The sequence below is a fragment of the Xiphophorus hellerii genome, chromosome 8 (genome assembly GCF_003331165.1).
Source record: "Xiphophorus hellerii strain 12219 chromosome 8, Xiphophorus_hellerii-4.1, whole genome shotgun sequence".
NCBI lineage: Eukaryota > Metazoa > Chordata > Actinopteri > Cyprinodontiformes > Poeciliidae > Xiphophorus > Xiphophorus hellerii.
In genome coordinates, this window is record NC_045679.1 from 21,088,016 (window position 1) to 21,360,343 (window position 272,328).

Below are 272,328 nucleotides of genomic sequence, written 5' to 3' on the forward strand. Positions count from 1 at the left end.
GGAAGTCCCCTGTGAAGGCAGGCCACTTCAAATGGGAAGTGCTATGTTTTTTTTATTCCAGGAAATATTTCATCACTCTGTCTGTATGAGCCAATGGCTGTTTGGTGTTCTGAAAGGAAAACGAACAAACGTGTCCGCTCTAGAAGATGTAGCATATTCTGTCTGCCATGTCGTATATTTTCTGTGCAACTCTACCACAGAGTGATAACTCGATTTGAAGTCATTTTACTGCGTTTCTCATTAGGGTCATGTGAATCAGCTCATATTTTTATTACTCCGCACATGCTGTAAAACATTCTCCCATGAGGTCATGTATAAATTCAGGCTGGGTAAACTGGCAAGAGATGAGTTCAGACCTAAATCCAGTTGAAACCTGTTTTTCACATAGATAAGACCCACTCCCTTGTTTTTCTTCCTCTATCTGACGTTAAATAAGAATAATAATAGTATTCTGTTTTAATCAGTTATGCTAAATGCAGTATATGCAGTATATACTGAATATATTTATTTATTTATTTATTTATTTATTTATTTCTTTTTTTCAGAATTTAGAAGATGGCATATTTAATTCACTGGCGACTTCAAAAACTTTAACTTTATTGTCTCTATTCTAATTGGGAGGTATCCTCCAACTGGAAGATCAATTTGTTCTCAATATTCAGTTTTCTGCCTGATCTGTCTTGAGATGATGAGATGAGATGATGCTGCCACCTCCTTACTTCACATTTGAAGTTTCTTCTTTTATTCCCCTCCAAATGTAGCAATGGTCATTATGTAACCAAGAACTTTAATTTTAGTTTCACCAGGCTACAACACACACCACCAAAAATGAGTGGCTGTTTCTTCTCTGAGTGGAAATGTCTTTGTTCTGGGACGTTTATCTGGGATTCGGAACCTATCTCAAATTATAATGGCTGGACATTCCTGTACTGTTCATATAACTGTTTGAACAGATGACCATGAAGATTTCAGGCATCTAGGAATTGTATCCAATTATCAACGTATGCTCACACCCAACATTTGAAGCGCACGGAGGGCCAACCTACCTTTAGCTCTCCCGTGTTGTTACACAAGGAAGCAAAGTGTTTAAGGCCCTTAAAATGCAAAGTCAGGTGTGCCTCAATTTACCTCAAGTGTTGTGAATTCACCAATAACGAGCTTAGAACGACATCATCATTATCTGGGCTGTCCTAAAGTTTTATGCTGAATGCATAGAAAATTGTAAATTTAAAGACTGATTAGGTGAAAACATATCACTTCCCCCCGCTGGTTAAATAAACTCAAACTAAAGCTTTCTGCAGTCAGATATTATGCATCTGCAACAATGATGCACCTGAATTTTTTGCCTTTGTGTTTTGGCAAAAACAGAAACAGAATGTTTTTTTAATTTTTATATTCTATTTATCCTAATATTTATAGTACAAATACCACCATCAAAGTTGAAACAGAGTCATGGGAAAGTGCCGTTAAGAAAGAATCTGCTGTTGTCAACACGAAGCACTGCCAGTATTTATCTGAAACGGCAAAAAGGTTTGCAGAACAGAACGATCTGTTGCCTACTTTTATTTACCTGTTCTGAAGCAGCCAAACAAAGATGTAGTCCGTGCAAATCAATGATGCTAACCCATTAGCCTTGTTTTTAAACTTTATTAAACTATTTTAATTCTTGCTGTCTGACTTATTTCTTCCCTCACTCACCTGTGATGATGGCATCAGATTTGTTGGGATGTGAAATACATTTAAGCGACACATCATGGATCATTTGTTTCTCATGCAGAAAACAACACAGATTAAATCGGGGAACGGGGTGGCTAAGCTTCTGACAACGAAATGCTCTTCATGGTGATGACACATATCCCTTTCCTGTCAGATGTTAGTTAGGGTGTGAAAGATGAAGGTCTTTCCAGGGAACCATCGTTTTTGCCAGATGGACAGAAACCTCACCTGTCCGTCAGGAAAGGAGGTCAGAAAGTTGTAGAAAAGTGGCTCACGCCTTTCCCCCTCGGCCCGAAACGCACGCGGACGAATAGCTTTGTTTTCCAATATGGTGATGCGGATGCTATTTATTACAAATTTAACCCTAGAAAATCAGTTGAGGGTTGCAGAAAAGGTTGGGGCAGGAATTCCTTTAGCACGGACAGAGACCCTAAACACACATTGGGAGGTGCAGCAGAAAGCATACGGCCTAGTCAAAGTCCAGACCTAAATCCAATGTGTGACAAAATTTGCAAAAGCTAAACGATGCAAATTCTTCTTCAAAGCACTGTTTATAACTGCAGTAGATTTATCTACTAGAGCTGTCCCATTTAAAGATAAAATACTCAAGCATCTTGTTTAATATGTGACAGTTTACTTCTAAAAGGATACAATTGTTCTATTTTATTTTAAATGAATAATATCAGTAGAAAAATTCTGAAAAAATACTCCCTTACAACTCCACATAAGTAAATCTAAATTCTCTCATGTTTCTCCTGTGGCTTATTATTGTTTAATTCTTAGTAACATTAGACAGCTGTGTGCAGTAAAATGCAAATATCCTCAATAATCGGATTTTCGCGCAGCATGAAATGGTACAAAGAAGGAATTAGTGGAGGTCAAAGGTGAGTGGAAAGAGAAATAGGTTTCTGTGCTCTGTTCTATGTTTTTCTGAATCCGTAACTCGGCAACCGCTTGCAAACAAGGTCTGTACATTTACAAAAGTAATAATACATCAGCTGCTAAGCATAAATGTGTGAGTCAGCGGTGTACTGCAAAACAAATCATAATTATTTAACATGGACAGGGCAGGAAATGTCCACTGGTCTAAACATAGGGCTAATGTCCAGCATAGATGGTTAATTTGCATTAACTTCTGCAAGCACGTTGAGATAAAACTGTGCCTGGCACTTATTGTCCAACTCATTAACACAATTATCGAAGAAGCAGGAATAAAAAAAAATCGGTATAATTAACATAAAGTTTAATGATGGAAAATTCAATTAGTTTCTTTTTCTAAATGCACTCAACCTCTGAAATTGATCTGTTTTACATGCACATCCTTATTTTTAATTTCCGATAATTGCCTTTGAAACCACCTACAACTTGGTTTGATACTTTTTTATGATTCTATCCTGCTGTTTCTTTGTTTATGTTTTTTTTTTAAATGTTAAGGAAAGCAAGCAAATGTAACTTTATCAGCGGTTTTGGTCATAGAAGGTATGCTAAAACCCAACAACATCAGGGGTGCATTTTCAAGGTCCCCTGCAGAATAACCGCCCCGAGAATATTTATCTAGTGTAACAATCAAGGTTGCATTCTTAATTTCCCTACTATTTGTCCAGTATAAAAATAAACATATCACCGCTTTTCATGTTAATTCAAAACAGACATTTTTTATTTTTTTGGCTGAGATTGACGTTGAAACGATGACCCCTACACCTCTAGGATAGGAAAGAAGTTTGCAGCTCTAATTCAGTGCAAATTGAGTTTAATGCTCTGCAATTATCTCAGCTTTGGCTTTTAGGAGCAACTCTGCCAAGAACATTTTCAGCCACAAACACCTAATACCAAACAAATAAAGAGCAGACGTTTGGTGTGTCTCTATAAATGACCTCTTTTAATTTGTTGGCTAAGGTCTGTGGGAAAACCCAGGTGCCTGGGGAAAACCTGGAATACTCTGAAGCTCAGCTAATCATTTTCCCAGCAAAGGGTGCCAATCAGATGTCTGATTGGTGGCTTGTTTAGACAAAGTTTACTTTTTTACTACCCGCAGGTAGAAGTTTGGTGTGTTTTGAAACCTGCGGTACGCCTCCAGGGATGAAGGATTAATAAGAAAACATTCTTAGTGTTTAAAGAGGTAAATGAATCTACATGTTTTTACAGTTTGAGTTCTTAACTTCACCTTTTGAAATTAATCTCAGTTGTGGGAAATGAGAAAACAGACATGTGCAGATATAAACGCCCTTAAACATTTATTTGAGTTTTAAGTTAGTACCTATAAATTAATCATTAATAGCATGTGCTCATGAAGGTTGGATTCATGATGTGCAAGTGAGTAATAAGGATCCAAATCAGTTATATTGAGAGTTAAAACTTGCTTTTTTCTTTTGAACAAAGAGATCCTAAAATGAAATAATTCCAAATTATGATTTTTACTTTCATAAAACTTTCTGAAAACATTTTTTAAATGCTATTTGTTTTCTACTTCTTGGGGGATTTGTTTGTTTGTTTTGGGACAGCTATGTACTTTGTGCATTTTAGAATTTATTATTTCTTGCCAGATACTGTAGAAGAAAAATTCAGTTTTACGTACCCTGAATAGAGGATAAAGAATAATGTAGATGGAATTGGTATTTTAAAAGGGACGTCGATGTTTGGATTTAGAACTTAAGTAGCTCAAAAAGTCGAAGCCTCTTTTAAAATAACGTTATGTTAAAATAACATAACATACACACTTTTGTCCGTCCTGCTAACGATGTGCAAAAAGTCTCAGATTCAGCTCAGCTTGCAGAAGTTTATTTTCAGTCTGAAATCATTCAATCTCCAATTTACATATCTCTAAAAAAAAAAAAAAGTCGCTGTGGGGGGAAATGAAAGATGAATGTCTTCCCAAGGAACTGCAGTTTAGGCCAGATGGACAGGAACCTCACATGTCTGTGAGGAAATGGGTCACATATTGGCACACACCCTTCCTTTTCTTTACTCAATTCTGACATAAGCAGAACTGAGAAATGTCTTACTTAATAAAATGTCTAGAAACATTTTAATAAGTAAGAAATAACTAGATCTATTAAAAAAGATCTAAATGCCAAAAAGTTGTTTTAGAAATATGATACCATTAACCATATCACACAACTCCTAATTTGTTAAGATTGCTAAAAGCTACAGTCACTTAAGTCGGAACCAGTGTGTTCAGGTCAGACGGGCGACATAAACATTCAGTGTTAAGCATAGTGGAGGACCTGTGATGCTCTGGGCCTGTTTCTCCTCTAAAACCCATCGAATCGTGTCAATCAATTGCTCACAAAGCAAATACAGCCGCATTCAGCATCGACACCGATAACAGTCCCGACAACAGAAACCTTCAGTCTCATTTCTGATTCATGTCCAGTTGAGATCCTGAGCAGCTGTGGTTCAGACACGTCTAAGCAATTTGTGAAATATACTTAAATAAAATAATATTATTGGGGCGTGCTGTGGTGGCGCAGGGGGTTAGCACGCCCCACGTTTGGAGGCCTTGGTCCTCGTCGCGGGTTCGACTCCCGGTCCCGACGACCTTTACTGCATGTCTTCCCCCCTCTCCTCACCCTCCTTCCTGTCTGCCTACTGTACAAAAAATACGAGCTACTAGCGCCGCAAAAACTCTTCGGAGAAAAAAAAAATAATAATATTATTGATGCACATAATTTTTCAAAGTAAAGTTCATAGAAGATATTCTTGCTTCCAAACATTTCCAGATGACTGTAACTTTGTAGAGTTTCTATAGCAAGCATTCATTTCTATTATCAATCAATGACTTTTTGATTCAAAATGAAAAAGCCCCATAAAGAAAGTAGCAACACTTTAATTAAACTAGAATTCTAACTTAGCCTTTCTGGTCTTCTTTCCCACCAGTAGACATTGGAGCTTTATGACACGACTTTTGAAACTCACTGCTTAAATTTGTTATCGGTTTGTATGTGTGGCCATGTGAGAATTGATGATTAGTGTCCATTTGCAATATTACCTACCAAATAGAGTAAATTCTGAATAACTGAAATTATTTCAGACCTTGCTGTGATCTGTTTTGACCTTTTTTGCAGGTACAAAAAGGTTTTCGATAAGTAAACATGACTTGCTCAGAAAACAGCAAGAAATTAGGACAGATTTTGCTCACCACCAATACAAACCAGGGACAACTCAGCAAGACACTGTCACAGCGGCGCCATCTTCTCCAATTTTTTTTACATTCATTATTAGATTTCACCTGATTTCTCCACAGGACCCACAATAAAGATTGAGAAATGCATACGGATGCAAACTTGTCCATTGGGTTGGGCAGGTGCAAATAGTTTGCAGCTGTTTTTGCATCACGTCACAGCTGCCCTCTCTTTAATGAAGCAGGTGCAGAAGTGAACAGAGAGATCCAGAATAAAAAAAAACATCTTTCCTAACAGATAGCTCCAGGTCCTGATAAGATCGAGGCACTCCTCTTACATTAACAACAACAAATGACCGTATCAGAGAGGAATCGTGTTCCGGATGGTGTTTCTAAATCAGAGATATGAATCTTTATAATGCATCGCTGCAGACTGTAAAAGACAGTGAAATGATTCATCCCTTAAACTCCTTAAGGAAAGACAAATAAGGACTGACTTCAGTTAAATATACAGTAGTTTATATAAATATATTGTTCTGATTTCTAATATGATCTCAGAATAAAAATAAAATGTAACACTTTCTTGATCATGATTACAGTGTAGCATGTAATTTAAACATAAACATTGCTTGATTAAAAAAAATAAACAAATTCACAAAGATTTCAGGCAAACCACTCCCAAGTTGCATAGTTTCCCCATCCAATTTTAACTGGAAAGAAATCTAACAAGTTACATTTTCCATGTTTTCCCGAGCTTCAAATTTATCACTAGCTTTCTTTTTTTATTTTTCCGCACAATCCATATCATTTGCTTTGGCAGGGGGGCATTTCATAATACCTAATTCAATTGTCAGCAGAGAGCGCGTTTGCACAATTGTAAATCTGCTCCTCATTTAAGTGTATTTAGTGTACATACAATCAACCAACTGAAAAACAACAAAGCGGACTATGAATATATTCTCAGTGGTTAAGGTTATAGTTAGATTATTACACCTGTCACCACCTGAATCAGCCTCTGCACTAATGTTGCCGTTTGTCATGGCTACATGATCATAACAGCGAGAATGATTTCTAAATCTGAGCTGGAAACCCCAGGTTAAAGTGAATATATTAAGAATAGCAACAAGCTAAAATAGATAACAGTAATTGGTACAGACGCTGCTTTGTTAAGTCTTAAACTGTCGTGGTTGTATTAGACAATTATTTACAATTATGGGGATGAAATGGAGGAACAAGGCTGTGCATCACCAAGGCAGAAAAACCTTTGCTGAAACTGCTGTAATATTTTGCTTTTCACACCATAAGTTACAGTGTTAACATGTCAAGGGAGTCAAAACAGGTTTCCAGGCTAACAACCCTTGTCTTCATATACTAATATTGGGTTTAGACCAAAAAAAAAAGACATGCAAGACAATCCTTTATTTGTTCTTTTAGATAAACCATCAATTGTATGAACCCTGCCATTCACTTGGCAATTTATTTTTAATTATTAGGTTAATGCCTGGGGGAAATAAAGCTGAAATTCCTGCAGATTTATAAGACTGTCACCACAGTGTCGGTTACCGGCATTTATCTTAAGAAAGGATCTTCATTTGAGCTCTATTTTAAGGACTTTTGCTTCTGAAGTTGCCTGAAGGAGTTCATGTGAACTTACAAATGACAGCAGGGTTTGAGTAGAGTAAACAGCTCGGTCAGACGAGGTCAGGTGTTCACATAGCAGGTACCCGCTGAGGCCTGTTGGTTTGTGATTAAAGCAAGGTGAGGTTTAACTTCTTCTGGCTGGGTTTGTGTACAGAATAAAAGGCACTGTGGAGGTTTTGGCTCCCTTTTTGGCAATTATATAATCCAACCCTGTCTATAAAAGCTGCACAACGTAAAGTTCTCAATGTTTTCTCAGCAAGCGGCCTAAGGGAAATAGTTTGCCACTGTTCAGACCTGCTTGTTGTGTTAAAACCGCACCTGACTGTTGGGCTGACGAGCATAATTATAGCTAGAAGTGTCTAAGGAGCATTGGTTGAGAGGGAACGTGGGGAGATCTGAAAGGCGCAATGATGGAAGAGTGAACACAGACAGGAGGAAGCCAGAAACGGCTCGTTTCAAAGATTTCTGTTGCACCCAGGAAATTGTGACAAACCGGCGAGGCGTCCAAGAAATCTACAAGGGTGGGAGAGTGGTGCCACAGTGTCACAGGCTAGACTCTTATCTTTTGAACACATTCAAGCTCCTCCATACGGCAGCAGGCAGAGATAAAAAGCTGCTGTTTCCGTTCTGAGCGAGGATTGTCAAGATAGTTATGAACAAGTTAAACCTTCCCTCTTTAGAGGAAATGGTTTCAGTCAGTGAGTCATGATTCAGGAGTTCTCAAATGCTCAAGGGCATGAGGCAGAGTAAACGTTACCCTGTATCCTAACAATTTAGCGTTGTACTTTTGGTGTCTCCTGTGTATCGCAAGAGTTAATTTTAGCTTTATGTAGGCCACATATATCAGGAGTCAGAAAGAAAGATTAAATCAGAAAAAAGTGCATCACTCAGAATAAGCTTGTAGCCAATGAGGAAAACAACCCGATCAGAAAATTTGCTCCTTGCTCACAGACGCTAACTGTGTGATAAACGATTTCATTTTTGCATTTTAGGACTCTTGTCTTTGCTCTCATTCACTCTGTCTCATCAGCACACAGTGACAAACACAAATAGTAAGGAAAAGTACACGTTCGGATACCAACAATATGTTCTTTGTTATCTAAATCCACTCAAAGCACCAATTCAGAGGACCTACTTTGAGTTAGCAAATGATTGGCCAGAGTGTGGCCGTTGCAAAGCATCGGCAGACTGCGCTGTAACTCATACTGTCATCGTTCTGGTCTACTCTGCATCCCCAGAACCAGAACCAAATATCAAGAGGCAGCATTCAGCTTCTATGCACCACAAATCTGGAACAAACTTCCAGAAAAACTACAAAGATGCCGAAACGCTGAGTTCTTTTAAATCAAGGCTAAAACCCCATTGGTCAACATTTGCTCGATTTTCATGATGGCATTTGACAAAATGTAATGTTTATTGCTTGTTTCATAATTGATTACTGTATGTTGTATTTATGACGTAAAGCACTTCGAACTGCCCTATCAATGAAATGTGTTATACAAATAAACTTGACGTGGCTTGGCTGTTAAACTGTCCTGTATGTATGATATTAAAACATCGGTTATGAACAAAAACTAAAAGAGGAACTGTGCAAAAAATATCATCACATCTACATGGGATGACTGTGTTTTAATAAGCAGCTTCGTTTTGGAGTTGTAAAGCTGAGCATTCGATTCCAGCTTCACCTCGTCACATGAGCAAGAATCCTCAACCCAAGTTGTCTATCAAACTGTGTTTTTTGAGTGTAATTATGTGGAATTCACACGTGATTTGAGTGGTCAGTGTGACTAGAAACGTGCCACATAAATTTAGTCCATTTACCATCTGATTTTATATTCTGTAGAATTACCTTTTTGCTCCCAATCCTTTGGAGTAAATTAGTAAATTGTTGTCATTGATCCTTTATTTGTCTCTACTAGCGTTTCACATTGTCAGTTTTCAAGTTTTGCCACATATTCTCAAATGTATTTAGTTTAAGACTTTAGGGGGGGAAAGTGCAAATGGGACTTGTTATGACATTCTCTTAATTTTGACTTTCCTCTTGCCTCTCTCCTGTAAAGGTTAGATTTGTGGAGTGCATCACTCACTTCTCCACTCAACAGTTTCTCCCACCTCAGCTGTAGATCCCTGCACTGTGGGTAGTTAAGGCGAACAATTGTGTCTCACTAGGGTTCCAGTCCCATATTATTTCCATTTGCAGATAATAGATTAACCAGAGGTCTCAAACTCCAGTCCTCGGGGGCCGCTGTCCTGCAGTTTTTAGATGTGCCACAGGTACAAAAATGGTGGAATCAAATGGCTTAATGACCTCCTCCTTGTGTAGATCAGTTCTCCAGAGCCTTAATGACCTAATTATTCTTTTCAGGTGTGGTGCAGCAGAGGCACATCTAAAAGTTGCAGGACAGCGGCCCTCGAGGACTGGAGTTTGAGACCCCTGGATTAAACAGTGCTCCCTGTGATGCTTAGCTAAACACCGATATAAGTTTCTTCAGTACCTTGTCCTCCCTGACCTGCCCCCACTGTTACTAGACCTGGACCTCTATATTTATATGTGTGACCAACTGACAATTAGGTGAGTGTGGAGCATAATTGGTTGCCCAGGGGTATTAAAGTAACTGGGACTAAATACAAAACACATTTCTGAAAGAAAAAAAAAAAACAGGCATAATTAAATTTTTCCACATAACTATTCCTTCGTGTTGGCCTTCCACAAATCCAAATACATTCTCACTGGGTTGTTCAACTGAGAGGATTAAAAACTCCTTTGTCCCACGGGCCATTAGGCTTTATAATGCTGCTATCTGTGGGAGGGGAAAAGGAGGGAGACGGGGTAACTAGTATTTTAACATATTTAAGCACTTTTACTAGACCTCTTTTTAGTGGTAATGTATTTATTTATTATATTCTTGTACCTTTTATGGATGTACGATTTTAATGCTGTGTGGATGTGAATTAATGTGTGAGCAACAGATAACCTCAATTTCCCTATGGGATGAATAAAGTTTAACCTAACCTAACATTTGTGATTGTAAACGGACGAACGGCAAACAAATTTCATCCGGTCCAGAAAGTTTTACAAAACACTTTGAATTATGTCCCCATGCAACTCTTCACTAGTCAGATTCGGACAAGGTAGTAAATTAATAAATCTCATCATTGCAGCAAGAGCATGAGAAAAATCCAGCAAATTATGATTTATGATAATCCTGACGTTAGACTAATGACCTATTTTTTTTTTGTGAGCGCTGCGTAGCGCTTTGTGTTGACAGAAACAACCACCTTTTTGCGGTGTCTGCGTTTGCGTCACAACCCAGTGTAATTAGGGTTTCATTAAACGGCGCAAGTAGAACGTGGAGAAGATAACAGTGGAGAGTCAATGCGGCTCCCTGGGTTCATTTGTTCAGAAATTACAATCCCTCAGAAGAACCTTGGATGAGCCTGTTTCTGGACTGAATCTCTGGGAGTAGCTGGGTCTCATCCCTCTGCAGAATGTGCAGCCTTGAATTCTTGCCTTCAGACATCTCAGTGTTTACAGACTTGCTTCTCATCACGTCCAAACTCTCTGGTCTCTGCGCTGATGCAATTTCTAAAATATTTATCGGGGTTAAACGCAGAAGACGTCCCCTTCTCAAGAGTTCCCCCTCTAACCCAACATGTTTCAGAGGTTTTGTTTTTTTTGTTTCTTCTTAAACTCCTTTCTAATAACAAGGGAGGGTTGCGTGGGAAGTGTGATTAGTTTAACTTTCTCCAGAGCAAACGCATAAACTGAAGAAAAGAGTCATTTATCGGACATGCTTTTGTTGTAGAGTTGTACAACTTGTTCTTCACAAAAACGTATAAAATTTGATTGAAAAGTTGCAGGTACTGACTTGCAAGCACCGGCAAATCACGACTTGCCGTTCAGTGATCTCGTTCCCTTATTTAGAACAATGATCATCTTTAGGTTTTTATAGACACTCTGAGTCTGCTGGCACCGTGGACCCGGTTTGGGCATAACATGCATAGTCATAAACCGCAACAGTAAAGTAAACAACAAAGCGCAGATCGGTACTTGCAAGAGAGAATCAGGAAGCAGTCTTATATTATAAACATTATAAATAGAACAAGAAAGTTACTAGCATAAATTCTGTCTTAGGGTTAAGGTGCAGCTGAAGTTCAGCAAGTTTTTGTTTTTTTTTCTTCATTTTTTTATATATATATATATATAAAAATAGTGTTTTGATTGAGTCCCTGTAGACTCTTTCAGAACCAAGGAATCTGAGGCTTGGTCACATCAGTTGAACTACACATGACCTAGCTGCCTCAAAGTGGACCTGAGTTAAAACGGGAGCGTGATCAACGACGGGGAGTCGTGGAAGACTCGGCGCTAATGCTTCCCCGGGGAGCGCAGAAATGTTCCTGGTTTTCCCAGGCAGGACCACGACTCATTCTCTGTGTTCATTTATCCTCACATGTAGAGTTGAGGCACCAGTGTTAGTTTATTAGACTTTAACCCTCCTGTCATGTTGTGGGTGGAATTGACCAGTTTTAAAGTTTAAAAACTTTTTTAAAGTAGTTAGAAGAATATTTTCTGCATGAAACATTTTCTGTTTGTCTTAATAGGTGCACTTTACATATACATTGAAAATGGTTCATTTGCAACCCCCCTCTGCATCTACATAGTACATAGATACTGTTTGGGTCAACTTGACCCGGCGGCAGTCAAGTTGAAGGGTAAAAATTATTTTAAAAAATGTCCAATTCTATTTGTTTCCTTGCAACTATGAGACATATTTCACCCACGCACCCTCTCCCCCCCCCACACACACACACCCTCACACGCTTGCGTGCGTGTGAGGGTGTGTGTGTGTGGGGCTTGGTCACATCAGTTGAACTACACATGACCTTTCGCACTACTCTCTTCACTTCACTAGAAAACTGTGAGGAAGCAGTTCATACAACTTCTGACGGGAATCTTTTCTGTTCCCGTGAACAAACTCCACCCACACTGAGTGGACACTCAGCAGAAGTGGAGGAAAACATAAATACTCTCTGCATGACTCATTTGTCTGGATTTTAATCAGCGGGTCAATTTGACCCAGAACAGTATAAGTGTCTCAAGTTCAATTATAAAGATCACCCATTGAAAAAAAAGAAAATCAAAATGTAATAACATTTTTTTTTTTTACAAAAGATCAATTTCAAAGATATTCTTTTGTGTGTAGGATTTTCAGTGGACATAAAAAAATGTAAATGACATTTTTTATGTCCAAATGAGTAAATTAGTAAATTGTTGTCATTGATCCTTTATTTGTGAGAAATAAAAAAAAACATAATTGCACAAATATTGATTGAAATTGTTAGTATTGGAGTTAATAATCACATACAAAAATGTTTTGGAGGATTTTTTTGGTTTCTGACTCCACGAGTCAAATTGACCCAGGAACATTATTGCTGTACCTCAGAAACAAACATAACAGGAGGGTTAGCTCTGCTAAATGGGCTCCTTGTTCTGAACATGACCTTGGATCCCACAATACAAAGGGGACATGTCAGTAAATTATTATTTTTGTCAGGATCTGTGTTTTTCTGTGTTTATTTAGAGTTTTCTGTGTCCTTAGTCTCTTCGTTGTCCTGTCCTCCCCTTGATTGTTCCCAGGTGTGTCTCGTTTCTGTGATTACCCTCCCGTGTATTTAACTCCACCTGTGTTCCTTGTTCCTCGTCGGGTCCTCGTCAATTTTTCGTCAATGTTAGCTTCAGTGTCGTCAGTGTTTCCGTGTGCCTGCTGTCCGTTGTTTTGACCGGTTCTCATCATTAAATCCTCATATTCATCATTCCTGGGTCCGCTGCATTCTGCCTCACCACTCTCACCACCCGCACTTCATGACAATTTTGTATTCCTTCATTTGAAAAAAATGTAATAGAATTTAAAATTAAGCTCTTTGTGAAGAAATCACCTCTGGTTCTGCCCATCTCTGAGCATCCAGAAGCCCCCAGCACATGCCACCTGTTTATCAAAGACACACACACACTTACAGGCAATTTAGACTGGCCAATTAACCTAACATGTAAGTTTTTGTGTGGTGGAAGGAAGCTCAAGAGAAGAGATCCAGCCAGGATTCAAATCTCCTTGACTGCGAGGTGATGACAATAACAACAAACTGAATGCTTCTCCCCACTTATCACCAGACAGCAGGACTGCAGAGGAGCCAGACGGCACCCGTCAGCGTCAAATCATCCAAACCATTTTAATGTCAACTAGAGCAAGGTCTTTCCAATGAATTTATTTCCAGTTTTAGACCAAATTATTTGCTGGGCAAATTGAACAACAAGACATCAGGGATATGTAAAACAAATACTATTCTCCAAGGACACTGCTACAATTTGCAGATTTTTTAAAAATTTTTATGCACTTCTTCCAGTCTTTAGCTGTGCAGCCCTGCAAGCACCAAGTAGATTATACAGTGCCTTGCAAAAACTATTCACACCTATTTTACTTTCAGATTTGGTCATGATGCAACCACACTCTTTCATGTTTTCTTTTCACTGGAATTTTATGTGATAAGCACAATGTGGTGTATAACGGCAAAGTCAAAGGGGAAAGTACACAATTTATTTTATTTTTTGGCCTAGATGCAAAGCATTATGTAAAAAAAGGAGCTCTGCAAAGCGACTGTGAACACAGCGTTCCAGTGGTACTACATGATGCTGACAGCATTATGTGGTGCAGGTGCTTTTCTTCACAGAGAAAGGGGAGCTGGTCAGAGTGGATGGGGAGAAGAATGGAGCTGGATAAAGGATAATTCTGAGAGAGAGCCTGGTGGAAACAAAGAAACACTTGAGCGTGAGGAAGAAGTTCAATTTACAGATGCACAATTACCCTAAAACTAAAGGTAGAGAATAAAGAGGATTCATGTGTTACAGCACAAAAAGCCTGCCACACTTGTCTGATTTGTATTCCCAAACTTTAGAAATCACGTTTTCTTCCTGCTCTCAGTTATGCGCAATATTTACTTTGGTGCATGTCTAAAGTCTCACCAAAATATCCTGATTTTTCCCACTGTGGGACAATAAAGTATATTCCTATTTCACTCTAAATACATGGAGTTTTATGGTCGTGATGTGTCAAAACACGACAACAAAAGTTGAAGGGTGTGATGAATTTTGTAAGGCACTGAACAGGATGGAAAATTAATTAAACTTAATTAATTTTGACATGAATTAAACGTAGCTGCTTTCTAACAGTCGTCTCACTTGTGCGGCTCCAGTTTCACCCACGCAATGAGCAAAAGGCAAACAATCGGGATGCATTAGCAGCATCACACTGAGTATCCGTCTAGTTCCAGGAAAATGACCAGAAAGGTGAGTCATGTGCCATTTTCCCTCTCCTGGGTTCATGTTTGAAGATTTTTGTTATTTCCCTCTCTCATTCGAAAGTCAATTTGTCTTCTCCGCGACAGGACAGGAAAACAGATTAAGCAGATTCACACACGTCTACATGGAAATCTAACTGACCTATGATGCATCGCTCTCCTTTGCCCTGCTCAAAAGTCACTCGGCTTTCACGCGGCTAATTGGTTCCTTTTATCTGCCTTCTGACCTCACAGGTGCTGCTTTGGGTAAACAATGTAATTTTGTGTTGCATCAACCTGCCTCAAGAGTCGGAACACACAACCCTAATGACCGGATTCCTCCTCCTTCCTGCCTCCAGGCCGGATGAAGATGTTCTCTCTGTGTGTTTTTTTTTATTTTTTAGATTACCACCAAGACTGGTGACCCTAAAACTATGAACAGTTTTAATATTAGGGGGGAAAAAAAGTTTTTACGGGAAAATGCATACGAGAAAATAATTTGATGCTGTCCTGTTATTGATTTTTCCCAAATGTCCATCTTTTAAGACATTATTAGCATAGTCCAATATCCACGGCACATTGCAAAAGATTTTTATTCCTTTACCTGTATGTGATCGATCAACGCAAGCGAGTATACAACAGAAAGTTGATGGAAAATTAATAATTTTGAGATATTTTTTTATCAGTCTTGAACTGAATGTTCTTTAGCTCTAAACCAGCCAGACTCAGCAGTGGAAAAAAAACAAACTGTGAATAGGAAAATTTCAGGTCTTGAAACAGACTGCAACTTAATTTTGTCCTCTACTTTGACTGGGCCACTCAAACACATGACTGTGCTTTGATCTAAACCAACCAACTGCAGCTGTGACTTTGTGTTTAGGGTCACCATTCCTCTCCTAGTCCGCTTTTAATCTTTTGACACTTGCATGAAATTCACTCTGTTTACCTCCATCAGTATCCTGCAGCTCACAGTGGCGACCGTCATGTTTCGTGCGCCGTGTCTATGTTTAGAGTGATGATGGGTGTTAGCTTCAAATACTGCAACATGTGGTAAGTTTGCACGTCAGGTTAGCCTTATGTGTGGTGGGAAACCGTGATATTCGGCACATACTAAGCTGGATGTGTTTCATGCTAATGACAACAACAATGAGAATAGGGTTCTAGAAGAAGCTGGGTGAGACTAGCACAGCATATGTCACAATGTTTCGGTGGTCGGAAACAGGAAATAACAGCAGCCGCCTGAGTTACATTTCGACTTACCATGTACCTGCTTACCAGATTCTTCCTGCATATAAAGTTGCTTTTTTAATAAATGCATTGAAAATTATTTTCTATAGAGTAATTGAAGCAAACTTATGCTAACTGTGTCAGCAAAGCAATTTTTTTTATATCAGTACTTCAGTACTAAAGTTTCTGACCAATCACAGCAAACTGAATAAAAAAAAAGAAGAAAAAAAAACAATTAACCACAAAGATGGAACACGTTTATTTAAACCCCCTCTCCTTCTTTGTTGACGCGTAAAGAACAACATGTACAGTACAGTAGTCTACTACTAGTTGTGATCGGCAAGAGTCAGACAGCTCGCCTCTGGCACATGGCCAGAAAGATAACCTGAGGAGCAGGTTCCCCAGTTGTTCCAGTAACAGCTGCTGTGCTGCCTGACACAGAGAGCAGACCCGACTGGTGCCTGTGGCAGAGTGGCTGTGTCTGTACAGAACATGCTGAAACTTTGGTAGCAGTGATAAAGGCTGCGGCACATTTGCTGGTTTTTGCACTGCACAAATGCGCCACCTCGCTCCGCGTGTGCAGTGATTGTTAGCCGCTGAGTTTTAAAGTTCCAGTTCTCCTGCATGGCTTCCTTCACACAGCATGTGTAAGGGAGAGCAAATTTGATACCTGCACAGTGTATGCATGTATCATACACTGCCTCCTGACTGCAAAGCAATCAAGCATGACGTGTATTTGCATGTCTACATACTCTGATAAATAAAATCCGGTGGAATCAAATGGCTTTATGCGTCACGACAGAGTATTGGTGTCATACTAATAATAAATAATAAAAAAATAAAATTATGAGAACGAAGTCATAGTATTACGAGAATAAAGTCGAAATAACCCTACGACTTTATTGTCGTATTATTGACTTTCTATACAGGAACTGCAGAAATGAACTACTCCGGTAGGAGAACCTTTTGACAGGAAAACTAATTCATAAATATAGTCTTCATGGAAGAATTGCACAAAGAAAACCACAAGAATGTACATTTAGATATTGCCACAACCCATGTACGTAAGAGGAGCCGGTGTGTAAAAGAAAGTCTTCTGTTGAGAGAAATTTAACTTTTTGGCCTCCATGCAAAAAGCTGTATGTGTGGCAAAAGAAAAGACAATAGGTGATAAGTGGTTGTAAAAGCGTTATAGTGTGGGTAAGTTTTTAATCTGCATTGAATGGGAAGTTGGTCAGATTTGATGGGAATATGGATGGAGCTATAAACAGGGCAATAAAGAAATAAAACCTGGTAGAGGTTTTATTGCAAACGATTTGAGAGAGGCAGAGAGATTCACCATCCAGTAGCACAGCAACCTTAAATATACAGACATGGTGGGGCTGGATTGGACTTATGCAAATTCAGTTCAGTCAAGGTCCAATTGAGAATTTTTTTTTTTTTTTTTTTGCATGACTTTAAATTAGATGTTCACTGAGCTTACGCCACTTTGCAATTAAAAGGACGATAAAAACTTTATTCCTAAATCTGGCAGAAGACTTGTAGCTGTAAAATGCGGTGGAAAGGTCCTTCTAGATTCTCCATTTATTACTTTCCTTCTACTGCAGAATAATACTGTACACTCCCCATGATACCTTAAAGTTTATGGCCGTAATAGTTACAAAAGAAGTGAAAAGGTCAAAGGGGAATGAATATTTCTAAAGGTCCCTACTATTTTCTCGCATAGATTTGGCCAATATGTGACGTTGGATGTCGTCTGGTTTCAGCTGCTGCGTCCCCACACTTTACCCAGCGAACAGTCTGACCTGATCAGGCTGAGTTACCCCTTTAAAAAAGGCCAAATGAGGGGACATTAGATTCTGTTTGAAATGTCCCATCTATCCTGGAGGAAACATGTTGGGTAAAACTGCTCTCTAACGACACGATTCAGCATCACTTCTGCTTTCTATGATGCCAGTACAAACAAACAAAAGAGAGAGAGCCATAGAGAGAAGTGAAGGACAAAAACTCTCATCATTCATACAGGGAAGCCTTTTGGTGAAAGGATTTCATTTGCTTACGATATTCCTAACTTCCCCTGCCAGTCAATCAATCAATCAATCAAATTTTATTTGTATAAAATGTTATACAAATAAATGCCAGTGCTATGCCAGTGTAAACATCTAACTTGGTTATGTTTTTATGAGCAATGGCTTAGGGATGTGTAAAGCTGGCAGTACTTGTATTCAAAAAAAAAAAAAAAATTAAAAAGAAGTTGCATTAACATCAACATCAAGTCTCACAAGCCACTTCATTTAGTACACCCGTTAAAACAAAAAGCACATCGGCCGATCACTTGGCAACAACTCAAAGCACGTACGCTTCTAATTGCGTTAAAGACGTCTTGATGAAAAACAAAGCATCAGAATGTGGTTGAAACAGGATATGTATGACATCACGTTAGACACCTCAGCCTAATACAATAGCCATTGTCATTTTTGCCAGACGGGCTGGCCTGCAAATTTCAGAAATTGCTGATCAACTGACTTTCATGGACAGCGATGACTCTGGCTTCAGTGAGCAGCTCCAGTCTGGACCCAATCTGCCTTATTGATTTCAGGGGTTAGGGCAGATTGTGTGGTGACAGAGAGGCGTATGTAGCTCAAATAACCACTTTTCAGAATACCATCTCTGAATGCAGATCCTCACATAGTTAGCCCTGAAGGAGACGTGCTGCAGCAGCAGAAGACCACATCATGGGCCACTCCTGACAACTAGAAGCAGAAAACTGAGGAGAAAATTAAAGCAAGCTCATTGAAACCGGACAATAAAGTGGAAAAAGTGGCCCAGTGAGTTTTGATTTAATCTTGATGGTAGGATCATACAACATGAAAAGTCAAGCAATCATGTTTTGGACTGTAGGAGGAAGCTTTAGTACCCAGAGAGAAGCCATAGATTTGAACATAGGACCTCCTTGCTGCAAGGCAACAGCAATACCAACTGCACTAATATATTTAATGTTATGTTTATTTAAGGTCAACAATATTTTTTATTTATTCTGGTAACAGAAGATATACTGTTGAGAAACCCAAGTCATCTTCGGTTTTATAAATGGAAGAGCTTTCACTCCTTCCTTGTGTGCCACAAAACTTCACCCAGAGGTCAGAGGAAGTGACACCTCTGTGTCTGCATGTATTTTACCAAAGTACAAGATACGCGTCACAGCTTTGTTGTTGTGTACATACAATAACATCCTATCCCGGAGCATCACATTTACAGTACGTTAGTGCAGCAGAATCATTCTTGGTCTTTCAATACGGCTTGAATCAGCCGTTATCCTCCTGACTTCCTGTCAATTTCTCAGACAAGTACATAGGTATTGGCTGCTGTTTCTGAGGAAAACAGAACGGAGTGCAGCATGAAACAGTCATTGATGCTATGTCATGTTTTTGCAAGTTATGCATGTGTGCTCCGTCAAATAAAATAAGTGTATTTAAAGATCGTTGCTTGTGATAAACTCTCACAAAGCTGTTTGTGATAACTATCATCAAAATGTCTTGCAGCAACTTTGTGATCTTGAGGTGACTCAACTGGAAACTGCACAGGATGCAAGCAGCGGGTGAGAAGAGTTCTTACCAGGAGGTTAAAGGTTCTTGTGACGCATTTTAAGTCCACTTGTTTTTGATTATAATACTTGGAAAAAAAAAATCAACAGAAATTATAGAATATTTTTCACATTTTCTTTAACGATGTTTGCAACGTTAACGGCCATGCTGCCAATTTCCATCACCGGATGATCACGCAATATTGAAACGCAGTGGAGAGTTCAGTTTTGGTCAGCTGGTCATACTCCACTGATGGAAAATGTTAAGACTGAAGATCTTCCGCTTTTGATTGGTGGTTCATTTTAGTCTGTTATTGACCAAAGGTCAGCAGCTTGTCTCATTGGAAGAACAGAAATCTATCAGAATCTAACAGCACATTTTTAATCGGCATCCACAGAAACTCTAATACATTGAGATTACCTTGATTAGAAGGTAATCTCACCACTTTGTCAGAAGTGCTGACAAAACTGTCTAATGTTGATGTGACGGGTGGAAAGTTCCAGATCAAACTGGGGTCATTCTCATATCATCAGGTTCGTGACACATATATGACCTCACGACTCTCAAGCGGAGCAATGACCCGGCTATGGTGCGAATGCCTGGAATTTCCCACCAGACAGCTAAAACTGAGGAAGCCTGACCGACGTGAGGTGAAACGTCTTCAGGAACCAAAAACGAAAACACACGCCAGGTGAATCACCTCCGAACTACTCTGAGTGGATCAGCAACAAAGGGGATTCCTGAAGAACTCAAACTAAATCCTTGCAGAGGTGAAAAATGTCAACACTAAAGATTTAACAATAAAGAAGGGTTGTGTAGAAATGAAAACATTTTTTATAAATCACACTGTGGAAGTTCAATATGTAGCAGCTGCTGCTCTCCAAAAATTCATCATGTATGACATATTTGCTAAAACGTGGCAGTGACACACAGGAGTGTTTTTAAATAAGTATGGCTGACGCTTCAATACGTTTTTTTAGTTTGAAAAAAGTATGGAGTGTTGTGGTATCATCATGGTTTGGGACTGGTTTGTTGTGTCCTGATCAATTTATATTCTAATTCTATTTCTATTTTAATAAAATAATAATCATCAACCCATCAGCCTGGCATTCTAAATGCTGCCATCTTATGCTGCTCTGCTCCCCAGAGCTTAAACTCATCCATAGTCGCAAAGTGGATAATCTGATCAGAGAGAGAGATCACATTGCAGTTATTTATGAAGAAAGAGTTGGTCCAGAATCTGAGAGCAAACTCCGCATTCTTTAGGCAAGCACAAATATGTAGCAACAGACTCCTTCAACGTATCATTAGCCGGGGGGAAACGATTTTCTGTAAACGGCTACACCAGGGACTAGGTTTGTTTTTCGTTATAGTTATGACAAAACTCTTAATGAACGATAAAGCACCAATTCATGTGTAGAGGAGAAGATGTTACAATGAAATGGTGAACTTTTGAAAATGCATAGTGGTGCAGTTTTTGTTTTTTCTATACAAAGTATGAATGTTCTCTGCATGCATGAGTGGCTTCTCTCTAGGTACTCCAACTTCCTCAAAAACATGCATGGTAGACCATTTGACCGTTGAGGGGTGGGGGTGTGTGTGTGTGTGTGCGTGTTTACAATTGTTGGCCCGAAGGGCATGTATTGAAAAATATCACATGACAAACTACAAAGGTATTTTTTCTGCACAAGTATTTGTTACAAGCCTTGTTACAAGACGCAGATACTTGTGCCTCGTAACACAGGGGACAGATTGGATTTTTGAAAGACTGAAAAAAAAATCTACATTGTTGTCCTCTGACTTCAACTTCACAATTTACAAGGCAAAAATACCTTCATAGTAGACTACCACAAATTACAACATTTGTTTTACATTTGTCTTACTTTGACACAAATACCGATACATTTTGTGTTTTGTATTTTGTTACAAGGCATAAATACTTTTGCACAACATAGATGTGTCTTATAAAACATCATTTGTGATTTGCATCAACAGTTTTGCATAGTTGCATTGACTGAATTGTGTCTCTCCGTTAGATTTAGGTCTGGACTTTGGCTAGGCCACATGAATAAGTTTTAATCTGCACCATTCTATTGCCATTTTGGCTGTACGTTCAGGGTTACTGTCCAACTGGTCGGGGAATATGCCATGTCACCATGGCGATGGTGTGTACTTTTATTTGTTCTCCACATATAGAATTTTGCATCTAGTATCAAACAAAGTGTGTTTTTGTCTACAATTAAGACTTTCACCCATCACCATTAAAAAGTAGCAATCTACTTTTAACAAAAGAAACTTTATAACCAAGGCATTTACTATTAAGTTGCTTTTGGATTATTTACTTGAGAGTAAAAATAAATAAATGAATACAGACACCAACTGTGATTTTATAAAAGTAAGCTTGTTCTCCTGGGAACCTGACTGCACACACACTTCTCCAATCAATGAGTGATACTGAATCTTATGAGCTGCCTTTTCTGCTGATTTGACACATTTTGGAGGAGAGGGGGGTCTATTTACTAAGAAAGATGTTACAAATGCTCAAGCTTCATGCTTGGGAAATCTCTCCAGTGCAAGTAGGTTATGTGATGCAAGAATAGCAGGCCCACTGACGAAATAGAAAACCTGTCATCTCTTTTATGATCTTTTCCTTGTAACCAACACTGAGTGCCAAAACGACCTGTGCAACAAACGTCAGCTGACTTAAAAGAAACTACTTCAGAAGAGCAATTTTGTGGGACTTTGAGACAAGAAGATTAGGCTTGTTGTTGTAATGGGATATATAATTAGAAACAAAACAATCTAGCAATCTATTTAGGAAGCCTGAAGCAGCACCAATCTGAAGGCAAAAGTCTAAGTGGTGTGTGTTCAGGAAGTGGGAGGTCTACAGAGATGTCAGCCGCTCTTTACCTGACCTTTGACCTGTGCAGATGCTGAGTGGAGGGAAGGTCAGTCCTGATGATGCTCTCTGGAGGCCTTATTGCTCGTTGCAGTCGAAACCTGTCCTGTTTTGTGGATGAAACCACACAGTGATGGACGTGCGCAGAATAAAGGCATGGTAGGAGATGACCAGAAGATGCTGAGGAAGGTTGGAACACAGTCTCTGCTCGCCCTGCAGGGACAGAACAAACAGTTCTCGTTAGTTTGCAGAAATGTTTGAGTCAATCCAGTCCAATCTTATGGACTAATTTACAATGAAGATAATACATTTCAGTTCAACCTCTTATAATAAATATAGTCTCGTGAAATTTAGTTTATGATAATAAAATTTTTTAAATCCAATTTCTGGTGCAATGAGCCGTTGACTTTCCATCAGTCCTTCATCCTAGGCAAGCATGTGATGACAGTGGAAGTGAGCATCCAGTTGTTAATAGAACCCTGTTCAGTTGACCTCATAAAAAAACAAAAGAAAACACCCCTTTGTTTTACGCTTTGCTTTGTTCACACTGTTGCCAACTCCTCAGTCAGCAAAGTCACTTTTTGCTCTCCCAAAAGTCGCTACATGACCAAATGAGATGGCTGCTAATGAGACGGGCCATGACATCTTTGCCAGCAGTAAATTGTCTTAAACACTCCAATTGTTCTGACTTTAATTGTTCAATATTTGGAAGCGTGGCCAACACGGACTGAATGGCTTCGTTCACTTCCTCCGCAGCCATTGCCAAACTACAACCATAGGCAAACTGAAATTATAAAACAATGCATGAAATCAACAACATTGCTAATAACTCCTTCAGTTTGCTGACTGGCACGGACGAAAATGTTCCTGAGAAATCGAGCTCAATGGGAGAAAATCTAGACAAAGCACTGAAGAGAGATGAGAATCGAGCAGAATTGTGTGGGAAGGCAAAAGACAAGCTGCCATCTTCCACGATTCACTGGGACATGCACTGGAAAAACGAATTTTGTAGGATGTTGTTTGTATGCAATTAAAATTAGTTATCTTTTAAAATAGCATATTAGTTTTTAAATCTAATTTTCAATATTTGTCATATTGTAACAGAGTTAAATATTTTATTTTGGTAACATTTCCTACCTAGCATTTTTGATGCCAGATAGGAAATCACATCATGGTCATAAGTGACCATGATGTGCCTCACTTGTTTATATGGGGAACAGTATAAAGCAATGATACAGTAAAGATCAGTAATTGTTGTGAGGCTTGTGGTTAAGGCCTATTTTGCATTTGTGGAAGAATTCAAGCTTGTATGCAACGCTAATGCTGTTGTTGCCAGTGAGTGGCACATTTTAGTTCTGGTTGTCATGTTGTCTTAGTAGAACAGTTTTTTGTTGGGTTTTTTTCTCATTACAATTTAAATGATATGAATCAATCACGATCCTATTCTTTAACACAAAAGACATTTTTCCATATTGTTTTATATAGGCTATATATATATATTCAGCGAGTACTGAACTCTTAACTGGACTGCACTCAAAAACTGGTCTCCACTTCATACCTTGCACATGTACATAGCTAAATAACTTCTATTTTACAGTCATTCCTGCACTTTATATTTTATATTTAGATTTATATTCCGGAGTAACCTCATAACATTGGAACCTCAAAACATTGTTCTGAGCCGTATGCAACGAAATTTCGTTCTGTATACACCCCGTGCATGCAAAATGATAATAAAGTCAGTCTAAGTCTAAGTCTAAGTCTAAGAGTGTTCTTTTCATGCCTGACAGCCTAAATACATTTACCCACAGCCACTGGCTGATGCTCTTTCTGTGCAAAACGACTGAACGACTGAACAGGTGCACCTAATAAAGTGACCAGTGAGTACTATACCAACATAATTCTGTATTAAAAAATTTCACATCCGCATGAGATATTTTGCACTTCCAACTAAATTTTATTTGGAAAGTTTAATCATTTGTGTCTAAAGTTTAAGTCAAAATAAAATAGAATGGTTTGAACGGCTATTTAATTTAGATAGTTTTTTTAAAAAAAATCAAATTGTAACTTGTTTCTATTCTTTTTTTTGAGTAAGTACAATTTCACAATTATTTGCAATTTTCTCTATTAATTTTTCCATAGCCCTTACACTGACATAATTTCGACAGGGAAATAAGATGTAATATGCACTATGAAATGGATGCTACTTTTAGTTCTAACAGTTTATGTCGACAGTGAAGGAGAGGTCAACCGTAAGATAAATTGCCTGTTATTTCCAACAAAGCGCGGTCTTGTTGTAATGTTTCAACCTCGGAAACTGTGCAGGAAAGGGGGAACACTTTATAGCTCCTTCCCACCTCTGATTTTGTTTGTTTAATTAAAAACGATATGCATGCTGTTCTGCTTTAAGCCACTATACTGTCCTGGCCGCTTGGCCGATGTCAACTGAAAAGTGATGATGGTCGTAAATGCAGCATACAGAGGATCTGAAACTGCGAGCTGGAACTCAGACTGCGCCTCCTCGCCCTGTGCGCCCTGGACGCACACACCGACAACAGCCCAGACCCATATAGGAGGAGCTGCTGTTCAAACTCAAACTTCCCTGTCAAGTTTGTGGGTGTGATGAGGACGTGAAGGTGCAAGTCTCCAGACATTAGACCAAAGTCGATACGCCTCTCTGTCTCTTTTTTTCTCTCTCTCCCTCTCTCTCTCATAATTTCTTGTTCTTCTGTGGTAAAAAAAAAAAAAATGGAGGTATGATGCCGTGCGTAAAAGTGAAAGGTCGGTGGACACAATGGATTCGTTATTCGGCAATGAAGAAGGCGCGTTGATGGAAAGTGTCTGTGCTTTGGAACCGAGAGGAGAATGTCTGCTGTGAACGAGTCGCTCGCAGGAATGGACGCCACGGCGGAACAGACGCCTTCGCGTTCGCTCACCATCCCGGCAATCATGTTTGTAATCGGGGTGATTGGAAATGTCATCGCCATCGTAGTCCTGCGCCTGTCGCGGAAGGAGCAGAAGGAAACGACCTTCTATACTCTGGTGTGCGGGCTGGCGGTGACAGACCTCCTGGGCACCCTGCTGGCCAGCCCTGTCACCCTCTTCATCTACGTGAACAACAACTCGCTGGAGGGAAAGCTGTGCCAGTACTCGGGCTTCATCCTGCTCTACTTCTTCTTAGTGCAACTTAGCATCGTGTTCACCATGTCCGTGGAACGGTTCCTCGCAATAAATCATGCCTACTTTTACAACGAGTTCGTCAACCAGAGACTAGCCGCGCTGACGCTCCTTGCCGTGTATGTGTCGTGCCTCGTGTTCTGCGCGCTGCCCGTCGCCGGGATCGGGGAGGTGAAGGTCCAGGAGCCGAAGTCGTGGTGCTTCATCGACTGGCAGAGCAACAAGACCACGGTGAGAACTTTCAACCTGATCTACGCGGGAGTGAACTCGGTGATTGTGCTGGCCACCGTCTTCTGCAACGTAATGGTGTGCGGGGCGCTGATCCTGATGCACAGGCGCTTCATCCGCCGCACCTCGCTGGGCACGGACCCGCGGCGCATCGCGGAGCTGCGACGCCGGCGGAACTTCAGGCGCTTAGCCGGAGTGGAGATCCAGATGGTGATTGTGCTCATCGGAACCTCCGCTGTGGTCCTCATCTGCTCGATACCTTTAGTTGTAAGTATGAGGGGGGGTTGATCATAACTCAAACTGCGCTGCTTTGGGTCTGTGTGTGCGCGCGCCATAGTGTCACAGGTTCTACGATTTAAGAAAGCATCGAAATTAAACAAAATACAGTTTTATTGGCATTAAAAGTAACCAGGAACTGAAATGTATATGGCAACCGCGGACTCCCAGAACTTTGTGTTCTTATTTGAGATCTTTGTGGGCAAATGAGGCATGTCTCTGAAGCACGTGTGGTTACGCGCGCGCTCTTTCAGTTCAGTTGGTAGCTTTGATACGGTTTCCGTTGGTTTTCTGGCCGCATGTCTATTCAAATGGGGGCGTAAGTCAAACGAGTCGACAGCTCTCTGAAGCACAGGACCCCCTCTAAAGCTGGCATTTTGCTGCAACGTGTGGCGGCTGTTGATGTGAGCATCTGACCAAACGCCCAGGGCTGCACTGCAGAGGGGGCAGAAGGAATAGGCTATTTAAAAAAAAAAGGTACTTGTCATTATTACTGCCTCTTTGCATCTTCACGCAGTGTCAGGGAATAGGATTGTGCAAATGGGAAAATATATTGCTGCATAACCCTGCACCTAAAGAAGCTGAAAACACACACACAAAAATCTCTGCAGAAAAAGTTATCTAAAAAAACAAAATTATTTTTTAGCATGTATTTATTTATTTACTTATTTATGTCTGCCTTCATTTTTAAGCATTTTAGCCTCTTCAGTCCTAATCAAAATTTTAAATTTGACATGCATTTTGCATTATTTACTTTAAAAAAATACTTTTTTGTAATTACAGCATCCTCTATTTTTTTAAGAAACACACTAAAAATGATGAAGTGCAGAATGAGTTATTTGTGTGGATTGTTTATTTAGAGCTACTGTTTCCAATAATAGATTCAACTTCTTTGCAGCAATGCAAGGCAATAAAACAAAGGGGCTCTCTTTAGGCCTCCTGCATTAGCTCTGATGCAACTGCATGATTAAATGTGTAACTTAAGAGTAAAAAAGTGTCCAACAATGTGATGGCTAAACTAAATTATATCTAAATTATATGGTTTAATGGTGCTGAGGGTTTAAAAAAAGTTTAAACATCTCTATCCAATTAGCAATAACACGAACTAAAACTATTGACTATTCAAAATTTAAAAGTGGCTAAAAGGACATAAATGAGCCAAGGCCGTCTCTAAAGGGTTAGACATGTAAAATCTGAGGTGAAATTTCCTATGTTGCAAAGAAATTCTGAAAGTGATTTACTATTCTCATTACAGACACATTTTGTGATTAATGAAACCTTTACTCTGTGGAGAAAAAAGGATTGCATATCAAATTTACTTCTCAATCCGCCTGCCTTTATATCCACCTCTTTAGATCTCGTATTGAGATCAAAGTTTTGACGTAGGGCCATAAAACCTGTCATCCAACACATTCAATATTTGCAACAGTCCTTTTTGTTTGGGTAAATGGAGCAACAGAACTGCCTCGTCCCACATCTTTCACACTAGAACCAGAAGGTGTAATGGGACCGTTAATTAGGTTAATAACCTTACGAGGCCAGAACAGAGTTTAAATCTGTTCATAGGTGAACGTTTAAAAATAGTTTCACAAAACAACGGGGTGGGGGAAGGAGACGGTTATGTTAAAAACTGAGAGGTTTCTGCCTCTGGCTTTAAGAAATGAGTGTTGGTTAGACTCATGAGCCAAAGGCTCATTTTTGATGACAGTGAGAACGGCTTTTGTTGGCCCATTTCCATTTAGACCTCAGTAAGAAGTCATTAAGAATTTGCTCATTCCATGGCATTAATGTGCATTTCTTTACAATAAAAGGATTTACACTCCTGAGAACTTTTCACATTGTGTCAACAAACTTTTCAGTCTTTTATTCAGAATTTATGTGAGGTAGGACGGGTGTGGTGTGGCACGTGTTGGTGCAGTTTGGTGTGTTTATACCACTAGCTGAACTCTGACTGGGCAGGCAGGTTTAAGCCAAAAAGCCTAACTTTACGTCACACTAATGCAACATGTGCTTGTCACAAGCATTCACGTTTTTATGTCCCCAAGTCAATGGACGTGGACCTAACAGAACTTGTCACCTGAAGGGGGCCCAACAACGGTGCTGTTTAGTGGAAATCAGACAAGGAATTTTGAATACAGCCAGATCTATTTAAGTCAAAGTCCAGGCCAGATTCAGTTGAGGTGCAAAGGCAATACTTAAACGTTGATGTTTGCAGATGCTCTCCATCATATTAACTGAATTTGAACTGTTTTGCGAAAAAGAAAGAGCATGAATTTGTCTCTATATCTGTAACACTCGACTTACCCCGAAGGACTTGCAGCTGGAAGTGAAGGGAAAGGTACAGCAGTGGTCTTAAGCTGAAGTCACCTTTTAGATGTGTCCTACAGGCTTGAATTAAATGGTAAAACTGGCTCACTAGCATGCAGTCAAGCTCTACAGAGCTCTGCTAATGAGCCAGTATTGGAGCCAGGTCTGCTGAATCAGAGAGACATCTAAAGGTTGAAGGACTCCGGCCCTTGAGGTCTGGAGTTTGAGACCACCTCTACACAGTGCATTGAGTCACTGCTGTCATAAGCAAATCCCGAGTACACTTTTCAGATTTAGTTTGCAAAACCCAAAACAAATAAACAAAAAAACATGTTCTTTGTTTTTAATTCCACACTTTCCAGCATACAAAATCTAATCTAAAAAGTTCAAAGATGTGTTGGGGAATATGATACCCCTCTGTAGTTTGGAATGCTGCCTTTTAAAACTAATTTATTTCTGTTTTCTATCATCAGTTGAGGATCTTCGAAAACCAGTTGTTCTCAAACCCATCATCGCAGACTTCTGGGTTGAACAAGGATCTCATAGCCATCCGCATGGCCTCCGTGAACCCCATCCTAGACCCTTGGTTCTACATTCTCCTGAAAAAGACAGTGGTTCTCAAAGTCCTGGAGAAGATCAAGTGTCTGTTCTGCAAAATGGGTGGGCGGGGACGGCAGGGAGGAGGACGCTTTCGTTGTGCAGATGGTGCCCTTTCCTCCTCCATCATCTCGAGGGACTCCCCTTCAATGATATCCCGTGAGCCGGGAGAAAGAGTCAGTACCCTACGGACCGTCCTGTACCCGAATGAAGGGAACACGCTGGGGCTGGCCTCATTTAAGGCCGCGTCCGAGGACGGCTACTGTCCAGTGGCTGCACAGACATCACAGTGTGCACAGGAGGAGCCGCAGCCTCAGAGGGAGCTAGAGGACAACGAGGCATGTACGGCTGACCTTCCAGTCTGTCCTAAGGACACGGCTCTGCACGTGACCCTCACAGACAATACTGCAAACACGCAGGAAAAATGCATATAACCATCGTCATGACCTCGGTGTATTATCAATGTATTACTCCTCAGTAGTGATTCCCCGCAGTTTATTCAAATCACCGCAGTTGTAACGTACAAATCCACGGACATCATAGAGGAGCTCTTCTGTTGCACTTTGAAGACTTTTGAACCACTGCTTGGCCATCATGAATGACAGGCAATGACTGTATAGCATCAATGTTAAAATGTGAACAGCGTGTTAAATTATTTAAAGTATTAAAATGTATGCTAATGTCTTCTCTGTGAGAAGGTTTCGATACTTCGGTGCCATTTTGCATTTCCAAAAGATGAATATGCTTATAGTGTGTTTGGATTTTTTTTTCTTTCCCTTTTACGTCTTGACACTTGCAAACAGGTTGTATTATTTCAAAGTGCATCTCTGACATTGCTAGACATATAGTATTTTTCTGCATTTCATACCAAAAGGCAGCTATACTGTGGTTTTTCCATGGTAAATACACTAGAAGATGACTTAAAAGAAACCTTAATGTGACTATTATTTTATAACATAATTCATTTGCTTATTGTAGCGCAGTACTTTGAAAGAGTCCTATCTTATTTCGGTTTAACGTAAAGTGCAGGGCGTCCTATCTAATTTGACTGTGTGGTGATGTTAAGAAAGGGGATTAAAACACATCAAGTGTCCTGACAGGTAACATTGTTTTTGAACACTATTCTCTTTGTGCTGCTAAAAACATTATTTCGATAAAGGTCTACATGCACCTGTTTTTCATTGAACAAACGCCATAATGTGCTGAACTCCTCAAATGAAAATAAAAAAAATTGATTACTAAGAATGCTGCTTTAATTGCATTATTCATAAAAAAACAGGATCAACAAGAAGATCTATTCCTTTTTTCCCCTTTGCTGAAGATAAAGAATAATCCAGAACAAATGTATTTACATTGATCCCATCCGTCTCACATTAGTGGCAGCCTCATCTTATCCAGTCAACTGAACAATCTCTGATATCTTCGCAGAATATCTGTAGAGGTTAACTTTCACAGGTTTTTCCTACTCAGATTGCTTAGAAATGCAATTGGCTTTGCTGGTTATCAGTTTATAGGGTGTTGGATACAAATGTTCAACAGACTCCTCAATAACAATAACAGTTGAAACCAGATGTTCACAGACACTGCAAAAAAAAACCACAACCATTTTTCTCACTGTTCCATTGGGATTTACCAAATTAGCATCTGGTTTCTAAATACCAAAAAATATATAGATTCTTTAATATTTTTATTACTTTCCTCAAAGTCAGAAGTTTATGAATTTATATGGCTCATGAAGCTTAATATGGCTTTACAAAATGTATAAACCTTCATGACGATGCTGGTTAAAGCTACTAAGAGTGTTATTATTCACAGTGAAACAAGTTCTGTCCCAAAAAGAAAGAAAGAAGCCATTACTCATGAAAAATACAATTTGCAAATGGATTCAGCCACTAAAGCCTTCATTTCTGGAGACATGTCCCATGGTAGATTTAACTATTTGGCAATAAAAACCTTTGATACAGTTAAGAACAAACACATTGACGCTTACATGGAAAGACTATATATACAATGATCGTAAACATTCAGCCAAATTTGTACCAAGTGGACATAAGACCAAATCAATGCTTTGAATGATTGTTGAATTATTTGGCCTAAATCCAGATTGGTGTGGAGATAAGCTATGTTCGTCAAAATATTTAAAGAGTTGATTAAAAATAATTGTTTCAAATATTTTTGCTATGTTATTAATAATTGAGGTAGGTCTGTTAGGGTCCGCCCTTTATAAATGATGGTTACTCTAGCATATTTCCATAATAATGGGGTTTGACCAGTTTCTAAAGATAAATTAAACAGACAATGGAAATGATAAAAAACATAAGACGATCTCACCGCACTGCAACGACCTGCTGAACCTCAGTTGGTGTGATTTATTTCAGGCATGAGAAAAACGACAGAAATAGACACAAATACATAAATAAACAAACAAAAGTAAAGCAATGCAACACTCAAAATAGTCCAGCAACAACAAAAACAGAATAATATGTTCAAAAGGGACTAGGAAGAAGCATATACTTCTCCTTTTTCCTACTCCTACTCCCTTATCATTTTTCCTTGCCCCTGAAAAAAAAAGTAAAGACACCCAAAGCCCCCTCAGAATGTGTATTGTATACAGTATATGCATATTTTCTTAAACGTATCGCAAATAAGGGAACAAATGATCTGTGAAAACACCTGGTGATGGTCAAAGCCCCTCATTCCTGTACTCTGTGAAAACTACTGTCTCCATATATAGAAATATGAAACTTTGTTAAATGTTGCACAGATATGGACACGCTTTAGGTTGTATTTCCTCCCTCAATTTATATTCCCCTTCTGTACTGAAAAACAATTTCTGAATATTTGAAGGAAGGAGCTTGTTTATGGCTTGGTATATAAATTATGCTTTGTGAGAATGAACCAGGACAGGAAAATGTAATGTTTTTGATTTTGGAAAAAAATCTAAAACTTTGTATGATCTTTGTAGCTGGTGTTGTTAATGATCTGTTTAATTATCTGTCCTGTCTCCTTTTTTGTAGTATTGATCCAGTGATTGAGTTGCACATTTGTAAGCATTGCCTGAAAAACCTCTGCACAGCAAATTAAATACTGCGAAACAGTAGAGGATGTGGAGTGATTTGTGCTCCATGGATGTAGCTCACCTTACTGAGAACTGAGATGCTGCTTGATAGTTTATTTGCTTAAACTGAGGTTTACTGCAACAAACCTATTTTCACGAACTCTTTCCATTTCCACCCTTTAAATATCCATTTTGTACCTAACACCAGGACTTCAGTTGGACTTAAATGTAATAATAATCTCTTTCTACCAAACCACCTCCTACCTCTATAACCAGCACATTTCTGAAGTGATTGTCAGCAGTAGCTCATGTGAAGTTCTGAAGGCAAAAGAACAGCCACATCTGTTCTGAATCTGGTTCCACTCAGAGTATGAATGACTGGGTAATGAATTACCAATTGAGGAAAAGTGTTCACTTAACGCCTCTGCAATTAATGATGGTCTACTAACAATTTTATTTATCTTAATATGAAGTTAAAGTACACAGAATACCTGTGCAAGAAAATCTACACTCTCCCCTTTAAGAAATGGTCTTCATTAGTGTTTTCCTTTGTCAGCAGGATCGTTTTTAAAATGTGCAACACATGTTATCCCCTTCACTTCTTCCCATAACAGCAGTAATGACCAAAGCACTTAAAACAGACAGCTATTCAGATGGAACCAACAGAGAATTCTACGACCCGGCTCACCTGTGGATAGATTGCTTCTTCAAGCCCCCCACACTCACCACCACCACCACCGTCCGCCCACGAAAGATTTCCAGGTCCAACATGGCGTCCGTCCAGAGCCTTCAGGGAGCAGTTTAAATGTCCCCGCTCCTTATTGGAAGCTGCGACCTCAGACTGAGAGATCTGTTCAGGCCGTAAAGTCTCTCCACAGACAGGAAGCTGTGATTGACAAATAGCCAAAGGAAGATTTTAGCAGATGAAAAATAATCCCTCTTGGAAACTTGCATTGTTTTCTCACCTCATCAGACCCGGTTAGTCATACACTTAAAAAAAGCTGGTTTAGACATTTAGAGCTCTAAAAACAGCTGACATTTAGAGAATGAGTTAAAAAAAGAAAGCATTGTGGATGGGACTTTTAGCACTGCAGATGGGTACTTAAACAGAATAAATTGCTAGGGCTGGATCTTCTGCTGGCCTCTCAGTACTTTGTGTCCATATTTAAATAATCCTGCTTCACTGTTTTCTATCTTTTACGTAATCTTGGACACCCTGACATGAGTTCAAACGGCAATACTTGGACCATAAACTGCATTCTGCGGTGGATCGGATAATGAGAGATGGGTTTAAATAGGGTTTCCAGTGATCCTAAAACTTTTATCAGGGAGTTTTATGGGTTTTCCATACACATATTTAACCTCAGTTCATACCTAACACTGAAAACTGAAAAACACTTCCCAGAAAAAGATTTATTATTTCTCATAAGCATATGTTGTACAGGATCCACAGTCATTTTCAGTTCAAAGCAGATGATTAGAGGTGTGCATGGCTGCTGACTCAATTCATACTCTAGTGCGCCATCCTAATAATGACAGTGAAGAAGCTGCCCTGTTAAAAAAAAAAAAAGCTAATAAACAACCACGAGTTCTCTGAGAGCTCAGGTTTCTTCTGTCCATATAGACTTCCCTGGTACAATCAGTCATGTACTCACAAAAACCCTCATCTTTAACATCTTTGTTTATGTTAAGTCGGGTACCTTGATTATTCACAAAATGTTTTGTGCTGCTTTTAACGGCTTTGTTCGTTTACTTTTCTCCTGTGGGGTTCTGTGAGGGCATTTTGCCTTTTAAAACCTCTTCTTTTAGATTTTATCTTCTGCATTTTCACACCCACAACATGTTACATGTTCTCTTTTCTAAATCTGGTTCACCGTGTTTGACTCATCATCAGCTCCTTGCCTTCGCAGCAGGGATTGCTTTCTGTTTTGCCTATCTGGGCTTTGAATGCTTTGTAGATCCGCCTTTCTGCCCCTTTATTTTGCTCTATGTGTTCTCTAAATTATTACTCTCAGGGCTCCTACAAGGCAGGCTTTATGGTAGAGAGAATGGGAGACTGATGGGGAACAAGGAAGACACAAAGAACAGGCGGAATGGCAAAGAAAGGAGAAAGGTAAGAAAGCAAGACACAGCAAGTTTGTTTATATAACGCCGTTCATACACAAGGCAATTGAAATTGAATTACAAGACATCACAGGAAAGAGAAAATTAAGCATAGATGCACTGTATGAAAGAAAGGGATGTTATAAGACAGAAGATAAAGGCGCGACAAGGAATAATATGTACAAGAAGGATGGACACAAGGAAGGAAGCAAGAAGAAGAAGAAAACACCATCTAGACAATGGAGCAGGGGAACAAAGTCTGGAAAGACAAATATTTTTCCATGCTCAACCCAAACTGGAAGACACTTCAATACCAGACTTTCCCAGACCACGTAGGAAGTCTGTGCTGTCTTCCACCACAGACTGTCTGCATCCTGAACGCTTCACTAACAGTAGCGCAAATAATTTTAGCGATGTCTCGAGACATCCGCTCACACATTTCTACAAGGAAATTCTTACCACTCCTCTCACACATGAGCACACATCTACACACGGAGACATATGCAGACCACGAAGATAGATGACACGTCCTTATTACATGCAGGTTGGCGCCACTTATCTCTCTACAAGATCCTAGAATAACAGCTGCACCTACAACATAATTAGGAGTAATTTTACGGCAAAGATATTTTTGGTAATTTGTTTTTTCTTTCACATTATAATTTATTCTTTTTATCATTGGGAATTTGCTACTGCGATTTTGTGTTTTCCCTATACTGTAGTAGTATACAAGAATGTTATCCAGATTAAATGTTTTATATGTACAACAGCCAGGGATCTGGTCTCAGCGTAAAAGAAACTCCCACTTCTGCCTTTTTGTTGTGCTTTCCTAGTAATTCTGTCAATCTGAGCAAAAATAAGGGTTCAGGTCAGCCACAGCAAAGAAGAATGGAAAGAAGGGAGCCGTTATAGACTGAACCTAGTTTAGAAACGGCAAATCTGTGGAAGAATGCGTCTGGGTAAGATCACACAATATCTGACCTACATGAAAAGACTATAAGTGGAAGAACATTTTATATTACAATAAACTCACCATTGATACTGTGATACACAGTAGTGGGAGTATCATGCTGTGGGGAGGTTTCTCTACATTCGGGAAGCTAGTCCGAATTGATGGGAGATAGCTGGAGCTAAATTAAAGGCTAGTTCTGTGGTTCTAACTACCTAAATCTGCGTGTGGTGACACATAAAGACAATTACAAAGACAGACTTTTATTACCTGAAGAACATTTGCAGGATTAAAGGACTAATGTCCCGGCAAAATGTAGAGAAACTCACCAATATGTTTGTCTTTAGGTGTATTGACTCCTGCAACATCATCTTCACAGGTCTGCCTAAAAATAAATCAATCCTCCAGCTGCCGCTGATCCAGAACGCTGCTGCTCGAGTTCTCACTGAAACTAGGAAGATAGAGCACATCACCCCAGTACTAAAATCCTTACACTGCCTCCCTGTAGCTCAGAGAATAGACATTAGAGAACCACACAGCATTTATGCTCCACCAATCTGGAATGAACTTCTAGAAAACTGCAAAACTCGGAGTCCCTTTAAATCAGGGCTACAACGCCCCCTGTTTAGTTACCTTTGATTCATAACTACTTTGATTCATTACTACTTTATTTGCTTGATGATTTTGATGATGGCATTTGACAAAATGTAATGTTTTTTGTTGACTTGTAATTGATTTTTACATGATCTTATTACGTTGCAGCCACTTTGAAATGCCTTGTGGCTGAAAGTGCTATACAAATAACCTCGACAGCCGGACATTGACCCTAATCTTTCATCCAGAATCATTGCAAGATCCATAACAGCAGATTCAGACAGACAGTGGACCCCAGCCGTTCACGGAGGTCGGGGGTCACAGCCGTCTGCGAATGGCTCAATTGTCTGAATACTTGAGACCTCCTTCAGCAAATGCTGAAACACCACTTTCTAACAGCATAAAAACAAAGCAAGGTTCTATATCGCAAAACATCACATCTACAAACCCTGTAAAGTATCATTTGAAATCTAACGTATGTTTTTCACTCTGAAAAGGGGAGACAAAACGCTTCAAAACAGTCAAAAGGCTGATCCGTTTTGCGTGAAATGCCAAACTGCTCATCAGCTGACTTAGTTTAATGACACGTCCTCGGGTATCAACCGTCCAGAAAGCCTCTCGTCTCATTTGCGTGAAAAAGTCTGAAAAAGCTGAGTCACTCCTAAACTCCCCCAAAGACAAGTGGAAAATAAAATGAGTCCTATCTAAAGAGCACTGAAAACGATCTGAATTATTTATGCTCATTATCAGATGGATGGATTTATCAAGAGTGGAATCGCCGCAAAGAGGAGCAGGAGAGGAGTTTATTACCGTTAATCAACAGGGATATCACACTCTCTTCATCCATCACATTTACGCCTTTAAATGTTCGACTGGCTGACTCAGACGCCAACATCTGTGCTCGGCAAAAACAACAAGGAGAAGAAAGCAAACCTGCTATATGTCATGTGGCGTCATCTTTCAGTTGACCTCAGCCCTGTGGGACGCATGTTGGATTAGTCTGACTGAACCATGTAAGTCAACAAACACACATGCTGTAGGAATGTCTTCCAACTGAGTTATGATTAAGACCGTGTCAGTAAATATTGAGCTGTTTGTTGACCTTTTTCTCTTTCTGAGCCCCAGTTTCTGACATGACCTAAACACAGGCTGTGGAGCAAAACTTTGAAGGTTGTTATTCATCCTTGTTTTGGGGAGGTGTGTTCTGTATTATTTGTCAAAAAAATGTGAATTCGTTTTCCAATCTTAATTCATCATATTTAATTAGGTTTACACATCACTGCATTTTCTTAGCTTGATAAGGGAATGCATTTTCCAAATCCAGATTTGATGAAAGTACTTGGATGTTTTACCTTTTATTGTTTTTGCGAATCAATCAAGACCAACAAAATTTGTTGAAGTTTTTTTTTTTTTTTTGACAAAAAAAAAAGTTGTTGCAGAACCTTTTCAAGTTCTGCAACAACTTCTCTATTAGTTTGAGGCCTGGGTTTTGATTAGGCCACTCCAGAACATCCATCTTATAGTCTTCTGTGTAGCTTTAGCTGGATGCTTTTGGTCGCCTTCTTGTTGGAAAATAAATGTTCTCCAAAGCCGTAGCTCTCTCGATGCTCAGTACCCCCCGCCCCCCCACTTACGACTAATAGCACCAAGTGGCTGGGCCTCTGTTGAATTAGGTCATTCACTTTAAAGGAAGTGACTATGTATTCAATCACATATTTATGTTACATATTTTTATCTGTTATTTGGTAGAAATCTGTTTTTTTCAATTGTTATTATGATTGATAGAGAAAAGCAATGAAAGGGTAAATTCAATTTTATAGAAACTGTACAAAACTGTGAAAGAAAAACTACAAAAACTCTCAAGAGGTTAAAATATTAAAGGATTGATTTAATGTTAAAACTAAATTTGTTCACTTTATGACACTTGCAATAGAAAGGAACAGCCTAGCATGTACTCACAATGACAATCATTTCCAGTTTAGAAGTACGCATCACAAAACTGACCGTTTCATACAAAAAATGATTCCGGTTTGCATTCATATTAGAAAAACAAAAAACTTTTGCTGTGCGTGAAGATAGATAAAACACGTCTAAGTAACGAAACACACTACAATAATAACCAATTTCAAAATAAAACAAACTGGTTGTCTCTTATTAATGCAGTGCCTTGCAAAGGTAATTATACCCACTGAACCTTTACACATTTTGTCACATTAAAACCGGCAACCTCAATGTATTTTTCTGGAATTTTATGTGATATGGAAGGAAAACAATACAAGGTTTCAATTAAAAATGTGAACCTCAGTGCAACCACTTGCCTTTAGCCCTTCTCTAGTAAATACAGTCTAGCTGTACTAGGAAAAACACTAGTGATCATCACGATGACCAAGGAACATAACAGACTACTATAAGTGAAGTTAGTTTATTAAAAAATATCTCAAGGTTTGAACGTTTTACTGTTTATCTAGCATAATATGGGCTGCTTATATGAATTGACAGGCTGGGCAATTTGAGCTATAATCAGAGAAGCAGAAGAGACCTTTGGTAACTGTGGAGGAGAAGCAGAGATTCACAAGTAAGGTGGGGTAATCTGTCAAAGGAATACCTGCTTCTCTACCAGGGGTCTCCAACCCTGAAAAAAAAAAGAGATCATAAGTTCAAATCTGGTAGACATACAGCCTAAAAGATTGGCACGCAGGTGAGCTGAATGCAAAAGCATGCCACACATTTCAAATTTTTTTATCGTGGAAACGTTGAAAAACAAATATAAATTTCCTCCCACTGATGCTTTGTTCTGGTCCGTCACATCAAATACATTAAAAGGTCTGTTGTTGCAATGTGACAAATTGTGAAACACTTTAAAACTTTACCAAGGCACCGTATACTTGAGCATCTGGTTCCATTCTGCATAAATGGGAGCAGTGGCCTCTAGCTGAACATTGAACCGACTCTCACTGACTGAAACGTGACTCCCCAGGCTGATCTTTCCACGTTCGTTTCCAGCCCCATGAGTCACAACAGATATAAAAACTTAACGTTCACATTTACCTATAATTGATGGTAAAGAGGTGGGATAGTTAAATACAAAGAGTTGCAACAACTAGGTCTTCTGTGATCTTTGTGTCAAATATTAAGTTTACGCTTTGCACGGGATAATCAGTTCAATGTGAGAGCAGTTCAGAGTCCTCTTGCTTTAACAAACTGCTCGCTTGCCGGCGTGTCCGTATCCTGCGATCCCTCTTCCCCGCTCACTACGTTTCGTACATTCCCCTCAGCGTCTATCACCACTGTGGTCCTCCTCAGCTCCTCGTACTGCGTCTGCCTGTCAGCGACAGCCACACAGGCTGCTAGCACTTCATCGGACTCAAAGTCGTAGTCCTGCTCCAGCTCGGGGGCATTGAGGATCTGCTTTTTGGTCTCCTCCTCCTGTCTGATCTTCTCCTTGGTGGCCAGCTGCTGCTTCTGTAAGGTCCAAGCCCATTTCAGATCCTCCTGCCACAGGCTGCGCTCAGAGGGACACAGGTGGATGGCAATCTGGAAGGACCTCACAGCCTGCAGAGAGAGCGCCAGTAGGAGGAAAGTTTTGAGGAAGCAGTGGAAAATGTGAAGTGCGAGGGGCAATCATTCAGGAAATGAGCTGGAAGTCTTTGAGATGAATGTTCACACAAGAGAAACATGCAGCATATCTGGGGTTATGATCCTAACCTTCTTACCCTTGACAGCTGTAGTTTGTTATGAAGATAGATCAACATCTCTCTGCTGAGTCGTGACTAGAAGATTGCGTTGAAACCTGCGGTCCCATTCAACAAAATCGCAAGAGTCTCTAGTCGTTCATGCAACCAGGCGCCTGACTTGACAAATGACCATTTGATCCCCATGAATTGGTGAAATCGATTTCATCCGACACGCCAATAAAGTTGACTGATGATCTTACAAATCAACTCTGACAAATATCAGAGACTTGTCGAGCATCTCCTAAAGCGGTTGGAAAATAAGGTGAAACTCAGCAGAGTTTAGCTCCTTAAATCAGCTGCTGAGGCTCTGACTGAGCTTCGAGGAGCCTGAAGAAAAGTTTTGGGATACATTTTTGGGCTTAAAATGAAGATTAAAAGAAAAGATATGTTAGCATTTTCAATCATTTTACAGAAGACAGATGATGAAAATCAGCCATCTGACATATTTACATGAAACTGTTCATTAATAAGTACAGTATTTTCTTTTCAGATAGGCTTTCCTTTTCTTAAAAGAACAGTAAAGACAATCTGTCATTCACATATTAAACTGCCGTTGGCATCAAATGTTGCAGATTTTTCAGAAGCCTCAAGGAGAATCTAGGACCTTACATTTCCTCTTTGATTTCTAAAACACTGCCAACATCTTTGAATCCAATTTGTCTCATGACAGACAGAGGCTAAAGGCTCAAAATAAATAAAACACAACAGCTCTGTTGTACTCTACTAAGGTTTCCTGCTATCTTTCAAAAGTCTTGCTCTTTCTCTCTCTTTCACAGACAACATGCACAGCATTCATGTCTGGATAAAGCAAATACAGTTGTCTTTCAAATACTTTCTTACATGTGTTTAATTTTTAAATATCTCATTATGATTGAAAACATTTGAGCTTGAGTCTTCTCAAGCGATTAGATATTATGCTTTCAATGGCTGGCGATATATTGGATTTTTGAGGTACCGTATGTCACCCCAGGATGTTATTTAGCAAATTATCCTGAGATGAAACACTAAATATATGCAAGATGACATCGGGGCTGCTAATCATCTTATTAGAGATCCCTATTTAAAACACAAAGCTTTAATTAAATAAGTTAGCTGTGGTCAAGTAGAAGCGGCTCCTCACAGTCACTCCCATCCTCCACAAAGCATCGTCAAAGCAAAGGTTCGAATCAAGTCCAACATCGGGGAACGCACCGATTTACTCGGCTTCACAGCTTTTTATTTTACCAACGTAAAACTCCGGAGCACGGTTAAAAGAAACTCAAATAGATGTGACTGGACCTGAAATGAACAAAGAAATAAAAGCTGCAGTATTTGCAGGAGTAAATTCTTCAGGTGTATGAACTTGGATGTTATAACTCACACTGATGTGCAAAAATGATTTTTCTCACTGCCATACCAACTGTTGTTGTTAGGGAGGAACGTTTCTAGCAGGTTAACACATCGAGGAGTACCACAGAGGAAAGGATTAGATTGTTTTATTTTTTACAAGCAATAATAGACTTGAGTTGCAATTAAAAAAACTTTTGAAAAAAATAAAACAGAACAAAAAAAACAGGTCATTTAATCCTCAATGCCCATCCAAAGGAAAATCCAGAGAAGATAAATGTATTTGTAACAGAGACCATAAATCCCAGCATATTGTTGACATGTTGTTTTATTTTTTGCATAGTCTCTTTACCCTGAATTGAGTTTACTAGAAATTAAAAAAAAAAAGCAAGAACAGAACAGTCAATTAAAGTAAAAGAAAAACAAAAGATTGTCTGAATTGCCAAACAGGCACAGCCTGAACATGTTGGTACACCCAATGTTCTAAAACACGACGGAACAAGTTGTACTAAAAATAGATATTTGTTCTGTCATACCAAAAGGGCTTCATTTTGTGAGGAGGTGTGTCTATATTTAGTTTTGTTTGAGCTTAAGTAACTTTTGACACTTCCCTTTGTTGTTTTCGGGGCTGTCGGACAGGTCTCCCGCTCTAAGGCATGCATGAGCGAAAATAACCTGAAGGGGTTTTTTTGTCTTAAACCAAGGCTGCTGGGAAGGCGGCAATAAAGTCACTGTGATCCACAGGTTTCACATATACAAGCCCCGGCGTGTTCCGAGACAATTTAGTCAATCGTCTGGGCCGCAGGCACCTGGGTGCGCTTCATATGAAGAGCATCAGATAAGAGGGTGGAAGCATACAAAAAAATAAACAAACGGGGAAACAGAGTTATTTTTATTTATTTTTTCCATTTTTTTTCTTCCGAAGAGTTTTTGCGGCGCTAGTGGCTCGTATTTTTTCGACAGTAGGCAGACAGGAAGGAGGGTGAGGAGAGGGGGGAAGACATGCGGCAAAGGTCGTCGGGACCGGGAGTCGAACCCGCGACGTCCGCGTCGAGGACTAAGGCCTCCAAACGTGGGGCGTGCTAACCCCCTGCGCCACCACAGCACGCCCCGAAACAGAGTTATTTAATGTGTTACAGCGTACCTTCCAACACCGTTTTTGTTCTCAAAGTTCCATTTTCTTTTTCCAATATAAGCACATGTTTCATATATTGGCAAAACATCCACAAATATGGAGTCAGCAAATATTGAGATGGATGGTTTAATGGATAGATGGACAAAATAATGGACGGATACCGCAGGGAGTAAAGTCTTGAAATACATATTTTCCTTCTTCATGCTTTGTGAAACCTGGGAAATAAATTCCAGACTTTTCCGAAGTGCTTCAAACCATAGAGGAAACCTGCAGCTTTTCAGAAACCCGACGTTGATGAGTTCAAGATAACAAAATAAAAGATTAATTGCGGACCAAATGAACATTTCAACCCAGATCATGAACTGGTTGGGTATAATTCAGATCCATACTGGTGTGTTACAACAGGGAAAAAGCCTAAAGCTATGAAATGTAAATGCTATTGTTTACTGCGGCAAAGAAATTTTCCCCAAGGCTGTGACTTATAAAACAACTTGAATGCCTGAATGAAGTCGTATTCCTTTAAAATTTCCAAGATCCTTATCACAAAACATTATTTCTCGGAAGCCAGGAAGCTAGTTAATAAAAAACTAGATCAAGTTTGAACAAATAAAAGGTTGTTAACTAATCTTTCTCAATTTAAAACACAGCTACTACTGTAAATCTTTTTTTACAGCATTTCTAGATATTCACTTGGAAGAAGCGATTAAAAAAGGTGCTTAATTTAACTGATCAGTTGTTACTATCTTAAACCAAACCTTTCACCCTCTGAAGAAACCATCATTACTCACCAGGTCCACCTCTCCCAGGTTGAGCTGTGCCCGGCCCAGAGTCTGCCAGCCCTCCCACCACAGCGGCCTGAACTTCACGGCCATCTCTGCTGCCTTCACAGCAGGAAACACTTCATGCAGGATGGTCAGCACCTGCAGAGGAAACACACATGGAAAAAAAAAAGAAGAAAAGACTGCATCTATATTTCTGCGTATGCAACGTCATCGAGAAAATACCGATCCACACATTCGACAAGACACCAAAACCAAGCAAGGAACAGATAGGAACCCAATTCACTGATGAATAGGAAATATAACAGTAAATCAATAATATTCATTTTCTTCTGAGTGGACTTTTTTTTGGGGGGATAATTTAATTAATTACTAGACTATTCACACAAAAAAACAGAGATTAAATAGCAAACGTGAACTCTGATGGCGTCTGGTTGCAGGAAATTTTACTTAGAGGTGTCAATTAAATACTGAAACATTTTTACGTCTTTACCTCTGAAAGGATCATTAATTGTTTATATTGCAAATAGTATGGAAATCACAAGACAAGCAAAAATGATTAGGCATGAGATGGCATTTGAAATTGTTTTTCAGATCTTATTTTAGCATGGCAAGCTTTTACTAAGGCTGGTGGTGAGGTTTTCCACAGGCTGCCAATATTTCCAAATCTAGCATGTTTTGTTACAGCCAGAAGTTGAAAGCTCTAATGGAGAAAACAAAGTAACTCTTTAGTAAAAGAAAAGTAATAAAAATCAGCCTCTTTGCTGAGAAGTACTGCTTTCCCTCGCTCTCACAGCCTGAGATGCGCAGAGATGTCTGTCGTAGAAAATTGTTTTCTTTTCACTGTGCTTTTCCTCTGAGGGAAATCTGAACGCTTAACTGATACTGAAAATAGCTGACTCAGCAACATCATCTACACAAAAGACTGTTGTTGTAAGCTTGACTTAGTGGCTCTAAGTCTAGACTGCAGAGATTTACAATCAATTGACCAGAAAACATTAAAGCATCATATGCATCCCTTCAACTGCTACGTTTGATAAAGTCAAACAGTACGTTTCTGGGAATGTTTGATGTTAATCAATCAATCAATCAAGTTTATTTGTATAGCACATTTCAGCATGATGGCAATTCAAAGTGCTTTACATCATAAAGACGTAAAAATCAACAATCGAAACATTACATTTTTCCGAGAGCCGTCATTACACATCAAAATGTTGGTTACCGCGGTCCAAAAGCAATTCTGAACAGATGGGTTTTTAGTATTGATTTAAAGGCACTAAGTGCTTCGGCTGTTTTGTAGATTTCTGGAAGTTTATTCCAGATTTGTGGTGCATGGAAGCTGAATGCTGCTTCTCCTCGTTTCGTTCTGGTTCTGGGGATGCAGAGCAGAACCAGAACCAGAAGACCTGAGGGGTCTGGAAGGTTGATACAACCTTAGTGTGTTGTGGTGCTAAACTGTTCAGTGATTTATAAACTAGAAACAGTATTGTAAAGTTTATTCTCTGAGCTTCAGGGAGCCAGTGTAGAGACTTTAGTACTGATGTGATGTGCTCTAACTTCCTGGTTTTAGTCAGAACGACAGCAGCAGCATTCTGGATCAGCTGCAGCTGTTTGATTGATTTTTTAGGCAGACCTCTGAAGACACTGTTGCAGTAATCAATGTGACTAATGCGACATTAGTCCTCTAATCCTGAAAATGTTCTTCAGGTGATAGAAGGCCAACTTTGTGACTGTCTTTATGTGGCTCTGAAGGTTCAGGTCAGTGTTCATCACTACACCCAGATTTCGGGCCTGATCGCTGATTTCCAGCTGTAATAACAGAAGCATTGACTCAAGATCGTACCTCTTTAGGTCTGAAGATAATAACTTCAATTTTGCTTCTGTTCAGCTGGACAAAGTTATGGCACGTCCACACATTTATCTACTCTATGCATCTGTTTAGAGCTTGGATGTTAACATCTAATAAAATAATTTCTGTTTTTTTTTTTCTTTCCTGAGAAGTTTATTCATAAGTATTTTAAACGCATGCTCCATTTTACAAATCTGCGATAAAATATAACATGAATCAATACGTGATTGAAAATGTTAGGTTTCACAGTCAGGTGAATTTTCTCCACCTGCCAGAATAGGAAGGGATATAATCAGTCTCATTATAAAGTTTCAATAAAAGGTAAAACATTTGCAAAATTTCTTTGCAAAAATGTTTTGTCATTTTAATATAAAGCAATTGACTCCATATCTAGAGCCTATAAGGTTTACAATTAACCACATGAACATAAGGAGCAGTGTGCAGAGCAGCAGCACCGTCATGGGCTTTAAATTTCTTCCTGGAATTTCTCCCCTGACCCGAGCTCACACGTATCATTGTTGAAGTGAACTCGTACCCCTCCTCAATCTCTTAAACGCTACTCTGGTGTGAGCTTACCAGCTAGATTTCTGTCTGCGATATATTAACCATACAGTTCTTGATTGAGGGGGGGGAGCACCCGCTTTCATACCAGAGGTTTTACATATCCTGACAGCACTGATCCATCTGATACTTCGTAGGTTCTGAAGCAATTCACTCTCGAGTGTACAGGGCCATGACACGGATTTTTACACAGCTGTTATTTATGAGACAACGATGAAACCAAACTGCAAAAGTTGTTTGAAAAACTAACTGCAACCTATAATTTAGCAGCTTGTAAAATAAACTTTAGCAGCAATGAGCTGAAATTTTGTGAGGCCTTATCGGTGTCTATCACCCCGGAGGGTTTGCGTCCCCCCCGCTTCTTTGCAACACCACCTCAGTTCACCGAGTTCATGCAGACTTCTTAACATCCCACTACAGCATCTCAATCATACTTGACAGGGCCACTGCACCACTAGAACGTTTTCTTTAAAAGGAGGAAGCTCGCTCAACCAAGAAGTCAACTCAGTGACTACAAGCTGCCCTACAAACGAGGCCGGTTACATTTCACCAAAACTATATCATCTCCAATGCCAAATTACTTCATGCTACTAAGTAGCAGCGGGTTCCACTGTATGATGGAAACACATAAGACGAGGAGGTGAAAGCTGTACAGATGATGCCAGCTTTAGACGTGCAGGAAGCCGGATGTGTTGGGCACAATAATGATTGAATTAAACGGACACAAAGCATTGAAAGGAAGAAGAAGGGGGTCAGCATCATCGAACACGTCATCTGAGCAATGGTGAGGATCTGAGGTATGTCGGCTTATTGTCGTTTTATGGATGTAGAAGCATTAAGTAGAATAACTAACCGGCGCTGCTCACAATACACGCAGAAGCGCTGAAACAGTCAAGGCAACCCGAGGTCAGTGTGTGTGTAAACTCGTCATGGCTTGAGAAGAAAAGAAAAAAAAAACAACAACACAAAAACTGGGTAGAGTTTCTCCAGGCCTGGTCCACTAATGATTTCCTTCTCAAATTTCCTGTAATGGATAATATTATATTAGGCATGGAATACTCAACGTGATGAGAATGACTACAGTTACAAGGAGAAGGTTTATTGTGTTAGCCTGTATTGTATTAGTTATAGTAAATGGATAAATAACGGGAAGAGGTCCATTTTGCCCAACTGCATCCTCCAACTTCAAGACTGTTCGGCTGAGTTCAGAAATGATTTTCTTTTTTTCCTGAGGATGAACAAGAGATTAAAACCAGACATAAATCATAGACGCTAAAGTACAAACACAAACAGACAGAAAACAGATGGAGTAGTAGAAGAAGAAGAAGAAGCAAAAACACAGAAACTGAGTTCATTACAGATTCAGTATAGATTAGACTGGGAGAGTGGCGTCAGAATCAAGTTCAATCTCCACCTAATGACAAAAAATGGCCAAAAGCGTTTTCACTACTGGCTTGGTGACGATTAAAAGTGATAATTCACAAATGATGAGAGAAAATGTGACTCTTGCTGGAGCTTGCAAGAATAGTCAGACCACTTGACTCTTTACATGTTGAATTATGACGAAAATATTCAACATTTTATCTTTGGATTTTACGTGAAAGACTAACATGTAGTGATAATTGTGAAGTGGAAGAAACTGACCTCTGGCTAAGATGGACGGCCATGCATGGAAGGCAGTTTGTCAGACCGCATTTTATTTATGGGTATCATATTAAGTTGAATGCCACCGTTTTCAGATCTCTACTTGTAAAATAAAAAAGAAAAAAAGAAAGAGAGATAGCAACCTTTTAGTGCCACAAAAGCAACACTATCCTTCAAAAACAAGGAATAGAAATACCAATTTTAAAATGGTATTTGCTTAAAGGCTAAATAAAAATATTTGTATTTTCATTTCTAGGTTTTAGGAGAGAAAAAGAAGAAGAATTAACTTATTTTCCTGAATTCCATATTTTCCTGGTAAGTAAGAAAAAACACCACCCAGTTTGTGACCTAATGATAAAATAGAGAGAACAAACCACAATGTATTCCTGCATTATTATTGTCATTCTGTTGTGGAAATTTTTATGAAGAAACTGCATTGAAAAGTGAATTGCTAACACTGCTTTTCTAAAGACATTTTATATGACAAAATAAAGCAAAAAAAAAAAAACACCTTGTAATTCTGGTCTACTTTCAAAACACTATTCCACATTGCCTTGGCTAAAGATGATGGTGGCAGCATTATGCTGTGGGGACGCTTTTCCTCAGCAGAAATAAAGAAGCTGGTCACAGTTAATAAGGAAACAGGTGCGGCTAAAAACATTCTTCCTGGAAGAAAAAAGGCTTGAAAGTGCACAAGACTTTACACGGGGTTGACGGTTCTCCTTCCAGCAGGAAGCCCTAAACCTAAACATGCAGCCAGAGATGCAGTGGGATGGCTTAGATTGAAGCATATTCAAGAGTTTGATGTGCAGAGACCTGCAGCTTTAACCACAGATAAAGTTGGTTCAAAGCAGTATTGACTCAGGGCAGCTGGATACAAATGCAAACCACATTTTTCAGGCTTTCACTTGAAAGAAAAAAAGAAAAAATAAATAATAATAAAAATTTTGGTTTCACTTCCCAATTATACTCTTCATTGTCTAGCTCTGACATATACACTAATATAAATACATAAAAGCTTATCAATGGGACGTGACAAAACCCTCATGTGTGCAGCAGCAGGGACATCACTGAGAAACCAATAAGTTGGTAAATATATACCTGAGACTTCATTTCGTACAGCGGAGAGTCGTCTGGAGTCAGCTGAATAGCCTCATCCCACTTCTTTATGGCCTCCCAGTGCCTAAAAAAACAACACACACACTCATCTCTATGATTCCTTACAACCATGACTGTCCTACACTAATAAGACGCTTTAAACAGAATCAGCATGGCTTTGTTTTACTGTCTCAGCTCAAAGATTTTATATGCGTTATGTAACTAAAACACAGTTTGCTTTGTGGATATAATGAGAAGATTTGCCCTGATCACTTCTGCACACAGACATTTGTGAAACACATCTGAGTCATGCTTCAGTTTAATTTGATCCTCTCCCCACAGCAAATCTTTTTGTTATTTTCTGAGTCCAATTTATGCCTTGGTTTCAGTTAAGTACGGATTTCCAAGCGCTCATTGCTTAAATGAACCATAAGTAGATTTTTATTTTTATTTTAAAAATGCCAAAAGTTTCCCAGAACAATCTGCGTTGTGCAACACCTGTCCATCGGCCGGGCAGAATGGCAGAGGTATACAAAGGCTGCAAAGGCTTAAACAAACAGGCAGGTTTCTGCAGTTTAAAACAGGCTGAAAAATCAGAGTCTGCGAGGTAACAGGGCTGACGAGCGCTTGAGAAAAAACACTAAAACATACACAGGATTGGACATCGACAAGTCCGAGTCCACCACTGGTTTCAGCTGTTTTGCATACATTTGTTTTCACAGCACAGGTTTACTTTTTGACAGCACCGAATCGACATGTTCAATCTGTGAAAAGCGTCACTTCGAGGTCAATATTGACTCGAAACAAGTTTCCCAAAAGGAGGAACAAAGACTGAGGTGGAGTCATTAGTTTGACCTTCTCATTGTCACGTCAGCAGCTTTCACCGCTTAAAGCGAGACGGATGACCCGAGAAATCCGAAAGCAATTAAGACCACACGATGAGGCAATTAACATCGATCAGGTGAAACAATATATTCATAAATCATTCGAGTGGTTTTATAGGGAAGAGAGCTGACTGAGGAACTAGAAACTGAGGGAGCGCAGAAACCTTCGTTCCATGAAGGAAAGGAGGAAATTAAGCAACGTAGCACATGAGGCAAGAAACAAAAAAAACCCGAATCTTATATCTTTGTTTATCAGTCAAAAGTAGATTAGAGAAAGAAGGTTGCAAAGAAAGCACTAATTCTCATTTCGTTTAAGATGTAAACAAAAGTTTGAAAACAAAAAAAAAAAAATTAAAAAGTCAGGAGCTTTGAAGCTCATCTAAATACAGAAAACCGTTGAGAAATAGGAAGTTGTGACAATTCAACACACAACAATCCAAAAAAAAAAAAAAAAAAGAGAGAAGTGCTCCCCTCACATGAAGAGTCGTACAAGGGTTACTAGTGTGAAGGTTTTGGAGGAGTTAAAAAAGTTTCTTTCAAAACCCGAATGTCGCCAAATTTGGCTTTTGTAGAAGCAAAACCAGTCAAACATTTGGACACAACTTCCCCTTGAACTGAATGAGGGAGGCAACATCACGCCTTTTAAGATAAGGCGTTTTTAAACCTGTAGTTGGCAAGCTATGAGTTGCCAAGGAGTGAAAAAAAAGTTTATTAATGAATTAGAATTCATTACATGTTTTTATAGAAATAAATAATTGCTTCAAAATGCATAAAATAGCTGTTACAGACAAGGTGACTGCTCCGTATTTGAGTTGCTGTGTAGATTAACCAATCACACCTCACATCTCATCCTTATTTTATAACACCTGTCAAATGTAAAAAATGTTTATTTGACAAACCGTTTTTTGATGAGTGGTGGCCTTCATTGCCCCAGCCAATAACCTTGCTGACAAGCTGCTTTTTGCTAAGTAAAAGCAATGGTGTACAACTTTTTAAAAACATCTTTATAATACTGCGCCACAATGAAAGCATTGTATTTTTTACTGATTATGATGAAGTCAGAAAACAAGTAAACAGAAAGGCAAATATGACTCAGAAAACCTGAGGATGATGTCAGAAATACCGAATAAAAATACCACAGGATGATTTTGGCAAACTGTGTAAATCATTTGCATAATAATACGTGTCTGAGGAAGTCCAATGATGATTAAAGACAAACTGTCGTAAAGCATTAATAGCAGGATATTAGGCTGTAAATATGTTTCTTTTTCACAACAGGGTACAGCAGCTGACACTCTGGGTGTAAATTATGGTGCACTCAACAAATAAAGAGTAACGGCCGGAATAAGAAGCCCACATCAAATCTAGTTAAATATTAACTATTCACCGGTAGTAAAAGTACATTAAAATATCTACAGGAAGATTCCCAGAGGCTCAGATCAGAATCAAGGCCCAAGGAGCTCCCTGATTACATCAGAAACATTCAAACCTCCGTAATAAGAAACTCCCGTCAGAGGTCAATGTTGCTGGAGACGAAAATGCCCCGTCACCAACATCCCCCGAACAGGCACAACCTCAAATCTCTAAGCACCCATTAGGCAGCACCAATGTGGCATCATTTCCCAGCAAAAACCACTTTCTCTGGGAAAACATGATTACAGGCAGCAGCTAAAGGCCACAACATCACATCCTCTAACAGGGTTTGTATAAAGCAACTGCTCTTTTGACTGAAAAAGGCCAATGGGTGTAATATGATAGAGGCACAATAAAGATCAAGAGGCCTCTGAACTTGGCCCTGCAAAGTAATGCAAAGATACCAAGTGAATAACTATTACCATAAATTAAAATTTTTATATTTTGTTTAAATCCCATCAGTTTTCCAGGGAAAGCAAAATAATAGCATTTTCCCACTCCATTATTGTTGCAACACAAATATTATTATGCCATCAGGTGATAGAACAAAGTTTCACAGAAAGGTTTTTAAATCTCCCCCAGGCTTGATCAGCAGGTTAGCTGTGTACAATACTGCCCTCTCTTGGACAAATGGCAACAGCACACCTTTCTCCTCTAATAAAGGCCGTTCTGCCCAATTTAATTTATTTAATTAATTAATTAATTAATTAATTATTTAATTTGCCTTTTTTGTTTGGGGCGGTAAGCAAAAAGTATCCAACTAAAAAAAGGTTTCTTGATTCATTTTACTTTCATAGAGGACTGTTGCGGTTGTATTTTAGGACATCCTCACACAATCAATCAGAAATGTGCATGCATAACCTTTTTAAAAAAACACACTTATAGGATTACAATATTTCACCATCTGATTTGCATCAATAATCTATCTGTGTGGTGATCTGAAAGCAGTCAGTAAGGTGCCACAATGACAGGGTGCTCTCACCTGCCCTCCTCAGCCAACAGGGTCCCCTCCTCTGTCAGCCTCTTGCTCTTTGCAGCACAGTCCTCCAGCAGAACCTCCTTCTTCCGCTTGATGGCGTGCAGCCAGTCCACCTCTTCATCCTGACCCGCCTCACCATCACCTTCAGCTCGCTCGTCCTCGATCTCAAACTGCTGGACCACAGACTTTGACACCTTCTCGCCAATCTTCCTCTTCCAGCCAAATGAGGCCATCCTGAAAGACAAGACTTTTATTGTGAAATGCTAATAAAGAAGCTAATATGTTTATGTTACAATGAACAAAGTGGCTGATATGCACAGCATATTTCAAGTGGTAAATACTGGTTTATTTAACTACAATGTGAAACATGTCGTGAGGACTAATGTTATCAAAAAGCTGTTAGCTAGCGTTAGCATTGATAGCCTAGCTGATATGTTATAGTTCCGACACAAAGGGCATTAGCTTAGCAAAACAACACTTTATTCTGACTGAGCATTAATGAAAGTAGAGCCATTTAGAGTGATGTTCAAACAACTATAGGAGCTATGCACACACATACATTTACAGCTGCCCCGCATATAAAAGCTAATACGCAAAACCTAACTGTCAGCCATTGTTTTTAACCTTTAATGGTGCGTTCAATGTACATTGAAGAACCAGAATTTAGACATTTCGCTATCATTTTACAAGATCAAAAAATATATAATTATTTCTCATGTTTCTTTTTGCAAATAACTCTCAGAAAATGACTTCCCCTTCTCTATTTTGAGTATAAAGGTACATTAACGTGAAGCAACCTTAAATAGATGCGTCAGAAGCATGAATTTAAAGTGGTATTTCGTTTTCCCCGTAAATGCAGCATCACCCGGAAGATGTTTACAGCTTATTTCAAAATAAAAGCAACCTGTAAATTTAAAGGCAACAATCAGTACTTCTGAAAATGCTTCAAATTTAGATATTTTTACAATATCTTACGTATACATCTTTAATTTACAATTCATTGATTTAATATATTGTTCCTTTTATATTTTTTAGAGAAACTTTAAACTTTTTCCCACTGTAACATTTCTGAAAGATAATTTTAGAATAATTTATTCATATAAAAGTCTGAATACTACCTATAAAATTTAACGGAAAAGATCAAACCTTCTCTAGTCGCCATTATTTAAAGGATTAGTTCACAAAGAAACATTTATTCAAAATAGCTACATAAAATGAAAAACAAAAACACGTCCAAACAACAGTATGCAATTTATTAGCAGTTTATTAGCCAGTTGTGTATACAAATGATTCAACACTTTCCATTTAGATTTACACTGCTCAATCTGGTAGGGACTCCCTTCACACCAAAGAAAAATAGAGCAATATATTGAAGAGGTTCAACCAGACTGTACAAAACAGTCTTCTAGGACACTTTCCATAATCTCTCAAAGAGTTAATGTTTTTTGCACACATTCATCTTTCCTACAAAGCCCATCATGTAAGGCATGACAAGTTTTGATAATCTAGACTTTCAAGAAACCCTTTAAAAATAAGTACTATTTTAAACCATGTCCACAACACTATAAACTGTCTTTACCCTCTTTTTTTCAACCTGTGGTTTAAAAACTGAGACATCAAAGTCAAATATGAACTGAATATTTTTGGGTGGAAACCTTTCATACACTACGAGAGAACGTGATCACAATTATTGACACACTTTGCAATTTTAATCATGATCTGAACTTATTTCAGCGTTGTTTAAAGCTTAACACCAGTAATCTCAAGCCTCAGAAAGGGTGACTTTAAAAAAAACAAACAAAATCAAACTCGAGGTCAGACTTTTATTCGTTTTGTAAGAAAGTATTAAGTTTTTCAAAACCAGTTTAAATGTGTAAGACTAACAATATAAGCCGTGGACATCAATCTTTAAAAACTGCAAAAGGTGCCAATATTTCTGACCAGCACTGGAATCAAATTTCAAGCATAAAAACGGATGAACAGTACTAATAAGGATAAGGCAGCCAAACAATTACCACTCAAAACTTTTAAGACAGAACAGGAAATGGAATGAGATGTGTTCTATTTAAAGATATACCTGTGACTGTAAGTCTGCAAGTTTAATGTCCGGACAAACTTTATCAAATATACTGTAAATCTGTCACACGTTTACCATCTTACCAAAAATGTTTTGTCCTCAACAATTTACAGTACCAAATAAATTCAAGTTAAGTCTGGAATAAAATGTCAAATTTCAAAGGAATGTGAGAGCAATTAAAAACTAAAAATCTGAAGGAAAAAAAAACCAAACAATTTTATATGTATTCACCGATGAACTTTCCACATATCGGCTATAACTGCTACAATTTGTTGAAAATTAGGCCTTGATGTCTGTATACATGACTGATTGGCATTTATGAAATGAATGTAGGCCAAAGGCATTTCACTCAGTAATCATACTCATATCTTATACTTTATCCCAAACAAAGAAAAACATAAAAACTCAAAATCAATTTGTCCATCTAACACATGAACACTTAAAATGATATATTTCTAGATTTGTGTGTCATAACAAAACACCTCTTAAATTGGAAAAGCAAGCTAGTTATCTAGAAAGACAATCAAGTATCAGAACAATTGTGATTGAGGGCAACAAAACTGACAAAGACCTAAAAAGAGTAAAAAAAAAAAGAGAGAAAGGAATATACATTTATATATGTCTAATATCCAGCAATAGAATTTAATGCAAGAAAAAAAAAAATCAAATTCTGTTACAACCAAAACCTCCTCCACTTAATGCATTGATAAATATGTTCACGCCTTTATATATAAAAATGCAGGGGGACAAACAAGTTCAAAAAATTGTTTTTACAAAGAGGACAAGATCATGAACATTTAAGTATTTGACAAAAACAAGAAAACCCTACATAAATCTGATGAAGCATCCTGTTTTTTGTGCCTGACACATTGCAGACATCAAGGGTCACTGCACGTTTTGGGGTCCAACTGAATGTGATCGGCATGGAAAATAGTGCAGTGCCCCGATACATCTGCAACGCCTCTCTGATCCCTACCAAGAAAAAAAATAATAAAACTACAAGCAGCAGAAAATTAAAGAAAGTTGTGCAAAAGTGCTTCCTGCCTCCTATGACTGCCACTCAATTCTTAACCCCCCCCCAACCCGTGGCTTCCTCCTCTGCAGGCCAAAAAAAACAAGATTTTGTTCTCTGTACTGAAACGTGCGCCTTACAGGCTATAAGTACAGACCGTTCAGTGTAATCACTTCCGCATATAGTTGTATTTGGGATGTGGGCATCTGTTGTTAGGACTGATTTGGAAATTCAAAGACCCCCCCCCCACCACCTTCTTACCCTCCCCTCTGAAATGTTCTGTCCTAGTTAAGTAGCACGTGATTCCTCTTTCTTCAACTCCTACAGACCCAGTCAGCTCGGTATACCTCCCCCTACAGCTCAGGGAACGCCAACCTGCATCAGTGCCATGGAACAATCACTTCATCCTCAGCCTGGATAAAGTGAGCCATGAATCGGTTGCATGCTTATTGCTATAAAGACACTCAGAGAGAAAAAAGGCTAGCGATGATTGTTTTGCAAGCTATCGTGCAAGTAGTTTAATAAGATTTGCGCACATCTCAAAGAACTCGATGGTGTGGCTTCCCGGTCGGGGGGCGGGCGTGCTGTCCGCACCACCCGACGAGTCGACGGACGAGGTCAGAGAGGAACCTAGGGAGCCTTCGGCGGTCTTGGTGGGCTGCGCAGTGCTGGAGGTGGCCGAAACGTCTGCTCCCTCTGCGTCGCTCTTTACTGTGGCGCGGTGGTTGCCCACGGACCCAGAGCGGAGAGGGGTAGCAGTTCCAGATTTAGTCTCCAGCATATCATCTGAACGGCACAAGAAAGACTATGTTTAACAAGGAAAAACCAATAAAACCTACAAACACACACACACAAAAAACATTTAAACTATTCTTCTGAGAGATTAACAGCACTGACTTGCAAGGGTACAACAATGTCAGTAACTGGGAAATACTGATTAGAATTTATTACAGACATTCTTTCATAAAAAGTATAATGTGAGGTTTGTAAAATCTTCTTTTGTGAAAACAAAGAAATGGGGGGAATCTTTGGTTGAATCCCATAAGACACTCCCTGCCACTAGCAACCCCCTTCCTCCATCCCTTGGCATTTCATTCAGGAAGTGGTTCACATACATTACTGAGAAATGAAGCATTCCTCCAAACAGCATGATCAGTTCTCACCCATCTCTATTACATAAATATATATAATCTAACATGCCCATATGTGTTGTGTAACAGTCCTGCAGCAAATATTTTTTGTTTTGCTGGGACAAAAACATGACTTTAATTAAACCCAGCTGACAAAGTACATGGATTTTTATCAATGTTATACCAATACACCAACACAAACATATAGTATGTCTTATATTGTCTTAAAATAACAGACTTTAATGGGAATACTAATCTTGAAATATGCTTGGAGTACACTGATGTGTGGTCTGACGGCAAACATACCGAAGTATTTAAATCTTTATAAACTTAGTATTATCATGTTTCACTGGGTTTTCATTAGGTTTTAGGATATTTTCTGTGTCTATATCTTAATAGAAATTAGTTTCTTTTTTGCTTATTAAGAAAAAAAATGGCATTCAGGCTTAGTTTTCCAGAAAAACATTGTTAAAATTTTGTTCTAGTGGATCTTGTGAGCTGGATTTATAGGTGTCACTAATAACCAGCATTTGCATTCAGTTTAGACCCTACATCTTTTGCAATAACCAACAATTAACATTTTTAAGCTGCAAGAGCAAGATTCGTCAGTCTTGTACAAGAGGCCAGCTTTTATTATCCCCTAGTGGTTTTCTAGCATCCTTTGATGGCAATCAAAGGGAATAAATCTCACAAGAGGTTTCCTTGTAAAAATCCAAACAATACCGACCACATATAACTTTATAAAATTTACCCTTTGCTTTCGAAACATTAAGCTTTCACAACATATTTGTTTTGGCACGATCTACAATTGAACATTGCTAACAAATCAGGTCAGCTAGGGTCAAATTTTAGACTCGTCCCCTTTAAACAGCACGACTGTGTCACATCAAACTGCCCACAAAAAACACTCCTAACATTTCGTTTGAAGTTATTGCCAAGTCCGTACAGACAACCAAAAGCCCTCATTTTCAGTCAATCATTAATGAAGTCTATACTAGAGCAGGACACTGCAGGACACGAGTCAGATAAACAACCCAAATATATACGGATCAGGTTTCGCCAAGATATCTAGGTCAACATAAATATGCCATTTATGTGCTATGTTTTTATCAACAAAAAGCAGAGTAAATTAGCTCAATAGAAAACAAACAATTAAAGTACAGAAAAACACAGGGATGAGTACTTTTAAAGGAAGGACAACCTCGTACCAGATCTTAAGAAAACCATTTTCTGCAAAGGTTAATGAGTAAGGAAATGCTTTAACATGGGTGTTGAGTCAAAAATACAAAGTTTCTTTCAGTTCTCTTAGTTGAGGTAAACTTTTTTGCAAAAATTTTCAAAATTGCAAATAATTTTTTTCTAATGACTGAATTAAACATCAGTCATTAGTTGCATTAATTACGGTAAACAAAAAGTGAATGGTGCACTTTACATGGTAAAAGAGTTCAGTTTTACAAACATGCATGTGTTCACTATCATTCAGCTACAGATAAAAACACCCCGACTGCTATGAATAGGACTGTAGTGATACACTAATCTCATAATATGATATATATCATGATATCCAGCAAACAATACGGTTCGATACGATTATGATTTTCTGAAGGACAGAATGATTTGGTAACATTTTGTAGCTGTTCCATAGACTTGAATTAATTGAACTGATGGTGAAATACTGGTCTAATAAATGTTGTTTTTGTTATATATTTGTTATACATTTGCTTTGTTTAAATGTTAATTGTGTGGTTTTGTATATTTGGTTATGCAGAAAAGAAACCTTTTTTTGTCTTATTCACTTAGATTATGTAATGTACTTTATCTATTTCATTTCATTATTTAATTAATTGTAACTGGTTGTTTCATTACATGTTATTTTTAATTTTAATGTACTGTACATGTGCAACTGGGTAAAAAAATGTCATGTGTGATAGCTGTCATTTATTTCATGTGGATTTGACATAAAACTCAAAGTAAGATTTAATGTTTTGATGCTGGCGGATTAAAAATCGATACCCTTTCTGAGGAAAAAAAACATTGATAAATATTGTAGAATTTATAAAATTACACAGCCCTAGTTATGAACCAATATTAGCTTGATATTCGCAAATATTCCTGGCTAACAAATGAAACGCACCCATTTGCTGTAGAGCACATCTGTGTTCCCCTGTCTGACTGGTGATCAGTGGCCAACTGATACCTCTAATGAAACTAGACTGTTTGTCAGACTCAAGTCTTTAGAGTGTAAATTTACACCAAATTTCAAAGCTCTTTTTAAGCCACGTTGCTGCGACTTGAGCCAACATATCTGACCTAATACCGTCCTAATATGCAGAACTGAGTGGAAGAACTTACCATCTATGCTACGAAAGTCAAGGAGGTAGGTTCTGCTGTCCACCTGGTAGAGTTGAAGGCTCATCTTGGTTTGCATTCCTGTGATAGGATTCTTCCTCCTCACACGCAGATAATATGGATTAACAACCTAGAAAGAACAAGAAATTAAATTCTGTAAACACACATTAAGGCAAATTAATCGGTTTTAAAAACTGCTAACATTGGATGTTTTTCCCCTAACCTTCCACTCATAATCCAGCTGTTTCATTGCACGGCACACTTCGGTCATAATGTCGTTGGGTCTGCTCTGACTGCGGATCCCCAGGTGCCACTTGGCTCTTCGTACGCCCTGGTGCTTGGACTTCTGGGGGTTCAGTTCGTCCAGTGTGTGGCGAGACCTCGGAGGAGGCTCCGCCACGAAGATGGGTAAACGCTCGGGGTGGGGCTTGATGATTCCAGCCACGTCGTCCAGAAAATTGTCTGGCGGGCTTGAGGCCAGGTAGAAATCCTTGGCCTCGCTCATGATGCGCCGATTGTCGATGATTAGGTGGTATGCCACTGCTAACGGGTCCTGGTGGTTGCGACTGTAAATGCAGGAGAGAACCTCCTCCTCTGTGCACTCGAACTTCTCACACACTTCTTTCAAGGCCTCGTCATCAATCATGTTGTTGCTGTAGGAAGGGTCCTCAGGAAACAAGTACTTTGGCAGATCTTGCTTGAACCAATCGTCCTCACTACAGTGGTGAAATAAACAGATCAAGGGGTGAAACGCGCTAAAGAAGTCGTCTTTATAATCCAAAACAGAATAAAGACAATAATGACATTGTATTTTTGGCTTACCGGATCTCTTTAATAGTTGCCCTTTTCATTGGATCCACTTGCAGCATGTGTTTAAGGAGGCTTACTACTGAGGGGTTCAGATACTGTGGCGTGAAAAAGATCCCATCGCAAATCTTTTTAAAGAGCGTTGGCACGTGGTCGTCATCGAAGGGGAGTGTCCCACACAATAACGCATACAGAATGACACCACTACTCCATATATCCACCTCGGGACCGGCGTATAACCTGAGGACAGGTGTAAAAAATATATATGTAAGACTCTATGCAAAGTTTGACTTTCAGGGCTAATTTTCCACTTGAGAACTGGTTCATTACCTTCCTGAGATGACCTCTGGAGCAGCATAGTTTGGAGAACCACAACTTGTTCTCAGGAACTCTCCGTCTGACATCATGTTTGAAAGACCTGCACAGAATTTTGAATTGTTAATGCATTAAAATGTTTGGTGTCATGTTAGAATCACAAACTTCAATTGGAGATAGATCAATGCATTATTTTTTACAAATAAAAAAAAAAAGAAAAGTACAACAAGTCCCCCTCTCTACATTTCTTCCAGCAGGCTCAGGGGAGCTGACCAGAGTTTGTGGGAAAATAAAGTTAGGAGTTATAATGTGAAACATTTCAAAGGAATTTCAAAGGCACATCTGCAGTTAATTTTGCAATAATCAATATTTACTCAAGGATTTACAAGCTATTCCTCATATAGCTCAGAATAATAATTAAAAAAACCAGTATCCTTCAATTTTCACCTTTTTGTGTCACTTGTTCTTCTTCATGGCGTTATGAACATAAAAGACAGTAATGCTATGGCTCTGTTTGCCAAACAAACAGCAGTAGTAAAGTTCCCAGAGTTTATTTGACCTCATCATTACAACTCATGCTTAGGCTCCCTATAAGGAGAGAAAATCTCCTATTGTTGGCAGCAAGAGTAAATCTGAGTCATAGATAAAACAAATGCAATAACAAAGTAAAGCCGGCGTAAGTTGAAGGTCGAGCTTCAACACTATCTAACTATCCATCTAGCCTTGGGAGTATTTTCCAGTGACAAAGAGGAATTCACCTTCCTCTAATACATATTCAGAACTTTTTCAAGTCTAACTTCACATTTACCCTCACTGTGCACTGATGTTATCTTTTCTAGGATCAGGCAACATATTAGCCAATTTTCTGGTAAACAAGCCAGTGCTGCTAGTAACTGGAAAGCCTGCCTGTGCCTTCTATTTCAGCATTCATGACTGTTCCTATACTAACACATATCAAACAATGCCTGCTCTTAAAAACATCACACCACAAAATGCTTGCAGAGTAACCTGAAACCTCACTGGCTATCCTTTTACAATAACGACAATGGCGCCTCTTATCCAGCCTGCCAGGTGAAGTGTAGAGTACATACCGAAATCTGCGATCTTTGCATTCATGTGCGCGTCGAGCAGCACGTTCTCAGGTTTGAGGTCTCTGTGCACCACCATGTGCCTGTGGCAGTAATCTACCGCTGATATGATCTGCTGGAACAGTCGCCGACTCTCCTTCTCTTCCAACTAATAGATCAGAAATTACCCGTTAGCGTTCACACAGACCAATCAAAGTAAAATACGACCCATTGATCTACAACTCTCAGATCATCTTCTGTACTGTCATGTCTTACCTTTCCATTTTTGCAGATGTAATCGAAGAGCTCTCCACCTGAGACATACTCCATGACCATGAAGATATCTGTAGGGGTGCTAATAACTTGATACCTGCAACAACAGTAACGAAAAGATTAAAATCACATGAGTTATTAACAGCTGAGGAGCAGAACTGACTCAAAACAGCTCAGATGGCAGGAACCTAATTTCATATCGTGCCAAAGAAGAATCAGCCAGACATGAATATTTGACTTGACACGTCAAAATATGATTACAACTGAGTTTGAGCAATGAAATGTTTGAGAAATTTTAAAAGGAAAGCATTTAAATCTAATCTATTATGTTTAATATGTTTTAAGCGCAACTTCTGTACTTTAAACTTTTTTTGTTTAAAGTAAAAAAAAACCTTATAAGCCTTATAAGATCAAGCTTTATAAGGTTGTACACGATTAAGTGAGAACCAGCACCTGGTTTGTGACCGGTTTGCAAACACACCCACACACACAGTTTTGTTGTAATGATCTATGACCCCATCTAAACTATGGTACTGTCACCTTTAGTTCCCAGTGCTCATTTCTAAGTAAAAGCTGTGCTGAATTCCCAGAATATGCTCTGAACTTAGACATATGCTGTATCGTATAAACATCAGTTAAAACCAAAAGGCTTTAATAGCAAGAGCAACAAAATTTTTAACGACTTTAATGTGGAACTTACACTGCAAGCAAAAACAAACAAAAATGTTAAAAAAAAAAAAATCAGCATAAACAAATGTCCTTTCTACACCAACTGATATGACATATGATACCAATTATTGAAGCATGTGTCATTTGATATTCCCTCCTAACACGGGTTTCTGCAGTTGTCTGGATACATACAGATACAAACCTATCTAAACTTATTCTTAGCTCTAAAGCAGTTTGCTGAATGCCGAAATAATGTTTGTATTCTTCTTCTCTGTTTTGATATGACTCATTGATAATTTGCCATGCAACACATTTCAGTTCAGTTCCAGTTAATTATGTGGAATTATTTACAGAAGGTATTTTCCCTGCTTCACAAAAGTGGTACTTTGTTCTAAATGCTGCAAAAATGAACGAGACTTAAACGTGTCTTGGAAAGCAGGGGATATCTGATCATCTTGGATGGCTAAGAACAAGAAAATAGGCAGTGATTTTTAACAAGTGGCCTTGGAAATTGCATATCTAGCTAGAGTTGTGGGTAGCAAATAAAAAATCATAAATAGTTGACAACAGAACAACAGAAATCAAGCGCTTTGCTTGGTCAACACTCCTGATCTGATTTGAAAACGTTTTGATTAGAATCATGAGCCTAAGCCTTGTACTTTGTCTATATGTTTTTGTAATCCTAACTTTTTCAAAATCTGTGATCTGAATTTTGTTCTGTTTCTTAGTGGCTGAATGCTGGTGGAGTTTCTACATTTAAACACTAAGAGTCTCTTTAAATAGAAGGTAACTGGGAACAAGGGAAGAAATGTATTTGCCTCCCATTTATATTCCGTATACATAAAACATGATTTGAAAGAAATTTTACTTTGCAGTTTAATAACTTGAACATTAGATGTATAATGATGACTTGTGTGTTACTCATCAAAACCCCCTTATCAAATCACACAACTTTTCTCCACATCCCTCTGAAAACAATGCGTCAGCTTTACCCTCCTGACTCTGTTCATGAACCTGCTAGTCTTAACTTCACAGGAAGGCAATTCAAAACATCTCCTGTCTTATGTGGGCAGTGAATACAACCATTGAAATAAAAAAAATAAATAGAAATTTAAAGAGTGAGGGGAAAATTAATAAAAAAAGAAACATTCAATTGTTCCTCTGGAAGCCCATTTCCACCTTGAAAGAAAAAACAAAAGCCCAACAGGAAGTTTGCATGTCATCATTATGAAAATGAAAGTCATAATTTTGTGTTTTAAAGTCATAGTTACAATTTTTCTTCTGGTAATTATAAATTCAAAACATGTAATATTGAGATTTACTCTTGCAATTATGTCTTCAAAACTCGTGATTAGGATATCTTCTTGTGTTTTTATTTTTTCCCTTTATGGCGGAAATGGGCTTCCATACATATGTCATAGTACTATTGTGTTGCACTGCTGCATTTGCTCTAAGACTAAACAGGCCACACCACAGAGTTTGTTCCATTTGCTTCCGCCCTCTGGAAAAGATGACATCTCTCTCTCTCGCTCTAAGATCCCACACACAAAGTTTACATTCTTGTGCATGCATGACATGGAGCTGATATTCAAGACATTTGCCGCACCTTGTGCTCTATTTACTAACCCTCTAACTGTACCCTACAGACAATTACCCATCGGGCAGGAAGTACTGCAGTAATTTCCTTCATTGTACTTAGATCAGTGCTCCTTTCAGTAACAGAGTATCCCTGCTGTATGTAGCAGTATGTTGCTGAATAAAATAGATTTTGGATAGTCTATTCCAAAAGGTTCATAAGGCTCACTCCCTTATGAAACCGCAGGACATTTTGCAACACGAGTGTGTCACTCAGCTCCGACAGTAACTGTAATATGACTCATTGAAAATATCTGTCATCTTTCCACATTAGCAGGTACAAATGTTATCAGGAACTTCACAAGTCATTTCAAGCACGGCAAGGCAAGCAACGTGGTTACTGCCTCAAAAGCTGCTCTTTGGCGAGTAATTATTTCAGGACAAAGAGGTCACACGGCCCAGTAAGGCTGGGGTCGTTGATAATGCACTTTTTGCTCATTAAAATGCACAACAAGAAGGGGGAGGGGAAAGCACAACGCAGACAGAGCGGGCTGATGGAAAGGGACACGGGGTCAGATGATATCACCCTGACGGATGCATCCTGGAACACACCATTTCTAAAGTCTGGAAATAGTTCAGTGGGTGGCATTAATGTGGCGGCGGGGGGGATTACATGGCGGTGAGCGAGTGTGTAATCTAGGACTTACAGTTTAATTATGTGAGGGTGCCTGAAAAGCTTGAGGTTCTGGATCTCCCGGCGGATTTTTCCCACCACGTCCAAGCTGCGGATCTTCTGTCTGTTCAAGATTTTCACAGCCACTTGGTGCTTGGTCAGCTCATGTTGGCCCACTGAACAACGAACAAATAACAGAGGGAGAAGAATTGAAATCAGAAAGCAAAAGCACAAAAATATCTGTTCATAGACTGAATAGTCAAAAAATGTTTGCAAGAACGGCAATAATTGGCATATCTTTCATAACATAAGAAGAAAATAATTTCTGAACATTTAATAGTTACAATAGTTGTGTTTAAATTTGTGCAACTTGTTTTATTTAAATGCAGCAGACAGAGATCAATAATTGTTTATTTGGACTCATCCTTGCAGTCCACATGAGGAATCAAAGTTCAAAGTTTACAGCCCAACTTCTAGCTTCTGTGCTGCTCCTCAAAGTCGTTTTTTTTTCTTGACCTCAACTCTTTATGGCTGAGGTTTGTTGTGATATTTTGCTTGAATCAGATTTACTGCTACAAACACACGCACACATTTTATTGCACTGTGATCTGCAACACATTACAAATGTCAAAGTAGAAAGTATAAACTTAGATACGCAAATATCTCAATGGAGAATTTCATGCAAAAATGTTCTTGCTTAGTCAGTTGCTGCTAGAGGATTATTCCAATAGGACAGCAAACAAAAAAATTACATTACAATAACTGATCAAATAGTGGAACAACAGAGCAGTTTGCTATGTTAGTCGATGCTCAAAGTTTCACTTTATTAGATGTGATGGCAAAATATTTAGAGATACAAAGAGGAAATGCCAGGTCAACTTTGCCAGTCGTGATAAGACACTGAGGAGTTGGAAACTTAAAAATCCCTTTTTTCTCAATCAGTGAATACCACAGCACTTTAATTTCTACTGAAGTGAACTGATCAAGAGCTGATTTCAGAAGTTGTAAGAAAAGGCTGAAAGTATTGCAGCAAAGTTGCTTGGTTTTTGGTCCTTTTGAGCTTTTGCTCTCAGCCCGTCATAAAACATGACATGACGGATCTGGAAATGTTGGCAGACTATTTATAACTCTTTTTGTAACATTGTATAAACAAAGCAGCCGTCCTGAAACCATTTTACAGCAACTACCACCTAAGTAAACAGGCCATTTCACACAAACCTTGATCACAAAATCCAATAGGCCTGCCACATATTTGGAATCAAACAGACGCAGTAATAAAATATTTATTTGTACTCCGGACAGCAATTCTATAACACTCTGTGCAACTCTGTAAGTGAACATCCTTCTTTACTGCTTAAATCTGGATACCCTTCGCTCAGGGCAGCAGCTCCAATGCACTAACACCGTGTTTTCCTTTCATCAGCTACAGGAATTGGGGTACCAGGGAGATGAGTCACTGAAAATTAACTGACTATAAACAGACCGGCTGTTTGTTGGAAAAGGGTGATAGGTCCAGGTTTATAATGTGTGTCGGAGGGGGGGAGCACAAATTACAGCTAACAAATCCCACCTCTGTCCAAACTGAGTAGGTAACCTCTGTTAATGACCTTAGCTACTACTTGGGTAGTCCTCTGAAAACACTGGGGCGAACATTTAACTGGTTTTGACCCACTCCCTCTCCAAACACACCTGGAAGAGTTAACATTTCCTCACCCGTAAAGGTCACAAGAGTAATTTTAATGTTTGGAAACAGAAAGAGGGGGACGAATCAATAGCAGTCAGGAAGATTTACTTCAGTCCCAACAGCGACTTGTGGATCACTGGGTTAGCTAACAGCGCTATTAACGCTAACTAATACTTTTGTGTCAGAAATAATTGAGAAGTCTTGCTAGCTCTGTTGAATCATTCAGCTGCTTTACCCTAATATGTGGCGTTTCTCACACAGTAGGTAAAGCTAGACCATGACAACATATGAGCTACATTTCCGATTTGGCGACAGTTTAGCTCGCTAGCAGGCTAAGTTAGCGGATAAGCTAAAAGCCTCCATCTTTCAGTCGCCAGGACGCACAGACGGCAACACATACGAGACATACCTTTAACCTTCCCAAAAGTCCCGACTCCGAGCGTATCACCGAGAATGTAATGTCCGATTTTAACTCTTCCCTCGTGTTTCTGTTTCTCCGTCGCCATCTTCCCGCAGTGGCCTTTCTGCGGGGTTAGCTTGCTGCAGCCAGACACGGACCGAACTCTGTGTGCGTCTCTCGAGCGGCTCCGAATCCGCTCCGCGACGCACGGAGGAAAGAGATCCACCCCGGCGCGCGCATGATTCGTCAAAGCCCGTAGGCGTGGCACGGTGTTGCCTTCACTGCATGCAGAAAACTCCGAAATTTCAGTTACACATTCGAACCTGAAAAATCCCTTTATCAAGTCTCGGATAAATAAATAAATAAATAAATAAATAAATAAATAAATAAATAAATAAATAAATAAATAAATAAATAAATAAATAAATAAATAAATCACAGTTGTGATTCTTATCTTGAAACTTTTTGGTCAAGTTTTCAAGATAGAAAACTTGACCAAAAAGTGTGCCTACTTCTGACACACGTTTTGTGACCAAATAGCCCGGTTTTTGGCTCATCTGATAATAAAACGCTTCTGCCAGTGATGGTATGTATAACTTCTTAACATCGCTATAGTATACAGCTTTAAAAGACAAGGAACAAAGAAATATAAACAACTATTAAAATATTTATAAGTTAAACTTTGTCTAAAACTAGTTTTAAAAGAGTAGAAAGTAAAACTTCATACATCAATGCTCATAAAAACTCCATGAAAATGACCAAGGTCATGCAACACAGCATCAGAAATTTAACTTGCAAAATCAAGATAGGTTAAACCAGTTGTCTCCCAAATACACACCTGAAGCATTCAAATAAGAAACATGTATCCTGTATCTGACCTGTACTTATCTAAGCAAGTTATCCATTTCTGTTTTTCAACTCACACTGTCTGTCTGTTGATCTGAAAACAAATTTAGCTCAGACATACAGTACAGACCAAAAGTTTGGGCGCACCTTCTAATTCAATGGGCTTTCTTTATTTTCATGACTATTTATAAGGCAAGAAATCCCACTTATTAACCTGACAGGGCACCTATGAAGTGAAAACCATTTCAGGTGACTACCTCTTGAAGCTCATCAAGAAAATGCAGAGTGTGTGCAAAGCAGTAATCACAGCAAAAGGTTGCTACTTTGAAGAAACTAGAATATAAGGGGTATTTTCAGTTGTTTTACACTTTTTTGTTTAGTGCATATTTCCACATGTGTTATTCATAGTTTTGATGCCTTCAGTGTGAATCTACAATGTCAATAGTCATGAAAATAAAGGAAACTCATTGGATTAAAAGGTGTGTCCAAACTTTTGGTCTGTACTGTACATCAAATGGACATATTTAGGAAGCAAACATTTTGTTTGTCCCAAAACAAAAAAAAAAATCCTTGTGTACATTGGTAGTATGCAGGCGCTTAGTCAGCTCTTATAATAATGGAGCAGGCAAACTCTGCTGGCACATAAATGTTGATCTACAATTCATTCTGTGCAAACTCTATTCCTGTGTCACAAAAGACAGACAAACATTTGAGAAATGAACCACATGCAGCCATTAAATTAGTAATCATATTTTATTAGTTGGTTGTGTTTTCTCTAATCTAATTTTGAACCCAAAACATTACATGTCAATATTGCTTACTGAGACAACTGCCATTAATTAAAATAAGGAGATGTAGACAAACATTTATAAAGAATCGAGAGCCGAAAGAAAGCTAAGACCAGCGTAAGCCAGGACATTTTTCCAACATTCCAGAAACGCTCCTCAAATAGAAATCTAGAAGCAGGCTTATTCTCTTCAAAAGTTTATGACAAAACCCAGTTTTGCTCACACAGCAGTTTTGCTCCTGGAATTATGTCCCCGCCAGTGCAGAGCTTGTTGAACGGCAGTAGCATGAGTGCACCTGCACATATACTTTGGATGTCGGCCTTGTGACTCGAAGAGCAGCAAATAGACATTCTGTTGAAAGTTATTTTCTCTTTTGAAGCCTCCTTCAAACTGTTTTGAACGTCGAGAAAAATTTTTTTTTTTTTTCAAGAAAAGTGAGCTATGGCTTCGGAGAAACACCCTGATCTGATTTCCAGGATGAGGATTGTCCCCAGGCAAAAGTGCCACTTAAGTAGCTCAGCCATTATTAGGCTGAGATTTTGAATGTTTTGCCAGGAAATTTTCCACATCACAACCGCTTTAAAAAACTGTGGTCACTTTAAATACAAGGCGAGAAATCTGCAGCTTACGGTCATGCCACTCTAAACACGCCCGATCTCGTATGAACTCGGAAGCAAAGCAGAGCAAACTTGGATGGAAGATCACCTGGGAGGGAATACCAGGTGCTGTAAGCATTTTTTCCAGCAGAGGGCGCTGACGCATTATTTTCCCTTTCACCAAATTAGGATTTTGACCTTTTAATCACCATCAATGGGCACAGCTACTACTTTCAAATGGATTGCCTTGAATTTCTTCATTGGCCTTTTTTTGTGTGTGGCCACTCACAACATTTTGGGGTAGGTTAGTCACAATTTTTAACCAGCCTCATCTCTGCCTGCTCCTGTACTTATACCCTACAAGTGTTCTCCATATACACTTGGGAACACTTGTATTTGTTGAATACACCCCAAGAAAAAATGTTCTACCCAGCATATATGCAAGAACCAGCTACAAGAACAGAGTGATGTAATTTTGTTCTTGTGGTCCTGGAAGAGAAAACAACATTTGATACACAATTATCCACATGTATCCCCTTATAGACCTGAAGGTACTGGGGAAGAAGCACAATGATAATTTTGTCAATTCTGATCACATTAAAGTTTTTATGCAATTTACTCTAAGTTCAATATCTTTATATTGAAAGTACATATCCTCTCACTATAATAGAAATAAGTCAAAGTATCAAATCAATTCAATCATATAGTCAAATTTGATTACCTTTCAAACAGATTTTGAAAGGTAATCAAAGGAAGCAAATTTAGTCCATAACGTCAACCAATTAAAAGCTGCCTAAGAGAAATCTAGGTAATTGCATCAAATCTTTGTACATTAAAAGAGAGGCCTCAGTGTGTTTTTTACAGGGTAAAAAAATTAAGTTACAGACAGGAATAGCTCAGCTAGGCTGAACTTTTGCTGTGTAGAGCTAAACAAAGAAATGCAAGGCTAGGGTTAACTCTAACCCATCCAATATGCCCGCAAGAGATCAAAGCTGTAATCACATCTGTTTAGGTTGTGAATTTTTTGAGCCTCCTCAACTTTCTATCATTAATTATAACTATCAACTATAACTTAGAGTTATGTAAGGGCCTAGAACTGAAGCTTATTTCAGTACCAACATTGCAATTTAAAATCCTTTCACACCACTGTCCATTTTTCTGACGTTACTGTGTGAGTTTCTGGACATATTTTGATTTTTAGAGATGAAAGCCATTTTGTTTTTTCATTAAAATGTGGTATATCAATCCTATAAACAGTTAGATGTGCCACCATTAAGAGATCCCATTATTCCAATTCAGACCCAGCTCATCTCATTTCACGTTTTCTATGACCTCTGATTGCACCTGGTTTCTTTCTGTAAGCAATTTGCAATAAATTATGCTTATTGTACACATTGTTACCAATAATGCTTGTCCTCAATGCTTTCTTTATGGTTTCATTGCCAGAATGTATCATATGCAACACATTTATTTAAAGGTGGCCTTCTTTGAACCAACTATGATCACTGCTAAAGTCGAACAGAAAAAAACAAAATTATATAAGAGGGCACAGGTACTCTTTTCATTGTATGTGGGATGTGAGAAGTGCAGCAGTGATTTGCTACTAGATTGACTAAACGTCGCTGAAGAAGTCCTGTGATAAAGGAAGTAGCTTGGTTCTTTAGAGCTACGGAGGCAGCCAGCCAAGCTTTAAATTGAAATTGAAGGTGAACCGGGAGCCAATGCAGGCAGACGGCACTGGAATTATGAGCTCTTTTCTGTACTGCTCAGCATCCTCGCAGTCACATTTTAAACCACCTGCAGGTGAGTTACTGGAGAATGAGCGAGGCCTTAAATGCGTAATAATTTAAAACGTAATAAACCAGAATGCAACGAAAGCGTGATTTATGAGAGAAATCATCAACTTCTGGAGGTCATGACCTGACAACAAACCACCAAACAGCTGAGCATTAGGGGGGTTCAGGGCCTTGTAAATGTATTCATACCTCTTTTCACATGTCTTGCAGGGACGGTGTTATCAGAATGCTGTTCTGTGTTCGCTTTAATGTAGACCACAAAAATTGAATCATGGCCCCATCTGACCAAAACACTTTCATCCACATCTTACTGTCCCTCAAAACTTCAAACTTCTAATAGCTCTTAGTTCAAAATGTATTCCTTTGTGGCACACTTGGATAAGGGGCAGACATGTCACTTATTCCTCTGTCTCCATGATGCTATTTATTCACTAATCTACACTAAGAAATCTCTGAGACTCTCACAGAACATACTGGGATTAAATTACACTGGCGTTAACTAAATGATTCCTAAATGCAACTAGTTGGACTGGACATGTTTAGGATTATCAGAGTAAAAGGACTCAAAATCCAGGTGCACACCACATTTCAGATATTGTTTATAAAAAGAAATACTGGCAGATTCAGTTGTAAAGTAATCAATTGATTTAGAAAATTTTTTGGACTGGCCCATTAAGAGTCTCAAGATAAAGATTAGGGTAACAGCAAGAAGCTCTGCCAAATTCAAAGATAATAAGCGGTCAAAATATCAATAGAAACATGAACAAAGATAGATAGGAATCATAAATGCCAGGACACATTTTTGCATTAATTATGCAGAAGAATAAACACAACTTTCAATATGCCATTTTAAAAATAAAAAGAAACAAGTTCATTAAAAACACAACTGCTTCATTATCTTTGGACCATTATTCACCTCCTTTATCAGGCATGATTTTCAGTGTACATCTGCTAGGGCTATCAGTAATCTAGAGTTAATAGTAACAGTCCAGCACCAGTTTGTGTTGGTCAGTGATGCAAAATTCCAATAACAATGCATTGATAGAGGTGTTAAAGTTTAAGGTGTGAATAATTTTGCAAAGCACAGTTTTTCTGTTATCACGCATTATCCACACAACATCGATGCTTTTGCTTGGAGTGTCCAGCAGATGGCAATGTCCATGCATGGCTTTTAAAAACAGGCAAAGGTGTCATGGGCCTTCCTTGAGCATAATGTTTGTACACATAAATAATTTTAAGATATCAATCTAGTTTTAATTCTTAACAAGGGCTGATATTATGCATGGATGGTGATATTTTGGAAATAGCTCATGATTAATCAAGCTCATGATAAAAAAATGAAATAAATCTTGTTTAAAAAGTTGAAAACAAAGAGCAAGATACTAAGATTACGGAAAAAAAGAAGAGCTTAAAAGTAGAAATTAGCTAATAATGGTCAAAGCATGTAAAATAGTAATTCTATAAAACTTATTGGATAAATTTGAGTCCAAAATTCACCTTAAGGTAATTGCTATTTACAGGATTGCTTTTTTTCCCTACCCTTTCTCACAGTGTCTTAGTATTTTCTCGTCCACAGTGACTCTATAAGCCTCTGACAGTTTATTACACGCTATAGTGGTTATCATTTTAATTACAGAGGTGCTTAATATAATCCTAGTAGGCCCGCCTGTTAGCAGGCTTGTTAGAGTCCTGCTTATTATCCTCCATGCTGTTCCACACCCCAGCAACTGTTCTCCCAAATGAGAGGCAGCATAAACGGCCCTTACATACCATCCAGAATATAAAGAAGACTGAAACCAATTTAAAGGACTATTTGCAGCTGGTGACGTTCACGCGAAGACATTTATTGCTTAATCACTCACACACAATGCAGAAAAATTGCGTAAAATAAAACTAAATTTAAAGCATACCATTGAATCAGGTTAGAGGGAACCAGTATTAAGACATTTTGCTGTAAAATAAATAAAATATGCAATGTGCAGCTTGACATTTTGCTGAAATCGCTTTAGTTTTACACTTACTGTTACAAAAATGCATAAAAGTAAACACCGTTATCACGAAATAAATATAGGTAGTTATCAAAGTTTACAAATGTGAAAATTAAAGGGGTACTGCACACCTGTTTGTGTTATATTTGCTAAATAGTGGGGCTGTGGTCAGTTTCAGAAGTCAGAATCTGGAGTACAAAATAGATAGTTTGTTAGAAACAATGAAACCACCAAACCCACTGGGCAATTTTAGCAACGTCCATATTGTGTCTGCAACCCATTAGCATGTGAAAGTTGTTCATTTTATTGTAAATTTCCAAAGAAAGTGCCCTTTGAAGAAAGCGAGTCATTAATATTACCTTCCCTAATCACACAGAAGGATTTATTGTCAATTAATACTTGAAAACAAATAAAATGCATTTTAGAAGTCAAAATTTGGACTTGGAAAGTGCTATCCAACCACAAGATGAGATTCAAAATGGCTGTTACCATTATGAAAGTTGCAAGAATCAACATGTGGTCCACATGGTTGCACTGCAAAACATGTTATCGGCTTGTATTACTAACTGTGAGGAGCCTAGCCACTGGGGTCAGCAATTAGCGAATCCCACTGGCTTTTCCACTTTAACTACAACATCCTGACCTGTGTGACAAATTGCAGGTAGCAGAATAAGGCAAAAACAACCGATATGTTGTGGAAAATCTGCACAAACCCATCTACAATCATAAAAACTTCAAGAACACTGAGCTAAACAATGTTTGTGTGGAGAAAAATCTGACAAAAAACCCCCAACATAAATGAGTTTGAAAATAGGAGTTAACTCCAGCTAGCTAAAACGGCTAAAAACATACATCTACTACTCACAGCCCGCTCCACACGTCCCCACGTTGGAAAAAAAAAAAGCAATGCAAGAACTTAACAAGCCAGTGTATGAAGAAATTTTAATTCCTTTGGTGTCTGCAAACAATGCACATCTTAACATTAAAATAATGTGACACTCCTAAAAGACTGAAAACAAATCATGTGTAAACCCTGTTATGAGTGAAAGTACCAATTTCACAATAGTTTTGCGGGATATTGATAAGATAATGGGCGGATACATACAGAGGCACAAATTACAGAAAATGTTTTACAAAAAGTAACAAATTGAAAGGGTGATAAAATAGAAGGGAGACAGACAAATCAAATACATACCACACACTTATAGTGAAATAGAAAACAAGGGTTAGTAAGCAAAGGACAAAAATTAACACTGTAAATGCCATTCGCTCATAAATACAAAGCAATCACTTATTAATGCTATCATACCTAATAAACATAAATTCACAATTTCCTGGAATTACAAAGCTAAAAGTGTTTCTACATGAAAGCATGTGTGCTCTTCCTCCTTTCTGGAACGGCTAAAGCCTTACAGTATCTGCAGGTTGAGGCACTTGGAAAGAACATGATTGTACTTTATGTAGGAATTTTTTTTTTTGTGTGCATTTGTTCTGCTTTGTGTGCCCGTATGTGAAACGGTGTCCAAAAAGAGCAGCGGCTTAAACCTCATCTGAAACTGGATCTAAACAGGCTGGTCTTCAAGCCATGCGCCGAAACTCAAACTCTTCCAGTTAAGAGTAATCTCTTTCTGCTCATCTCGCCAACAACTGTGAGGGAATTTTCAAAAGGAAGGTCGTAGCACCTTGGGTCTGATGATCAGGGCCAGTGCTGAGGACGGTGGGGAAAATGCATTGTAAAAACTGCTTATTGTTTGATTTTCCAGAAGTGACCTAATCTTGCATTGTTAAATATGATTTTCTCAAATTAAGTAAAAATAATAATAATAATAAAGATGGAGATGCAACTTTTATAGAATTATGAGTGTTCCCTTAAAAATACAACCATAAAACACTTAGTAAAAAAAAATGCAACTTATCAGTTGGATTACATATACAACTATCACTGCTACATTTGATTTAAAGGGAAAACAAAACATGAATATTCACAGTCAAACATCTTTTAAGTGAGTTTTAGGCTCAGTCTTCCAAATGACAGAAACCTTGCACACACTACTTGTTCACAAAACATCATCCTTGATCCCTGGTTGCACAATAATACAATTATTCCATGATGTTCCACACAGCCACAAAAAAGTCCCTCTGCTCTGCAGTCTGACATCAAAGTTTAAGGCAGGCTAGTGATGTCCCGTTTAGGAGGGGGTCCGTCTGGCTTGCAGGGGCTGCTGCTGGCTTTATCTTCAAAAAGCAAAACTCTGATGGGGACAAAGGAAGAAACAAAAAGGGATGAAACAGAAAGTAGAAAATACAAAAAGTTTTTCATAGAATCTCTGAGATACATTGGAGATTATGGGACTTGTGTCAAAGGTTTTCAAGTCCTCCATTTACAGACATTTTTGTACTTTTCAAAGTCTGGAAAACAAATATATTTCCATATTTTTCCAGACTGTATCTTAACATTGAGAGGGACAATGACAATAAAATAAATAAATAAAACAAATCTGCTGAAATAACCATATTTTGTTCTTTTACATCATGTGCTCCATAATTGAAGATTACATTTTCCAAACAATTCTTAAAAGTCAAACAACTTGGAACCAAAAATGATGCATGGCCACTGCTCAACAAATAAAATACAACAAATCAAACTTTCTAATTTTCTTGCTGCCAAAAAATTAAATGAATTGATTAAAAAAAAACTTTTCAAATACAAAATCAATGTAAATAAATGCAATTTTAAAATGGATTTATAGAAATCTACCGTTACGGCTCATATGATGACAAGTGAAAGTAATAAAGGGAAACCTGGAATAACAAAGAGGATAGCAGCTTCCAATCTACTCAGAACAGAAAAGGATCTGACATGAGCTATTTAGAGTGAATGCTTGCCTTTAATTTCCTCTTCTGGAAAACTCGGCAAAGCCCCACTAATCCCAGAAGGATCAATGATCCAAACGAGTAAAGCGACACTACTTTCACTTGTCTGTTTTCTTTCTCCTCTCAACACTTACTGATAGCATCTCTGCTCTCCAGGACAGCAGTATGCCAAAACAGATGCACAGATGCGTTAATGGTGTACAAACAACCCCAAACTGAAAAAAACAACAAGACAAAAACAAATCCAACATAATCACTTGCTGTTGTCAAACTATAGTAACTCGGTGTCCTTTGCCCTAATGCTAACTAAGCACTATTGTGGAGTCTGCCCGCAATTGTTTTCCTCTGACGGGAACTAAATAATTTGCTGTTCTGCCAAATGCTTTGAAGAAAAAAAAACAATTCTGCTATAAATTTGTACCCCGAGCTTCGCCCTCATACTTCCTCCCTTAAAAGATTAAAATAACATGACAAAAGAAAGGCTTTGTAAACAATCGCTCTTATCAGCAACTCCAGTGGACTGCAGGCTGTTTAAAGAGCACACATTAAAAATGAGCGCACACGAAAAGTGGTATTTTTCTGGTAAATTGACCCTGTCAAAGCTCAGATTTGACCCTGGTATTAATTTAAGTCAGGCTGCTATTTTTAAAGCAAAATGGATTTACTAGTTTACCATTTTGCCATCTTACAAACAGCATAAATAAACAGGATTTCTGGAAAGCAGAGCTTATCTTGCTAGAATACAAACGAGTGGAAAATAGAAGCAGGAAGAAATTAGACTTTTATAAATAGCATGCTGTGGGATTCGGCGGGATTATGGGATACGCTCCAAAAAAAAAAGAAAGAAAGAAAAACCAAACAGTTGAAGGCAAAGTAGAAAAAGTTTTGCATTCTGATAGATGTTTTTGGGATTATGAGATTAGTCTGGGTTCTGGGGTCCAGTCAGCTTACTGACATGCAGCAGCCATTCTGGCTCTGGTTTGGCATGGCTGACCCAGCACACAGCTGCTTTACAAGGCTTAAACCAGCTATATTAACCCATTTAAAAACAGAGCAAAAAAGGATCCAATGAGTTTCTGATTTTTTTTTTCCCCTCAGCTTTTAAGCGACTGTCAGCAGTTAATCAGCCTAGACTCAGTTACATAAGCCTCTAATCGCAGCTAAAGCAAAGGGTGTTGACTGTGGATAGGCTTTCCAAATGGGTTTTGTTGCTATGGTGACTGATAGCAAGTAGGTAGTGACATCACTGCTCATCATGACTGATCCCACTGCCCCCTGCAGATGGATGAAGCAGGTAAATGTCAACACTGACCATGCTCTCAGACATAACGCACACTGATCATCAGTAGGTTAATCACAGCTTGCAGAGAAGCACAAGTAGTTCTTTTCACAACTAATTCACACGTTCACTTACAGTTTGAGCACAGCGGATCGCTTGCCCAGCATCATCTTGACAAAGTCCCTGTAGTTGATGGTGTTGCTGCTGCCGCCGCCGGTCACTTCGACGATCATCTTTTTCAGCTCCAAGTGGGTCTTGGGCACTCCCAGCTTCTCCATCATCCGCTTCAGCCCCATCAAATCTGAGAAGATGAAGGGAAATAATTACATTAGCAGAAGTTCTTTTGCCATCAGTGGATGTTATGTTAATAAAATGTCAAACAAACTGGCTCAAACTGATTAAACCAGTGTTTTATACAACTGAAGGAAAAGGAAAAAAATTGTGCTTTTTTTTTGGGTAGTGCTGGACAATAAATTGTCCCAATAATTATTGCCATAAATAATATTATTGTGCCATTTTCAAGTACCTTATTGATATTGGCAAAATAATACAAGTTCACTCTCTCAAATACCAACAAACTTTAGTAAAGTACACTTAACACTGGACGTGGAAGATACTTTAAATATCCAAACCAAAACAACAACCAAAAACAATAGCATGTAAAAACACACCCAAAGCCATAAGAACAATGGATTATGTCTCTGTAAGCAAAATTGACCTTGAAAAAAAATTAACCATCAAGATGGAAATGATCAAGCTCATTTTAATTTAACATGCGTTTATAGATTAATCGCTTGTTACGACAGGGTTTCTTGGCAAGATAGAAAACATTTAGAAAGCAGCTTTACTGTTACATATAAGCGTACAACTTGTACATAAGTGTCACAAAGCTTTTCAGAAATGAGAAACCTCAAACCTACAATCAAGGAATAGATGTTTATTGCACTAAAAAGTATCAGGTCATTTACTGAAACAGATTCATAAATTAGGCACAAATAAAAAGTTAAGTAAAGCTTGACCATTGACATTAAGTAGTACTAATGAGAGTAATTAGTCTAATCCTACACCAAGAATGAAAGAGTATTTAGACTAAACTTTCTGATGAAAAGTAAGTTGAGATTAGATATTTAAAAAATAAAAAGCCAATAGTGTAAAACTACACAGAAAGCATCACAATTCTTCAGGTCATTCTAGAAGAAGCAGCTGGCTACTGAGACATGCCATCCCAGATCAGCTGCCTGGCAGCTGTGAACGACAGTCAACTCTCCGAAATCTGGGTTTACCACAGCAGTAGATGTGAACAGGAAAAACAAAACTCAAGTTAGAACTACAATATCAGCATCTGCAGACAAGCTGGAAGCGTTCAACACCTGTTCACCTCACATCTGCTATGGGCCGAGTGAAGGAGTCTCACTTTACATCGAGGTCACAACCGTGACACATGAGCCTCTCTGAGGCCAGACAACACACACACAAACATGTAGTATTAATTACTGTTCCTTTCTGTCAACACTGCACTTTGTTATGCAAGGGCGGCAGGTGTTTTATAGCTGGTTATTACTCACCAATCTCTCCTTCATCATTCAGGTCAAACTCAGCATATTTATCTGCAAAACAAACACACACAGGATTATTACTTACAGTGGGAGTTCAATCTCACCTCACACTCCACATCCTGTAGTACAAACAACAATAACTGAGCTGGCATTTGACTTCTCAGCAAAATTCTTGACACACACTGTCCACGGGTCACACTCTTAAGACTGACAGTGAACATCTCAAAGTGAGAGCCATGAGCAGATGACAATAACAGGAGTTTGGGGAGCTTAAATACTGCGTGTTAGGTTGGGATCTGGAAAAGACAAAAAAAAAAAAAGTTTAAAAAGTGCTTAATCTTCAAAAGCAAACGGGATGGGGAATAAGTGTGGGCAAAAATCGATAATTATCCTAACGTTTGTATTTTTGGAGTTTGGAAGAATGCCGGAGTACCATGGGGGAGAGCATGCAAGCTCTATACAGAAACACCCTGATTGGTATTCAAACCAGCTTCTTCTTGCAACAGAACTAGCAATTTAATTATCCACAGAAAGTAACACAGCTTTTTTTTAAAACTAATGCTAAATTCCAATAGCTTTGTTGTTTACAAATTAAATGAATGTAAAAATTGTCCAATGGGAAAACATCTTCACTGTTATGATGATTTCTATTATTATTAACCAACATATTTTTCTTTCATCACACCACCATTGCTTGTGAGCTTTTGTGTCTCAGCCAATGAAAATATTCATCCACTGTAGAAATGGAGTGCAAAGAAAGTCCGTTCAACAGGCCAAATACATTATTGTTTAAGAATTTGAACGTACAGCACTAAATATTGTATTCAAAGAGTCCTTTGTGATTCTGATGCCGCACAAACTGATATTGTGATGACGATTCTGTTTCAGTATATTGTGCAGTTCTACTTAGAAGTTGTTGTTCATAGTTTCTTTAGTTAATAGGTATTTGGAGTTAAATAGTGTATTTTTAACTACGCTTGCATTGCTTTAAAACATCACATTTAACACTCCAGCAAGGAGGCATTTCTGCGTTTCTTCCCTCCTTCCACTTCCCTAAAAGACCCCTTTGGTCAGATTACTCTTGCTATTTCTGTCCCACAATAGACGCTCTGTGTGTGTTGGAAGAGAGAGAGGGGGGTGCTGTGTTAACTGTGTGAATCGTTGGGGAAGAGGGACAGGACAATGCCAACCCTGTTCATAAACCCTCAGGAGGGGGCCTCCACGCACACACACATGACTTTTTGAGAGGACCACTTGTTGTAGTGCAGCCTGTTGATCATCTGCAGCCTCAGAAAGGGGCTCAACTCAACACAACTCAAGCCTTCAGTTGTTGCTCCTTTCTGGATTCCTAAAGCAACTGTTGGAACAAAATGACTAATGTGATGCAATGACTTCAGTTTTTGCTTATTTGAACATTTTGAGTCACTGAGGTGTACTTTGATTAGTGAGTTTACTCCCGTCCACGTTTTCAACCAACTGTTGTCTGAAGAAGCTTTCCATTTTATAGAGGCTTGGTGATAAAATAGCTGAACCGGACGATAACACAGGAGATTATTTGTGCCATTTTGGCCTGTTGACAAAGAATGTTTCCCATGCCTTCATAAGACTGAAGGACAATGGCCGAGGAACCAGATGGAGCTGCAATAATGGCATCTTTTCATCTAAAACATATTTTGAATTCCAATCATTATCTTTATTTTTTGGGATATTTGAGACTGGTAAATAGACAATTATACGTGCCCTCAATGTAACTAAATGCATATTTCTTATGAATTGTGATTACCAAGTAAACAGAAGTTTTCTCAAAAATCTACACATAAATCTTAAGTGAACAGATTAGGAAAGTTCATTAGTAGAGGTTTAAGACATTAAGTCCAAATTTGGGATGTACTTAGGTTATAGGATCACGGTACAAGTACAAACCTTAGACATATTTTTCTTCCTATAAAAATAATAAGCTGAAAAATTTATTTGATTTGGAGTACAGCTTTTTCCTAATGACCAGTCAAGCATGTGTCTTTCACCCAATGACCACCGGAGATAGGCACCAGTTCCTCCTTTACGACTTTTACCAGATAACTAAGTATAGATAATGGATGGATCTTCCTATTTCAGTTAACTTGGGATCAAGTTAATTTAACTTAATAACCTCAACCAAATTAAAAACACACAGTAACTAGAAAACACCAGCACCTTGTTCTTGCCAGGTCTCTCTTGGAAGTGAAATTTTAAAGGCAAGGAGACATTTACCCATGTGTATAAATAAGAGATATAAAATAAAGGACATTGTTGCCTTGCAGTAATAGGAATCTGGGTTTGAATCTCAGCCTTTGTTAAATAAAGTTAGGATGCTTTCCCCATACAACATATAAACATGGGTTTCTTGCAGGTACTCCAGGATCACCTCCATGGTCCCAAAAAAAGCTTGTTAGGTTAACCAACTTGTGTAAATTGCCATCTGAGTGTGTGTGCACGATATTTATTTGTGCTGCCCTGGTGACCCATGTAAAGCCCAATGACTGCTGGAAATGGGTACCAGACTTAAAAATAAGCAGGTGGGTGTTTAAGCTTCTGTGCATCATTAGTGTTAGTAATTTTTGCATTGCTTTGAGAGCATTGCAAAAATTACCAATCACACAGCTCGCGCCTGTTGCCTTGCGTCTGCGCGTTGCCTCCTGCGCTGCTGCTGCTTTATCTCTGAAGTTATCTCAGCGCGGATCCCGCTCGCCTCCTTTCACTCAAACTGGACACAGGCTGACTTATATGGATATTTACATCAACCCCCAGTGAGAAATTATGTTATGGAGAACATCAAGGTAAGAGTTTAAAACAAACCACGTTAGCTCTGGTTGCGCAGCTCTATGTGAACCACAGGAATAACTTGTAGTCACGCTTTAAGAGGTGCGCGTTGAGCCAGCGGTGAGAATGATTTATATTTGTGGACAAAACATTATGTGGCCTTTACATCTCAACACGCGGCCCAGCGTGTGGCTCTGTCTTCCCTGTAAAGTTTATGTATGGTCCCAGTTGGCTGGTGCGTTAGTAGTTAACGAACCAGGCTAACCTCATCATCAGCAGGTGAGGAGCTTTTGCGCTCTCCTCGTAGTTATGCTTCACGCTAGTTTTATATTATTTTATCATTATTTTTAGTTAAATTTTTCTGGTTACACCATGCATCAAACCATATCATATGCTTTGTCTACTTAGTCAGACAGAATTAATGCGCGCGGCTGTGCGGAGATCAGAAAAACTCGAGCAACAAACTTGAGCAGCCAAAGCAGTTTCTGTGTCCCCTTATCAAAAACTCAACAGACAGAAATTGAAGAGCTACTAAAGCCACATTAGCAGCATTAAATTAAATCTCCCATTTGTTGCGCATCTCTCAGCGCAGTGCAGCGGATTTGACTCATCATGCAGGGCCGGTCCTTACGCAGAATTTGAGGCCTCGAGCAGAATTTGACCTCGGGGCCCCTCTCTCATCCTGCCAAAAACATCAGCACCTCTAACAGGAGGGGTAGTAGTTTAATTGGCCAACCTAAAAAGCAATAAGTTATAAATGCAGTTTACTCATTTGTATTTGTGAACAAACAGAGCTCAAACTCAAAGATTAATCTCACAGCATCAGATTGTAGCTATGGTAACAAAACAATCTAACTATTAAGATTGTTCTTTGAACTTTTACAAAGTAAACTTGCCAGCTCCTTAACATCTTAAATTTAAATGTTAAATAATTTAAAATCTTTTAATTTATGTATGCTGAAACCATTAAATCAAATTTAGCAGCATTGATAATGTCAATAAACAAATGTTACATTTATGCATCTGTGGTCTGTGTTAAAATATTAGCAGCCCTGGGGGGCCTGATGGAGCCTCTGACTTAATTTGGATTAAACAGAAGTGCAAATAATTGATTTTCATTTTAATTGTATTTTTTGATTAGTTGTTTTTAACACTAGTTGTGGGTTTAAATAGCATTTCACTGGCGATGTTTTTCCGTAACATATAATTATCCAGTAATATTTTTACTTTTCCTGTCGACTTAACATCTTTTAATACAAAAACATGGTGGACAGCCGGTGGGCTGCCTTGGTTCCCCGACCACTGGGCTTAGCAAGTTTTCTGGGGGAAATCCTGCATACACACACATTATGATTTAATGCCAAAAGGGCTCTTTTGTTTTAAAAAGAAGTTTGTCACGTCAAAAACCTGGTAAAATATTTTACGACAAAAAAAACCCAACTAAATTAACAATTATGCATGCAAATGATCAGGAGAAACTCAGTGCAGATTTAATGTATAGAAGGAGGCTTCAAAGTGGTAAAGATGTGAACTGATGGAAATGTACTGGTTGCCAATAGCTGTCCGGGGGTTGACCTTTGGGTCACTGGGACAGTATGGAAAAGAGGAGGAAGGGGAAAAAAATAAAAAGAGCAACCTCCCAGGACCTGGGTGCTGTTTATATGTCACTGCTCCATTTCCTCCAGCAGGCCTACACTCTAAGTAGGACACTGCGGCATGTTCCCCATTTCCAGAACTTATTAAGCTAAATAGCTAGATGTCACTCTCTCATGAAAATTATAACCAGAATTTACATTGAGCAAAGAAAAACAACAACAAAAAAAACAACACCAGATGCATACATGTGTAGTGGAGGAGTGGGATGGTGCTTGCGAATCATGCAACTTTGTTTCTGTAATTAGCTAGCAGCAATGTTTTCTCTGTTCCCAGAAGCTCAGAGTTTGCCCAGCAAGGTTCTGAACATTGAAACAACAAGCGGAGGAACGCCCCGGCACATTCCTCTCAGCCCACTGAGAACTTGGCCCAGCAAATCTTTTTGGAAATCACAGCAGTCCGTCTTTCCCACAGAGAACAGCAAAAATGCTCACGACCAAAGGGGCCGACGCAGACCGTGCAGCGACTAAACAACTGCTGAAGGCACGACAGCAACTAGAAGAAAAGCACACTTCCTCAAAGGGACAATCAGACTAGTAGATACTGGAACAGCTGACGTAAAGAGTGGATTTACTCACTTTTTAAGCTTTCCAGCTTCTCTGCCAGGCCTTCTTCATCCCTGTATTTCTGGTCTTCCAGGTATTCCTGAGAAAGATGAAGAGGTGATAAAACTGAAGGAAAATGGGGGGAGGACACATAAAAACAGTTTTTACATATTAAGAAGAAACTGAAAACCATTAATACTGTTATGACACCTTTCCTTAAGTTACCAGGTACTCACAAATGGCATTGATCTAATTGTATCTTATCTCACAGTGCTTTTCATCCTGCCTTGTCACCACTTCATTACTGGGGCACCTCATGAGGGAGTGGGAGTGCCTGAAGGGAGCCATTCTAATAAAATGATAATGGTGCAATATGCTGTGTGGGAGTCATCCACCACCGCGAACACAGAGCAGGGAAGACAGAGCGAGTCTGTTTTTCTGTGTTGACCTCTGCGCGACTTTGAAGCTTGCAATCAAAGAGGATAACCATCGCAACTGGATGGTTATCAGTGCAGACTGACTCAGCTGACTGCAGCCCTCCCACAGGAAAGTCTTCTCACAGGCAGGAGCATGCAAACACATCCCGACAAGTGCAGTTCCTGTACATCACACCGTGAAATCTATTTTCCGCCAACATTGCCTCGCATGAGTCAAAACAAAAATATTGTACTTCTGTCTCAAGATCCTTATTGAAAGCTCTCGCTAGATTTCCCCTTGTCAAGATTTTCTACAAATTCTGCACTTCTAGAGTTTCCCTACAGCTTTTGCAACATTCTGGGCAATAGAATACATGCCTTCTATTTCACAGGTTTTCTTTTTAGCATCAGAAGCAACTTTTATCAGAATCCATTAGAATCTCCAATTTGAACTGCATTATTCTAAATGCCCACAAACCCATTCAATGCATTAGAATATTACTGGTTGTGAAGTGCATTTAGTTTAGTAACTATCGACAAGTGAAACACATTAAATGGATTAATTAGATTGGCTGATTTTTATTTCTCTTAATCACAGTGATTTTTTTTGCCAACAGCGGATGAAAACACAATTAAAATTAGAATATTCCACCAGAAAAAGAAATTCTTCAAAACGGAAATGTGGGCTTAATAAAAAGTGTGATTAATGTTTACTTAAAGGCTATTTTCAAAGGTATTTTTAATCTAACAAACGAGACTTGTCAGGACATATATTCTGATTCATTGAATATTTTAACTTCATATTGTACAGGTTTGTTTAAAGTGTGTGTTTTTGCTGTCAGTATCTCTTGTAAGTTGAGAATGTTTTACTGGAGCACACATTGTGTGTAACAATTTGAGAGTACCTGTGTGTACTTTAACTTTAGTATAAATACAGCAGTTCATAAACACGTGGATCATGAAGACTGTTATACAACCCAGATGGATCAGGGAGAAGTTTATAACAAAGCGAGATTATAAAACAACAATAAAAAAAGTTCATTATCTAGAGAAGCAGTCAAGAGTACAATGGTAATTGGAGGAGCAGCAGAGATGCGTAGCTCAGGTGAGAGAATATGTCAAAAATGACCAAGTTATGCTTTCACAAATGCTGGGTTTTATGGAAGAGCCAGTCATGAAAGAACGATATTTGTGCAGTTTTGCACAGACCAAGTAGGGGACAAGAAAGTCATGTGGCAGAATGAGCTCTGGTCAGATGGGACACAAATGCACCAGAATTTTTCCACTCTTTTTGCCAAACAACAGAAAACCCAAGTGCACATAATCTTGAACACACCGTCACTGTGGTGAAACATGATGGAGGCAGCGTCATTGTGTGGGGAAGCTTTTCTTCAGATATGATGGACAAGCTGGTCAGAGCTGACAGGAAGATGGATGGAGCTAAAAACAAGGCGACACTGGAAAGAAACCAGTTTGGCGATGGCAGATTTCAGACTAGGTTGGAGGCCTGCCTTCCTGCAGAACAGGCAGTCTAAAACATACAGGAAAACTTGCCATCGGGTGGCTGAGATGAAAGCATCTTATTGTGTCTGAATAAACCTAGACAGATCAAAATCAAGTTGATAATCTGTATTGATGTTGACAGACACTCTTTATGAAATCTGCAGGAGATTGAGGCATTTTTCCAAGGAAGAACAGAAAACATTTCAGAGTTAGGTGTGCAAATCTTGTAGAGGCATATCTAAGAAAGTGTTGCAGCTGTAAATATAGCAAAAGCTTTGATTTAGAGGATTTGAGGACATGTGGCATACTTTTAGCTTGAACATAAATTAAAAAAGCATGCATCCTTTTCTTCTTTGTGTTGGTCTACTACATAAGAGCTTACTAAAACATAGATTTTTTTTCTGGTTGAAACAAAAAGTATGAATACTTTTGGAAGGCATTGTGAATATCCTAATGCATTTGTCCTTCTGTACTGTAAAATGAGACAGATACCGAGCAAAAGTTAATGATTCGCACACAGTTTTGAGTTATTCTCAGATCCCAAAAGGAAGAACCATTGGGCACGCTGGGGTCATCTCACCTCCCATTTCTCCAATTACCAAACAAAGAACGCGTTATCTTCAGATAACGGGAACAAGGAGTGCCATGCAGTAAAATGTAACAAGCTGCAGCGACTGTTTTCCATGCGGCTGCTGCAGCTGTGAGCAGATAACAGGCGACAGGCCAGGGTGTATAATGGAGGGAAGCACATATTATGGGGAAATCTGGTTAATCTGAGGGGCCACTGCAGATATCTGACGAGAACAGGCCTGGGCACGAAACAAAGAGCCCATTCGGACACCTGTTCTACCATGATGGGAAGGAGGGAGAAGGCAGAGCAGCTACAACAGATCGATGTGATCGGGTCAGAGGGAAACAGTTCCCAAAGGCATTCATGTGCGAAGGTATGCGGCCATTCAACAAGTGCCAAGACACTACAAGGTGGCAATAAATCAATAAAAATGAATTACTGTCATTGCAGCGGCCAGCTACACTCAAATATGAACTATGTTTCAGGAATTCACCAATCGTAGGGGCGGTGAGGAGGCTCCTCTGCAGCGAATCCTCGGCAAGCCGCCGGGGCTGCTGCACGTTCAAAAACAAGGCCAATGCCAAGTCAAGTGTACACGACCTCATTAACTCAAATGCTGTTAGAGAGGCTCGCAGAAAGACTACACTCCTACCTTATTTATTTCCTCCAGTTTCTGCCTCTGCTGCTCCTTCAACAGACCGAAAGCTTTCCCACCTGCAAACAAAAGGAAGGTTGAGGTTATTCCAACGATAAGTGCAATAATGCCGCCTCTAGCTGGTCTTGAATTGGAGCCAGCCGGCCTGCGACACTCTATTGTAAAGACTCAACGCTTTAGCTAATGGCAGACAAGCAAAATATATGTAAAAAATAATTCCGAGTCGCTTTTCTTCTTTACCTTGCATGTTTTTATTTGAAGGCATCCTGGAATTTATTGCTGAGGTTCAGAGACAGAGAAAATACTAAAATATCCGGGCCAGCAGGCTGCCGCAACTGTACGCTGGGGTATTATTCCTATTTAAAGATTGGGCTCAATGGGCCACTCTGCACCGGCGTCAAGCGTGACGCAATCATAAACGAGGCATCCGGCCGGGCTTTTCAAAATAAAGTAGTATACCTAATAATTCTAATTACACTTAAACATTCATTCTTATCATTTATTAATAAACATGAACTTTGCAGGTTATATTGTAGTCATAATTACGGATAGAATAATAACTTATGCAGGTTTTTTTAATTTTAGAAAACAACATTATAGAAATAGCATAACAGTTTGTAATTAAATTATTGGTTAATAATCCTCCCCTCCCCTCATAATATAGCAACCTTTTCTTCCTACTCTTTGAACATACCACCCACTTCTTGTTTAGATGTGATTGCCTTTATGGAATACCAGTATAAAATAAGCAGCACCATTCTCAAAGTAAGTCAGGGACTAGGTGAACTAAGGGAAAAAAAAACACAACTCCCCTTTCAGATAAACATATAACAAAGTACACTTGGTCACCACTCTCTAAACATATACACAAAAAGGAAATGTAAACATCAACTCACATTCTACAAGATATAATCACCTAAACTTAAATTTATAGAGGCAAGAAAAATGATTATGACATAGAATAATGCATACATTTGAAACATAAACTATAAAACCCTACTATTATCAGATATTGATTAATAGTAGTTCTAAGAGCTCTATATAGGCCTTTAGTCAGACTCAAACTGTATCTGTTTTCATTAAAGAAACTCAAAGTGTTTCTTCTATCTTTGTGAGCCACCCACAACACTTTGTTAAACAAAAGACCAGAAATGGTTTATATAAGTCCATTACTCACCTTGTAATGTCCGCACACATTCTCTCCTGTCAAAATAAGTTGATGTCGACCTTTATTTTGAAGGTAAAAACATCTAATTTCCGGTTTTATTGTACAGAAACCTGTCCTCAGGCTAGAACTGATGCTGAAGTAGTAAATCAGGGCATCTTACGCTTATCACGCTGACGCTCGCCATCATGTGGAGCATGATAAAACTGCATAAATTAAGGGCGTCACCCATTCATGACAGAGATAAATGAAAATGCTTCACAAGGAAGGCAGACTTTAAGAATAAAATTAAGTGAACAAGACAAGTATCAACCTGCTTTCTTTATATTTAAATAAAATAAAAATAAAAACTCTAGATCAAACTGCTACGTTATACGTTTAACCGTTTAGCACGTTGATATATTTCGTAAATAGTAACAGTATCTGTTGCATTGGAGATTTAATATACTTTTATAATTTTACAACTAAAATTATAACTTAGTTTATAATTTGTTTTACATTGAGTTTTGCATCCATTTTATTCCTGGATGTAAAATTTATATTCACGGACTCATAATATGCCATACAATGATGACATACTGTGATCTTAATTCAGATCAATTGAAAAAAAAAAAAAAAAAAAAAAACTTCAGCAAAATAATGTATCATCTCTCCCAAACTCTTGCTTTTGAAATAACAACTGTATCTTGATGTCATGGAAATGTATTGCCTTCACAAATTTGCCCATGTTAGATGACTCGCTACATGTTCTTCTGGGGAAAAAACAAGAGTAAAAAAAAAAAATTAACTTGAGACACACATACTGTTCTGGGTCAAATTGACCCGCTGATTAAAATCAAGATAAATGAGTCATGCAGAAAGTAATTATGTTTTTCTCCACTTCTGCTGAGTGTCCACTCAGTGTGGGTGGAGTTTGTCCACGGGACCAGAAAAGATTCCCGTCAAAAGTTGTGTGAACACCTGCTTTCTCGCAGTTTCCTAGTGAAGGAAAGAAAATAGTGAGAAAGTGGGCTTGCGTGTGTCGGTGTGCGCGTGCGTGGGCGTGTGTGTGTGTGTGTGTGGGTGTGTGTGGTGAAATATGGTTCATAGCTGCAAGGAAACATATAGAATTGGGCATTTTTAAAAATCTTCTTTTGCACTTCAACTTGACTGCCGGGTCAAATTGATCCGAACAGTATCTATGTAAAAAGTAGACGCGGGGGGAGGAGGGGGGGGCGGGGGTTCAAATGTGTAAAATTAATAAATTTTCAATTTAAATGTAGAGTGCACCTATGAAGACAAATAGAGAAAGTTTCATGCAAAAAAAAAAATACTTTCAACTATTTAAAAGAAAAATTAAACTTTAAAACATAACAGGAGGGTTAAATATACCTGAAAATGAAAAAAGTTGTAGATACTGAAAATAATAATAATTAAGAAAAAATACCAAAATACAGGTCTTACAGATTTATGGAAAAAACGAAACTCTTTACAGCTACGCCTCTTTAAAAAAGGTATTGCTGTGTTACACAATGCACAACTGAAAAAGGAAGTAAATCAGAGTGAAGTATATTAATCTAATTTCTTCTTGTTGAAAATTTAAAGGAGTAATGAGTCATACAGTAATATGTCATCAGCACTCAATCACTGTGCTCATTAACTGGAACACCTCGCAGGGGAACAAATGAGACTGAAGGGAGCTACTGCAATTAAACCGCTACTGATGCAATGGAAAACCATTTTTCTGAGTCAGAACCAGTAATTCTTTGCAATAATAAATTATTATTCAGCCCTAACCCCTTACATTACAGGTAAAATGACATCCACCCTCGCCAGAAATAAAGAAAAGAAATAAAGTATCTATTCTAACTGTATGTGTGATAAAGACGTGCATGGCAGGGCCTGAATCACCATGAGAAAAACAACATGGCAAGGGTATATGATTAAGTATATTCATGTGTACTTGCATGAATTCTGATTGCTGCAGTCTAGATTGTGCCAAGACACATTTCCCCCATGATGAAAAGGCCCAAGCTATTTAAAATTTCCAATTTACTGTATTTCAGAACACTTCCATAAATTCAACTGGAATTAGAAAATGTCCATTATTTTGTAACGCTTTAAGTAGCTAAAAACGTCCAAAAACTCAGTACAGCGCCCCACAATATAGTCTTTGTCCTTAACTTTTGCACATTTCCGCATGTTACAGAGTCAGAAAACACTCAGGAATCCGACCTTTCAGCCACATTATTAAACCACTCACCAAGATTTTGAGAGACCGGTTTCATAATCAGGCTATATTAACCTTTTTATCCAACAGATAATGCTCCTGAGCTTTTCAGCTTGCTAGTGTTTATGACATCAAAATGTTATGATCAAAAAACTGCTTGTTTGAATGGCTGGGAATACATGACAAACGAATTCTTAATGCAGCTGTTTTTATTCTGCCACTTCAGAGAGAGAGAGTTTTAAATAAAGGGATAAACTCACTGTTGCCAATTTAACTTTGGCGGTGGGTAAGAAGCAGCACAGAGGCAGCCCCATCCCTGCTTTGTTTCCTACTTGTATTTCCCAGCAAATAAAATTCACTTGCATGTGGACTGAATTTGCTATGCTATCAGGTGATTTTGTTAAATCTAAGAAAGGAGGAGTTTTAGTAGACCTGTTGGAGAAGTTATGAAAATTTCTGGGGACTTGTAGCTTGAATTATTTTTATTTTACTGTGAGGCCTACAGCATTGTTCCTAGGACTGATTGTTCCTCCAGGTTAGTGCTGTGGGACAGTGGATTCGGTTCTGTTTTAGTGAAACTCTGCATCAGCCTCGGGATTTACAGTACCCATCAGAAAGCTTAGAAACATCTCTCTTTTCTTTGGACTTTGCTTCTAAGTAAACTATATCACCAAATGTTTGTGCTTGGTTGCCTTGACAAATACGAGCTCTAGTGGCACCCCATTCTTAATCCACAGGATTTAATAGGATGTTGGTCCTGGCCAGTCAAGTTCTTCTATACCATCCTTGCTCATTTACATATTCAAGGACCTTGCTTCATGCACGGATGCGCAGTGATGTTAGAGAAGAAAGCAGTCATCCCCAAACTATCCCACAAATTTGGGTGCATGGAACAGAACCCCTAATAAAACAGTCTAACATCACAATTCCTTCTGCAGCCAACTTCACATGTTACTTAGTGAATAGAATAGAATAGAATAGAATAGAATAGAAGTACTTTATTCATCCCAGCAGGGAAATTACTTCGCAGTTACAGCATAGAGACAAGACAAGACAAGAGACAAGACACAATAACAACGTCCGGGTGTTGAGTCTGGAGTTTGGCTGTGGCAGAGCTGATGACGTCACAGGCCACCGCTGCATCAGCTGATGGGGGAATGTAAACAGCGATCAAAATGGCGGACGTAAACTCCCTCGGTAAATAACACGGCCGCATTCCCACAGCCAGAAGTTCAATGTCCGGGCTACAAATCTGTTCCTTCACGTTAACATGACCGGGATTACACCACCTCTCACTCACATAAAGTGCAATCCCGCCGCCCCTCTTCTTCCGACTCTTGGAAAAGTCAGGCAAGTAGAGAGTACACATCTCTACTATTTTAGAATCCACTGGAGGCAAGCTTCATGCTACTGCAGCCAACACTTTGCATTGCCCTTGTTGATGTTTAGCTTGGATGCTTCTGCTCAGTCATAAAAATCCATTTCAGGAAGCTCTGCATTGTCTATTCTTGAGTTAATTTGAAGTCAATGTGATTTCAGGATGTCTGCATCTACTGACAAATGCAGACAGATGGTGACCTTTATGCGTGTGAGACTCAGCGTCTGCTTTTGTTTCCAATCTCTTACACTTTCTTATAATGCTACTAAGAGTTAACTTTTTACTTTTTGGTAATGAGGATAATTCCAGACTGGACCTGTTGGAACGGTGGCATCCTAACACATAATCAGTGAACTTCTGGGAGTGATTATCTGTAGAAACAGACTGCATATGTAGGAGCTGGATGTTATTAACCTCATCATTCCCATGGGAATGATTGGAATATAAGCATTTTATTTGGAGTGTAGAGTTGTTGTTTTTTTGTTTTTTTTTAAATAAGTCATTATCAGTGACGTTCACTTGAAAGTCTCTCTTTTGACTGTCCAATATTCTACTACTTTAAACAAAATGGTCCATATCTTTTTCTTTGTTTTATTCTGTAAGCCACTTAAATGCAAGTCTGAATATTTTAGTCATAAACTGGTTCAAAAACTTAGTCAATGATGTTTTTTTAAACACATCTGATAACTTCAGAAAAGGCTCAATGTTTAAATTGGGCTCTCAACTGTGAGTGGCCAACGCTGGTAAAAAAAAAAAAAAAAAAAAAGTGAAGCTGTAGCTGCAGAACAAGGGGAGGTAAATCTAAATTAATTCCACACTTTTCAGATTTCTATGAGTAAAAAGTTGCTCCAAATATGTCCTATCACAGACAGTCTCAATAAAATACACTTAAGTGTTGCAGATGTTTTTTTTTTTGTTTTTTTTTAGAGGAATGACTTTCTGATATGTCAAAAAGTCATGTTTTGCACACTCTCTCCACAATATGCTGCCTTAGTCTGGAACAAAGGCTGGACTGAACACACAAAAAATGACAGCTGACATTTTCTGAAAGGCATTCAGAAAGGCTGGAGAACTATCGACCACAATTAAATGGTTGTCGTTGTTCTGGATCACAAGGACTGTTGAATCCTTGGAGGTGAAGTATAAAGAAATTAGTCATCTCTCCATTTATCTGCCTATTCTGTCTTTTTTCTCTATGTGCTTCGCTGATTTCAAGTGATGGGATTGGTTCTTTATTCCAGCAATCACTGAGGAGGAATTAAGGGGAAAACGCCTGGAACTTGATATTTGAAATCAGGGATAACAAATCAATGCTCTTCGAAGCTTCGCTCAAGTTCATGTTCCGTCTTTCATTAGTTTTTAATGCCGCACAGTCAAAACTGATCAATAAAGCAATCAATTTTGACTGCAAATGTTAGATGCTGCGGTGTAAAAATAACACACAACACAGAATTTATAGTATGACAAATGAGGATGTCAAATATATAGGTAAACTAAATACAATCTTATTAAAAAAACATGCAACATCACTATCAGCATTAAATATGCCAGCGTTTTTTGTTTTTTTTAATGCAGCTGCTTTCAAACATGTATTTTCAAACAAACCTTACGCCTGTTAAAATAAAATACAGATCAGGAATGTTTTTGAAGTGCAGATATGGGCCATTTTGCCATATAAGCCTTTTGCAATAAGCTTGATTTGTGCCACTACTTTGCAGTTCCAGAGCATTCTTGATATTTTTACACTCAGACATTTAGAAGTAGCACAGTTCCACCAGATTCATTTGGAGAAAGTGGTTTTTCTTATAGTAATTCAAGACACAATTTTATCCCAACCTCACCGCAATCACTACGGTTTCCGCAAATTTGATTTTCCAAAATGACTAGGCACACATATTTAAAACACTGCAGAATCATAACGTATTGCCATGTATTTTTGGTCTAGTTTCTAGTGCAAATACCTTAATGCACGTGAACTACGTCTTCCAGTGGCAGATCATTTCACTTATAACAAGAGATTTCTGGAAAAATGTCTTGAATTAATCTGCCAGTGGAACTAGTACTCTCTCATCAATGTTAGGGAATTACTTACTTAAAACGAGCTCTTATATCTTACTGAAAAGTTACTTGTGAGTTAGTTTTCTTATTTCAAGTGTACCAAGACATTTGCACCAGAAATACATAAGATTTTTTTTACAGTATGTGTTTTTCTTTTGCAATTATATCTGCATGTATTTCAGGCTATGTTGCTCTCAGTTTTGCATATACAGAGAAAAGTTTCGTCTGTTCTTTTATGGTCAGTCACATTGGATGGAGAAAATATGTGATCAACTTTCAAGTTTTGCCATAGATTCTATGCTGGACTTTGACTATTCCATCCTAAACACATTGATTAAAATAGTGATGTATTGATCTAAATGCTTCCTGTTTTAGGATTTTCAAAGTCTCTATCAGGTAGCACATGTCCATGTTAAAGAAATAGATCCACAGAGCATGATAAATTTCATTATGGGGATATTATGTTCAAGGTGATGCAGGAGGTTTCTTTTTTTTTTCTTTTTCCAACTGTACCCCCGACCTGACCCGACTGTCAGTTAGCTGAGCAGGATATCATGTTGGGGTTTAAGAGTAAAGACAGACGAATATAAACGCATGCCGTTTCATTTAGAATTTTATAAATCTTTTTGAAAAGAAATGCTTTGTTTCGAATTATGTACAATTACAAAAATAGACACCGGCATTTGTGGCTGTAACAAAACTAAATGTGAAATAGTTTCGGGAAAATATCTTTGCGAGGCACCGTGTGCTCGCTATTAGTGTGACTGCAACTGAAGGAAAAAGTGGCACAAAAGACAAAGTGCACCGTTAGTGCTTTATGAAGGCCTACTAGGGAGTCACTTTGTGCAGTTTATCACGCTACTTTGTGTTTTACTCGAGGACACGCTGTCTACATTCAGCGCTTATTTGCATAAAAATGTTTGCTGGTGTTTAACAGTAACAGAGACTAAACAGCGCTACATTAATCTGGGAGACGACTCTGGAAACTCGCATCTGCTGTTTATAAATTCATTAATTCCATGTTAGATCGCAGAGCTGCCTGGGTTTAAATAAATGATGACCCTTGCAAGGCCACGGGCTGGTGCTAAATCGGATAGACTGCAAACACTTTCACATTGTAATAAGATGCTTCGCCAAATGTTATGAAGCTTTTTCATATCTTTTGTATGTGCACAACTCTTTGATGTTGTTTTAACATAATTCTGGACTGAACATACATGTTTTGTGCAAGGAAAAAAACAACAAAAAAAACTGTCTTGTGAATTAATTAGCTAATTAGCTTATTCTTCTGTATGATAATGGGTCCAGTGTTGCAAACTGTTACCATTTGTTTATTTGCTAATGACAGAAATTTGGTTGTTAGAGGTGGGCAAAGATTATTTGGATGTGGTTGCCTTGGCTGGAAAAACATCCCAAAACGTCACATCAAAAGCAAAACTTGGTGATTTTTTTGTTTGTTTGTTTTATTTGAAGCACGTATTTTGTCATGTCTGTTTGCAAAAAGAGGTCTTACTGCTGAATAGAGCTTTGAGTGATTTCAGACATTTCAGTGAAAATGTACAAAAGCCTTCTGGTCTACTTGGAGCCAAGTAGACATGGACTCTACCGGTGAAGAATGAGACGCCATCAATTTATAAAAACAAAATATTAAGGTTTTATCCCAGTTGAAACATGAAAAACAAAGGACACGGCTCACAGTTTGACAAATACGCTAGAGGGAAGTCCATTTTGCAATACACAGCACACATTCCTGATTTATGCTTCAGCTTTTTCCATCCAAACCAAAATTTTGACTTGAAGTCAGTCAAAGATTTCTGAAAGGATTTGAAATTGCCATATTAATAAGATCATAAAAGCTACGTAGATAAGAAAATCCCCTATTTCCAGGGTTCAAAACCTGATCTGAAATCCTACTTTTACCTTTGTCATCATGCTTTTGTAGGATTTCAACAGCAAATTTTCTGAAATAAAACATCCTTAGTGAGAAAGCTGCTTGCTGTTTTTTTTTTTTTCCATGAAATCAGCAGTCCACCCGATGCATCTGCTGGGTCAAAGAGTCAGAGGCTCCAGAAGGTCAGAGCCGTAGAAAATAAGAGAACTCTCACTGTGTATTCAGTGAACAGGCAGTTTAACCAGAACAGACACATTGAACCTGACAAGCATTTATTCATTTATTCATTTATTTCTTTTGGTGAACACTTAAAAGAAAGTTGTTCTTTTTTTCTTTTATTCTTTCTGTTTTAGAAGAAACAGAAAGAGAAAATTCTGCCCTGTTGTCTGCCGGTTCATGTCATTTAAGAGCGAGATGTGGGGTGGGTGAAAGAGGTGTAGATGGGGAGGTGGAATATATCAGCAGAAATTACCTTTTGGACCTCAGTAAAAAATTCTACATAAAAAGGAGGTTTTAAAGGAACTGGGTCAAGAGTTAAGGGTTAATTGTTTCCTTGGAGGGTGCTTATGAATGACTGGAAGCACTTGAGCTGCTACAATTTAACACTTGGGACATAACAGCAGCAAGTTACTGACAGAATTATAGTGTCATTATTTTATTTTTTATTAACCTTTATTTATTTAAGTAGTAGGCTTGTGGAAAACGGAACTGTTAAACCAGCATAATAAATTAAAGCATCCCAGCAAGCCTGTGGCAAGAGATTCGTAGATGGATGGAATTGGGGGGTGGGGGGGAAAGAAAAAGAAATTTGTGTTACCACAAGAGGGCAGCATTGATTTACTGCTGTTCTACCTAGACCATTTCTACTGGCTGCACTTGAAATTAAAGAGATGGTAATCAAAAATCCATCCAAATCATTTTAGTCTTTGGAGCACAAACATGACTTTGTTTCATCCTCTTATCTATCACAGGAGAAAATCAAGCAGATTAGCCCGAATGGACGCTTAAGGATCAAAACAAAGCAAGGTTCAAATGTTCAGGGAGATTCAAAGGTCCAAACAGAAGTCAGAGATACACGTTTGTCACGATGATTGCAATGTGCGGCTACATGTGCATGCGAGACTCGTGTATTCGTCTGTCTGGTGTATGTTTTGCTCAAAGACCCGTTTTCATGCTGAGAGGAATGTCAGAAAACACAAGGTTCTTTCTAAACTGCAAATGATTATCCACATCCGTTTTATCATAATGTGACTGGACTGAATGGAAGCAGGGAGAAAATAAGAATAGCCTTTTTCCCAGCAATGTCTGAAACAGTGCGTTAAAAAAAGAAAAAAAAAAAAGATGAGTTCCAACTCTATTTCAAGAGTGTCTTTGATAATCTTAAATTGATGATTCACAACTTTCCTGGAGCTATAGGCTATAAAACAAAGGGAGAGAGCCATTCGCAAATCTATTTCGGAGACTACAAGTTCTAATTGTCAACAAGTAGCAATTGCTTCAACAGAAACATTTTTATCATTTGTTGATGCAAACAATTTGACGTTACACTTGGTTTCTATTGAGCGGAATAGCTCAGCAGTAAATGGTGCAATATGGGATGTTGTTGTTGCCAATACTCATGACCTGACTCATGCAAGTGATTTATAGCATCGATCACGAGTCATTGAAATCTGCCCCTCCCTGCCTCAAAAATTCTCAAATCCGTGTCCATTTTGTTCCACCCATCGAGCCAACGCAACAGTTGATAGACCAGACTCTAATAACCCCATTATGTCAGCTGTTAAATAATAATTGTTTATTCTGCATCAACACCATCATTTATGTCTCCCTTCCTGCCTCAGAGAACAAATTTTTCTGCCGCTGTGTGACAGGATTTCCCACATGGGAAATGTCTATGTGGGTGTTCTCTGCGCCTGGCCATGATAGAAACATAAAATGTTTGACAAATGCAAGGCTGCTGTTGCCACATCGCGTTACATTTACACGTTTGCTACACACATTTATGAATGCTCTGACAAATGAGGACCATTAGGTAGGAGCAGCAGATGGGAGCTGAGGGTTGAAGAGTAAAATTTGTCATCCTCTCAAAGAACCTCATCCTTTTTGATTGTGCTTTGGCCACTTCCCCAAGCTGCAACTCGCCGTGACTCACCACAGCGCCGTGCTGCGTGTGTTCGCGTCAGGATCCAGTCCAATTAGATGGCGTCAACCCTAAGATCTTTTACCAATACATGTGAATAAACAACCATGTTTGTTAAGCTGCCTCCCGGTCTGATGTTGAAGCAGGTGCGTGAACCCAGGTGACCCTGAGAGCAACATGAGCTCCCCGTAAGGGACACCGGAGAGAAAATGGAATCAGGCGAGGAGTGAGTAAAGTGAAGCGTGCCCAGAATGATCAAAGGGGGGTTCATGTTGGGAGTCGGCAAAGAAATTGGGGCTCAGAAATGAAATGAATGACTCCCGCAGCTTTTGAGAGGACACGGACGCTAAAACTGCAACACATTTTTTCCTGAATAACTTTGTATGAGATTAAGTATTCATCTCATTTGTGAGCTGGATTATCCACTCTTTTCTAATGTAATCATTATAACATCCAACCAGGAGCAAGATGAAGATGGCATCATCTATATTGAGTGGCAGCTTAACCTAACCTTGGCCATTTGCTTTATTTAAGTTCCTCAAAACCACAACCAAAAAATAAAACATAGGCAATGTTTTATAATGAAACTTTCTTTTTTTATATATATATATATATATATGTTTTTCTTAAAGTCCTAGAATGCAATGTCAATATGTTTATTGGAGAATATATTAACTAACACATTACCTGACATCTACAGAGCAATCGCTATGTTGACATTTTTGGGAAAAGGTAATTTGTTATCAATTAGTTATGTATTTCTTTCAAAATTGTTTATAGGATACACGCCAATCTGGTTATAGAATATAACCAGATTGGTTTCTGTATTGATAATTCAATTCTTCACCAACTTTGACAATAATTATATCACATAATTCTAACACTTGGCTGGCTTCATATATTTGTGGTAGAACTTATTTCAATTACTATTAGATGTATTTTTTTTGTAAATGAATAAAATCAATACTTGCAGAATTCCACAAGGATCAGTTCAATCATAAAGTTTATAATTTACCAGAAAATCCAGCAGGTTCTCAATTTGTGACCTCAAATTCACCTGAACTTGTTTTATGCAGAAGGACAAGGATCCAAAAGCTCGGCAGCAACTCCATCACTGAATGGCTAAAAAAAAAAAAAAAAACCTCTGAATGTTTTGGACTGGCCTTGATCAAGTCTAGACTTGAATCAGAATTGCTGTGGCATAACCGTACAAAAAGCCTTCAACATGGCTAAGTTAAACAATTCCCCAAAGTAGAATAAGATCAAATATTCTCAAGTGTTGCATACAAATTTGAACTGAAGGTCTAACAAGCTGGTTGTTGCTTTGCTTTAAAACTTATTTTTTATTTTTATGGTGCCATTTTCTTTGCATTTTCTTTGCATTTTTCTTCTCTCTGTCAGTAGAACTTTTCATCTTATATTTCTCTCCAAGCAGGCGCTTCTCAAATGTCAGGCAGACCAAGAATCTGACTCCTGAATGCAGCTGAAGTGGAGCACAATCAACATTTGTACCATCGATATCAGAGGAGCTGTCATGGTCATAGCCTTTTAAAATATCTCAAGAATGCTGAACTCTTCTATGGAGTCCCTGCAAACTTTCACAAAGACAAGTTGAATCTCAGAAACTAGCAAGAGAAAAACCTCACTGGAGTAGAGAGAACAGGTTATTAAAAACAGAAACCCTGCTGACTAACTTTAACAGAGGGGCTAATAAGAATGGAGAACACTGCAAATGTATCTGTAGTGGCATATAAAAAAATGCATTTTTACAGTGTGGTAGGTTTTTTTTAGTGTTTTTGGGGAGATATTTTGAAATGTTGGTTAAAATGCCATTGTGTCTCAATTGTCTCATCAAATGAGGAAAAAAAACCTTGAAGGATTTACTCTTGAATACAAATGTCCACACTTGTAGTTTACAATACAAGATAAAACAAACATTTGGCCTAATTTTAAGCAGATGGTATAGCAAATTAAAAGACACACAGACTCATGTCTTAAGTATTGAAAACATTTTTAATCTTTTTTTTTCAAAACAGAAAACTAAAAATATATGTTTTTATGTATAAGACCTACATATGAAAGACACATAGGCTCATGTATTAAGTATCATAAAAAAAGACTTTTTTCTTTGTTCAAAAACAGATTTTTTTTTTTCAAACCAGAAAACTAAGACAGCGTTTGTTTGTTTTTTTGTTATCATAGAGGTAAAACAGATTTTCTTTAACAGGCTCTCGTTAAGGTAGGTTTTGTGGTTAAACTTTTATTTCACCAGGCAAAGTATTAAGAACAATTTCTTATTTACACTGTATTAAAAGATTAATTTACATGAACGGTTTTAAAACTTTACAAGGTTAAACAATTATTGTTGCGCTGTAAAATAGGCTTGGTATTTTTAACCTGAGTTTTCTCAGACGGCCCTAATAGTGTGTAGTGTTGTCCATTTCTTGCTACCCGGAGATAATAATTTATTAAATAAATGCTAAAAGCACTTTAAAGGAATATTTGCTCATATTGCAAATTGACACTCATAAGTGGATGCCTACCCAGCCTTCCAAGCACAGAGCAGTGCAAAGCTGCATTGTATGCGGCCAATACCAAGCATCAGATGACGGTAAGCAACAATTGCACCCGTCTGTACGGGAAGTTGGTCTTTCAAAGCACTCGTGTCTGTGGAGAATCACACGCTGGGCGAAAGTGCCGACAGATACTTTCTTTTTTCCCCTGAATGAATAATCTCCTCTCCCTCAAGCCTCTAGTTACTCCTCAGTAGTGAAATCTGTTTTGGAAAGGCTTTCTGAGTGGGTAGCGTAAGCATTCAGGTGTCAGCGCTATACACTTTCGCTGTGTGAAGTTTGAGAGCATGTAGGGATTAGTGGGAAGAGGTGTTTGAAGTGGGTATTACCCTTTTTATTCACCTCGTAGGTATCTTTTCTTTCATTGCCTAGTGCACCAGGGCAGCTGGAGAGAGTGGCGTGTCGGAACGCAGCAGTGTGGGAGAGAAAAGAGCCGAGGCAGAGCCTTTCATTCTGGCGCCTTATTGAAAACGAATGATAACTCACTTTTCATTATGTAGATGCATTTGCTTTGTATGCAGTAAACAAAGGGGTTTAGGATGTGACAAGAAAGCAAGGTAGTGCGGATTCTTATGGATTCAAGAAGAAACCGAGGAATCTATGGGGATAAAAACCAGAGGGATATTAGAGACTTTGTACCAAAACTCCATGTGTTTCTTATCAGTTGAATCTTATTACTGTCATATTAAATGTGATTTTTACTGCTGAGTTAAGAACAGCCCAGTTTGGTTTGATTGGCTAACTTCAGCTGTATTACTTCAAACATTGTTTTTATGAATGGTTTTCTTCTACATTTAAAAAAAACAACAAAAAATAAACACATTCAATTCATTAAAATTCTGCAATTTCATAATTGTCCATAAGTAAAATCATAAAAAAAAAAAATAATCTGTTTTACCATTTCTTAATTCAAGTAGAAGAAGTTCTGTAAAGACTGGTCAGGTTGTTGTATAGCTCCTGATGTCTCTGTAGAAAAAAATTAGACTTGTTCTGGTCGCATATTTAAAACAAACCAGGTTGTAATTTCAGACCAACTATTTGGTTGAAATTTCCCAATTTCTTGGGTCGAAGAAATAACCCAACAGTGTTCGGTGGACATGTAGGTTGCGTCACTTTAGACGTCCTTTAACGAGCGCTAAACTCCATACCAGAACCTTATTTTACCTGTGAAGAGAAACACTCATTAAATCTACACCTGCCTCAAAATTGTGTCACTTGGGAATGTATGTCACAAATTCAATGCGCAGCACTGATTTTTCTGTGCACAATGTAAAGCACTTTGTTTACATTTTCTTCTTTTTAAGATATGGACTAATATTGTCTAAAATAAAGGTGCATAATGAAACTGCTGCGATTTTTTGGAAACACTGCATTCGAAAACACCTGACAGAAAATCCCCTTGTAGTCCCCCGTGAAAGTGTCAGGAAACCTTGAGGTGATACTGTGAGACTTTGATGTCAGCACAAACTGGAAATGTCTTCTGACTTCAAAGGCTGACTTCAGTAAAAAATAAAAAATAAAATAAAATTACTGACATCCATGTAGTCTGCAATAAAAAAAAACAAAAAAAAATTGTGGGTTTACCTACAAAATGCAAGTAACAGTTGAGAAGTGAGAATGTGTGTTTTATTTACACTCTGATATATTTACATGTTTACATTGTGAGAGAGAAAATTCCATTTGATAGAATTGCACACTACAAACTACTATGCATAATCATGCAATGTAAACATACAGAAAACTCAACATTTGCTTGCAGCTCTGATAGAGATTTTCAATGTAAATAATCTAGAAATAAATGTCCAATATAACCCTAAATATGACATGAAGTTGTCCCCCCACCTCCTTCAAATCAAACAAAATTGGTGTCAAACATTTGTGCAGCAAATATTTTTGCTCGTGCCACTACCATTTCAAAAAAGCAATAATAAATACTTCCAGAGGTCATAGGTCAAGCAGCCCAGCCCACATTTGCAAAATCCAACAAATTTGATTTCAAATTGACTACATAGAACAAGACAGCCCCATCAGACGAATAAACCGTCACAAAAGAGTAACCAGTGACAAGAAAAAAAATGCAGTTTTTTGTTGGGCAAACTTCTGCCTGGTTTTCAATTGCTTCTTTCACAAAGCAGCATCATGAAAACAGCAGAGAAAAGCTTCTCAATAGGCTGCGGCTGCTTCTGGCTTTATGCTTCACCAGTTCGCTGACAATATTCAAGAGCTTTCAAACATCAAGCCGGCCTTGCAAAGCCAAAGACGACGTAGAAATAAAGTCATCAGGGTTTATATTGAACAATATGCCGACATTATACAAGCAACAGAAAACATGATTTTATTTCATTGACTATTTCCCATTGAAGTCTTTTCAACCTTCTGAATTAGCATTTTTTTTTCCTTGATCTAATTTCTCCGTCATTCAGTTCTCACAATGGGTCACACGTTGACAGAGTTTGCTTTATTTAGTGAAGCTTATAAGGAGTCTGCAAGTCACTGAATTCATGTGGTCCTGTTTATTCTAAATATAAAATGAATGGAAAAAATATGGCTACTGAAAATGAAATTCCTTGTGTTGTAGCTAACATTTTCCATTCAGCGGAATTACATTTTTAATTTGGGGTGAATTTTACATCAGTGAAAATTGGCCGTTAGAATTGCTCTGCCTGTGCAAACGGAGATTTTGATTCTATCTTGAATTAGGTTAATCTTGCTACTCTCCAGCAACCAACAAAGAGAATAAACAAGAAGCTATCGGTAGATGCACAGTATAGCCAAAATGAACTAGTTTGCCCTTCCAAAGAAAACAGAGTCCCTCTCTGCTACTTGGTCAGGTCAGTGGGGTTTCATATTTTTAAGTTTCTTTAACTTTCTTTCAACTGAATTTGCAGTCCATTGCCGTTTATGAGTTGACTTAATCTTTGACAGTGTGCAAGTTACTAAACTGTATTGCGGTGTGAGGACTGGATGCACGCTTACATACTTGTCTTCAGGGTGGCTTTCTGAGCCTAATGTTTAATTATTTACGAGGCTGAAATAACAAAATTCTTCCAGCGCCGAAACGGTTCTAGGTACAACTGAGAAGTTTTGTGTGTTACTGTGCAAACACTGTTTCTAACTCTTGGAAACTCCGAAAAATTTATTTCACTCCGACACAGAATTTCTGGCGACGATAGATAGTGAGTTTGAAAGGACAGTAGCTATTTTTCACTCATCTCTTTTATGGGGCAGTCAGCAGTAAAACAATGAATAAGCACTTCTCAGTATGTCTGATAACCCTCTGAGCACCGGGGACTCTTTTGTGCCACACTGATGTTTGACTTCTTTTGATTCATTACCATACTCTCATGGTGCGGCACCACAAGCATGTGATGAGATTTGACTCCCTTTTTGTAAAGATAATCAACTCAGAACAGTTATTTATTCATTTATTTTTTTCCATTTCTCTCTGCTCATCTCCTGCGGAGCGCCACTTCATTTCAAGAAAAATATATTTTATATTCACACCCATGGGACCTATTTTCCAAAAGTGTCATATTTCTTATCTTTGTTTTGCTAACAATGCTCAGCTGCAGAGTCACTCAGGATATTTGTGTCTGAGGAGCGCTGTTCTACAATGTAGCAAGAATTAGTACAAAAATTGAACTTCTTGCTATTTAGGTCTACACAAACAATTTGAAACAGCTGCCCCACATATGGAGGAATTGTCTTTGACTGCTGTTTTAATAATAATAATAATAAAAAGTTCTATGCATTTCTTACAAGATCTGTTAAAGACGCTAGATTTATGGGACAATTCAACAGGGTATATACTGTATGTATAATGATATTTTTAGCCATTCTACTTCAGTAAATCATTTTATTAGATTTGAAAAAACACTGGAGTCAAAACTTTTATATATTTATGTACGACACTTTTCTGTACCTTGTATTTCTTAATATGATTATTAACTTTTGTTTAACAAACTTGATGCATGCAGGAGAAAAAGAAATGCTTTTGAAAAGTATTAGATTCTTCTTATACATTTTATTCAGCAAGTTAAACCCTGCACACTTAAAGCAACTCTTTGTAAATTGAGATATTTTGTCTGGATTACTTTATTAATTCCTCTTTCATTAGTGTTTCTTTTGTATGGAACTATCCTGAAGAACCTGACCAAATGTAAAACAGTTCCAACTCCTTCCACATTACCGGACTCGCGCTGAGATGCAGCTGTTTTTAATGTCGTAGTTTTTTTTTTCTCTCCCCACTCGGTAACAAGACCACTTTCATTTTATAAGCTGTTATTTTGGAAAACAGGTTCTTACTTTAATATGAATGCACACGGGTACTTATGCCTCCCATTTGTTGGGTACCTTTTTAACCTAAAACACATCTGAAGTAATAAGCATATCCAAAACACGAGCCTTTCTGTGATGAATGTCACAGCCTACAGCAAGAAAGGGGTGGTTTGAATTTATTTTAGCTCAGAAAGCATTCTTAGCGGAAACTAAAAAAAGAGCTATTCCACCTCTGAGTATTTTTAAACCTCAAATCGCTTTCATGAAAGTGTCTCTCTTCGAAGAACAATTACATTTGGATGACAGCTTTTAAGAAAGATGCAGTGGGGGGAGTTCTTGCTTCTAGTGACATCCTAACATCCCTTACATTTGGTGAAAAACCCTCCAGAGCTATGGAGGAAGGTGTTTAAAAATAAATAGAAAAAGATGCGAGAAGAGGGAAGCAAGTGATAAACGATACGAGACGCGCAGCTGGGATAAATCTTTCATGAGGTAGCCTTGTAGGGTCAGATCTGACTTTTGATTACAACCCCTTCTGAAATGTTGCGTCGCTTAGTTTCATTTTCTTCAATCAAAGCCGAAATACTACTACTATTATTTATACCGCAAAACTGAATAGAAACTTGAAGCTGGAATAAGGGTTTTTGAATCAGTAACTGGAGTTTTTGCACCGTTGCACTTTGAGGTGAGGAAAAGCAGCAGTGGCTGCCGGTAAACAGTCTACTACAGAGAAGGTCTTCAACACACCAAAAAAATACATACGTGTCAGATGTGTCATTTTTCAATCAGTACCGAGACAAAATAATGTTTTTAAGCAGTCAGCGATTTGTTTGCTCCATTAAATCGTTGTGGATACAGTGCAGCTGTGGCTCTCAAACTGCAGTGGGGGCTCAGACTCCATCCATAATTAAAAACATCACAACGTTGTGAATTTTCAATCAGTGCTACATGTTTATTTATGATGCTGGGTACAGCAACGAAAATGCAAAAACGCACAGTTTTGTAAAACGCTGTAACATTTTTTTTAATGAATAATCACCCTGATTTTTTTTCCTTTTAAGTATTCATGAAATAAAACGTCCCGTCTTTTCACAATGTACTAATTTCAATCAACCCAAATGAGAGGACCAATTGCTTTTCTCTAATCTACACAGAAAATACATTCTTCTGTATTAGACTCCAGATCTTTTTTGCTTTAAAATACCGCCTGGTTCAGAATGTGCTTAGATACTAATAACTGCCAATTGTTCTTCAAACCACTAATAGTTGTACTTTGTATATCGGACAGGAAGGAACATGGAACTTTCTGTTGGAGACTCAGTGAAACATAGCAAGAAGTTGACACTGAAACAGTCTTAATAGCAACAATAAAGTTTGGCTGTCAAAACGTATGAAACAAAGATGAAAAAAGAAAATACAGAAAAATCATGGTATATACTTACAGCTCAAATTTAACAAAAAAGTTTCACCAAATTGGATTTAAAGAATTAATTCAATCAAGAAGAAAAAAATATATATATTTTAGATTTTCTTGTCATGTGTGCCCACAAGTGCTTAGACAGAAATACTTTCATACAGACCCATTTTTCTGTTTGTTTTTTTTTTGCCAATCAACTTGTTTTCTTCTTCTTTCTTTCTTCTTAATAGTTCCAACTATTAAATTCACATTTTACACATTTTTATATTTCCATTTGGGTTTCTGCTGCTTCTAAAAGCAAAACAAGCTCTTTAAAAAACAAACACCCAGCCCGTTTTTGACATAAAGTTCATGTTTTTGGGCCTCTAGAAAACAAGATGTTTCAAAAACCTCCAGAATGTAACGTCACAAATCAGCAGGCACTGCCCCGGTTACCTAGCAACCTCAGCAGAGTTCTGCCGGTTACCTAGCAACATAAGCTGAGTTCCAGTATGTTTGGTCAACTGGTTTTACAGCTGTATGCACTGTACAATGGCTGCTGGAAAAGACAAGTGGTTTGTTGTTGACTTACCATCCAGAAACCACTTGCTGCATTCTTGTTGTAATTGCACTAATGCTTTTCAAAGGTGTATGGTTGTCCATCGGCTGGCAGCCATTTTCACATACAAGTGTAAACATTGAGTTGGGGGGTGTGGCCAGCAGCACCTTATTTGGATTTAAAGTGACAGAAACCCTAAAGTAGCTAAACAATCCTAAGTTGGTTATTTGTATCACTAATATACATGTTTTGTTTGTTTAGCTGAGATTTCACATTTTCTGCCGCTTTTTCACCGTCACGTTTTTGTAATCTGTACACGATGTAAAAAGGTTTCGGTGCACACAGAACCAGAGGAACTCTTCTTGTGGCGTTAAGTGGCCAACTACCAAGTGCCTCGTTTACCACAAAGTTGTTAAAGTTTCAGCTTCGCTTCGGTTCAGATGGATTTAAACCGAGAGCGCAGAATGACCGTGACTGGGAAGAAAAAATATACATGAACATCCTGATTTAAATACAGAAATATACTTTTTTTCTTGTACAATTCTTCTGGTGGGTGTATTGAAATTAGTACAATTAATTCAGAGTAAGTAATGTAGTGCATGATAAGGGTAGTGTTGTACTGAAGGGTTTGTGGTAAGTATTTGCCTTTATTCTCTCACATATACAGTATATTGCCAGTCAGCCACAGAAATCAGTCTCTCAATTGAGAAAAAGCGCCATTTTTAAAAAAAGAAAATATTTCAGAACCACCTGCCTCCTCCATCATGTTATATTTATCGTCTCTGCCATAAAAACTCAGATTTTCTGGTCTTACCTCCTCATTTTGATTTCTAAAGGACTTCATCATACTCCTTTTCAGACTTAGTCACTGAATAAGTGGTGTATTTACATGTATTTGAGTATGTAAATTTGATAGTAAGGTATTGTATTTACACTTGGAAACATGAAAGTCTTCATTATTATTATGGTTTTTTTGGTAAAATGTCTGTCTGAAATAAATGATCATTATCATCAAGGACATCGAGCCAGTTTAAAATAAAATGATTTAGTGGCTTTGATATTTAGAAAAGGCATGTCAAAGACTTTCTCCCCCCAAAATTAGTTGAAGAAAATTTCAAATTATTCATTTACCAAACCCTGATCCACTCTCCTAACAACATTTGGCTTTTCTTATTACAAACAGACATTTCGTCCGCAGTGGGAATAATGTTTCTGACTAAACGTACTTCACCTGTTTGGCTCATTAAATTACAGGAACAATCAGTGGTGCGACCTCACATGTCCAAAAACTGTTATGGAACTGAATATTATTTAATTCTCTATAAACTCAAAAGCTGTTCTTGAATTTCACTCATCATTTGGCTATTGTCATAATAACTTAAAATATTATTTCAGATTGTACTGAAATCTGGTTTCTGCAAACATCACTGCTCCAGGTGCACAAACTGAATCCAAACTGAAAAAAAATATATATATTTTTTTCTTTCCTTCATCCTTCACGCGTGCTTTAGGCAGACATTATGAATCTGGATTCCCCCAGGAGACTCATTTCTGCACAGTCTGCATTGTTTACAACAAGCTATGTTGTGTACTTGTTTTTGATACGCTGACTGACACGCGTTTTTTAAAATGTTCATTCTCCGTGGAACACACACTCTCGCTCGCTCTTATCAGCACAGCTCTTGTGGCTTCTGTTAGAGCTCAACCATTTGCATCAGGATTTAAAGCTTCTTCTGTTTCACTGTGAAATGCGGGAAACATATAAGCAATGTTGCACATGGTGGGATTGTAAATGAGGTTGCAATTATTTCATCATGCAGTCCACCCCACCCGGGACCAAGAAAAAAAAAGAATAAAAAAAAAAACAAAACAAGCCTTTCTTCAAAGAAGTAGCTTGAATGCTTCCACTTGTTGCGATGTGAGAACGGATCTGTTGACAGTCTCGTCACGCCACAATCTGACTCCATTAAAAAAAAGACTACTGATTGGGTAACTTGTGGAAGAAAGAGTGATTATATTTGTATCATTCTGAAGATGATCGTGTTTATGTCTTTCACAGGTTCAGGCTTCTCGCGTACAGAAACATCTGGCACAGATTTAGCGCCGCAGATGATAATTAAATGTTTGGAACGGCACAGCGTGAGTTCCATGGGATGCGATTCTGGTGTTTTAGAAAATATATCGTTTTTTTTTTTTTATGCACTGTCATGTGGAAGATAAGGTGTAGCAGGAGTCAGAATAATCTTCTTCTTGCGCTAAAACACTAATCTTCATATGTTAATGCTAATATGATGGCACAGACATGACAGCAATCCTTTTTTTCCAGGATTAGATACCAGTAAGAACCTTTTTTCTTTTTTAAATCTGTGTGCCTTACTTAAGGCTCACATTCAGAGCTGCTCTGTGATTGCTACACACTAACGCAAATAAAAGGGATGCAGAGGGCAGCTCTTGAATTCTGTTTTGTCAGACGGTCCATGAGGCATCGCAGGGTAGAAGATTTAAAAGTAATGATGCTGCAGATGGTAGTGGCGCAACATGCAAAGTGTCCCTGAAGTGGGATGAGAGGCAAACTAGGGGGCGTGTCAGAAAGTATCTTTGATGCTCAGGATTTAAACTCGGGCCTGGATGTGCAACGTCAAGCCTCAGCATTTAGAGATCTTTGGAGTGACGCCACTTTCTCTACGTCAACTGAAAACCACTTCTGGCTTTAATTTTCTTTGAGTTTTTTTGGGGGGTGAGGGGAGCAAAAAGTTTTAAACATGCATTGTTTATCTCTCTAGCAATCTTTCCTTATCCCAGGATTTCCCAAACTACAGCAGTCGCCCTTTCACGCATAAAGTGTTCACTCTAGACAGCTAATCAAAAGCTTTTTTCTTGTCTTTGTGAGAGGGTGTAGTATAGAGCATAGCTATGTTTCAGACTAAGAAATTGTAATGTCAGACAAAGACAGCCTGAGTAAATACAGAATTCAGACCAAATAATGATTTTGCTTAGTAAGAGAGGAAAAAAGTATCCAAACCTCTCTGCCCTAAACCTAATAACTGGGTGGGCTACACTTTGCTATCAGATCAGTGTGAACGATATATTTACTGTTTGTTACTGAAATTTCTGGCCTGATTGTTATTGAAATTCTCAGTTCAAGAGGAGGGGTCTGCAGCAGTGGAAAATTTATGAAATTATAAAATGGGTCTATTATGTGGCCGTATTATGTAACACAATTTTTATGTAGGTTTCACTCGGTGTGGTATTTGTCACGTCCATCCTTATTTTTCAGTTTAGTTACAGGCTATTTACCTGAATTGCAAGTTTAAAAAAAAAAAAACGAATGAAAAGGAAACTATTTTATATTTTATACCTAAAGATAATTGAAAACACTTCACCCTGAAAAGATCCTGAGTTTATTATAATTCATGCATGGAAGAGTTAAAATTGTGCCAGAGGCAGCACTCTAACTCGGATCAAAATTTCCAAAGGAGATCCATTTTAGCCATTTAGGTTTGCTCGCTTTAAAACATAAATGCATCCCCCCCCAGATGAATGAATATACAGCTTTCATTGTATAGACATAAGCCAAAAAATGTACAAGACAGGGTTTGCTACCAACAGCTGTAGCCATATACTGAACTCCAAAGCTGACACAAGCTGCGGATAAGGCTTTAACCTTCTTCTGCCTGAGGAGGAACATTTGAAGATGCATTACATGTGAAGAAGCTTTGGGAAACTCAGTAACTGAGGAAAAAGAAAAAAAAAAAAAGTGGGATCAGAGTGAAGCGAAACGTCTTCTGATGCTCCCGTCGTTCTTCTTGAATCTTCGTGGAACAATAACAAACTCTGAAACCTCTGATTCTCTGTGACAAACATGCCAGCTTTTTGCTCTGCCATTAAAGACTCCAATAAATGCACGTTGGCGCAAATAGTACAAAATAATGTAAGTTCATGCAAATTAACCTTTTTTTTTTATTTAAAGAAGGGGATGTCAGCCCGATGGGTCAGCAAATGGGAGTAAATAATAAAAAAATTTACTAAACAATTCTGTTATTGTATGAAAATTGCAACAAATATTGAGCTTTATTGACTGAAAATGTGAGCAGGTCTAAATTTGAAAACAATCCTGTAATGTTAGGACAGTCAGATCCTAACATTACAGGAAACTGTCTCACTGTTTCCCTGTCGCTGCACAACATGTTATAAATAATTGACTTTTCAGTAAATAGTGGGGGAAAAAAAGAATGGCTTTACAGCAATCAAGGCTTTCTTACAATTGCTGGTCAGGTTGGAGTATGCTTTCACAGGTGTTTCTGGTGATTTAGTTTTAGTGGTTGGCTCCAAAATCTTAGAAACCATCATCCTGCTCCTTTCCAAGATTCTCTCTCAAATTCGAGTCAGGTCTCTTTTGGGGCCAGTCCCAAAATAGCAGTGCTACTTCCAGTGTTAGTCAAATTAAAAGATAATTTCAAACCCAAATCTGGAATGCGTATGTATAATCTGGGATTTAACTGAATAACTACAAACCTTCCAGTAGAATGAATGAAATACTAGTGCGTATATAACATGCACAGACACAGTGGATAAATGTGTCTAAATATTTAACACAATAGTTATTTGTTCAACTGTGCCGAGTTCAAAATGGCATGACCTTTACTTTGACGTTCCACTTCAAAGGCAAACTATTAGAAGGCTCATATGTTCACATGCACCTCTTATGAAACAGAAACTTCACATCAGATGACCGGCAATCCTGCTTCTAGTCTCATTAGTTCTGGTGGAAATAACATGCTCTTTCATGTCTTCTCTTTTTAGTCTTCTCCACAATTATTGTGAAACTTTGTAAAGCCAGTGGCTCAGATTCTAGATTACAGAGGTGTACACACTTATTAGCTTCCCTCTTGAAGATGCCTTTGAGTTAGGTTTTATGTGCTCATATTTGAGAAATCACATCAAGAAAATAGCTACTGATGTAAACTTCTCCACATCTGCAGTCAGAACAATAATTGAAAAGTTCAAAAACAACTGGAACTGGGACAAAAGGGGATTACAGTTTATACTGCCAACATAAAAAAAACAAAACATGAAGGGCAAGAAAATGGTGGGAAATGAAATCTTACTGTTTGGAAACAGCAGCGATTTTTTTATTTGATTTTAAAATGGTGATACAGGAATAAAAGAGTCACTTATCTGAAGGGGTTTTACACAACTTAACCGGAACTGCCAAAATAATGTGAAGGCTGCTGGATGTATTATTACAGAGCTTCGACCTTCAGACAGCTCTGATTCTTGTGATGTGAACCCCCAACCATGACCGAGTTGTTCCCGTCCACTGCAGAGCACATTTATTAAAAGGATCCGGGAGCAGCAACCGGGAGTTAGCATCGTCTCATTGTCCGTCTGCAGCAGAATCGGGGAGCCTTTACAGTCCAACAAGCACAACACTTTATAGGTTAGATTCTACAGTTTGTTTTTCATCTGATGATGTAATTAAGCTAATATACAAACAAACAAAAAACTCTGCATAAAATTTTTTTCAGACAAAATTTATTACGTTTTTTGATATGTGGGATATGCTATTTTACACATTCCTTCAGCTAAAATCATCCCGTTTCATGATGCCACACAGTGTACTCTTTGGTCCATTAACAATAGATACATTGAGCTGAAGAAGCATTTCAAGTATGTTTTATAGTGGATTTTTTTCTATTGGCAGGCCTAAAATACTGAAAATATACTTCTGATTATTTAAAAACTTCATACATATCCTATTGAGATCATATCACATCAACCCTTCATAAATAAAGTACAATGTGAGTCTTGGAGACCATCAATTTATGAACAGGCACAGGCTTGTTACCAGTATCAAGGCAGACTAAGCTTTAAATGGTCAAAAACAGACATTCTGCAGTTCACATCGCTTTTACAGGAGATGGCAAAAAAGTTTGGGACTGAACAGAAATTTACTCTTGTGATAAACAGGGTCAGTCATAAGGGGGGAAACTGAAGGGGTGTTCATCACTCTTACGAAGGAAATATAGTTTCAAACTTACATTTTGCAAGCTAGGATTACGAGTCTGAGCTGATAACGTTTGAAAGGGGATATTCTTCCCAACAAGCTTTTGAAGACTTCTATTCTGTCATTTTATTTGCATCAGTGTATCAACATCAAAATACAAATTACTAACTCTTTTAGATAATTTATTTCATGAAATGTAACTTTTACACAGTGCCATTAGGAGAGATTTTGACAAAATTATATGACTGTATTATCCAGATGAAGAATTGTAAGCATATGCCTGTATCTGGAGTCTAAAGTTTAACCCTTTAATATGAGCCCCAGATGTAGAGATGTGTGTTGCCAATGTGACATCCAGACGGATCTATGTTCAACATTCTTATTTTGAAATAAGCAAGGAAGTAGTTTACAGACTACCCAGTTTTATTGGGAGTTTAAACAACACTTCTAAATATGGCATAAGCACTTTGGTTTGTTGGTACCAACAGAAAACAATCAAACAGTGACAGACAAAATAAGAGCAATTCAGAAGCATGGTGAGAATGCCACCACTGGCAAGAAGTTAGCTGCTAACAATGCTAATGTTGTCATACCCTGTGTAGCTCCCAATGGGTGCTAAACAAAAGGCCCATTTCTCAGTTTTTAATGAAGACGGGTACCAATGACCTACATTTACTCTGTGTTAGTTACTTAAGGTATCTTTTCAAGAAAAAATATGATTCTTACAGTTGGTTTTATTAGTTAAAACGCAAAATTGAGCTCTTTCAAGGATTTCCCTTTGCATTTAGACCAATAAGTCTAAATCTTTCATATATGAATGAGTCAAATATGGATTTAATTATGCTCAGAGTTTATGCGCATCTATTACTTGTGAACGCAATTTTGGCCATTGTCTCGTCTTGTCAGCAGGACATATCATCAGGGATTATTATTAGATCATGGTGTGCAATTATTTGTTTTTTTTACATTTTTCTATAAGTATCGTGATACTGGCCCATGCCTTTTCATTAGCCATTTCACTTAAGGAAAGTTTTGAAGAGATGCTCGAACAGCTTGGTCACAGGAAGCCGTCCATACTCACCATCCGTGACCCCCCAGGACACAACGCAACTCGACAACTTGGTAGTGACTCAGTAAAAGAGGAAAACAAAAACAGGCAGGTAGGCGCCATGAGAATCCCAAAAAGCCAGGCTGCGTGTTGATGAAGCCTGACCTGAATACCGCCGAGGCCAAGATGACTAATTGTTAATTAAGGCGCGGTGATGAAAGGAGAGCTGAAGTGTAAATGAATGTGTCAGTCTGAAGGAGCCCTCAGACACACCTTTTTACCCCCGCAAAGGAAAGTCAGCAGTATTCTAGAACTTGTGGGTGTTCTCGGTGGCCGGCTGGTTAATGTTGTTCGCAGGGAAATTGAAATTCTGATAATGTTGGTGGAAAAAAAAGAAGAAAGAAGAGATTGGAAAATTGAAGGGAGAGAGTGAGAAAGAAAAACATCAAGATGAAGGAGGGGGATAAGGTATGAATCACTGGAGACAGAGGAGAGGCATTTGGCTAAACTGTGTATGTCTTCGCTCGATGATGGGAAAATGAATTGTAGCTTAGGGCAAAAAAAGAAAAAAAAGGAAAATCTGAGAAGATGTCGGTGAGTTTTGAAGCTGGAAAAAAAAAAACCTCCAGCTCCTTTTATTAAACCATTGTCCCAGACTTTTTCTGATGTTTGGTTGCTTTTTTTGATGCTTCAATCCTAATCATCTCCCATTTCTAGGCTTTACCTTCTCCCAAGGCCTGGGGGCAGGACTGAGGCAGGTTGGAGGCAATGTCCCCGAGACTCTCTCTCTCCTCCCTTATCTCCTGGATGTCCTGCTCGATGAGGGACAGGCGGCTCTGCTGTTCTTTAGCAGCAGAGTGCAGCTTCTGGATCTTGGAGCCCAGCGCCGGGCTCTCCACACTCCCACGCAGCATGCTCAGACGGCGCTCTGTTTCGTTTAGGATTCGATGGAAGCGCTCCAGAGGCACGCTCCCGTCTGATGAAAAACACACAGGAAATTGGTAAACGTAGAAATCAGAGAAGGATTTTTCTTTTTTCTTTGTTCACTGATGGACTCCCTGCATTAAAGATTCAAACAGTGTGCGAGTCTGCATGATGACCTAATTACAGTGATTTTGGTCATTATCCTCCCAGGCATGTTAACATGCTGACGATAAAGTGCCAAATCCTGGGCTTTCTAGCTAATTCTACAACTTGGCACATGCATTGCTGTGGAAAAAGAATAGGCAATTTACAGATTTCTTCTGTGTTAGCCTGTTTAATACAACTGTACGTTTCAGATTATAAATCAAATCTTTAAGATCAAGATTAAATACAAAAAAACTTATCAGAATCAGAACCAGCTTTTTTGACCAATATAAAATACACAAACAAGGAATACGGTGCACTCACAGCATATAAAGTAACAAAATAATAACAAAATAAGGTACAGAAATATTATGTTGTTGATGCTTTTTTTAAAAATCAATTAATAAAGTAACAAATCTATCAAAACCAAACTGGAAGTGTGCATAAAAGCACCCCACTCACCTTCTCAAATCATAAGTTCACTCAGGTTAACCCCATATCTTTGGGTTAATTTCACTTTTCTTGTGAAAGGCTTGATTACAGTCAGAACTGCAGAATCAAGAATTACCTAAATAGAACCTGTCTGGCAACATGAAGTAGGCTGAAGGACCCCAAAACAGCATCAGCTCAACCCCCATCAAAGACAATTCAAAAACACACAAGAGGCAAAGTCAGTGGCACCGTTCAGTCTGGAAACGGAGATATTTCGAAAGAGAAATGCCTTTTCTGCAAGAAGAGAGCAATGTTTCCACTTTCCAAGGACTGAAAGAACTCAATAATGCCTTTCTCTTCTTGCATCTCTAGTTTGGAGGTTCCTGCAGGTTGTTCTTGACAATATTCATTGCTGAATCCTTAAATATAAAGTAGCTGTGCTGCGGTGGGATAGACATCTTGTTATTTTTAAGTATGTAATGTCCTTGCCAGCAAGATCGTAGCTGTTTTTCTCACAGCCTCGAGTAAAAGAACCAACTTCTCAGCTTTTGTTCAGTATGCATTGGCTTTTAGGCTTCGGGACTCCAGCGAATCTCGGCAAGAGCCTGTTATCCACAAATGGATAAAATATGGAACAGTGGTGAGGCTTCCCATGCTCGGCCAGAAACTAAGATTACACCAAAAGTTCATCAACAACTTTTGGTGTTGATGCACTTTAGGTTTTTTCTTTTTTTGTCATAAAAATCCCAGACATTTAAAGGACTGAAGGCCTCAGTTAAGGCCAGTATTTGTGAGCGAAAATAAAGATACTTGGTACACAACATCGAACATCGGAGACTTTTTTAACATTTTCTCTTAAACTTAAAAATCATTGTATTAGTGCCTAAGGCACTGGGGTGAATATGTAGAACCTTTTGGAAAATCTCCTTTTTCATCTAGTGTAAAACTAATACAGTGTTTTAGAAAAAGATAATCATATATAAGTTTGCTCTAGTGACACTGTTTATGTCACAGACTTACCTATTTTGCTGATTAGTTCACTTAGCGTAACAGAATATGCCTCTAACTGGAGTTTAGCTGCTTCCATGTCATTCTTTATGCTGGAAAGTGACACTTCAGGCTAGACAGAAGAACACAAAATGATTACACTTTTTAAAAAATCTTAAACAGAGGAGGAGATCAATATGCATAGATCTAGGTAGGTACTAAACTGTAACTTGGAGGAAGACATTTTCCTGCCAAAATGCTCACCCATTTAGAGTTAATGGGCAAAAAATACAAAAAGGTCCAGACAGCAAATGACATTTCCAAGCAGCTTTAAAACCCAGTTTAATTATATCTCATATGACGTCTCTTCCTCAATGCTTTCTAAAGTTCAACTTGAGTTTTAGTCAATGTTTGTCTTGTCTAGTTTCTTAAAAGTGATGTAACAATATATCAAGATGACAAGGCGAGACAATATGTGACACTGCTTTCCAATAAACCATATTTTATGCATTTGGCTTTGTTGGTTTGTTTTTATCTTGTATAAAGAGCTTTGTTGTTAAAATACCAAAAACTAAAAAAATTGCATTCATGGTTTTAAAAATCTAAAGAACAAAAAGATTTACAAATTCTTCTTTCCAAAACAATGCAGTATCGGTAAGAATTGAAATATTGTGTCTGTGAGCAGCAATCTTCAATTCTTGTTACAGGTTCTCAACTGGCCCAGACTTTGACTGGGCCATTATAACAGATGAATGAAGAAATGAAGATATTTTATTTGTTGGCCTCTCTTTGGCCACTTGACCCAGAAATGGACAGATATGGAAAGACATTTACTGTATTTTTAAGTATGTTTACTTAAACTTACCTCTGTTGGGATCATGGATTTTGCTTTCTCTGTTAGTAATTCTCGTTCTGATAACTTATTTAAAGCAGAGTCTATTTGTGAGTTAAGCTGAGAAGCTGCAGTCCTGGTATGCTTGGCTTGGGTCAGAATGGCTTTGGATCCCTGCAAACAAGATACAAAACATGTCTAAGGACATTTAATTTCCAGAGTTTTAAGCCTAATGTTTCTACACCACTGCTGGTTAAACTGCACTTAGGTGGAGTTTTCATATTGTAATTTGATTTCATAATTTAAAATGATGAAATCTGTAGTCCCAGGCAGGATGAGGGAAACTTTGAAAACAAAATAAATGTCAATACCACCCAACTAAACACGGCAACCCTCCACTTCAAACAAATTACAACAAACTGGTCCAAATTTAGAAGTTAAATGTGTTCAAGTGTTTAAATCAGCTAAATTATTTCAGTCTAAAATAATCATCTGTAAAACAAACAAAACAAGCACATACCTTAGCCACATCGTGTGCCATTTGCTCTGCCTCCTTTGTGATGTTCCTTGTGAGGCTGGCGTTTTCCCTCGCAGGATCAAGCATCTTCTCAATTTGCTTGACCTTCTTCCTGACCTCTGAAAGGACCTTTTCTTCCTGGGGTCTTTGCTTCTTTAACGCCGTCTTGGTCTGAGCCTGCCGGCGGGGCCACTCTTTCACCATGTCTGGAGATGTGAGAATCGACACGGGAAGATAAGTTGTTCTTAACTCAACGCGGTGTAGATTCAAGGAGGTCATCGTCTCCCGGTTGAGGACTGATAGTTTCTGCGCACTCTGTTTTTCTTCAAGATCTTATCCAGGTTGTCTGATCAGAGAACTATCCTCTAATGTTCACTTCATTCATGCTTAATATTTCAGCCAAAAAACTGACTTAGTAAAAATTAGAAAAAAGCTTTCCACCTCATTATACTTTCCAAGTGATATGCAAATACACTCAGCCACTTGATATACACTTGATATTTGACTTTTTAATTTAAGATGTATAATTCTTGAACATTTCATGAAGAAACAGTCTTACTTTCTACTTCTCTATGGATGGTGATGACATCTGACTCCACTTCTTTGCCCATCACCACTGATGTCAAAGCAGAAGCTTTTGCCTCCTGAACATTCCCTTGCAGCTGCACAAAGTGAGCAAAAAAAAATTATTACATTGTGAAACAAAACCTAAACATGATACAAAATCTCCCCACCAGTCATGTTGATAAAACCTATTCAAATTAAGCTCTAGTTTGCACGACAGCTGAGGTTTTCGTCTTTGCTCAAACACTAATTGTAAAAATTGTTCAAAGCAAAGTTTATAAATTAGCAAAACCTTTTTCTCCTTACATAACAGGAATTGCAGTGAGATGTGTCATAAGCTGAATTAGCAGTAAAAAACAAAGAGAAAACATGCTAATGTTAGCCTATAATAGTCATGCGCATATTATAGCACTCCTACACACCTGCAGTATTATGAAGTTTGCAGATGACATGTGGTCAGACTAAAAGGAGGAGTGACATGAAGTACAAGGACAAAGTGGAGCTGCTTTCTGATTGGTGCAGAGTCAAGGACCAGCAAAAAGAGGTGGATATCGAGTTTAAGTAGCAAAAAATAGACATCCCACAGAGCTCCGCTGTTGGGAATGGAAAGTGAAAGACAACCTAACCTAGAGGACAAGTACCAAGCAGCTGTGGAAGAAGGTGAAGCCCACACAAGTCTTCTCAAACTTACTCAAGAGTGTGCACTGGCTTACTTTCTGGGTGAATGATTCAGAAGCTGAACAGTCCCAGATAAAACAATGTGAGTTTATTTCAGACTAGTTTAAAGTGTCTTAAATTATATATATATAGAAAATATATTTGCTATACTTCAGAGATCACTTCCCTCCATAAATTAAAAATATCTGCCTTTAGCAAGAGAAACAGACACTGCTGTGTGCTTAGAGTCACAGGCAAGCGAGCTAGCTAAGTCCAATTTTTCACCCTTACAAGCAAAATATCGGAATCCAACTTATTTTATGAGGTTAGTCAATAACTTTCACATTCAAAAGAAAAAAACAACAACAACACATACTTACCATTTTTATTGCGTCTACTTCTTCAAGGTTTTTCAAGACTGTCTGTTTTACCGACTCCATCTCCTTGCTGATGTTACTGATGAGATTTTCTTTGGTCTGAATTTCTTGGTCCAGCTCTTCTGTCTGTTTTAAAATGTCCTCACTCAACTACACAAAAAGAAAATAATGTAGATAAGTGTAAGCTTATTTTAAGATAAAATAACCAACCCGCTTTTCTCAAGAGGTCACATTAGTCCATACAAATGTTGTTGCATTTGAAATCTAGAAAATCTGAAACTGAGCATTTCAGTTTGCAGTATTTTGTTTGATTGGAGATGCTGAAGAGGTTTGCCACCTCCCTCTGTAATAATGTGCACCCTTTGAGCAGCAGCCTCTGCCAAAAATCTCCTCTTCTTTGCCAACTTGGTGTTCTTTGCATGCCAAATGTTAAATCAAGTGGAAAACTTAAATTACTGCCTGGTGGTCGCCTGCCTCCTCCAACCAGTCAAGTGTCAGTTTACACCCATCTCTCCTACTGCAGCTGAACTATAATGAGTTTCAACCTTTGTAAAACTGATCATTGTATAAATCAACATGCTAATAAAATTCTCAGCAAAATCATCAGAAACATATTTGCTATATTTCCTTTTTGTATCTAGTTTAATTCGATTTATTTTTATTGTTTATTATTACAACTGCTATTTTTTTTTTTGCCACCATCAGCCTCTGAGCTTAGGTTCTTTACTAGCCAAAAAAATTACACATAATTACAATTTTCTGTATGAGCTAATAACAATAATTCACCCACTTTTACAAAAAGATGCCACCTTTCACACAATGTTCTTTATGAATTTTCCCATTAATATTTTGACTTCTGGAAGAATTTTGCTTGTCTTTCAGACATTTACATACAAAGTCCAACTACAAGGTGAATGCATCAGCAAGTACCATGCTTCTGAGTTTTATATAAATTTTCACTAATGCACAATACTGCCACCACCATTTTGGGGTAACGGCGCCCAGGTGTCCAGCTCTAGTCCTCAATGACCAGTGTCCTGCATGTTGGCCCGTGTTCTAAATGTTTTAGATGGATTTCTGCTCCGACACAGCTGAGTCAAATCGTCCAACTACTCCCTCTCTGCTGAAAACTTTGAAGAAAAAAAAGAGGAAAGCTCTTCCATTTCAATAGTATGTCAGTGCAGTTAGCCTGACTTGTGTGTCTTCTATATATTCCACCCATGTGGCCATATAATCACACACACACACACACATCAGTCAACAAACAAACACTACAAATTCTAGGGTGTCTTGACTGACCTGTGCAGTGGAGTTGTCCGGATGTGTTTGGTTGAACTCTGTTTGGTTCATGTCAGATGCTGCTCTGGCATCCATCAGAGTCAGCTGATGTAAGGATGATGTGATGTTACCCACGGCAAGCTTGAAAGAGGCATCTTCTTCCACCAGGGTCAGATGTTCAGCTACAGTAACATTTAGCAGCACAGTGAGGTTTTCCTTCTGCTGCTGCATTCGGGTTATTCTGGCATGAAAGCAGGAGGAAAGGACAGCAGATTAGTCACAAATAAGGTAGTGAAGCTAAAATCAGCTAGATTCAGGATGTGCTGCATTCATTTGATGTGAGAAAATACTAAGTGTGGGGGTGAAAGATTGTCGGTGCCTCGTATTCAGTGGGAGAATTCAGGAGCTTTCATTGGAATATTTTGACACGGAAACCCTGTGCCTTTATTGATATTGATGATGAGGAAACTCTGCTCGTGATTCATGTTTAAAGAGGAGTAAGGTGAGATTGACGCTGCGGAAAGAAAGCACGGTGAATAATGAAAGGTGTTGGACGCAGTGCATGGGATGTTGAAATTGTCACTTTTTATCATCTTCAAAGCTGTAATTATACATGATCTGTTTTGCCTCAAAAGAGCAGGTACGCAAATAGAGCAGGGCGGCTAAGCACTCGTTGCCCCAGAAATGAATTAAAATGTTAATCTCGTAGCATTCTGAATAGGTTGGGGCTTTTTACATGGCTGCATAGTTTTATACACTTATCTGAGCAAAACCAATGCAGTTCAGTTTCATTAAACCATAAAAACTATGGAAAACTTAATGACATTCACTTATAACAAAAAGCTGCATGACAACATCTGAAGCTTTATGCAAAGAAAATCAACTTGCAGTGGATAATGCAGCACAAGTTAAATAAAATACAACAGAGCTACGCTGTAAAGTAATTTGTTGATAAAATCATTAGCTAGAAAGTTTGCAGCATCCTTTGTCACCTACTCAGACCTGATGAGGAAAAGCTACTGGTGGACTGATTTGCATCCTAAGCTTTTAAAGGGAACTCAGACTCTGTAATTACACTGAAACACCATGAACTTATTATTTGAATGCTTTGAATTTAGTGAGGAAAAAAACAGATACAGTGTGTAAAGCCTGTAAACAAAGATAGTAAGGTCAAACATCATTTAGAAAGCCTTTAAATGGACTACATTACATCCAGTAATTACATGCATGCTAACCCTAGTGGCACATGTCTTTAATTTAAATCACAAAGCTTTAGCAAGAGGAACTGCAGCAGTCTCTGTTTAATCAAAGAGATTTTTTTTTTTACTCCAAAATACATACACACATTTCAACCATAGGAAAATGTTTTTTTTCATTGGACACGTACAGAGTGATTTTCTGCAAAAATGTCAAAATATGATCGGATTAAAATCAAGCTTTTGATATTCATGTTTACCATTTAATGAGGTTTAGACCAGGCTAGTTTCTCATGATTTCTTTATAAAAAAAAATATTCCATACCAGCCAAACAGAACATCTTATCTCCTGATTTTATCCTATAATAATATTATTTCTTTACATGCAACTTTGATTGCACTTAAATAATTTGAGCCAGCATGTGTGAGAAATGCACTGCGTGACTCTTTATTGTGGAACTTGAAAACACAGAAGAAAAACGTTCTTGTTCCTTTGTTTTGCAAATTCATTGTTGCTTTCCGACCTGCCCAAAAATCTAGACTTTCATCATATCTTAACCTAGCTCCACAACTTTTATTCTTCTATTTACATCCAAGATGCTTTTCATAAAACCGCAGGTGTTTCTTAAGGGGAAAAGAACAAAACCACAATACCTCCAGCTTTCTGATAGCTTTTGTTCCTACTCTTACGGGCTGCACCAAAGGAAACTTCAGTTTAAAATGTGTAGAACGTAGTTGATGAAAACAAAATGTATTGTTTTGTAATTTAGGACTAATGCCATTATAACACGTTGACATTTCCAAATATTCTCATCTAACATTTGTCTACATTTAGATATAAAAGCGCCAATAACAGAATTAATAGCACATTTAGCGATTTCTATAAACAATGTAAATTTAACATTTCCTTTTTTATTAGCAATCCACCGTTCGTAATTACTGCCTACTGTGGTTTTATATTACATACAAGCTCATTTCTTCTAGTTACACTTCAAAATTGGGGAAAGAACATGTCATTCAAAAGTTATCAATATCTTGATAAGTCAGGGAATGATGAGAAAAACTTGCCCATATCTACAACCATCAGGACTGTAGCAAACAACTCGGGAAGAGCACCAACAATGAAGAGGGTGTGATGGGAAGTTAAAAAACGTAGCTCCCTCTGAGAAAATTACAACAATTCTTTAGTGTGAGATTATGTGACTGAGATCATTCATTTTCAGGCAACACAACCAACAACGACAATCTGAAACAAATAAAGTAATTCTACTCAAAACTGGTTTCTCCAAAAACAAACAAAGTGCATTTAAACCATTGCATTCATGTTTTATTGGAAAGTGAAAATAAAACAATGCAAAAGTTGTGTTTTTTTGCTCATCTCCAGTTAACTTAGTGATTCCTGTTCAGTGATTTCAGTGATTCTGAAAAGCACAGCTAGAGACCCAAATGCCTTGAAGCAAAAAGTAGTGAAAGAAGTAGGTATGTCCCCTTACTCAATATCCTAACCTCAGTGAGTAGTAAGTATATTTGGTAACTACTATGAGTATGTTTACAGTTAGCAGAGGCAAAATTAAAACTTTTAAAAGAAATATAAATTATATAAATCTTTCTCCACAGTAAATCAATATGAAAACGTTCCAATATGCAAAGTGCTAGATTTGTTCACAGCAAATGAATAAGAACACAGTTTTTCATTGGTTTAAAATTTTTTAATACAATCATGATTCACAATTCAGGCTCGGTGAGGCAGAGACCTGAAGGTATATTTTTAGAAACAGATTGAACACTTTAGTTCTTTTCTGGTTCAATAGTTTCCAAACAATAAAACGCCTCTGCTAAAGTATCAACACATGGGGAAATATGTGTGGGAAAAGCAATTTAATGGTGCCCATCTGTGCTAAAACTGCTCACTTTGCATCCTATAAAGTGCCTCTCTCACACACACACTCACACATACGTGGTGATGTGCAGCACTGCTCCAGTGATGAACAGAACTCTCCCGAATCAAGCTGACTCCCGTTAGGAGGGGGGTAATCAATTTTGAGCTCCTCGCTTCTTTGCTCTCATCATGGCCACCGGAGGGCTTTTTGCATCATTCTGTCTGGTGTTCGGGATAATCCTCAGAGCAATCACATGCTAGGAGATGCAGTGAGCGTGCTGCAAATCCAAGAAAGCAATAGGCTTACAGCGCAGAGAAGCTGTCCCCCCTGTGACTAAATGTCTTACTCCTAAACTCCAGCGTGCTTTAAAAAAATAAATAAATAAAAAATTGCAGTGAAAGAGAGGGCTTTGGGTGATAATGCAAGGATAGGTACACTTTGTTGGAAATACAGTGCAAAAGCCGAAAAATCCAGGGAGCTGAGCGGCTTGTTGGGTTAATAAGTATGAGTTATGTGTTATGTGACCACTTAAGCATTCTCTCTGCTTGTGGGGGTGTGTGTGTGTGTGAGTTAATTTGATTGGTTTTGCTCACTGCTCTTTCAGATTCCTGGTGTACTCCTCTGTGGAGTTGTCCTGCAGTAGATCCATCAGGAAGCTGAAAGCCTGCTTTGACTCACGCACCGCCCTGCTGGCTACGGCCTCAATGTGGTCCGCCGTTTCTCTGTGACTGCAGAGGGAAAAAAAACAAAGAATAAAAATAAAAGAAAGAAAGATAGGTGAACAAAGTGAAAAGAGGAGGGGAAAAAAAGCATGCAGCATAGAATAATAGACCATAACGACTGCCTGAGGTGAGGTGAAATAGATTTGAGCATTGATGCTTTCCCCCCCCACACACCGGATCTCCTGGCCAGGTTTCTGGAACAAGCATATAATAGAGCTGCGAGCGCCGAGTGGTCGAGAGCATCGACTCGCTGCGGCGTGACCGCATTGTGAGTGACAAGCACGAAAAAGCAGCCGAGCAGAGATCCACAGATTACTGGAACAGACTCCGCTTTTAATTGACCACTGAAAGCCCATTGAACAGACTTACCTTTTCATTAGGACCTGGGAGTCATTGACCATTATGCTCCATTTGTTGGGCGCTGACATGGCTTCAAAAGAAATGACCTGTGAAAATGATAGGCAAGGAAAGCAACACAGTGAGTGGGAGGTCTGGCTTTAAACTACGTTCACAGTTTTACTGTAATTTTATACAGAAAGTCTTGACACCATATTATGTCATACAGTAGACACACATAAATATGTGTCTACATTCTGTTTAACATAAATAGCAATTATGCCAATCAAATGAGAGCGGCCCATTAGATTTGATCTAATGGGCAAATCATCTAGAATTTGATCATCTAGAAGATATGAAGATGGAGTGCTGAAGTCTAAAACAGTTCAGAAAATGGAGGAGAAGAAGATTTAAGTGGTTTTGAATTTGGTATTGTTGCTACTGCAAGATGAGCTGGTTTGCATGATTCAGAAACGGCTGACTTCCTGTAAGGTAAGGTAATTTCATTTATATAACACATTTTCAGCAACAAGGTAATTCAGAGTGCTTTACATGAATTAGACAAAAAATACAACAAAACAACAATTCAAAGGAAAGGGCAAAAGAAGAAAAATGATGAAAAAGGAAGAAAAAAGAATAAGTATTCTGTGACTTATATACTAGTAGGGGTTTCTCTGGATTCTTGTTCTGATAATGTTGATCTAAAGCAATGAGTAGTTTCTCTAGATAAGTTAAGAGTTTCTCTGGATTCTAAGTTTGTTCTAATTCCTGAATATATTAACTAGATGGTCCTGTTATAAGTATTCCATAATTTATAAGCCAGAAGAAGTTTATCTGGATAATAATAAACCAAGTATTGGTCTAAAGTAATAAAAGTGTTGGTTCTCCATGCTTGATTCTATAAAGTAGATGGTCCTAAATGTTGATCTAAGGCAATGAGTAGCTTCTCTAGATGAGTTTCTCTGGATTCTAGGTTTCTTCTAATTCCTCAAGTATATAAACTAAATGTTCCTGTTCTGGAAGTACTGTAGCTTCCATACAATTGTATTTCGGATTAACTGAGAATGGAGTAAAAAAAGAGTTCAGATCTAGTAAGATGTCAGAGGAGAATCTGTAAACTGGTTTGACATGACTGGCAAGTGTACCTCAAATAACATCTCATTACATCCTTCGTGTGTGGCTTCTCGGAAGCCCAACACATTGAACCTCGAAGAAGATGAGCTACAGCAGAAAGACAATAACAGGGGCCACTCCTGTCAGCTTAGAACAGGAGGCTCACCAAAATTGGACAATAATAGGCTGGAAAATGTTGCCTGGTCTAATGAGTGTTTGTTTTAGCCCTGACATTCAAATGGGTGGGCCAGAATTCGATGTAAATAATGTAAAACGATATTTTCTTGTCTCACTTTGGGCTCATCATTAATAAGCATTTTTTAAAGTCTATCCAAGTATTGTGGCTGTATGATCACACATTTTGAGGTCTACTTCCAGCAGGATATCATCATCTCAAACTAACTTCTTGAGCTTGACAGTGAGTTGCCTGCACTGCAGTGGGATTCACAGTGACCAGATCGCAAAGCAGAGCGCCATTTGGATACGGTAGAATGAGAGCGTTACATCATGGATGTGCAACCAGGAACAGAGAGATGCTGTCATTTCAATATAGAATCAGATGAGTGTTACAAAACGCTGCTGAATTTGTGCCACAGAGAACTAAGGCAGCTCTGAAGGGAATAGGACGCAAGCCGGTGCAAGTAGGGTGTACCTAATTAAAAGGACGGTAAGTACATGTTATTAAAAATGATGTACGTATCCACTGAAGTGTTGTCCTAATAAAAATTATGTCCACACGGCTGAACGCAGAGTCCTTTACCGAGTGACATCCAATTTGGAGAAATGCACACAAACTGAGCGAACTGCAATTAACGCTGCTCAATTCTTTGCTCCTTTTGGAAGACTGCCTGTCGATTGATTATTAACCAAACAGCTGCTGCAAGTGATGAGAGCTACAGAGGTCCAGTTTGTCTGTGCAAGCACAAAGACGATCAGAAAGGAGGAAATTACACTTTAGCTAGAAAAAGCTCACTGATCACTCTGAAGTCTAAATAAGAGGACAGGCGGATCCATAAAAGCTTCCTGCATCCCCAGGCTTACAATGAAAGGCCACCAAATGTGTAAGGAACAAGTTGTTAATTTAGGAATCCATTAAAGACCGGTTAAATCTTTGCTTTTGGAGAAAGTACTTTGCCATTTAGATGTGTGGGACAGAGGTCTATTGTTTGTTAACCTGAAGCGTTCCATAATCATAAGAGGATCGAGATTTTGTCACATGTAATCTCAGCGTGTTTGCATAGCTCCAGTCTGATGTGAAATTGCACTTATCAGTATGACTTGGAATATTTTGAGGCTTTTAATGATTTATTTCAACTCTCCTGCTTTGATGGTGGACTGATAATATAATATATAATTAATTAATGGAAAAAAAAAACTATAATTGGGTGAAAAAAAACATTATTATGGATTTTCTCTGGCTAAAATCTGGTATATAGGATAAAATATATAGATACACCCACAATAATATTTGGATAAATGTCACTCAGGAAGATGAAGAGAAGTACTTTTTGGAGGCATTAACAAGGTCTGGTTAATAGCCATTATCAACAGAAATGGTCAGATTTAAATTGGCTGGTTTTCCACCAAGCACCACAAATTTTAAATAGGGGTTACCAAAGAAAACGGCGAATGTTAGCCTGCTTATCGACCAAAAAAATTGTGTTTGTTTGAGGTTGTCTTTTTGTTGGAACACAAACTGCTTTCACCATCTAGCCTTCGGCTTAAGGTAAAGTTAGAAAACTTTTAGGTAGCTCTTCTTTCATTACTCCATGAATTGGGATGCATACAACAGCAGTGTAGGGAGCGACTCCGCGGGATTGTTCAGTCACCGCCAGGCTTAACAGGTGGGGCACTGTTCTTGGGAATGAATGTCTAAACTTGACTCCAAAAACAAACTCTCCTCTTGGTCATTATAGCTGAATTAACAACTGTCTAGTCAGACTATAAAACCTTTGTTTCATAAGCCATTTGGTTTGTCTATGTAGGCAAATTATAATCTGGCATGATGGTGTCAATTTTGGAGAAGGTGCTTCTTTTATTGGTGAGCCATTTCAAGCCATTTTGAGATTCAGTCTTTCTGACAGTGAAACATAGACATGGTTTGACAATTATCCCAAACACACATAAATGGCTTGAATTAAGCTTCCTGAATGGTTTTCCAAAGCTATAACAATAAACTTATTGATTTGTGGACTTTGCTTATACAAGTGGAACAGTGCAACCATACCAACTAACGTAGTTGAACTCTGCCAATTTTGCCATGTGCTTGAAGTGCAACTTAATGGGAGACATTCATCAGAATATCAGTAAAGGAGTGTGCATATAATTATGTAAGATTAATACTATAGTATGCACCCAACTTGTTTTCAAAATATATTACAACTTTATGTTATTTGATCATTTCCTTTAAAAAAACATATAAAAAGAGCAAAAATAATATGATATTTAGACTATTTTTGATCAGAAATATCTGCTGTATCATTTTTGTTATTTTGTTTTAGTTATTACCACTATTTATATGTGAATGTATAAAGCTAGAGATGAGACTCATATAAGGGATTTGATCAGATATAGCTAAAAAGAAAAAAAAAAATCATATCTAGCAAAATGATAGATGCTCATTTTGCAAAACACTCATTTTGTCCCTCTTGGTCATGTATGATCTTTAATGTTATATTCCAGTTTAACTTTGGGACTCTCTCTAAAGTGTACATCATGTCTTTAAACAATTCTCCTTGGTCAGGCTGTAGTTAATCTGTTGCATCCATCCTACATCCTAAACCCCTGCCGAGTATTTACACACCTTGTTCCACTGAGGACTTTGTTTTCTGCAGCTCTCCGTTTCCTGTTTGTATCCTCATATATACACTCTTCACTTACTGCCATAAATCTCAAAGAAAGAATCTTTCTCTAAGAGGACTCTTATCCAGCCACCCGCTGTGAATTGCTGGCATGTCTTGGATTTCGGACCCATTTTCGCCCTTGTGAGAAGTGGTTTAGAAACTATTACTCGTCCTTTGAGACCTCTGCCAGACAGGCTTTTGTTGACGGGACTTTTTTTTTGCCGTTTGTATTCCAGCATTTTTTGGTTTTTTTTATCTTTTAAAAATTGATGAAGTTGCTTTTCTCTCAATGAACAAAGCTTGATGTATTGATTTTCTGATGCCACACTCAATTTCGGTCTGCCTGATCGTGCTTTGGATACAACTGATTCAGTTGTATCCAAAGTGTTTTGGAGTGCAATGCAGCCTTTAGAAACTGTCAATACACCTGTAATAGGACAGAGGAGCCCCTGCTTTGTTTGGAATAACGATAGAACTTCAGACATTTTCACTTAAATCTGGCACCATGTACATATGTATTTTTTTAAATATAGAAACCAAGGCATCCTTTTAGTTTTTGCTAAAAAAAAAAGAAAACCTTACATGAGTTAGGTAATCCAATCTTTGGTCTTTGCCAGAGCTAAAAGGTAGCCTCTCTTTTTTTCTTTCTTATATGTTTTCTTATAGGTCATCTAATTTGTTCTTTAGCAGCTGCTTTGGCAACACATTAAAAGTAATTATCTAATATCTACTAATGATCTGTTTCAAGGAAATGTTCCAAGAAGACGTAAAATTTAATGTCAATGAGGTATACGGATAAATTTAATTAACTGAGAATGAGTATTTTTCAGGTTATTGCCATAGTTTATTAAAAAAAATAACTTCCATAACCAACATCACAAGCATCTAGAAGATGGGTTTGCAAAAGGGTTAACACAACATGGATGTAGGTTAGCACAAGATGTGAGCAGGAAGTGGGGGTACGACCCAACAAACGGGTGAAATGACCCAGATGATTTCCATTAATCCCAGTGTTAATAGTGTAGAGATCATGAGTGGGGCAGCAAGTTAACAGTTATGTCTATATACTCCACCCATGGTGGCGCAGTTGTTTCCTCAGCATTACAAATTGCTGATACTGGGCATGTGTGTCACCCACCACATTGTCCAGATCCAGCGTTGCCTGCTTCAGCTGATCCCTGGATGCCCTGATCATCAACAGGATTTTGGTGAAGGTTCGACACGCTCCTGTACTTTCCTCATCCTTCCTCCCATCCTTCCCCTCCTCCTCGTCTTCCTCCTCCGTCAAGCTGATGCTGCAGTTCAAAGCAAATGTAATGCCGTGGAGCTGAGCTGAAAGTGCGCCCGCTGAAGCTTCCAGCAAGGAAAATTGTTTTATGAAGGCCTCCCGTGCCTCTGGAAGAACAAAGCAAATAAAAACCGCATTAAGCCTTTCATGGATTATTTCACAGAGAATGTTATTCTTCCCCTACTCTTTGTAGCTCGCAACTATCTTGCTCTCTAAACTCTCATTTACCGGGGTAATTCGTGCAAGGACTCTCATCCTTCCCACCTATCTGCTAGAGAGAAAGAAAAAAAAAAGCATGTGGGAGTCTGTCCAAATTTCGACACTTCTGTCACACTCGCTTTGTAGTTTATGAGGATAATCTGACTGGCTGTTAAAGCAAGTAATTAGGGGGTGAGTCCAATCAGTACAATATGTGTCGGTTGTTGCTTCATTCTATCTTTGTCTTATGAATTGAAACTAAATAAGTGTGTGTCCCAGCATGGGTTGTTTGTGTGCTCACACATAGAGCCTGTGGCTCCCACATGCTCATTATATCATTATCAGGCCACCCAGTGTCTTAAAGAGCATGGCTGGAATGTGTGCGCGAGTGGTGTGGGTGTTAGGATTTGTTCAACAACTGTTATCAGCATTGCAACTATAATCACTATAAACTAGGGATTAGAGATGCACTTTCTGTCATATCAATAGGGATTAAGTTAGTCACATGGTGCCTTGTTTTATATTGTTATGATTTGTCTCCATTTGGCCTGTGCAGCTGAGCCTGTAAGCCTTGTTCCCCTCGAAAGATAATGAGGATATATCAGCATTGTGTTAAAGTAATTGGGAGAGGTCGGGTATTGTTGCCTGCTTCCTGATTTAATCGCTTTGTTGTGCCTCGCGTGCAACGCCGGCACGCCGGGGTAAGAGATGCGCGGCAGAAAGCCGGGGGTGGCGTTACGTTAAACGTCTCGGCCACGCTCCCCGACCGCTCATATGGTTATCATCTCCCAGGCAGGACGCGCCGCAACAGACACAAAGGGGAACAGGCTAGAGTCGTGTTTCACAAGGCGAACGCTGTCATGTGTCTCGAGAAGTGACGGACAAAAGAGGGTGAGGAAGGGGAGGGGGGGCATCAAAAGGAGCGAGGAATTATCTCTTGCTTTCTTGCTGTTGTACCTTGGAAGGCCAGAAAATCCTCCAGTGCGTTGGGAAAAGTATCTTCCCTCTGGTGCTCCCCTTCATAAAGCCCCGTCGTGGCGTACTTCAGTGGGTGGTGGCGCTTCCCAAATCTACCTCGGCAATCAAAGTGAGCCAGGAGCTTGTCCAAATCCTGAAGACGAGTCTGAAGCTTTTCGGCCTGTAACAACATCATGATTTTAAAAGAATCAGAGGGAGAGCAGGCTTTTTTGTTTATATAAAAAAAAAAGCCGAGAAAAATAAAATAATGTGGCTCTAAAATATCTGTATTCATTTATTCAGATGCAAAGATTGAGATGTGACTTCAATTCTTAGTACACCAACACATGAAAATGTAGTATTTCAACAAAAGCAATGAATAAATGAATATCAACAACGCGATAAGGGATGGAAAAGCGTCTTCCTATCTGGATCCTCTCGCTGTTCTGTGTGCCATAGGCAGAGGAGGAAAGCATTGCGAGAGATAAGTAGATTAGACTTTGAGAGAATAAAAATCAGGTCTGAAAGTGAAATGAAAGGGACGTGATTGGTCCTGGCAGTTAAACAGTCATAGATGTATTAAATGTTGGTGTGATCACACATCTTTTTAAGGGGGAAGATGTGCCATAAGTTGTCCACAAGACCAATATGATTATCAGCTGCGCTTTCTGCTACTTAGTAACCAAAGTGTCTGCCAGGTGACAAAAAAAAAGTCTTCAGATTTTACTCTTGGCTCTACATAACTCTTATTTTCTGGGTTTGATCATCTTTTCAATAAATACAAAATAAATCGTTGAAAGAAAGCTCAGAAATAATCCCGGTTGATGTTTGTGAAAAGTCATGCAGGAGTCACGGCAAATGCATAGAAAACGGTGCTCTGCTCAGATGAGACCAAAACTGAACTATTTGACCCACAGCAAGACGCAACGTGTTGCTGAAAACTGACAGTCCATCTAATAGATTTACACCATCACTATGGTGAAACATGGTGGTGGTTTACTGAACCTGGGGCAGTGAGAGTTAGGGTTGGTGAGTAGATTGATAAAGCTGAAATGTAGGGCAAACTTGGATGAAACCCTTTCAGAGGTTGACATTAGCTTGACATCGATCTTGAACATACAGCACATGATCTAACAGCACATGTTAGATCAAAGCATATTGATTTAACATTACTTAACATTGCTCCTCACAAAATTTACAATTTAAAGATTCTAATCACTAAAAGCTTTACAGTAGTTTGTGATGATCTAATATGAAACTCTTAAAATATGATGATTGTTGGTTTTTGACAAGAAATTAAAAAGTTCTCAGGGTATGAAGGATTTTGCAAAGCCATGACGTTACTCCATTTCTCCGTTTTATGTTTTATCAGAGGGGGGAAAAAAAAATGTCAGCACCAAGATAGGGAGGCAAAGAGGGTGACCGGTGGGAGGGGGATGGGATGTTAGAGGACAGTAAGAGTAATTGCAAGAGTTCAGAGAAGACAAGGGTTGGGATGTTCACTGAATTGCTAACACTGTGGAAATCACTGAATGCATTCGCACATGAACAGTGCTGGTCCAGAGAGGACGTCCAGCCACTTCTGCAAGGGGAAAAGAATAAGTGCAGGACATAAAGGCAGAACATGTCAAGAGGTATTGGATTCTCCTCAGAAGGGAAATCCAGGGACGCACAGAGTCTTGGCGCACCGAGCGTGGGATGCAACAGATCCAAAGGGACAGAAAGAAGCGCAGAAGATCATTAGGGCAAATGTCTCTTTCTATTTCAATGCACATCCACTGTATAACTGCAATCTCCAAAATACAAAGGAGCCATACGGCTGTCAGGAAGGTCTGCAAAGGCGGCGTGCTCCGGGGGAATGTGATATTTCAAGGGAAGAATTGCACCTCGTGAAAGCAAGAAGGCAAGAAACACCATGTAGGTGTGACACCTATTTATATACATTAGTGCAGCAACCAAGTGTTTAAGACAAAATCGAAAACCCAAAATGAGACATTAGGAAAAATGGAGATAGATGAAGCAAACAAAAATGCATGGCAGGGGGAGAGCTATTTACACAAATCAGGTAATTTACAGTAGAATTTGGTAATGCCAGGCCTATTTTTAATCCCAAAGTGGGGAAAATTCACTTGTTACAGCAGGACAGCAGCTAAATATGCCCCAAAGAATATAAAAATATCTGAAAAGATAATATAAACAACTATAGATTAACAAAATGCATTGTTAAAATACAATCAAAATTAAATATAAACTTAAAAATTTGGAAGAATTTTAAATACAGACTAAATAAATACTGAATATGTTCTGTTGCATGGAGATTGCACAATTTTACAGAGCTCACATGAAGGTAGCGTAAATAGCATGTTATTTGCTGCATGTGAAAAAGTGAAAAGTCACTGAAAACACTTGCACTCAAGGGCAATCTTCCATCCATCCATCCATCTTCTTCCGCTTATCCGAGGTCGGGTCGCGGGGGTAGCAGCTTCAGAAGGGAGGCCCAGACTTCCCTCTCCCCAGCCACTTCTTCTAGCTCCTCCGGGGGAATCCCGAGGCGTTCCCAGGCCAGCCGAGAGACATAGTCCCTCCAGCGTGTCCTGGGTCTTCCCCGGGGCCTCCTCCCGGTGGGACGTGCCCGGAACACCTCACCAGGGAGGCGTCTAGGAGGCATCCTGACCAGATGCCCGAGCCACCTCAACTGGCTCCTCTCGATGTGAAGGAGCAGCGGCTCTACTCTGAGTCCCTCCCGGATGACTGAGCTTCTCACCCTATCTCTAAGGGAGAGCCCAGCCACCCTACGGAGAAAACCCATTTCGGCCGCTTGTATCCGCGATCTCGTTCTTTCGGTCATGACCCAAAGCTCATGACCATAGATGAGGGTGGGAACGTAGATCGACCGGTAAATCGAGAGCTTCGCTTTTTGGCTCAGCTCTCTCTTCACCACGACGGACCGGTACAGCGCCCGCTTGACAGCAGACGCTGCGCCAATCCGCCTGTCGATCTCCCGCTCCCTTCTTCCCCCATTCGTGAACAAGATCCCGAGATACTTAAACTCCTCCACTTGGGGCAGGACACCCCCCCTGACCCGGAGAAGGCACTCTACCCTTTTCCGGCTCAAGACCATGGCCTCGGATTTGGAGGCACTGATCCTCATCCCGGCCGCGTCACACTCGGCTGCGAACCGCTCCAGCGAGAGCTGCAGATCACGATCTGATGAAGCCAAAAGGACCACATCGTCTGCAAAAAGCAGAGATGAGATCCTAAGGCCACCAAATCGGATCCCCTCAACACCTTGGCTGCGCCTAGAAATTCTGTCCATGAAAGTGATGAACAGAATCGGTGACAAAGGGCAGCCCTGGCGGAGTCCAACTCTCACCGGAAACGAGCCCGACTTACTGCCGGCAATGCGGACCAGACTCTGACACCGGTCATACAGGGACCTGACAGCCCGTATCAAAGGGCCCGGTACCCCATACTCCCGGAGAACCCCCCACAGGGCTCCCCGAGGGACACGGTCGAACGCCTTCTCCAGGTCCACAAAACACATGTAGACTGGTTGGGCGAACTCCCATGCACCCTCCAGGACCCTGCCGAGGGTGTAGAGCTGGTCCAGCGTTCCACGACCAGGACGAAAACCACACTGCTCTTCCTGAATCCGAGGTTCGACTATCCGACGGACCCTCCTCTCCAGGACCCCTGAATAGACCTTGCCAGGGAGGCTTAAGAGTGTGACCCCTCTATAATTGGAGCACACCCTCCGGTCCCCCTTTTTGAACAGGGGGACCACCACCCCAGTCTGCCAATCCAGGGGAACTGCCCCCGATGTCCATGCGACATTGCAGAGTCGCGTCAACCAACACAACCCTACAACATCCAGAGCCTTAAGAAACTCCGGGCGGATCTCATCCACCCCCGGGGCCCTGCCACCGAGGAGCTTTTTAACCACCTCGGCGACCTCGTCCCCAGAGATTGGAGAGCCCAACCCAGAGTCCCCAGGCTCCGCTTCCTCAGTGGAAGGCATGTTGGTGGGATTGAGGAGGTCTTCGAAGTACTCTGCCCACCGGCCCACAACGTCCCGAGTAGAGGTCAGCAGCACACCATCCCCACTATAAACAGTGTTGGTGCTGCACCGCTTCCCCCCCCTGAGACGCCGGATGGTGGACCAGAATCGCCTCGAAGCCGTACGGAAGTCTTTCTCCATGGCCTCTCCAAACTCCTCCCACGCCCGGGTTTTTGCCTCAGCAACCGCCCGAGCCGCATGCCGCTTCGCCCGCCGGTACCCATCAGCTGCTTCCGGAGTCCCACAGGCCAAAAAGGCCCGATAGGACTCCTTCTTCAGCCTGACGGCATCCCTCACCGAAGGTGTCCACCAGCGGGTTCGAGGGTTGCCGCCGCGACAGGCACCGACAACCTTGCGGCCACAGCTCCGATCGGCCGCCTCGACAATGGAGGCACGGAACACGGTCCACTCAGACTCCATGTCCTCCACCTCCCCCGGGACGTGTTCGAAGTTTTGCCGGAGATGGGAGTTAAAGCTCCGTCTCACAGGGGATTCCGCCAGACGTTCCCAGCAGACCCTCACAACACGTTTGGGCCTGCCAGGTCTGACCGGCTTTCGCCCCCACCACCGGAGCCAACTCACCACCAGGTAGTGGTCAGTGGACAGCTCCGCACCTCTCTTCACCCGAGTGTCCAAGACATACGGCCGCAGATCCGATGAAACGATGACAAAGTCGATCATCGAACTGCGGCCTAGGGTGTCCTGGTGCCAAGTGCACATATGGACACCCTTATGCTTGAACATGGTGTTCGTTATGGACAATCCATGGCGAGCACAGAAGTCCAGCAACAGAACACCGCTCGAGTTCAGGTCGGGCGGGCCGTTCCTCCCAACCACGCCCCCCAAGGGCAATCTTGCTGAACTAATTATCCTAACAGTCATGTTTTGGCCTGTAGGAAGAAGTCAGAGTACATGGAGAGAACCCACATATAAACTCTGGTAGAACATGCAAACGCCATGCAGACAGAACCCAGGCCTGGATCCAAACCTTTGAATTAAAACCGCATTTGAAATTCACAAAATTCCTTCACCAGGGTGCCCGTATCAGCACAGAAATGATCTTTAACTACAGATACTCACATGTTTTTTGACGAGGCCGTAGCAAACTGGACACTCCTCACACTGGTGAGTGGCTCGGTCATAGAAATAATTAATCTCACATTTGTCGCACTTGTGACCCACGAAGCCCCGGCGGCACTGGCAAGTGCCGTTGCCGTGACACTGCATGGAAGCGGAGCCCATCGGGTCACAGTTACAGGCTGGATGAAGCGGGTTTAGACGAGAAGGGGAGTTAGGAAGCGAGGGTAAACAATTTACGAGTTAGAGAAAGCTTTCAAGTGTGATCTGTACTGAACGATCAGACAAGGGCATAGGGGGCAGCTGCAATGCCTGATGTAAGGCAGTGTACCTCTGCAGCCGTGTGAGGAGAATCCAAAAAAGCCCACACGGCAGGAGCCACACAGGGTCCCCTCCACCCCTGCGCGACACACGCACTCCCCCGTGATCGGATGGCAGGCCATCGACACCGAGCCGACTGGGTTACATTTACACCTGGTGAAGGCAGGACAATGTCTTAATGGCAGGTTCAATGCATAATCTCTCATACAGGCCTTCTTTCAGATGCGGTGGGAATCCATTTACCTTTCGCATCCAATGCCAGGCTGAAGGTTGAAGAAGCCGACTTCACAGTGGCTGCAATCTCGCCCGGTCACATGAGCGAGGCAACGGCAATTTCCTGTCATGGGGTGGCATTCGTCAACAGGCCCGGAGGTTCCCGCAGCGTTGCAGCGACATGCTGGAGAAGAACAAATAAAGCATTTTAATAGTTAACGTAAAGATAATGTTATATTGTTGACAGCTTAAATTTGCATGCATCTCCTTTTCATATGGAATATGTTATTAGTTTTATCTCATTTGAGTGCTGGAGGGAGAATTAGACAAAATGACAGACAGGAGCATGGAAATTCAAGCATCCCTCTGCAACATTGTTCTGCCGGATAAATTCAACTGGGGATTACAGGTAGGAGAAAAATAGGAAAAGGAATATGAAAGTGGAAGAATGAACACCTCCGCTGTGGTACTTTGGGTCGTTTCCTGCCTTTGTAACTTTATTTAAAGTTCAGTCGCTGATTTTCTTTTTTACCTTTTAACAATTCAAGGACTTTTTTTTAAAAGTGATTCGACTCTGAGCCATTTGCTCATCTCATTTGAAACTTTAGCCTTTTAGTAACCTGAAAAAAAGAAAAAAAAGAAAGAATGTGCACCTGTACACCAGAAGTGAACGCTTCAAATAGATATTCCTGCATTCCTGTCGAGAGAAATATCTGAATCCCAGCACCACTGATTATACAAGAAGTAAAACTTTATAAACCTTCTACTGCAGTCTGATGGGAACTTCTTTTTCTTGAGGAGTTGCAGTGTAAAAACAGCTAACAGACATGTACAAAAGTCTTAATTTATGACAAAATTCTTCTCACAGTGTTCTTTAAAACATTTAGAAACTGAGTTTGTAAGGACTCTGATATCTTTCACAGTTCTACATCAGCTATTCTCACAGTTGTAACTTTGTACGTCCCTGTGGACAGTTGTAAGTTCATTTAACATAAATCTGCAACATGGAAGGATTTTAGATATTTTTGCAAGAGCAGCACGAAACGTATAGTGCAGTCAGAAGTCTGTATGCACTCCTTATAATTTGGGGGCTTTTACTGCATTTAACCTGTTCTTTTTCCAAGGTAAAATGATTATATATACCTTTGGTGAGTTGTAAAAACCACAAATGTGGATTTTTCTTTGAACCACTCAAGGTCAAAATTATACACACATAACACAAAAATATCTGTATAAATGTATTTTGCCAAGTTGCAGGGAAGCTACTTGTTCTTCATAGCCACAAACAAGGTCCTGATATAATTGTGACTGAATATTTGACCAATTGTGCAATAAAAATCATGTAGCTTGTTTAAACTGGTGGGTTTTAAGGCACTGAGTCAACCTTCAGACAGGTATGCACTGAGATGAAAATTTGGGGCAATATCCACTATTGATATTGCTGTTATGGCTGATATTTTATATATGTTTAACTATCCTTTCAACGTTTTGAAAAAACAACTGCCCTGCTGACTTTACCACTGGTTCTCTGCTTCAGTTCCCCACAATCCTGTGCTACATCACTGTCACTGTCACGTGATCAAACAAACACCTCATGACCAAGCTCCTTCCCCAGACAAAAAATTGCAGAAAGATGGAAAAAAGTATTAGTTGGTAATATTGGCCCAGTTTAATTTACCAAACTGACACTGTTTTATTAAAAACGACTAATATTGACCAATTTGGATGTTAGTGCCGATACATATCACGCATTCCTACAAAATATGCTATTGCAAAACAACTCAGGAACTACTAAAGCTTAAGCCCAAGACCCTGGGAACATCAGTGTGATTGTCCATGGTGAAGCAAATTTAACATCACGACATACTGAGTCGGTGTTAACTAAAAAAGAACTCCCTGCTCCAAACTGCTTCAAGCATGACTGAAATTTTGACATTTTTCCACATGGAAAAGTAAATTTTTTTCTGGAGAAATCAGGACAAGGATTGAGGTGTTTGCCTATAAAGTTCAAAAAATATGTTTGTGGGTGTAGAGATGAGGCTTTCAAAGCCAAGAACACTGTACTGTCTGCATCTGGCTGAGGGTCTGTTTCAATGGCAGCTTGGGTACTGAACAAAATGATGAAGACAGACGACTATCTCTAAATTTGATGAATGTTGATTGTAGTTGGATGTTCCATCAAGATAATGATCTCAACCAAGCAAGGTTTGGAATAACTAATGCCGGATTTCTGGAATGACATAGCTTCAGCAATTTTCTAAGGGATTGTTTTTCATAAATTACTGGAGGGGCATGTATATTTTTGAGAGTGTACATATGATTTTGATCCTGTGTGCAAAGGAGTACACCTGCTATTTTCACATCTATTCTATCACACATTTGTTTTCTAAATTATCTTAAAATTAAAAGTCAATTCTAAGAAGGGATTCAAAAGACAAATTAATAATTTTATTTATAATAAATGTGTGTAAACTTGTAATTGGCACTCTTCTGTTAAAAAACAACTCTATACATATTAAATAATTAAAAGACATTATTTTCTAATGCCTTCTTAGTGACTCACGTCTGCACTTCTGTCTGGCCGCTTGGTTCCGGGCATCGCCATAAAAGCCCTGCTTGCAGCGCTGGCACTGGTCGCCTTCTGTGTGCCCGAGGCACTTCAGGCATTGCCCGGTAAAGTGGTCACAGACTCCCACGGCGTTGAAATCCACATTTCCGTTGCAGGTGCACCTTGCGCAGGGGCGAGACGTCCCCGACGTTCCCAGGGGGTCGCCGTAGTAGCCATCTTCACAAATCTGACAGCGCACGCCTGCATGCGCACAATGAAAGGCAAAGGAGGTGAGAGGGACTTTGATGGCAGTACCGGAGGTCATTTTCGTGTAACATTAGACTATGTTCTAATTAAATTAAATCCGCTGATTAAATGTGCCTGAATCACAGGTGGCCCTTCGCAGTGACAGGAAAAGCAAATGAGCCGACTTAAAATGACAGTCTTCTTGGTAACAAGCTGATTTATGGAGACGTGGTTTGAATCTTGTCATAAAGCTCCTCATTTACTTTGTTGACTCTCCGTGCACATCATCTTAAATTGCAGGAATCTCCCGTCACCTGTCTGTCCTGCAGGGCAGTTGGTGCAGACCACCTGTCCGGTCTCTGCAATCTGTGCGCAGCTGCTGAGGCCTGGGCAAGGGCAGGCCTGACAATCACCACGAGTGCCAATCAAAGCGTTGCCATAGTAACCATCCAGGCAGCGCTCACAGGTCGTCCCGCCGGTGAAATCCAAGCACTCGCACACCCCTGTAACACAAAGAGGAGTTACACATTTGTATCACACAGGAACACCTGCTCATAAATTACCAGACAATGTTTTTCTCTCCATCCCAGCAGAGGGCGCTGTGTCTCTGGCCAAAAAGCAAATAGTACAGTCCATATTCTGCTTTAGAAAAAATAAATAAATAAATAAATAAAACATTCCCTACAGCACACCATGGAGAGCAGAAGACAACTAAATTCACCCCGACTATAATTGCTTTGGGAAATATGTGAGCCAAATGCAGTCGGAAAGACCTTCAAGAAGCAAAGCAATTCCCCCACCACGAGGGGGGAGATTACCAATTCTATGATGTCCAAAGAACAAACTGTTGTTCTGAAATTCAGTAGAAAAAAAAAGAAGAAAAATAAAAAAAATCAGCTTTCAGCTATAAACGACTTTAAATATACAACATGTGTTGATTTACACTCGCATACACATCAAAGCCCCAGATGCATTCTATTCAATTTGCACAGTGATTTTTTTCTGTCCACCTGCTACATTTGAAATCTATTTAGCTACACTGGCCACTGAATGACACAACGCGACGCAGACCTGCCAGAATATCCACAGCAGCGATTTGATGCGAGTGTAAAAAATGCGCAGAATGGTCGGGCTGTACAAACTTCTGTGGCTGTTCAGTGACCCACAGTGGCCCAGCATCCTAGCCCACAATAAGGCCCACAAACGCGCTTAAAGCCAACTGTGGGTAATGACCTAGTTGAGTTGAAGCAGTGAAAATTTGTTATGACAAAGAGGAACTTTGAAGAAACATGAAGAAAGAGACTACTTTTCACATCAGAGTTGATGAGTTTTCCTGCAAGCTGTGAAACTTATTTCTGAGGTTACCATTTATATTTTCATAATGTCATAGTATTAATATAATGCTTTACAAGGTATTTACAGCCCTTGAACTTTTTAACCATATGTTACATGACAATCAGAGACAGATTGTAATGTGGGCAAGGCGGCTCATCGCCCAGGACAGCACAGTCTTGAACTTTTGTCAAGACTGTTCTGAATCACTAGGAAAAAAAAACAAACAAAAAAGAACATTTCATTTCACCTGACAAATATCCATTTCCATATTTTGCATATTAATTGAATAGTACACAGGAATTCCTGTGATGCAAAGTGTAAGCATTGAGCAAAAAGCATACTTCATGCTACATCTGGCTGATAAACCTGGAAATTTAGTTTAACAAAAATCACATGTATAACATTTCTACAAATGGGCGATTTATTGCAGCAGACTGCATGATGCCTGCATGTGTCTGCATGTTGCTGCTGTAGATTGCTAGATTCAAGTGACTACAAAAGTGTAATGCTTTGTAAGATTTTCTTTTGTATTTTACCTAATTTACTGTGACTTTGTGTATTAGAATGACACATTCATTAGCCATACCTACAGTAAACACAATTGAAAATCTGTGACAAAATTATTAATCTTCCACTCAATGTGATTGACGTTAAACTATTTTGCACAGAAAAATTTAAAGAAATTTCAGTCTTTGGTTGTGTAAGGCTGGTAATCTCCCAAAGGACTTAGTGGTATCAGAGCGGATTAATCCCAAATGCATCTGTCCAGATTTTTGTTTGTAAAAATGTTTGGAAACTTGTATCGATTTTCTTCCGTTTACAATAACGTCTGTGTGAACTGCTTTGCGTTGGTCGGTCACAAACATTTGCTTGGAAGGGACAGTGAGCTGCAGTAGCGAAAGTATCATTTCATTCTGTTTGCATACACAAAATGTTTGAAAGCAGAAGACATAAAAATAGCTGGAATGAGCTCTAAAATTTAATAACCTGTCAAATGACTTTGCTACACATTGATAGCGGTAATTGAGTTTTTATTCTCTAAAGAACATGTCAATAAGATTGCGATGCATTGCAAATAATCTGCAGCTGTGTGACTTAACTGGGGTCTCATTAAAGTTTCTCATCATTCCCCCGTAGCCCACTGTGTGCATAGGTGAGAAGCTCTTTGCTGTGGATTTTCAAGTCAGCTCACGTCACCGTTGAACCTCTCTTCTCTTGTTTGAGGTCACTGCTGTCGCTACATGGAACTAAATTAAAAGTCAAACGTTTAAAACAGAATAATGCCTGAAAAGCTAAAATGATCCCACATCTATGACGGGGGGGAGGCAACAATTATCCATTCACCTCTTCAAGTGCCCGGCTTCTGGCTAGAAATAAGTCTTTTGATGAGGTGAGCTGCATAATAAATAACATTCAAGCGTAAAATGCCAGAACTTCAAAGCCAGTATTTAGCAATAACGATTGTTCCCAGCACAAAGAAGTGAGTCTTTCTTGAATTTCATAAGGCATACAATGACAGTGGTGGCGTGCACTGTCAATCCCCAATGAGCCATAGTAAATTTAATGGCAGCAGAAATGTGCTGACTTTACTGTGTGTGAAGATGACTGAGTGTGATATGAGGCAGCAGAGCCACCGAGGGCCTCCTCGATGCTATTATCATTCCACGGGCTCCTCGGAAAAGCTAACGCCATGCATCACAAAATGTCGCTGAATTGCTGGATACCTCCTCGCGCTGCATTTCCTATCGCCATGCAAATCACCTTCCTTTCATAATGTCTCCGAAGAACAATTTTATTAATGAATCAATGAGCATTCATTTAGTGCTAATGAATTGGGATTTCTCTGAATCTCCCTTTGGAGTACAACACAATATGAATCCTCACAATCCCGGTATTCTCCTCGCACCCCTCTCCCCTCTTGTGCTCTTCCCGTTTGAGCCGCACATGAGCGCGCTCTGCTCCTCTGCCTGAACTCTGCTTGTCCGTTCTGTGATGGGAAACCAATATTTCTGCGTAGGAAACAAGCGGGCTGGAGTTTTGCTCAGGAGCCATCTTCACATACAGATCACACTTCCAGACAGCTTCCTTTTCTTCCCGCATAGCCTCTTTCTTGCCTGCACACCTTCCCCCTATTGTACTATGGCTACATAAATCCACACCTATTTTGTTAATCAAGTGTCTTGCAGGAGGATACACTAGGATGCATGACTGAGTGATGGCTTCAGACAAGAGAAAAAGCTATACTAGAGCATATACAGGGTCAGTCATATATAAAAGCAAAACTGAAAGCTTACATACGCTCTATAGCAAGAGACGTAACTTTTTTTATCGTCATTGTCTGACTTTAAATCAGCCTAAACTCTTCTTGTTTTATGTCAGGTAGAATTAATAAAAAGATAAAAATAAAAATAAAAACTCAGTAAGATGCTACTGGAACCTGGTAAGATAGTGCCAGTATTTTCCACAGTGAAATGACTCCTTTACAGCTGGAGACATGAGCTGAGGTCTGATGAAACTAAAGCTCAAGTGTCAAACCATAATGACCATTGTTTTCTAAGCTAGCAATGGGTAAATGCTCAATAATAAATGCCCTCTACTTGCACAGCACTTTATCAAGTCCAGAGGACTTCAAAGCGAGTTACACTACAGTCAGTCATTCCCACTAACGGTGGTATACTACACTGTAACCACAGCTGCCCTGGGGGTGGGTGGGGGCTGGGGGGTGGGTCTGACAGAATCGAGGTTAGTGTGCCTCAGGCCCTCTGATCACCACCGGCAGGCAAAGTCGGTTGAGAACTTCGCCTAAGGACACAACAAAGAAGGGTGTTCGACTTGCAACAGGACAAACTCCTAGTAAACTTGAGTAAACACCATTTGTGAAGTACGGAAGTGGTAAGATCACATTATGGGGTTGTTTTGCTGCAGGATAGATCACATCATGGGGAAAACTGTCAGGAAATATTGAAGCAACATCTTACGACGGCAACCAGGAAGTTAAAGCTTATGACTAAGTGGGACTTTCAAATGGACAATGAACCTTAGCAAACAGGCCATTGAGTTGCTATGTGGCTTACGGTCAACAAAGTCAATTTTTTTGGAGGTTCTATCACAAAACTCAGATCAATAAAAAAAATTGGGGCAGAGCTGATAAGGTTTGTACAAACAAGATGGCCTGCAGACCAGTTTAATCATTTCTGTCAGGAGGAATGGGTCAAATTTACAGCAAACTACTGTGAGAAATGTACAGTATGTGTATACTTCTGGTTTCAGCCGTGAGTACAATACATTTTCAATCTTTTGGACTTTTAGAGTGCATTTTTAAACGATATTAGCTTCACAATACCACCTCCCTTACAATAGTATGTGGTTACCGTTTTTTGATTTCTAGCAGTAGGATTTTCTTCTCGTCTTTCAAAGTGGAGCTTTGGACAATTTGTTGTTTAACAGTTTTATTTGACATTTCAGAAGAAATTGTTTCTGGGGCAGAGAGTATACATCCTGGGGCTGCTGTGTACCCTGTGAAAATGATTTCGGCTACGCCTCCAGAGATACAAACAGGCACTGGCAAAGACACACAGACTCAGCATATCTCTCACCTCCCTGGATTGGTTCATGCTAGACGATCATTCAGTTTTTCTCTCACTCAAAGAGCCATAAGTGACCTCTCAAAAGATAGCAGTTATCAGTGTTTGCGATGGCTTGTAGTGGCTTTAACACCAGACAGAGGAAGTAGAGTGAGGGGAGCGGAAGGAGAAATGTGCTTTTGTTCGAGAGGATCACAGCTCTCCTCTTTTGGTTTTTAAAATCGTCAGATGTATTTTCTGAACAAATCAGCGCACGTCACTCTGCACCATCTTGGGAGGTTGTTCAGGGAAAAATGGGCATCATGTGGGGCTTTTGATAAACACGTCAAATGGGTTCAAAGCAACGAGTGACGACGCGAGTCATGAGAATGTTTACGCATTTTTTTTTTTCATTTTGCCCCAATGACACAAATGCTTAAAAGAAATCAAAAGAAGAAAAAAAAGAGTTGTAAATATGATTACCTTTTCCCTCCATTTCCTTTGCAGTATTATGTAAGAAAATGGCAGCACGGACTATAAAGCTGTAAACTATAAGATATTCCAGCTGTATCCCTCCATAAACAATAAAAAAGCTGCAGGCCAATAAAATCTATTTACCGATGCATGGGAAGAGGCTGTTTTAATGAAGGAAAGGAGGAAATAAATCAGAAAAAGAGATGCAGAAAAAGGAAATTTTGCATGCCTTCCTGGAGGCTCAAGGGTAAAAGGCTGGGTTTAATCTGCTGCAGAACTGTTTCACGGCACTGCTGCCGTCTACTTTAACACAAATATTCTCCGACTGCATATGTGGCTTCTCATTGAGTTCTAAATGGACTACTGCAGAGAACAGGGGGGAAGGCTTCTAAGAAAAATAACCTAACCAAAAAAAACAAACAAACAAAAAAAAAACCACATAGGGCAGTATGTTTTGCCCAAGCCGATACATAATGTGTGAAATACAGATGACAGGGGAAATCTGTTTTGTCATAGTGTGACTGTGGAAAATAAATGCATCAATTCTTGTTTTGTGTATAGAGGCTGTCGGCCAAATTATTATAGTCAAGGCCCCCGGGTATCAGGGAGGGGAGTGCTGGCAGCTGTGGCTGTAGCTCATGTTGTCTCACTAAATCTCTGGGTCAGCTCCTTCTTAAAGGAGAGCGTTGTAAATGATGCATTTTGGTCTAATTAAATGGTAACTCCCTCATGAAGCTGTTCAAACAAGCCGCAGATATGCAGACTGTATTTAATAATTCTGATGCATTCTTCAACTTAACTACAAGCATGCGAGTCTAAAACATTTAACATGTCACTTAGCTACAGAATGCAACTTTATTCTTTATGATCTTTCTGGGTTTAGCAACAAACTTCTCCAAAATGACACCGGAATCTTCAGAACATCACACGTTTGTTTTCTCTGATGCCACATTTTCAGTTTCATTTCCACTAGTATTAAACTCCAAGGCATGAAGAGAAATTATCATCCCTCACATAATAATTAATTAATTGTGGAGAATCAACTTAATCAGTGTCACTTCAAGGCTAAACTCTCTAAATGGAGGATCTGTTAAGAGGTTATAAGTTGTTAGTATCTTACTTGCCACAGATGAATCTTTCCATGCAATCAGAGCTAGGCCAAAAATAAAGTAGATCTTTGCTCTGTTAAAGCAACTTGAATATCAAAATCATCATAGCTTTTCACACAAATGTGATACATTTTAACTTCTGTTATATTTGCGTTTGTGGATTATTTACACTGACGCTCACATTAGATTGGGGTGCATAGCGAAACCCGATCCATTTAGAAACCAAAGAGCTTCTTATCCATACCAGGATTAAAAAAATATGTTTTGTATGAACTGCTTTGACCCTTTTGCTATGGAAGTTGCTGTTACTTTTTATAAATCCACTTTGGTCTAAACTTTGTTCTTAATAGCTGTTAGCTGGAAAGCTAATCTCCATTGGTTTCTAGTGGATAAGTATGGGATGCATCAGCGGTAAAAACTAAGTTCTTTCTTGCCACTTATAATGACCAAAGAAACTTAGATAACTATCACAATAACATCTAATTTCCCTTCGGGGTTAATTCTTATAGAGATGTATTGCACTAAAATAAATCCAATGTTCTGATGCCATTCTTACACATCCGTATCCGGAAAATTTGGATTCAGACGTTCAGATATTTGCGTTGACTATGGTACCTAAATATCTGCTCTGATCCTTCTAAAACAAGTAAAAAAGGTATTCTTGTTGTTTCTTCTATTGCATAACAGCACGTGGTTGTTTTTGTCTCTGACATTTGCGCAAGGCCACATTTTTGAATAATGTTGAGTTGTTTTGCATAGCTAAATGTCACACCCACTGCAATATGTCAGCAGAAGTCAGAACACCAAAGTCCTCCTTAGTTTATCCTGGCTTTGCAAAGGAAAATGGATCACTGGAGGCTCCTATTGCAAAATATATTCAAGTCTAGGTTGTAAAGGCCATCACACAACATGACTTACACAGTGACGCTTGTAAACGATGGCCAACGTGTTCATCAGAATACATATTTGAATGTTAAGTTGAAATATGAAACATTCAGAGTCAGAGCTTTCCAACAAAAGGAACTATTTGGAATAAAACGGAGCAAACGAGTACAAGCAATTCTCAAAATGCTGCTGAAATGCCATCTCAAGTCCTCAAAGCTCATTAGTCTAAAAAGTCTTGGGGACAAACTTGAGTCAGAAGAGTTCATGCACAGTGAAGCTGGCTCTGGCACCAGTTTATTCAGCCTTTAATCTCTCTGGTGGGCCGTGTTTGTTCAAGGCTTAGCCCTTAAGATGCCAAGGCTGCATCAGTGTGGGATATGAGGAGCGACAGTGCGGGTAAAATGAAGCGAGAAAGAGCAGAAAAAACAGACAGATGTAGTCAGTCTGCATTGAATCTCCCCATGTAATTTCTATTGCTGATCCCATTGGCCACGCTTTACTTATCTCCTCTCAACCAGCGCACTTATTTCGCACAAAAATAAACAGCCAGATAAACAATGCACACACTCTGTCTGCCTGTCGTGGCTCGCAGTTACACTGTCAAAGATTGCTGGTCTGAAAAGGTTCTGACCTTTCTCTTGACGTAATTAGTTTAGACAAGGAAAACTTTACACAACGAGCCCAAGAAGTCATCAAAATGAAGGATAATTTGGACGTCTTCAAACTTGAAAAGCGATACTCAGCCCACCGCACAAAGCCGTTTATGCTTTCTGACTTTAGAAGACGCAAAGTCAAGCTCCCTGCGAATGGAAACTGTGTTCTGAAAATAGTTCCTTAAATGTAATCTTAAATTTAATGCAGCAGGATCACGGAGAACAAAAACGGTGTCATGCACCATAGACACTCAACCAAAGAACCATGTTATTGGCTTAAACAGAGAAGCTGTAATACAGCATCCAGGCACTCAATATCCAGCAGTGTGCTGGGAACATCACGTGTTTCATTTGTTTAAGTGATTAATGAGCACTCGCATGCAGGATACGCTGCAGAGAAAATTGAGTGTCTCTGTTCTATCTATACAATCATCTCTCCCCCTCTCCCAAATCCACTCTTGGATTTGTGAATTATGGCCTATGCCCAATTTTATGGATGGGTTATATGCAATTACTACGGTGTACATGCTGTGCAGAGGCATGTCTGGCCCATCCTAAAATCAGCACTGTACATGTGCATTTGAACGTGCACCGCTCTTTTGAATCTAAAGGACATATGTTTGACTTCATCCACCCCACAGCGCCGGAGCTCGGCCGAGATCGCAATCTGCTTGTTCCACAACAAATATTAACATTTCCAATCTGTTGTGTTACATTACAGCAAATAGAACCGACACAACCCAGAGAGTGTTAATAAATCATGATTATGAAACACCATTGGCGGCGGTTTTCCCCGGCAGCCGGTGAATAAACTCCATCCCAGCTTTTGTCTGTGGGCCCGCCCTGCAGGATGATACGAGCCGTTAGGTAATTATACAGCAATTAGGATTCTGATAGAAGAAACAGCAGGTTGGTCCTCCCGCCTGGTGACAAATGATGAACAGGGGTATCTAATCAACTTTCCTTGATAGCTCTCCCCTTGACCCGAACTTATAGATTCGCGGAGAGCTTGTGCAGTTTGTTTACTTCCTGCTTAATTTCTTATAAGAAAGCCAGTGGGCTGTCAGAACATGACATGCAACTCTAATCATCTATTTGAAAAAAAAAAGGCTAATTTTAACCGGCATCCTTTCCTCTGACAGGCAGCTTATGCCATTCAACACAAGATACCAAAGGACATAAGGCATGTTTGATGCCTGACTCAGAGGACACCATGTTCCATATTCAACTCTCATTCGTTATTCACACAGCACTGAGGGCAGGCAAAAATTTACAAACATCCCAAAAAACAATATGTGTATGTACACATATTCCTTAGACTCTGTGATGAAGAATATGTTTTTCTCCAGTTCAAAACAGCAAGAAGAAGAAGAATTTTTATTTATATAGCACTTTTTTAGCTAGAAGGCAGTTCAATGACACATTGGCTCCCCCTTTGCTGTCAATCGAACACAGTAATGTAAATTGTGAAGTAAAGTAAATTATGTGGGCACCACTAGAATTCTGAAAGTCTGTCGTAGAATCTGGCAACATGTTTGCAGCAAATATTTTATGTTTTACATGGATCAGACCTATTTGTCCAGCGATTTTCAAAAAATGGCTAATGGGATTGAGATCGGGTGAGTTTGGGGGCCAAGTCAACTCCTTAAACTAGTTCAACTCCTTAAGCTATTCCTTAATCACTGTTGCTTATTTGCAGGGAACATTATTCAGTTCAGTTCTACTCAGACTTACTTTATGAATCTTGAAGTGGAATTGAATGTTGTTGAAACTCAATCAGTCAGACTTTCTTTAGAGTCACTGTAGATTATAATCGGTGCTGCAGAAGGATTCTCCTGTAGTGTTCTGTATTAAAGCCTTTGACTCTATTGTGGTAAAATTGCCTACTGTAACAGCTGAGGAAAGAAAAAAAAAAAACTCTCTACAACAGGCGTATATATTGTTGCTGTCTGCGCTTTCAGGGGTCAGCATGCACACAAGTAGTCTACAGCTCTGCACCCGTATGTGCTGAGGAATGCAAAGAACTACGTGTTTTGACACCTGTCTATCAGAACAAGAATTAATGTCTTTCGTAAGTTCAACTACAATAGCTTGTCTTTTACACGGGTCAGCCTTTGTTACCCACATGCATCCACAAACCTTGACTGCCTCCAGCTCTCCCCATTTACCTCCTTGTCCCATTTTTTAAAGATATCAACCCCAGATCAGGAATACCCCAGAGGAGCTGCGGGTATCTGGCCAGATAACACTTCATACTCCTTTCTTATAACCCACTTTCCTGTCTGATAACTGTTACATAAAGGCCACTAGAGCAGACAATACCTAAAAGAAAAAAAAAATCCATAAATTTTAAAAGCAAGGCCACTTGAACCGTGAGAACACAGAGTGTTTATCGCTGCCCAATAAATTCCACTCACCAAGAGGGGCCATGATAAAGAGATAAATTCTCTTTTTCACTTCACCTGTCAGTGGTCATAATGTTATACTTGATTGTTGTGCATTTCAAAAGAAATCTCAAGCAATATTTGGACTTTTTCCTATTATCTTCACAGGTGTAGTCAGATGCTTACTCGAGTATTTAAGTCTGTATTTATAATTTGTTATAACTTGTTAAAAAACAAAGCAGTATGTTGTATTATCAGCCAATGAAGGAAAAAAAGAAAGGTTCATACAAATCATCAAGAGCCAAAATGACATTCATACAGATTACAGGTTAATATAAACATGATTTTTATTTATTTATTCCAAACATGATAGAAATATAAAATCACACACATGAACAAGGAGCGCAAAAGACACATATTTTTGTACAACAATGTTAACATGCTTAAAAAGGAGAAGGAAGAAGTAACAAACTTATGAACTCCTGCCCCATAAACTCATATTTTCAGATGGACCCTCATTATTAAATCAAATAAAAAATGATTGAAAATAAACTGTCTCGTCCAATAATCTAATGATAAATGGTATGTTTTCTTTAAGATATTTTACAAAATAATAGCATGTAAATATTTAGATTACCATTTGTTTCATTCATTTTCACTTTGTGACCTCAGCTTTTTTTTAGTCTCTTCTAAATTTTTAGACAATTTATTCTTCACATTTGATTTTGCAAACAAATATGCTGTTGATTTTGTTAAAATTACCCTAATCTTCAAAACATCTAAATTATCGTTCATTCACTCTGCTACCAGAAGAAAAAAATGAACCATTCAGATTTTCCACATTGTCAAATATAGTGTGCATGTGAATCTTTAAAATAGGGACACTGGTGAGTTCGGAAATTACTTAAGAGGTGAAAAATTACACAGTCCATTCTTACCAAATGTGTCTGACAAAGCTTTCAGTGCCTGAACCAAATCAGCATGGCTGTAATATCACATTTATGTTCTACATGGATCAGACCATGTACAACATTATATTATATTGAAATATATCATATTTCAACTATATTGAAACGTATGAAAACACACCATCTACACACATCTACCTTTCATTTGTGAATCCCAGTTCTGTTCAGTACAGAAGTTCAAGATATAGGTACAGATGGCTAAAAGAAAGATCAGAAGTCGCTACCAAGAATGCCAGAAACTTTGACAATAAAAAATAAAAAAAATCTGTCCTGACCAGCAAGTGACAGGTTATGCTCACCAATATGATAAAAGCTACACAAATTCTATGAAAATGTCCACTGTATGTGTTGTTCACTACATACAAAAGTTTTTGTTGTGTTTACACAAGATGCAACTCTTCAGCCCTCATTTAAATGCATGTTGAATGAAATAGCCAGTCTCCAATACTCCTTCAGCTCTCTCAAGCTTTTCCTTTGGGCTTTGGCTGCTTTGTCATTAGTTTGTATGAACAGTTTTAGGGAAGGCTTTCATTTTCATCTTGCTTGTGCAGCCCAACAATCCTGCCATGTTCAAACAGGACTTTTTGAATTTGCCATCAGTCATAATAAGCATCTGAATACCTGACTGAAATAACATGAAAGTCGGAACGATGTTTATGTTTTGAAATTATAGGTACATGTTCTTTTGAGCTTTTAGCAGTACATCTAATATGTTTTGATTCCTGAGTTTTCTTTTTGCAATTGGCAACTGTACTAAAGCTAATTATAATCCATATTTCCTTTCTCTGTATTATGATTTTGATAAGAATGTTTTCCATTTGGGGTCTTCAACCCTAATCCTGGATATCTACTGTCCTGCAGGATTAGATGCATACCTGCTCCAACAGAGCTGAATCCCATTATTGAATGACCTCTTCAGCACGCCACCACATTTGGCAAAGACCTGCTAACAAGCTATTCATTTGATTCAGGTGTATTGGATCAGGGTTACATCTGAAACCTGCAGGACAGTAGATATCCAGGACTAGGGCTGAAGACCCCAAATGGAAAACATTCTTATCAAAAACATAATACAGAGAAATGTCCACTCCTGGACATTAGATTGAGGTCTATGGTAAACCTCTGATATACACTGTAGTTCTGTGTTGCTTTCAGCTCATTTTTAAACCTGGTAAGTTCTGTTACAAGAATGATAAAACCTTTCATTTTAGTCTAATTAAACACACAGAATACGGAAAGAACAATAACATGTACTCAGATTTTATGTGTAAACTGCGCCTGGACTGTCCCATGAAACAGCTCTGACAACTGCATCTAGAGACAGTTCAGACAAAAACTGACAGTGAAAAAACTGTAATACAAAGGAAATATGCTTTTCAAAGACGGGAAGACATAAAGGCTTTGGAAGCTTGTGAGAGCGCTGCACAGAAGGAAGCCAAGGACGCACAAAACAAAGTCAAGGTGACTGGGGAGAACAGATGCAGTCAAAAGGATGTAGAATACAGCAAGACACACATAGGGAGTCTGATGAACAAGAAGATGCACAGAAAATAAGAGTGTCTATGTGTGAAAGACAGAGAGAGAAAGAGCGGGGGACATCAAGATTGAGAAGAGACAAAAGATACACAAGAAATCTGCAAGCAATTTAGACGTCATTAGCCAAGAGGCGGCTAACAAGTCTAATTAGGGAAGAGTCAGGCAGCCAGTGATACCAGACTCGCTTCCAGACCTCGGTCATATTAAACCTGCACACAGAGCCACACACAAGACACAGTCCCTCTGCCAAAGCCGTGCAACATCTCTTAACTGGGTCAGATCACTGAGACTTTAAGCAGGAGGGCAAAAGGGGGGAAGATGGCTATAAGGAGAAGTGGAAGATTGAGAGAAGATAAAAGCTGGAGGGTGGGACCTCGGAAAGGGTGGTTGTCTGCTCAAGTGAGATGGAGAGAGCTGTTTGGGGCTGTGAAAGTGATAAAGCGAGGGAACGGAAAGATGTGCAGATGTATAAATAACCACACGGAGGTTGGCTTGTTTACAAAGCCAACAGCTGTTGTTTTACTTCTGTCATTTACGAGACGTTGCATTTAGAGGTGAAAAAGAGAGATACCACTGCTGCTGATATTATCGCCTATAAACATGCCAGGTACATTAAATCCAGATTCCCAGTGCTTCTGTTGTCCTCGTGGAGATTAGTATGTGTGAAATCAGATTATTGCTGTACTGGTGTAGCTTTTCAACTCCCACTTTGAGTGATAGCTTGCACAAGCTCCTGGGGGATGACTGAGTTACATTTCTTTAAAGCGATGATGCCCGACTGTCAGACAGAGAAATGCATTAGTAAAACAGTTTGCTTTCCTTCTTCCCACTCACTCTAAGCAGTAGAGAAATAAAATCTTGCATTAGTGTGATGATCCAACATCTCATGTTACGGTTTACTTAAAAAAGATTCATCTTGTACCTAACTCAGATCAGCATTTTAATCAGACAAAAAAAAAGCACCACTCTCCTCCTCTTTTTCATGAAGCCACAAAGCCATATTGAGCACCGACTTTTGAACGTCTGGGCTTTGGATTCAGCCTGTAAAAGAGCTTGTTTTTGTCCAGGCTCCAGTAAGTTGCAAAGCAATCTAAAGTTAAAGAGAAAAGTTGATGCTACGGCTCCCATGGAATATAACGGTTTCTGAAAACACACAGAAGTGCTGGTTCTGATTTACTTTTCCTCTCAAAAGACCACTTCAGGGGTGGTATAGAGAATTGAAGTGGCAAATCACAAACAAAAAGGCAGAAGCTAATGCTGTGAAAGCTCATATATTCTGACTTTTACGTCCTCACGGGACCCCGGCTCCAAAATATGCTGAATTGTGTATCTTAAATAATCCATCTTGTGTGTGATGTTGGAAAGCATACCACTGGTGCGGGTGACACAATGAAAATGCAACACCATGTTCTTCATATTTTCATTTTATTACACTGAGGGACAGACCTCTGATGTTAAGAGTCTATATTGATTAAGTTATCAGTTTTAATGTTATTTAGAGCTGAAGTTGTCCAGCACTTACTCAGACATAAACATTTAAAAGGTTAGCTCCAGCTTGATGGAGGGAAAAATCTGTCACAGTACCACCATTAACATTTTTTTTTTTGTTTGAAAAGTGACTTGTTTTCAATATATATGACATTACACAAATGACTCTCCACCACATAGTGGACAGACAGCACCTTCTCACATAGACTGCTCCAGCTCCGCTGCCATAGGGACAGATACAGGAAATCTTTCCTGCCACATGCCATCTCACTGTACAATAAAAGCTAAATCATTGTTCTGCACTAATCAGTCCAATTTTGCACAACTGCACTGTGGCACACTTGCTGTACATACAGTACAGACCAAAAGTTTGGACACACAGTTGTGTCCAAACTTTTGGTCTGTACTGCATATTTAAATATACATATCTGCATTTTTTTAATCTTTGCAAGGACTGCTCTAAGTTGCTTTTTATATTAACAGCATTTCATATTTTTACAATTCATAGCATTTTATATTTTATATTTTATTTTATCTACAACTACTACTCAGTGGTAGTTGTTATTGTGTCTTGTCTCTATGCTGTAACTGCGAAGTAATTTCCCTGCTGGGATGAATAAAGCACTTCTATTCTATTCTATTCTATTCGATTACTCTGTAGAACTTCGTTTTACTGCAATTTCCAGTTACAAGTCTTTTGTGATATGTCTCACCCAGATTTGCACATCTGGCTCTGTTAGACTGGATTTAGAGCAGGGGTGTCAAACTCCAGTCCTCCAGGGCCACTGTCCTGCAGTTTTTAGATGTGCCACAGGTACAAAACACTGGAATGAAATGGCTTAATTACCTCCTCCTTGTGTAGATAAGTTCTCCAGAGCCTTGCTAATGACCTAATTATTTTATTCAGGTGTGGTGCAGCCGAGGCACATCTAAAAGTTGCAGGGCAGAGGCCACCCAGACCTGGAGTTTGACACCTGCGATTTAAAGCATCTGTAAACATCAGATTTCTGACAGCATTTCGATCTGAACTCTGATGATGTGCTCTGGGTTTATGTGCAGTGTTAGTCGTCCCCCCCAAAATCAATCAAACACCTACATCAGTAGTAGAACACAAGGTTTTCCAAGAAAACATTGGTGGGTGGGATCAGTGCAAACCAGAGAATTTGTAATACACCATTACAAATTCCCCAAAAAACAAAGTCCATAAAGTCCTCGCAAATGAAGATTTGGTCCTCAAATATGCTGTTTTTAATGTGGGTTTTGCTGCATTGAAAACAGACATTATTCGCACATTATGGTTAAAATCCTTCTGCTTTCTACATAATGCAGACACTGCAAAAAGTAAGTAAATAAAAAAAGAAACAGTCTGCCACAGATCCTGTAGCTGTTGCCTAAAAGCTCTATCCGTTGACACCTCTAACTAACTGAGAGGAACAATTGTTTCTTTTTATTCTCCCCATTTGTGCCTGCTTTGTTTGTGACCATTTAAAAAAATAGAAACAAATGTTAAACATTCTGACACTTTTTGAGCTTGATATACACATGCACCATTTGCTTCGTGAATGAGGTTAAGATTAAGTTAAGATTATAATGACCTTCATCTCTTCACAATTACAGCACATACTTACCATTTGCGCAAACGGTTTTCCCTGAGCTATTACTGATAAAGCATCTTGCAAAAGTACTTGTTTTGCATGTTTCGTTACAACATAACCATTGCCTTTAATGTATTGTATTGGGATTTTATGTGATAGATTAACACAAAATTACACAAAATTGTTAAGTGGGAAAGAAATTATGGTTTTCATTTTTTAAATTAATGAACCTCTGAAAATGTGCTTTAACATGTAATTATGTGAACCACGAAGGCCAATAATAAGGCCTTGTAGCTCCTATTGGACTTAGGTTTGAACTTTGACTCTTCCTTTTCTTTTCACAGGAGTATTGTATGTTTTAATACAAGTATTGCAGCCTTGCTGTTTTGTTAAGGGTTGCTGTTCTGCTTGAAGAAAAACTTCCATCCAGATCTCAATTTTTTTTCCAGAATCTAAAGCCTGTTGCCATGTTTAACAATGTATTTTACGCTACTCAATGTATTACAAAATTCCGATTCACATTGCTGTAGGCTATGTTGTACAGTTTTACGGTAGTGACTCTCCATATTCGCTTTGAAATTTCAGCTGACAAGGTAAGAGTTCTAGATTTAGATGTAATTTCCTCTGGGTGTCCAGTCGTTTCTTGATCTCTAGACATCCATTCAAATCATCAATTAAATTCCAGGGGGGGAAAAAATGCTCAAAAGCATGGATGAAAATCTGCTTTTCCAGCTTTTACATCAAAGTTCCATATGGTTTGTACTTTCTGCCGCTGCAGATGGTTTTTGTCCTGTAAACTCATACAATAAGCACCAGAAATGCAGTACAAAGCAAAGTGTGTTCAACTGTGTGACAGTGGTTGTTGTGGAAGCATTGCTCGGTCAAATTGTTGAATAATAATTTTTCTAAGCCTAGGTGACGCTTCTGAGGCTGGATGACATGCTGAGCATGGCGTTCCCTCCAATTTTAACAACAGAGCTGAGCTGCTTTTTCTATCAAATTCAGTTTGTGAAGAGGAGCAATTTGTATCCAAAGGTCATGCAATGCTCATTTAATGGTTGGTGTATGTTTTAAATATTAACATACCTAGACATGACAGTAAAAGGTAAAAATAAAGAAGATATTGTATGAAATGTCACCACTGTTTGTCAGAGGCATAAACCTCTGACAAAGAGAGGTTCATGTTTCTCTTACATGAGAAACATGTAAGAGGATCTTATTTTGGCAACATTACTTCTTTGTAATGTTGACTGTGCATAATTAAATAGTGTTTCATTTCATTTTGGACTTTTGACATTTTAGGTTCGACATAAAATGTAGGTGAAAAATAGAAACAAATTTGGGACCAGAATTACAATAATTTAGCTGTGTTCATATACAATATGTGAAATATAATGCTTTAATGGTTCAGTGAGCATTCTAAACAGAAAATCAACTTTTCACCTGTTTCTGGATGACATGTTCCATGCTGGTGGCAGCTGCACGACACACATGTCGAGAAAGGCCCTCTGCCGGGGTCTTCTCTGGTGAATCCCGGGGCGCACCGCTCGCAAAACTCGCCCGCAAAGCCTCGAGGACATGAGCAAGCTTCCACCCACGGAGCGGGAGCACTGGCTGGACTGGAGAAGCTGGAAGCGGAGGTCAGGGTTACCCCCGCAAGCTGTGATGTGTCTGGAGAGGGAGGAGGAGGAAAGTGGGATGGGATTAGTCATAAACAAATGCCCATTGCATTGGTAGCTGTAACTGATAAGTAAATTAATATTTTTTCTTTTTTTTTTTCAGAAAGACGATCACGTTTGCGCAGTACTTGCCTCTATGTGGGATTCTGTTTGAAACACTGCTGAACCCATTTTCCCCGCATTGTGTCATGTTGTGTTTATTAGGATTTTATGTGACAACCTAATCCAAAAATAATTTAGAACTGTGGGAAAAATTGTACATGCTTTTCAAAAATGTGCTTAAACAAGGAAACTAATGGTGTGCTGTTTGCTTTGAGCATCTAGATTAAAAAACAAATGCCACCAATTGCCTTCAATTGTTGCCTAATTGCTAATTTGTAAACATGTGTAATCTTTCTCCCACTTCATAATTATGCACCGCTTAGTTTTTTGTTAGTTCCTTCTTAGAATAGTCCTTCCATTTCCTCAGCCAATGTTTTGTCTATGTTGTTCACACACAAGAATATGCAGAGGAAAAAAAAAATAACAGATTCATCCTCCCACATGTAACTGGACGCCACACCTAATTCTCTCTCCAGCGCAAGCACACGTATGCCTGCGTGAGCCCACACACATAAAGTCATTTAGTTGATCTTTGATATTGCAAATGGGAGAAAAAAAGACAAAAAAAAAAAAGGTGCCTCGGCAGAGAGCGACATGAGAAAAAGGAGACGGGAGACCATGTGGAGGAATGTCAAACATGCAGGTTCCTCTGGGGGTTTCGACATCCCTCTCTCCTCTCATGAATAGTGATTGGGGCAGGCCAACCTGAACTGAAACCAGCGCCCCCCCGCTTTGGTCTCGGAGCAGCAGCCACAAAATTACTTTTGGTCTTCTCGTGTCTATTTCTGCGTTTCCTCTCCCCATCGCTGTGATTAAACACATAACTGGATGGCTACATAGACAGATATCAAGCATGAATGAGATGCCGCATAATGATCAGTGAGAGGTGAGAAATGTGCGAGTACTGGAGTAGGAGGACGGACTCTGGATTTTAACAAGCCACGATCCCGCCGCTCTTTCAACAGTGATGAAACCCACTTCATTTGCACCTCAGAGGGATAACAAGTACGCGAGCCTGTCCTCCTCCCAATCCCCTGATGTGCCTTAGCCTTCACCCTATGCTCTCCACTTGCTCCCCTTGTCTCTTAGCTCATTCAGCACAGGGGATATCTGCAATTAAAACAGTTTTCAGGCACCAAAGTCTATATTTATGTTAATTGAAAGCTTTTCATTTGTAGTCACGCTGCGCTGGTTGTCGCCATCAATCCGTTATTTCAAAGAAGCCTTGTCAAAGCTGTCAAGATTTTTACTTAACATTAAAAGGCTCGCTGCAACCTGGTGGACTGTTAAGGTACCTGAACGTTAAGCCATTAAACCACTGATTTCTCTTAAACATTCAATATAGCCACACACTGACATGGGGCTTACTTTAGTGGTAGAGAATATAAAGTGACTACGAGATTTCTGTTTTAGGACGAGCCGGGTTTTTTCTTTTTTTTTGCCTAGAGAATTTCAAAAAGCCAAATCTGACTGGAGATTTCAAGTCTCTCCTCAAAGCCTGTGGCAAAGAGACATATTTGGGACTGCTTAAGAATGACTAAGACAAATCAATATCTAAGTTTTTCCCCACTGTACAGTACAATAGAGATGGCACAGGGACATGGTGGGTACAGCAAACAGTTTTATGGAATATGCATGACTTGTGCCTCTGTTTGTTTGCGCACAAACTTCTGTAGCACTGTTTGTATGCGTGTAGGAAGCACACAGGAAGTACATTGGGTGTTGTGATGCCTGCTTGGAACAACTAATTAAAATGGTGCAAGTAAGTGTGAGCGGGCTGGTAGTTTGGGCCAGCTGTTCTTTTCTTCTTGCTGCTCTAATCCTCATAGTGTCTCTCAGATCCTGCTTGTTCATTACAGAACTATATCAGAAAGACGCGTCACGTCGAGGAAAAAAAAAAAAAAAGGAGATGGATGTCAAGAACATGTGATAAAGGAGCAGGTAATACATTTCTAGCTTTTCTGGAAAGGCAGGTATTTCAAAGCCAAGCTGCTCTCTGAGCACAGTGACAATGTCATGGAAGCTCCCTTCGGTGTTGCATTTTTATTTGTGGTACATTTCTTTTCCCAAACAGAACTTTCTATGCAGAAGTGTCATAATCGTAGACAGTTTGTTGCCATATTCAGCGAGTATTTAGACTCCGCTAGCATGACTTTTTCTTTTAAATGACGAGACAAATGTAGAAACCTTTACTGGTGTTTGCATGTGTCGTTTTTGCTCTATTCAGTGGGTGGCCCTTCCTGATGCTACACCAATTCCAACAGGTTTCTCAACTTTTCTTAATTACTTGTGTCTGCATTGAAGAAGTTTTGAAACACACTATACTTGCAAGCAGTATCGTCAGCAAAAAGCAGTAGGTTGCCAAAAAAGTAGTGTGCCGCGAGAAAGAACTGAAAGAAAGATAAAGCACCACAACAACCAAACATGTAGGTCTTTCCTGTAGAGAAATTTAGAAGAAGGTCAAGGCGTCCGTCAGTACAGTCTACCTTCAGAATCAAAAGGCACGTAGAAACTGGGAGAAAGTATTGACAGGAAGTCCGGTATCAGACGGAAAGCCACAACAGTGTCCGAAGAAAAACTTCTGTGCATCAACAACTGAGAAGAATCAAAGAAATGCAGCTTCAGGCACACTTCAGTTGTGGCAACCTTCACTCAGTTTGAACTATAAAGAGAATGCTTCAAGCTGCAGCAAAAAACTCATTGCTAAGATATCAGAAAAAAATGGTATGCTTGACTGGGCCATGACACTGCACCACTCAAGATTGTTGTGATGTACTCTTCTCAAAATTAAAAATTTTGATTCAGCCAGCCAGATTTTTGTTCACTGTAAAGATGGCTAAAGAATTTATGTAGTGACAAACATGGAGGAGGAAGCGTAATAGTTTGTGATGGTTTGCTGGATCCAGTATCGGTGACCAGAACAGAGTAATAGGCGCCCTGAAGCAAATTGGCTACTTTTGCATTCTGTTCCCTCTGTTTGTCACCAAATATAAGTTCAAGTTATACCAGACGCACCTTGGGGAAAAAAAGAGAATTGTTTGTTAGTTTGAAATCATGGACCAACTAGAAAACTGAACCAGACTTAAAATCTGGTGAGTTGGTTAGTGATGAATTGTCTATAGAATATTTGATATTCACTGTAGAAAAAACACCACAAGTCTGTTCAGCTGACAGTAATTAATTTGGTGAGTCAAACATATAGAATACATTTTACTTTATAAATGAGTTCCACTAATATTTTTTTATTTCAGTTTTTCCATTTGTGCTATGTTTTTATTTTAGGTTTTGGTTTTGGACCCAATGATACGGTTCAAAAGACGATTATTCCTGATACTAAATAAATGTGCGCTGAACTTCTGAATTCAAAGAAAATAAAAAAAAATATAACAAAAAATTAAATAAAATAATCGACAAGTATTCTAGCAGTTACCAAATAAAAATAATTTTGGTCATACTAACTGACCTAAAAGACATTTGGTCTGATTTAACTTTGGATGGTGACAACAACAAAAAAAAGTGTATGTGTAAATGTAAATATCTGGTTTCAACTATATCTGACTAAGTTATTGTGTCTAATACAGTGATCTTATGACACTTAAAAACAGAAATGCCCACTTACAGTTGTGTCCCCCAGCATTGCTGATTTTCAGAGCCGTCAGGTTGTGAAGGAGGCGCTGGAACTCAAAGGCAGACAGATGAGGCCTGAACCTCGCCTCATATTCATGGAGCCTGTGAAATGAGCAGACAGGTGACATCAGTTACTGTAAATTTGTACAACACATGCACAAGCTGTGATTAAACACCTGAGTGGATGCATTGTAGCAGTACAATCGTAGCACACAGAGGTAATTTGCGTTGCACGTGTCATTTATCGCCTTCCACGACGACACAGATAGAAAATTCTCAGCTATCTATGCAATTTTCTTTGTTTCAGCTATGTGCTATATAAAGCACAACTAGCAGATGTACAGGGAGCACCAGAAAAAAAAATGTAAATGTGCTGACTTCAACATATATTCAGGGTCTTGATCACTGAGCTTTGCCATCTGCTGAAAGATGTTCTGCAAAGCCCTTCAGCACAGCTGACATCTGCCTGTTTTACTCCGAGTCTTGCATCGGTTCCATCTCGATGACAGGTGCTGTGTCAGCTCCTCAGAGCTGATCTCAAAATGTACAAAAAAAAAACCACAACTCTCATTTATTTTCCATAGTTCTAAGAAAGCAAGCCTTTCTATTTTAAGCTATTCATTACGTTTGCTAAATCTGAGGATACCTTAAAAAACAGCATAACCAGTGATGGTTAGTATCTTGTTACTAGTTTCTGTAATCCCATTATTAGTTTCAAGTGATGAGTAAAGTAAGGGAATACAATTGCAACAAAAAGTAATTAGACTATTGTTGCTTCCCCACAAGCAGATTGCATTATGACATTGGTTTTTTTTTAGTCGTAAACGTTTTATGATAGCCAGATATGATCAGCGGTAACTAGATCAACAACAGATAACATTGAGTGTGGGAACGAGCACAGTTGCTTGGCAGTACGTCATAGACATGTCTGCATTTATTCAGCAAAACTACTTACAGGGAGTAGAGTATGGAGAAGTTTTACTCAACTAAGAGCCACGATATTTTGTAAAAATATTACTCAACAGCAGTAAAACTACTCCTAAAGTTTTTCTAAAAAGTTACTCATGTAAATGTAACTTGTTATCCACCTTTCAGAGTGAGCATCAAGCAAAAACAGAACTGTAAGTGTGCACTGCAGATATCTTTTTTAATGTAAAATATTTAAATAAAGCACAGTGTGTGATTGAGGCATACATATGGTGTAAATTTGTACACTTGAAAGCTCTTACCATTAAATCACAGACATTTGAGCGATGTAAAATGAAAAACAGATTTCCATGTTAAATATTTAAGTGGTAACAGCTTATGGAAAGAATTCATGCGTAATCTAAAGACATATGCAAAATAACTTGATTTACATGCTTTTTTTTTTTTTTTTTTAAATCCACTGTAATTGTACATTTTACCACTATGAGTCCTGTGGACACATAATGCTATAAGAATGTATTTGCTGCAGAACACAAACCTCATGAAAAAAAAAAGCAGACTTAAATCGAAAACAAGAACCGTGCAAACGAAGACAAGAGTTAAAACTTAACTCTAGATCAGCCAAGAATTTTATGTTAGTTTTAAATGGCCTCCGTTTCATTAGGTCAATTGTTCTCAGCCAAACACCACTTCATTTTCAAAATGCCTTATTTTGTGCATGGTCTCATTTTCATCACGTGTATTTACAGTACGTGTTTGTGGGTGCGCATGAAGGGGTGTGTATATAGCTGTGTGTGTTTGGCTGTTCACAGTCTCTTGACGCACCCGGTCGTCGTTCCTTGCCCTGTCGTGTAGGGACAGTAATAAAAAGAGGCAATTACAAACTGGGCCTCAAAGCCACGGTAATGGAGCTGGTCAGGCAGTGATAAGCAGAGTGTGCATGAAAGTGAACAAACTCCCGATGATGCTTTCCCCTATGGAGTGTCACTGTCCCTTTTAATCAGTGGCGAGGCGAGCACAGAGAGCCAAACAGTAATTGAGGCAGTTCTACAGGGGATCATAAGCAGAAAAAAATAAAAACAAAGATGGAAGCAGACACAGAAACCCCCTTTGAAGCATCCGGAGGATGATGTGTCAGACTGAGATGCAAGTGAGAAACCATAAGATCCAAAACATAAACATGTCGTTGGTTGTAGAGTAAAAACGGCTTCATAAATATTTGCATAAATATACCACTGGCGTGAACACGTTGATAGTAAAGAAAGGACTCCATTTCATTTGCATTGAAGACTGCTATTAAACTTTAACAATTGAAACATGAGGCAAAAGGGTAAAAAAAAAATACAGAAAAATCTTCACTCTCTTATTCGCTATACCTAAATTTGTGATGCATGTTTTTATATTTCCAGCATCACTCGCCAACAGTCAGTGGTTATTCATAGTTATGCACCAAGTATTTGCTGCAACATGCCACATAAATAATGATCACCAGGATAAAACGGAATACGTGGTTAAACGTGAAGTAATGGACTGCATGATTTTCATCCTTTTGGCTCTTTAATTAACATCATTTGTCTTCATAAAGACGATCGGTTTCATTTTTTTTTTTTTTATTGCTTTGTATTCTATCCTTGCACTCAAACATGAATTGCGGCTGTAACTGTACCACAGCCTTAGGTGTCCAATAAGAACATTATCCATAATGAGAATATTTCAAATGATCTTTGGCTTTAAAGTCGCAGATTATCACATGTAGAAATAATCCAGAAGCGTCCACTTATAGGTGTTGAGGTAAGGTATGTTATTGTTGCAACTTACTGAGGAGTGTACCACAATAATTTAATGTAGCACCAAAATAAAAGTGATTTACACTATACTGATTCATTTACCAAAAGGTTATGTATATACGTTTGCATTTTGTGATCTATTAATATGTGGTAGATAATGTTATCCATCAGTAATATAGAAAGCAAGAAAACACTCACTTTTATTGCCAGCATGTTATCCTTTTCTAAGAAATACACATGTATGATTTCCTAGATTTGACTGAAATGCATTTTATCTAAGAGATTTTTATGATCAGTCAAGTAAAATGAATATTTTTGGTAGTTTCTATGAAATTATGAAACAGTAAACAAAATATTTAATATTCTCTTTACTTGGAACAACAGGGATCCAAACGCCAAAAGCAACATTTTCATGGTGGATGACTTTAGATTTTACTATAGCCAAAATAAATGTGCTTTTTAATGCTGGCTTGTAGACTTCCCATGACTTTTATTAAGTTTACTCATCTTGGACAAAAATACACCCCCTGCCTTTTTGTAAGCAATTTTGTCTATGTTTTGTTAATATTGCCAAACATAACCCTTAATCAAATTTGTAGATTTAAAAAAAATAAACTAGCCACGATGAACCAAGTTCCTTCTCTGCTTCATGGACTCTGATTCCTGCTGCAAAGAGGCTTGCAGTTCTCATAGACATCTATAAATGTAATTTCCTGAAAGCCCTTTGGCATCTACAACAGCAAAGAGCTGATTAGTACCGACTTAATAAAGCAGTTTGTAAAGAATAGGTTTATTTTTTCAGCTGCTTCAGGCACCTACGTATATTTACATGCTGCAAATGTACACTCGCGCTACCAGAAAGGCAATAAAACTCCCACACCCACTCAATTCAAGTGAAGAGAAAATGAACAGAGAACATGAGAGAGATGAGCAGATACTACGTACTAAAAAACAGCATTCACCTCCTCCTCTCATCAATTCCCCTCACATGAATCCCTGAGCATCCATATATTCCTCAGCCATCCGATTCTAAAATGATCTCTGCATCAGGTGGGAACACAAAGCCACTTTACAGGTTATCACATTTACCATCCATGAATGCAGATGCTGCCAGTCAGGAGAGAGCTGAGGAGTGTGTGCGTGCGTGTTTGTGCGTGTGTGCTCAAACTCATGTTTATTTATGCCTCCCTCCTCATGCTTTTTATCAAAACACTCAGAAACACATATTTCCATTTTCAAAACATGATTAATTTTAATGCCTGTGTTCCATCTCATTTCAGGGAATCAAAAATGCAAAAAAAAAAAATCTCAAATAAATAAACAAACCTGTGCATGACACGAAAAAAAAAAAAAGAAAAAGGGAAATTAGGAAAATACAACAACAAAACCATGCATCATCGTGGTGATAAACGAAAAGCTGCATGTGAAGATGAGCAGCAACTTTCTTGGGAAAAGTTTAATGGCATGCTGTCTTGACGCGTTGGGTGAATTTCAGAGAAAGCGGCAGTATGTTCCTTTAGCCAGGGCTCTGGGAGGAAAGGGAGCAGTCATTACTGCTGCAAAGACACCACAGTGAGGCTGGGAAATATTGGGAGTGACATAAAGTCTAACTGGGATCCCCTTGAGAAACTGGGTCCTTTGGTGGCTGAAGAAACTGTCCGTCTTTTTAGGTTTGAGGTCCTTCACTGAACCTTTTCCCCACTGCTTCTAAATACTGTATAATTACATACACCAACCAAACAGCAGATAAATCCAGAGGCATACTCTGATGATTTGTAGTGCCACGTAGGTGCAAATCTATCACTTTAAAGAATGTTGTGTTAAAAAATTATCAAGAATAATGAACAATATTAAAACCACAAACCTGTTAGTAGCAGAATATTGCTAAAAAATGAAAACGTGGCGATAAATGTGAAAAATGGAGAAGAATTAGTAACATGAACTGTATGTCAATTCTGCTTTCCACTAACTGTGTGCATTCTCTGATTCACAGCATTTGGGATTGACAACAGTATTTTTCATCAATGGAATGAGTGATTTCATATGACTAATTTATCTGAACTGATTATGAATAAATGATTATGAACTACAAATGCACCCTATCGTGCCATGCAAAAATAATTTTTTCACATTTTGATACAACTACAAGCTTTAATGTATTCTTTTGGAACTTAACACAAAATCGTGCATAGTAAGAAAGTAGTTGGAAAAATGTTAATGGTTTTCAAATGTGTTGATAAGAAACAGAAATGCGTCAGATGCATCTTTACTCTGGGCAACAGGCCACTTTTAGATGTCCAATGAACCTCGGGTGATTAAAGCTGAGGTTCTGTGAAAGGCTTTGAACAAGGAGAGAGTACCTCATAAATGCAAAACTTATCAAGAGATGACCATTCACTTAAACTGACAAGCTGGACAGCATTTAACAGAAGTCAAGCCAGAAGTCACCTGAAATATGTTTTTGTAAAACAAATGTGAAGAAATGCATTATTTTTCTCCTACTATCCAATTATGCACTTCCAAATACAATATGCCAATGTTTGCTGTTAAAATGTGAAAAGGAAAGTTAAAAAGCATGAAAATATACAGTTTATAAATTGCAAATACCTCCTGAAATGTCTAACACAGGATCGACCTATGTTCCTTTTCTCATGCTGGTATTAGTACAAGTCTCTCTGCATCTCCTCTTCACCACATAATGGCAGCGGAACTGGACATTTCTACCTTTACTAAAAGAAACAGAAAAAAAACTATTTCAACCAGGCTGACAATTCTCCTGTCAAGTTCTGTTTTTAACAACTACAAACACCATCGTAGGTGCAAGGCTCCTGTCTGAACTGCCAACAATCACCGTGGGATTCTTGAGAACCATCTACACCGCGCAGCCTTCATTACGACCCTCGAGCTGAAACAGCAGGTTTCCGCGTTGCAACATTCATCAATCAGTCGTTTCCTTGTTCAAGATTCTGTCCAGCTTCCTTCTACCTGCTGTAACCATTGCCCACCTAACACAGCACAGCTTCTCCTCACGAAACAAAAACTACATACTCACCACGCTGGGAGGCTTGGTAGCTTTTCCTCAAATTTCACACACTTTAACATGTTTGTTTTCTAGTGTGTTTTTCAGCAGCCAACAGGTAGCTGTCCATTATTACAGAGACTTCAGAAGAGGGATCCCAGAGGTATTAGGGGGCTATAAAGGACTGTTTCTATCCAGCAGACTGAAACGTTGTCTGTCAGGCACAAAGAAAATATTACACCGCTGCATAACAAGGGCCCTATCCATGTGGACTCTTCAGTTCTATTAAACAATTTGCTGTGTCTTTGCTTTGTTTCAAATAAAGCCTAAAGAAAACAAAGAAAATGAAAACCTTGCTTAGGGAGTAAAATGATGCATGGAAGGTTAAGTTGGTCCAAGGCTGCTGAGGAGGACAATTAGGACAACACATAGGGAGAATAGGAGACAAATTGCAACAAAGAGTGTGAAGGAGGAGCAGAGTGGGATGAGAAGGATTACGGGGCGGCGTATCTCGCAGCCGAGTGGAGGAAAAAGAAACAAAAATAGAGCGAATAACTTGAGCCTGTTTTTGGAAGAGGCTCATTGTGGGGGACCGGACCACCTGCACCCACTCGGCGATGTCGACAAGCCTAATGAGATCTCTCTGCGACTGATTAGCCTGCCGATCCACCACAGGCTGTCACACCGGGGCTCACCTCTTCAGCACCACTATGCCTCGGTGTGCCAGCTGCTTCTGCCTCCGCGCTGACCGCTTTATCCCGAGAGGGGCCAACGGGGAGTCTTGTTAGATACAAAGACAGCGCAAGGAGAGCGGCAGGAAGTCTGATGTGAGATGAAGGCGCCAATAAAATAAAAATGTTCGGCAAAGAAAGTAACCGATTCACAAGTTCACACACATGCGCGCACGCAAACACAAAGGTCAATGGAGGACAGGACTTATTTGAGAGAAAATAATATCTGAATTATTCGAAAGAGGCCATTTCCTTACAAATATTGACTAATTAGTTATGTCAAAGTATTACAAATTAACATTAATTGCTTTTTATATAAAAATATCCCATAAGAAAGGATTTTTACAATACTTAAAAATTCTGAATTCTGAATTCTGAAGCTAGGCATATCCCCATATAATACAATTTTCCTCCCTCTATTATGTAAGAGTATAACAACTGTGGATACCAGGTGAAGTTTCTGATTCTCTTCAGGATTTGGATCTTGCTTTATTGTGTTTTTATTTGTATCATGATAAACTACAAGGGTTTCAAAAGTCTACAAACTTCTGTTAAAAAGCCAAAGGTTTGTGATGACAACAGAAATCCAATTAAAAACAAGACCATGATAAATTATTTTAAGTATTCCCAACAAAATAATGTAATATTTAACTTGATGCAATAACAAACATAAAATCCTTGTGATTCAATTCAGCATTTCTGTTCTCTTATGGCAGCGGTGTCAAACTCAGTTTCATTTTGGGCCATATGAAAAATCTTCCCATCAAACTGTTAACATATTAATAAACAGCTGTGATTGGATTTTGTGATTGTTTTTGTGATTTTTCTCGTCAAAATCACTGATTTTATGAAGCCAAATTAGAAATTTGTAAGAAAATTTTGTATGTGTGCTAATGTATGATGTTAAATGGGACATTTATTTATTAGTCGAATTGATCACCGACTATAACTTGGCATCAAGTAAGGTGGAGGCAGCTCATTGACCAATTTTGAAAAAAAAAAATTGTAATAAAAATCAGAAAAAATGTGAGGATTTGTTTATTTCATGTGAATTTTGAGGAGTTGTGAAAAAATGGAGGGACTCATTGATGTAATTTTAAGTCTAGAGGGCCACATAAAAAGCTATGGCAGGCCAGATTTGGCCCCCGGGCCTTGAGTTTGACACACATGTCCTATGGTAAGACTCACCATCCACATCTTGACTTATTTGTATTTGTCCGCTCTTCCTTGTCTGTCAGATCCTCTTGTTCATGAATTATCTGTCAAGTTTAGTTCTGGACTATGGCTTGGCGATTACAAAACCTAACTCTTCCTTTCTAATCTATTTTCAGCTTCAGCTTCCTACCAGTCATCCAATGGCTTTGGATTAAATCTGTAGTATTTCAATCAGTCTCCATCTAAGTAGGGAACTCCAGATTCATCTGAAGAAGAGTAGCAGCAGATCATAACACAGACACATCCACATTTCACTCCTTAAATAATGTTGCTGTTTTTCTTCTTCAACTTCATGCCAGCTCATTATTTTCTGTTGTGTGTTTGACGCCACTGTCTGACTGGGAGCATTACTGCAGTCAGAGAGCACGGCCCAGTTCGGTCAAAAAAAATCTTAGCAGCACACGGACATCATCAGAGAGTCCTAGAGGAGTTTAGTGGCACAGATGATGACTTTTATGTCACACAGGCTTCCCAGTGAACGGGCAGTACAGCGAACTCAGAGGCAGGAATTAGGCCTTTTAGCATCCTGGAGATTCAGCCTGAATTTAATAACCTGGAACCAGACATCTGTTCCAAAGAGTTTTGAAAACTTTTTTTTTTTTTTTTAAATAACTTCCAAAATAAAATATTGTATTAACCATTATTGTTGGTTGTAAACATGGAGACACTCTTTATTACAACCAGAAAACTGAAAATGACATGGATTATGATATAAGGCATAAATATACATACACTTAGGAAGGCTGCTAGTTTTATAACTTCTTCAGTTTAACATTTTGCAAAATATTCCATGTAATTAGAGCAGGGAATATTAGTCAGAGAAGAGATCGCAGATGTTGTTTCCAATCACAAATGTAGTACTGCAACACAAAGACATCAGAAAAGAAAATCCTCTCTTTTTCTGCTTCATGACAAATGTGCTTGATTTTGATTGTTGCCGTCTTAATCACAACATCCACCCTGTGATTATTGCAGCATTCACACATTTCCTGTTTCTGCACATTCGACAGGTCGGAATTCATTAAGATCCCAAATATTTGCCTCAGACTGACTGAACACAACATGTTTATAAATTCTCTCTGAATTTATATATAGACATGCACTTTTTTAATTTTTTTATTTTGCAAAATGTGATCTGATGGCTGCGGAACCAAGTATCTGTCTAAACGTAGGAGGATACTTTATGCATTATGCAGTAAGTGAGTGAGTGAAACCACTCTTTTATGTGAAGCTGCAGCTGTTAAAAGCAAAGTGTTGCTGTGGGTCAGAGACGTTTTAACTTGGACACAAAAATGCAGACAAAATGTTTAATTCAAAATCCAAACTACTGAATTAAAAACCAAAAGATAAATAAACCAAGTCAAATCCTACAGAGATGCCAGAAAGAGTAGCAACAACTAGCCAATCACGCCCTTCTTAATGAATCCCCTCTTAAGACACATTTATAATATGTTTGCCAACAAGGAGGAAGGTCGCTCGTGTAAGGTAAAATGAAAACATGGAACAAGTTAATGAACAGCAGACAACAAGGAGTCACATTTCTGGTAAACATGAGTAAAGGCAACATTTTTCACCTGGAATAGTTTGATGTATGTAATACAATATGCAAAAAACCCCAAAAAACATTGTTTTGCTATGTACATATCTTATCTTTATTATCGTTGATTTTTCTTTCCCTATTTACTGAGGAGTATTGAAATGCAATCTGCCACTTTACCTGTAAGAAACCACCAATCCTTTAGAGGTGGAATACAAACTTCTGAGATTATAAAGTTTAAGTAAAATATATATGCATTTGAAACAAGATACTTGTATACCCCGCATATATCACATGACATTTTTGTCTTACAGTCCGACATTAAATCAGACACTTTCCCTTTAAACAAGGAAGCAGTACGCTTGAGATGTTAACTAAAAATACATCTAGAGATGTGTCTCCAATCTCCAATAATGCTATTTATCAAAAACTTATAAAGCCATGACATGATTATCTAGACTTCCTGAAATTTCTTAAAGGTGTAGTAATCTACTGATCAGTGCAAGTAAACTTCTGAATTTGAAAAGAATATATAAACTGTCATCTATCTCCCATTACTTTGGTATCTTAGCAAACCTACATAATTTTCATTATCCTAACTCATCTGAAACAGGAAAGGCTTAACCTGATCTGAAGTCAGGTACTGAAGCATTTATAAATATGTACTATGTGATACACAGACCAATGAAAAAAAACATGTGCTCTGTTTTTAATTGTCTTCTTACATTTTTGTCACTTTTAAATTGTTGAAGTCAAACAAATTCAAATATCAGCCATAGATAACCTGACTGTACATAAAAACACAAAAATAGGCTATTTCTAGCATTAGTTTTACGTTCTAATTTTGAATAGGCAAAAAAAAACAAAAAACATTTTGACTCATTCAAAGGTGGACTTGTTGGTTTGCTTTGTCTTGCATTGTCTCACTGCATGACCCAAGCGCCAGGCAATTACATTTTCACAAAGGGTCAGTTTGGTTTGGCTTTTTGTACAACCACCTATAATTTCTGCTTGTGACCTCATATACTCTGAAGACTCTTTAATTTACACCTTTCAGTTGAAAATGTATCCGTATGTTACAACTGTTTTATCATTAATCATATCTCCTTTCCAATTATTAGTCTGGTGTGACTGTAGCTCTCATTCTGTATTGTCCTTGGACTTTCAATGCCTCCGCTACAGGCATAACATGTATAAATGGATATGTGCTGCAGCTCTGTACCTGGCAGGTCTACATGACAGCCAGCAGATGAAGGAGCCGGCTCATTACCACGTTTTCACCCTGGCATTCAGCTGGGATTGTGATAGCAATGTCAATGTGGGTGAATACTAATCCTAACATGTTTGTCCTAAAAGGCCTGTGTTCTGTGGGCGCTAAATATAATGTTGCCGAGAACAACTCAGACAAAGGGGGAGCTAAACAGACGTGGAGAACAAACAAACATCCGGGCTATGGATTTTGTGTTTCCCTGAGAAAAAAAAAAAAATCGAATACAGCGGTAGCTTAAAAACAACGCGTGCACACAGCTGACAGCCTGATGCCCGCCGGCTCCTACCTGACACTGAAGGAGCGCCGTGGGGTGAGGCTGGGGTCGACATCTGGCAGTGGCTGGTAGGAAAGGTCTGCTGACAGGGCAGTTCCAGATCCTTGGAGCAGCAGTGTGACGCGGTCAGGGAGCAACTCAGAGGTTTCAGAGGTGAAGGTGATGGAGAGGAGCTGGCCGTAGCTGTTGACTTTGTGACCCAGGAATTTCTCTGGTTGGAAGGAAAGCACAGGATGGATGTTAGGAAGTAGAGTCAAGTGAGTTTCATAATTAAAGTCTGAGCCAGTCTGCTCAAGTATAAACACAGATTTGTGTACAAGTTTGTTGTGGCGAGAGCCGACACAGTATATAATCCACAAAGTCCACCTGCAAGTCATTTTATCACAGTATTAATCTGGCTGTTCTGTAAACAAAGCATCATGGAGGCAAAGGGGCACACCAGACACACAACTGTGGAAAAGTTTAAAGAAGGGTTATGTTATAAAACAATATGAGTTTTTGAGCATTTCATGGAGAACTATTCATAATCTAAAAATTACCAACACGTTGCCATCCACTTACACTCACGGATCAGGAAATAAAAGCAATAATTCGGAGATGCAGTCATGAGGCTCATGGTAACTGAGCTGCAGTAATCTATTAACAGGACGACTATCAGTCTCATCCCAAATTTGGTATTCATGGAAATTTTTTTTTAAAAACATTTAAAAAAAGGAGGCCATTATTGAAAATCCTTTCAAATCATTTACTTCCAAGAAAGTATTTCCTATTTTTTGTGTTAATGCATCCCAAGCTTCCATTATTACATTTCCAGGAGATTTTGGTGATACCAAAATCTGGTTTTATAGCTGGTTTCATTTTATGCAAAACAACCAATATTATTACAATATTATTACAGCTTGGCAGATACTAAGTAAACAGCTGCTATAATTGTTGCCATTTAGTCTGACCAGATGAGACTAAAATTGAACACCTTGAACAAAATTCTTTGCAAGGTGAGAATATTTCACTCAACATCACTCAGAACAAACCATCTAACATCCTGTGAATCAAGGTGGTGGCAGCATCATGGTATGGGCATGACGGAGAAGCTGATCAGAGTTGATGGACAATAAAGGATGTTGAATACAGAGAAATTCTAACAGGAAGCACATAAGAGGCCTTTTTGTGAGACAGTAATCCTAAACATATAACCAGAGTCGCAACAGAATGTTTTGTATCTCTAATTATACTGAAACGTGGGGTAAGTGTTTATGAGAAGCCGAATTCATTTACATGGCACACTTTTTGGGAAATATTTAGAAAACTTTCCGTTCAGCTTTACAATTATAAACCATTTTAATGTTATTTTTGTTGTAATGTGGTTTTGAATTAATTTGGAAGGCTCAGCCTTTGACCAGATGTTTTGGATTTTTTGCTCATAAAATGAAAAACAGGGTGCTGTTTATTAAGCTCACACGAAGAATCTGTGTAATTATATATTAGCACATTTTTGCTTGGTCACAATAAATTAAAGACACCCTCAGACATTTCTACCACAAGTCACCAGTTTCCCACACTTAAAGCAGTCTAAACACAGAGCAGCAGAGTTTTTCTGTCTGAGTCTGAGGAATGCAGTCTAAATCCCCCTCCGTTAAAGGAATATGAGACATGTAAACAGTTTACTGAAAGTCTTGCATCAGTCACAGCACAACTGATCTGGTTTTCAAAGAACATAAAGTAAAAAATGCAAAATTACTTCCTGGATTCTTTTTTTTTTTCTTTTATTATTTTGCAAATTCAAAATAAAATGCAAAAGCTTCCAAGACATGTGTTGTTGTCACATTGAGTTGTAAGTCAGCCGTCAGACTTGTCAACACCCCTGCTGGCAAGTATGACAGCATGTGAATGCTGTTCGTTGGGAGCTTATAGTTATTCTGTTCTTGTTTGAAGGATTTCATTCTTTTTCTTTTTCATCCAAAAGGCTTTTAGTGTTGACAGATTCTAAGGAATTTGACATATTCATCTTCACCTTTACTCCAGTCTTCTATCACTCACATGTCGCGCACGTCTAAAGCATGAATAATCCACCTCCGTGCTTAACAGCTGGTGACATGTACTTTAAAGTAAGCGTTTATGTAAACATAGCAGTGCTCATCAGCACTGTACATATTAATCGTATTCTGCAATCCTCCAGGGTCCCCAAAAATGATATCATTTTCCATAATTGGTACATCAAAATGTTTCACATCCTAATGTAATGAAAATAACAGCTTTTTAAAAGAATTTTCCGAATCAAACTCGGCAACATTTTTTATACGTTTTCATTTTGCTTTAAAGTGAAAAGAAATGTGTTAAACATTGCCTTTACATCAAAGTGATTCTTTTGTCATCATATAAGTGACATCAATGTAAAATGAATATATTTCTAATTAGTTTTAAGATCAAATAGGCTTTGAACATCTACCTTCAATAAGCTTAGAATTGTGACAAAAACAAAAGTCTTAAAAAGTATGAATCCTACTAATAAGTTACTGTCACCATTAGCAATTTTCAGTAATATAAATACATTTATGCTTAAAAAAGTATAAACCCCAAAAGTTTATTGAATAAAGACTGATGACAAACAATATTATGACTTCATAGCTTTGTAAAAGCATGATGTGGCGGATCTTTTTTCAAGAAGTGAGCGTACGTAAAATACAGTGCAATCCTTGAACAAAATTCACTTGAACAAGATTCACCTCCTGCAATGCTTGAGCATACAGCCAGAAACACAGTAGACTGGTTTAGATCAAAGCATTCGGATGTGTTAATGCTCCAACATACTTCATCAGAATTGCCAAAATCTGCTCTGAGAAAGCACAACAAAAATTTCTCAACACCAGGCCCGGGTCAAAAATATTTCAATAGAGCTCTGTGCGAGGTGTTGTTGGAAGTTCGGTGGGGTGTTTTTTGCAGAAATGCACTTGAAAAGCAATGTTGATATTTTGCTCCTACTAGTCCGCTTCCACTATCCGGTTTTTGTATCTGCAGGAAACGTGGATACTTTAAGGAATGTTTATCTGACGTGGCGAGGAATTATGTACATTTGTTCAGTTAATCACTAAAGAGCTACTATAATATTTACACTGCTAAATAGCGAAAAACTCCTGTACGGAAATTGCAACATCATCATACACGGAGTAGGCTGTCTGCAGAAAAGTGTGGGGCTCTCTCCATGATCATTTTGTAAAGGCAAAACAGAGGATGCAGGGAGGGAGGGAGAACTTCAGCGGCCAGGGGTGTGACATACACTGGGTTGTCTCCCAGGTGGTCTGTGCAGTATATGAAAGGTGTGTTCAAATACAAACAAATCGAAACCACAAATTGTGTGTTGAGTGTTAGGCTTCAGATGAAGTCTTAGTCAAATGGGGAATCCATGGAAAGGCATTTGTAAGGATTTGGTTGCTTATTAAAATGCCTTGGAAACAATTAGAGCAAATTAACTGCAAAAAAAATAAATAAGTAGCCCACTGAGGATTACTAGTAACCAAAATTACTAACCCCAATGTACTATTAGGGTAATTAAACATACTATAAAACCAGGTGTCTTCAAGCCTAGGATTACAGGTCCTGTGTCCTCAAATTTTAAGATGTAACAAACATATTTCTGACCTCATATTTTTGTAAATGTTGCCATCAAAATCTATAGTTTCTTCAGTTTATGTTAATATGTAATATATATGATAAAATATGCTTTTTAATCGTATTTCTTGCTTGTATCAAGAACACAATTTTTAATATAAACATATTTTTCTTTTTGCAAAAGACGACTTCATATTCAAGTCATTTCACCGCATCCTTTATTTGCTCTTTAAAAATTGATAAAAATGTTCATACAATAACACAATGCTACCATTCTCTACCAGATGTGGTTAAGCGAGAGGGAAAAATGACAGGTTGCACGCTTGGTTGCCATCTTGTTTTTGTGCGTAATCGTGTGTGAAGTACATCCTGAACTCCTCGGGGGCTTAAGAGGGCTTTGCAATTGAGTGGGTGATTTTGCTTGTGAGGGGTCTGTGGCATCATTCAGAGCAATTCAGCTGTCTGATCAGCCAATATCTGTTCAACCAGGAGTCGGGCTTTTATTTTTCGTGCGGTGCCCTTGCGTGGCCCCCCTCTCATTGGCAGCCACACTGATGAATGTTTTTATCTCAACTGCTATTTAAATTGACTTTCTGATACCCTGAAATGAGGCACGTTGCTGCATTGGTAAAATATTACAGACTGCATAAACAACACGTACCATCTTATTTTAGTGGAATGCATTATTATGTCAGATTTGTCCTTTCCTCTCTCAGTCATATCGTGAATTTCATTTTAAATGAAACATTATGTCCTTCACACATTGCATTTGAGGTGCTTTACAATAAATCACAATACTATGTCAGCACAGTGAATGTTATTGCAGCAACAAGAGCGCTGCAATAACCTTGTGGCATAATTGTACATGTTTCAATTGAAACTACGTGCAATCATCTTCTGATTTACTTTGTGTATTCCGCCTTATTTTGATCTGACAGCTTCCTTACACATAGCCTTGTGGGAGATGCAAAAGTCTCTCCAGATCTATCAGATTGTCAGGACGGCTCCCTTCCATAACTTCATTCAGCTGAACCCAAAGATTTTTCTGTCCAATGTAGTTGTGAACTCTGGCTAGGTCATACCAAAACTGCTTCTTTTATTGATACAGATCTAGCGTTAGGCTCAATAACAGGCTACAAACGGAAAAACAGTCACTCTTCATCTTCAATCTTCTAGCGTGAAACTAAACTAAGTGTCTGGGGTAAAAACTAATTTCTATTTAGAATTGTTCATAATTTCATCCAACTTGTAAAAAGAAAAAAAAGTGTCCTTCCATTTGTGGAAAGGTAACACATACAGCATGATGCTGTCGCCACACTTTTACTACTCTGGGTGTGATGTTCTTCTGGTAATATGATGTATTGTTCTTGTGCCAAACATGCCTTTTGAATTTGAGATCAAAGGCGCGAGTTTTGTTCCAGAGAAACAAATTCTTAAACAATCTAGCGAGATTGTAGGCAGGCCTGATGCTTTCTTCGGATAAGAAAATAAATGTATCCTATAAGTCCAGCAGTAAGTCCACAACACAGGGGATTGCTGTCACATGGGCAACACAACCAGTATTTATCCAGAATTGCCTGCAACATCTTCCGACGTTTGGCAGCCTCAATGACCAGTTTCAGTTTGATCTTTTTTTATCAATCTTGCAGACATGTCACGTTTTAGTAATGTCCCTCTGGTTCCAGGTTTCCTTCAAATACCGATGAGTTTCTTTACTGTGCTGCAGTATAAAAATAGACTAGACACTGTACATTTTTTTTTATTTTTCTCCTGACTGAACTTTCTGCAAAGTGATTCTATCCATCCATCTATCCTTTTTCTTTCTAATATCTTCCTTCACACGTAGGAGGAAAAAATAAAGCTGAGCTTTCCTTTATGCAAGTAGCAGTGACAGGTTTACTGTGAGGATACATTAATGAGTAGAGCAGAGGACACGATTATTTATATTCATCATCCAACTTTAGGAGCGGGATTTGGAGGAAATGAGAACCAGGCAGTGATTCAATGACGAAGGCTTTTGTTCCATGGGTAATCGATAGTACTTTCTGTTCAATCCCGTAAGCCATCGCTCATGTCAGACAGACTTCAGATGCAAAGGAAATAGATAATTATTGCTAATCAGACACAAAGGGAGTGGCATGATAAACACCTGCAGTCCAGCCATCGGCATGGAGGACACAGACAGCATTCTTGCTTCGAACAAACACGTCTCTGAGGAGTTTGAGATCAATACCAGTTGAAAAGGCTAAACAAATTAAAACAGGAAATCTGTAGTGAAAAAGAAACAAGGCTTTCTTATTACATGCATTTTCAATTGGTGAGACGTTCCTCAGATGAGCCGAGTCACAAATTCACATCTGAACTAGTTAAGCGAGTAGGAATTACAAAACAAGCAACAGATCGAAACATTTCCAAGTTGTTGTTTTTTTTAGTCCCATTTTTGCAAGTTTAAAACATACAAAAAATAAAAATATATAGACATTTTGTTGATAAATTCCATTTTAGCTGTGGCAGTGTCTAAAATGAGTAGAGAAAAAAAACGTGTTCGTTTTTAAAAATGGTGGAAGGTAAAGGATTTTATACAATTGTTTATGCAGAGAATTTATGTGAAAATGACATCTGTGGATCTGGGAACCTTTGCAGTATATCTTCCCTCCTTTTATTTCTGCCTTTGTCGTGAATGATTACCATGGATAAAAGGCCATCAGCACCTCTAAATCGTAGGATGAAATGTGCTCTATATAAAACTCTGACCTGATTTAGCCCCCAGAACATCCAGAGGAGTTTGAAAACTTTTCATTCCTGACACCTTATAGCATATTTAGGTTTGTTTGTGTTAAAATAATCACATTACAAATGAAACCTCCAGTCCTTTTACTGCAGGTAAGTTATTTGTTCTAACCACTAATTTTTACCATTGCTTTAATTAAGTAAAAATGTATTTTTCTTTTTTTACAGGTTTTGAATCTTTTAATTTATTACTTATACGTGCAATATTTGAAGCTTACTTGCTAAAATTAGTCTAAAGTAATGCGCCATTTTCAAGTGTAGGACAAAGGATTTCCAGTTCCCGAATAAGAAAGCCCCTGAAAAGTGTGGTTTGCATTTTCATCCAGCTTCTTTTATTCTCAGACCACTAAATAAAATCCACTGCAAACAATTGTGTTGAGTTCATAGAACTATTAAGTACTGTGGCTTGAACCTCTGTATACTGTATTCTCATTTTTAAAATTTAGATAGAACCGTTGCTGTACAAATATAGTAATCACTTACAATTAACAACATCTAAAAATGAATAAGAATGCATAAAGAACTTTATCGTTTTGTGTTGCAAAAAATGTGAAATTGGAGATACTGTCAACAACACTCCATGCCAAACCAAACCAAGAATGACTGGTTATGATGACACACAGGAGTCTGAAAACACACCACCTCAATTTTAATGCACAGTGCAAAAACAGTTTCATTATTCCCTGTGATCTATAGAGGCAGTGCAGTCAGTGCATAGATCTAATTCTCACATTTCGCTTGCTTTGGAACTCTAATACAGAGTGGTGAAATTGCTACAAGGCTTTTAACAACCTCCTCCAGATGCTAATTAAGTCTCATCAGGTGCATAAGTAGCACCACCTGGTTTTTAAACAATTAAATGTCAGGTGAGGGATGACTGCTTTTGCTTTATGCACATTGGCAGGATTTATTTGGTTCCATATTGCTTTTTACAGTTTAGGACATTAAAGCAGGAATTAATTAAAACAGTCGCACCTCTGCAGTTTTTTGTAATATTTTTAACATCTATGGAAATCCCTTCCTTGTATTTTTATAAATGTCCAATAAGGCACTATTTAATTAAAAATATATGACCTTTTTTGGTTTTAACATCAACATTAATGTTAAAGTGAAGTTGCAGGTACACGAATCCTCTAAGACCACATGTTACTTTTTTCTTTTTCAAAATAAAAAGTCAAGCTTGTGGTATCATTTTCTTTTTTTTTTTCTTGCACTCAATTCAAATCAAACTGAGGCCAAAACAGGCATTCGGCAAATTGTGATTCTAGGTAGTATTACACCCCCAAGTTTTATGTATTTATATGAATATATTCGACTCTTCTGTTAACTCGCATTTCTGAAACTCTATAAAACCGCCTTGTTTTAAAACATGCTCTCTCCAGTGAGTCACTCAGACAAACACCACTCAAGCGACACTCAAAAGCGTAGCCTTTGCCAGCAGAAGATTACTGTTGTTTTAGAGAACACCCCCAGTAGAGCCACTGATTGAGGAACAGACAAGAGGTAATTACCCATATTTGGGGAGTGATGCACTGTAATACTGAGTAATGGGAGACTTCCATGTTCACAGAAAATAAAAGTCAATGGTTATTACATCTAACGTGATTAATTGGGAATATATATGGAATATACCTTGCATAACTGTGGGTAATGAGCCCAGTAATATAATTGTGTGATTAAGCTAGAATTTGCACCTAATGCTCCAATATGATTTCAAACATTTGTGTTCAGATGTAGCTTGTAGGTTGTTACAGTGCATGAGCGCCATTCATTTAAAATTAGGTGGTTTTTTTTGTTTTTTGTATGCGTTAGCAAAGACAGGACTACCAAAGCACAAGTGCAATAGAACAGCAAAAACAGCACCACTCGCAGTGATAAATCATTACACAGAAAATAAAACATAAACAACCAGTGGATTATTTGTTTAAAATTGTGATATGGTGCCTTTGCATGGCCATGAATTTATATAGATTTTAAATAGCATTATAAATTGAAGGAAAATGGCACTACACAGCAGGTGCAGAGGCTATAGTCCTCAACATAGTTGTCCCCAGTTCTACTTCCGGCCATTTACTGCATGTCTTCCCCTTCAGTCTGTCCTTCTTCCTGTCCGGTTACTAATGAATAAAGTCCAGTGGAGCCACAAAAACTGAAGAAAATTAAAGAAGTTTCATTCCAACTCCAGCTTAGTGTGCGTTAGATCCACAGGAAGCTAAAAGCATATCTGTGACCCGGCAACTCCTCGTCATATTCCTTTCATGACAATTTGATTACCAGATCAGTTTAGATAACTAATAAATCATTATTTTCGCTTGTTTGTCACATTAATATGTTTCAGAGGATCAATAAAATTTTAACATCAGACAATCATACGTAGTTCAAATGATGATTTCACTTATTAAAGCAATGAAGATATTCAAATCAAGCTGATCCAATATGGATAAAGTAATTGTCCCCAAATCCTAATAAGTCCTTGCACCACCATTGGCAGCAACAACTGCCATTATGCAGTGCCAACAACTGGCAACGAGCCTGTACAATTATTGGGGAATTTTTTTTGTCTATTCTTGTTTGCAGAACAGTTTTAAATTAGATTTGAATGCGGGGCTTTAGAGCATGAACAAACTGTTTAAGGTCGTGTGTCAGACAGTCTCAGTTGTTTTTAATCTAGAGTTTGACTAAGCAACCTAAAAGCCAGTTTTTTTTTTGTTTTTTTTTTAGTTATTCAGAGGTGGAGTTGCTGGTGTGTTTCAGATCATTTCCTGCTACACTTGACTTGATGTCCAGACATATTGCTTTAGGGTTTTCTGGTGCAGAATTTGTGGTTTATTCTAGCACCATGTTGTCAAACAGGATCTAAATTTACAGATACATCCGACAGACTGTAAATGTTAGATAAAGCAAGAATATGCTACTTGCTTACTTTCTCACTTAGGACAAAGGTTGGACCTCAGAACATTACTTGTACAAACTCTGAGCGGGCTAATACTATTTTCACAACAATGAACATACAACTCATACAAGGTACTAACCCTAAACATTTTGGGATTTGCCTCATCACATTCAAGCAGGCTGCAGATGCTTTCGTTTTACTCATATGTACACAAACTGCTGGTAAAAAATACCAGCTGTGTCATCGAGTGATTTCTTAGAAATGATCCGTGGGTTACCCAGAAAGGTTTCCCGCCTTTTGTCGTCTGATTTTCAACTAGTTTTCTTTCGCCTCTCGAAAAGATTAGAAGCCTGCTGACTTTGCCACTGCCGACAGTCTGCCAAAAGCACACCAAGCCGTACTCACAAGTGATAGATGTCTGCATAACTTTTGGTGAATAGTGGATGAGCTCCCAATCAATCAGAGGATTTAGGCTTCTCTTCACCTCAATTAAATCAGCTCAGTCTGATTAAATCATTGCTGCCTTGCATAAACACGAGTGCCAGTGAGGCTCCATCATTGGCTGCCATGGCAACAGTTTGAGGGCGAAGGCTGCATGGACAAACTGTTAACTTTTAAATGTTGCACTAGATAACCTGCGTGTGTACTTTACATAACAGAAAGCCCATCTATCAGGCCATCAATATTTATATACATTTGTCAGGGGGGGTTTAAACAGCAGTTTCAGGTTTTGCCACTCTGCCTCAGAACTGCTTAAAAATAAAAATAAACAGCATGGAGTGAAAACTGGATAAAACAGGAACAGTCACGCCAGCAGTTTGGCAGTATTTTAGATATTTAAAACTAAAAATCTAATTAATTATAGATAACCACTGACGAATGTATCACGATAAATTCTTACATCGCAATACATTTTCCAGCCATATCGCCCAGTCAATATATGATATGTCCATATATGGTTTTGTTGAAGAGATGACAATAAAGAACATAAAGCTCAAAAGGTTGATGTAAAATAAGAACCCCAGCACCCAACCTCCACTCCCAAATCAATTAAATAAGATTTAAGTGATTTAGAGAATTTGGCAGGAGTTTGGAAATTAAATCAGAATTTGTGAAGATCGGGATCAGAAGCACAAAGCTTTGACGAAAAACATCAGAAAACAGCCAATTAATTATTTCTTATGGGGGTGACTGCTTTCATATCGGCAAATATTTAAATGAAGTCAAATTTACTTGCGAGTAAGGTACTTCAAATGAAAACAGGCAGAATATTTATCCATCTCTCACCCATTTATTATCTTTTCTCTCGATTTTCTCACTTCCTTATAATTTTTGATTTTCCATGTTTCCAGAAGGCAATGCCACAAGAAAAACTTTTACGCGTGCCAGGCTGCAAGTACCTTTTGCAGCAGCTGTGCTTGAATACGAGTGTCAGGAAGCCAAGGGATGTTTATAAAGGGTCTTCTTTCTCTCATGAGTTTAGCATAAGGATAACCATATTCTGCTCCGCTGCCTTCTGCTACAGGCGAAGTTCATTAAAATTCTGTCCTTTTCTTCACATTTGTCCTGTTTTCTTTGAGCCCTGCTCCCGCTTCAGGCTTAGCAGGTCGGGTTGTTCTACAGATAGGAAGAAAGATCAACATTACAGGCTTTTCAGCAGGTGGCTTCGAGGTCCTGAGATGCTCGATGTCCCCGTCGGTATGAAGCGCCGCCTCGCCAAGACAGCCGCAGTCGCTGTCCAGCATTTTCAAGTGGCAACAGAAAATATTGAATGCAGGACAAAAGCAACTGTTTTGGGACAGACTTTTTTGTTTGTCACTAACACTTTCTGGCAGCCACGCTTAAAGTTGCTAAAGGGACTGGAAATCCATTTGCACCAAGTGTTAGGCAGACATTTAGGATAAGATGGGGAAAAAAATGTGGCAAGACTTAAGAGTACAAGTTTCTCTAAGTGCAGACACAAAAACACGCTCACGACCTGCATTCATTTATGACGTGACGGATTTAAACTGAAGCAAAAAAAATAAATAAAAAGAAAAGATCGAGAGGAGGCAATTCAATATGTTTACAAAAATAAAACATCTTCATGTCGGGGGGAGGAAAAAAGAAGGAGCAATTTTGACATCACAACTGGTGTAAGCAACATGCTGGCTTAACTGTCAAGAGGAATACAAAAATAAATAAATAAAAGTTGAGTGCAATTCCGCCTTCCAATTTCTTTTGCACTGTCTGAAGCTCTCCCAATTCTGGCCGACCGTCTTTGTCAATAACTGTTGAGAAAAACATCTGCAAAGTACTGTCCACTGTTTGGCAAGGGCTGGAACAGTTCCTCATTTTCCCTGGAAAGCCAGTAAAATTACCAATTATTAAATATGAGCAAGCCCAAGAGAAACTAAAGTAAGAAAAAATAATAATAATAAAAAAAACACGCATTCAATCACAGAATGGCATTTTGTGTGATGCTAGATGCTGTGTTGTCACTCAGAATTATCTCCAACGCTTGTGAAGACGGACAGTGGAGGGATTTCAGTGCAAAAATGCAAATTAAAAATAAAAAACAGCCCAAGTAGAGAGAGGGAAAACTAGAGCCGTCTCCAAAGCAGCTGCCACTTTGGTGTAATCTTTAAAGTGACTTCGCACATGCTCAACTATGAACAAGGCAAGAGAAAATGAGATCATTATTAGTAACGCCACTGTAACAGATGTGTGTATACATTATGTAGAGAAAAACCATAAACAAGCGCTGCACAAAGTAGATAACCATACTGTCGTGAAGCTATTCATAGGCAGTTGGGATACTAATCTGTGCAACATGGTCTTCAGAGACACCAAAGACTAGGAAAATAACAGCAGCCGTAAAGAAAAATAAATAAATCATCATTAACTATACATTTCCATGTTTATTAATGTTTACTATCTGTCAAGGCATACAATTATTCAATTTAGAGTTATATGCACAGACTGACAAATTCAAACTGGCATGTCAGTAACTCAGCAGTGCATTTTTAACGACGTTTGACAAATTATGCCAGACCACCATGCTTTGTCGCAGCCTCTTTCAGCACAGCTCTTCTCATCCGTCTAAAAAAAAAAAAAAAAGACACCCCAAGATGAAGTTGTTCTCTGTGATCACGCATTCTGGGCATTAAAAACCCCAAGACTTCAGGGTTAATGGGATTGCTCCTGTTTTGCTTCTGGCTGAGGTCTGAGTGATGGCCGGAGGGAATCTAAGAAGATGGCCAAAACCGGCTTAGTGGAGACAAGAGGAAGTCAAGCCAATTTTCACTTTGTTGGTTCTCCAGCTTTGCCAAGGCATCCAATTCCATCAGGCGTTTGCTGCTGGGGCAGCTGATGAAAAGGGGCTCAAAGTCTAGTAGCTTGGACAGATTATTCTCTTATCTTCTAATGGCTCTGAGAGGAGATTTTTTTTTGGAAGTAATGATATCAGAATAACCATCATATGAACTGCAGCCAAAATGCAGGAGTACAGAGAGGAACAACAAGGATGAGCAAAAGACATTACAAACTATTACATCTACCAGCTGGAGGGTTTTTTAAACATATATATTGTATCTTTCAACAACATTAACTAAAATAATTTAAAACATATTTAGTGCATCATAAATAATAATAAAATTTCTTAAAATTCATTGGATGTAGAACAAAGCATTAAAATATGTCTTCAGTGGAGATTTAAAATGTTCCAGTGCTTGTACACATCTAATATTTAGAGGCAGACTATTCCAGAGTCTGAAGTCTGGCCTAAAAAAGTCTCCGTCTCCTCAAGGTTTGAGTGAAAATCTTAGGATGAATAAATGAGATAAGTAACTTTTTAGTGAAGTCTCCCACAGAGGAATAAACTTTTAAATTTTCCGAAAAACTGTCATTTGTGCAGATCACACTTTTTTTTTTATAGTCTTCAGTTTTTGGAGGTGATTGAGCTGATGAGGTGTATTGATACATCCAGCAACCTTAGTTAAAAGTAACATATTATTATAAGTACAGTAGTTGTTGGCCTTCTACGCTCTTATTTATTTTTCTACAAACCCACTGTGAAATGACAGCAGTCTACAATAGTTGGGATGAAGGGAGCTATTACTGATAGTGCCTTCACAGAACATAGCTTTCAATTCAATAACCATCTCTTTAAAAGCATAACCTGTGGTTTTAAATCATATTATCAAGACAGAAATGATTTAGTTTTTACAAGATGACTGCTTTTCACTGTTGGAAATTTTTCTAAGTAGCTTAATATGTCTTTCATTTAAGGAGAAGAAAAAACTAAGTGGCCTGATTGCAGCAACTAGTGGAGGACTGGCAGCTCTATATCCTCCACACATACTAGAAGAAACTCCAATCTCTCCAGTACTGTTTTGCACTTCATGAAAATAAGTCAAAGTAAGTTGACAAAGTGTTCAAATTAGAAAAATCCACATAAAATCATTTTTAAGGACTCTACATTTCTTGCAACTTCAGGAATCGATGTCACAGGAAAAACTGCAAAAATCCAGATTCACCAAACTCCTGCCACCACACCGCAGCAAAAATCAATTTTAGTTCCACATTTCAACACAGACATTATTTTTCATTATACTGAATTATATTCCTCCACTGAGCTTAAAAATATCAATCCAATTTTATTGAATTTTTGATATGTTTGGTGTTTTGCTTTCCGACTCACCGGGGGCTCTGTAGAAACCGGTGTCTTCCTCATTAAGAGGCAGCAGGTAGACTTCACCTTCCTTCCACAGCAGGGGGTACTTCAGGCCTCCGGAGAACTCTCCCCACCAACCATCCTGATCTGTGACCAAAGGGAGTTTTGACATTCAAAATATTATCCTGTTTCAGCGATATCATTAACAATTACAGCTGGAAAGGTAATGTTGCTGTACAGATAACTTGAAATTAAAGTTTTGAATATTAAATTGGTTCATCTTTGTTATATGCGCCACTACACACCTAAGCATCAAGGCAGTCCACATATCCATTAGTGTCTGTTTGTTTGGAGGGTTTCTATTATTGTAGAGGAGGCTTTTCTGAGTTTTATCAAAACTTTTAGCATGCTTTTGTGTTAAATTCTTGCAGTTTTTACTGTTTATACATTAAAAAATGGATGTTAGCTGTGTCTTCATTTGTTTGACTAAATTTCCTTTACAAACAAAAATTTTCAGCTTTCATTAGGTATGGTTCAATTATTGAGTGCACTGCAGATATGTGTGCTCCAGTTGCATGATACGCTGCTGGTAAAAATAAATAAATAAATAAAAAGGTTTTTATTTCACGCTTTGGGTTGAGCTTTTAAGAATTTCCAGAACAAAGAAAACCACATGTTTTCACAGGAAACCACACTTTCCCTCCTGTGAATGAGATAGTATTAGGATATCATAGCACTTTTTGCTAAAGTTTAAAACTGTTAAATTACCTAGAGACAAGATTATTTTAACTGAGCAAATGGTCTCTCAGTTAATAGTTTGAACCATTTACATAATTTGATTCCAGAGATTTGACACCTGAATGCATAATTAAATTGGGAAAAAATGCTTTGTGTATATATATATATCTATGTATATATATATATATATATATATATATATATATATACATAGATATATATAGATATATATATACAGTATATATTACAAGGTGAATAGTAATACAAGGTGAATTCATTTTTATTTCAATGCTTAATATTCTGCATCTATAATTTTAGGCTTAGCAGCTTAGGTGATTTACTTGACTTCTCTTCTAATAACTAAAATAATGAATAGCATTCATCAAACATGGCTTGCAGTACATCTTAGGACAGTACCTACAAATAAATTAATACATTTGACATCTTGGGTGATTTTGGTTCATAAATGTTTCACATGCTTCAATGTAAGTTGAGGGACATATTATGCAAAAAAAAAATCATCTTTTTAAATCCTGCATATTTCCTATTTTGTAACTTACAGACATGGTTTCAGTATCATTTTGTATTTGTTGATAAACTTTCAGATGCGGCAATTCATTTTGCCATCTGAAATGTGCTGATATGGTTCCTACGCATATTGCAAGATCTGATCATAAAAAGGTGAGTAAATAGCCAGCTGAATTAAACAAAGCAAAGAGTATAGCACAATTGAAATGTATGCATCAAGCTGAATGTATGCAGAAATAATTTATCTATGTATGCAGGTTGATTAGCTTTGACATACCTTCAATGAAGTCTGAGGTGATGTCAATGGCTCTGTAGTGATTGGCTGAGTAACAGGCGAATGAGTGACCAAAGCAGAAACATGGCTGGCACCCTGCTGGGTGCTCTCTTTGCATGTTGAAAAATCCTGGCTTGCATCTGTAGGTTCATACACAAATGCACGCACAATCATCGTCAAAATAAAACCCAAGATAACCCACATCTGCTTTCGAGCAGTTTAATGCATCCCACATTCTCACTGTCTCTTAAGGTTTAGCCGCAGAGACGCTGGCTGATGCGCACTGCGGGGCTGAGGAGGAAAAGGAATAAGTGAGTTCAGCCGTGAGGTCCGCGAGCTCTGACCTATACACAGCTGCTGGCATATGGGTGGGACAGGAACACTGCTAAAAATCACCCCTTGCACTAGTCACATTACACAGGAGAGGAACTTGTTCAATGAGCTGTGAAATTCAGTGGGAAGAAAAAAAAAAGTCAAACAGGGACCATGGTATGATTCAGTGGTCCAGGAGTGGGAGACGTGGAGCCGTGTGTGTTTCCAGTGAAACAATGAGTGCATCAGTTTGATCGTGTGTCCTGGAGGGAAATATAAAAGAGGGAAACGCTTGAATACACTGTGGTACTTGGGAAAATAGACGACAGCAAACAAAATGGGTTGAAGTTTTACCTTCTCTTCCTTTACTTTTTTTCCCCCCCCATTTTGCTGCATCTGTTTAAAGTGGTGACCTACCTTCTGAGGATAATCGGTGCAATTCATGTTGGCGAACATTATTTCCCATTATTACAAAAGATGTTATTTTACAGTTGAAAGCAAAAAAACATGAGTTGTTCTTATTATGAGGGACTTAAATAGTTACCCTAGCAACCGTACATACGCACGTAGGTGACATAAGCAATAAACTTCTCACCCACCTATTGCAGCTCTGCCCCTCCACGTTTGGCTTACAGTAGCAATGCCCATCCAGGGGGGAGCACTGATCCAAACTCCCGCTGGGCTCGCACTCACACGGCCTACAGACAAGTGATGTAAAATGGAATATTTTTAAATCTGCTTATGAATACATATTTACATAGAACAAATATTTCAAAGGATAAAGCGTCACATCTGAAAGAAAATTAAAAAACGGCTCTATATTTTAGTGATTTATCTTCACTGTCATCATATGGAGAAGATTTACCAGCGTCTCATTTCAAGAGGGAGTTAATGTCGGGGTTATTGCTGCCATTGACGTTTCTTTGTTTCTCTTTTACATAGATAGAAACCTCTGGATTAAAGCCTCTGTGTTTAGATGTGTCTGTTTAACACGGAGTCATTCACAGAGCTATTGCTGTCGTTAACGTAGGGTACTCTGCTTCTAATGAAAAGGACTCCCTGTATTTAACCTTGTCTTGTTAAGAGGTAAAACTAATGATGGCTATCTTGCAGCCATTAACTAAATATTATATGTTCTATTCAACAGAACATACAATATATATTATATGTTCTGGTTCAGTGTTTTATATTTGTTTTAGCCAAGTCTTTTTCCTGTACCAATTCAAGAGATCAGCGTTTAAGTTTCTAAAAGAAGAAACAGACCAGGTAAAAACTGCATCCTTGGAGTTCATGGCACAAAATCACTGCAAACCAAAAGGAATGTAGATTCCCCCACCCCAAGAAACATCTTGTTGAACCCCATGCATGTTGTTTGCAGGCTCTCCTCATGCACCTCTCTAAGTACTCAATCCAGCTTTTGCCCACAGTCCAAAAACATCCATGTTAGGTTAAACTTGTCTTCCTAAATTGCCCTTGGGAGTGAGTGTACCTGTGCATGGTTGTTAATCCTGTGTCCCTCAGTGTTACCCTGTGATGAACTGGCAACCTGTCTACGATGTACTGTCACCAATGACCCCCTAGCACAGCATTTTGGAAAGACAACATCACACCAATGGTCAAACACAGCGGTGGTGTGATGGACTGGGTTTGACTTGTTGCTTCATGACCTGGATGACTTGCCTTGATTGATGGAGTGATGTCCCCTGGAAGGAGAACATCTGCCATCAGTTTGTGACCTTAAGTGCAAGCACACTTGGGTTATTTGGCAGGACAGTGATCCAAAGCAGACCAACAAGTCTATGTCTGAAAGCAGCACTGACTAAAATCTGACTGCATGTTGGCTGTGGCATAAACTTAATTGGACATTTCATGATCAAAAACCCTTCATTCTGAAAGATGCAAGGGTGATAAAAAGAAAGAACAGAATGTAAGGGGGGAAGTACGTTTTCTCAGCACTGTAATTGAATAGAAGATGGAACAGTTTGCCATGTAAAGTGCCTTCTGTGAATTGGTGCTACGAAAATAAACTGAAAGGAATTACATTTAAAGAGACATAACACATAGTGCTATTTTATAGCATAATAAAGTAACATAATACATTAACATAATTAACATAATAAAGTTTATGTTAACTTCAGCTGTTAAAAAAATGCTATATAAACATCAAATATGACTTCAAAGTTTACTTCCCAATTTAAAGCCTTGAAATTAGGCCTCTGTCTCTTTAAAAACGCTCTCTTTCTGAAACTCCGCCTTCAGGAAGTCATTCATTAACCCTTTAACAATGTTTAACCAGAGTTACACTGAGAAGTAGCTCCTATAATGAGCTCAGCAGATGCACAGTTCCATCAGGGGTTTGCTAATTGCTGTTGGCTAATCTGAAGGAGCTGAGTGGAGGAGTTGCAGGGGGAGTGCTGCTGTGACATGGAAGCTCGGATGCATGGAAACTGCAGCTCCTCGTAGGAGCCTTGAAGGCGCTGCTAGGTCCTCCCAGGCGTTTTGCACAGCTGAATGGTTGCCGTGGGAGATTAAAGGATTTTTCAAACATGCATGAAAGAATCAAAGCAATACTCCAAGTATTTGTTTGATGAAGGAATAACATTATAACAAGATGTAAAGCTCAAAAAATGTACATTTTACATGATACTTCCCCTTTAATAGAATATACTACAGCAGTAAGCATGTGTAGTGTGTATATACTGTACCTTTGGGGATATTTTAGTTAGAGTAAAACAACATTAATATGCAAGAATAATTATTATTGTCTATGCTCATTTAAAGGACTGAGATTTCTCCTTCAGAAGGTCCAACAACATTGATGCAGATATTTAAGTTGGAAATTTTATCCAGATATCTCAGTTACAAAGACGTATTCTGACAAATCACGCATGCGATTTCCTTACACAACAAACAAGATGGAAGAGACAAGCTGTTGAATGAAACATAAAGACTCTCTAGAGTAACTCTGATAAAACTCAAGTGAGAAAGCGCGCGAGTCTACAGTCGCTTGAACTTTGTCCAAATGTGTTTGATTGTGTTTATTGATTGATTCCTTGTGTTTGAGACTGTAACATAGAATCTATTTCAATGAGGTGCCATTATAAATAATTCAATTATCCCAAGGCAAGCTGCCTATACTTGTTTCTGCTCTAGTGGTCCGGGTAATTCACACCTCAGCTAAACAGCCAGAGTTTGCTGCATGAATGACAGTACTCAGCGTGTGTGCGTGAATGCATGCTGCCATGAGCTTATGGACAGTATTTTGACGGACTGTCTCTGCTCCAAAGAAGAATCTCCCTTATCTATGACAAATTTATGGAAACAAATCAAAGTCAGAGAATAAAATTTATCAGAAAGTGTGTAACAATTTAAAGAATATATTTTTAAAATCTACAAACTATAGTTAAAAAAAAATAGTTTTTTTTATATCAATTCTTGTTTGGTTGTGCAAGTTTCTTTATCGCATTTAAAACAAAACAAAAAACAAGAAGGACAAGAAGGAACAAGGCCGACACACTACCGGGTTTCAAGGAAGGTCATAAATTCAACGCTGTGATCCAGTATTTTGCGATTTTGTTAAAACCAAAAAAATCTGCTCACTTTGCTTGAGTTTATAATGCATTTACTGCCAACCATAAATTCAATATTGTGAAACAAATGTTTTATTTTGTCTTATGTAGTATTATTATAACAACTTTGGGAAACCTGCTTTTGAACCCCTAGTCTACTGTCTGTTGTCATGATATCCAGAGTAAGGTGGTAGAGAAAATAATTGATTTAAGCAATCATTGATATGCAATTCAACACTATAATAACTTAGTATTCATCAGGCAGCTACAGGGTATGCAAGAATAGACTTCTCAGGAATTTAAATACGGCAAAATACTTCTCTGGCACACATGTGCACCATCCTGTACATTAACATGCAGAGTTGCACACATAGTTATTTAGTATGAGCACTTCAAGGTCAGACAAAGTTGAAATGCCCCTTTTATCATGAAAAACGCATGCAGTGGGTCAATGCATCTTCAAGATGCAAGAAAGGTGTGCAGAGAAACTCTAAAATTGGCTTTTAGTGTGCAGAGTCTGAGGTCTAAATGTGGCTCATACCTCAGGAATGAAAGCAACTCTGCCTGTCTTGAAATCAATTGAAACCCTCTGAGCTCATTCTTGTGGCATGCTGGAATTATCAATAACAGGGGCGAGTTCAAACGTAGAGAAACAATATGCAATATGTCAGAGAATGCAGTGCTTGTATAGAGTTTTACCGAAGCAACAATGAAAATATCTGAAGATATCTGTCAGTCTAAGGTCATGTCAATGTCGATCATAGTTTACAAAAATAGGAACTCTCTATTGCTTTAACATATTTTGATGAAATTGTGAATTTATGTGAAACACAAAAATAAAAAACAAGTCAACAGGCTGCTGTAATTAAATGTTCAGCAAATTAAAAGTTTGCTGAGAAGAGCAACATTTGTTTTGAGAGGCTCTTCAGCCTTGCACCGTTTGCCATGTGTCACAGCTTCACCCAACTCAGGATGATAAATGTCGAGAATGTCAATGTTCACAAGAGCTACTGATTTAGCATCTGTATTATCACCAAGACTGTGTAGACATTGGCATTTTTTTAAAGCAATAGAGGAAAAAAAACAAGTTAGTATTTATAACTGAATGAAAAGGTTGTTTCTATAACCAAGCAAGTTTACACTAATGTTTAAGTCCTGTGCTTTTAGATTGAAAAGGTAACAAATCCTGAAAAGACTATCTAATTGAAATAAACACAACTGTACATGTAATTAGGCCCAGTTAAAATGAATATCTAGTGGACAAGTTTGAATTCAGGAAATGTAAAGGGAAACACTATATAGTAGAATTAGGTCAAGAGGCATTCTTACCTGGGTTGTATTTATTAAAATAGTTTTATTGCTTCACACATAAACAACACATTTGACAGAAGGTGGTAATTGTTGGTGATCTCTCTACTTGATTCAGTTAAAAAGACTTTGGACCGCAAACCATCAACTTTGTAGTTACACATGACTTAGAGATTATGAACAGTTTTTTTAGATGATAAACTTGAAAAAAAAAAGACAAAACATAATAAATCCACAAAATGAAAATAACTTTGTCACCTGAAGAAATTTGTTAAATACTAATATCTTAAGTGTATGCAAAAGGATTTCAACCCATGGTTTGTTACAGTCAGTGTCCCCACATTGTGATTAAATAGTCTGAACTGTAAATGACTGTAAATAGGTGAAATTTGAACTCTCTACATCTTTTTACACTCTAAAATCTGTGTGCATAGACTGTTGACTCATGGACTACATTTTTATTTTTATTTATTTATTTTTTTACCACACAGCAGGAAACCACTTGTCACCTGTTTGTGGTCCAAGTAAACAAAACTTCCTGACTCTAATTTCAACTTCAGCCACACTTCCTACAATCAGAAAGTTGCACAGCACTGTCTGTGCCTTTCATATCTATATTTATTGTTGTCACCTTGTCTTGTAAAATACTTGGCTCATCAGAATGTCTTAATCCTCTTTTCATAACTACATAATCTGTGGGCTCAAACTAGTTTTCTTGAACATTAGTATTTGTCTTAATTCGTGACGGTGCGCGTTGTTCACCTGCAGCCGCCTGGACCCAGTGAGTGGAAGCCAGCCTGACACGTGTCGCACTTCTCTCCTGTCACGCCAACTCGACACCGACACCTTCCTTCTCTATCACACTGCAAACTTAATGAGCCTGCAAGGGAAACAGACAGATCATACAGGAGCATAAAAGAAGGAAATACCTCGTAAACCGGAAATAGCGGAAGGCTCATTGAAAAGAAAAATCATCCTAATAAAGATGATTGAAAATCACATTAGCCAAATCAATACGTCAATAATACCTTTTCATAATGGGGTTAACAGGATATCTTGTTATTGACTTTCCTTTGACAAACTTCAAACATAATCATAGAAGAGCAGGATGTCATCTATCGGCTGCACTGATATTGTGCGACTTCAGCTAATGGACAAAAAAGACCAGCTGGGGCAGAAAGAGGAGAATAAAGGGAGCCTGATGGAGTCTGTTATAACCTTTGATCAATATAATGGACTCCAACAGCTCGGTGCAATCACCTTACACTATTTATATGCAGGGCAAAGATGGTGGATATCCTCGTTCATTTTCGTCTGTGACCTGATGATGGTGGCTGAACCAAAAGTTCCCCATGGCTTAATGAGCAATGAAGCACTTCCCTGATAATGTTCAGTGACTCGGCTGGATCAAATCACACCTGCACATCTGATTGAAGTCATTCTTTTAATGGTCAAGTGATTATAAATCTGATGAGATGTTCAAGATATTATATGAGCAATATTTCTTAAACTATAAGGACAAAGACCTTCCGCTCTCTAGTAAAATTTGACAGTTCCCTTAATCAGTGGGATTAAGGGAATGTGGCATTATAAATATTTTAAAACTTCTGGCCATAACTCTTGTAAACAGTAATGCCACTGTGCAATTTTATTTGTTGACTTCAGTAAATTATTCGATTCTGTAGATTATAAACTTTTATCAAGATGAGTGTTTTCTACATGATTTAGTAAAATTACTCTGATTTGGTTCATAAAATACTCACTGTAGTAAACAATGCATTAGCACCCTTTACAATAACTAACCGAGGTATTCTCCCCAAATAATCTATGTTTCCCCCAAATATTATTCTCCAGTTTTAGAAAAGAGTTGGGACAGAAACTAACAGCACAATTAATTGTGTTGAATTTTACTCAACATGCTTTTAAATATTCAACAATTTACAAGTCGTTTGTTTGGCATTCACCACTGTACTTCCTTCTTTGAGCTGTCCCCATTTTTTAGCATTTCTGACAGTAGTCTTGGCGAAAACTGCTTAGGATTATGTTTACACTTCCAAACTGAGCAAGACTCCTAGGCAGAAAGTATCTTAAGGTCACTTTTCAGGCTACATAAAAGCTATGGTATTACTCATATTATAGCACTGAGTCCAGTAGCTAGTCTTTTGTTTGTTTTGGGTATTTTTTGTTTTTTGAGAATACTCACGAGAGCAGCGAAATTGGCAGGCAGTGATGGGTTGTAACTGAGATTTAAGGTGTTATATGTGCAGCTTACCATTGATATTGCAGTTGCAGGGCAGGCACGCCTCTTCCGGATCCTTCCTGTAGTGATTTTCCTTGCATCGTTCGCAGTGGGCACCATTGGTGTTGTCTCTGCAGCTCACACAGCGCCCCCCGCTGCCAGTGCTCCTGTACTGCTCCATGTCAAACACGCACTCGTCTGATCTCCCACTGCAGTTACACTCTGTGAGTAATGGGGAAAAAAACAGAAGACAGGAAAAGAGAGAAGGCAGAAGGTCAAGTGGGGAAAATCAGGAAAAGCAGGGAAAGAGAGCCAAGGAAGAAAATGAAACCCATCAGAAATAGATGCAGGGGGAGAGGCACACAGACAGGGAATACAGTATGTGTGAGGGATTATGTGTTCTGGGATTGGATCATAATTTAGAGGCTCGTTGCTAATCTCATTTCACACGGGCCTAATGAGAAGCCAATCGGCTGTCAGGGGGCACTTAGATAACAGTAATTCATGTTTATACAAGAGCAAATTACTCAGCTGATAACGCACCATCAAAGCCCTCGTAGCCCTTGTATCAAATCCCTCCTTAGTTTACCAGTTACCCTGAGGGGGGACTTAGGTGAAATTGCCCATTTTATTATGAATCCGGCTCTCTGTTGTGCTCAAAATAACCATACGATAACTGTTTCCTTTTAATGAGACGTCTCAGCAGTATTCACCTTACATAATTGGCTTATATAAAACCTAGCATCGCAGCGCTGGGCTTAATGAAATTTATTTTAAGTAACTGGAAATGTTGTTTAAAAATATTTAGTCAATAAAACTAAGTTGCGTGTTTAAGGGTACCCACACATAAACAGTGCCATTACAAGTATCCCAGGCTTTAAATATCTTACAGAGAACTGCTTAACCCGGAAACTTAGAGAGCATGGCACAACTGAAAACCAAAGACTGCCCACTTCAACTGGTAGGTGGGAATGGGCTTACCACTTCAACCTACCAGCTAGTTTGAGAAGCAAATGTGATGGAACTAAATGTTTTACCTCATTTGGTTATTAGCGTCTCCAAAAAAAGAGCAAAACATAATTGTTTTGTCATCAAAACCCTTCAAGACCAAGACCAGACATATCACTGACACCTCCATTATGGGCACATATATTCATCTTTAAGTTGTTGCTTAGTTTTCCCAAATTTCCAAAGTCATGACACAGCAAACATGTGAAAAAAATGAACTATGGTCAGACGAGACCAAAATGTAACTTTATGATCAAGTTGCAAAAAGCAATGTGTAGCACCTTCCTTTTACGGTTCTATTATGACTTGGGCAACCAAAAATGACTGGCCAAGGCCGGAGATCACTTTAGTGAAATTTATTACGCTTTTCTTCATATGAAGAGGAGAGGTATAGAATATGTACAAAGGACATCCAAGGCAGAATAAAACAGACAAACAGCATCACCTTCAGTGTGACTTGTCAGGAGTCTAACCACAGACTGACTCCCTGGCAGAGCCCTGCTTTTAAAGCCACAGGCTCCGCCCACAAAAAGACCAAACAAGAAAAAAATAAGTAAACAATTACTTCTAACTCAAGAAAACGCTTGACGTATACAAAGTAATAATAAATACCGGGGGGAGGGAGGTAGTAAAGAAAAAATAAAATTGTCAATTTAATAGAAAACACTCGATACGTTCTGACGACATCACTACGTCATCATGCGCCACAATCCGGAAACAGCCCTGCTTGAAAATAGAACCGGGAAAATGTTTGAAGCTGAAAATAACAGGCTAGGAAGGACGATAATAACTGCAGCAGGAACACAGCGTGTGCACCCACGACGAACCGCGTCAGTTTAAGCTGCAACAAAAAGTAAGTTAGCGGTTGTGCATATGTTTGCGTGTGTGTGTGTGCGGGGATTACTCGCATGTTGACACGGACTGTATAAGTTCCAGCTCGTGGCGGTTCTGTAGAGGTTGAACAAGGTTTAGGTTTTGTTGGGGCTTCACAATGCAACAGGATAACAACCTTCAAAAACCTTTTTTACATGTTGGAATAGGTAGCCAAAATAATAGCCAGGAACTGACTAGGCTATTACATCACGCTTGTCAGATTTTAATTTGTATTCCATGTATCATTTTGTTCACACTTTACAATTACCTTCTCTTTGTTGTTCTGCTACATTAAATATTTAGAAAGTACATTTGGAATTTTGGTGATCTGGAAAGATGTGTTTGTGTTTAAAAGCTTTTAAACACAAAAGGATTAGTGTTTAATTCTATGCATACGCTTTGACAGATGCAGTCAAGGTCTACTTTGACCTGCCAGATTTAAATATAAATGTATTTTCTGTCAAATAAATTTGTTTTTGATTGGAAATGGCAGCGGCATCTCTCTAAAGATAGTACAATACGGAACAAAGGGCAACATTTTTGAAAAGAGCTTCTCTGCTTAATTTACATTTTACGCTGCGGTTCACTGAAGTTCTTTGCCGTATCACACTTGTTTAAAATAATGTCTGCGGTCTGCAGATGATGATAAATCAGGTCTATTATGTCTGCTCATGGTGCACGAAAAGCACAACTATCGCAGCCCGAGAGTGTTTTGGATCAAACTATCAAATGACTGCAGACTGGCTAAGCATACAGATTCATGCCCATAACTCAGAGTTAAAATGGTCGTCATTCTAACGCAATATGTGCTCTTATCTCACAGCAAATAAGTTTGCTAAAATAACTAAAGTCAAACCACTGTAAAAATGTAGCGGTAGAGTCTTTCTCTTCATTCTCAGTTCTGAAAAGGAAAAAAAAAATAGGAAAAACTCTTCATTGTAAAATTTATTGAATGACAATATACAGCGGCAGTACTCAGCTCCTTATATTTATCCGAGGGATTACCAAGGATTTTAACAGCAGAGGAGTTTTCGACCATGGAGTCCTTCAAAGGACAAACACGAGGAGAAGACTTAAGAGGCTAGAGTTGGCTGATGTCACCGAGAGAATGAAGCTACCCTGGAGTAAACTCGCCAGTGTCACACACATGGATCGCCATATTTAACTTGAAAAAATGTCAGGAGTCTGACATAAAGTGAAAGAGGAAATCCCTGAACAGGATGGCATTTTCATCAAGAATCTCTGAGTCTGTGTTGCAGCTTAATCATGTCATTAATCCAGTTGTGAAACTTGCCAACTTCATACGAGCGAGGGGACTCCAGCATTGTTACATTTATTTTGTTTCTGTAGGAAACCAATGTGACTCATAAGGACGTTATCACTATTGTTAAAGTAAGTCTGTTTTTGTTTTTCTTATAAAATAAAATAAAAATACATGTACAAGTCTGGTTAAGCTTGGGCATAGCATTCCAATGAGTGTGGAGATAAAATAGGAGATAAGCAAATATTTGGAGTTCATGGGGAAATGCAACAAATTTCCTGATGTGAGCTTGGCTGTGTGGCTTTGCTTATTGCTTGTGCATGTGAGACATTTTCACACATGAATGAGCTGAACTTAAATCTACAGGGGATAGATAACTTTGTGGACAACAAACCGATATTTCTCTCATTTTCCCCACATTAGCTTTGCAAAAAGAGGATACCCAAAACGCAAAAAAAGTACAGCTAATCACTGTTCGACCTATGTGAAGAATTTCGCCATCAATTCTTTTGTTTTGGAAAAAAAAAAAAAAAAGACAAGTCACTTCAGCTGATGTCCTGTCCCCTGTCACAAGATCCCGAAACAGCATCACAGGAGGTGCTGCTGGAACTGATCTATCTTCAGTCTGACTCCATTTTAAAGAAGTTCAGCTCACTTACACCGAGTGACTTTTACGTTTTGCTTAACGAAGCCATTTTCCGAACTAGCGGCGGGTGGCTCAGAAGATGCCGGTGTTGTTTGGCTCAACCTACGTGTGTGAGCAGACGTTCAGAGTCATAAACGTCAACAAAGCCCATGAAAAATCCAAGTTAACGAACCGACACCTAGGATCTATCCTGAGAACTGCCACAACAAAACCAACTTCAGCCTTTGACGAACCGGCAGAAACGGGAGCCCACAACACTGTTCCTACTGTGTTATGAAAAAATAACTTTTGGCAAATAATTTGTACCATAGGCCTTGCAGGTGCATGCTTTAGTAACTACTAAGCCTTTGACGTCATTCATTTAATAGTTCACACAAACACATTTGCTCCTGGCCTGGCTCTAATGTCAAATTTTAGAACCCACTGTGACCCACGAGTCAAAAGGTTTCCCCATCCCTGTTCTATTTTGATATGCATCTACAGAACAGAACTTTAAGCTGCTAAATATTCCAAGATTTAAATGACATAAATATGGCACAAACTGTTTTTATGAAAAGCATAGATAAACTGTATCCATCCAAATTATCATCCATCTGAAATGAAATACAATTAGGCTAAAATGATGATGGTACACAATAAGATTAAGGATTACGTTAAAGAGTAACAATACAATAAAACTCCTGAAAGTAAATATGAAAGCGAGAGATTCACTTCAGTTTTTCCCCTCACTTTATTTTAAGTGCCATCAATTCAAAAGGTGGAGAAATGAAGAAATAAGCATCTCTCTAATAAAAGAAGGACTTCCAGCAGATGGAATATCCCAAATCCCTTTGGATTTACTGAGCTAAAAGTATATTTTCAAACACTAAATGCATTTTTCTGACAAATATTGATTCCCCTTGCTATCACGTTTACAGTCCCACTGGTTATAGCGCAGCCAAATCTGACAAGCACTGTCCTCCTCCAACGCAGAAAGTTGCTGCATGAGTCAGGCTCTGATTGGCACTGGTGGGCCGCCAGTGCACAAATTCAGCTGTCTCCACTTGTCACCTCCCATCCACTCTATCTTTATCATTCCAGCCAGTGGTGCTGCTGCCGCTGCAGGTCAGGCAGGCTGACAGCCAGGCGGTGGCACCGTCAACAGCAGCTTGAGCCACTGTCGCATTTCTGCTAGTGTAGACTGTAGAACGTGGCATTTAGTGACATTTTTAGAAATTTAAAGACATCTGCTAAAGACAGACTTGTGTGAACTTATACTCAGGGGTTTTTAAGTAACAGCAGCATGCTAGTTACCATGTTATCTGTACTAATTTAGGTTTGGCCAAAATGTACTCTACTTGTAGGTCGAGATCATTTGAAAATGTTACTCATTTCTAAGTTGTATTGCTTAATGTCTAGTTTTGGTTTATGTAGTGCCATCTAATTTTGCTTTGTTACCATCAATATGCTGAAAGTGGCATTTAACAAATTGCTTAAATAGTTTTCAATCAGACTGCACCATGCTGTGTAGTTTTAGGTGCTAATATTTCGTGCATTAGCTATCTGTAATATACAGCTCTGGAAAAAATTGAGATCACTTAAAATTACCAGTTTCTCTGATTTTACTCTTCATAGGTATATGTTTGAGTAAAATGAACATTGTTCTTTTATTCTGTGAACTACTAATATCATGTTGCTGAAATTCAAAGCAAAAAATTTATATTTGCAGAAAATGAGAATCAGTCAAAATAACAAAATAGATGCAGTGCTTTCAGACCTCAAATAACGCAAAGAAAACAAATTCATATTCATTTAGAAATAATAATACTAATGTTTAAACTCAGGAAGAGTTCAGAAATCAATATTTGGTGGAATAACCAGGAGGTTTTCAGTGGGATTCAGTGCAGTGGTCTGTTTTGTATAAAATCCATTAAATCAAAGATAAAATAGCAGTGAAACTTATTCACACTTTTCTTCTTCCCATAATGCTGCTTCTTCATAATCCTTTTTAAAAAAAAAACAACATACTGCTAGCTCTTAAAAGTCTTAATGGCTTGACACCACACAGCTTCCCTCTTAAGATCCGACAAAGACTCTTAGTTCCACTGGTGAGTTGCTTTTTGACACCTACAGACGCAGACTAAAACCAACAGGTGATGGCGTCTTTTCAGAGGTGATCCACTCTGGAATGACCTGGCTTTGAAAATCAGTCACTTAAACAGCTAATCAATTTAAATCGCTGCTAAAAAAACATTTGTTTTCAATTACTTTCAAATAGTGAAGCAGGACACCTGTGCTTCTTCTGATAGTTTTATTGAACATAGTTTTGTATGAGATTTTTTTTTTTTTTTTTTTAACCATAGAAATCATTTTGGTTAATTGTAGTCGTTTTTAAATTTGCCATATAAATAATCTTGTCCCTTGGCTGTGAGCAAAGGGACATACAGCTACCCTGTAGATTTAACCTGGATGGGAACAGCAGACTTACTGAGTCACAGAGACACTAATAACTCACAGGAAGAGAAGTGTTATAATGAGTCTTTTTAATTTAGGAAAACCTCCTAAAAGAGACATGAATGTATTCTTAATAAGTCAATAATCTTTTTTATTGGTCCACTGGATGATGTGTAATTAAGCTGACAGCTGTGACCTATAAAAGTATTCTTAAACATGCAAGGGGGGGAAAATCTGTTAAGGAAGGCTGTTCATAAAGCTGAAGATAACATATGGCATTAAGAGTGTCCCTGCTGTTCCTAAAAGATAAATAAAGCATTTGTTTTAGCCTAATTTTTGTATTGCAGTACTCCTTTCTTACCCGTCATGGGAAGTTTTCTTAGAAAACATATTGCATAGTTTTTCATACTCATTTGCTGGATTTCCTCAGTTCAAGTGATCTGACCTTCGTTTTTGCTACTTTTTTGCTTGCTGAGTTTACACTGCCTTAATTGCTATCTGTATCGTGTTTCATTTTAGCGTTGTCACACCAAGTTACTGTTGAGAAAACTGTCAGCTATTGGCAGATTTAACCAACGTGTGTCCAAATCCTTTGTAATAAAGTGGAGTTATGGAGTCATTGCCTTCCTAATTCGATTCTAATCTCCCTTCACTGCTCTATCTGGACTTTCTCCCATTGAAGTAAATTTCTCTGGAAGAATTTCACCCAGACCAGAAGGTGAAGCTATGAACGATGACAGAGATTTTTCTCTTGTTCCTTAAATTATTATTTATTTTTGAATTGTGTGGTGCAGCTTTTGAGCTGAGCACCTTTTTGTTTGGTGGAGAATTTAGATGGATGTGCTTCACAGTGCATCTCCACAAACACTATCAAAACATTACATGGGTGATATGTTTTAGGGGAACTGCTGGAGGATTCAGGAGACTTGGAAAAATCAATATTGAGTTCCTCTTAAGGCACATGGTGGCACTTTGTGTTGGCTTTACTCCTAATCTCCTTCCTGTCTGTGGGATGAAAATGGTTACAAGCTGTAGACAGAGTTGAAACAAACCACTTCATGGCATTTCCCCCAACATTCTTAACCCAAAGACCCCCCAAATAGTTTTCTTTAACTTGCTCGGCCATCTTGACCACATTTACAGCTCTGCACACCCACAGCCACCTCTTCAGCATGCTGCTTTTTTCTCAATACGAGCCTGCAGACCACAGAACCCACTAAGCAGCACTAAGAAGGTTGCACACACATTTGAAGGCACATTCAGTTTTATGCTTCAACATTTTCTTTTTTTCCCACGATGAAGCCACCTCCTCCAACAGCAATTCTGGCTAAACATCAGAGTTGAAACTTGGAGAAATGAACTCAGGAAAACTTTAAGCTGTAACAGCATTGGCATAAATTCAGTGTTTCTCAATAGCAGAACCGAAGTGGGATGCGGGTATTTGAATAACTCAAAATGCTGTGTGGCAAATGTTACAACAAACAGTAAAAATGTCCTCACATTTGAAGATGTGTAAATTGGCAAGGGTTTTATTTTAAAACTATAAACAAAGAGTGGGAGGAATTTAATGTAATTAGTATATTGAAACCCTGCAAATATGGAAACTGCTGCTAAAGGTACACCAGATTTTGTATGCAAGAATACATATAAAGATTATTTGAAAAACAGAATGGTTGCCCAATATTTATCTTTAAGTTCTGTAAAATTAAAGTATTTTAAGAAAATATAATGTATATACATTGTACATCATACAGAAAATAAGCTATTAAAGCCCAAATCTGACCATTTGATTCTAACACAACTCTCCTACTCCATAATGCTGTATAAAGTAACTTGTATTTTGCAGCATAAACATGAACTTCAGTTATTGACTGAACCTCTAATCAGCTGAAAACTTGTATATTTTTTAAAAGAAAATCTATAAGTATATTAAGTACAATGTAAAAGTAATAAAATATGACTGTCCATAACCTTTTCCATATGGTTTTTGAGGCCATAACATAAAATATTTGAGATAAAACGAATGTTTTTGTCTTACGCAACAGTAAACAAGAGGTCTGGTACCACGTAGCAGTTACTGGAGGAAAAACCCTTATGAATGAGTAGAGCAGAGTCAAGCAGCTCTGCGTGGGTTGTTATTGGAAAAAGGCCAAAGTAGTTTGAATAAAGTATTTGGAGTTTTCACCAGCTGCCAGCTAATACCTAGTATGAGTTGTTGCAGTTTGCAAGTTGGACTATGGTGCAGTTAAGAAGATGGGGGAAAAAACAACAACAAAAAAAGACAGAAATGAAAAACTTGCAAGGTGAAAACTGAAGACATCAAAAATGTCATGGAACAAAAATAGTGCTTTTTAGTCAAAGTGAATACTTCACAGTCCTGTGAGCATTAAACGAGCACCAACTGTGATGGGTATATTGAATTAAGCACAACTTTTTGATTTGTTTACACACCTGGTTATATTAAAGACCAACAGTGTTAAAAAACTGTTGGTTAAAAACAAATCAGCTGTGAGTATACCTGCAAGCTGCAGATTGACCAACTTAAACTCTGAGACTGTTAATATAAAATGAACTGTGAGAAAATTATATTCTGATACCAACATGATATTTCGTTAGTGTTGTAGTGATGTGTTTTCAACATTTTCACACTGTTTATGTTCATATTGTTCAAAATATCTTGATTGGCAGCTTTTCCACATAAGCTCACCTCTGCTCCAGGAGCATACTGGTGGTTTGTTGACACTAGGTATTTTGGGGAATAATCCAAATTTAGGGGAGAGGAAACACAAAGAACTGATGCTAAGTAATAATAGTACAAATGGCACAGCAAGATTCTGTTTTGAAAACTATATCTTAATTTATTGATATCTCCCTCTCCGTTTTAGAGGCCTGACTAAGGTTTGGGTTGACAGAAATTAGAAGTCAGTTGTGTGAGTAAACATTCATTGATTAAGTGGACTAGGGAAAGCCTTCGTTTCTGCAAAAGTACCAGTTTAGTTTGTGAAAAATTGTAGTCCTGACATTAATAAAGCTAAATTATAACCTTGATTAAATATAGAAATAAAACAGAAGTGACACGAAGCATAAAGCAGAACATATGGTGATATGCAAGGTCAGCAATTTGGCAGAACAAAGGGCAATCTGTATCCACTTTATCATGTGTCTAAATGAGCCTTCTGAGAGTGGTTGTAATCTAATTAAATGTCTTTTCTCTAGGAAACCCCTATTTCCTCAGTGAGAGGGAAAACTACTCCACTGCCTTCACAAAAAATTGTGAGCCAGTGGCACTAATGTTCCTTTGGAGACTTGTACATCAGCAGTTCATACTCCATCTGAATATCTTCAGCAAGTTTTACTTTTTGCATATCATCCATATGTAGCTGTCTACATTGCCTCGATAATGCCGCTTGGGGATCTATTTCAAACAGATTAGTGTGGACACACGGCAAGAGAAACAATCTACTTCTGTGGTTTTATCCATCAATATCTTCTTACAGTTCATAATAACCTGTGAAAACACTGTATAATGTAGCTGTAAAAATGCAATGTCATCACATTCAAAGTCAAGTGTACTGTAAATATGAAGCAGGTTGGTTCTAGACTTTGCTAAAACAGAAAAAAATAAAAGTTTTGGAGTAAAGCTAAAAAGGGAAGATCCAAACACAGCCCTTAGAAACTAGTTTTTTGGGGGCATTTTTAAATAGACATATATATTTATTTATTTGTTTTTGTTTTTTCAATTTTACTGGTGGGTCTGTGGGTGATGATGGTATTCTATTTTCCAAGCCAATTATTTACACTCTAGTGTGTCGCTTCAAACTCTCCTACCTGTAGAGGAGCTACTGTAAGCTCACAAAAAATATGTCTAAGAGTGAGACAGAAAGGCTATTTTTTTTTTCTATATGCCGTTTGATAGAACATAACATAGTAACAGAATAAAACATAAAAATTCAAGGGCAGGTTTTGGCAAACCTTACTGGGAAAAAAACAAACAAACAAAAACACTCTACACTTTAGCCCTGAACTTAAATATACAATCATGCTAAATGCAGTCACTGGCAGCATGTTTCATTTCTCATTAGTGGTAAGCTAATGACTAATATCAATTTTTAACTCATTAAAGCCTCTATTCTGCATCATCAATCAGGAGCAGGGCATGATGTAAAAGAGTATTAAAAAAAACCACCGCTGCCATCTCGATTTATTTGCTAGAGAACTATTGCAAACAACAATGTTATTTTTTCTGTCCAATATATTAATATTTCCATGGTACAATTGAAGAACAGTAATGGTGCGGAATCCCTGCAGGCACAATAATTTCTCTCTTTTACATTTAATTTGCCGGATGAATGAGATGTCGGATTGGTCAAGAAACCTAAGGTGATGCATGAGCAGTTGAGGCGTCACGTTGCACATGAGATTGTTCTACGTAAATGAGACCCCTGTGTGACCCACAATCTGTTGGCATTCACAATAAGAATTTTTTTGTTTGTTTGTTTTTTTTGCCGTTTGCAAACAAACTGAAGTTTTTCTATTATTTCCACGTTACTATTTTTAATTTGTCTATAACGTTTCTCTTCAATGGATGGTTAACATCTTCCAACACTGGGATTGGTAATGCATTTACTGCAGCAAGATTAACTTACTGCTTTAAAGAAGTTGTTTGGAGAAGATGTTTTAGCTTTCTTGATAAATATTGTGCTGATAAGTAGGAATGTCTTCATTCTGTTACAATAGGATCAGTGAAAACAGAAAAATGTTGATCTTCATTGCCAAAGACGGTAAATACTTACTTAATGTGATTTTCTGTTTAACAAATTTGCAAAAAAATCCCCCTTTTTCCACATTGTCATAAATGGGCTATTTGTGTCTAGAATTTTGAGGAAAGAGATTAAATTAATTCAATTTGGAATCAGGCTGTTACAAAAAATGTGGAAAAAGTGAAGCTCTGAATTCTTTACAGATACACTAAGTTGAAGTTTCATATATATTATCTTTGTCACACATTCAAAGAATTGCAAAGAAAAAATGTTTAGGATGAAAAAAAAAGTCCACATTGTAAATTTCAGAGAGTATTGTCAGAGAAATAAGGTGGTAAATGGTCTTTTAGTAACTAACCAAGATAGTTTATATTGTTATATTTATTATGGCTGTGTAATAAATATTGACAAGTGGTTGGCACGTTGCACCTCACTTGCTTAATCTCATTTGTGGTGCTAGCGATTGCCCTCAAACGTCCAATTGAAAGGGAAAAAAGTCAATTCCAGCAAATGCTTCTCACCATTGCGTTAGCTGATTTATTAAAACAGACGGCGTTTTTTGGTCCTGAAGAGAAAGCTTCTCAGGTCTGAAAACATCATCCTTTTTTTAAATCAAATTAGGGGTTAGGGGTGTGTGTGGGAATTGGCCTCTTTTTCTCCCCCATTAAATTGTGTAGCAGATATTGCAAACCTTTATCACTCTGTGATCAATCCTAAAGTGATTTAATCTAGCAGTTTTAGAGCACAAACTGTTGAGGTGAAGGAGAAAATCAAGACTTATCGCTCCAATGCCCCAAAAAAAATCATCTTTGATTGAAAAATAAGTGTGAGAAGCCCGTTTTAACATTTATTTAGAATAATATGTACATAAAGCAAGAGTTTACAAAAAAAAACCCACACAACAAATTAAAGGCATAATAATTTTAGCAACGATTTCATACAGTTATGCATTATAAAACATTTTTAAAAAAGTTAACCCTTAAAAAAATATATACGTTTTGTACTTCTTTCAGTGAAGCAAACTTTACTCAGGCAATAAAAACTTTTCCGCCCCCTAAAAAATAAGTAAATAAATAAATCAGTTATTTAACAATTCACATTTCCTTCCCTGAAATTCTAATTAATTTAAAAATATATTTGTTAAATATTGCATCTAGTTTTCTAGGGTCATCTCTCTCCAGTGACACTAAATTCAGACACACTTTCAAGAAATTTATACATCAGTTTTTGGTTATTTAATAAACTTCTGAGTGTTGTGTAAGATTTTATTAATCACGCAGCAGCACCTTCCTAAAAAAATAACCACCAACCTGCAAAAATAAAAAAATATACAGTAAATTGAGTCTTAATTATAAATACTGATTTAAAAGTCAATTACATTTCAGCTTGATCCTAGTTATTTAACTATTCAGTCAAGTTATAATTAATATTTAAATCGGTAGAAGACAGTTTCTTTCCTGCTTGACAAGAATGTGAAGACACTGGACGTGTATTGTATCGAGTCATTAGGTTTGTTGCGATACTTCACACTGAGATTGATTGGAGCAAAGGAAAGGAAATCTCCGCCTGAACAAAACCTGGCTTGGTTTTTATCATAAGACTTTAGGTTTGCTAATCCAGACTGTTTAGTCTGTGTGGAAGCATACTTGGGTATAACAAAAATATTGCACAGTCTGTTTATTCTTAACAAAAAAACAGAAAAACTTTGGAATGAATCATTCAACACGTCGGGCGGTTTCCTGGTTTCCCTCCCTAGAATAATAATTTTGTCAAAAGGATAGTCTGTTTCACTTATTACACTTTATTAAAAAGAACTAAAAACAATAAGGGTCAGAATTTATCAACCACACATTGTACTTGTGATGTGTGGTTGATATGTTTAAGTAGGAAATATTTTACTCTTTCAATTTCTATCCGTGATGAACATAATATACCCAGACACTTTAATCAAGATTTAGAAGTGATTGCTGTGCCATTAAAATTAAGAAAATATATTTGTATTTGGGAATAGATTTACAAACTGAGGTTCTAACTGTTTTTAAAAAAAGGGTTAAGATTGAGTAAAATTGCGAAGGAAGGCAGGCTAGATAAAACTGCAATAAGACAAATAAATCATAACTTTAACTTAGAACTATAGCGTCAAACAGTGATGATCTAATGTTTAGAGTTATACTGTAACAAAAGTTGAAAAACTGCAGCTGGAGTAAAAACAAATTAGCTTAACTCTTCTTTAAAAAAAAAAAAAAGTAAATAGAATGACAAGAAGTCCACCTTACAAAAACAAAAAAAAAAAAATCAACCTTTACTCAACAATGTTAAAGCAGTATTCCGACGAGCCTCAAATAAGTTTTAAAATAATGAATTTTTATGGTGACGTTCAAGAAAATGACTCTTTTCTCTAAACAAATGCATATGTCAGCTTCAAAGATGTGATGATGGAATTTAAAGTGTGTCCCCATGGAAAGAGCCTCAGGCTGAACCTATTATAACATCAGGCAAACAATGAATTTTCCAGGGACCCACTGCAAACTGACAGGCTATAAAGGATTTAATTCTCAGAGGGGAGAATCTTGATGAGAATGATATTCCATTATATCCCAACACATCTGTACACAGATTCAACTCTTAGTTCTCACATATTTGCCAACACATTTTTAACATTACAAACTATAAAGCTGTAGTTTCATGAACATGTATACACTAATTTAATTTTTAAAAACCCAAAAAACATCACGACATCCCTATTTCCACTACCTGCTTCTCAGAGTGACGATGATACAGAAGTTACAGACTGTTGATGGGTTTATCCTCTTTTTTTTATTACTGTTTTTTTGGTAATAATTTACTTCAAAAGGACATGCACATGTTTTATAGTCCTTGAAAGGATTTTAAAAGAGTGAAATTTTTTTTTATGCTTCTTTAAATCTGAAAGACAGACACATTTCTTTTTGTTATCAACCCGGCCCTAACAACCATGCTTATGAAGATGAATTCAAACAAGTTCCACACATTGAAAAAGCATCAACTAATAAGCAAACGCAAGTTGCAAAGACGGAGATCAAACATTTCAAATTAATTTATTCCAAATTAATTTTTCAATAAAGACTCTGCTACACTTGTAAAGTCCTGGCTTTGAGGTAGAAGAAGATTTAAAATATTTCAGAGTTTATACTGTTGAAGGAAAAAAAAAAACAGATTTGTGAGAAATAAAGTGGTTGATCAATGAGGTTTTTATTTTCTGGATATCCTATGAAGTTCTGGTTTATCTTGATTATGATTCTATTGAACGTCTATATGGTTTTCTAGCCCTGAAAAGGTCAAAAACTTGTTATAAATTGTGCCTTCTGCTAAGCGACTGTAAAAACAATATTCTCTGAAAAATATTCTTGGCTTCTCTTTATATTGTTAGATTTGTTTTAAGCAACAGTAATTGGTTGCTGCCTTAAAATGATCAGTGGTAAGTTGTTTGTGTGTATAACTATGTTTGTGTTGAGCAATTTAAACTCTGTCTTTTAATGAAAGAAGAGTGGGCCAAGGTTAAGGAGAATCTACTCAGAAAACAAAATGTTTAAAAATAATAATTAGTATGCTACGTTACCACATGTCTTTGTGGAAACATTGGTGTGGAAGTCTTTTAGAAGATTTTTTATGAGTTGCTGTGCATATATGTGGACCATGTGGAGTCTGTTCAATAAAGTAATCAATCAATCAATTAAAAAAAAATCTAAGTGATATCAAGATATAATACAATGTCCTGGACCCTTTAAATTCGCCCACATTTACAACTCCACACATTATATCTTTTGTTTGATATAAACAAAAGATATAAAAAACTAATTTGGTCTATCAAATTTTGTTTAGTAGACCAACAGAGCATAGTTGATTATTGTGAAATAGAAGGAATTTAAACATGATTTGGTAAAATCTAGCTTCAATTTGTAATAAGCATTTTTAAAAACATCTACCACTGCAATCAAAGGTCAACAGGTATTTTGGGCAATTTCTCTCCCGGTTTTGCACGTCTGAACACTGAAATTGCTCCCCATTCTTCTGTTACAGTCCGATTGGATTGAGAGTTTCTGAAAACAGATTTTCAAATCTTGTTACAGATTTAGGTCTGGACTTTGACTGGGTCATTTTAACACAAATAAGCTTTGATTCAATTGATTATCACCTGCTGGAAGGTGACCAACTCTCCTGACCAATGCTGAAGAAAAGTCTCCACACAGGATCATGGGCAGCGTTAGCTTCCACCACACAGCAAAAAGGTAAAGTTTGGTTTCATCTGACCCGAGTACCTTTCATTTTCTTTCATTACTAGGTGACTTTTTAGCTTCCAGTCACACAGTGCTTTGTCGGTAGGACAAAATAAAGTTTAATTTTAATCTCATTTGACTGGAGTACACTCTTTCACGTGTTTGCTGGGTTTCTGACGTGGCTTGTGGCAAACTATAACTACACTTCTTACAAACTACACTTATGACATTTCTTCTTGTAAATAAGCAATCCCTACACCTCCTTCATGTATGCTATGGGCTTCTGATTGGTTAAGAATGAGTAGGTCTGCAGTGTAGCTATAATCCGTTTCCAGATGACAGATTAAATCTTGAGCTTGACATGTTTGGAGCTTGAAACATTGTTTAATAATCCAAACCTGCCTTATACATCTCTATAACTTTATCTCTGACCTGTCTGCTAATTTTTTGTTGTTGTTTGTTTTCATGATTCTGCTTGCTCACTGATGTTTTCCTTTGCAGAACAGATGTATTTTCAGAGAAATTGAAATGCACTCTGATGAACTCTCTTTACTGATCTCTAAGCAACTGGTTGCATTGAAATTTACTTAGAGATATAAAAAAACATGCAGAAGAATACAAATCATTTGCAGTCATTTACTTTCCACATCATAACTATGCACCACTTTCTGGTCTCAAAAAAAAAAAAAAAAGCAAAACACAATACTTTGAAGTTTGTTGCTGCAAAGAGAGTGTAAAAATTCAAGAATTATGACTGCTTTATCATAAGTATTAATCACATGCATTCTCTCAATCAGTGAGGCTTAGCACAAATTATATATATATATATATATATATATATATATAAAAAACAAAACACATTTCATTTAATATCCTATGAGTGCACTGGGCAGATCTGAAGCAGAAAGTTTTTTATCTGTAACAAGAGCTGGGGTGATGACAGGAAAAAAGGGGGGCTGAAAGGGCAAACTGGAGTAGGCTGCCAGAAAGTGTACGTTGGAGTCACTGTGGATTTTTAACAGAGTATCTCAGTACTGAATTGCAACACAAACAGAGTTCAAAATTGTGCTTGTTTTTGTTTTTCTGAGTCACAATCACTGCTACTGACGTGCTGGAATTTGCCAACTGCGAAGCTGAAAAGTCCCTCCGTCCTTTGGTAGCTGATCACCACCGTTAAGAAACCCATGGGCTTAAATTATGTTGTACTTTTACATATTCTCATTAAGACACGTCTCAGTTTTTTCAGGTTGCACTGAAAAAAAAAAAAAGGTTCCAAAGACTACCCTGAGGTGAACATATCTGACATCTTGCACAGCATTTAAAAGACAACTCTAAGTGTTATGTATAATATTTGTTCCAAGGGAAAACACAGTGAGCCAGGGCTGTCACTTTACTTTTATATGGGTGTAGGTTTGAACCTGTCAGCAGACTCGGCTCCTTTTCTTTGGTCTCCTCCAAAATACCCAAATATATGCAGGTTACGGTAACTGATGTGAACAGGCGAGAGAGCGGTTGTCTGTCTCTGGGTGTCAGCTTTTGACTGGCTGTCAGAATACAGTGTGCCCACTTTCAGCTGGAATAATCTTCAACCACTAGCAGGCCTGTATGATGGCTGAGGAAAAGCCAGCAAGTGATGGATGTGTGAAAAATTCCAGTTTGAACGGAGGCACGACTGGAAAGGCATTCAGTGGAATGGTGACGTCTGTCTTGTAGCATGATGCTGTGACATGGAAACAGAGGCAAAAGGTGTCACGGCATTTAAGACCAGAAATACAGTCTTGTTCCTGTTGCTGGGTTACAAAGCTGATCATTTCAATAATCTGGGTGATACATTTGTTGGAGGTCTTTAGATCCTTTCAAGGCCCAGTGACTCAGAGAAAAAAAAACAAAACAATTATACCTTGCGGAGTCATCAGGAAGCTTATCAAATGCAACCTTTTCACCTTAGGCTACTAAAAGCTGTTTTGTTGTCTGTACAAGAAATAAATACACAACAGACTACATCCTTAAATTCGTCTTGGAATACAATCCTCAAATTTTGCGCATATATTTACATTTGCTTACAGTGGCATCTTTTTGTTCTTAAAGCCTTTTATGGCATTAAAACGTGCATAAAACACACCACTTTCGATTTTCTACACTTCCACTTAGGACAAAACTTCTGAATGCTAAATAAATTGACACAGATCCATTCCTAATATCTTGTACAATGTTGAAAAATTATTACACGTCTTTGTCATTCCAAACCCAGCTCAGTGCTAAAAGATAAATCTACGACTAAACAAAGATGAAGAAAAAAGACCTATAAAAAAATTACTTCAGATCCTTGGTGCCAGATAGCTCAATCCATCTCCTCTAACAGTAAATTGTTGATTTACTGTTTTTCCATTTTGGAGGAGATCGGTGCCCTCTCCAATTCTTGACAAATTGAAACAGCCTGAGTTTTTTTTTTTCTGAAAATACAAACTGATTTACCATCGCCTTAGGCTGGCAAATTATGACAAATTGCTAAAACCTGGATAGAATCGGACGTTCCAACAGAACAATGATCCCCAAAACATTTCAAAACTGTTTGTAGAGCAGACAAACCAGGTCACTCAACTCCTCTTTCCAAAGCTTCCACCTCAATACTACTGAAAGTTTGTGTGAATTAGGCGGAGTCCAACTCAAGAAACTAAACACTTTAAATGAAGATGTCTTTGCATGCTTTTAACTTTGTCTATGCTCTTTTCTAAGAAAAAAAAAAAATGAGTGCAAACAATTACTTTCCTCAGAAATTAAAGTATACAGAATATCAGATTTTATGTTATTTATTGTTTAGCATCTTTCAACTGATTTGGTACATAACTACAATTATTACTTGGGTAAATGTACATTTTTGTGTATTTGTTGTTTTGTTCGATGCAGACTTGTTGATCGAAATCCATGAGCTGAAAGGAAAGTGTTTTGTCAAATTAGTTTGCCCGAACAATAAAGAATAAATTATGGATACTGTTCTTGTGAGGCAAAATTAGTGAGAATGAGCTCTCAGCTGCGCAATTACACAAAGGAATCGGCTTTATGCTTTCATATTCTCTCTTGTATTTGACTTGTTCTTAATATATGGCATTGATTTAGTTGGGTGCAGCAGTATATTTAGGATGCCATCTGCGTGGAACTCAGTAAGAGTAATTAAAACATGCTTGCTGCTTAATAGAATTCTATATAAAAAAATTAAAAAAATAAAGTAAAAAAACAATTTGGTAGGCACTCTTCTTTCATTCCTCAGCCAATTACATTTCATCCTTGGCAGCACTCAGTAAAAGCTCATGGTTGGGTGAGCCAATCTGGATAATTCTCTAATTTATGTATATAGAAACACAAATGAGTATTCCAGCAAACATATAAAACACAGAAATGGTGGAAGAATCGATTAGCAATTTGCAGGGCCTTACAAAAGTATTTATTCTTCTTAAACTCTTTTGCATTTTGTTGCATTACTACCACAAATCTAAATGCATGTCATTTTGAAATTTTTGTGGCACACCATATGAAGTGAAAGGAAAAGGGAATATTCTTTTCAACAAGTTTTACAAATAAAAATGTGATGTGAATTAGTACAGTACAATTTTAGTAGTTGTGTTCTTGGACAATTCCAAGTTGCCCATTAGTCTATTACTAAGCATCAAGGTAGCTTAGTGAATACGAAGTGCAGCGTAAAAACTCAGTCTTTGTTAGGACTTGATTGTAAGACTATGTCTGTTTTTTTTTCTCCTTTCTTTCTTTCAGTGATGAAGGGCGAAGCACACTCATAGATTTTACACAGTCCCTGACAACCTGAGCTTGTCACTAGAATTTAACACTGCCCTGTGGATTTTCCAGATGGCTGCACCTAGCGGGTCCATGACAGCACCCCCAGAATCAAGCTACTCACTCAAACACTCGTTGGCGGAATCCCCAGTGGCCCTGGCCCAAGGTCTGTCCTGGTAAAAGGGGTGACATCTCTGGCAGTCGGTTCCCACTGTGTGATGTTGGCAGGCACACACCAGGCCACCCTGTTCCCCCTCAACACACTCGCTGGCATGGCCGTTGCACTTGCATCTAAAGGGAAACATGAGACACATTTTTACACCTGCAAGTCCAGTCTTTCCTTGTGTTTTCCTTTCTCCGTGCTTTTTTATGACACCATGAACGAATGTGCACACAACAGACGGAGCTGAAGGCAGAGGAAAGTGAGAGGGTATTTCCACCATACGGAGTTGTCACTTTGTATTATCCCTCACAGGCATAAACGTGGTCTGAGATGAGGTGGGGTTTTCATTCCCCCTCAGCGACTGCACTTTTCAACTGTGTTAATGTGCCACTGCTAATATACTCATACTAGCCAAAGGACAAGGACAAAAAGCAACAGGCTTGTGCTGCATGAAACAGCGACTGTTGGCTCACTATTTACTTTAAAGTGACTTGCAAACATTTCGGAACCTCCCCCTTAATGCTTGAAACAGCCAGGGCTTAAAGCACAATATACCTGAAAGACATTGAAATATTTTCATGGAGAAAAATCAAAGTCGGGTTAATTCTGATGCAATCCTAATTTATTTTGGAGGTATACTGTAATGACCACGTCTCAACTTTGGAACACACGGTCAGAGAGGTAGATAGGCACAAACACCAACCGCAAATAGATGGAGATTCAATGCATTTATTAAGGCATTGATTAAGGCTAAGATTTTAATCAAATAATAACATTTTTTGTTGTTTACATACACACTTGTCTGAAAATTCAAAAAGTTACAATTGCACATGATTACACATTGTTGGCAGTGACCTCAAGTGACATCTCTACTTCAGCATCCTCCAACCTCAACCACCCCACTGCTCACCTCAAACCAACTTGCATTTAAACCATCCTTTCAGATTTGACAGCCACCCCTCATGTCACCCCAACCACAACGTCCAAAGGGGGCAGAAACTAATAACTGTGCTTCAGTTGCATAATACAGATGTACTTTATTAGACCTCTGCTTAATGACTTCTCCATTTGATGCATCTGATGGAATGTCCCATAAACATAAGATTTCAATTTTGTATTTGACAACAAGGTTTTTGAGCATAAATTCAGACTATATATTTTTTTATTATTCCAAAATAATTTGCAAAAGTATCAGATAACCTTCACTGGAAGACAGAATCAATTCTACAGTCTTGTGACAGGTACTAGTTTTTTGTGTGTGTGTGTGTGTGTCTTTTTTGATTGGTTAACAGTTTTACACTGCTTCACACCAAAACCAGCACTGATTTTCCAGTGCATACCTGCATATTGTATTATATTTTGTCTCCCGCTGTAGAATTAGAAACATGCAAAAACTCAATTTTGCCTTCATTTAGCACCCACAAAATACTTTTACAAATTTGACCCCTCCCCGCGTGTCATTATTTGAGATTGTCTTCCCAACTTTTTTTTTTTTTTAAACAGAAAAAGTAAGCGGTTTCTAAAATATGTAGGTTCTTTCCCCCCATCCCCCATTTCTCAGTCCAGCAGCAACATGTTCCCCAAGGCGAGATCAGAATGCACCCCCTGCCAGCAGTTTAAATGTGTGTCTTGAGTAACATTTCTCACCTTCTTTTCTACAAAACACAGCTTTGCTAATTGGAGCAAAAATCCGTGCCTTGACTCATCGACCCACAGGACCTGTCTCCAATACGCATCAAGGTTATTGAGGTAGCAAACGTACGATGCAGAGAGTTTTCAGATGAGATCTTGGAAAAGGTTTTCGTCGTCGGATTATTTTGTGGCAGTTCAAGTGACTTGATAAAATTGCAAGACATTTTTCATAGTATATCTATAGGTGCTGCATAAAGTGATACAGTGAACACTTTATACTTCTGGAAGACCAACTCCTTTCAAATATACAATCTTGTGGACAATTTCATGATTAGCAGGAGCCATAAACTCCTTGCTTGCTAAAAGTACTTAAACATTTTTAATAAAGTAAATATTTTCTAGATTTCTGACAAAAGGCTCCTTAAAATAATGACTTTTAAAATTTATTTCCTCCACTTTTGCAAATGGACAGGTTAATTTCTTGCCAGCTATGACTTACTTTTTCTGTATGTATTATTTTCTGGCAGTGTTGCAGGGTTTTGTCAAGTTGCTGCAATAAGGGGCAGACATTTGTCACCGAGTGGCAACCTCTGTCAAATTTACTCAGCTGTCCTACAATCACATGTCTGCTTGCCTGAGGCTCAGACCCAGTTATTCCACCATCACTGAGAAGACAACAACCAAGTGACTATGAACTGCCTCCGATCTATACCCAAGAACTCTGTTAAAATTTATGTCATGTCTTGCAAAAGTGTTAGTACCCACTGAACTTGTCCACATTTTGTCATGTCACAGCTCACACATTTAAATGCGTTTCATTGGGATTTCATTTAATAGACCAACACACAGTAGTGCACAATTGTGAAGTGGAAGAAAAGAGATAGATGTTTTTGCAATGATTTTCTTCTTGCTACTTTTCCATTATGTGAAGTGCAACTCCTGTTCTTTCAACAGAGTCCTCCAACTGAGCAGTGGTTGCCTGTAACTCCTCCACAGTTTCCAATCACGAGAGAAAATGTGTTGTTCTGTCACATAATATAAAAAAAATGCCCCTACATTTTGATTCTACAAATGTGCTTTGAGTTTGACCTAAATGCAGTTAAGAGTAGGGCAGATTTAAACTGAATTATAACAAGTTTCTATGGAAGAACAAGGTCAAGAACTTACAGACAGCTGCAAACGTGGAAATGGGCTTGAGAGAAACAGGATTCATGAATGCCAAGTGCAGGATTCAGTGAGACAATAAGGGAAACGGAGCAAGCTAAAAGTGCAGTGGGGATGGGTGCTTAGTGCAAACAAGGACCAGGTGATCATAATCAATGGGATGAGCGGGGAGCTGAAAGGGAAGTGATATACTAGGAGACTGAGAGGAACTTAATAAGTGACACAGAGCACTGAAAGCTGTGCTGGAAGACCCAAAGGGATAACCAATAAAATAATACAAATAAACTGAAAAGAATGTCATAGAGGAAGCTTAAAAAAAAAGACATCATCAGAACACACAACTCAAACCAAACACTCAAAGTCCAACAGACAAATCTGTACAGGTTTTTTTTAACACCACATGTTGGATGTAGTTAGGCCTGTCACAAAAAACAATAAATCAATTAAGGGAATGATAAATGAAAATTATTGACCTCATTTTAATTTATCCGCTTTATCGTTTCTTCCTGCCTTTTTCTGTTTCTGTTGATGACACTGGATGAAAAAAGGCTAACCTCCGCTGTTCTCCACTGACCCTCCCTTCCTCATTTCATTAGCGTTAGGGAGGAGTGAACTATTGCATCAGGTAGTCAGATATGCCTATCTACTCTCTCTAAATCTAATGATTATTGAAGGGCAATATAGTATACAGACTTCATAATCTGTACTCTTTTGGTTGAATGTAGTTTTTATTTCCACTTTGGTTTTATGTTGTGTTTAGTTTTTATTCAAGTGCTTTTTTGTTAACGGAGACTGAGAATCCATTTTAAGTGTTTGTTTGTAAATAAAGTGCATTTATTTTTGGCAGGATGTTCTTGCAATATGTTATTACCATTACATCAGTTTAAAATGGTCTTCAAACAGTATTATTGTTTATCGCAATAATTTTTGAGACAATTAATTTCTCAGCAACATTTGTTATTGTGACGGGCCTAGATGTAGTTACACTGCACAACTTATATAGTTAAACATAAGAGAAGAGATATGGGTTGAAGTTTTACACAATTTCTGCTTATTTTGAGGTTTATTTAGTGAGGGCAATGGGATTGAATTAACCTCCCATTATGGATTAGCCGCTTAAGAGTTTGATCTGCTGACACATGAAGCAGCTGAGGTTTCGGGCTCTGCTAACAGGAGGGCACAGAAAGCGCTGTTGTGCAGCCAAGCTTTCAGTCAGAAACTATTTTCTCCATCCTAGAGGCCACCACATCAGCTCACGCACCGGTCCATATTCAGCGGCAGCTGCATTGATGCTCAACTCAAAAAATAAAAAGAAAAAATCACAACAAATCTTTCACAGCATCTAACTCACAGACTTGACATGAGGCAGCAGAGTGTAAAGGCATATGTTCTTCAACAGACTGTCCAGATACAAGGCCAACATGGTGCTCTGTGGGTTTGTCCCCCAGGTGTTGCGACATTGCTGGGTAATTTGTCACGCCGATGCAGTGATCCTAAACATTTATGACAGGTGTCACATCAAGTTTATATTCTCTCAGAACACTCCATCTCAACTACTTAATTGTCCACTTCTTTTTCCTTTTTTTTATGTAGCAACCAGGGTGAAGTGTGGTTTGTGGTGACATGTCCGATCTCAGTGTGAGCAACAAATCCAAAGTGGAAGGATTGTGGAGTATTTTACTGGTTTAACTTCATCACCAGTAAATTGACTGGCAGAAAGAGGGAATATTAAGGTGATAGTTTAACCATTTGGCCTGTGTTTTGAACTACACTCAAGACCTATATGGTAAAAACAATGGACAATTAGATTTAAAAAAAATTGTTCAGAGAAAACTAACAAAAATATTGGTGCCTCTAACAAAAGTCAGAAACAGCTTGATGCAAACTTTGTGATAGGTTTATTTTTGTGCTAACCTGCAAAGAATCAGCCAGAGACAGAGGTTACTTTTCTTTTCTTTTCTGCAGAACAGGAGAATTGAAAGCAGACGCGACAAATCGCTGTCAAACACTGTCTGGAATCAATTCTGCCAGATCTTTCTTTGCATTTCTCTTTATTGTATAGAAAAAGGAGGTTGGGCTTCTTCACACAGTCACACAGAGAATTGACCAACCGTCTTTACATTCTGGAACCTTCTGTGGACATGCCCTTACAAGGGCATGTGACTGACCACAACTAATCAATTACATATGGAACTAATAACACATGAATGTTTTAACTTTTTTAGCTTCCAGGCAAACATCCTAAACAAAGTTAATAATATACTACAAAAGATTAATAAAGTACTACAAAAGAAAGAAGTTAAGTAAACATAAAAAAGAATAATAATATGAGAGTAATAATATAAAAAGAATAATATGAAAACATAACTTGTAAAATAAACTCATAAGTAAATGAACAGGAGGATAATTTTTCTAACACTTTGCTTATTTAAGTTTAGTTGAGTGCTTAGACACTTTTAGTGAGTTGAGTTTTTCTGATTCTCTGGAGAATTAATTTGTTGAGATATTATTGGGATATTATTATAAAATTATCAATTGGGATATAAATTAGATATTATAATATTTTCCATTTCTTTCCACTCTTCAAAAAGGGACAGGCAAGAACATATACTTTTAAAGTAAGGCAGATGTAAGTTAATCTACATAAATCGAGAGCAGTCTGTACTAAAACAGCCACTCACATTCATCTGTCCAAATAGTGAAAACGTTTAAAAGAGCTGCAATTTTAGTGGAGTTAATGAGTTTTCCATATTACAATAAATATATGGGTCTTTGGTCAAAATACAAAGACATTTTTTGCTTCACCAATTGCCGCCTCCTTTCTCAGTCAGGTTACCTGCAATTCTAAATTCAGCATAGAAAAAAACTGTACATTCCAAAAATGACCAAAGGGGATTTAATAAAACTAAAAGCATTTTGAAAATGATGGGTTTTTTTTATTTTGGTTCTCTTACCTCCCACCCACAGAAAAATCAGAGATGGCATAAAAATACGAGCGCAGAACTTTGGGGTCCTTAAAAAACTCGTCCCCAAAGGTATTCAGCCTGTCCAAAGAGATGAGCAGGTCAGTGGCTGTCACCCATTCCTGGAAAACACAAAAAGGAAGAGAAGACGAACATGCCATGAGTCAATAAATAAATAAAATCTGACAAGCTAAGGGAAAAAAAGAAGAAAAAACAAACAACTAAGGAAGAAAGACAGAAAATAGTGGCAGTGTGTTGTCAAATATGTTTTTTTTTCTTTTTATAATCAATCCTGAAAGCAGCATATATCCTACAGTTAAAAAAGGGAAAAGAAAGACATGTAAAGTTGGCAGAAAAGAGAGATTAGTTGGAATGAAAAGTTGGATCAAAAGACATGGGTGATGGTATAACGACGGGGGGGAGAGCAGATGTAATGGGAAGATAATGAGTATGGCAAAGAAAATTGAGCTGATGTTAGAGTGAGAGGGGTGAAAGACGGAGGGGATTAATGGAGATAAAAGTTAAAATATGAAAAAAAAACACAACATTGCCGTTCTACTCTCCTGTAATGGATAGCACTTGGCAGAACCTCCACTCCGATAAGATTTAAGCTACTGCATCTGAGCCCACTGCAAGGGTAGAGCGGGATGAAGCAACAGCAGGAGAGAGTGAAAGAGGATAATGCAAACAGAGGGAAAGCAAATAGAAAAAAAAATACTGCAATACTGGGGTGGAAGATAAAAGTGACATCAAGCAAAGAGAATGATGAAGAAAAAAAAGCCCATCCAGTACTATAAACCCACTTTTAAACAAATAACTGGAGAGATTTTTTTTAATTTTTTTATTTTTTTGCCTGGTTTGGGACTTTGTGGCGGTCCTCAAAAAGCCTGTAAAGCTGTGTGTTTTGAAGCTACTCTCCAGAGACGTCTTTGAAGTGTGGCAGTGGAAGACAAGGAGATTGGAGTGAACGGGCCTCAGACTACAATCGCCTGATGATTTCCTTCATTCTTGTCTTTTCTTCTTTTTTTTCCCAGACAATACAGCGCATCTTTGTAGCGGCGAAGCCCATCAAATAACAGCTTTTTGATAAGATGGGGCCTTGCTTATTATAGAATACGAGGCATAAACCGAGCATGCTTTGTAAGTCATGTTTTCCATGCTTTTTTTTATTTATTTTGAAGTAAGCCACGTTCTTAACCATACTGGGGGAAAATAAAATAGTATAAAAATGAGAAACATCCCTTCAAATATTTGTGCGAAATAAGTCGCCTTAGTTTGACAACCCCAAACTTTTTCACTGTGTAGAAAGTATGTGGTCAGACGTAAGGGATGCTCGAAAAGAACCAAGAGACCCAAACTGTGTCATTAGAACACCACCACCACACTGAACCATAGATCCAAGGCAGGGTCTATCCATGGTGCATGACAAGTCCTAATCCTATTGTACAATTATTGTAGCTGAAATCAAGACCAACTGAACCAGTCTATGCTTTTATCAATATGTTATCTAGTTCTGCTGACTGTTACCAGGAGTCCTGAGGTATTTTGTGGCTATAACTGCATCTCTTTCAAGGTTTGACATGTCATGCTTTCAGAGATGGTTTTCTACATACCTTAATTACCTCCATCTTGTGTAGATCAGTTCTCCAGAGCCTTGCTAATGACCTAATTATTCTATTCAGGTGTGGTGCAGCAGAGGCTTTCAGGACCATTCTCTAAGCTTTATCCATTCTGAAGCTCAGTTTGAATTTCAGCTGGTTGTCCTCACCAGGCCTAGACCTAGACACCTAAATACCCAGCTGCCATCTGATTGGCAGATTGATTAATTTTGCTAACAGACTAATTGAACACGTGTTCCTAACCAAAGAACTTGATTAGAGTTTATCGGATTTTGGAAATTTACCATGAGGGAATCTTCATCTCGCAAGCTTCTTTTCACGCCCTCTCTGGTATAGATATTGTGTCACTTCCACAGGATTAAACATAAAAAAAATCATCATTATCTTGGTTAACAATACACTTCTTCAGTCCTGCACATTAAAACCAACATGAATTTGTTGAAGGGTACCAAGCTGCCTATGGAATGAGCATTAAGTAGATATCCATTTTCGCACCTTCTAATAGCTTCCTTGTAAAACACTGAAGCATTAGTCTTTCTTCAGCAAGCGAAGCAATTTGTAGAAATCTAAGAAATGAAACAAAGATGGCACTTTGGGCCTTCTGGGACTATAGTCATGAACATAGTGTGATTTTTTCTCAGCTTAAAATAGCCTGAACAGCAGAAAGAAAATGTTCAGAAGGAAAGTTGATTCTTGGGAGATTTTTCCGATTAGCATGACCAGAGAGAGAACACAGAGTTTGGATATGTTGCCTGCAGTCTGAGAAGAAACTAGTTAACTATCTGTTAGTTCAGCTCCAATCAGACTTAATAAAGCTCTCTGTTCAGGTCTTTCTGAAGAGAGAGAGAACAAAAGTAGTGGTTACTTTCAGCAGCATTCCGATTATGCAGCAAAAAATCCTCTTGTACAAAAGCATTATTTGATTTTCATCTTTATTTCCTGCCAATTTCCTCTGCCAAAGGATCCAACTGCAGTTGGAGTGCACTTCTTGGACAATCCTCCCTTTTGGCAGTCAGTCAAGGCCTGCCAAGCAGTTGCAGGATTGCATAATGTAACAACAGCATCAGATGATTGAGTGTGATCACCTGGCATGCTGTTGTTCCAACCTTAACTCCAGGACGTTATACCTTGTTCACACGGCTCTGCAGGCTAACAGGATTTGGATGCCACCTACAGTCTTGAGGCAGTCGGAAAGCAGATCAGTCTTTGTCTTGGGTTTTACCAACTTAAAACGGCAAATTTGTATTTATGGCTCGCAACAGCAGGCCTGTGAGGTCAAGCAGGATTTTCCTAAGCTCAGGTTTTGCTTTAGTACTTGTCAAATGTTATATGACATCAATTTACTTGGCTGAAATCCCAAATGAATTTCATTTAGTCATTCATCCATTTTCCTACGTTCCAAAGGGGCTTATGTTTGTCTCCAGTGGCCAAGGGGAGAGAGCTTAGGTATACAACAGACAGGTTTTAAGTCCATCACAGGGTAACACAGCAACAGACAATGTACTAACTCACATGTAAAGAGAGTGTAAAGCAACCAATTCACCTAACCTGCATGTCTTTTTTTTTCACCATGGAGAAAACTGCATCCACAGGCACACAGGGAGAACATAAAAACTTCACTTAAGTTCCCAGCCAGGATTCCAACCCAGGACTTTCTTTCTTAAAAGAAACAGTGCTAACAGCTGCTCTACGATCTATTCTGTGACGTCTTCACACTGATATGCAAGTAGTCAAATAAAAAAGCAAGTAACCATGGAGGTTTCAGGTAATGCAGGTTTATGGCTTTCCCAAACTGCAGACCGGCATTCAGAATGGTCGTGATGAAAGATTTAATGAAGAACAGAAAACTAAGCAAAAAACAGGAACAAGACATAAAGCTGGGAACAGAAAACAGCCACGTAATCGGAAGAAAATACAAACATTTGTGGGAGAATGCAGACAGAGGAAAACAGGTGATGGAAAACAGCTGTGGAAGGACGGAAACTGGCAGGCTGAGGGGAGGTGAATAATAATGTTGCATTCTAGCTGTACTTCTAACTTCCCAAACGAAAAAAACAAACAAACAAACAACTGGAACGCCCTCCACAGTCTGATTTCCCACTAGGAACTCAGACTACCCACAGTTGCGTCTTGTAAAGTTAACTTTGCGTTTCAATATGATAGTTCCCCGCATCAACAGTAGTTGAGATTTGGTGTAAAAAATTTTATTTTACAAGAAACACACATGTAAGAGTGCATCTAAAGGCAATGTAACATGAAGCGCCTTCGATTGTTCAAAACAAGAATTGTTTGTGTGTAGTCAGTGTGAACACATGGCTTCTATCTGCATCTAAATTATTTGGGTTGCTTCTTACTCTATACAAATCGTCAAGAAACTTCTGTTATCATGAAACAAAGAAACCTTGACAAAAAATGATGCCTAAACCGCTTAGTGAGATATTTCTTTGTTGTGACACTATCTTCAAAATACGAAGGCTTATTCATTTAAAGCAAAAGCTGTAAAGACATAAACTCTGGGAAATATACTTTGTTTCTTAATCATTTTGTGGTTAATACTGAAAACAATTACTTTTTTCACATTTTAATGGAAACAAAAATGGCTCGAGGCCATGACCTGCTATTATGTATCCCTATTAAATAAATTATTAGCACAAAATCCATTGCCCACTAATGATATTATGGACCAGATTTATAACGGCACTAATGAGGGGCAATTCTGGACCATGGTATTTAACTCACTTTATTTCAGACCTCCAGTTCTGCATCCACAGTAAAAAGCATTTTAAATATATTCCCAACACTAACACACAGAGTAAATGCAATGCTTCATTTATCATGGAGTATAGAACGATCATTACTGGAAAAGTTTATGCTTGGTATAACAGTGCTAATTGTGTAATAATTCCAAATATCACTTACTCCAGTAAAAGGAAGCAGTTTCTTAGGGTTAATTAGGAGTCAGCTCATAAGTTATTATTAGTGCAAACCACAGCAAAAGCTTAATTAACTTTGATTCCAAGTCCCTTGGAATTTGGGCTCACAATGCTACAATGATGCTGACGTAGGAATAAGCATGGAGAGTGGCAAGGAGCCAGTCCTTTGCTCAAGGCAGTTGCTTCCAAATGGTCAAGTGAGCAGGTTCACATACATAGACATGGATCAGAGTAAAAGAGTTGGCAGTAGCACTGCTGCAGAGGATGTCCCTAAGCTTATAACCTTCGCCATCACCTACAAATTCTCTCTTTTCTCTTGCGCTCCTCCTTTCCTTCACCACTCTTCCTGTTTCCCTTATTTCTACGTCTGCAGGCGGCGACAGGAAGGAGAGCAGTGTCCCTCATTCCAAAGTTAATAACTTTTTAATTTAATTGCTTAAGCTCACTGTGCCCTCAATATGTATTTTTTCTTCCTCTCTCCGGCTCTCCTCATTGTCATTCAGAGTCAGAGCTTGGGTCTTGCCACGCAGCTTTCTTGAGTGAGAGCGAGGGGGTGTGTGTGGAGAGAGCAGGGGGACGGTGTTGTGGCAGTAGCGAGAGACAAACCATTTTAATGGATGACTGAACAAATTAAATTTGAATTCATACGGCGGCTTTCATCTTTTTTTTCTGATTATTGAAAAAAAAAAGGCATGCTTTACAAACTTGACAACAGAGCTCACTTTGAAATAAGCCATTTCTTTAGAAGAAAAAAAATAATATGTATTTAAATGACAAGGTGAATGTTGTTTCTTTCAAATAAAATCTCATTTGGCAATAAAATCCTGCATGTTACATTATAAGTATAACAAAGCACCAGTCTGTACTCTTTTTTTTGTAGATGGTCACATTTTAATGTTTTCTTTTTCATATATATATATCATTATTTATTCTTGCTTTACCTCTCTAAAATAAAAAAAACTAAAGTTGTTTTTATAAAACACGAGATGTAAAGTCACTATATTGGATATGCACTATCCAAACTGTGGCACAGCGGACAAATCTGCAGTGGGATTAAAATGCTAATAAAACAGGCTGGATGCAATTTCTGTTTTAAGCCTGATGAAATATGTATAGCTCTGTATGAGAGATATATGCAGCGGAAATGGCAGACTAATATGGCGCATAGAATAATGGGAAACTTTTCCTGCTCGGTTGACAATCTGCATGTAAGAAGTTGCTTTTATTACTTGGACAAAGCTGAACAGTTTTTCCAGATTTCCTTTGCTACCGTCTAATAAATCTTAATATCAGACAAAGAATGCATAAATATAAACTTTTATATTATCAAACTAATATAAAAAATATTATTTCTAATTATATTTTATTGTACTAAGGCCCGCGGGAGGGCTATTCAAGCCAACCTGATCATGTATATAAACAAAGGTTCTCAGCTCCACTTATTAAATCAGGAATATAGTTCGGTTCAGGTTATTTTTGAAAATGGGACAATACATAATGATGAATATTAGAATGTAAATACAAGCGATCATAGTCAAGTGGCTAATTTTCATTTCCAGCCCCATTAGTTAACTGTGATTAATCCCTTGCTTGAAAAGTTGAGTTTATTTTCAGACTTCTCGAAACGAGAAACAATTTCATCTGAAACAGTCTGACAACATGTAGTAAGCTAAAGAATCTCAGAAAGAAATGTGCCCCAAGTTAAAGACGGTGAAGATTATATAATGCATGTTGTCACATTTATTTATAAATGATACATTTACATGTGATGGGCATTTTGCAAAGCAGGTTTGCTAAACTGTTTTAATTGTAACTTCACTGAACCACAGTGAGAGCCATTTTTCACAAAAAAAAAAGAATCACTAGGAGTGACCAGCCTACCAAATTTATTCCAGATGTCACAAAGGAAAGAGCCTGGACAAAAATAGCTTCCAGAGAGAATACAAAGGGTAAAACTACTACTGATCACCAATCACCAAAAAAAAAAGCCCCCAAAACCATTACGATGATGCCCAAGAATTTAGGGAAAATGTTCTGCACACTGACCAGACAAAAGCGGAAAGCTTTGGAAGGCGTGTGCACTTCTTACATCTGGCATAAAATGAACACATTTCAGAAAAAAAAGAACACCATAAGCGTGACACATGGTGATGGAAATAAAAAAAATGTTTTAGAGTGACTCAGTCACAATCTTTACTTCAATTTTGAAGTAAAGACTGTTATTGAGATGCTTTGGTGTGACCTTAAAAAGCTTGAAAATTGTCCAGTGTGGCTGGAATTACAACAATTCTGCAAGAATAAAAACAATTCTGCAAGAATAGTGGGCCAAAAATCCTCAGAAGTCAATGCTACATCCTCAATGTAGGATTGAAATTATTGTCTCCTGTGGTGATGAACCATTTGACTGGTGTAAGAAACAGGTTCATTTCTACATCCGGGCAGCTTTGTTCAGATATCTTATACTCCCCTTAAATAATTAAATCATTTAAAATTTGGTTTTTGCAATTATTCAAGTTTCTTTGATATGAACATTTATTTTATATCACATGTAAATGTGACAAAATGACAAAAACCAATGGAATCTGTAAGAGAGCAAATATATGTCACTCCACTGAATAATTTAGTTTAAAAAAAAAAAAAACAGGTCATCAATTCATTTCTTCTGTCAGTGAGCTATATCTAATTTGACACAGCTCGAGTGCGCTGATTTTTTCTGTTATTATTTGTATTAGAAATAAAATGGATCCCGCTGTTGTAAATGCCCTTGATTAAATCGTTTCGTTTTCCTGTTGCTAGGAAACGTCAATACTCACAGAAACAAAATGTTACAAATTCGGGAAGCTTTACAAATCATTCATCAGTGTGGCTGGGAATGTCAACACAAGTCCAAAATTATGACAAACAGTGATAAACAGACCACGTTTGCTTTGATTACATCCATTATAAAACAAAGTTCTCTGTTGGAGCAACAGAAAACTCTATATCAAAAACAAGCCTAGATTTTTTTTATGTCAACTTTTCACTAATCACTGATTACAATCACGAGACAATTTTTTTTCCCAACTAAAGTTCTGCTTGCAGAAGAACAAGGGAGTGTCGGGGAAGTTTAAAGTTCCAGTATTAGTCATAAAACCCCATAAGGTACAAGATGTCTTACTTTCTGGCTTTTTATTAAAAAAAAAAAAGTCAACTCTTTACGGTGCCACACAAAGCTTAAAATGATATCGTTTTATCCTTCATAATGACTGGTTGGATGTCCTCCAATCGATACTTAGCTATAACCAGGACTCCCTTTTGTCACCTCTCACCACACATGAATGCTTGTCTATGACCAGAGTACTCCCAAAGTCCCATTTTTTAATAAGGAGTCTATTTGGAAAATATTTTTAAAAAGATTGAATAGAGAAAGGACATAAATGTTCTTTGTAGTCCATATGGAGAATATAGGATGGCTTGCTTTTGACAATCAATTGTATCAATAAAAGAATTGACTGAAATTAATGATACAATAGGCGTGGAGCACATCTGAACATCTGATCTCACGCTTAAAAGGTTGTACCCTTTTCCTTCAAATGTGGTGTTGTTTTAGATAGGCTTAATTTGATTTGACAAAAGGTTTAATCTGCACAAATGTACGTTTTAAAGCGAGTGCTAACCTGGGTTTTAAATCTTTTTCTTAAAGTGATGAATTTTCCCACGCAAAAAAAAAAAGGAGGTTCACAATTCTCTTCCTCATACCCCCCTCCCCAACACACTGGCTGGATATGCTTTTACAAAATCAGAATGGTGAAATATTATATTGCGGTGCATTTATCATGGGGCGCCTGCTAAACCTATAACATGTCCCTTTGTTACATTGATTGTTTAGGACAGCAGAACCAAATCTTTAACTGTCATCCTTCAAAAACGATACTAAGAGTATTGCAGGCTCTAAACAGTGTAGATTTGTATTGTTTCCCCAGCATAAAGGAAAAAAGTTTGAATCAAAGCACCTGTAGCATGTAATTTTCTACCTTCTGCTTGTTCAATTCCTCCTTTCTTTGTGCTTCACTCGATGTTCGGGAGAAAGTGTTGTTGTGCAAAGGATATTGTATAGTGTTCCTCCCAACCCCACTCGACTGAGCTGCCTGTATTTGCACCTCAAGCGAGAAGCTGTATCACACAATTAGAGAAGGCTATGCCCCACCGTCTTTATTTTGAAGATTTCCTGCGTAAAAAAAAAAGAGAGAACTCCTTCGCAACCCAGGAGCTTTGATTCTGCTTCAAAGAGGGTAGATTTTTTTTTTCTCTTTTTGTCTCTGCTCACTACACCCATATGGCTCAGCACCCTTAAAACAGAGGAGGAATGAGACATTTAATGAAAGAAATAGTGCAATTGATCTCTGTTATATTCTAATGGGAAAAGAGATCACACTAAATTACTGGGCCTTCTCGTCTTGTTTAAAAGAAAGGCACAGGGTGAGAGGTGGAATGAAGGAGGGTGGTTGTTTGCCAGGTTTGTCCAGAGATTTGCCAACCAATCCATGTATTCTTAGCTCATATTGATTGCCAGCAGCTTTATAATCAGAAGGTATACATCATCCAAAGGATTTTGAAATACTGCCAAAAGTAGCATTAGTGTCAGTTTGAATGTGATTAAATCTACTATACTGATTACCTTTAAAATAAAGGCTGTGTCTTTAAAAAAAAACAACCCAAAAAACAACCTTGGAATCTATATCACTCCAGTCCCCATTCAAACTTCTAACGTACAGACTCAATCACTTAAAATATATAAAAAAAGAAATTGCAAAATTTCAGTAATTCAATGCAAAAATCATGTACATTGTACATGATTCATTGTACACTGACTTATTTCAAGCAATTGTTTTTGTTCTCGTCTTTAAGCAAAAAAAAAAAAATAAATAAATAAATAAATAAAAAAGGAAAGAAAGTAGTTTCTCAGAAACTTTTGGTGTTTTGTAACACCAATTAAAATGTCTATACTGTTCAACTCCACATTTGCTCTGAAACTTTTTTTTTGCTTGGAATAGAAACAATGCAGCGAGGCATGGAAGTGATGAGCATGTGGGACTGCCTGGATATTAAAGAAACTTTAGTTTCCACCCTTGGCTGCATCAAAATTTACAACATACATGATATTGGGGGAACTTTAACTGTAAACATCTAAAAAAAAATCACAAATAAACACAAATCTAAAGCAAACTAAAGGGATTTTAAGAAGTCATGAAATGTGCATGGGACTTTTGTGAAATGTTTTTGTAGCTTTTGTTAATTTTTTGTTTGTTTACCAAACCACATTACACAATGCAAAGTACGGTTGGGTAAAGGAAAACATTTGGTTGCAAGCTTTTCTAACATTTTTCATCCAATTTTCTGTTCTGTCATGTATGACTAATTTGTTTTGCGCAGCTCAGAATTAAGAGTTAAATCAAACCAGACAAGTTAAAGTTTAGGGAAACTGTCAAAATCTTGGATCTGAGCTCGTTTTACGAAACATTGCTTACACCTTTTCCGAGAGCCATATTTTCTCCACCTATTCAAATGTCGAGTCTACTGTCTTCCTTGCATATTTTATAAATCACCAAAACAACCCTTTCAGGGGAAGAAGAGGCACTTCTCTTTGTTAGTCCTAGGTGCATATTTTTCAAAATAAATCCAAGCTGCACACTTTACGACAGGGCAGGGAGTCCAATCCTCTGCTCCCAAGCCCCTAAATTATTTTGTGCTACTCCAGCTTTACCAGAGTGCATGGAAATACAGCAAATAGATAAGTGCAGGTTGCAAAGTGGCTAATTTGAAGGGATCAATATAAAAGATATTTGTCTTGAAGACTGAGGGCATACATGTTTTGTGGGCTAGACGTTTAGAGGAGCTTTCAAGCAAAGAAAAACAAAAACGAAGAAGCATCGGCATAAGAGCTGAGGGAAAGTCATACACACAGGGCAGGAGAAAAAAAAAGATGAGGCATGGAATAATGTGGCAGAGAGAGGAGATTCATGTACTGCTGAGTTAAGAAGCTCTTGCTAAACCGCAGATACATTTATTTTCTTCATTCATTCTCATTTTTATTACTGTCCCAGCGGAGGCAAATGAGCAAAATCTCCAGAGCCAAACCCAGTCCTTCCCCTTTCATGCTGCTGTTTGTCATCCTACTGGCTGCAGCCTGCCACACAATGTGCCAAACCCGTAATGGTACTAAAGATAATCCAATAGTGCTTTTAATTCCAATTTTCACTTGCTGCAGATGCGAGGGAGCTTCACATCAGAGAGTTGAGCAGAAAATGCACTGCTAATCCTGCTGCTCTGCGCAGTTTAGCGTACACTCGAGAGCAGAAGTGGCTTCATCCCTGCTGTCTGCCCTTCATATTTTTCAAGTTTAAATTGGGATCACTGCTAAAAAAAAATATATTTCTTTCTACTCAGTGGGAGGTTGCAGGAGGCACAGCCTATTCAAAGTGCCAAGCTTGATGAGAGGGAAGGTATTGTGAAGAAACAGCACCTGACAGGAAAAAATGTGTTTTGACAGAACAGGAGGCAGAGTTAAGGTGAGTTGAGGAATGTCGGCTTAATCCTTTGTCTGTTTTTTTGGAATTCCTTTTTATATCAGTGATGTTTTGAAGCACTAATGATTACAGGTAATTCAAAATTAGCAAAAAATGGGTTGCAGAACTATTAATTCAGTGAGAGCCTACCCATAATTCAACACTAAATCTCACTTAAAGTAAGAATCATCTCCTCCTTACAGATCAGACTTTTTCAGTGACTCGTTTTCTGTCATATTTAACTCTCACTTTGGAGACTATCAACATAAAATTGTTTTAACTCTGCCACTTTAGATTTTGAGCACACTTAAGGCCATGCCACACCATCTCAAATAAAGTCCAGACTTTAACTGTGACACTCTAACACCACTCTAAAAAAAATCTTTTCAGCAAATGTATTTATTTATTTCGATGATAACCCCAAAACATAATAAACAATAAAACAAATTGTAATAAGTAAATCCAAAATACAATACAAAACGTTTAAACAGAGAAACACCCAACCACACTTACACACACATACTCCATCCTTCCCTCGCACATAATCAGCTAGTATATCAGAAATAAATGAATAAAATGTAGTAAATGTGTGATACATACACTCTACAACAAGACACCAAATAAAACATTGTGTACAAATACAAGTACATCAGGAGTAAATCTAGAATAAATGAGTGTTTGTTCTTTTTGAAAGCTTGAGCAAGATGTTTGACAATAAGTAAGTAAAGATAATTTCAACATACGGAAAGAGGTGATACAGCTAACTGAGGGAGGTCAATTATTTCAATGTGAGCTTTAAACTGAAACGCATGAAGTCCAATTTTTTTACTAATACTTGGTGTGAAAAAAAACCCCAACAAAAAACTGATCAGTATTTCTCAAGCTATAATGTGGACTAAAGGGGATTAAATATTGTTTTAAATGTGGAAGAAAATTAAAATGGATACATTTAAACATACATAACAACCAATGAAATTTCTTTCTGGCCGTAGGAGCTACCCAGTTTAAAGACTCATACATGAGTCCTGCACCTCAGAATAAATACACAAAGACTATTAAATAGAGTCTTAAAGGGATGTAGCTTCTCTAGTATTACCATAAATATCATCTGCGTAATCTAGGATTGACAGCACCAGTTGTGTGACAGCTATTTTGCAAACTGGAATGAAACGACATAAAGAAAAAAAATTGACTAAAGTGACTAAGTAACCATATATATTCTTACAAACTGTTCTTAGCTTAGTTCTTAGCTTTTCCTCCCCGTTTTAGCTTTTCGTCCTTCAGGAAGGTTTGGTGCAGGTTATGCTATGCAAGGTTACACTTCATATCCCCCACATATCTTCACTTCCTCTTCCTATTTAATGATGTGGAGGAGGACAGCTTTCTTTTCAGAGGTGCAAGCATAGTCAGAATTCTTTTTTTTCCACACCAAGACATCGGAGAAAGGTCAGACAGAAGAACAAGCCGTTATAATCAATGCTCTGATGGAAGCTCTGCACATGCAAGAGGTCACGGCTAGCGGCTGATCAATGCAGTCAAATGCTTCTTCTGAAATTAAGCTAACTCGGTTGAAAATGTTCTCTCCTTGGGTTTTGTTGCTATTTTGAAGATGGGGAACAAAAATAGGAAAAAGGAACTGTGAAAAGCAGCAAAATGGGCAGGGGGAGCTTGAGGTTGCCCACATCACCTGAATGAGGTTTTGACAGAGGTAGGGGACTAAAAAAAGGCTCTTCTGTCACATCGTTATATTTGCTTCATGTTGTTGTTGTTTTTCTATCGTGAGCAGCGTTTTGTGTTATCTGTGAATGCACCAAGTTTGAATGACATTGAAATCGGACCAGTCCAGCTTAATGTATTTATTTAACATGTTTCGACATTTATAAATAAATATAACATTTTGCAGTGGCGTCCTTTCTTAAAAGTACTCGGCTACTTGATGGATTTCAAGAATGTTTGTTTACTAAACATCTTTTTTGAGAGAAAATATCCTAGTGACAAGATTAATTATTGACAGTTAGGAATTTGGAGGAAGACAACATCAATAATGTCTACATACAAGATTGTTTTCATTATTTAATTATGAAAACAATCCTTTCTGGGGTCAATTTTTATACCAATTTCCATCCATGAGTGTTTCACTTGTAAATGTTGGCTGGGCAGCAGTTGCTGACATAACCTAGTGTAGCCCAATCTGATCAGAGCTAATTTCCTAATGAATCACAATGACCCGAAACCGTGAGATACTGCTCCTCTCTCAACTGTTTAATCTCTTTCATCTGAAGAACACCACTGGCATTTTCCTCCAGACAACAGAAACACAATTCAGTTTTCTCATATACTTTCTAATGGTTTATATAAAATGATAAACATATTGCTGTCTTGTTAAGACCTGCTTATTTTAGTTGGCACCTTTTCACCAAACACGGACCAGCAGGACAAGCCATTCGAAGGTCATACAATTGGGTATTGATGAATAATTACATCTACCATAAGCCAGTCTGAACTTTAGGTGATACTTGACGTAAAATGTCTGACAACCACCAAAGTACTTCAAACCATCAACTGACATTGTGATATGTACTGTGTTATGCTTCAGCATTGTTAGTGGTTTTCTCAGGAGTCTGGTGGCTGTAAACAGAAAATTCCTTTGCCTTCCAAGATCCAACATAATATCACAACGCACTTTTTCGAGACTACACAAGGATGTAGTCAGAAAGCAGCTTCAATTATCTATTTGGTAGATTTGAGCAAACTTGACAAGCACATTCCAGACACATTTAAGATTCACATTTGTTTCTGCTCACCTTAGCCGAGCTCGCAACTTCAAAACCCTTTTTTTTTCTGTCAGTACTTTTTACCCCCTTTCCTTTTTCTTTCACTGTTGAACGTATACCTTTAAAGCAAATTTATGAACTCCCAGGTTTCACATCATTTTCTTTGCTCAACTGGAACCTTTTCAACTCACACAGATGTTAAAGAAACTTCAAACGCTGCCTCAGCCAATGTGTCTTGAAATTCTGCATCTAACCAAAAATCTGTTGGCTGCAGAATATGACTAATTGATTTTTTTTCCTTCTGTGTACTGTTAATGAGAACATATTTACATTACGTAACTTACTTTGTTTTGTTTGAATGATCCTTACTTTTTGAAGGACTCTGGTCAAATTTCTGATTTGGTGCTTTTTTGTTTTTATTCAAGCAGATCTGAGACCGGCTCATGCTGCTGTGCGTCAGTATTTGAACTATGAAGTAAAAATAGTCACAAATATAGGCAGCAAACATCAAAGCACATCAGACTTCTTCAGTTTAAGTAGCAAAGTACTTCACGGGTATGAATAGATGTATGCATGAATGCTCACAGTCTTTTTTTTTTTTAAAAAGGCGGGGAGACTGCTGTAAGTGCTTTATTTAGTCACTTTTAGCCATGCTTTACATTGCCCACCCCTTTCAAATTCAACCTCAAGAGGCGGCCATTAATTCAGCACAACACTCTCAAGGCTTCATCAATGTTAATCAGAACTAAACATAACATTAGCTTTACTCCAACTCCTTTGAAAAGACTAAAAGCCATGCATACACAAGCATGGCTGTAGGATGTTTGTCTGTATAAAAATGTGTGCAGATGAGCAGATTTAGAGGCAACAGTTTTGAATGTTCTGAATAACATTTGAAGTAGCACATTAGAGTATCGCATGCAATGATTAGAACTTAGCTGCATGCTGAGGAGGCAATTCAGTCATTTGATTACAGTTTTAAACTTTCATCCAAACAAGGGAAGAAAGTAGTGATCATTGAAAGGATTGATATTCTTTAAATGTGAGCGGTTCAACACAAACTAAAACAATCTGGGAAGCCCACATTTTGATGACATAAAATTTTTAGCTTCTAGAAGGAAAACTGACTCCATCTGGGTAGATGTGAAGGCAAAACCTCATACACACTGCATTCTTCTGTGACATTATAGAAAAAATAAAAATAAATAAATAACCTCCATAAGTCCAGTTCGTCCTTGGGTACACCTTGCAGGAACCATGAATTTGCTATGTTAATCAGGTCAAGTCATCATACATCTTACACTCTAGTAATATGTAAAGCAGTGACAAAAGAGTGTATTTTTATACAGTGAGTAAGAATCTTTCTTTAACTTTTTATATTCAAAGGAAAATATGTGCTCAGAAGAATATGAAGTGTCTGCTCACCTGCAATGCCAGGCTTTGGTCAAAGTTGTAGGCACTGGGCCGACCTTCCAGGGTAGAAAAAGCCACATTTCCTCCAGTGAGAGGGGAGATATCACTGAACTCGTCTGTACAAACTGCGGTCCTTTCATCTTCTCCAGGGCGAATGTAACCTTTTGTATTCCTCCTATATGTCTTCCCACATGAAGCACTGTAATACTGGTATGGTAACCACGGTCCATCCTTTTCTGTACGCTTGTATATGGCAAAGCTCTCCGGCCGGCTGGTGTGGAACTTTAAACGGATGTATGTTATCTCAAAGGCTTTGCCTGTGGAAAACAACAACAACAACAAAAAACATGATCACTTTTCAATGAAATCAGAACAATCAGTAGTTTCCTGCTTATTTGGTAGATTCATGTTTTGTTTTTTTTCTATAGTTAGGTGTTCGATTAGTCAACACTGTGGAGTTACAGTTTAGGGCAAAGGGGGAAAAAAACTATTTTGAGTAAAATAATTACTTTTTAAATATTGCAATAATTGAGAAATTGAATAAAAAATGGATTCACAAAATGTTGCTACATTTGCATTTTTACTATATTGGAGCAATTGTTTAGCATAATCTCTCATGCAGCTAGAAGACCATCCTTTAATTAACAGGTTTGTTTTTCCTTCAGATTAGTTCAGTTTTCTTTTCTTTCAATTCTGTGGAATAAACGCCTACATCGTCACCTCTAGCACCGATTAATCCTAATACTCTGTTGCTGTAGAAAACTTGAGAGACAACCTGAGACTCCGAAATATGAAAACATTCAGTAATAAGAGGATTGACTGGGTAGACACAAACTGAAATCACATTGAGACCAGGCAGAGGGGTAACTTGCGGAAACTCTCTTAACAGGCTTTTTTGGAGCACTCCTGGGTGTTTTCATCTACATCATTAGATACTAAGCTCTGCACACTGATAGAGGGCCGCCGTCCGCTGCTGCAGCCGTAATGACATCTGTTGCTGTACTCTGCCAAGTCAGAGCTTGGCACACTCGTGTCTTGTCTTTCTAGAAACCTTTAATGGTATCTTTCGACTTGGAGCTCTGAGATCATTTAGCTTTCATTTATTTCCCCACATGAGGTGAGCTCAGCCCTGCTGTGGCAAAAAAAAAAGAGGAAACAAAAAAAAACACAGAAGATGAAATATATGCTGGGTATCTGTGATGACAAGCAGAGTAATTGCAAACATGGATATTTGCATGTTACTGTGGTTATCGCTTAGTCATTCTTGGTTAAAGTTTGTGATCTAATGTAGCCATTTGATGATATGAAAAAGAGTGTGCATTTGTTGGTTTATACAGGCATAGCAGTGAAAGGTTGTAGTAACTGAAAGCTATTTAAAATCAGTGTTTGTTGACCCTGGAGGCCAATCCCGCCTCCTCAAAAAGAGGCCAAACAGGCTGTTAACACTTTATCCAGACATTAAAAAGAATATCTCACTAAGATGATAAAAAGAAAAAAAATAGTGTATTTAACTTCATCTTACACTACTTCTATCCTGCCATAAGTGGGTCTGTGATAGCTGGAGATATGAGCCAACTCTCTGGTGGCCCTGCAGAGATAAGTGGGTAGCGAAATAAATGGATGATTGTAATTAACATGCTGGATATTAAAGCAAGCACTTCCTGAACACTTATTTACTCTTAAGCCACACCAGTAGATAGATTCTGTATTCCAAGACAAACATTGTGGATAAATTGGAATAAAAAGTTTGAAAGATATGCAGGTGTCTTTTAGCACATGTTTGCAAAATGATCTAGTAGGAAATTAGTCTTGTTTCATGGTGTTTACACAACGCCTGCTTCTCAGTGGAAGTGCTTAAAAACACCCACTGTGATAATAAGACTTTTCAGGCTAAAGCGGTTTAGAGAATTACCATTACATTTCCAGAAAAGTACTGATGAAGGTAGTGTGATATCAAGAAAACTGCAATTGCCATAATTTTGCTGATAACGTGATACTGATATTTATTATAATTTACCAACAGTTTCCTAACCATTCTTTTCCCCTTACCACAATCCCCTCCAATTAACAAGTGTGGGCATCATGGGTGGCTAAACCCTGTCAGGCCAAAAATAGTACTGGCACACAGAGCGTGAATTTGAGATACAATATCCTACCAAATACTGCATCCAATGCGATACTATGCACGTTGACACTCCAGTGATGACTGCGGTTTGACATACTGTGCAGGTTATTATTGACAAAACAAGACACACCTGAAGATAGCTTGTTGTATGACCAATGTAAGATGCAAAATTATGAAATCCCATCCCTGCACAGAAGTATGAAAGAAAATGATCAAAGATCCAAAAACAACAAAAATGCTGAAACCTTGAAGCTGATACAGAAATACATCCAAGTTAAGTTGGGACTTTAGCATTTTGACAATGACTATAAAGAGTAAAGTAGTCACATAATTAGCCCTCTGTTTGACCTGTTCTGAGTCAAACACAGCTGCACTTGTCTGCCCAGACTCAGACTAAACCCTCTTAAGTACGGGAAACTATCTGAAATCTGTTTATTATTTGAGCTAAATGTTTTGTGTTACCAAACAAGCGGCTGGATGGATTTATCAACTCATGCCAAATGCAAAGTCCAATCAAAAACTTGCTTTTACTTATGCATTTCACAGATGTAAGCCCGTGATCTAACTGTGAAAGCGCCATGCCCCAATGCGGCAGACGTCTTTTATCAATGCTTTAAATCAGAGACAGGATGTTGCTTTTCTTTGACGTTCCAAAATGAGAACCAGCTGTAGACATCAATGTGCTCTGATAGAATGTGTGTTTGTGTGGGTCTCTCTCTCTCAACAAGTCTTTGTGGGAAAAACCTGACCCCAATTCCTTACCAGCAAAGCAGAATTTTCTCCCACCCCCCCAATCCTACTTCTCCTTCCTCATTATGTTTTGTTTACTCCCCCTGAAGCTGCCCTAATCCTGCACCCCCCACCTCCTTTTTCCCCCCCTCTCTCCATTTCTTCACAGACCCACACTGACCTGTCTGCTGCATGTGCCTCTGCATCCTGCTGGTCTGTTTATCATCCCAACATTTGCCTGTATTCCCCTCACAGAGATCTTATTTTGTTTGGACAGGCGAAGGAAAACAGTAAGGCGATGGCACCCCCCACCAGCAGCCCAGATGGACTACAAAAGGATGCCACACACATAATTCAGAGATATTGAGTTACATGATGTTATGTGTTCTGAAAACCGAATCAGAATCCGTTTAAGGTGGAAACGTCAAAGGCGGTGAGTTTAGTGGAGCACATGCTTGGTAGGAGCAAAAGGTCAATTTAGTCTATAGGAGACAGACATGTGGGTGTTGGAATTGTTTGAATAATAAACTCTCAAGACAAGGAGGATTCTTTTCTAGCTGCAGCAATATCCAGTCTCTTTGGAACAAAAATAACGCTATAAACAGAGTTTCAAAACAAGGACAGACATCTGGTTGCTATTGAAAATCAATAGTCTTCATATGATGGAAGCACTTCTTACTTTTCAGGACACGTGATGCAAGCATTCCTCTGTGGTCAGAGCGCTGACATTTTCACAGTCTATAACCGTGTTGTTGCTTTGAAGTGCAGCTGTTTGACAGCTTCGATTGTTCATCCTGCGGCGAATACAGGAAGACATTTGACATATAAAGAAAGTTTATAATTTTGAGTAGAAGTAACCATTCCTGACAAACATATGGAAAGGGGTTGTGTGCAATTAAGGCTTTGCTCAATAGTAATTATGATTTTCAAGGTAACCGAGATTCAAATTGATCTTGGCACCCCACCTTGCAAAGAGGTGTCCCCAAGTCTGCAGAGCTTTACTGCATTTTGACATTAACAATACCTTCTACGCTGCCGACAGATGAATTGGACCTCATGTTTCCCTGTCATGCTTCTACTGCATGTTTTTTGTTCCAATCATCCAGGTTGTTGCATTGTTCAAGATGTCGTTGGAAAAGTGGAAACAGTGCGACAGAACTGCAAATTTCTCATGCCATGAAAATCCAACATTAGAAGTGTATGGAGTCAAACCTGAATTAGCTATTTAACTGTACACACCTGCAAAGGTTTCATGAGCTTCTATTTGGTCTCTGCTTTCTCGAGTCCACACTCAGTACAGTCACCAATAAATTCTAAAACACGTCATGCTTCCTTCTGCTGTCAAGCTTTATGGAGATGCCAATTTAATTTTCCAGCAGGACTTTGAAACTGCCCAAACTACCAACGGTACCAAAAGCTGGTTTGATTACCCCAATATTATTGTGCTTAATTGGCCAGCAAACTTCACTGACCTGAACCCCATTGTTGGTGTATCATCAAGATGAAGATGAGAGACACCAGACCCAATAACAAAGATGACCTGAAGGGTGCCGTCTAAGCAACCTGGGCTTTGACTACACCTCAGCAGAACAATATTGATGCTCCTATTAATGCAAAGATGCCCAACAAAGTATTAACTGCATAAAAATGAACTTGTCAGAACCCAGATTTTTTTTAAATACAGATTTTAGTTGATCTTATGAAATATATGCATTTTGGGATTTATTGTCTGTAAGCCACAATCATAAAAAAATACAATTCATATAGGCTTGAAATGTTTTTCTTCTTCTTACATTAAATTTACATAGTATGAGTTTCACTTTCTGAAATAAGTAACACAAATATTGAACTTTATCCTGATGTTCTAATTTTCTAACATTACATTATTGAGCTTTACAGCCTGTGGTCTAAGGTGAAAACTCAGTATGCTACCTGACGGTGACCCACACCTTGTTCCTTTTGCCTCAGGATAGAAAACATCATGCCCAAACAATATATGGATGAACAGACAGTCCTACTTTGGGAAACATATCTGAAAACTTTATTTCCTCAATAACTAATTCACTTTTGCAGCAGTTTGTCATGACCTAAAATAAATAAATTTCAAATCATATTTACTGTGTTAATCTTGGTAAAGGAAATACTAATTTTAGTAGCACATTTGTATTATACTAACAGATTTGGACATCTATATCTAATAATCATAACAATAACAAGACATGTCAGTAACCTAAATAAAAGTGTCAACATTTATTCCCACTTATTGTTTATTATTGTTCAGATAGTTTTTTATGACGTGAAATTGTTTTCTAAAATACCTTATAATGAACGCTACACTAACAGACTGTCAGATATAAACTGATTTACTCCAAAAATTGTTCATGTTCCAAAAATGTGTGGTCTAGTGCTGCAGTGATCCTCCAAAGAAAGCAGGAAAAACAAATAAAAGCACACTAGACATCAAGTACCTATAAATACTCTTCTATCAATCCTTAGTGACTTCTCTGATGAACTCTGTAGGTTAATTTGACACAAGCATCTCCTGCTGGTAGCAGCTTGCCAATGGCAGAAATGCCAATGCTCACCTCTATTGATTACTCGGCAAATGGAAGGCCAAGGTGTAGGTGTGTTTGCCCTGTGAGCTCTTTGTTTTTCTGAGTCTGCTCATTTGCTTGACTGTTCATTGGCAGGATCCACCCACCACTGACAAGTCAGCTCCATGAACTGGGGAATAGGTGTTGGTGAATATTAAAGGAAAACTTTTTGAAATGAACTTAAACCAAAATTACAAATACTAAGCATTGACCTTGTACTCTTTAGATGTGCTCCTAGTTTTGGAATATGGTGCTAAGTTAGAGGGATATTCCAGGAAAACAACATAAAACAAAACAAAAAAACACAAACTCTTTTTCTACTGCCCTTTAGTAGTTTGATTTGATTTGCAAAAGAGTAGTAATTGCATTTTGGGAAGGTCAGCTTAGGGCCCCAGATTTCTCTTGTTGATAAGAGATTGCTGTAATCACACAAACCCATGGAAATGAGAGAATAAAGTTGATTTACAGAAGGTTTGCAAAAAAATATTTGCATCATAGACCATTACAGTTAGGCTAAAAATATAACGTTGGTTAGGAAATGATTTAAGCAGCTTTTCACAGCATGGTATTGTGACAGGAATGTCATTGGATTAAACATGATTAATACAAAAAAAAGGGACAAAGAAGCTTGCAATACAAATGGACACATTGCACAAGGTTATTATAATATTACTGGCAGAATTAATTGAGCAGTAAAGTGGTCTGTAGTTTCATATTTGCAATTTTGCCAAAGCAATGAGAATGACAGTGCAACAACCTGCCTATTGATCTACCCCTCCATTTCTCCTGCATCTATGAACAACACCCCAAGATAATTAAGCCCCGTTTGCACGCAGTGGCTCTTCAGTAAAACAGAAATGTTTTAAATGAGATTCAGCTGTACGTCTATCGAGTATCTCACACTGGAACATTTTGAAACCAGGTCTAAGAGTGACATTTTTTTGGAATGCCACCAGGTGCGAAGACTACTGGGTTTTTCTTATGTGTGCGCTACAGAACCTGTTCAGTTTAACAACGTCTGATAAGAAATAGGTTCAATGAGCTCTTGGTTAGTTGGAAACTGGTCATTGTTTCCTAAACAAGGTAGAAGCTAAGGATTGTAATTGAAAGCTCGTTTAGATGACATGCACCATATTGTGGCCTGGCATGACAAGTACAGAGGATTCAAGGTGTGTGCGGTCTTGTCTAAACATATCGTAATAATTTTCCATAATCAACATATGAAAATACCAGCAGTTTCCAGACAGCAATTTCATGTAAATATAGTTTTAAATTCCTCGTCCTGGGACATTTCTGGAAAAGGCAATCTACTCTTTTCCACCTGAAGTCCATGGTCTCAGTTTTGGAGATGTTGATTGTCATCCTGACTGCTTCACACCTGACTGCAAACTCCTCTAATGAAAACTAGACTTTATGGTCCAATGAAGTCAACAGAACCACATCTGCAAAAAGTTGATAACAGATCCTACGGCTGCCAATACATATTCCTTCAATATCTTGTCTCCTCCTAGAAATTATATCCATAAAAGGTTATGAACAGAATCAATGACAAAAGGCAATCTTCTCTGTTTCTGTTGAAGAAAATCATCCTGACCTTATGGTGCCTTCATAACTGGGTATTAACTATTAGCATAAATCATTCCCACAGCAAAAAAGCTGAGACTGAATTGCAAACAGTTGGACCTAAGTTACCTATTATATTTAAGTTATTTCTAATAGCAATTAATTGCGTTGGTGTTTATTTGGAAGATAAATTAAGTGCTTCATTGCAAATGTATGTTACATTATTCAGAATGATTCCTCCCAAAAAATTATGAAAACCGTAATTTTGCTCCTACTGCTCAATAATTTTCACTTGTGTTGATCAATAATGTCAAATCTTGACTTAAAATGTTGTAAAATTACAATATGAAAAAAGCTCAAGGGATTGGCATAATGTTGCAAAGCACTCTGACATCAATGAAGTGAATCAGTGCTTGACCCAAACTGGGTTGTTTTTAATCTTGCAGTTTTTATAGAGCATAAGGAAAGTTTCCTGAAAGTGATGGAAAAAATTTGCATAAATTGAAATGACAGTGGACTTACCTTGGATGTCCCAGGCTATGAAAAAATGACTTTGGCTGACGGGAGGTAATGACATTTCTTTCCCTCAAACATGTAGCTTATGAATTCCAAATGCATTTTATGGACTGGGATGGCTAGCATTAATTTGTTCCCTTCCAGTCATCAAGACCTGTTTAAACCACTTTTGAAGGACTTCAGGGGTAAAAAATAAAATAAAATAATGAATATTGTAAAAGCGCAAATAGTTGTAATTGCTAGATTGTGGTATTGTGGTGACAGGCAAATCATACAGCAGACATGCTTAAGGCTTTACATTTGATCAGATTTGTCCCCGAAGTTCTAATCATCTCTTTGGGACCAGCACCACTGCTCAGTTTGAAATGTGGTCTGAATGAAGGGCCAGACCCAAAAGGCATGTCACTGCTCATGTTTTATTATCTACACTGCAGCAGTGCTGTCTGTGATAATCTGCCATGAATCTAACAGAATTCTCGTTTGATAAGAAGAATTTCAAGTCTAACCCATGTCTGGACGCAAGATTGTTTTATGGAGATGAGTCTAGACTAAATCATGCAAATCGTCTGTTGTTCAGAACATCTGTTTTAAATTGTCGACCTCCCTCCCTTCCCCCCCATGGGCATACAAAACACAAAACAAAGCCTGAAACTACTTTCAAAGAAAGGAAAAGTGAAAAGTTAATGGCATGTCAAGTTGAGAATATATGAAAAAAATCAGGCAAGATTCTCTTCACTGGAAAAAAGTCTAAATATAATCTGTCAAGCACTTTTAATGATAAAAGACATTACATACTGTAGGCAGTTATTCTGCTAAATCCAGTCACAAACACCAAAAGCTGAGGAAAGTATGACTAACAAAAATCAGGTGTCAAGCTGAAAGCAGATTGTGCAGTTGCTCTTACCAAGGTGAAGGGTAAGGTTGACAGAATTGGGGTACTGGATGCCATAGTACATGGACTGGCTTTGCCACCATGTGGGCTCCTCATTCCTGTTAAAGTCTGTCAGGAGGCTGGCGTTGTGGTTCAGCTCAGGGTCTGATGCATCACAGTAGTGACACGAGCGCGTTGAGCCGGTCTGCATGCAGTAGTCCTCAGGTGGAGAACCACACACGTTTGACACCACTACAGTGCGATTGAAGGCAACATTCTCAAACTTGGGCATGCAACGGCTTGAGGCCCCCTTCTCATCATAGCAGGTGTCCATTGCGGCCCAAACCGGACAGTAGTGGTGCAGGAAATGAGAAAAGACAAGAGCCAATATAGGAGAACTCAAAGCAAAAGTTGCAGCCATGTCTATGATTGCTTTGAACTTTCGCACTCACACTTCAGTTTCGAAGTTGCAAACACAAAGATCCAAACTTCATGTGGAAAAAGTAATCCAACATCAAATGAATGAGTCCAGTCCAATGTCCTCTTTGTCTGCTTTCTATGTTTTCCTCTGCCAGATCTGCAACATGTGTTTTCCTTTTGTAGAGTGGAATGAAGTTTATGCAAGGACCCCCTTACTTTAGGAGCAAGCTGGAGACAGAGGAGGGACAGGGGTGGGGGCTGATAGATTCAAAAAGACCTTTAAAACTTCTCCCCCTGCTGGGTAATTTAAAAACTACACCGCCTAGAGATTCAACTGAGCCAAGCGGATTTACATCTTGAAAAGAGACTTTGTCACCTCTGGGCTTTGAGGTATGGCATAACAAAGCACCGGTCCTCGACTCTTACAGAGACACACACCTCAGTGATTGGAGAATAATACTTGACACTTGGCCAAGCAGCAGGACATACTGGCAAATGTAATTATAACAATTCAGAAGTGGAAAATTAGCGGTTCTGAAACTGTTGGGAATATTTCACCAGACACAAATCATCTCTGATCCAGGAAATGAGATATGCCTTGCAAAAAACATATCTTTATTCACCTAGACAAAAATGTCTTTGTTATGACAACTTGACATTAACCAAGAAATCATGATCTGACATAAATTTGTTATAAAAGTATTACTGATTAAACTTTAAAAATTATGTAGCTTTATTAAAGTTAAGTTTAAAGTGTATTAAAAGTGTCATGATTTACCGAATGACACTTTATGACAACAGTCATAAATATTCATGAAGACTTACTCATTTTCATGACAGGTGTTATGTGATGTTTACGACGGTGTCATGACAGTCTTATTCACAAACCGTCAAATAAAGTGTTACCTGCTTTACAAATTTTGGTTTACAATGGGGGTCAGTCAGATACATCAGGTGACATTAAGCTTGATTACAGCACATTTCTACACCTTCAAATGTTGAGGTTTTTTTCTCCCTTTGCACATGCTGCTTGTATTGACACTGCTCTGCTGGTAAATTGATTAAGATGTTCCATCTGTTTGCTTGTGATTTGGCTGTTTGCATGTGTTTAAGCTGCGGTAAGTAGAGCTCTCTTGACTACCGCGGGTGGAAGAAAGAAGGACAGGTAGAGTGAGCAGATGCATTTAGATGCCGTACATTTATGATCCCAGTGGGATTTACTGCAAAGTCTTTCCCATATCTCCTTGTGATTGCTTTGAGTTATTGCGGCTCTGTCAGCACTCAGACAGGGACATTGTAAAGAGGACGACATCAATTTGCAATGAAATCCTCTTCTGGATTTCGGTAAGAGCATGCTGGGCTTCAAATCTGTTCAGCTGTAAGTGGATCAACCATCATGATGAACAATCTAGGCGATTTTTTCTTTCGTCTGGCAGAGAGGATTCACCATTTCATCAATGTCAAGAGACAATAGTATTCATAATGCTTTAAGGAGGTATCATGTATTTTCAAGAAACATAATGTCATCTTATAGCAAAATCAAGTGATTATGTTACTTTCAGTGGTAAAAAAAATTCTTTATACAGCATAAACAAAAGAAATATGACTTGGCATCATAGCTACATCTGATGCCTTGAAATTGGCCTCTGATTTTTTTAAGAATCTCTTACTAACTCCAACATACCCCCTTCAGCAACCATTGTTAGGAGCTCAGCAGACACACAGTTCTTCAAGGTTTTTGCTAATTTCTACAGCTAGTTTCCACTAGCAGTTCCCACAAGCGTAGATAAAAGCTCAGCTGGCAATTGGCGCTCCATGGTGTAGCTTTGTTTAAGTAGACAATACATTGTATAAGCAAGAATAGGGCACCCCTTAATGGCTGACAAGAGATTCAAGGTTCAAAGCAATACTACAGGTATGCATCTCATGACAGTGACATTATAACATTATATAAAGCTTAAAAAAATAAATTTTACATAACACCCCCTTTGCATTTAAATTCTCCAATTTGCCATGTTTCAACCACAGCAGAATATTCTTTAGGGTTTTATTTGACACAACAAACAATGAAGCATAATAGCAAAGATGCAATATAATATATTTTTAAAATTTCTGCTACAAATAAATTTTGAAGAGTGTGGACCGCATTTGTATCCACCCATGTAGTCTGACACCTCTAAATGTAACTCAGTGCAATCAATTTCCAACAGAAGTTATCCAATTTGTAAATAAAGTCCAACTCTGTGTAAGCTCTGCCTCAGAGGTTTATTGGAGAACACTGAGGAACAAATAGCATCATAAAAACCAATGAAAACAAAAAAAAAGACAGGATTAAGATTTAAAAACAGCGGTAGGCTTAAAAACATATCCCTCACTTTAACTATTAGAGCACTTTTCCGTCCTGTCTACTGATTGAAAAGTACGACAACTGCAAACCTACCACACTAACCTGCCATGTTCGAAACACAGAAATCAGGACAGCTCCTTTTTTATCCACAGCAGCTCTTTACTGACATGCAACCATGCTGACCACACCCACTGGTGGAAACCTGTAGTTCAGTAGAAAGTCACAAAAACACTCGGCATGTCTTTCCATCTTCACAAGGACTCTGCCTTGACTTCCATCCATCCATCATTGATCTCTACAGCCTAACCCTGATCCTACACCTAAATTAAACACAATTCATACTGTAGTCCTAAACCTAACCCTTAACCCAAAAATAGCACTAATTTTTTTGGAGTCCAGGCTTTGGGCCACATAAGGAGCTGTTGGTCCTCACAAAGTAGTATTTGTTGGAAAAATTGGCTTTACACACACATCCCAGAACCTTGGATATATCAGGATGGGCAAAATTAATCCAAAAAAATAAAAATAAAACCAACCAAGAGCTCATCTTAAATCTGGATCGAGTGGTGTTGAGGTTTATCTTCCATAAATGCAACAGACCTGGGCATGCATTAAGAACTACGGTAGGATAATTTAGATACGTAGTTTCCAAAGTTAGTCTTTGACCTGAATGTTGTTGTTACTTTCCTGTTTCAACACATGAAGTAAATTACTGTTCATTTGCAGGCCTGGTTACGTAGGCATGCTTAGGAGGTAGTTGGACCATGTGAATGAGCTGAGTAAAAGCACACACACGTCCAAAGCTGGCGGGACCCTGGCCCTTGAGAACTAGAGCTGGACAACCATGCTTTAGATCAAAGCACATTCACATCTTAGAATATCCCAGTCAAAGCCTAAATCCAACTGAAATTCTGCAGCAATACTTGAAAACTGATGTTCACAGACATTCTTCTTTCAGTCTGAGATTGAGCTACTTTGCAAACACATTTTGCACAAAAAGCCAGCAGATGAAATTTGCAGAAATATGCATTTCTGCAAATTGTAGACTTTGCTAGGCTCAAAATACAATGCTTGTTACACTTTTCAGATTCAGGTCAGTTGAAAATAAAGTATTTTCACTGAGTTATGCACTTTGTGTTGGTTTATGATATGTAACTCTCCTAAAATAGGATAATGGTTGTGAGAGTAGAATGACAAAATGTGATAAAAGCTATAAAAGGTAAAAACAGTTCTCGTGCAATGGCATGAGAACAAGTTAATATTTCCTTTAGACTTTGTCAAAACAGATCAGATAGAAGTATAATACAGAACAAGATGGAAAATTTGATGAATTACACTATGTAGGTCTTTTGAATCAGGATGACACTTCAAATTTATTTGCAGAGAACTAGGTTTCTGACTTTACCTGACACATACAATTTTCTGGAGAATCAATGTCTGACACACACAAAAAGAAAATCCTGTCAACTGAGGAAGTCTTATCCTCTCCTTCAAAACTGTAGGGAGCATTTGGATTGGGTGAATAAAGTCAGCATGTGGCCTGCTGGAACTTAGTGTAAAGTCTGCAAAAGACTCTAGGGTATACCATTGCAGGGACCGCCTACTGTTTCTGTAACCATTCAGACAAGTCCTCCTCGTGTTTTCCTGTGATACAGGAATAAGTAGAAGATAGACCAGAGATCTAATGCATGAAACTCGGTTTGTCAGTTTTGTTCAAGCTGACTCTGTTTAAAAGTTAAAATGTCAAATACAAACAGCAGGACATAGATATAAATTGTTTACATGTGTTCTGCTTTTGTCTGGATGAGGATGACAGTTTTACTCTGTGGAGTCTGTGCCTTTTCTTTTGGAAATACCCATTCATGTCACTTTTCTTTTAGCAGAAAAAAATGATACACATCACAGTGTCATGATGTAAAGTGATACATCTCTGTTTGGGGCATTTAACAAAACAGCTATCATTTGCAGCCATCTGGCTGTTCCTGGCGAGTTTAGACCTCAGTTTGCTCTGTGTTTACCAGAGCACAGCCAGCTCTTTTTGAAAGGCTGCCTATGCGGCTAATCAAACAAAATGTCTGACTGTCATAGCATGTTGGTCCCATTCTTCTCAAAAATCAAAACTGTATATCAGCCACCTATTCATTTCAGCTGGAGCCTGTTAAAAATAAGATTATTATCAGTCCATTCAATTAGATTTTATCTCATGTATTTTTGTTCTTCGTTCTCATGCCACATGTCAAACTCCCCTTTCGTTTCTCACATACTCTAGTCCTTTCTCCCCAGTGCATCACCCCTCTCATTCTCGTCTCCCTTCTCACACTGCCACTGATCCTTTAGCCCCCACCTGCCACCTACTCCTTTTATGCTTCAGATTGGTGCAACTGGCTGTCATGATATGAGGCTTGTTGCACAGACACTAGCAGGTTCGGTCCCCTTTTTATGATGACACAGTGTCGCAGCGATAAGCTACGCTTTCAAATAGTGATTTGATGTCACAGCTGTCAGCGCTTCACTTAGCAATGCAGGCGGCGGCTGCCACAGCCCTGCAGGGAATGCGGTATCTGACAAACTAATGAGCGACGTACAACGGCCCTATCTTTCCAAAAATTCCCAGGTGCTGCACACCTTTATAAAAGGCCTTTCGAGCTTGATGTTACTCTTTTGCATTTATGTGTATGAGCTCTGTATGCATAAGGACGCGTTTTGGTCACAGCACAAGAGTGCAGAGAATTGCAACGGATCAAATGCTTGTAGCAGTGTAAGTATATCATTTTCATTGTTGAATTGGAAGAAATGCAATACATAATATATACCCACATTTAGTATGTATATATTATGGGAAAAATCTGTCAGGATCTGTGTTTTTCTGTGTTTATTTAGAGTTTTCTGTGTCCTTAAGTCTCTTCGTTGTCCTGTCCTCCCCTTGATTGTTCCCAGGTGTGTCTCGTCTCTGTGATTACCCTCCCATGTATTTAACTCCACCTGTGTTCTTTGTTCCTCGTCGGGTCCTCGTCAATGTTAGCTTATTCGTCGTCAGTGTGTCCATGTTCCTGCTGTTCGTTGTTTGGACTAGTTATTTTCATTAAAAAAATCACCATATTCATCATACCTGGGTCCGCTGCGTCTGCCTCACCACTAACACCACCCGCACTTCATGACAAAATCTATTGATAGTATTGAGGAACTGGTCTTATTTTCTTCAGTGAAACAAATTCAGACATGCTAACACTGTACCATATTGTGTTGATGCTTGAGGAAGATTTAGTAGGACAGTGGTAAAACCTTTTCTTTCAATTGATTAATGTTTTTGTGTTTGGCTGTGTTTCTTTCCTGGTTGAAGTCATTGGATGATTTTTCACAATTAGGTTCATGTACTTTGTTTTCTTTCAGTGGAGAGTACTTCTGGCTTCTTAGCGGAGTCACTTCAGGACAGAACCAGTCGTGGAGCTGTTGCTGCTATTAACATTGTGCAGGCTTTAAATTTTTCCTTCTCATTATGAAAATGTCGTCAACTTCAAGTTATTTTTCGCTCAATAGGAAGTACTTCTAACTTCTATATTTGAGTCAGACTCTTGGATAAAGTCACTGATGGGATTATTCCTGAACTTAGAGTGCAGTGGCTATATATAAAAAAACCCTCACCCCTTTGGATATTTTACACAATGTACTGCCTTTACAAGTCAAACAAAATTTAGCTTTGACAGGTTTTACAAAAACCCTTTCATGTCAAAGTGGAAACTGATTTCTACAAAATAATTAAACATAAATTCTTAGCCATTGGTGTTTTCATAAATAGTCACCCCCTTTAAAAGGATTGACCTAACTCAACAGAGATCCGGCTAATTGGTGGTGGTAGTCTCACATGGTATGGAACAGAGATCAGTTCATTATAGTGAATGTGTCAAGTGACTGTAGTAAAATGACGCCAGTGTCTGGAAGGTCTATTCAGAGACTTATCAGTATTCCCGATTACCATTACAGCTTGAAAACCCAAGAATACCCCAAGAAACATTAGAGAAAATGTTATTTGAGTACTGAACATCCGCTGGAGTTCAGTTAAAGCCATTATCAAGAAATGGAAGGAATGTGGCTCATGTCTACGTATCCTTAGATCCGGCCATCTTCAAAAATTAACTGTGAAACAAAGAGAATACTAATAAAGTACACCTATGAAGGACCTGTGAGCTTCAGCAGCTGAGATGGGAAAGACTCTGCATGCAACAACTGTTGCCTGGGTTCTTCAACAGCCAAAGATTCACAGGAGAGTGGCAATGAGAAAGCTGAAGAAAACTGACATCAAGGCTAGTCTAGAGTTTGCCAGTTGGCATGTGGAAGGTAAAGGTAGAAGATAAAACGAATGCAACAAAGTATAGAGAATTCCTGGAGTATAACTTATTTCCATCTGCATCTACAACTTCAGACATTTATTTTCCCGTAAGACTACGGCCTGAAGAATCAAGCTAAAGCTACACAGAAATGCTTTGACACAACAGGTTCGGTTGGAAAGACTTAAAGCGACGTTAACTCTGACGACTAGCATTTTCTCGGTGCAAACACACAAAGGGATTTGTTTAGTTGTGCTATAAGCTGGAGCGGTAGCATTGGAAGATGTCAAACTGAAAAAAAACAAAGATTGAAAATAACCATGGAGTGATAACATTTGGAAGATGTTGTCACAAACTTAAAAAAGTTTCAAAATAACAGTAATTGTCTCATTTTTCTGGTTCTCTGCGTTTTTTTCTATTTCTCTAAAACAAAATCTTTATTTTCCTCCAGCGGTGCTTGTCTGTGACTTCCTGGATTTAACAAGCTCTAAACCTTTTCACTGTAAATCTACTATTGCTGGAGCATTTGGCAGAATTTCCAATTTGGTTGCTGGATGTCCCTCAGTGCTCAGTGAGATTTTTATTTTTTTATTTTTTCACTGACATTTTTGAGTTCACACTATTTTGATGCATTTGACTGTGCAGTAAGCAGGACACCAAAAATATGTGGCAAGCACAATTTACTTTTTCGTTTTAATGCAAATTCGGTCTAAATGAGGAAGAAAAAACACTTTCAGTGCTTTGAATGGATATTTTTTTTAAACATTTTTTTCTTTTTTAGGGTTTTGCCTGTTTTACACTTGACTCATTTCAGTTTCAGTTCAAATGGTGGCTGATGCAGTCATTAGGTCATGGGCTTGGCTTGTGGCGGTGGGACTTTGTGAGGTTCAGAGCAAAAAAAAAAAATTAATTAATTATAAACGTTTTGATTACTATTTTAGGTAAGATTAGGTCCTAGAATCAAGAATCAAAAAAATTATATTAGAATAATTTCATTATGAAAAAAATATCAGTATTGTTATCGGTTCCACTAATTCTGATGCTGATGGTAGCTATAAAAGAAAACATTTTGTTCCGAGGTGAAAGTTCCTATTCGAGAGGCCTTTTGATATTTTTGCCAAAAATAAAAACAAAAAGTAAAAAAAGCAAAACATTGGGGAAACAGCAACAAATTTGAACATGTAACACTATTCTTACTGGATAAAAGTCAGTGGTAGCTAAAAAGTATATAGTGAAGCAGTATGTGTATTGCTTGTAGCAGAAGGTTTCTTAAAAAGCGGAACAGCAGAGCCACAATAATTTTATGATACGAGGAAAACTCTTGTCGAATTAATGTTTTAATATTGTAAGTGATTACCCAGCCCTACATGTTTAGAAAATATATGGAAGCTGCAGTACGTTTTACATTATCATTAGGAAGGAAAGCTTTAATATATGACTGCTTTACATATTTTTAATGCAAATTGTAGCAATATCAACATGGGAGCCCTTTGAAGGAAAACATAGAGTTATTAACAGTAAAAATAAATTATAACTTTTTGCTGAGTCTTTTTACTGATTCAGGAAACCCAAAAGTGGACAGAGAACTTGTGAGAAACCAGGGATTTGACACTGACGAACACTGTGTCTGAGTTGTTTAGCTGTCAGAAATGAGTTTGCAGCTTCGTCCATTTTGCTTTTTAATATTTTAGAGATCTATTATATTTTTGTTGCATTAAAAATGATCCACTTTAAGTTCGTGCGGCAAGGAAGACCACATTTTCATATCTCTCACTCCACCCATCTTCTTCTATCCGACAGCTTTTTATTCATAACATCCCTACGTTTAGTAATTAGTTGACTGTTGATTAAAAAGGGCTTTAGAGAGAAAGAAGAGAGGCAGCAATTACCCAACATATTAATCCCCTTCAATAGCTTCATTAGAATGCTCTACGCATGCTGCCTTCAATTTTTACTTTTAAATTTGACTCTGAAATTTTTACACTGCAATTTGCACTTTTAATTTGCTCCTCCCATAATTGGACATAGCTGCTTTGTGTTTGAGTTGGTTTGCAAGTGGAGCCAATGTTCTGCCCTCCCATATAGGACACTGAGTAGAGAGCTGGAAAGTTTTCAATACAAGGGAAAAATATGTATTTATTTATTTTTATATGGAAATCCACAAATGCCAAAGCACAACTATCATAAAATGCTGAAGCCAAAAACAGAACAAGAGCAAATAGGTGCAGTATGTTCTAAATTTATAAACACTTCTTGAGCTTTTTAACATGTTGCCACATAATCACAAGCTTGATAATATTTCATTGCATGTTTTGCATCAACACAAAGTAGTGCATTATAGTCCACTTGTCCATGATATTGTTTCGTGGTTTATCAGTTCTCCATAGCAACACCACAAATCATATCATGGAGAATGTTCAAACATTTACTTGAACACGGAAAGAGATGGATGGCAGACATGGGAAAAGAGCATTAATCAGAGAAACAAACAAAGAAACCCATGGTGATTCTGGATGTGCTACAGAGATCCACAATCGAGGCTGGAAATCTTGACAGGACAACTGCTAATCCTGCGCTCCACGAATCGGTCCCAAAAGAAGTTCTGGTTAAGATTTGTCACAAGTATCATAACTGAGGTGGATCAAGCAAACATATGGAAGAAAGTGTTGTGGCCAGAAACAAAATTTATTCTTTTTGCCTACATGGGAATTACCATGTTTAGAGAGAAACTATCCCACCATAAAACACGGAGGTGGCAGCATTATGCATCTTTTACCAGCTTGCATATTAAAGTTTGCTTATGTGACAAAATATAGAAAAGTTGAAGGTGTGTTTATACTTTTGCAAGAACGTCTATTTATAATAGCTGTTGTTATGTTATGTAACCTTGCTTCTGATATTTTGAAATGTGGATATTGCAAAAGCACCTTGAGTGTAGAGCATCTTTAGATGTTTTAAGAAAGGACCAAAGACCTCTTTTCATTGTAGCTGTATGACTTTGTGTTATAGCTTTTAGAAAACATTGTGCAATATGGTAAACACAATGACAGGCATTACAGATATTCTCTACACTGTCAGAATTCAGTGTGCTTTGATGTTTTCAGGCCGGTCCATATAACATATGGAGCTAAAATGTAAGCTAAACTCAGAGCCATTTTTGTTCCCGGCAAGGATAAGTGTGTCTAGATAATGGAAAGATGAAATGAGTGGATTTTCAGAAATGAATTTGATTTTAAAGCATAGACTCTAAACTTTTTCATAGTCTTGGAGGCCTTAGAGAAACTGTTATTGAATCTTAATGTTAGCCTCCCTAATCCTTTCAAAAGTCTGTTTTGAATTCAGGGCAATTTTCTTGCTGGGAAACCTAATTGTTTCAAAATTTTAACAATCTACATGTTATTTTGAAGTGAAATTAAGAGACCTGGAGGACGTCATATGTCTTATTTCATGTGCTTGTAATGCACTTGTACCACTGGCAGTGACAAAACAAAGAATTATGCTAACAAAATATTTGACAGCTTGTGCAATCTTCTTTTGTATGTAGACTATATCAAAGTCAGGTCAGTGTCAGTAAAATAAGTAGCTTAAATTAACAGTTTTTGAGCATGCATAATTTTGATTCTGTGTGGATTAAAGAAATTCTTTGTCACATTGTCTGTGCCCTCACATAGAAGGAATGATAAATCATTGAAAACTGCATAGTTGTTATTCTACCTGCTCTACTGCATAATAGTAATATGGATATTTTTCTGAGAAACTGGCCTTTTACCCTGTTGGGAACCAGCCATGACAGACTGCACTACATACAGGGGACAAAGAGACTTACATAAAAACCATTAATTGCAGATTCCACTTCGTCAACCCACTTTCAGTTTCTAGGAGAACAGGGTGAGTTTCACCGAGTGAATATGTGACATCATGCTCTAACAAAAACTCTTTTTCCATCCAGTATCCTGTAAGGGCTACATAGTGGAGACAAGAGTGTGAGACCCCTTCTGCGCTGGCAGAGAAGTGAGGCACTGTGTCTTCAAAGGAACCCCTGGATCCAAAGTAAATATTCAGTCTACCACCTGGGTAATCGCTGACTGTATTCTGGGCGAAGAATAAGCTTTGACCTGGCTTATTTGAAATTCTGCAGACAGAGTCTTTGAATAATAGATTCCCCAAAATGGCACGCTGTCTCCGAGTCCGTCACTGAACCAACACAGCCCCACCGTTCTGAGCGAGGGAGGCCGGCTTAACACACAGCTTTGCTGATGCTGCTGTTCCTCCAATCACCACTGTTGCCACTGTCCTGCCTCAAGTGTAGGACGTTATCCCTTAGCCAAGTGGCTCTCGCATCTGTTTATCCTCACGGTGCTTTGTTCTTCTGAACAACTAAAGTAAGAGGTGAGTCTGGGCAGAGATAAACAAACTTGTTCAGTTTTAAAGGTATTTTTCCTTTCCAGTCTTCTCAGTAAACTATCTATATGTATATAGGTAGTTTATACATCTATACATTACTTAATCTTTCATCTACTGTAGTTAATACCTATGTCTTGATAAGTAGGTGTGGTAACACTTTGTTTGATGGGTTGTGAATAAGACTGTCATGACACCGTCATAAACATCACATAACACCTGTCATGAACATGAGTAAGTATTCATGAATATTTATGACTGTTGTCATAAAATTTCATTCGGTAAGTCATGACACTTTAAATACAAAGTTGACATTATTCAAAATGTCTTTGTTATGACAACTTGACATTAACCAAGAAATCATGATCTGACATAAATTTGTTATAAAAGTATTGCTGATTAAACTTTAACTTTAATAACATAAAGCTACATAATTTTTAAAATATTGCCTGACGACCCATAAGTCCAAGTTGCAAGAATTGCTCTGCTTTGCTTTGTGTTCCTATTCTCCATCGCTGCTTCTTGTGCTTATTTAAGTTTGTTTTATTGCCCTGTGGCATTCTGTTGAGTTCATCTGATGCGAGGACATTGAAACACCTCTTTTCATATCCAACTTTTTGCAGTTGCCATCAATATTTTGTAATTTCTAATTTGTGTTGTTCTGCTGATGGGAGGCGTTTTGCTCGTAGCAGTTGATCTCCTGTCAGAGGTCTGACACCTCAAGGTGTTTTAGTTTGACAGTGCCCCACTAATTAGCTGTTGTTCACTTTAGTAGGTGAGAGCTTAGGGTGATGCTGGTGTCTCGGCTTGTGATGGTGCCATCTGTCTCCTCCTTTGTGCTGCATTCTTCTTCATGGATCCAACATGGATCTTTAGATCGGGGTGACAACTTCAGTGCCTCCTTAGCCTCTACGATGGTTATCCTTCGGCTACGTTTCATACTTGTGAGATTATTTTCAACATTTTAAAACAATTTTTTTTTTCAAATAAACCATTGATGTGTGAAAGATCCTGAGGGCCTTTGTGGTTTGTGAATACATTAATAAAATACATAAATGTATAGAATAATATTCCTTAGGCAAATATCAATGTCAAATTTTTGAATTGTTTTACAACTAATCTTGGAAACATGGCAGCTCTTGCAGAATTACAATAAGAGCAGCATCTACAAAAGACAAAATTATGGACACAGAACAAGTGGAGAGTTAACAAAAGTGGGCATTTTAAAACCAAGACTAAATTAAATAAAATTGTATCAGCTCTTGAAACAGTTAAAAAAAGAAAAAAACAACAAGTCACCCTCAGACCAAAACAATACGGTCTGCAAACAAAAGACAAGAGTTTTTGACAACATCAAACTGTCAAGCTGTTCAAAAACTACAAGGAAACAATGAAATGCCATAAGACCACAGATCTGGACATTTCCTTTTAAATTAGATTTAAAAATGTAGTGGTGTTTCTAATTCACACAACACAATGTTGATGCTGTATTAATATGAAGAGACACAGAAGCCCATTTCCCTAAGGCACTTTTGGAAAATGAAGAGAACATGGAGTTTGTGTATTGGTCTTTATAAGTCAGAAAGTATTTATTAGAAATTAGTTCAATTGGTTGGTGAACATCTGAAGAGACGGCACCTAATGACTATTGATGAGCTGACAGTAAAAATAAAGTCACTGTAAATATGTTGAAAACTATAAAATGCAATTTCCCATCAAACTCATCATATATGACATTTACGCACTCTATCTATCTATCTATCTATCTATCTATCTATCTATCTATCTATCTATCTATCTATCTATCTATCACACAGAGGTCTACTTTCTTAGCCTCTTCAGGGAAGATAGGATAACATGGTGTCTGTGATGGTCAAACTTTTTTTTTTCAAGTAAACAATGAATTTTAAACTACATTGACTAATGATGTAAGGAGTAAATAAGAAAGACAAAATAGCTACTCTTTCTATCATATTGTTTTAAAGAGCATTCATATTGAGTATCTCTGCTTAAATATCCATCAGAGTTATTTACTGAGACTTCCTGTCAGACAAAAACAATATGATTTGTGGGAACGTTCTGTCGTCAGTGTGAGTCTGAGGGAACCGATCTCTCTATTAGCCAGATCTAAAGCTCTTTTTCCTAAACTAAATCAAAACTGCACAGGCTGGTTTGATCTAAAACTGCATGTATGCATTATTTAGACACAAACACTTACAGCAACACACGCTGACAACAGGACCCGGTCATTAATTTAATGGCTAATCCTCCTCAGATGAACTGGGAAATGTGGGTGCTTATGTTCAGTCTTTGTAAATTTGACCTCACTGGGACGTGACCAAATCCTTTAAAAACATCCCATACACACGCAAACATGCACACACAACTGTGGATCAACTTCCCTCAATTCTTTCCTCTTTTCCTCCTTTCGCTGCCTTTCACTTTATGTGAAAACTACAAGTCACTACACACAGGCTCGCATACATGCATCCTGATACAAACAAAAGGTACACTATCACAGGCCAGGCTGGTACCTTGAGGACAGAACAGGTTCTGCTTAATGGAGTTGGTGATCCATCCGTTGGGCGTTCTGCTCATTTTAAAGTCAGTGAAGAGCGGACAGGAAGCAGGTTGAGAGGACGTGAGAATACTGAAAGGCAAGAGCCAAAAAAAAAAAAAAAAACACCACAAAGGGACAGGACATATGGGTGAAACAGAAAAGGTGGGGAGAGTGTGACAAATGGGTGCAAATAACAACATTAATCCTACACCAGGGCTATCACTGAGGGGGGAGACTGTGTACGTGCAAACAAGGCCAAGCAGGTGCCTTGAATAATGTGGAGAGCTCTCTGAGCCTATCCAGGACACAGTTGTTTCTTTTTTCTTTTTTTTTTTTTGCATTTTATTTATATTAACTACAATGTCAATATTACAGGGTTAAGATTTACTACCAAAGCTTTCAACCCCAAATGTACAAAGAGCTAGACTTTGGAAGCACAATTTTATTTAAGAGAAGGAATGATTGAAACTGTAAAATCAGATAAATCTTACATTCATGCAGTCTTGATTTTTTTAATTATTTTTTTATAAGGTATTCTGTACAGATCAAATGGATGTTACAACTCTGAATTCTGAGAATAATTTTCTGTGTTTTGGCCTTGAATCAGAGTTATGTAAAAAGAAAATAGAATATTTATTTTGGTCATAGGTTTAATGTTTGAACATAATTCTGACAGGCCAATTAATTGGTTAGCAGTACACACATATATATACTGTATATAAGGTTTTATAAAAGCCTAAGAGTTAACTAAGAACTTGTTCGTGGAGAATAGAGAAAGAAAAACAATTTTTTTTGTGGAAATATGTCATTAATAACCAAGAGGTACAACATGACCTTCCAACATAATTTCACAGCTTTTGAAGACATTTTTAGCTGTGTACTATATGCAAGATGTCTGAATTTGAAACATATTTCTCTTTTTTTATCTAATTGCCATACTCTAAGTCAAAATTGAAATAATGACTAATTGCAATAAACCTTCATTTTTCTAACTCTTATGTTTTTTTCTGTTAACACAATGTTCTCATCACTATGGGTTTTAATGACTTGGCCCGTATTATCTAAATTAGGTGTATGTATTTAACATATTTCACAACATTGGGTTTGAAATGTAAATACCATGCAAGTCGTCTATTATTTCACAGTTATTGTGCATAAAGCTGTTGCCAAAAAGCCATTTTATTATACTGCATGGCCCAATACTCTGTGATGTAAAGTACACTGGACCTCCAACATTAACCCTCATTAGTTGGTGGTGGGCATCAAAGGGTTTTTCCTGACAGTATTGTGCTGTGCTGGGTTCGGTTTTGGTTTTAACTTTTCATTTAAATCACAGTTTGAATCCTAGATTTACTTCATTGTTCACGTTTGATATTTTGGTAAAAATGATTCACATTTCTCAGTATCTGACATGAGCACTTAATCAAGAAGATTTTTTTTTGTTTTGTTATTTAAGCTATAAAGAAAGCATGACTAAAAGCACACCAATGTAGAATTATGTAATCTTGTTGTATTTTACAAGGAAACAGAGCAGATATGCTTTGGATCCCTTTTGCAAATGACATGTTACATGACCAACAACCCACACAATAGCTCATGACCAAAGTGGGAGCCTAAATAGACGTCACTACGACTCATCATGTCTTAAATTTGAGAGTAAAGTTGAATGAGGAGTACACTTGTTTATTTCATGTGTCTGTATGGGCTCTGGTATAAAAGACAAAAAGTAATCATTACATTTTCGCAGTAACTTGGGTTTTGATCTTCTGGCCGCTCCTATTTCTTTTATGTGCTCATATACATTCTCTGGTTCCTTAATGCATAGTTATCTGAACATTTTAGTGGAAATCGTTTATCAGCTAATAGCTTTTTTTTATTGACATCTTCAACCCTTATCTCAGTGTAGTAGCTGTGATCTGAGCCTAAGAGCTCTGATGTCCTCCATTTTCTTCTTTTCCTCAGATATCAACCTCATTTTTCCTTTTCTTTCCTCTTGATTTTTGCTCTCGATGATCCATAATCCATCAGGATTTGCTCTATTCTTACTTATAATCTCCTCTTACCTGTTTTCATTTCATTTTATATAAATGACATAAATGTACAACTTTACAGTGTTTTGTAAGTATTCTGTTAAAAATTAAGTGCTTTATTTGCTGTGAATAGCTTTGATGTGATAATGCATCTAGCTTTTTCTGCATGTCTTTCAGTGTAATCACACATCACAAGGCTGCACTTTTTTTTGCCGATGACCCAATGTGGATATTTATAGAGATGCGCAGCTGAGTGCAGGGAAGCGCTTGTTTGATTAGACTGATTTTTCAGATAAATTAACAAGCTCTGCATTTAACTCGAATAACACTATTTCAATGCTAAAGCCAGTCTAAGGCAGCCTACTGCACCCAAATGAAGTCGTGCCATGTAGAACATTCATGATGCGTGCAATTTATACACACATAAACTAAGAAAATTCCAATGAAGAAATATACAAAATAAAATTTAAGATTTATGGACTTGGCATTCACACTGTATCAATTAAAAATAGAACCTTTAGGGCATAACTTTCACAGGTCTTTAACTTTTAAATTAAACTACTTGTGTCTCACATGTTCACGTTCACAAAAAAACAAAACAAAACAAAAAAAACCCCTCTATATTATCTTTTCAACCAAGGAGAACTCATGTGATACAAAACAGAAGAATTAGGATTTGTATCCCTATGGAAAACAATGCAATTATACCTCAGCCTTTGGGTCCCATTACAGCTGTTGCCAGGCAACTGGGTTTGAACACTTGATACTGACAGACAATAAAATGGCTGATTCGATTGATAGATTGTATTAACAGAAAAAAATTTAATAAAAAATGCGTAGATGAATTAGGCTCGACAGTTATAGTGACCTTCGAATGCAGGGGTAAGCTAATGTGGCATATCTAGAAGTGACCAAGTAAGACCAAAATGAGGCTTAATTATAGAGTTGCAAACCATACACAGATAGTTTGCATTCTACAAACACTAAGCAGAGCAAAAAATATGTGGCTATATCCTTGAAGATATGCTTTGAAAGTATGAATGGGGAAAAATATAAAAAGCAGAAAAATCTGTGTTGTGGATATGATCAGTGACAAGGGTTATACCAGGACAATGGCAGCCTCAACATGAAGCAAAGGGAATGTACGGACTTGTAGTAAGAAGATTATCAGTTTTGTTTTGTTTTTTTTTTTTAGAATTTTTTGACACTGAAATGGTAGGCTCCCTACTGGGGCTGCAGTGATGCCAAAACGGTGCTATATTTTATATTTTGAACCCTGTAAACACTTCTGCAGGGAGCATGTGCCTGCGCCAACAACAAACACCAAAACAGCCCCAGTAAGCCAGCTGTGCTGAGTGAAGATAAGAGGATAAACTTTGGTGCCAGGCTTCAGTGTATGAAAAGTTCAAGGAGCAATAATAAGACTTAGGTACAAGCCTACAGTGAGTGGAGACTTTAAGTGCGTCTGTTCAGGCCACGTTAGGAGTATTATATATGTTCAAGTGTCTTTTTGTTAACATTTTAAAATATTTTGTCTTCTTTTTTTTTTTTTTTTTACAGAAGTGATGTAGTTATTTACCCAGAGCTCAACTGTGAAGAGACCAAGTCAAGCCTTCAGTGAGTTTTTTGTTTCTTATTATTGTGTGAATGGGAGAGGAATGACCCACTTGTGTTGTGCTCAACATAAGCACCGTAATAACTGATTTTAATTAAGTATGGACATCATTTCATCCACTGTAACTAAATATCTATAATACCTTTACCAAGAATGTTCAATTCCAAACCTCATGGTCAAATGAATGGTCTGGCGTCCCGTCCTTGGGACCTTTGCTGCATATCTTTTTCCCTTCTTTCTTTACCAACATCCTGTCTAAATACTGCAAATGGGGCCACAAAAATCTTTTAAAAGATGATAATATTAAAACTTTTTATACATTTTTTGTGACCCCAATATCCTCTGAATATTAGATGCTCCTGGACTTGCTGGCACGGATATCAGAAACCACCAACGGACAAGCAAAATAATTTTACAAAGCACATCTATGTCACAGTTTGACCTTGAACTAAATGTGAATGTCATTTATCCACTAAGCAATTCAGAGATTTCCCACTTAATTGTTTTTAAAAGGTTGTATTGGCTCTAGTGGCCTTTATTTTATAGTGAATTGACAGGAAGGTGGGTAATGAGAGAAGGGGGAATACATGTGGCAAGGGTCACCAGGTCGGGAATCAAACATGCGACAGCCGTGTTGAGGTCGAAGGCCTCCATGGGGTTGTGCTTAACCTCTTTGTCACCACAGCAACCCCCACCACTTAAATAAAGTGACTATATCTGAATATCTGATGAAGTTCAACTTCCAGTCCCTTGTTTGATTTTATTTTGGCTGCATCCATAGTGTTAGCTAGGTGGCCATGCTCCCATGAATAGACCATGACCTTTTAAAGGGTCATGGTCTTGTTTTTGTGTGCAAGGCTTGGAAAGCAGTAATACAAGCCAGATGCATTATTTTAGAGTGAAAATGAATCTTGGTTTTCCCTAGGAAGTTAACTGTTTTCTGCTCTTGTTTGTGGCATTCACAGTGAAAGACAGCAACTGTCTGTATGATGTTACCTGCTCTGCGCGTTGTGCTTGGATATCCCTTGAAAGCTGTCCATGTGGGATAATAAAACCTTTTCAGGAACTTTTGTTCATGTAGAATATAGACTTGCATTAAAAATGTGACAAGCCGAATCAGCAACAAGACAAAAATGTATCAGTAGTCTGCCACTTCAGCAAACTTCTTCACATGAAAACATCAGCAGATACAAGTTTATATAATATAAGACTGTGCCTCCATGTGTGTCGCCAGGTATCTTATAAAATATATTGTCCTACAAAGAATTTATCTATTGTTGTTAAATGAAAATGTTTAATTTTGTGTGGGATCTGCCACATCATAGTGTTCTACACAAAACACAAAATATCTGTTACTGTCCTCATTTCAAAAAAGGAACTACAAACTTTTCAAAATGTGAGGTTTTGGGGCTCTTTTGTTTCTTCAAGACCATACCTGATGAAACCATCCATTTTTGTCCTCTACCAGAAAATCTTGCAGGTGAATGTCCAGTCATCGGTACAGGACTTCAACCTAAACACACTTTAGCTATGCAGGAGGACAACATCTAAAGTTGCCTCTAAATCTCCCAAAAAAACAAACAAAAAAAAAAAAACAACCTTTGAATCCATTTCAGATGATGTGTAATCTTAAACACACCGTTCAAACCCCCCTTTGTGGCTGAAGTAAAACATTGAGTAGAGAATGGGCCAAAATTCCTCAGTCGTCACAAATCGTTGAAGTCAGTATTTGCTAGCGTTCGCACAACCAGTTTTTCGGTTTAGAAGAGAAATTAGTTTTTCGCAGAAGGCCAGATTGGGTTGGATAACTTTTTCCCATAATGAATTAAATCATCCTTTGAAAACTGCCTTTTTGAATTTATTGAAGTAATCTCTTCTGATATTAAACCTTGTTTGATGATCTGAGTCATTAAATGTGACAAAAAAGCAAAAAAAAAAAAAAAAGGAAATTGGTAAGGGGGCAAATAGCTTTCACATCACAGTACTTGGCCTTGATTTTATTATCTTTCAAATAAGATTAAATTGGAACTTGGTATCGGGAGCGTGAAATCTCAATTCCCTCAATTTTGTTTCAGGCAAAAAATAAAAAATCACTTTCAGGTACTTCCTCTAGTTTTTTTTCTTACATTTACTCAATCACACAGGAGAACGTGCAGCAGATACTGTACATCTAGCTGAGATGAGTTTCCTGTTTTAAGTAGTCTCTGAGCACTAAACTATTTTTCAACAATAAGGCAAAATTCTAAGTTTTCCTTTGTCCTCTTGAAAAAGATGACCACGTTAGTTTAAAAAGTAGTCGCGTGTGTGATGAAAAAGACAAGAACAAATACATGGTGAATGATGATTCAGAGATCCAGTTACAATTGTTTCTGGGGGAGGCAGAGGAGCAAAAGCTCTTAACACAAGCCTATTCAAACCCAAATTGTTTCAACACGTGTTTAAGAGCGCAAGAAAACGGGATGGGTGTCATCTATGGAACAGCTTGTAATATTTTAACAGAAAAATGTGTCATGTGGGTGCAGGTTATGATCACATACCTAAAAAATCATGGTAGGCGTTTATAATAGAAAGGCTGTTCTGTTTAGGACACAACTACATCTGATTTTTTTTTTTTTTTTTTACCCCTCCAGGGGTCTTTTTGTGGGCTCTAGTGTCCCTTATATGATAGTAGGCTGACAGGAAAGGAGAGGGGGGAAGACATGCGGCAAATCTCGTCCGGTCTGGGAGTCGAACCCGCAACGGCCGCGTCGAGGACTCAAGGCCTCCAAATACGGGTCGCGCTAACCGCTACGCCACCACGGCACGCCCCTCAACTACATCTGATTTTACCTTGTTTTAGTTTTTATGTCCGCTACATTCTAATGGGGTTGGGGTTTAACACATACTCTATAAAATATTATGAGCTGGAGGTGAAATAACTTTGCAGCATTTCATCTGACGCTTACTCACTAACAGTACACACTGAGTTTAATCAATTTCCAACATGTTTGTTCGATATACTGGTCCATTAATTAATGTATTCATGCGTCAGTCAGTCTTAAAAGTAGAAGTTTAGCACAAGAAGGAAATAAAAGCCAACATAATAAACCTTGTGCAGCATGGTTTTGCTTTCACCTCTGACTGCAACTCTTTCGTTTGGGTTAAAGTTGACCTGTCATACACCAACTGTTGACTGACATGTACTTTCAACTTGACAAATTTCAGCCCACGAGTCAAAAACCTGGACATCGCGGCTAAGAGCGTTTGGAGGAGGAGTAGCTATTTGCAGAGCTATTTGTGTTGTATTTTTTGGAATAGTCGTAGCTCACCGGCGTAAGCTGAAAGAACCCTGCAGATTTTACACGTTCATGACAGTGTGTCTGCTGGATATGTGTGATGCAAAGTGAAATGCGATGCGATATCTCACCTTTTACCTTATTTTTTTTTACACAATCTGGCTTCCATCACCACCTCATGTACAGCGTCAGCTTTCTCCATTGCTGAAAATGTTCATGTTGGTAAGAGATTCTTTTTAGATGTGCACATCTCCTAATCAAGAAGAGTTTCATCGAATCCAAATTATGTCTCCGAAAAGCGTAATTTGAAATAAAAAAACCCAAAAAACTATTGTATTTCTGGAGTTGTTGTGAGATGCATTTTCAGTTTCAAGGGGAATACTTAAAACATTACTGATGGGCAAAGGAATCTATTTTATTCAGTAACAGAAATATGCACCGTTAGCTTGCAATGTCAATCCAATCCCCATATGAATAAATGCTTTCACTTGTTTTGCTTCTAAATGTTTTTTTTGTTTTAGAATAATTTGCAAAATAACGTCATATCTGATTGGCATGCGGAGGAAATCCTGGAATAATTTGAATCTATTTTTCTTCAGCAGGGATATATTTAAAAACATGCAGGGCTCTGAGGACCAGGGCTTTTGGAGCACTACTTTGTGCTATCCTGCCAAGTTTTCGAAAAGTTTTTGCAGCCTTGTGTTTTGTTTTGATTTATTTAAACTCTGGTAGACTTCACGCTCCTGTCTGCCTGAGTGAATTTGATTCTTTGCCCAACCTAAACTGGCAGTAAGAAGATAATCTCAGGTGCATTATGTGAAATGTATATTGCTCCCCTTTTATGATAGGGTTTTCAAATAGTTTATTACACCTTGCTCGAAAAGCCTTAGAAATCTCTTAATATTCAGATCATGACAATGAGCGTAAATGTGGCCTGAAATCCGGCCCAGGTGTTCCGTGTTTAGATGCAAAGCTTGTTATGCGGCGCATTACCTGTAACTGGAATGCAAATCACGCAGACTTTTAAAAGATGTGGGGAAATGTTGCTGAACATTAATTGCAAATTGGGTCTTTAAAATGAAGTGGGTTTTTACGTTGCCATAGTTCAGCTGTTCAGAAGTTCAGGCGAGACAATAAGGTGCCATATGTTCCTGAGTGATAAATCGGAAGGTAAAGTTCATCTTTCCTTTCTTTCGTTGCCTTTCCTAAGACTGCCTTCACTTCAAGAGAGGAAATATTCAGTATTAAAGAAGCTCGGTGTGTCTTAGCTGATGTTGCCTCTTTTCACACACTAATGCTTTATAGTTATCTTCTTTTTCTCCATTCTTGCAACACTCTCTAATGATTTCAGTCTTATCATAGCTCTTGCTCCACACTGTCTTGGTTCAACAGTCTCTGCTTTCCTGTTAGCACAGCCTCCTTCGTTGTCCCAAAAGTTTTCCTTTCCTCTCCCGTCTTTTAGTTAATTCCTTTTTTTGCCTCCCCCTTCGTTTCTTTACTCTCATCTCCCACTGTGGTCCCCCACTGCTGCTGTGCTCTCAGGTTGTCAGATAAAGGTGAAGATCTTCTTTAGAGTTCCTGGCTTTGCCTTTCTCCCTTTTGGGGGATTTTTTTTTCCCCCTCTTTTTTTTTTTTTTTTTTTCTCTACCCCATCTTCTAACTATAGAATTTTCTTTTTGAGTCGCAATGGTGGCATTTCTGTTTGGTTTGGAGTGAGAGGGGAGATCTTTGCAGTGAGTGACCTTTGTGGATTTCTAAGGCTCATTATTCCTCGTTGGGCTCAGTTGTGCTACTGTTGGGAGTGGCGCAGGTCTGGTGACAGCTACTGCTGAGCCCGAGCAAATCCCAGCGAATCTTCTTACTCTCGCTCCTGTTTTACTCCTTCTGCTTTCATTTTTGTTTTAATTCCCTTTGCTTCTCCTTCTGGCATTTTATTCCATTCATTTCACTTACTTTCTCTGCATTTTACATTCCACTGAGCCAATATGTGCCATAGCTGTGCTCTTTTCTCTTTTCCGGGCTTGAGTAGCTCAAAGTAGCTCTGACAGAAATGTCATTATCACTTATTTCATGGTACACATTCACATAAAAATGCAGCGCCCCACAGTTTGCGTCTGGAAAGGTCACTATTAAAACAATCAAATTGTCAGAGGGAAAAATCTCAAGTCGTTTCCTTTTTTCTCCGACTTCGATCTAAAATCTTTTCAAAAGCGATGGTTTTAGCTTTTGTACCAATACATCATTTGATGTTACTGCTGACACTAAAGTCACCGGAATCATGGGAGATTTTCATATGTGCTTGAGTAATATCATCAAACACTTTTTTGATATGTCTTGCATGGCTGTGCCATGTTATTATCAGAAATAACAAAAAAACAATTACACAGAAAACTGTATTATTAATAATGAGACTGCAGATATTGGATGGAAAAATCCAGCAAAGAACAAAGGAAACCAGTGAGCTTATATGCTGAGGCAAGAACCACATGCACTAATCAGGGGCAATGAGGAACAGGCGGCAGAATGCAAGCAGGTAAACTGGGGGTGAGACACTAATTAACACGAGGGAGCTCCACTGAAACTCAACGAAACTCTAAATCAGAGAGGAGATAACCCTGAACTAAGAGTGCTTTATTCAAATGGGGAAAATAGGAGCAGGGGAACAAACTAAGAAACCAAATCCAACAGAAATGAACTCATATGGCAACACTAACTGACAACCTGATGAACTTTTAAAAAAAAGAAGAAAGTGATCAAAACACAAAGAATGAAACTCAAACACCCCAGAATCATGACAATGTTTTTTATTATGATGCAGATTAATCTTATTCATACACTGGTTATATCAAGGTTTGAGAGGCATGTTACAAAACAATTGTGGACAAGCATTAAGATAAAGAAACACTCCAGAAGGGTCAGGGATAAATTTGTGGAAAAGTATGGTGAGGTTACTGGACACCATCCCAGTTTGAACCGACAGGTTCCAGTGTGAAGCCTTGGATAAAAAGGTGGTGCATTGTATGTATTGTTTGATATCTTGCAGACAACCCCGGCTTTAAAGTTTGCACCAAGACATTTGAGGTACACAGCAAAGATGTGGTGGAATTGTGAGACCAAATCCAACTTTCACTCTATTTGTGGTAGAAACTAAAAGTGAACATCATCCTCAACATATCAGGATATATTGATATATTAACATATATCAGAGATAGAAACACTCTGTAGATGGAAATGTGGAGAGAGGTAGAACCGGAAGAAAACCTGATTGAAACTTCAAAAGTTTTGGGGACTGGAATGGAAGTTCACCTTCCAGTGCTGCAATGGTTTAGATCAAAGCATGTTCACCCTTGGGGTGTGCTGTGGTGGCGCAGGGGGTTAGCACGCCCTGCCTACTTTCGCAAAAATACGAGCCACTAGCGCCGCAAAAACTCTTCGCAGAAAAAAAAAAAAAAGCATGTTCACCCAGTTAAAGTAGTGTGTAATGAATCTATTAATGTTCAGTCTCCTTCTGTACGAAAAGATTGTTTCAGATACAGATCCATTAGTATAACGACTGATGCAGTGGCACCCGTTTGCTTGTCATTTTCAACATAAGAAAATCAGAACTACAGCAGTATAAAATGTAACAATGTCTAGTACAATGCAACCTGACAATATGTAGCAAATAGAGAAAAATCCAGAAAATTACATCACTACATTGGTATTTTTGCTGGAAGTAAATGCCCTTGGAAATAATTTTATATTTACAGCATTGTACAATATTACTTTGCCTCAATGTAATGTTTTCTTTTTTTATTTATTAATTTTTTGCTTGTTTGTTTGTTGTTTTAGTCATGTAAAGCACTTAGAGTTGCACTGTTGCTGAAAATGTGCTATACAAATAAAACTGCTGACTTTAAAGTCACCGGTATCATGGGAGATTTTCATATGTGCTTGAGTAATATCATGGGAGCCGTAATTGAAAGGTCAAAAAGATAGTTGTGCATTGTGAATACATAATACATGTTGCTTTCAAAAGGGAAAGTGCCATCGCCATGGACAGCCTTCTGCTACTTAAATTTTTATGAAGTTTGTTTTGGATACCTCTAGGATTTTTTTTTTTTTTATCCAGATGGCTGATGGTTTTAATAATAAAAATGTGTCCACAGAAATTTGTAACTACCAACACAAAGGCAGAAGGAAGAGTAGAGAGAGTGTAGAGAGGAGCCTCACAGCAGAGGCAGTGTGCCTCCTGCCTGGCAGTCCCTGGCATGTGAATGCGGCCGCTGTAATTGCATGTCATTGAGATTCATTTGCCAGCTTCCTTCCACAACAGTCCAAAATCCATACAGAAATGTCCTTTTGGTGGTTGTGTCTTTCTGCTTCAAATGACTTTGACGAATGATTACGTTTGGATGCATGAAGAGTTAGCTAGTCTCGAGCGTCCTGCTGTGTCACAGGACGTCGTCAATGTTTTGAACATGGCATGTTATTGTCAACGCTGATAATGAGTAGATCATCCACGGCACCAGGAATTAGTAAGTAGACATTGTTGCATGTTGACAGAAATGCGTCATCAAGCTGAACATGTAATGGAAGCTAAGACTGTTTGATAAAAATCATGGATCTTTATGGATCTACAAATATCATTAGATATTTGTAGTTGAAAATGTCTAACTGGGCACACATGTTGTGTCAATTGCTATCACATAATAAAACAACTTGTTGTATTACTGTAAACAGACACACTAAACTTACTGCATCTGCCAAACAAGTGGATCTCGTTTAGAATTATTTTTCCTAAATAAAGGTCAAATTCATACAAGTAGTTTATGAATTTGACTAGCAATGCTGACTGAAAATTCACTGTTCCCCATAAACTGTAGGAACTGGGAAAATTGGGAAGAATTATCTTAAATTTACCAATCTACAGAGACATGGAACAAACAGACTTAGGAAGCAAATGCAGTGAAGGAGAGTCTCGAAGGCTATCTTCACCTGTATCGGCAACGCACCTGCAGAAATTGGTATTGGTGTTGCTTCTAACTCTCCAGTAATGTGGCTCTTTACCAAATCAATGCTCTTTGCTTATCTCATGTTACTTAACTGTTCTACATCCAATTCAACTTCTAACAACAGCAGTGTTTTAAGTCATTTTTACTTAGTTCTTACAAAATCAATCCCCCCCTCAATTCAATTTGAATAGCTGAGGTGTCCTGCATCTGCACAGGCCAGTATAGTTCTGTAACAGCAGTTGCAGGTCTTTGTTTTTAAATCTACTTTTAAAAGCAACTCTGTTTTTATAACTATGGCCAAAAGCTCTATAGATACATTTGTTTTCTTCATCCAATTATTTGCCGTAATAATGTAAAAATATACGGCCTTTCCATGTTTTTAATAGTTGAGTCCCATTTTGGTTTGAAGAAAATGTTCAGTGTTTAATCAAACTTTTGGTCACATTTATAAGAAAGAAGTGAGACAGCGTTGAGTTGACAAAAGGAGAGGTTTTCCCATGCCTCCATTCATGCAAATATTACTTCTGCCATTGGACAGTTGAAGACCTTAGACCAGCAGGTAATAATACCAATAACTTTTGTATTTCTATAAAGGAACAAAAGGTTAATGCAGGCCAACACTTTTCTTATAAAAGGTATCTTCTAGTTCATATGGAAAAATGATGAAAAACTTTGTGTAGGAAATCACTATTCAACTCAGGTGTCAAAATGTGAAACAGCAATGTATTTTAATCATGCCTTAGCAAAGACATCTAAAAAAAAAGTTTAAAAATGACTGAAATAATATAGGGTTGTATCAATATAGACGTTTCTAAGAATTGTTGGAATGTATAACATTTTACCTTGAAACTCCAGAGTGCTTTCAGGTCATAAAGCTGCCACTGTAACAAAACTTCCTATCTTATTTTTACAAGCACAGCTAAATATCCTTAATAGACGTGTCAATTTATAAGTCAGTAAGTTTGAGCTTACACGTCTAAAAGACCAAATAAGTTTCAACAGTGACAATGCTAGCAGCTAGAATATTTTACATTCAAGTTCTTTGTGGGTCTTCTACTGCCCTTATCACACTTTCTTTAACTATTTATTCGTTCACCTCTTAGACTGTGAATGTGCTAGAGTTCTGAGAACTGCCGGCAGAGAGCGAATACAAGGAAAACACAGACTAGACACAGACTGAAGTGAAAACAGAGTGGGATTTGGAGATATGACTTGGAAAGTAGGTAAGGAAACAAAAGGATGTGAAGAAAAAGATTAAAGTAGGCTATGAAGGAGACGGGAGAAGGCAACAAAAGGAAGTGCATGTAAATGCAGGGCAGAATGGCACAGCTTAAAAATGATGTAAATGAATTTGTAATTCTGCATGTAGTGCTCCACGTTCTGACATTGGAGAGGGCATTTCAAAATGAAATAAAATGAGCAATAATTATAGTGTGCTCCTATGGATTTCATATAGCAGATGGGTCCAATAAAAACGCTATTTAGATTGTACTCTCTGTGCCTCTAAATTGCAACCAATTTAGGCCTTTTTCTGTAAGCCGCAACACATTTTTGGCCACGTAGTCCATAAGGGGAGAAATAAAACTGGAAGTTAAGAAGTGGGATATGGAAAAAGAAACACAACCAAGTACAGGAGAAAATGTGTTTTGGAAGTTGAAGACAAAAAGGGTAAAATATTTCTTGATCAATTTTTTTTTCACCTTTTGACCTCCATACACAACCATCTTGACAAATATTTAAAAATGTTGTTAGAAGTGAAAGTGACTCTAGAAGCTCATCTTGTTTACCATGCCTCCAAAGCAGCATTAATTAGACGCAGTTTTTGAACAAGATATTTTTTGACACATTTATAGAAGTAAAAGTTATTTAGGTATTTTTAATAGTGCAACATTATTCCTTCGGGATTTCTGCATTATCACCTTTCTATAAATTTAGCACTTTTTCACACACAATTTGTAAAGTAATTTACATAGAAAATAGAATCAAGTCATGCACACATTACAGTGTAAACTAAAATGTGCAAATCTGTTTTAGGAGAGTGTTATTTGACTGTTAATAATTCTATTTCGAACTTTAAAGTAAATCCTGAATATTTATTAAAAAAGTGAAGAATGAGTGTAGTGCACAATTCTCTACAATAGCAGTATGATGTTTGGTAGATATTTCCTAATTTGAAAAAGAAAAAAAAAATACTGAAAAAATAATTGACAGAATAATTTACTTTCTGATTCATTTAGCTAATAGTTTACCTTGTCCACACCTATAAAGCATCTTCTCAAGGACCTTTACAAAGCAAACAGAAAAATATAGTCAGCTCAGTCAAGCTTAATAGACAGGTTCATAGTTAATTACAGCTATGAATTTTACACAACCATCTTTGAAATCTTTCTTTTTACTACTCATAATCCAAGAGTTAAAAGTTTCTTCTTTTTTCTGAGTTACTGTAATGGCAACAAGCATGGCAGATTCTTCATCTTGCTTTGAGGCAAATTGTTGTGGCGTTATAATAAAAAGCCTTCTTAGAAATATATTCCTTTACAGTCGGAAGGTGTCGCTCACTAACTTCATCTCAATTCAGTCCATCAAATCAAATTCTGTTAAATCAAAACATATTGAATCTAAGTGCATTGTGGTTGTCTGGTAAATGAAATACTGTATATGAGACTCATGTATCTGTAAGGCATCACATCATTGGCAGTTTTTCAAGATGCGTATCATGCTAATAACAAAGCGGAGATCTGGTTGGCTACAGGCTCAACTGATAACTGATTGAACCGACAGAACATGAGGATGTTATTCTTTGATGCTAGTTTCTTTTTTTGGTGAAATGAAAACATTTTGCAGCGCACTTGTTGGATAGTTTCAGTGGAGAAGAATAATAGAGTACTTTAGATGGCTAAAAGAAAAAGCTGTTTGATAGTTTAGTGCAGAATTAAGATAGGGCAGTTTCTAGGGCTGCAAAGTGGAAGGAGAAGGAAAAATGCAAATGCACTTTTCATGAGTGGGGAGCCAATCTCCAGTGACATATGGTACTGTGTGGAGAAGGAGCTTCTTCAGAGCTGGCCTTATCTGCAAAATGCTCCTCCTCGGCTTGATTGAATGGCTAATCTCCTGTTCTGACAGCATGACAAGACTGAAAGTACATAAAGACACCGAGCCCAAAGAGATGTAGGGATCTGGTCGTCCTGGGAACACTTGGGGGCATTTAGCCTCAGGATACACGCAAGCAGTCAGTGAGGAGAAAGAGGAGATGAGGAGTAGAATTATTAGTACTAAACAAAGAAATTAAATTATTGTAACAAATTTGACAAAAGGCAAATGAAAAGAGGGTTAGGATTAGGGTAGAACACATTTGAAATACAACTAGAAATCAGTGCTATGTGGTTTTATATAGACTTAGTTTATTCTTAAAGATAAAATATAAGTTAATAATCATGATTGCTGGAGTCATTTGTCAGACACGTTTTCCCAAGGAGAATCATCTACAGTGTGCCTGAACTCTTCCTTACCCACCAGTGCCCGCCACTGATTTTCTCATTTAGACCTCCATAAGTAATTAGAGTTCATTATGAACATTCCTGATGCAATTATTTAGCTAATGAAATCTAATTAAAAACCCGCAGCCAGCGTCCCCCATTGTTTTTGCCCCTATGAAACAGTGCTTCCAGCATTAATAGCGAGACCTTTAAACCACTGGAGGTGGGACAGAAAATACAATTTAAAAAAAAGACTATTACAATTAATAATTTCTGTTAATTTATGTATTTTTTTACTACAGATTCAGGAGCAGGGGAGGATAATCCTGGTTCTTGAGTGTCTTTGTCGTGCATGTTGTAATATTTTAATGCTCCAATGCACCTGAATAAAAAAGTAGAATTGTCTCCACAGCCTGTCACCAGTTCTGCATGAGCCTCCTAATGACTAGTTACTGTGATGCAGAAGCATATGTAGGACAGCGGCCCAGGAGGACCAGAGCTGCTCACCACTGGTTGGACATGTGCGTTTTAGCAAAGCTGTTCTAAAACTCCAGAAGACAAGCTTCAAGTTTTTGCAGTCAGCACAAATGTGACAAATTCTTAATTTAATTTCTTAGGCTATCAATTCTTATTCGTACTTCATATTCAACACTCAAGGTGCAATTGCTTGTCATCAAGAACAGCACAGACAGTTGCCAAATAGAGCAGACAAAGTTAAAATATACCTGATAGAAGCAAAATCTAGATCAATCCTCAGGTTTTCACACCTTTGAGGAACTAACAGTAGTCCTCTAGCTAGATAACACAGTTATCCATATTCTTGTGGATGAGGTTACATATGTAATTAAAATGTTGACCTTGCAAAGCTCTGATTGTTAACAAAATTTAAAGTTAACTTTGAAATTTACTAATCCCATTGGTTCTTGTGATGAGTCTTGCTGCAAACATTTGAAAACAATTGTCATGTCTGCTAAATTAGGAAACCATTGCAATAATCCTAATGAGAAGAAATAAAAGCTTGCATCTACCGCCTCCAATTATTTATTATATTTTTTTCTTAAGTTGTGTCTCCTTCATTTTGAAACATTTCTCAAGTGAAAGAAACAGTGTAGGACCAGTTGTTTCATGTGATTGCTTAGGGAAATGAAATGACACAACGGCTGAATCTAAATGGCTGATTTGTTGCCTGATATTTGAAGTTACACAATTTGGAGCAATATTCAAGCATTCTGTCCAATTTTTATGGGGGTAAAAGGGAGGACCCAGAAAAATTTCAGCTTGACAAATGAAATAAAATGATTTCTCAAATACAATTGCAGCCAAACAGGAAAACAAATTGTAACGTCAACTAAAGATGCAAGCAAGGCTTTTGAACAGTATTACAACACCTTGTGATAGCAATCAAATAGGACAAGGATTATTTTGTTTCCAACATTGCAATATGCCAAATTGATCTCAAACAAGCAGGAAAGTTGGAGATGACTGTAACGGAAACTTAAGAGAAATAAGGGAAATAATGAATAAAAATGATAAATATGCAGGTTATAATGGACTGTCTGTAGAATACTATAAAAAGTATACAAATATCTTTGCCCCATTGTTACTGAACACAATCTCTAAGAAGAGTTGCTGGGGTGAGAGTGGCAATGGAGGAAGGAGCCTGTCTTGTAG

The 272,328-nt window shown here is 38.2% G+C and overlaps 5 protein-coding genes across 5 annotated transcripts; 1 reads left to right on the top strand and 4 right to left on the bottom strand.

Annotated features, from left to right (window-relative positions):
* The first annotated feature begins 25,056 nt into the window (after positions 1–25,056).
* Positions 25,057–30,349, top strand: ptger4b (prostaglandin E receptor 4 (subtype EP4) b). The gene is made up of 2 exons (XM_032569656.1): positions 25,057–26,191; positions 28,981–30,349. Exons 1-2 carry the CDS (start codon positions 25,385–25,387, stop codon positions 29,536–29,538), a joined length of 1,365 nt encoding a protein of 454 aa, XP_032425547.1. The 5' UTR covers positions 25,057–25,384; the 3' UTR covers positions 29,539–30,349.
* Positions 30,350–37,675: 7,326 nt separating this feature from the next.
* On the bottom strand, positions 37,676–51,869 carry ttc33 (tetratricopeptide repeat domain 33). The gene is made up of 5 exons (XM_032569657.1): positions 51,770–51,869; positions 51,214–51,444; positions 47,938–48,019; positions 42,792–42,923; positions 37,676–39,360 (listed from the first exon to the last, which is right to left on the bottom strand). Coding segments are annotated over exons 1-5 (822 nt in total). The 5' UTR covers positions 51,772–51,869; the 3' UTR covers positions 37,676–38,985.
* Positions 51,870–52,442: 573 nt separating this feature from the next.
* prkaa1 (protein kinase, AMP-activated, alpha 1 catalytic subunit) lies at positions 52,443–65,454 on the bottom strand. The gene is made up of 9 exons (XM_032570066.1): positions 65,251–65,454; positions 63,192–63,333; positions 60,244–60,337; positions 59,992–60,136; positions 58,916–59,003; positions 58,601–58,825; positions 58,002–58,494; positions 57,782–57,908; positions 52,443–55,085 (listed from the first exon to the last, which is right to left on the bottom strand). Exons 1-9 carry the CDS (start codon positions 65,345–65,347, stop codon positions 54,802–54,804), a joined length of 1,695 nt encoding a protein of 564 aa, XP_032425957.1. The 5' UTR covers positions 65,348–65,454; the 3' UTR covers positions 52,443–54,801.
* A 6,717-nt stretch (positions 65,455–72,171) lies between these two features.
* aif1l (allograft inflammatory factor 1-like) lies at positions 72,172–85,516 on the bottom strand. Its single transcript, XM_032570578.1, has 6 exons — positions 85,347–85,516; positions 85,104–85,165; positions 81,995–82,061; positions 76,974–77,015; positions 75,544–75,709; positions 72,172–73,507 (listed from the first exon to the last, which is right to left on the bottom strand). The coding sequence occupies exons 1-6, from the start codon at positions 85,369–85,371 to the stop codon at positions 73,420–73,422; spliced, it is 450 nt and encodes a 149-aa protein (XP_032426469.1). The 5' UTR covers positions 85,372–85,516; the 3' UTR covers positions 72,172–73,419.
* Positions 85,517–110,271: 24,755 nt separating this feature from the next.
* On the bottom strand, positions 110,272–241,841 carry lamc3 (laminin, gamma 3). The gene is made up of 28 exons (XM_032570011.1): positions 241,248–241,841; positions 232,829–233,133; positions 217,524–217,654; positions 211,735–211,901; positions 192,618–192,806; positions 191,108–191,225; positions 186,068–186,166; positions 185,160–185,296; positions 183,644–183,763; positions 169,686–169,884; positions 158,906–159,015; positions 154,949–155,176; positions 137,830–138,018; positions 137,285–137,530; positions 134,752–134,905; positions 134,519–134,661; positions 134,191–134,369; positions 129,054–129,234; positions 127,749–128,005; positions 122,688–122,764; positions 122,190–122,324; positions 118,542–118,761; positions 117,246–117,392; positions 116,204–116,306; positions 115,648–115,850; positions 115,161–115,301; positions 114,329–114,428; positions 110,272–112,784 (listed from the first exon to the last, which is right to left on the bottom strand). The coding sequence occupies exons 1-28, from the start codon at positions 241,633–241,635 to the stop codon at positions 112,522–112,524; spliced, it is 4,929 nt and encodes a 1,642-aa protein (XP_032425902.1). The 5' UTR covers positions 241,636–241,841; the 3' UTR covers positions 110,272–112,521.
* Between the last annotated feature and the right edge of the window lie 30,487 nt (positions 241,842–272,328).

What these genes read in the sequence shown, in the direction of transcription:
- ptger4b (XM_032569656.1), top strand. Translation starts at nt 25,385, where the DNA reads ATGTCTGCTGTGAACGAGTCGCTCGCAGGAATGGACGCCACGGCGGAA. An exon ending in TCTGCTCGATACCTTTAGTT is followed by an intron (nt 26,192 to 28,980) that starts GTAAGTATGAGG and finishes TTCTATCATCAG; the next exon opens with TTGAGGATCTTCGAAAACCA.
- ttc33 (XM_032569657.1), bottom strand. An exon ending in CTGTTGGCTGAGGAGGGCAG is followed by an intron (nt 48,020 to 51,213) that starts GTGAGAGCACCC and finishes TTGTTTTTTTAG; the next exon opens with GCACTGGGAGGCCATAAAGA. An exon ending in ACCTGGGAGAGGTGGACCTG is followed by an intron (nt 39,361 to 42,791) that starts GTGAGTAATGAT and finishes CTCTCTCTGCAG; the next exon opens with GCTGTGAGGTCCTTCCAGAT.
- prkaa1 (XM_032570066.1), bottom strand. Translation starts at nt 65,347, where the DNA reads ATGGCGACGGAGAAACAGAAACACGAGGGAAGAGTTAAAATCGGACAT. An exon ending in ACATCTGCAAAAATGGAAAG is followed by an intron (nt 60,137 to 60,243) that starts GTAAGACATGAC and finishes CTGATCTATTAG; the next exon opens with TTGGAAGAGAAGGAGAGTCG. An exon ending in AGCTGGATTATGAGTGGAAG is followed by an intron (nt 57,909 to 58,001) that starts GTTAGGGGAAAA and finishes TGTTCTTTCTAG; the next exon opens with GTTGTTAATCCATATTATCT.
- aif1l (XM_032570578.1), bottom strand. Translation starts at nt 85,371, where the DNA reads ATGCCTTCAAATAAAAACATGCAAG. An exon ending in TTCAAATAAAAACATGCAAG is followed by an intron (nt 85,166 to 85,346) that starts GTAAAGAAGAAA and finishes TTTTGTTTGCAG; the next exon opens with GTGGGAAAGCTTTCGGTCTG. An exon ending in GAATGATGAAGGAGAGATTG is followed by an intron (nt 75,710 to 76,973) that starts GTGAGTAATAAC and finishes TCATCTTCTCAG; the next exon opens with ATTTGATGGGGCTGAAGCGG.
- lamc3 (XM_032570011.1), bottom strand. Translation starts at nt 241,635, where the DNA reads ATGGCTGCAACTTTTGCTTTGAGTTCTCCTATATTGGCTCTTGTCTTT. An exon ending in GAGGGGCAGAGCTGCAATAG is followed by an intron (nt 185,297 to 186,067) that starts GTGGGTGAGAAG and finishes ATGAACCTACAG; the next exon opens with ATGCAAGCCAGGATTTTTCA. An exon ending in GGATTTTCTGGCCTTCCAAG is followed by an intron (nt 128,006 to 129,053) that starts GTACAACAGCAA and finishes TTGTTCTTCCAG; the next exon opens with AGGCACGGGAGGCCTTCATA.